We start from the raw sequence: 250617 nt of genomic DNA on the forward strand, positions 1-250617 counted from the left end.
TGTATAGGGCAAAATTATTCTAATGTTTCCTATATGTATTTGGGTTTCGTGTTGTTGATTGATTTATTTGTATTACTACGTTCTTCTTCCTTTCCGATGCGGGATCTGGAGAGTGCGGCCGTGGTCTCAATTTGGAACTAACACTGTATTCTTCCACTGTCATACTGGGAAATTAGAAAAGGTGATTGTGCTGACCATGTGTATTTGATTGATCACAAACTGACAATACTGCAGTGAGGGGTACAATGAAAGTTTTTAAAGTTTATTGGTTTTGTTATTTTCACGGTTTGATTGTAAAGAAATATTAAATTTTTGCTTAATTAGTTTTTAAAAAATTGATATGGATATGCGAAACTGAAGAAAGACTCAAGTCTTTATGAACAGTTTCGGGAAAGGGGTGGATGCTTTCATTGTCCGTGTGAGCAAATCTTTTGACAGTTTTGTCTTGGCGTCGGTGGCTGTTTCTTATAACAACAATTTGGTAGGGGTCTATTTCACTGTCTCTCAATATTTTCAGTTTTGCTCGCTTTTCAATTTCATTTCAAGTATCATTTGACATCCACCGCGGACGCACACTCTCCTTAGCTCCTAGAACATACTTTGCGGACAGCGTATTTGAGGTCTTGAGAGTTTGCCACTGGCTCTCAATGTAATCCGTCAGAGGTAAAGAGTTGTGACAAACATTTGTGTTTTCTAGATTTGCTCGAACACTACTGTTGAAACGTACGGTGGCGGGAATTTTCAGCTCTTCGATACTGATGGGCTTTGGCATATTTAGTTTAGCCATGCGGTCGAGCCTAAGTCGAATTTTCTTAACGAGCAGCTCGTGGTCGCTGTATAAATTGGCTCCACGGTAAACCCTAACGTCAAGCAATTCCCGCCTTTGTGTTGAGCTGTAGAGTAGGTAGTCAATTTGCAAATTTGTGCGTCCATCTGGCGAGGTTCATGTTTACTTGTGAATGTTCTTATGAGGAATAGAATAGAAAACAAAAGAATTTACTGGAAAGTTATTTATAAATTCTTATGGAAATATTTTAGAATATCGTAACGTTGTTTCCCATTACAAACAAAGGTTGATTTTATGGTGGATAATGAAAATACCTGCTTATTTAATGGGGAAAAAAGGTTTTAATGCACGAATATTTTAGACAGATATGTGTAGCTTGTATCAAGATACACTTTTTGAAGCAAGTTGTGTTTTGTATTGATCCAACATCGCCTCTAACGTAGAGGGGGTTGATTGATATATTTTAATGAAATATGTACATTGGCATTGGAGATTTTCGTAAAACGTACTTGATTTACCGCGAAACCGTCCAATTTTGCCCTCGATGGATATTTTGCCCAAAGAGTCAAATCTATGCTCAACCTTTAAAAATATATATTTCTGTTTGAATTCGGTAAATTTGATACATTAAGGAGGAAAGTAGATTTGGATCACTAACTCCACTCAGAAGCTTCTGTCACTAACTTTACTCAGTGGTTTGTCAGAATTTGTCAAAGTCCACGTGTAATTTGTTGCGGGTCAATTACGACTCTGTGTTTTTTTAAATACTGCTCGATGGCAAAGATAAAGGTGAGTTTTTCTTGTTGCATGATATAAAGAAAGGTTTTCAGATCATTTCCTGTTTATATTATGTGCTGTCAGTAGCTTAAATCAAGAATTATGACAATGGACGACAACATGGACGAATATGAAGGTAATTTTGCCCGACATCAAAATTTTCAATTGCTTGGAATCGCATTGAAAATAGACTGAATTTACAATAGTAACCCAATTCAATGATTACTAAGCTCATTCTTAGTTCTTAAAAAGTAAAGTTTAATTTACATTTTTTTGGAGAAAATTAACATAATTCCATAATTGTAAAAAAGCGGGCAAAATTGGACGTTTTTGCGGTACTGCATTGAAAATTAAAAAATAACTGGCAACCATCATAGGTTTTCATGGAGCATTTCGGAAATATCCACATCCACGCACCACATATATCCAGCGTCGCCAGTACTATCGATTTTTCGGTAGATCTACCGATTTTAGTAGCAATCTACCGATTTACCGAATTCTACCGATTTCCATACATTTCCTCGTTTTTTTTCATAAAACAAAATTTCAATACAAATAAAACGAATACATATTATAATTTTTTTTGTTTTGTTTGGTCTCTTAGGTTGCCATCTGTTGATTGTTAAAAAATCCTTATCTATCGTACATAAGTGTACAATGAATTATATATTAATGAAATGAATTGGTTAGTATTGGTGAATGGTGATTCCCGGTTATTTTCAAATATATAATATTGTGGTATAATAAATTATGACCATAAAATTTCATGACATTATTGAAAAATGCATAATATATATCTATGTTTATCTTATGAGTAGGAATGTAAGGGGATCACCTTTCATATAAAAATAATAGAAATGGTTTTTCTTCAGTTAATTATCTATTTAAATTTTGTTGAATCATTGTTTTAAGCATTTTTATCAGTTTTTTAGCAGTTAAGCTATGGTTTCCTAAGACAGCGGTACCGTCACAAAGCGGCCGTCACGGGACGGCGGATGACGTCATTAAAACGTTGACTATGTAAATCAATGGCGCCGGTTTCCTAGAGAGCGTTGACCGTGAACGTAACGTCGAAGCAACGGTGCCGCCATTTGCAGGACGGCCGTCACAGCGGTGCGAACTGTTTTCGAACGGTTTTTGTCGCGAAGCGGTTACCGTTTAGCTGTCAAAATGAGTGCAAACGTGGTGCGGAATGTTGAAAATGACGAAATATTGATTAATTTTGTAAAAATCATGACGATTTATGTAATGGAAGGGCAAAGACTATTAAAAAGTCGAGTTGAAACAAAGTTCGTGAAGAAATATCGGGACAACGCTTGAAATATCAGGTATGTACTAAAATGTAAATAACAATAGAATCATATAAAAATAACAGAGCAAATGTTTATAAGCTACAAGAAAAAAGCTAAGCATCTATCATAATGTTATTTTTCTAATTCAAAACATTTATTATAACATTGTTTATACGTAATAGATTCCAAGGAATCCTAACCTATTTATTGTGTCTGCAGATAATTGGTTGAATTCTATATTAAAATTTCGTAAGGTATCCAAAGTAAAATGCTTTTATTGGATTCAATTATCCTTTTATTTTTTTTATTTACAAGGGTGTAAAATGTGACGCATTTTGTCTTGTAAGGACATTATCAAACTTTTTATTAGGTTACCTTACCAAATCCTAACCTATTTTGAAGTTGACATTTTATGAAATAACACACAACATTTCAGATTAAAAGTCACATGGGTGTGATTTAAAATAAGGAGTTCTCCATGAATATTAAAGAGCCAAGAAAAATGCCTGGAACATAATCTTAACAGAGTAAGTTTGATGAATTTTAAATAAAATATGCCCTTTGAACATGAAATGAATACAACAAATTTGTCGATGGATACAAATAAGTATACCAATGTAATTCTTGTATAAACATTACTATAATATTTTTTCTGCATTAATTATTACATTTATTTATTCTAGAAAGCTACAAACACCAAAGAGTAGTCACCAATATAAACAATTTTTGTTACAACTGAGAGGGAAAACATTTTTGAGAAGGGAATACTGAATTTGCGTCGTAGGTGAATTGGTTCAGGCGAATAAATCTCACCCAAATGATAAAAGTTTCAGCTCTTTTACTTCACAAAAGAAAACAGATGGAAGAGTTGAGGAAATGTGATGTTAAAACATAGGCAGAATGGAGAATGTTACAATGTGTAAAATGCCTACTTAAACCAGCCTATGACAGAGCATAAGCCCTGTAAGTGCCTAGACTTCCATATTCCCTTCTCGAAAATGTTTTCCCTCTCTGTTGCAACAAATTTAGAACTAGATAACTCCCTAGGGAGGAAATCCAGCCTGTCTGCAAACATTTGGACATACTCAAAACATTGTTTTTAATGAGTAAACTTATGGCACAGAAAAACGATTAAATGTAGACATACTTGGGACTTATTAATACATTTGTTCCAGGATTCTTATCACCGAATTCAATTAAATAATATGGTATGTAAATGAGCTCCCATTTATATTTGAGACAAGTTCAAACTAGTTTTATAGCAACTCCATAAACACCAGTAATAAGTTCTTATTTAGATACATAAGGTAGGTTGCAATAACTTTCCTGTATATTCATTGTGAATTTTATTTTCAGAATAAGTACATACTACAAAATTATTTTCACCCAAGTGCAGATCAAGATACGAGTAGTGAGAGGGTAGATACTCTCCCGATAGTACTACTAGATTTGCTGTGCGAGTCGAACTCAAATGTTTGCCAGCAGAAATTACCAGGCTCCCGAGCGATTTCTTCACTGCCTCAACATGCAAGGACAAGGGGACATTCGTCAACGACCTACGACTCAGACTCGCAGACATCAGACAAACACCAGGCATCCACCACAGTCCAAAGAAAACCTTTATCCACAAAGAACTTCTCAACACGAGCCACGTATTTATATTTACTGACTGCCAAAGAAGACCATTCCAGAACGCCATACAATGTAGAACAGACGGGAGACAAGACTTTCTGAAATCTACCTTCACTATTGTGATGGAAAAATCCAATGACACCATACCCACAGCAGTACTTACTTCGGACTCACCAGATCCACCTCCAGGAAGGCAGACACTCCCCTGAAATGAACACTTCCCAGAATAATACTGATCATAAAAACAAAAATGTACTAATAAATATGAGCAAACTATTTTTACCTGGATGCAAATTATGTTTTAAATACCTCTTATGAATGTACACATTATTGTAATTCCATTTTGTATTATAATTTTATATGTATTCTTCTCCGTTTTTTAGATCATGAGAAATGTAGTTTATACTCACATAATATATTTTCTATTACATGATATTTATGTAAATTTAGGATTATAATGAAAAATCCTCAAGTATGCTATACTAAAATGATTTCGTGTTTAGCATTAGGTCTTATACTCATATATATACATATAACTCATAAAATATTAGTTCTTTATACAAATATGAACCAAACTTTTCTTCTTTAAATATCTCTTTGTAAAAAGAGATATTTAAAGAAAAAAAGACAATAAATTTAAGTTAATTTAAAAAAACATCTTAAAAAAATAATAACATATTGTGGTAAAAAAAGCAATATATTATTTTTAAATGCTATTCTAAAAGTAATTCAAATAAGTTTAAAAATATAAAACCAGCAGTGGAAAAAGAAAGAATAAAGGTCTTTCAAGTGAAATGTAAAAGAGCATCAGAAATTCAAATATATTAAAAAAATATTTTGTACTTTCTCCAGCCTGTCAATATAAGTAATGTATTTTGGATTCCAAATTATGGATGCAAATTCTAGGTGAGTACTTACATAGCTATAATAGAGTAATAATGAATTGATTACAATGTCTGCTTTGTAATGACAAATGTATTCTTTATGTTTGTTGTTACTATGTAAAATACTATATTATATTTTGACAGACTAATAAAATGAATTTAATTATGATTCAAAGAGGTTGGACATATACTTGTATGATAGGGAGCAGATGATATTCCTAAAGAGTTAAAAGTTATACAATACTGTGTTGTGGGGTACATAAATTATTAGTTAAACGCTGAAGACATTTTGGTTTCGAACTTACAGTTTGTAGTTATGTATATTATTACATATGAAAGTTATAAGTATATATTATGGTGTCTGTAAGAAGTAAGTGTATAATAATTGTAATTTTTCAGAAGAAATCTGTACAGTTTATATATAGTAAGCAATATTAAGTTCTGATGTTCCAGTATAAATTGTTACTACAATTATTACAAGTTTATATATGTATATTAAAGAAAACGTAAAGTAAAGTGAATTCTGGTTCTTTTGTTTTACAAAGAGATATTTAAAGAAGAAAAGTTTGGTTCATATTTGTATAAAAGTACAAATATTATATGAGTTACATATAATATATGCGTATAAGACCTAATGCTAAGTAATCTCACGAAATGTAAGAAAGCATCAGAAATTCAAATGTTTTAAAAAATATGTTGTACTTTCTCCAGCCTGTCAATATAAGTAATGTATTGTGGATTCCAAATTATGGATGCAAATTCTAGGTGAGTACTTACATAGCTATAATAGAGTAATAATGAATTGATAACAATGTCTGCTTTGTAATGACAAATGTATTCTTTATATTTGTTGTTACTATGTAAAATACTATATTATATTTTGACAGACTAATAAAATGAATTTAATTATGATTCAAAGAGGTTGGACATATACTTGTATGATATGGAGCAGATGATATTCCTAAAGAATCAAAAGTTATACAATACTGTGTTGTGAGGTACATAAATTATTAGTTAAACGCTGAAGACATTTTGGTTTCGAACTTACAGTTTGTAGTTTATTTATTTATTTTATTTTATTAAATATTTGGGTAAATCATAAGAACGCAAATATTTCTTTTTTTTAAAAAATAAAAAATAAGTATTAAAAACAACAATTTTTTAACATAAAAAGACCAATTAAGTTTTCATAAATTAAAAAGATATAAACATTAAATGTGACAAAAAAATAAAAAATAGATAAGAATTTTAAGTGAGAAAAGAATAATTAGTTTTGTATATTATTACATATGAAAGTTATAAGTATATATTATGGTGTCTGTAAGAAGTAAGTGTATAATGATTGTAATTTTTCAGAAGAAATCTGTAGAGTTTATATAAAGTAAGCAATATTAAGTTCTGATGTTCCAGTATAAATTGTTACTATAATATTTACAAGTTCATAAATGAATATTAAAGAAAACATAAAGTAAAGTGAATTCTGGTTCTTTTGTTTTACAAAGAGATATTTAAAAAAGAAAAGTTTGGTTCATATTTGTATCAAAGTACAAATATTATATGAGTTACATATATATGGGTATAAGACCTAATGCTAAACAAGAAATCGTTTTAGTATCGTTATCGTTTGAGAATTTTTCATTATGATCTTAAATTTACATAAATATTATGCAATAGAGAATATATTATGTGAGTATAAACTCCATTTCTCATGATTTACAAAAAGGAGAAGAATACATATAAAATTATAATACAAAATGGAATAACAATAATGTGTGTATTCATAAGAGGTATTAAAAACATAATTTACATAAAATTTTGCATACTATAAAACTATGTAATAGTACTTAATGTTTCCTAAATAAAAGAAAAAAATATTTCTTTCTCTTATTTCTGTTTACAGGATATCATGATTTGTTCACCAAAACACTAGAAATTGGCCCTGTGAAGGAATAGAACGCACCAAGATCAGTTACAAATAAAAATGTAGTTATTGCATATATTATTTTTATTTAATCAAAAACATACACCTTTTATTTTATAAATTATTATGTAATGTATTTTTTAAAATTATTTGAGTATGATCTTCTTCTTCTCTGGTCTCAATCCTGGGATTGGCTGGCAGCAATTCCTTTCATTCTTCTCCTCTATTCCTCCCTGTCTTGTGCGGCTCATTTAAAGTCAACATATGATGAGCAGCGCACGTCCTCTAATAGGTCCTCCAGGTACTCTCGGCGTGGGCATCCCCTAGAATTTGTTCCCCCGGTCATCCCCTCCATTGCACATGCAGGCCTTCTTGACGTATTACATGACCGATCCATCTCGCTCGCCTTTCGGACAAGGTCCTGAGCAGGTGCCTTCCACCTTCGATTCTTTGGAGAACCTCCTCATTTGTAATGTGGTCTCTCCAGGAAATTCCTAGTAGTCTTCTATAGGACCACATCTCAAAAGCCTCTAGTCTCCGTTTATCTCTTTCGGATAGGCACCATGTCTCGCAGCCATACATCAAGATACTCCATAAATAGGTCTTGATTAGGAGTATTCTTAGTTTTAGGTCTATATTATTTGATTCTTTTATTTTGGACCTTTTATTAAATGCAAGTCTAGTTTGATGTATACGGCTGTCGACCTCGCTCTTAGACCAACCGTCCCAAAGTTATTTTGCTCCCGAGGTAGAGAAACTCCTTGGTGTTCTTTAGTGGTATTCCCGACATCACTACTCTCATCTGGTGTTGCATTCGGCCTACAGTCAGTAGCTTTGTTTTGTCTTTATTTATCTTCATACTGTAGTTATTTTGAAGAATGCTTTCCATAGTTGTAAGGGCTCTTGCAGTTCTTCTTCACTTTCAGCAACCATAGCAATATCGTCAGCAAACCTTATCATATCCCATTTAGTATGATATTAATAACAATAATTACAGGATTAAATAAACTAAAATTAGTTATTATATAGATGTGATTATAAGTAATTATGATATTTTACAAATTGCAAATATTTATTTATAAATCCAACATACTCAAGGAATACTATTTAAAAGTTTAACATATAACATCAAATCAGAGAGACAAAACATATATTATAAAAACTATAAATCATATATTTGTTTTTACATTATAAATTTAAGATGTTTCTATCCACTTGTATCAAACACACACTCACCCTTTCCACAAACCCACCCTCACACTCATATACACTAACTCTCATATTCACATACCTACCAAAACCTCACTCCACTCCAGCAATATTACAGCACATTTAAATCAAAGCTTTCTCTCACTCTCTAAGACTTGCAAATAAATAATACAATAATAAGCTCCACTCGTTTGACGATAACAGCCGAACCTCGCTTCTAAGTTATCGTTTTGAAATTTACTCAAGAGTAAATATTCTACTTTATGCATGGAAAATATATATAGGATCAACATTGAAAACGCATCCAATGTAGTAATGGGGGATTTAAATTTTTGTACACCTAGAGACTAACTCTCAGGTATTGAGAGTCTCCAAGTTTTTAACCAAAGGGACATGTTTCTTAGAAATTTTTTATGATCTACACTATCTTCTCTAATGGGTTCCTTGTGAAGATTGTTGAATCTGTGAAATTCAAATACACTTTACCCATTTACAATCTTCCACCATCTACAAAATATACTTTTAAAATCTAGAGTACTCTCGGGTTCTACAAACAGTTCTGGATTTTTAGGCGCTACGCACTTTAAACCCACCAATTGTTTTCTCATTAAAAACTTTTAACTCTAGGGATACATTTTGTTTTAGAATGTTGCTTGGATATAGGACTTTGTATGATATCATGTGCCCAAATTTGATCAAGGTTTTTTTTTCAAGATCATTAATGAATTTCGAATGTTGAAATTGAGCATCTAATATTATACTGAAATCATTTAAATGAGGATTATTTTGAATTGATCCAATTATTGCAAACACACTTAATTAAATGTAAGTACAGGATCAAATTTGAAAAATAAAGTTCTACTATTATCTAAAGGGTGAGGTAAACTAGGGAGTAATATTTTATCTGTTTGAAACAATTCAAGAGCCTTTTTTGTTAATAGCATTATTATCGGATTTCAAAGATATTGTGAAGTAGGCCTTGTATACAAACTCCTGACGTCACTGCAACCTGTGAAGATCTATTGTGATGGATTAAATTAATTAAAAACAACTACTGCACAACATCATTATACTTACAGAGGAATATTTTTCTTTAATGAAATGAACAAAGATAATAAAAAGTACAGTCAGGAATACAATATATTTAAGAAAGAAGTAAAAAATTACATCTATAATTCTTCTTTATGTAACACTGATTGAAAACATCGTTAATATCTTTTTTGTAATTTATTTATGTTATTCTAAAAATAATATTGATTAAAATAAAATAATCTATTATAAGACGTCACTCCCCATTATGTACACAAGAATTGTTTATTTCTTTTACGTAATGGGAAACGTTAATGTAAATATATGTAATTGAAAAATGTAAAAAATTGTATTCAATATTGTATTTAAATTTGTTATTAATACATTTAACAAAAAAAAATCTATTGCACCTATAACTTTAAGAAATCCTCTCATACAAAATAAGCCGGATATAACTACATTTTTTGTTCTGGACACTGGCTTCATTATAATATAGTCCGGTGTTTTTCATGCCAATTGATGTTGATGTTGAAATAGTTTGGTGACTAAATTCGTGTATATCAGAAGAGTCGTCTTGAATCTGGAAGATTTATCAAAAGTTAATATCTATAGGCATTAAACATTTACGTATTTAAAATTGTCAAATGAATTGACAGAAACGATACTTACATATTGCCAAAATTACATATTATTCATTACATACCTCATTACTACCCCAGTACCGAATAGCAAATAGGCCCTGGAGTTCTACTGGTATTTTCTCATCTCGTTTGTGTCCTTCCAAATCGAGTTTTACTAGAGTAATTATGCGCCTCATATTTTCCTTCGAAAAACAGTATTTCTCCTTGAATTCACTGTCTTAAAAATCTTAAAAAGAGTTGACTCTTTTTTTAATACAATTTTCGTGCACGAGAAGGTCGCATGCCTTCGAAAATGTTTAAAATTAAATAAAACTGTGACAAACTATTCATAAATAACGACAAATATGACAGATCGCATTCTAGGGCATATTTTTGACAGATAAGCTGCCGTGGCCGCCAGATATGACAACGTTTTCCTAGGAAACCACTCTCTAGTCACCGTTTCGGCGGCCGTTCACCGCATCACCGTTCGTACGGCCGTTAAGATATCGGCACCGTTTTCCTAGGAAACCCAAGCTTTAGCAGATTTTACATTTAAAAGACTTTAAAATTTAAATTATTTCTTTGTTTGACTAATGATTGTACAAATGACCAGGAGGTAGAGAAACATAGAAGACCCATCAATGTCAGGACCTCTATGCTGCAAGACGCTTCTACCTGCAAAAAAAAAACTATTTTTACCCAGTCATTGACAGTCTTACAATACACAATAATTGTACTTCCACAGAACGGGTATTAATATACATTATTGAATATATTTTATGAAAAAACATTCAATCGATGTATCTTTGTGCATAAAAAAAATTCATGCATTGGTTACTTAGTGTGATTTCATTAATATTTATGCCTTAAATATTTGAAGAGTTTGTATGGTTATACAAAATACAGTATTGTTGAAATAGAAATCAAAATATCAACATAACCTCAAAGTAATAAAACAAGATTTTTCTGTATTCTGGGCCAGTTTTGCAAGCCGGCATCAATGTATTTTGGTGATTCACACATTGCAGTCCTTTTGGTTTTCAATTGTTCATTTTTCAAGCGTTTTCGATTATTTAAAGCAATGGCCTTAGGCGAAACGGCGCTATAATTTTGAACAAATGACAAATTTATTTTTGCCCCTTTCCCTCCATCCTCACCAGTCCCGAATCTACTGAAATCTACATATTTATTTTTCTGAATCTACCTATTTTCGCTTGATCGAGTCTGGCAACTCTGCAGATATCTTTTAACTTGTGCTTTTATCTATGGCTGCGCGCGTGTATTTTTGTCACTTCAAAAGTCAAAATATAGAAATGATAGAAATTATGGTGTTTACAAAACACAAAAGTCATAATAAAATGTATTTGTAAAATATTTTTGATTTTTATTCCTTATTTTGTAATAAAAAAATAAATGAGCGATAAAGAGACCCCTCCGGATACACCGGATGGATCTCATGATCAGAATCAGCTGTACAATGGACTCTGTTCCAGATGCTGCAGAATCCTTAACTAAAGCCAATATCCGAAAAACTCAAACTCATAAATTCGTAGACGAAATCGAGTTCTGAGTCAGACCGCCCTCTTCCACCACACAAAACACCTTACTTCACAGGTCACAAACACTTCATTGCCCACTGACCCAAAGTCCAATCCCGCATGTACAATGGAATAGATCATGCTCCATTTATCGAACGTGTAACCAAAGTACAAGTAGACAGCATCACCCAAACCAACTTATACATTCGGTCGATTTCTCCATAGAAATTATATTCAGACTGCCCGGAACGGAATCGGTATTTCTGTGGAGTTTAAGATGGCAAATGAAGTCAATGCGTTTGTGACATCTGAAATAGCCAAAAATGATAATAACAATGTATTAATTCCGACTTTCCAAGTTACTAACAGGGTGTTACCAAAGGCATCCTTTCGCAATGGTCTGAACCAGACATTGTGGAGAATGCCAAGGTACCTCATGGATTCGGAAAAGTAATCAAGGCTCGAAGACTGAACTACAGATCGAGTAATGGTGACGTATTCAAATGGAAACCCTCATCTTTCCATTTTCAATGTGTTCTTCCCCATAGAAGTCTACGTGTTCCTGACCATTCAGTGTTTTAAATGCTGTAAGTATGGGCATTCGAAGACTGTCTGTAGATCCCTTGTGCTCAGTTACAAATGTAACTCCTCACACGATGGGGGATCCTGCATGGTGGCGGCAGAAGACTTAAAATGCCTCAATTGTTCTAGTAAGGCAACAAGAAACAAAACACACTATGGCTGACAGAAGCATCTCATATATAGAAGCTTCCAGATATCCGGAGCCATCTCGATTATGTCTCGTTCTTTTTAGAACCATATTCCAAAAAATATCTCCAAAGACTTGACCGGATCCAATCCCAAAGTCGTATAGTCATCGTAGTCATGAAGCCCTCTCCAATTAATGCTTTACAAGTAGAGGCTGGTGATCCCCCACTCGAAACGAGAAGACAGATAGGTTTTTTCTAAAACGCTCTGTCCAAAAGAACAACCTGCTCCTCAAAAAGGGCAAATTCTTTCCGACTGTGACATCCTAATCCTTTTGGTCCCATAAACCGCCCCCTTTACTACTCAACAGTTTTCATTTTAACAAATCTTTTGAATCTAACATTTATAATACAGACCTTTTTCACTACGCAGTTTATTTTTATGCCCCAAGTATTGAACTCCCATTCGGAGCTGAAAGCTACCTACTGTCCCGGTGTAAATTCAACCGTATCCGGTCATCAAAATGGATAGGTTGTAAAATTACCTACACTGATGGATCTCGGTCAGATTCGCCAACCCATACGGGTGCGGCCATATATTGTGAAGATGACAGCTTCCAAAGATTGTACAAATTGCACAAGAATGCAACTGTAATTACAGCGGAATGTATCACGATCCGAGAATCTGTCAAGTACGCCTTATGGTTACTATATCGCAAGTTCTTTATCCTGTCGGATTACCTGAGTACCTTACAAAAACTCAAATCCCCTCTATCCTCTTATCCCGGGAACAAGCTCAGGATGGAAACTCGTTTTCTCCTATCTTTATCAGCAGCGTCCAATAAGAGCATTTAATTATTTATTTATTTATCAAAAGCATACAAAATTAACATAAAAAATATCAAGTCCTACTGAACTGCATAAAATGCAGTTCATCAGCAGGTGCATATAGTTAAGTTCTAATATATATACATAATCTTATCTCTTAAATTCTATAAACATATAAAAACTCTTATTACTGTGGAAAAAGGAAAATATCTACATCAAAAATATAAAATTTACCAAATAAAAAAAAAACCCAAAAAAATTTCAATATATAAAGTTAAATTAGTTCTAAAAGCCAGATTCTCAGTAGACGTCTTTCTCTTGAGCCTGATAAGTTTTTTTGATTTTTTATATTTAATGGGAGCATATTAAACATTTTTGGTATATTGTACTCTAGTGTTCTTTTCCCGTATTTATTATTGAATTTAGGGAGAGCTAGTCCATCTACACTAGTTATGTTATTTTTATTTTATTTTATTTTATTTTGGAAAGCCAACAGATTACAATGTTTATTAATTACAGTGTAGGTTAAATTATATATTAAGATCCAATTACAGGCCTTCTCGTAAGCTAAAAGATAAATATTACTAATAAGAAGTTAAGAATAGATATTAAATTTAGATATGTATGTACATTTTACAGTGCGGATAACATAATAATAAGTATACATACATATGCAGCGAGTATAACATTTGCGATAATTATGGAGCCTTATAAGAAGAACAACTTAATTGAAGAAAATAATAATTATAAAAATAAAAAATAAAAAAACTCAAAAACTAAAATAAAATAAAGTGTTTATAATAATTAACCAAATATCAAACTCACGTACACATGTACATGTACATATCCATACACAATGTAACTGCACAGGTAGGTATTTCGGTTAAATAAGATATTATATAAGAGAATATTAAAAAACATATTTTAAAAAAATAAAAATAAAAAAAATTAGTGAAACATAAATTGATTTTCAATTACTTTTCCAAAATTGTTGCATGTTATATTATTAATATCAATATGGTTAAATTTATTGTTATACAGATTGCAAGTTCTACATATATAAGAATTTTGGCAAGCATTAGTTTTATATTTAAAAATATGAAATTGTCTTGTATTCCTAGCCATTGTGGTATTCTCGGGAACGAAAAAGTGGACGCGTTACCAAATGAGGAGGTCCATTCCGGGGATCCTGCTTATATTAATTTACTACCACTGGGTGATCTCCTCGTTATGACGAAGGAGAAGCAACTTTGCACGTGGCAAGAATATTGGGTAGCTTCCTCCCAAGCCAAGGGTAGACATCTTTTCCGACTGAAGCCAAATGTAACAGAAAACCAAGGCTTTTCCAAAGTGATTTTGAACAAGTTTGAAATATCCTCCATGTGCAGAATGCGCATCAAGCACTGCTGCAATGATTCTCACTAGTTCAGAATCCATGTCCAGGACTCTGCCATGTGCGAATGTCAGCTTGCGGAGGAAGATATAAACCATGTTTTTTTTGGATGCTCCATAAATGAACGTAGTTATGCAGAAAGCAGCTAGCCATAGAAAAGTGAAACTGAAATAATAGCACCTTTGTGAAAAGAGTGAATAATTAAATCTACACAACAGTTGGAATGTTTTTGACTTTGACAAATGATAAACAATGAATTCATTAGTTTTTTTTATATTACGAACAAGAATTTAAAGAAGAAAAGAGTAATCTAATTATGTATTTGACATGCTTTAATGATTTTTAAAGTTCTGTTTAGTGCTGTGGGTGTTTTCTGCAAATTGAGAAATGCCATTTTTGTGATCGACACCATTTTCAGAAGGTAATTGATTAACACAGTTTTTTGTATGAAAGCAGTCTGGCTGTTTTTGGCAAAATATATAGTTGACCTTACTGCACCCGATAACATCTCATTTTATCAAAATTGTGGACTGGCTGCTTTCTGCATAACTACGTTCAAATGATTGTTATCCCGATTTCCTTTCCAACCTCTCTGACATTAACATCCCGTTTCCTGCCCGCGTTCTCATCGCTTGCGCTCTCCTGTCCCCGCCCGCCCAATAAACACATATTTAAGATTCGTTGCATGTTGCGTTGTTGTTAAATGGCGTTACGTTATAAATATTATGTTATACGTATAAATATAATAAGTAATGTTTTCAAAATACTCAAAACTCACTCACTAACTTGTAAATATTACTCATACTTTCACCATCATTCGCTTTCCACACCTAATGGTGCATTAGGCACTGCATTAGAACACCAATTGCGGCGTATCTTGATCATTTTTGTTACATGAAGGTAAGATGATCAGTTTTTCACTTTAGGTACCAGTCCAGGGGCCATGAAATATTAGTTTGAAAACACATTTTCATATCAACCGTGTCGGGAATCGAACCCGAGATCTCTTGCATGGTAGGCAAACATTCTTACCATTGGACCACGAGGCCGAGGAGGTATATCACTAACACATGTGATAATATCTAAATAAACAAAACTGGCCTCGACACTGGCTAGAACACATACATAATATATTGAATATCACATACATATGTCATATCACCCCTGATTAGAAGCGGGGAGACGAGAAGTTTTGATGACCGTAACCCATCACTAATAACTACGTAGTGACATATTATAGTTTACTAAACTACAACTGACCAACTAATATAATTTCCAGTTCAAGAAGACAATGCAACATTCTATACCTACAGTGATTATAAGAGAGCGGAAATATCCGGCAAATATTTATTTATTTATTCAAAATTACACTCGCATAAATATAAGTGAACTTATAAAGGCTTTTTAGGCTGTGCCCGTGTCAAGCCATAATAATTAACAGTAAAAAATACATAGTAAAATTAATTTGTTTTAAATATAATGACATGTAACGCAATATAATAACAATCCAGAAAAACAAGGTATAAGTAACAAATAATAAAATTCCTTAAAAAAAATAATACAATTTAAAAAAGATAATCAGACATAAATATGAAAATATAAATTATACAAATTTAGATTCATGCATAATTAAATAATAGTATCATTGAAATCAACAAAATAACAGTAAAATATAGAGGTATTGAAAAAAAAAAACAAAATAATAGGATCTTTATTGCTTACTAGTTCGACCCCATCTAGAATACGCTTCTCCTATTTGGTCTCCATTCTACAGGATTCATATTGACCATATCGAGTCGGTCCAACACTGTTTTCTAAAAAAAGTGGCATGTTTGCTCGGATTACAAAGGGGTAATTATTTCTATTTTGAAATAGAGCAATCTCTTAATCTGTCTTTTTATTTATTTATTAGACTTTTTATAAACATATACAATAAATATACATATAAGGGCGGGCATATTGCCTTAAGGCAAATTCTTCCTACCTACCCAAACCGTTCAGTTTAAGAAAGTTATAAATACATGGACATATTGAATCTTACAATTTTATACAAAAATTAAAAACAAAGATTAATAAAAATAAATATATATACATAAAAAAAAAAATAACACTATACTATGAAGAGTGGAGAGGGGATGGGAAGGAAAGAAGAATAATAAAGGAACAATTTAAATCTTAAGATAGTGACATTTTAATCTTGACTTAAAGATATGATGTACTTGTATAATATAATTCACAATAATGTTGATTCAGTGTTTTGTGTTCAAAGTGTGTCATTGTACGTTCCCCGTAGGCGCCTTAGATCACCTAATACATTTTACCTTCCAATTTTTACAAACAATATGGCACATTTTAACCCTCTTGCAAGTATGTTAAGACTCTATAACAAAATGGAAAAAAAGTTAACATTGACATTTATCATGATAGAGCAAATGGTTATAAAAAAAACATTACTATGTATCTTAGATCAAATGCCTAATCCTTAGTTTTGTGTATGTAAATTAATTTTAGTCTTTTTTACTATATCTTATATGTTTTTAATTTCTCTTTTCTTTTCTTTAAAAAAAAATAAAAAATCTTTCTTTATTTTTACCTTTCACTAAACTTAATCTTTACCATTACTTAAATTGAATTTACACTCTTATTTTATATAATTTATGAAAGATGTTGAAGTTCTATAATTGAGAATATATGTAAAGAACGTTAGTTATGCTCACTTAAAAAATGTATGTATTGTATGTATTCTTGTTGAACTTCCAAATAAATTAAAAAAAAAAAAAAAAAAATGTAAATAAAGAAGGGGCGTCTAACATTAGTGGGTAGATTATTCCACAATCGAGTGGCTACTACTGTAAAAGAGAAGGCAAGAAAATTAGAGCGATGACTGGGTATTAAAAGGGTTCTCTCGTTACTAGAACGAAGGGATAGTCCGTGTTGTGAAAAAGGTTGAATGAGCTCTCTCAGATAAACGGGTGAAGTGGGATTATGTAAAATATTGTGAAGAAGTGATAGAATGTGAATGTTTCTTCTATGCCTGATACTGAGCCAGTGTAGTTGCGTGCGATACCCAGTTATGTGGTCAAATTTGCGAAGATTAAAGATATAACGAATACAAATATTCTGCAATTGTTAAACTTATCAAGCAATTCAGAGTTAGCATCTGGATAACATACATCCGCGTAGTCAAGGAGTGGAAGAAGTAAGCTCTGGACTAATGTTTGCTTAACATTAATTGGCAAGAAATTCTGTAATCTTTTTAAGCGAGTGCAAACTGCTATAAAGTTTACGACTAACTTCGTTAACCTGATCGTGCCACCCTAAATGCTTATGAATGCTAATACCTAAGTTTTTGACTGAAGTCATGAATGGAATTTCTGTACCATCTATTTTGAAAAGAGGAAGTGTGGAAAAATTCACGTTTGAATACATTTGTTTACTACCAACAAGTACAATTCGGGTTTTTGTTGGATTTATGAGAAGTCCATGTTTTTTTGTCAATGAAGAGATATGCTCAAGTGCAAGTGACATTACTCTATGTGTTTCAACAATGTCGGCGGGTTCGAAATGAATATACAATTGCAAATCATCGGCATATAAATGGTACGAACAGGGGAGGTTTTTTGTTATTGGATTGATAAAAAGGGAAAATAAAAGTGGAGAAAGTACCCCCCCTTGTGGCACACCGGCGGTAAGATCAATCCAATCTGAAAAGACATCTGCCATTTTAACGCATTGACGACGGCCACGTTGATACGTTGAAAACCAATTTATTGCAGATGAAGATAGATTTAAGGACTTAAGTCTAACGAGAAGCAGGTCAAAATCAACAGAGTTAAAAGCACTACTAAAATCAAGTAGGACCAAAAGCGTTAGACGTTTATCATTCATTGCTTGTCTTATATCGTCAGTTATTTTAAATAAGACGGTAGCAGTGCTGTGTCTAGCCCGAAAACCAGATTGCAGAGGATCAAGTTGATTATGGAGTGTCAGATAAAAGTTAATTTGTTTGTAAGCTATTTGTTCAATAACTTTGGAAAAGATAGGCAAAATGGAGATGGGTCTATAATCTTTTTTGGATGCCGGGGAGCTATTTTCAGGAAGTGGAATAACAAAAGCCGATTTCCATTAGGTTGGAAAGTAACCAGATGTGAGGGAAAAATAATAATATGAGTAATAATAGATAAAGTAAAAGGCACACTCAATTCATCGCTGCCGAAGGATTTAGTTTTGATAGAAAGCAGAATGCGCGATACTTCTGATTCATTGACGACGGAGAAACAAAATTGAGGGACATTGGAATTTTGTGTATTGTTCATATCAAGTAACAAAGAGTGTTTTAAAGCTTCGTCAATCACCACCGGAGGGGTAGAAAAATGCAAGTTTAGTTCGTTAAGGTTTAGTGAACTACCTTAATCAACAGTGGAAATAGCTTTGCCGACCCCGAGTGAATGCAGAAAGTTCCAAGAACGTGCGGACGATAGATTATCAAGTGAATCTTTAATGTATCTTCTTTTAACATTCCGACATAGTTGGTTGCAACGATTTCTGAGTGTTCGGAACTTTTCCCAGCCAAGGACAGAATGGATTAATTTGAGTTTGGATTTAGCTTTGTCACGTTTTGCCGTCAATTTCGTCAACAACGTCTTTATTGGAGAGACGTAGAACTGAGATGGACCTTATATGCATTTTCAAAATACTTAATGCTATAAGTAATGTCCTATCTCTGTTGCGATCAATTTCTTTTCATGTTCGCAACCATGTCACCAGAAGTCAAAATCTGCTATTTATAAAATCTTCTGAGAGCAACTTTGGTTTTTATGCCCCAATGTCCATAATGTGTAGATTAGTCAATTCATCAGACGGCTTGGAATTCTTTGGGATAGATCTCCCAGCTTTTCGTAGATCTCTTCGCGACTAAACAGTGTGGAATGAAGTTGGATTAGCATGGTTTAGCTCGAAGTCTTATGTCTTTCGTTTTTATGAATATATTGTATACCATTATTGTTTTGCCCTTGTTTGTCTTTGCTAAATAGTTTTATGTTCTTTTTGTTCAGTTTCTTGCATTTATGTTTCTTCATGTAACTGTTGTAATTGGCTTAGGTCGTATATATAATAAATAAATAAATCATTGAAATCAATAGAAAAAGAATATATATATTTAAAAACATAATTGAGATATGGTTTCTAGAAACTCACTCTACTCTGTGGTAAGAAAAAGGGAGAAATAAATAATATGCCAAATAAGATTGAGTGGTAAATTAAATAATACAAAAATACATAAAAATACCAAGATTTATAAAAAGTAAAAGTATGGGAGGAAAGCAGATTTGTCAATTTTTGCTAATTGCTAATCCCGAACTTTACGAAAATTGACAACCTCGTCCCTATTGACTTTTCATCAAAAAATTTGAATATTCCATTGAAATATTGCGCATTGTATCTTTTTCAATTTATTTTTAAATGTACCTACACTTAAGATAATATTTAGTTTTATATAAATTATCCTTACACTGTATAATATTCACCAGTCTGAAGATGCCATTAGAGGGTGAAAGTGTTAATTGGTCAAATAAATAAGTGGAAGTGGACATCATTACAATGGAATTCCAATAAGAATTGTCAATAAATATTTTTTTTATTTTTAAACGTAAGTATTTAAGTCAATTCCTCATAGTTACTAAATCTATTATATTATTATTTAAATCAGAGGCCCCGATCTTGCCGCAATACTACACAAATAAAGCAAAAGGTCCATTTTTTGTATGATTTCTTCCAGTATCTTCAAGCATTATTTTTTATTTTGTGATGCGGGCCCTTTTGGATGCTTTCGTAGTTATTTTACCTCCGTAAGCTTAATCTGTAAGAACAGATAATAAAATAAACATTTAAATCGGAAGGCCTAATACTTGAGAATTGAATATTTCAAATGCTGTGCCTTTTTACTTATTTCCCTATGTTACATGTGCAATGTGACGAGATCTAAATAATAATTCATTTAAAGATATTTCTCTCTATTATTTGTATTATTATTACCATATTCAATTTATCTCTATATTTTTTTCAAGATATTTTAAAATTCATTTAAATGTTTGATTTTTGAATATAATTTAAAATATTACATGAAATTTATTATTCTAGGTGGATCAAAAAGTTTGGAATAAGTGAAACAAGAAAACATTTTTTTGGCCAATATTGGTTTTATTTTTCAACATACATTCCTTTTAAGTCGATACAGTGAGTCCAATGGCTTTCTTGCTTTTTATCCCATCCAAAAAGCAGTCCTTCGAAAACTCTCCAAAATAGGCCTCAGTTTCAGCTGTGAGTTCCTCATTTGAGTAAAATCGATTACCGGTGAGCCATCTCTTCAGGTTTGGAAACAGGTAGAAGTCGCTGGGGACCAGGTCTCGCAAATACGGTGGCTGAGGAACCTGTTCAAATTTTCGATTTTTTACAATTTTGCTTGCACCGAAGCAGGCGCATTGTCATGATGATATAATTTTTTTCATCTTCAATTGCGGCCGTTTTTCTGAGATTTCAATTTTTAAACCATCCAATAATAATGAATAATATGCGCTAGTTATGGATTTACCCCTTTCAAGATAGTCCATGAATATTACTCTATGTGCATCTTAAAATATGTAGGCCACAACCTTTCCCGTATATTGTAGCGGTTTTGGATGCTTCGGAGCACTTTCACCTGGAGAAACCCATTGTTTTGACTGTTGCACGGACTCTGGTATGTAGAAATGTATCCATGGTTATGAATCAGCGCAAAAACTCTTGAATTTCGCGTAAATATTGTCAAATTCTGCTGGGAAGTCGCAATACAAATTCGTTTTTGGTCCACTGTTAGCAAACGCGTCACCCATAGCGTGCAGAGCTTCTTCATACCCAAAATGTCATGTATGATATTGAACACACTGCCATATGACATCTTTATGGTCACGGCTAGCTCCTAATTTCACTTTGGGGTCGTTCAACATATCATGGATCTTTTCCAAAATCCAGATCGTTCAGCATCATGGTGCTTGTACGACCACAACGAAAGTCAGAAATCGAATCATCTTCATCGACGGTGCAGAGTTCAGTGCTGAAAATGGGCATTTATAGTAAAGCGTAGTATAGTAATACTAATATTCTACTTGCAAAACTGTGAAGGTAAAAAAATATACAAATGAGCAAAATGAAAATATAAGCAAATATATGCGTAAACAAAAATGGCTGAAATTTTGACAGAAAGATGAGAAGCTTTTTATGATTTATTTTTTGCACCACAACAGGCCAGGAGGCCCAATTACAGTGGTGAATTACATCGCATAATATACAGGCTTGAGAAAAATCACATTTTAAAAATGTTTGTGTTCTCACCGGGAATTAAACCCGGTTGGTTCACATTAGTGCATACTAGCGCCATCTCTAAGGATTATTCCAAACTTTTTGATACACCTAGTACAAAAATTAATCTGTTTATAAATTTGTAAAATATAATTTATTTATACCAATGTATACAACGTACACACAATGTGCCTGTGTGTACATCACATGTATCTTATATTTTATTACTTATTAACTTAGTTATACAAATTGGCTACGGCTATTAATAAATAATAATATATCATTCATATTTAAAGAATTAACTTTGTGGTCAAACATTTTACTAAATGTTATTAAATATTTGTATATAACCACTTACCGACTTTTCTATGTCTACCGGTTTCGTCAGGACACCAATAAAACCAACATGCAAACCAACATGCAAAACCCACCATACACCTTCACCATAGTTGTTGCACAAAAATATAAAACCAACACGACATGCATTTTAATAAGCACATGCACTGATTAGGACAAGTACGTACTGATTAAATTATGAAAATATTATCTTGTTTGAGAATTAATGAAAAAAGTAGAGGATGGAGGGAGGGGATAAGCTTAATAGGTTTTATAGGGTGACCATTACAGTGGAACATCGTATAAAGGATTATATTAGAAGTTTGTTTGATTATTGATCAAAGTAATAATAATAAACTCAACCATGCATACAAAGTTCATATATGCCATGGTAATAGACTGACAATGGACAAATTAAGTATCTGTGGATAATGGGGTTATCTTGAGCTGGTCCTCAATACCTTAACAACTGAGGATCAATTGTGTTACTTAGACACTTGACCATCATTCTGTCACATGAAAAAGTGGGAACGGGGATGCGTTTTCAAAAAGTGTAAAATGATTATTACTCAAATACACTTTAAAACATCGGGACATGGCACCACATATACATATATAGCTCTTTTCAAAACCCCTCAATGAATCAAATCTAATATTTGTCAATGAAAACTCTGATCAAAATATTAATCAATAGGTATGATTTATATTTTGCTCTGTGGTTTATATTGTTGTTTGTTATTTTATAATTGACTTTTTGTTTATAGGACTCAAGTCTATACGCTTCGTGAGGAAATTGTCAATAAAAATTATGCTCAAGATGCTCCCTTTTTATGAATCTATGCACCAAGAAGTGACTCCATATGAACCCCAATGTTTGTTACCACATTGATAATATCACTTATGTTTGGTGTTATTGTGAGTCTGTTTCTACCTTTAAAGGAGGTTAGTAGATGAAAAACCTAGCTATGTCGGTAGTTTGAAAAGAAGAATTTCACATTCAGTTATTTATTATGTAGGTATTTTTTATTTATTTACACCCAGTGACATTCTACCGCTGTAAAAAAATATTGATTTATTTTACTGCTAAAACTTTATGCTTGATGTCGAATTATATGTTTCATTAAAGGTGTAGCTATCAGTAATAAAAGTAAATGGTGTATCCATCAATAATATTAGATATGAGTTGATAAATATCAAACACAGGTATGTCCACAATCACGGCCGGTTTTAGCTCTACCAGCGCCCTGGGCGGGATTTCTACGGCGCTCCCTATATTCCACCCCTTTAAAACCATACGAAAAAGGCAAGGTTTATAATGAAATAACCATTTATTTAAAAAATACTAATAAAATTTTACTTTTCTAGCATTTCTATCGACGATCTCTTTTATTTAAATATTTAAGGTTAAGTTTTCCGCAATTTCGTTTTCGATTGACAAAGATGCCAAGTTTGTCAATCTAGATTAAGATATTATCGATCGTAGATAAGTTTTCATCAGTTTAAGCTTAGAAAAACTCCTTTCCGAACTAGCAACGCTATCCATACATTTGGATACAGTTCTTGTAAGTTACGATCTTTGATAAAATTCAAAACAATGACAGGGTTGACAGGATACGAGTTCATTACACAACATACAACCATCTATATCCGATTTAGAATCTACGGAAATTACTACAGAGTTCGAGAAGGTCTGGTTTTTCGGGAATCTTTTTTATATTGAACAGAAAAGACCAAGATTTTGAATACCGCGAAACCGTCCAATTTTGCCCTGGATGGATATTTTGCCCAAACAGTCTAATCTATGATCAACCTTTAAAAAAACATATTTCCATTTGATTTCGGTAAATTTGGTACATTAAGGACGAAAGTAGATTTATGTCACTAACTTCCCTCAGAAGCTTTAATCTTTAATCACTAACTTTACTCAGTGGCTTGCCAGAACCTGTCAAAGTCCGCGTGTAATTTATTGCGGGCCAATTACGACTCTGTGTTTTTTAATATACTGATCGATAGCAAAGATAAAGGTAAGTTTTTCTTATTGCATGATATAGACAAAGGTTTTCAGATCATTTCCTGTTTATATTATGTGCTGTCAGTAGCTTAAATCAAGAATTATGTCAATGGGCAAATTAAAAGGCAAAAGTTGAGACTCTGGGTTGTCAATTTTGCCCTAACGAAAAAACGTGTTAGGGTTGTCACTTTCTTATTTAAATAATTAGTTTAAATGAAATTAAAACTTTTATGAAGGTTTTGCACACATTAAGTATTTTAGATTTTCAAAAATATTATAATTATTTATTTTTTTATTTATTTTATTAACACAACAGGCAAATCTGCCTTTTACAAACATTTATAATGTTAACATATTTGGCTTGATATTTTTTTCCCTTTTTTTCAAAACATGAATTTTAAAAACAAAATGTATGAAAAAAAAAAATCAAATCAAAAATTATACAAGATTTATATTTAAAAAAATAACCTAAAAATTATACAGCATATTCAGAAGAAAGTTTAAATAATAAAATATTCTACAGTAAAACAACAAGAAAATCATAAGTACTGTTTCACACAGCTAGGCAAAGTGAACAAAAAACTGTACATGAAATGTGCAAAACATTAACAATTCTATATTTACTGTATGTTTCGATAACAAAAATATTTTACTATTAAGTTATGTTTGTATGTTATTTATTGTATTTCATTTAATTTCGAGATCAGCGGGTCCCTATCTATATTGCAATGAAAAAATATATTTGTGTAATTAATATTTTACACAATTGTAGGGTACACAGCTTTACATTTCCAGCATGTGTTTTATTGTTAGTATTGTCATTTAAACAACAGTGGCGCCCTCCCTTGTTTTCTACTCTTTATTGACAGACTGTGGCTCGTTGAACATCTGAGAAAAACTGAAATTTTGTGTCGAATGTTGGCATTTCTTTTCTCGATTTAATTCTTCCTCGGATGAATCCATCACTTGCTGCAGTTCAGTGATCAGTGACCAGTTTTACGCCTCTCTCTTACAGATATGGAAAACTCCACAATGCTTTTTTTAAATGGAATTAGTGGTTCCAGAAAAAGGCTTTACGTTGCAAATGTACAAAGAATCTGGCTCGGAAAGCAAAACAATATGTTCTTCTGTATTTTTTTTTCTGTGATTTCTTAATTTGTTTGTATTAGTCATGGTAATAGGTGTCTTTGCGTTTGTGAGTAGTGATATGACAGGAATAATGACTTTATTCCACAGTTTAATCACATCACTTGCAATTATTTCCCATTTGTCTTTCGCAGAAGGATCTTGTCCATTAGATAGCCACAGTAAGTCATTTCTAACTCGCAAATAAAACTTTATTCAATCTTTATACGTAGATAACATATTGTCTTTTAAGTTTTTAGGGCCACCAAACACGAGACGCGACGAATCCTTTCTAGTTTTAGGCATTTCAGTGACAGATCCAAATCGAAGTTCGTGCGGTTATTTCATCGAACATTCCCTTCGCCCTAGAGACTGAATTAGATTAATTGACGGGTGGAGTGGAGTGAAAGCGCACGGCAAGACAGTCTGAGAATGGTACTAGGAGGGGGGGGGGAGTTGCCTGATGTCTTTTGCAACGTCAAACTAGACAAGTAGAGGCGCTTGCCCACTGCCAATATCTGACAAAAAATAACTTTTTTCAAATCTTTGGTGTCAGTGAGCCAATTGTGCAATTTTATGATATTTTGTATTCTTTCATATGTACTTCCAAGACATCGATTAATAATACAGGAAACCTTAAATTCACAAAAGGATTTTTTCACTCCACCCTAGTACCTACCTCATATAAAAAATTGTCATTTAGGTAATCAAGACTAGGATTATTGGTATGTGTACTTAAATAAAACATTTCTTTAAATAAACAAGATTTATTAATTTTTCTTAAGTTATCAACCAGATTTTGACAACCCTAAGGCCTATAAATTGCTTGTATGAAAAGAAAAAAAGTTTGGCGGGTAAATTTGCCCAATCGTTTTTAGACGAATATTTTATTAGTTAGCCATTGAAAATATGCTCAAACGACAATTTTGCCCTTGAATTAATAATTCAATAGAGTTGTTCTTAGACAAGAACGTCATATGAGCTACAGTTCAACAAATAATGGTTGCGGGCAAACATGGAGAAACATGCAGGTAATTTTGCCTGCCATCAAAATTTTTCATTGCTTGAAATCGCATTTAAATATGACTGAATTAACAATTGTAACCCAATACAATGATTACCAAGGTCATTCTTCGTAATTAAAAAGCAAAGCGTAACTTACATTTTTTTGAAGAAAATCAACATAATTGTAAAAAAGCGGGCAAAATTGGACGGTTTCGCGGTACTCATTTAAATTTTCAAATCTTTCATTGAGTGAAAAAAAGGTAGTGTCCAAAAGGCTGTAGAAAAATTCAACTTCAAATTTCTTTTTTGGAGGAGTTATAGGCTCATCGTGGGCCACGTTTACGAGTTTGTCGCTAGATTTAGGAACTTTACGAGTAAGATGGACTCGCTCGATGAGCGAGAGGATAAAATGGGGCGCCTGCGGCGCCCTGGGCGGTTGCCCAACCGCGCCCTACCCTAACGCCGCTACTGTCCACAATGATCCACCACAGTGTCCATGGGAAACCAGATCAGATATTGTCTCTAGATAGTATTTTTTTATAGCTTTAATTTTATTTAGTTGTATTTTATTTAAATTCTATCTGTATATATTATAAAGAAATGTATTTACCTTAAATAATTAAATAAAACGAAAACTATTGTTCCGTGGAAAGTGAGATATTAAAAAATTGTGCTATCTGTAGCACTCTGAGCACTCTCTGAGGCAGTGGCGTTTTCGAAACCAAATTTCTAGTGAAGCTCCAATCCTACTATATACCCGTACTTCTATCCATACCAACCGAAAAATAATATTTCGATAATTTATTAAGCGCCTCTATCGTAAAAAATCACTTTAAGAGCACTGGTATTCAATAATAGTTATTGTCAATAGCAATTACTGGCTTTTTACAGGTATGTATATTTCTGTATGTTTATATATATATATACCTACCCATATAGGTATATATATATATTTAAAAGTTGTAAACGATACTTAAAAATCAAAAGTATAAGTACCTTTAATAAAATTAGATATCAATACAATACAATAATATAATGTTTCATGTATGTATGCATTCAACAGGTAGAAAAAAGTGCTTATAAGCATTTAGTAAAAGAAAAAATGCACTTAAAAATGGTAAATAAAAAATGCAGTAATTCAAACATGTCAAAAAATTAGTTCCTCAGATTACAGCCATCACCAAATAATTGATTTTATAAAATTAAAAGTAAAACAAATAAATATTATTTTAGTAAATATTATTTAAATTTGCTTGTAAATATTATTTAATTTTGCTTTCTATAGCAAATTAAATTTAGATCATAATTTCAGTCATTCCAAACATATTCTTTCTGAGAACCGACTGAACTTCATCCCACATTCAATAAACGAGTCTAATTTCACCATTTCCCACTCTTACCCCTTTCTGTTCATTGTTCAATATCCCGTTATCTTCCGGAAGCAATTAGCAGAAAGTTTGCTACAGAAATTACAGAATCTTGACTTCGAGTTATATGCCTATGTGGAGTTGTCGAGTGGAAAATTAAATAATGTATCTGCAGTTACGTGCTTATTATGATTACCAATCACTATAACATAACATCGTAAAATTAACAATATCTTTATATATGCAATTCCTCTGTACGTGTGATGTCACTGAACTCCTCCCAAACGGCGTAATCGCTTTACGTGCGGTTTTCAAAGAAATATAGATCTTTGTGCTGCGCGTGTTCGTAGATATTAAAATCTTCAATCTGATGTGTAAAAAAGAAGCTAGGAGCATAAATGTTTTATTCATCGATCTACCAGGGTTGCATTCGAGGAGAATGCACATATGAAAAATGGAAGGATGTTGTTTGTTTGTGTGTGAAAAAAGTTTGTTTTTTAATGTTAACAAACAGCATTCATTTTTTGTGGATCTCAATCAGGTTCTTTCTTTAAATTCCTTATTATTTCTACCCATTTCTTTGTTTTTACTGGATTTTTGGTAATACTAAAATAATATTTACTTACATTCAACACATTTTTAAAAATCGTATTCGTACATACCCCTCTGTTGGTGAGAAGAATGGAGTTTGACATTTGCAAAAATAATGCCATCTTTGAAAAATATTGATCTTATGTTTCGGAATTCGACCATAAACAAGTACCTACTCGTACTTACTTAAATTCAATATTTGAATATGAACAAATTTTAGTTTGGGAACTCAATCACAAAACAAGTACCTAGCAGGGGCGAATGCTCCTTATAATCGATTACATGCAGCTTACCATATTTTTTTGACATTGTAAGTAATGTTTTATAATACTGTAGTATTATTAGGAAAAAACACATCACGAAAAAAGTATATTACTTTTCTTGGGTAGGTAAATTCATATCATATTCCTTTATTCCATACAGCGACCAGTTGCGCCTCTATTGGCCAAAATTATTACTACTGGATTACACGAGATTACTCTGCTCACTTTAAAATCACTAATTCGAATACGTCTTTAACCTAAAACTTTAGAATCTCGTTCGAAAAATTACAACAATATTTTGAGTTTGTCCAAACTTTTGTAGACAAGGACTGGATTCAACTCCCTGGGGAGCTGCCTATATTAACATATTACAACAGAGATGAAGAACATTTAAGAGAAGGTAATATAGAAGTCCAGGCATCTACAGGGCTTATGACCTGTTAATGGCTGGTTTAAATGGCCATTTTACACAATGTGTAACATTCACCATTCTGCCTATATTTGAACATCTATATTCCTTCAATTCTTTCATATGTTGATGTTTGTGAAGTTAAAGAGCTGAAACCTTGTTGATAAATTACCTGGTCCATGAAGAAGTATAGAAATTGAAAAAAATAATATAATCAGGCGTTGCCTAGTATGTAGGTGAAATAATTCAATTAGTTGAATCTCACCTGCATAAATAAAGGTTTCAGTGTTTTTTTTTTCGTTCTTTTTATGTTTTTTCTAACTTCTGCTTGCAGAATTTTAAATTGTTGGGTAAATGATGGAAAGTATTGCATTTTTTTATACAGTTGGTCTCTTGTTTTAATTTAGTCATATATTTCTTTTGTCACCCAGCCTTCTTTAGTTGAAGTTGTATAGTTTTTAATGGTGATTTTTGTGCTTTGTCTCGTTTCTTTTTGAATTATTTCTTGTAGTTCCTTGAAACTTTCAATGTTGAGATGATTTGTTATTTTTTTTATGTTTTCTTTAAGTTTTGCATAGTCAATTTTTTTAGAGGCATACTTTTGTGGGCTTTTTTTGGGATTGTTTGGTGGTATTTTCAATTGTATGTCTATTTGTCTGTGGTCACTTAGTGGGGTGTCGGTAAGGTAAACTTCTATTTTCTCTTTTGGTTTTATATTTGTGTGATCTATTATTGAATTTTGTCCTCGTTGGTTTTTTCTGGTGTATTCTTTGTCAGTTTTTCGGTTGATAATTTTTAGGTTTTTGCTTTTGAGCATATTTATGTAGTCTTTAACGTCGTTATGTGTGTCTAGTAAATTAATGTTAAGGTCTCCGATAATGATGCTTTTTTCAGTTCCGTGACTATTTAGTGTTCGGTCGAGGTAGTCGATGTAGTCTTTTATTTGATTTTTTCCAGGTTGCCTGTAAATTGCATATATTGTGAGTTTTGGGTCTATTACCTGTAATTTAATGATATTGTTTTTTTTCCTCATATGCTTCGCTATTTTCTAATTTAAATTCGTGTTGATTATCTATATGTATGGATACTCCTCCTCCTTTTCCATTTTTGCATGAGTGCGCTGCTTCGTAGTTTTTTATTTTGTATGTGTTTGTTTCATGTTCTTGCAGCCAAGTTTCAGTGAGTATAATTATGTTTGGCTTAATTTTCATGTTTGCTATATGCATGTTAAGCTCATCTATTTTCGATTTGATTCCTCGGATATTAAAGTATAGAATTTTCATGTTACTATTTTTTTCATGTCTTATCTCCCCTGAATTTAATCTAAAAAATCTGTTTTCCGTTTTACTGCCTATATTTTTCTTTTATAGGTGGGGCAGTCTATGCTCCATGATGAATGATTATCATTGAGCTGGAGCTTTAGTCGGTCGTTTACTTTTCTGCAATTTATGCATTTATGGTTGTTTGCTTCAGTGGTGCATTCACTATAACTGTGATTGCCTACGCACCTAGAGCAGGACTTGTTGCTTTTGCAATGCTGGGCCTTGTGATTATATCCATTACATTTGTAACAACGTAGTATAGAGAAATGTGAGTATACTGAGCACCTATCCCATCCAATGTTGATTTTTTCGTTCTGAAGCATCTTTTCATACGTCTTTCCGTCTACTTCCAGAAAAACGACAAAATATGTTTCATCTTTACGACTTTTCATCTCTTTTATATACTTTACTGAAATTTTACTATTTGTTTCAAAGTTATTTTGGATTTGGATTTTTTCCTCAATCTCTTCTGGAGTGAGTTTTTCGGTTAGGCCAAAGATCTTTAAAATTGTTTTTTTCTTTTCTGGAATTTTTTCACATTTATCTCCGAATTTTCTTCTTACTTCTTCTCGCATAGTGATTGTTTCTTCTTATAAAAAGTGTGAGGAAAATTTGAGCGAAACACAATTTGGTTTTAGGAATGGATATGGCACAAGAGAAGCTCTCTGTTGTATTCAATTGCTTGTTAAAAGATACCGCGACTTGATCGTAGATGTATATGCATGTTTCATAGACTATGCCAAAGCTTTTGATAAAGTGCGTCACCAAGAACTTCTAGAAATTTTAAAAGTAAACAACCTAGATTCTAAGGATAATTGGTAACCTCTACTGGCATCAAAAAGCTACAGTGAAAGTGGACGATGAATTGACATCGGATTTAGACATACGTTGAGGAGTCCGGCAAGGATGCATTCTGTCTCCTCTCCTTTTTAATATGCACTCGGAGCCATTTTTAGAAATGCGCTAAATGAAGTAACAAACGGCATTAGCATAAATGTACAAATTATAAACAATATCCGTAAGCGGATGTTACTGTCCTTTTAGCAGATAGTATGGAAAGCCTGCAACTATTATTGGACAAAGTTCACACAGCAAGTTTGAATAAAGGGCTAGAGATGAATATTTCCAAGACTAAATGTACGGTAATTCGGAAAAAGCCACAAACTTTCCCAATGACTTTAAAACTTTGAACGCAGGTTATTGAGCAAGATCATCAATATAAATATTTGGGATGCTGGCTGAATGATAAATGGGATCACTTGCAAGAGATCAAAGTCAGAATAGAGATGGCGCGAGACTGCTTTTTCAGGATGCGTGACCTTCTTTGCAGTAGAGACTTTAATTTAGACCCCCGAATGCGCATTGTTCGATGTTACGTCTTCTTAGTACTTTTTTACGGCGCCGAAACGTGGACACTCAACCAAAACACTTCAAAAAAGATCGAAGCCTTTGAAATGTGGTGCTACAGGAGGATATTCTCCTTGGTGGATATAGTCCGAAACGATGATGTTCTCCAACGGATGGAAAAAGATAAAGGGGTACTGAATACCATAAGGAAAAGAAAACTTGAGTACTTTGGGCATGAGATGAGAGGCAAGTCATTCTACAGGGAAGGATTGAAGGAAGACGCAGTGCAGGTAGAAGGCGCATCTCTTGGCTTAAAAACTTACGCGACTGGTTCCATTGCAACACTCAGTGTTTGTTTAAGGCAGCTGCCAACAAAGTAAGAGTCGCAACGATGATTTCCAACCTCCATCGGGGAGAGGAACCATAAGAAGAAGAAAAAATATGGGTTGTGTACCAAAAATTAACATTATTTTATATACGTCCTCTTACCTTGTATGAAAAAATGGTTGCACGTAGTCTTATCTGGCATAGTAATAAGGGTACAAAAATATTTTTTTAAATATTGTTCACTTATTCGAAATATATTATTTTGTTTTCGAAAATGTTGTATTTGCATATGAATATAATTTTTGGTAGGTTTTTTCATCACAAAATTGATTAAAATTAAAAGTTTGTTAAGTGCGCGCTCTTTGCTCGCTTTATCCAACACAAACCCAGCAATAATGATTGTATTTGAAATAAAATAAAATAGGATAGTAACAGACGGTAAGAGATAAACATGAGCAATAAAAAAGAAAAGTAACACTCAAGTAGTGAAAAATTACAGATATGTTCATGATATTATGTACATTTGCTTCATTTAACTGGGCACTAGCGCTGGGCATCTAGGAACGCACGCGCACGCGCACGCGCACGCCTCCATCATCATGCGCACGCCGATGTAGCCGATTATTACGATAAATTCCTATGATTTATTCATCAAGGCATTTAGAAAATCAGAAGTACGCATAAATGCTGACTTTGTAGTCTAGGATTCTTCCAATAAATAATTATTACACGACTTAGTAAAACAATCCTATTTCAATGACAAGCGATTGAGTTGAGAAGCGATACAATGATTTGATACTTGTTACTTGTCACTCACTCGAGTAACCGGAGAATCTGCTCAGATAACACGTCTCGCTGTGACTTCCTGCGTTCCTACCGGCGCGGCGCGGCGCTCATTATTACGGTGTCATTAGGAAGAGAGTCGAGAGGAAATGCTAAGAAAATAATGTACGCTACTTTGTATATAAAGGTTGGCTGTCTCCGTCGGCGCCTTACTGCACGCTGCACGCTGTCCGCGTATTGAGGTAACACTGGTAACAGCGAGTCACGCAAAAGCCAGAACGCCATCTTCTAGTTCGAGGTTTGTCGAGATACGATACCACCCGCGGTACGACGATGCATTCTTTCAAAATGACAGTAAGTATCAATACTCAATACCGACCCTGGCGAAGCTATGAAGCGAGCTATTTCATATTTACATCCGTATGTAATGTAATATTTTTATATTCAACTAATGTAACTAATGTTTGCTTGATATAATAACTTATCGAGTTTTTAACGTCTACCGGTTTCGAGACGTAACCGTCTCGTCGTCAGGATTCTCATTAGATTAACGGGTAACTACTAAAATAAAATACACCGCCAGCTTCACTGTAGTAGACGAGCCATACCTAGTAGGTATTCACGAAATATTTTACTACGTTAAAAGTGATTACCCCTAAACCGTTTGTTCCAAAGTTGACTCAACTTTTGTAAAACATATTGGTACTTTTATAAATATGAGGATTCGGTTCTGGCTATAGCTTAAATAAATATAAGCGCTCCTCGCCTTTACCTCGATATGAAAATGAATTAAATTAAACAGTTAGTCCCGATTTTTTAAAATCAACTTGGAGACACTTCGGCTCATAATAGGAGCTAGAGATTTGCAAAAAAAAACATTTGTAGGTAATATTACTAATATAACTTTGCATTCACAAAATCCTCGAGCATTTAATCCCAAAACCGGCGCATAGGATTCTCGTTTTTGAAAATCTCAAATATCTCAGAAACTTCAACAGCAAGCTTAAAAATAGAATGTCCTTCACCACGATGCCCTATCAATTGACACGAAATATACATAAAACTGCATACACAATCCTAGTAATCAACTAATTAGCATCGTCAATTTTTACCCGCTTTTCGGAACTGGTAGGTAGCGATTTTCTAAGTGTAATAAATAAATAATAAATTACGAAATAATAATGTGCCGATCCTTGATCGGTAGTGGTCAGCGCGTTTGCCTACCATGCCAGAGGTCTCAGGTTCAATGCCCGACATGAAATATTTATTTAAAAAGGTCTTTTCACACTAGAATATTTCATAGTCCCTGGACTGGCACCTGAAACGTAAGACTGATCATCTTACCTTCATGTAACACAAAATAATCAAGACATGCTGCGATCGGTGTACCAATGAAGTGCCCTATGCACCATTACATGCGAAAATGGAATGAAGAAGAAGAAGGATCCTCGATCAGCACAGCACAAACTATGGTACTATTATATATATACGCGATCTGGCCTTTTTGTTTCAAGTCTTTCTAGATTTAAACAATCACTAAGGTGGACTAGATCTCGTTAAATTACTTAATTTTTTGTCTTGGCTTTAATTTTCTTTTGTTGTATTTTATTTCAACTACAATTTTGAGTGTATACTTTACATGTATAAAAAAGAATAAACCTTTTTACTGTTGTTAGATGGACCAAACAAGTACGTAAATAAATAATAAAACTATCAAGCAAAGTAAAAAATTAAAAGAAAATATTTTTACGTATCGTATTATCAGCGCTATGATTTTTTAAAGTGTTGTAATTTTAAAATTCGGAAAAACTAATGTCGTCGTTCGAAGTATTCGTTTTTATTGCAGTCATTTTTCTATTTTTTTTCGTATAATTTCAAGTAACTTCGCCGTACAATTTAATACTCTAATTTTTACCGCGCTTAAGAAAACATTTTTATATCTGATTCCCGTAGCACTGAGCTTCCCCATTTACGAAATATGTCTCAAATTATAATACACAAGATATACGCAAATTTGAAATGAAGAATTGTGTTCACATTTCATTACCCACCTATAACGATCACGCCTTTACGCTGTCCCGGAAATTCAGGTTGAATATATCCCTCGCATTGCCTTCATTAAGAAGTTTATGCATGATTTTTTTTCTACATTAGTGTTCACGACAGTACAATAAAAGCTCCTCTCCGTCCATCGGCTTCCGTTTCTGGTCTTCCCTTTCCGGTTCCCGTTTTCCCCTCACCAAGCCCTGTCCTGTCCACCTCTTCCTTGGTCTGTCTGATCTTGGCTTCTACCATTAGGGTATCCACGTGGTAAGGTTAGGTTAGGTTAGTCCAGGACGTCGAGAACCCGACGCCTTGTAAAATAGGCAAGCGTGGTTAAGGATCCGCAGTAAATGGCCTAGCCAACCGTATCACCTCCGCTTGACGACAGTTGTCACCGGAGTTTGCTGCGTCCGTTCTCTTATTGCTTCGTTCCTCACAAATTCAAACCATTGCTCGCCAAAGATTCTTATGTATTTTTTACATTCATCAAACAACTTTTAAAATATATTATAATTGATTGAAAAGTCTAACATACTCGTATAAATTAATTAAATTAATACATTTGTTTAATTTTGTAGGTACTTTGGATATTTCTAATGACATTAATGTCAGTTATTTACACAGTGACGGCTTTACCACAAAGCTTTGAACAGTGAGTACTTTTTTTTTAAATACGCTATTTTTTTGTGTTTTCCTTTAAATTCTCCTTATGTTTTAATCGTGTCAAAAATAAATGAGAATAAAACAAACCTTTGGTAATTGTTATACCATGGAAATAGATTAATGCTTAAATACTATTTTTAACTTGATATAAAAGAAACGAAGAACTTTGTATAGAATTGAATATAAAAGTCGAGGCATATTTACAAGGCATAAAACGGTAAGATGGTAAATGAAATGAAATTATTAACATATAAACAAAGAATATTTTACAATACAATGATATTTGTTCATAAAATTATAAACTCTAATAAAAAAACAGAATTTTGGAAAAAAAATGATCGGAACCAGCATGAACACGATCACAATACTAGAGAAAAGAACAAAATTAGACTTCCATTTAGGAAAAAGGCAAAGTCACAAAATTCAATTTTATTTAAAGCAATTAAAAAGTATTACGAAATGGAAAAAAATATTTATGAAGAAAAAAACTTATCAAATTTTAAAATAATGGTCAAGACATATGTGATAAACAATTTATAAATTAAATATATTTGCAATGTTATTATTAGAACACACATAACAATATGTATGATATGTGTGCCCTACTTTAAGATTTAAATAAAATAAATAAATAAAACTTGTTATTCTTCGCCGTTCTCTCGCTGTCCATTCGTTCTACATGTCCAAACCAGCGCAGAGCTCCTTTCTTGATTTTGTCGATAATGCTTGTCTTAGCCTTACATAATGTACGGATCTCAACATTTGTGCATTTATCGTACATAGTTTTACCACACATTCGCCCGAGAGATCGCATTTCGACAGCATTCAGCCTACTTTCATACCTGTTTTTCCAAGTCCATACTTCGCTCCCATACATCAGGGACGGGACCAGGACTCCGTTGTGACATGCCAATTTTGCCTCTTGTGACAAGCATTTTTGCCAAGGTCGATTTAAGTGCACCGTTCACTCTGTTCCCGGCGCTCACCCTCCTTTCAATATCTTTCTCAGTCATTCCATCCCTAGTGAACATACTTCCCAGATACACAAATTCCTCTACTTGTTTTAGTATAACTTCATTCACAGTGATTTCACATTTAGTCATACTTTCATTTCTTTCAAAAACCATCACATTCGATTTATCGACATTCATCAGCAAATCGCTTCTCTTGCATGCATCGTAGACCTTTGTTACCAAGAATTGCAGTTCCTCTTTGTTGTTAGCAAGGAGTACAGCATCGTCAGTATACAAAAGACAATTGACATTTAAATCACCCATTTTTGCTCCCATTCTTAAGCCTTTCAGTTCTTTCATGCAGTTATCGATATACACGTTGAACAGCCATGGTGACATAACACATCCCCGCTTCACTCCTTTATGAATGTCAAACCACGATGTGTATGATCCGTTTACCCTAACTTAACATATGCTGTGCTGTCTTTATACAGAGAAGAAATAGCACGTGTTAGATTTCCGCTTACTCCGTACTCCGATAACACCTTCCATAATTTTTCTCTGTCAACTCTATCAAACGCTTTTTGCAGATCGACAAATGCGCAGAAAAGCTTTTGGTTTTTAGCAAGAAATTTCTCTGTCATGTTTCGTAAAGCAAATATTTGATCCATACATCCTCTTCCATTCATAAAACCGCTCTGAATATCCCACACTCTATCCTTTGTAACTTTTCTTACTCTCTCAATCAGTATTCTTCCATACATTTTGCCAACAGCGCTCAAAAGGCTGATTGCTCTATAATTTCCGCATTCTACTCTTGAACCTTTTCCCTTGTATAGAGGCATAACAACGGCCCTTCTCCAGTCTGGAGGAGTGTATTCTTCCTCTAAACATCGGTTGAAAAGTTTGTGCAGCCATACAAAAATTATTTCACCACCCGCCTTTATAAATTCTTTAGCAACATTATCAAAACCTTGCGCTTTTCCATTCTTCATATATTTGGCAGCAATTCTTATTTCTTCCATTCTTATCTCTGTCGTACCATCATATGCATTGAAACATTACAAATAGGAGTTCAACATTACAAATTTAAAAAAAAATGCTACTAATAAGCAGCGAAAAAATATTTTTTTTACTGGACAGTATTTCACAGACCCTTTTTACTTTATAAATGTAAAAAAAAAAATATTTCCCTATTGGGCCTCTCGGCATGTTGTGGTGCAAAAATAATTAAATAAATATGATCTATTTTATTTTTCCGTCTATGTGTTATGATCGTTATGTTTATTCGTCCTGACTCGACTTGTGATATTTGGATTGAATCCACTACTATAATTGTTGTGTTATTTGAAAATTCCCAGTAGCCATGTTCGCATCCACGTGCCGGTGATAAAGCACACGCGCCACCACACCAGAACTCTTATCAAGAAGGTTCCCGTGCCTGTTCCTATTCCGGTCCCTCTGCACGCAGACCACCCCGTCAGCAAGTGGCATAAGGCACCTTCCAGCTACCAGGATCACAGGTAAACGGAAATATTTATTGCGGATCTCAAAATATTATTTGCACCCGTGCGAATCTGTGTAAAAAAATGGCGCATAATTAGGACGTTTTTAAAAATTTTGAATTCGCTTTTTTTTTACAACATCAACATTTTTGTTTCTGCACACAGTGGTGTATAAGGCACTGCATTGGTAAACCAAATACAGAATATTTCAACAATATACTACATGAAGGTAAGGTGATCAGTTTTACGCTTAAGGTTCTAGTCCAGCGACAATGAAATATTGCAATTTGAATCGGGTTGTGGTCCTGTGGCGAGTGTTGCTTGTTGAGATCCGAGGTTCGAACCCCACTCTGCCCCAACTTGATTTCCATTTTCTTATAGTGAGTTATTTTAAACTCGTTGAAAATGGCAAGCAATATTGAAATATTTGAGTATTGTAAGAACGCTAATATTTCTCGAATCTAACCCAGGACCTCAAGAAAAGCAGTCGAACGCGCCAACATTTTTGCAACGAAGTGGACATATCTCCACTCGGTTTCCTTATCCGAAATTTTTGAGAAAAGCCATTCATTCGAAAGCACTCGTCCAGGGTTTCGGTTCTATTCAGACACAGAACTGTATTCTTCATCCGCTTGGACACAGAATAATGTATTACTCGTTCAGAACACAATATTATTTTCTCTGTCAAAATCTGAACAGATTTCTCATACAGGTTTTAGTTCTGTAGTTCCTAGTTATACAACTATATTGCAAGAAATAACTCAATAGCTATAGTTTATTTCGAAACAAAAAGTTTACATACATTATTTTCATGATCTCAATTGACTAGGAAGCAGAAATAAGTGGTTCCGGTTCTATCTAAAGTTTTAAGTCTCTCCTGTATAATTTAATATAGATACCCATCCATATAATACAAACAGTTACGCGATCACTTGACAGTTCAATAATATTATAAAATAAATGCGTATAATTCGGAGTATATCACCTGATGCCTAAGAGTGCTCATCTTGCCTTGGTAACAAAAATAATTGATATACGCGGCAATCGAAGTATCGATGCAGTTCCCTACACACCACTGGGTGCGTTTTGGGCTAAGGAAAATAATGATGATCTTCCTATATCACCATATCAGGTACATAACATAAATGACCCTTTTAATGAATTGGCCTTACAAAGTTTGGGGGATTGCTGCGCAGAATTATGACTTCTGATTTGTATGAAATTTTCACCGTCACTATTCGAATCTTCGTCTACTTCTTCTTTTTCAGACTTATTCTCTTCACTGGCAATGGTGGATAAAAGCCTCTTCTAAACGTCTCCATTCCTTCATATCACCTGCTTTTATCATCCATGTTTTAGCGGCTATCGAGGCAATGTCATCGACCTATCTTTTTTGTGGCCTGCCAACACTTTTTCTGTTTGTCCATGGGATGACCCGCCATCATTTCGCTTCGCTGAGTGTTCTGCCCACTGCCATTTTAATTTTGCTGCACGATCCATGATATCCACGACAGCGGTTTGGCGCCTTATTTCTTTATTCCCCTTTCTGTCTCTTAGACATATATCGAGCATCTGTCTTTCCATGGATCGTTGCTTGTATTTTAATTTATAGATTCTTTTATGTGTCACAGACATAGTTTCTAGTCTGAATTGGAATACCTATGTATATTTATTTCATGATAATATGGTGTAATGTTTCGTGTGGTGACGCGTTTCTTATTTACATTAGCGTCTTCACATCCGTTCACACTTGCCCGTGCGGACGATTTCCGCTGTGTCTAGCCATAGTTACCATTTCAAAATGAAGGGTTGCCTGTACAGGGTGCCCAAAATGCCGGATTTTTTCAGAAAAAATCCTGTTCTTCGTGAAAAGCGGTGAATTCAAAAAAATAAATGAGTAGATTCAGATGAGTGTCATGGATACCAAAAGTCAAAAACTTTCCGTTATTTGAAAACCTTATATGACACAATTAAAAATGTTTGTCTCTTGACCTTAAAATTATTGTCAAATGCGGCATACACTTGTCATATGGTAATCCTGGCTGTGTCTGAACTTAGGCTAAGATGCTTTTCTCGCGCATAAGGGCTTCGGGACGATCTTTCTCGTGTCCGAGAGTATTGTGGTGCATTTCTTTGCTATGATTTCAAAATATACAAAAATTTTATTACTTTCTTTAGTCAATGTCTCTTGTCTTATCGTGATGCAAAAAATAAATTAAACATTGTGCCTGCGTAAATGCTAGACTTCCACATTTCCTAATAATTCCTTAATCTCGGTTGAGATATGAATCAAATTAATTTATTTCCTTCATCTCTTGGGTATAAGGAAATTTATGTTTAAAATTTTTTATTTTTTTTTAATTAAGCCAAATATGTAGTATTATAAATGTTTTTAAAAGGCAGAATTGCCGTTTATATTAATAAAATAAATAAAAATAAAATAAATAAAAATCTCCGTTAAGATAATTTGTCTATTTAGATAAAGGATTGAAATTCCTATATTAGTCTTCAAAGATGTGGACTTACTCAAAAATATTCTAAATACATAATAATGTTTAAATTTTCAGGTCCCAAAATCACCGTGATCAAAATTTTGATGATGATTTTTCAAGTTTTGAATAAACAAGAATGATGACTAAGAGCTGGTGAATATACCTAATAATGAATTATCAAAGAAAATACGTATGTGAAACAAGATTAGTTCTTAATAATCTACCTAAAATAAGTATTACCAAAATATGATTAAAACTGACCAAAAATCTAACTTTTGGTAACATGATATTACATATTAAATCATATGATTTTATTTATTTATTTGTTTATTGAGTTGGCGTTTATTTTGAAGAACTTCGCATTGAATTCTAAATATTCAATAAAACACGGATTTGAATATACTAATTTATTACATTTTTATTGAAAAAAAAATGTTTCGCCTTTCTCGGGCATTAGCAAATATTTCAGATTCAAATCAGTGTTTGATTTATTTAAGATTCATATTGTATAATTATATAAAAGGTAAATATCTCAAACTACGAATGCCGATAAAAACATGTGAAATAGTTTAGAAAAAATTAATTGTATTTTCAAAATCAATATGGAGAAATACTTTCATAAATAATTTTAAAAATTAAAATGTTAAAAAATACGTCTTTACAAAAACACGATATGTTTGGCCTAGGTAATTGATTAGATTCCTGACAATTTTCTATTTAAATTTAAACGGTCACAAACAACGTTCTAAATTTTACCGAATGGTGACTTATTAAGGGCGTGGCCAATGCAATGTACCGTTTTCGCCGTAATTTAAAATTTAAAATTATTTATTTATGATGAAAAATAATTTTTGTGCCACTAATAGGTACAAAAAAATCTTTTTTTACTTGACAGTATTTCATCTTTTATTTGTTATTCATTTAAAATTGCAACAAAGATTAAGCGATATTTCCCTATTAACATTGAAATGTCATTGTTTATGCGTACAATACAAGTGTTGGAGCTACTTTTATTTTTTCACATATTTTCAATGTTTTTTTCTTGCATGTTCTTTTTTATATTTGGTTTCCCATGTATTTTTTAAAATGTTTTTTTATATGTAGTAAATATGGTGATATTGACTGTAAAAGTTTAGCATATATTAGTCCTAACTCAACACAGGACTTTGGTTCCATGAAGTTGACACTTGTGTCTCCATAAATGTTAAATGAATATGTTGTGAATAAATAAAAATAAATAAATCAATTAAAAAAATAGCATTTATAACTTATTAAATTACAATCAAACAGCTTGAAGACTTTCTTCTTCTGGTATCCAGTCTGAGACCTGGTGTCGCTCGGCACTGCTCCTGGCGCCTTACTCGACCTTGGGCACTCCGCTTCAGCATTTACATAGTTAAACGCATTGTAGTATCTTTGGTTATCAAGATTAATTGGTTTACCTAAAAACACACAGCAAAAATGTTTTCAGTCGACACAAAAAAAAATCCTTAATAAAATTGATCATTTTGATCATTTTCAATATTTAAAATAACCAAAGTCAATAAATGTAGGAATACAATAAAATTACCATTATACAAAACATAGAAAAGCTTAGTATTGAACATGTTTTATAGGCGCAAAAATAACCGATTTACAATTGATTAAAATATTTAATAAGTCTAGGTTTGCGGGTTTCATTTCATTAGATTAATCCTTATGATTAATAAAATAAATACTGGCAACTAAAATATACAATATGTCACTGCTTAAGTTTTTAAATCATGTTTGGTTTAATTTATACGTTAGTTTTCAAAGGTTTCCTATGAAAAACTAAACCAAACGCCAAATAAAACTCATGTAAAAATATGTATTAAAATTACATTTGATTCACCATAAGTATAAAATTTAATTAGCAAATTATGCGAGAGTCAAACACACACTACCGCTTAAGTTTTGAAAATAATACACTTACTGTATAAACTAATTTATTCTGAAAAGTGTCATTAAAACACCTTGTAGGAAAAATTATGCAATTATCAAAAATACTGATAATATCATATCATGCACCCTAACTTTTAAAACGTATCTTGACATAAATCTCACGTTAATCTCCAAAGGGCGCGGAAATGAAAAGAAACTATACAAATGTTAGAGAATTAAAAAAAAAAAGTGTTATCGATTTAATTAAATGTTCAATATTTTGGAAGTAGAAATTAAGAAAATTTATTACAAAAATCACACAATTAAAAAAATAGTAGGTATGTATTAAGCCATATTTACGTTGAGTCAGTTACTGGCGTCAGTACTGAGGGAAGCGGACTGACTTCAAAATAAATACCGCGAATATTGAAGTCAGCACTGACGCGATAGCGCTGTACTGACGTGAAATCAATTTATACGATAGCGACACCGAGTCAGCATTGACTTGCATTGTGTTTGAAGTCAGTAACTAACTCATTGTAAATCTGCCTTTATGCATTTCAAATACATTTACATTTCCTTGTTACATAATACATTTAACATGTGCGATTTTTATTTCACTTATTGCGACAGCATAATATATTTGGGTAATTTACACCTAATTACTTCATACTTTATGAACACAAAACACGCGTTTAATGTATTTTATAATAATTTTGTAATTGAATTAATTTATTAAACTGTAATATGTATCTAATTAATTTATGCATGACAACACTACTTGTACCTGCCTTGCGATGTATTTACTAAGATAAATAAGAAATACAAATAAAATAGCTTTAATTTTATGTTTCTTTTTTATTCATATCCATTCCCCTTTCTCAGACTGTCAGACTATCCGCTGACTTATGGACCGGCCTTGATATGTTGTCACGTCAATGTCAAAATGTGCCATTGAGAGCAACATTATCTGGCGCAGTCCTTCTCAACAAAATTATTGAAAACAGCACGATTCAGAGTTGTTAATCAAGATAATATATAAATTGCAAAGGTCTTGGATTTCTAAAATCAATGAGTCAATTAAACAATACAGTGCCCTAAGAGTTGCATCGGGGCCAACTAGGGAAGAAGGATGATGTATAAAATACTAAAAAAAATGTCCCTACGGGAAGATGACATTCATTGCTATAGAACAACGTTTATTAATTATACTTAAAGCATGTTATGATTTTGGTTACCCACTTAATCTATGTTGAGACTATGCGGTGGAAACATTTTTTTTTAAATATGTTTATTTTACACGCGAATCATACTATAGTACATTTTTCCTATAAGGTACTCAATACCTAATTAGTAAGTATTTTTCATTTATAATGTTTCATTTTGATATCTGCCCTGTGAATAAAAATTTTCGAATAATCTTGGAATAACGCAATTTCTCTAAAGTATTTTTCGATGAGAAGTTCAGTGTTTTTTTTTTTGCTTTTTATTATTATTCGTTAATTGACTATCAAACTACGTAAAAAAATGAAAAATATTTTTTTATGTATCGTATTATCAGCGCTGTGATTTTGTAAAGTTTTTTTAATTTTGAAATTACTCCGCTCGTGACGTCGCAAGTTCTCGTAGAGTTCTGCTGATTTGTAAGTCGGCTTCCCGGAAACCGGAAATCTATGACAACATTCCATCATTGGTTGATTCGGAAGAATCTGTGACTCAGTTTAAAGTAATTGATTTTTACATTGACGTGCCCCCATCGTTTGGTTTTTTATTATGAAGATAGTTTCTTATGGGAGCTAAGATCATCCAAAAATCCATAAAATTGCCCGGTTTTATCCGCCGTATTTGGACGTGTGGTATTAAAATATGATAAATGATTTTAAAACATGGGAAAGGCACCGACACAGAAAATTTACTTTCTTTTTAAAAAAATAGCAAAATAGGTTCAGCTCTGAGGTGTGGAAAACGGGACAACGAAACATTGATTTTAGTTAGGCATAATTATCTTTTTCGTATAGTATCGGGAAGGCTTTTGCGAGAGCGTGACAGGTAAATAATGTTCAAATACCTATTTATCAAAACTGTCTAGCATCGCATATCTTAAGAGGTTTAAAAGTTAGTTTTTGTTCTTGCAAAATGGCTGATTTAGACATACCACAGTATCCTTCTGGGGTGCGACTTTACTATTGATCCAAGTTCCAATGCAAAATTGTAAACGTATGAAGTTATTTTATTGTAAAATTAGGGATTCCTCCGCATCTTCAGTTGAACGCACCTGGAATATTACGACGCAATGTGGTCAAGCGAGAGAAGGTAAACTGCATCTGAAAAGATCACGTGATCTTGGAAAAGGTCAATATTCGTAAAAAGCGCAGACTTGGCCCATGTCTGTGAACTTGCCCCGACTCGCTAGAAAATCCGTGTTGAGTCGGGGCAATTGTAATTTATTTATTTATACATCAACGGTTCAAAGAACTTTTTACAAAAAATAATAATTTAACGGTAATATTTAATAGAAATAATCACAGCAGTGCACAATAATCATGTAATACATAGTATGAAATAATAGAATAATTTAAACTTAAAAAAATAGTGATCATATAATACAAAAAACAAAAAAGTAAAAAAGAAACATAACATCTCTAAATAAAAGATAACAATAACCATGAGAAAATCTTATGTTCTAAATATAAATATAACACAGTAAAGTAGAAAATAAGTAGGTAATAATAATTAAAAAAAATAAATTACATTAGTACTTAAAAAAACATCAGTTTTTTGAGCAATAAAATTTAAAAAAAATAATCTTCTATTAACTAAATAATACCTTTATATTGTGAAATCATCATCAGTTGGTTAGAAGAAGTTGCCATTTGGCAATAAACCCACCAATGTACAATTTAAATTATGTCTAATATGTCAAAATAAATAAATAAAAAATCACGTAATCCGGGAAACAAAGTTAAATTTAATAATACATTTAAAAATAAATCCATTACTTTTCTAAAAAATAACGAGGGAGAATGCGTTTTAATTCATTAACAGAATTAATGTATTCATAAACATACATACACTCATATATACGCATAAACATATTCACATTATATTTTATACATACGTATTAAGTTCATACATATTTTTTTTATTTTAATAATTTTTCACCCCTTAAGGTTTTCACATACATGGAAGTTATATAAAACATGAGTATTTAAAAATTAAAAAAATACTATATAAAGAAATAAAGGATAGAACAGTTTTAAGAAGTATAATTGGGATAAAAAAAGATGTTATGGAAATGAAAAACATTTGTATAGGATATTAAAAATAAAAAAAATAGATAAACAAATAAAATACGAACATATGAAAGAAATACATTTTAAAGGTTTGACGCATCTGGTACATAATATTATAAGCAGAATATTAAGTTCTATTAAATGTGGAACACATACGTTGGTTTTTAACATTTACAAGACTCGGTTAAAGACAACGATGTTGTTAGCATATTGGTTCGCAAGCACATGCATCCGCACTGCTGGTGTAATTGGTCGAGGATGGACCGCAGTAGGACAGAGTATTACATATACATGTCACTATATACATGTCACTAATATACTATGTATTATATTAGCAATTACGTTTTGCATTTATGCACACATATTGGTCGTTCAGCAGTTATTCCACATTCTCGCAGCGATCCATTCCCGTTCGAGCGAACCAATTACTCAAACCAGATTTGAATTTTTAAAATGTCTATGACTCCTTTGTCACCTGATCCAGTAAATTAAAGATCCTTGGACCTACCACTGGAAATATGGAAGTCTAGGCATTAATATGGCTTGTGACCTGTCATCGGCTAGATTAAGTGGCCACTTCGAGCCAAAAATATTGTTGAATAAACAAACTGGTCCAAAAACAAAAAGGATTTTCAGGCGTTACGTAGTATGTAAATGAAATAATTCAGTCAGACCCATCTCATAAATGTATCAGTAAAGCTTTCAGCTTTTGAACCTTGCAATAATTATCAGATGACAGGATTTAAGAAATTTGGATGTTCAAATATAGGCAAAATGGTGAATGCATGGTGGACATTCATCATGATCAGACGTGATACTACGCAGAAATATTTAAATTGTACTGGAATTGTAACAAAACATATACGAGTCTACAGTTTCATTCGCAAATACAATCTAATTCGTGTGATAAAAAAATATTAAGTTATGTTTTTGCCGTGGCGCAGTTGGTTAGACGGTTGACTGTGAAACCGGCTTCGCGGGTTCGATTCCCGCCAGTTGTAAGAAAAAAAATTAAGAAAGATTTTTTCTCAATTGGTCTGGGTGTTTTGGTGTATTTTTCATAACCCCTTAGGTTTAGCTGGTTAATAATTAACAATCGTGAAGAACTTCATAATACATATTGCACATCCGATAAAACAGTCATCAAAGGATTTAAAGTTATGTAAATATAAACAATTATTTTAAAAACTCATATTTGATAAAAAAGTTGCCAAAATTATAGCTTTATGATTTACCCGCTAGATCGCTGTCTGATACACTTGAGCTCATAGTTGAGGGCAATGCAATATTTGCTGAATATGGGATGCGCTAGGAAGAGAATAACGTGTCTATTTATTGTACGTCAGTGGTACAAGATTTAAACTTCTGCTCGTAAAATTATGAAAATTCCTTGTTACTATAAAATTCTTCAGCACGTAATCAACATTAGCTAGGATTTCAGCGCTGCTTATTTGCATATTAAATACGCGCTATAAACGTGTTTTCTACGGCCGCGAGAGCGTTCGGAATAGCATCCCTGTAGCTCAATCACAAATAACAATCGACGTGCTAATAAGCGACGTGATAACAATTTGTCACCATGGTTGTTTATCGTATTCGCGATCACAATGGAACATCCGTGAACACTTAATATTAAATGTCAAAATATTTACGTTTCGCGGCGTATAATCCTGCTGCGCAATCACATATTAGGATTTCACCGGTGTAAACATGGAAAATATTCCAAAACTGCTATTTTCATTTATTATTTATTACGCTATTTTTTGCATTTAGCCGGCGGAATCTATAAAAAAACAGTGAATTAATCATTATAACGTAAGCGATTTAATTATACATAATAATATAACGTAATATAATATGTTTGTGGATAGATAGATACACACTACACACTTTATATTTATTGGCAAATGAATACGAGAAAGGTGACTTTTTGTAATTGGTAATTGGTTTGGATTGCAACAATCTGGCAACTGTCCGAGAAGACGATCCTGTGATGATGTAAGACGAGCAACTCGCCAGCATACAGAGCCTCACTGAACAACTATTTCTGTAAAGTGTTGAGAGTCCTTCATTTCCATGAGTGTTCACACCGTGACTTTGCGTTTCAAATATTTTTAAAAGACTTACATATTACAATTTACAACTTACAAGAAAGAAACACCCATGTACATAAATATTTCCAAATGTTTGTAGACAAGAATTAATTTCACGCACAAGGGAGTTATACAGATTGAAATTTACCGCAACAGAGGGGGAAACATTTTTAAGTAGGAACTGGGAAGTCTAGGCATTAACAGGGCTCATGACCTGTCGCTGACTGGTTTCAGTGGCCACTTTATAAATTGAGTAACATTCACCATTCTGCCTTTGTTTAACCATATACATAATATGTATATCCACGACTGTTTCATCTGTTGACTTTTGTGAAGTAAAAGATATGAAACTTTTATTGATGTGGTCGAGATTCACCTTTGCCACACCAAGCTAATCAACACCAACATAAATATATTTTTAAATTTTCTGAATATAAAGAACAAACAATATATCATAAGAAAAAAAACGTGCGAAATATCTGAGTATTTTTATATCATGAATAATGATAATCCCTGTCGGCAACTAGTGGTGCATAGGGCACTCCAATAGCATCTAAAACTAATACCGGAGGTTGGTTAAGTAAAAATAAGGCATAAACATCTTATGTAGTTGGGAAGATGTATGAAAGTTGAGAACGTTGAGCCGAATGTCAGTAACGATGTGTAACGATAACAGTGTGTAACGATATATCATCTCTGCCTACGCATGCTGGGAAAGGGTGTGTTCGTTAGTTTGTTATGATTTTATTTCACTCAGAACTGTATTCTTCATCTGCCTGAATACCGAGTTTAATAAATATAAAATTTAAAAAAATGTGTACAAGAATCGTTTTTTTTCTTCTACGCAGTATGAAACTGTAAACAAAAAGTACTATTTAATAAATTACAACAGAGATGAAGAGCATTTTATAGTAGGTAATATAGAAGTCTAGGCATCTACAGGGCTTATGTAACATTCACCATTCTGCCTATATTTGAACATCTATATCCCTTCAATTCTTTCATCTGTTGATGTTTGTGAAGTTAAAGAGCTGAAACCTTTATTTATGCGGGTGAGATTCATGTAATTGAATTATTTCACCTACATGAATAATTATTTCACATATAATAGGCAAAACCTAAAAATGTTATTTTTCCAATTTCTGTACTTCTTCATGGACCAGGTGGATTTATCAACAATAGTTTGAGTTTGTCCAAATTTTTGTAGACAAGGACTGGATTCAACTCAACAGGTGAAAGAATTGAAGGGATATTGATTTTCAAATATGTGCCGAATGGTGAATGTTACCCAGTGTGTAAAGTGGCCACTTAGACCAGCTAATGACAGGTCATAAGCCCTGTAAATGACTAGACTTCTATATTACCTTCTCTTCATCTCTATTGTAACATGTTAATATTAACAGCTCCCCGGGGAATTGAATCCAGTGAAAATTTGGACAAACTCAAAATATTGTTAGTATTTAAATGTAATTCTAATTTTTGGAGTCACTGTTTTCACCCTGGCTGTTATTTTTATTTCGATAGAGCGTTAAATTATATAAGAACTTTCAATATGCGGGCATAGTTACTAGTTATGTAGATCGTCATGTCTGAAAATTGCTCTAAACTAATCGAAACGTTGTGATAATTTTCACAAAACTTTACTTCCAAAACTAGAAACTTTTGTGTACACATTTCACTGAAAATGTGATCGGAATAATAAGCCGTTACTTTTTTGCAACTCAATTTAGATTACTCCAAACTTTGGTCAGCCATTTCTCAAAACAAGTCATTTCTAGTTATCGCCGTATGGAACTGAGCTATCGATGGCATCAAAAATGTAAATGTAAATTTTCGTACCTTGTTTAATTTTATTTCATAGTTGTTCTAGATTTCGATTGATGAAATCAACATTCTAATTTGAGTTCAACTTCTGAGCCTCCTTAAATATATACATCAAAATCAGCGCCGAGACCCCAGGCTTTACATATTCCTAATAAATAACTGTTTGTAATAAGCACAACCTACTTTTATGGAACCCTATTGGATAACAAGTCATGACAAAGAGGATTGATGTCTTTGATCAAATGACACTTCCTGAATTGCGGTGACAGTGTCATGCGTGTACATTAATTCATGTTCATTCCATATTGGATCCAAATACACTGGAACCTAACTGAAATTTAACTCGGATAGAGTCTTAGCTACATAAATAAGGTAATTTGCTTTAATACTTAACCTCAATATCAAAATACATAGATGGCGTTCCAAACGCGCTAGCGAAAGCTTTCCTTGTTTCATGATATATATACAAAAACCAAAAATGTCACCGATATGGATATTCGCTAATAAGCGGAATGGGGAATGTTGTAGAATTCTACATAAAAGTGGCCACTTAAACCCAACCTATGACAGGTCATAAGCCCTGTAAACGCTCGAATATCCATAATCTTGAAACAAAAATTCTACCCATCTCTGTAGTGATATAAATAATAACACTGGAACCTCTTTTTACACGAGGAATGCGTCCACGCCGTGCCGTGTAAAAAAAGTATACTGAAATGAAAACAAGTGCAGGGAATTTTAAAAATGAATAATATCATGAGGAAATTCAGCACTACGGGAAACAGGATGTCAAAAATGTTTTCTTACGCTCAATATTTTCAAATATGTATCTTTATTCCCATACAAATGGAGAGGTAAAAAAATCACAATTAGAACATTTAAATATACTTTTTTATAATATGGATAACATATCCTCTTAATTATTTGAAAACCATCGGTTAGTAGATACAGACATGTTGTTTAACATGACATGTGTTGTGACGGAATGTTATTGCTATTACCATACGCGACATGATATTCCAGTTATCCGCGCTTCCAATTACCCGTTATGAGATGAACAACAATGTTGAGTGAAAACTGAAAGTGGTTTATATTGAATTATGTGCGGACTAACACGGTGGACTCTCGATTTACCGGGAGTTTATTCAAACTATCAGACAACTTGATTTACAGACTGATTCAAAATAAATTAAAAGCGCGATGAATTTCCTAATTCTATTTGTTAAGCGATTATGCGCAACCTGCCATTATATTTAACTGTCGATAATAATGTTTCATCTTCTTCTTCTAGTGCCTTGCCGGGTCTCCCCGACGTTGGCGATCCCTATGGCGAAAGCATATGTATCTGGCCTGCGCTAATTGTACATTTCGCAGCCAGGACGACTGCTTGTTGATGTAGTCGACGTAGTGATTCCTGAGAAAAGATGACCAGGTGGATTTTCTTTCGGGGTTACCTTACCTTAGCTGGTTGGTTTTGGTTTTGAGGCGCCAAAAACTCGCCTTTCATCCTCTCGTTATCTGCGGTGATCACACTGTTATGCGTGTGATCCCATTGCCCAGGGTTCGCGACGTGGACGCTAACGACTAGTCAGTAGTGTTGCCGGTGGAATGCAACTGGGCGTTCGCAGCATTTTATAAAATCACATCATTTAGCAAGATGTGACTCACTGCGACCCTACTAAAAGTTCGAACCCCAATGTTTTATACAAGATATATTTACGGGAAAATAAATTAAATAATTGTTATTAATTATAAATCAAAGTCACTGTTTATGTGGCGTGTGCCAGGCACCCACCCAGCAGTCCCAGCACCGCTCTGTGCGGTTCTCTCCGTCCAAAGAGCCACTTCGCCCGGCCGAACACCTCGGCGCCCGCGCCCCGTGCGCTAGGCGTCTACCGTAGCCCCGGGAGACCCTTCACCACGCGTCACAGCCGACCCTGGACCTCACCGCTCCACCGAAGCCGTCTAGATGTCTACCATAACAGATAAGCAACATTAACCATTGCATATCGTGATCCGCTGCGAGCAGGGCCGGCGACAGAAATTTTGGGGCCCGTTACTATGATCGTTGGTGGGGCCCTCTGGTGAAGTCGTTAGCATCTCAAACGTAACACTGTTCGATTTTAACTCTTATGCTCGCTCACCTTCCGCGACTGTTATTGGCAGAGTACAAAAAATGCGCAATGCAAAAAATGCAAATTGCATTCAGTAATAGAAAGAAACCTCCTGAGGCAGAGACTGCACTTTCTGTAAAAGTCGCTGTATTAATAGTTTTAAGGTGAATAATTTCACTTTCTAAGTCCTTCGAGTACATTTTTATCAGATTTGTACAGCTTTCTCTTATCTCATCTTCTCTAATGTTTTGAAAGTTGAACAGCGATGAAACACACTACAGATACGATTCATGTGCTCAAATCGATGTTTGAGTTCCGTTATTATAAAACCCATGATTACCAGGAAAGCATTTGTCTTAAATTTGCTACCTGGGTCCTGGTCTTGTCGACTCTCAGGTGGGAACTCTGCTGTAGTATCTATATTGTTTGCAACAAGTTTGGCTTCAGAAAGTAAAGTTGGCCATTGTTCCCTTATTGACTGCATTTCTGATGTTAGTTCTTTTATATTAGCTGTGGCAATTTCCATAGAAATGGCTCTTGACTGTAAGATCAAATTCCTCTCATCAAAGCTTTCTAGTACTTTTACCCACGTGACTGCCATTAGTACAGGTGGATCTTTTAAAATATAACGCAAAATCAATACATTTTGCTCAATGTGAGCTTTATCTGGCGTTGCATTACATACGAGGGAAAAATAAATTGCGTTTGCTCTTTCATTCAAAATTACGCCCAAAACTTTTTCCCCGCACAAATAAATAAACTCATTTTGAGTTTCGTGTGAAAGGCAGTGAGCTTGAAGTCGTTTAACCCCACCACCTTGGCTATTCTTGACTTTTTTAGTAGTCTCCGCGCTGACCGCGTATTGCACTTGCGGGCGGCACATAGACGAGCGATGATAAGCGAAGAACGCGAGTGGGCAAAGCAAGAAGTTGGGGTTGGTTTACGTATTATATATAACTATTTTTCCTACGTACTTCGATTTTCGAAGGAACAAAACAAATGATTCCCTTAACTGATTACGTCATCGTTATTATGAATCGTTTCGTTAATCCCATTACTAGCTACACGGGCCCCCCTGAAGTCTGGGGCCCGGTACAGCTGTACCCTTTGTCCCCCCCCTGTTGCCGGGCCTGGCTGCGAGGCACCGTACCCCTGCAGGAACGGTCAGCTTAAATTAGGTTATATATTGGGTCATGAAGGCATCAGCCCATATTGTATGACGCCGCGACAAGGTGTCCTTGTCTCCATGTAACCGTTTGAATACTTGTACATGCCTCACCCTATGAACTATATTATGGCGATAAACTGTCTAGTATAGTTGTATTGGACATCGCCGCTCGTACGGCAAAAAAGCTGAATGCGATTATTTAAAAACATCATCAAACCTAGCGGCCCCTGTTGGAGCTCACGGAGGTGGTTTTTGCACGAGGAAAAATGTTCAACTGAGCGCTGAGAAATCATTATACCCCGATGGCAGCTGAAGCTTTACGAATCGTCGCTAGGGCTACACGCGGTGCTTCAATCAGAGCGGCTGGTACCAGTGTTTTTACGAACTTTTCCATATGTTAGTTTTTTCGTGCTTATTTCAGCTAGTAGTCTTGATTTTGTAATCCAATAAGCTGCCCCTTTAATAAAGACGGTTAATTATGTCACTTGCAGGGGCAGGCGTTAGAATATCGAGACTAGCCATAAATACGTATAGGATTATGAGGTACTGGGCCTCACTAAATCCCACTAAAACGTGTTTCACCCTTTTAATGAGTATGTAGGATCTTTTCCCGTGTTATTTATGTATCGATTGTGACACGGGGATGATGCCTACATACTTCATTTTTATGTTAAATGTTTACCGAGGGTGTTATTTGACTTTAAAGTACTGATGTAAAAATAAATTTTAAAAATGTCCAGCCAATGAGAGAGCGTTTGACGAGTTAATCCGGGCAACCCGACCCCCTCTCGCTCTCTCCTGCGGTTTATGTATGCTGTCCCGCACCCTGTCCGACAGCGACACGGTGCAAATAATTTAATTGAACCTGTGTATTTTTTGTGAATAAAGTTGTGTATAAATCAATACTAAGCGTGTTTTATTGGAATTACGCCCTCTCCATCGAATTACGATATCACCACCAACCCAGCCAGAGAAGTCTATCTCATCCGAGATAGCCGGACTACAGCAGCTACAGAGCCACCCCTATCTACAGTTCAACTATATATACGGCGAGGTGTCGTGTATAATTGTAAACATGATATAAAGTGTCATGTCATGGTCTCCATGTAACCATTTAAATACGTGTACATGCCTCACCCTATGTACTAATTTATTGCAGTAAACTGTCTGTGGTCTAGGGATTATGCCTCTTTAATAAGTAGATAGTCCCCTTACGCCACGAGGAATGCGGGCGAAGAAGTTGTCCATCACCAGGATAAAAGGATCCGCCCTCTTTGTTCTCATGCCTGCCGTAGCCCTAACTTTTTATTACTTATCAAAATATTATTTGAATATTGTGTTTTTGAAAAAAAATATATCGAACATGATTCCCTAAAGTCTATTTTTCTTTGATATGATACAGTAGACGTATAAGAGGACACGTGGCGCTAGAAGGGACCCTTTTTGGCATTACTGATTTCTAGAACGAATTGGCACAGGGTGTTGGACACATTTCAATCATAATGGAAATATATCTACAGAATGTCATTGTGGTATTTTTTAATAAACTTTTGAAACAGTTTTGTATTAAAATATAGTAGAATATATAATATATCGCGAAGATCATAATAATTCTTGTATGAGTTTATTAATTTGATAGATTATTAGTAATAATCTTCTGTTGTCAACATCCGAAGCAGAAAGATGATGTTCACAGAACCACAGAAAAAGTAACCTTTTAAGCATATATATTTGTACATATAATTGTACAAATGCATTAATTTTATATACCACATATATATATCTTCCTATATGGAACAAATTTAGGAAACTACAAACATTTTTGTAGCTTACCTATAAAATAAATCACCGTTCGCCACTGCTACGCTGGTACTTCAATCGCAGCGTATCATTTGTGTTACATTGTCGATTTCGCTTTTCAGGATTTTGACTTAAACCTAGCCACCGAATCCAAAACAGTCCTCTAGGGATCTGGTTCTATTTCATATACTGAACTGTATTATTAATTTTAAAACCCCGCAATTTATTAAATTATTATTGTATGACTGCCGTAGGAAAGTGTTTTCGTTGTACGTACCATTACCGTGCGTATTTAAGTTAAGCTGGAGAAAATATATTGAAAGTGCAAGCAAAGCGCCCTTGAGGTATTTTATTACGAAAATGGCGCTATATAAGTTATCCATAATAATAAAATAATAAAAAGCAATGTTATGGCTAGTAGATATACTATACATGATTGGTAAATTATTACTTTATGAGCCCAGATATCGTTATTTTTTGCAAACATACACGTATTATTGTGTTATATAACAAAGCAGATGAAATAGTGCATAAAATGCACTCAACGCATAACTTTCATTTAGTGTCGTCTTTCCACTTGTGACATGTTTATATATGACGGTAAATAACATTCTTACGGCATTAAAAAAATAATAAAATACAATTCAGGTAACTCACGCCATTTACACATTAAAAGTATCGCAAGTTAAAGATCTTGATATCCTCTTTAATAAAAGTTTTGCTTTTTTTCCTCACATTAATATTAATGAAATTACTAATGAATCGCCGAAATGTCTAGGTTTTATATTGGGAGCAACATGATTTACAAGTTCAAAGTAATCTAGAGCAGGGGTCTCCAAACTTTGAAGCCTTCGGGCCATAATAATTTTTTCAGTTTGTTCCAAGGGCCAAACCAGTTTTAATTTTTCTGCCCTTAACTATACTTCTAGACTAGAATAGTCGCAAAGTGCGCGACCTAAGCAAACTTACGCTTTTTTGCATTTCAATTATTATTGTGTATTGTGACACTTAACGACATCTAGTGGCGAGTAGTGGTACTATGTATTGTACTATGCACTATCTATTTCAGCTACCTGCTACTAGTTATTAAATATTTGGAATTGCCGCGTTGGTTCGAGAAAGTTCCGGTTCTGGCTAGTGTATTCCGATCACTTCGAGTTGGCAGTAATTGCATATAAAAAGGCTAGCGGCGCAACCGCGAGTCAGTCTGCGTACGAAAGGCGAAGGAAGCGAAACTGTCTATTGTGAAATAAAGTAACACCCGTGCATAAAAGTATTTTGATTTGACTTATTGTTTTTATGTGTGATTTGTTAGTATGGAAAAGAAGCGAAAAATCGACAGTGAATGCAGAACGTTCCAAGATAAATGGAACTTTCAGTATTTTGTGATTGAGTCCAGTAAATAAGGCGCTATGTTTAATTTGTAATGAAATCATAGCTGTTCTCAAAGAATATAACATTAAACGACACTAAGAATCGAAACATCTTCAAAATTACTCCAAGTATACAGGAAGTTTGCGGACGGAAAAATTTGAAGCTTTGAAACGCGGACTCAAATCGCAGCAATCTTTGTTTACCAAAGCTAATACTGAACAAGAGTCTGCAACTCGCGCCAGCTTTCGTGTGGCTCTTGAAATCGGAAAACGTGGCAAACCATTCACCGATGGAGAAATGATAAAAGAATGCTTGATTGCAGAAGCCGAAGAAATATGACCCGAAAAGGTAAATTTATTTAAAAGTGTCAGTTTGTCAGCAAACACCGTGGCTCGGAGGGTGCAAGACATCGCAGAAAATATATCATCTCAACTGTCTGACAAAAATGGACATCATGAGCGGTTTTCTCTAGCATTGGATGAGTCAACGGATGTATCAGATACTGCTCAGGTGTTGATTTTTATTCGCGGAGTAGATAAAAGCTATGAAGTGTATGAAGAATTTCTTGATATTGATAGTATTCACGGCACGACAACTGGGGCAGATATTTTTAAGGGAGTTGAAAATGCCATTAATAAAAAGAACCTTTGATGGAAAAATTTGGAATCTATTACAACTGATGGAGGCAAAAATATGTGTGGTAAAAATAAAGGAGTGGTTGCACTTGTGTCAAAGGCTGTAGAAAACGATGGTGGTTCAAAACCATTAGTCGTACATTGTGTCATTCATCAACAGTCCTTGTGCGGAAAATGTTTGGATATGTCTGAAGTTCTAAAACCAGTCATATCAGTTGTTAACTTCATCAGATCCACTGGGCTGAATCACCGACAATTCCGCGAGTTTATTCAAGGGATTGGAGACAATGACTTACCATATCATACTGCCGTACGCTGGCTTAGAGTTGCGGAAAAGTCCTTAAGCGCTTTTTTGAACTTCGAGCAGAGATCGTTTTTTTTTAAATGAGAAGCAGCGCTCTTTTGCCGATTTAGAAAATAGTGAATGGATGTGGAAGTTAGCATTCTATGTCGATTTGACAAATCATATGAACGAACTGAATTTGAGATTGGAAGGAGAAAATCGCCTTCTTCCTGATTTATACACCAATATCAAATCCTTCAGGCAGAAAATAATACTATTTCAATCGCAATTACGTAAAAAATGTTTCACACATTTTAAAACATGTGAAATATTTAGCCACACTACAGAGACTGAATTTCCCGTCGATTTTGCAATCGAAACTTTGAGTGATTTGAAAATGAATTTCGATACTCGTTTCTCAGATTTTGATGTCATTGCGAATGAAATTAATTTTTTTCAAAATCCTTTTGATTCTGACATTGAAACCCTGGCTCCGGAAGTCCAAATGGAAATTATCGATTTACAGTGCAGTGATATGATTAAGAACAAATATCAAAATTCATCTTTGCTGGAATTTTATAAGAGTCTTCCACGGGAACAATTTGATAATTTGCATAAATTTGCTCGTGGGTTGTTTTCTGTTTTTGGTACTACTTACTTGTGTGAGAAAACGTTTTCCAAGATGAAGTACACAAAGAATGTTTACAGATCTCAATTAACCGATGAGAATCTTAAATCTCTTTTTATAATTGGTACAAGTAAAATTGATCCACAACTACAAACTATTGTCGGTGGAAAATCACAATTACATAAATTTCATTAGTGTTTTTGTTTTACTGTGATTATTGTGATTCATTTAAATTATTTGTTAGTTACTAATATGCTTAAACTTAGATACTTAAGTTAAGTTTTCTGCGTCATCATTTCTGTCGTTAAGTTTTACCTTGCAAGTAAATAAAACCGAGTAATTATCATTCTGTGTTTTCTTCTTCAACTTATCACAGCAAAAGTAACAACAATAAATCATTGGCTGTCGCGGGCCAGATTGATGACACTGGCGGGCCGGATTTGGCCCGCGGGCCGTAGTTTGGAGACCCCTGGACTAGAGCAATGATTGTTTTACACATTACAGATATTTACCATTTTAGTATTCCTACAGTTTTGCAATCGGGTTGTGGTCCTGTGGCTAGTATCTCGGACCACGGACCAGTGGTCCGTGGTTCGAATCCCACTCTACTCCAACTTTATTTCCATTTTCTAATAGTGAGTTATTTACAACTCGTTGTAAATGGCTCTAAAAATTCAATATTTGGGTATATTATAAGAAAGCGAATATTTCTATTTGTTAAAAAAAATAAAAAAATAATAATTGATTAAATCATTTAGCCAGCTTAGTTTTGAGTACCATTATTATTTTTGTTTATTTATTAATAAATATTTATATGCGTTTATGCTTTTTAATATGGTTAATACATATAAAAGCCCGCAGAGGGCGTTTAAAATAAAACATTATAAACAAATATATTATTATCTTTTTGGTGTAATTGAACCCTTTTGTTGGTTTTTTTGTATCCTTTATGGTTAGTTTATCTCGTGGACTAATTACATGAATAAAACAAGTTTACCACATTTTTCATTTTTATTTTTTTCTTTTTTAAATTTATTAAATAATTGCATAATTTAATACCAGGGATTCTATAAAAAAACTAGTGAATTTAAAAATTAAAACGGAGCGGATCGTCCCTGGTAAGGATGATCGCCATCTAACTTGGTTCGGCGGCTCAGCCTATTCTGTGATGTTTATTTTCTAATTCTTGAATATTATTTTTTATTTCGACAATGTTTTAAGAATGTCCAAATGTTTGCTGACAGGTTGGATTTCCTCCCTAGGGAGTTTTTCAGATATACATTTGCTGTAACGGAGAGGGAAAACTTTTTTGAGAAGAGACTGCGGAAGTCTTGTCATTTACAGGGCTTATGACCTGTCATTGGCTTGTTTAAATAGCCATTTTACACACTGTGTAACATTCATCATTCTGTTAACGTTTAAACATCCAAATTTCCTCAACTCTTCCATCTGTTGACTTTTGTGAAGCAAAAGAGCTGAAACCTTTATCATGTGGGATGTGGGTGAGATTCATCCGCCTACAAACAGTTTTCCAATTTGTATACTTCTTCTTTCACCAGTTAGTTGCTTTAAGAATGTTTTGAGTATGTCCAAATGTTTGCAGACAGGCTGGATTTCATTCTTGGGGAGTTATTTTGAAAACATTTTTGAGAAGAGCAGATGGAAGTCCACGCCTAGACTTACAGGGCTTATACGTGTATGATTCATATCATTAATTGTAGTGCTTTCACACTTATAGATTACTCAGACAGGGTATACCTGTCATTTGCTGATTTAAGTGACCACTTTACACACTGTGTAACATTCACCATTCTGCCTACATTTAAACATAATTTTTATTTTTCATCAGTATGTAATGTTTTTTTATTCTGTTGTCCCCCATAAAACGCCTAAATCTCTCTTTGCCGCAAGGACGACGAAGACCAGGAAGGCCCTAAATGCGTGGATGGACTGCATCAGCGCAGATATGACAATGTTGGAAGTGAGGAACTGGAGAGGAAGGGCAGCAGACCGGCAAGAGTGGAGGAGACTCCTGGATTCAGCCGAGGCCCACCCGGGGCTGTCGAGCTTATGATGATGAAAAAATTAATGCCTCTTATTTTAATAACAAGAATTACTACCGTTTGCGAAATAATTGTTATTTATTTCGCATACCATTTAAACTGCACATTACATTATAAGGATTACGATAAATGCATTAGCTTAGTTTTTGGGGAACTAACCATTTCTAAGTCATTTTAAAACTCACTTTTCTTATCCGCAACTGTAATAAATTAAATGAAATAAGGTTATGTGCAACTTTGAGAACGCATTGGAAATGCCATATTAAATCATTTATGTTACAAACGTTGAAGATGATAATGTTGCTGATCTGAAAGTTAGTATTACGTAATATGGGTTGTATTATTTACTCACATTGATTTGTAACCTACATTCAATTATTAACTTGATTGTGTGAATCTTTCTGCTAAACCTACAACAGAAAAATTGCAAATTTTAATGATGAAAATCAAAAAAGCTTCATTTAAATTTTCACATTAATTGCAATATAATAGTTTGCCCAGGCGGGTTAATGATACAGTTATGTGTGTGCAATAGAACCAGTATCTCGGACATTCTAAATAAAATCGAGTGAAGATAAGTCCGCCTCGCGGTGTAGTGGTTAGCGCGTCCGCCTACCATGATTGAGATCCCAGGTTTGATCCGGGGAAGGGAAACATGAAATATTAAAGAAAAATGTGGTTTTTAATGCAATATTTCGTGTTCCTGGACTGGCACTTACAGCATTAGTCTGATTTCCTTACCTTTATGTGAATCGATGCAGTACCCTATGCACCATCTGATGCGGACAGGGCTACGATGATACATTTCAAAGTAATAACGCTATACGGACAAAAATCATTCAAGCAATCACGAAATAAGCTATAATTTACAGTAAAACAATGGGCGTAGGGACTCAGGTCGAGAATCACGAGCGCAGCGAACAAACCGCCCGTTACACGTCTGTTGATAAACCAACAACCAAACTGAAAATTTGCAACGCTTTTGTTCAATGCAATAGAGCAAAATGGCGTCTCTACAGCTGGAGCGCATCATAACTACGAGGGCAGCCCTTACTTGTTGCTTAACTGACAGTGTTAGTCTATAAAAGCTTCTATTTGTACACGAAATTATCACTGTTCTAAAGACGCTCTCTGCGGGCAACTTTGTAGGAATCTCACTAACAGAACGTGTTATTCCGAGCTCTCCACAGGAGCGAAGCAAGGCTGCGTCCTCGAGCCTCTCCCGTTTTTTTTAATAGCGGACTACGTTATTTTATGTAAGTCAATATCAACCGATCAAGATGTGAAAGTAAACTCCCTTGAATGTTTACAAGTTGATGAATATCGATGATGCTATGAGCAGTTGGTGGTTTAAACATATAACCGTTTATATCCATCATACTCGTATGTATAAATGCACCAAGTTAACTCCAAGTAAATAGTAAATAAACCTTTCAATAATTAAGAATGCTAGAACTCACCAAAATCACGCAAAGTATTCCTTGGAGTAACTAAAGCATTTTTAAAATTCTATTCTATCGATTGTATTAAGTTTTATATTGTATTATATAAGCACGCATGTGCCGATATTCCGGATTATAAGACGCAGCAATATTTTTGATTATTGTAGGAGCAATGACGGGTCTGTTTTGTATGCACAGAAATGGATGGATATTTAAAAATATGATTAAAACGACATTTAAAACTCGCATTTAGATAAGTTGTTCTGAAGAACATTTTAAATTTCTGTCAAATAAATACATATTTCGATTTGAACTTTACATGTAAAGATGTTTATTTTGTATAATGTAGTTCATACAATACAATTAATTGTTTTTTTTTATTAAATGAATAACCCGCTAAGCCTCTATTTTGAGTGTTGTCAGCAGGTGGGATAGAGAGGATACGGAAGGAGGTGATGAAGAATACACCACAACACCCAGAACAATTAAGAAAAAATCTTTCTTGGACATTTTTCTTGCGACTGGCGGGAATCGAACCCGCGACGCCAGTTTCACAGTTGGCCGTCTAACCAACTGCGCAACGGCGCCTGTCGGAATAGAGTCAACGAAACAAAATGCGTAAAGCGTGCAACATATTTATTGAAGATCGCCATCTTATGTAAAAACTTGATTCCGACCTTTAAATGATAAAAACTGTCCGACAAACGAGCGGCCAAGTGAGGCGGTCAGTGTTCTCGTATTGGGAGCTGCGGTTATATAAATGCATCCGGAAGGTATCTCTGATCAAACTACACTTTCACAACATTCTGATGGCTGGTATTTTACTAAATTAAGCTTTTGCGCACGTTTATATGGAATAAAACCATAGTTATTATGTGAAAACCAGTTCGCTAATGCACTTGATATAAACGTATGCAATTGAAAATAATTTACCAATAAACAGAATAAAATATTTAGAAATTATTAACTTCCTCGTTATTATTTCATATTTTAATTATTTGAAAGACATAAGTACAATGGCTCGAGACTCAACTACGATTGTATTGATTGATTGCTTGCTTCGCTTGCTTGATCTATCCTTAGTGTTTATTTGTTTGTAATTTGGCTTATGTGGTTTTTCTAATATATAAATAAATAAATATTATAGCAAGTAGTAAAAAAAGTATTTAGGAATGTAGGTATGTTTTAAAATCTTTTTTCATATTTTTTTTGAATTTTAAAACGACAATCGATGTGAAAGGGTGTACTATTATGATTTTATAAAATCAATAATACACTGATACTAACCAGTGGATTAACCACATCCATAATTAAAAGGAAATTATATTGAATACACATTTTCTTTTGTAAACTATGTATTTGTATTATATATTAGATTAAATAAATAAAATAAAAATATTTAGAAAAACGCTTGGGACTCTGGTTGAATGGTGAGTGGAACCCAGACTCTGCAATACTTGTACAATCCAGAATTGAGGTGACTATAAAATACAAAAACTCCTATGCAATTGAGACCCGCGGTCGAGCACGAGATGGAGAGCGGTACAATCACACGTGTAATCAGTATTGTCACATGGAGTGGAAGGGTGGGAATAAATACAATTGGGAATGATGCTTATCTCGAGGGTTGTTCGAATGTCCAACGAAAGACCATTGTCAAAAGAACGTCACATGATTTGGCCACGTATTCCGGGGGAAAAGAAGGGTTGATGAAGGGGAGACGGGGTATGGTGCGCAAATGAACATCATGGCTCAGAAATCTTCGGCCGTGGTTTCGAATACCAGATGCAGCAATGCTCATCAAAATGGCTCAGGATCGAGAGAAGTTTCAAATGATAGTCGCCAACCTCCGATATGAGCGGCACGAGAAAAGGAAGATAAAATAAAGAGGATTGAAAGCCTAGAAAGGTATATGTAATATTAATTTCTCCCTACTCTCCCCTGAAAATGGCACGATGTTAGCTTTCGTAATTATTTAACAGCCAACGAGCATTGACATTATTATTCAGATACAAGAATACCAAATTTACATATTAAAAAAATCGTATCGGAAAGTTTACAAATCAATCTTAGTAAATTTAAAATTAATTTAATTGCGTTTCTACAAAATCATTAAATATGTAGGTACAGTTAGTTATTGATTAGAAGATATAAATTTTATTATATCTATCAATCATGCTTTTTTCTTTGATAGTTGATAGCCTAAAAACATTTTATTTATAATAAATCTAAGTCTTTATTATCAGATTTGGACACATGTGCAAACGTACATAATATGTTAGTTTAATATATAATTAGATGGATATCAAAAACATTTTCGTGAAGATAGCATTGACACAATTAAGTCAGTTCACGAAGGCACCATGTTTTCACTGACTCGATTCGTTATCCATATGTTTAATTATTAATCGTGAGTCAGAAGTCTCAGATAAAATGTAATTATCTACGGACTTATGATTGAAATTAAATGTTAAAGTATGCTATTGAAAATGAGTAAACAACATTTGCAAATCCTCCCGACCTTCGGCGGAAAGAGAAACAATGTCATCAATTGCTTCATATCCGTCTGAATTCTAACACACCTCAGCAATAAGAACTTTACTAAAATAATAAACATCTTGCACTGCTTTTTATTCATTAAAATTCTTTAGATAGAGCTGATGTAAAAAATAATTAAATTTCACATACTCATCAATGTCATAATTTGAAATTAAACAAATAAATTACCACACAGATGAAGAACATTTATAGAAGAGGATATTTTTTAAATATTTTTTTAGGTAAACTAACAGTATGTACAAAATATATTGACAATTTCTTTGTAGGACGCCCATGCACACACAAAAAAACGGTTTGCATTCAAATTATAAATAAAATCAATGTAGATGAAAAAGGTGAATATATTCATAAAATGAATTAATTATGTGCTTCTCTCAACATTTCTGTGACTTTTGACTTAAATTGAGTTCTTTGATACAAAAATATCAACATCGGTAAATCTATAGTTATGTTGCTCGTATATTTTAGGTATTAACCATGTATACCTTTGTTTTATTTTGTAATTCTCACATTGTATATTATGGTTAGTGAAGATTTATTATTATTGTTGTAGATTGTTAAATAGTTCATTGACGCGTTGTCTTTGTAATACAGAAGATTTTTTCTTGTCGGTCTAGATGGCACACGGATTGGAAGTCTTTCAACTAGATTAGGGGAATACGTTTTATTGTTTACTAATTTGTAGAAAAATAACTGGTCGAACATTCTTCTTCGATTTTGAAGAGTTTATTCTATGGTACTGCATACTTTCAGCGTAGTTAGAAAAGGTAAGGTTTGACCGGTAGTCGACTTCCTAGTCTATTGATACTAACGTTATAGTACGGTGACCAAATAGGAATAGGGAAAGGGTGTATAAAATGACATAGTAATCATATCTCAGAAACCAAACTCTTGGTCATGTTTGAACCTGCACAAGAATGAGCACTGGTACGACACATAAATACTCACCAATATTTAGGACGCTTATAGCGACCGCCCGAGGAGGACGTGTTGCGGGTTACTTTGTGAAATAGATCAATATTTTTGTTGCGCGGACACCGAAAGTATTATCATTATTTTATTTGTATTATTTTACAACACAAAGTGAAAGAATATGTTGTGTCATTGTTAATCTTCATGAAAAACTATAATTTTGTTAAAATTTACAAAGTGCAATGTGATATTTTTTAATATTTTTAAAAACTCACGTAGTTGGGCAAAACGACATATGTACTGGTAGGGCAAAATGACATACTATGTAATTTTTCCTCACTTAATACTTTTTTCTTTAGAAAAATAATAATGCTTCGCAATTATGTGCGTAAAACATGACATTTGAATACAACTCCAAATATATCAGAGGCTAAAGCTAAAGGTTCCAAAAACATATCCTGGAAAAGTTTAAACAAGGTATACGTAAAAAATTTCTTATTGATTCAGACACTGAAGACTTTCTACTTACAGACGACGAAGATGACTGCTCATGCATTTATTGTAATGAGTTATATACGAGATCAAAGCCAGGTGAAACATGATTAAAATGCATGAAGTGTGGAAACTGGGCTCATGCAGAATGTGCTGGTTTAAATAAAAAAAACAAGATTTTTGTTTGTGAAGTGTGCATTTAATTTTTAATCATTTAATATTCGTAAAAAAACTTATCAATTCTGTTTTTGAAAAGTTTTGAATAATCATCCCATCCAATTATATATCGTATGTCATTTTGTACACCCGGTGGGGCAAAACGGATTTTTGCAGTATGTTTTTAATTTTGTTTTTTTATTTGATAGATTTGTATTTTTTCCTACAACAACAGTGCTCACATGTTAAAAAATAGTGTACATTTTGAACCAAAGAGATTTTTTACCAAATATGTTACCAATTATTATTTTTTTCATTTTACAAAAAAATCCTTGTCATTTTGTACGTCCTTCCCCTAAAGTATTCTAGCCATGGACGAATAAATGTAATGTAAAGTTTTTTGATAAGATCGAAAGTTTTATAGTTTTAGAATCGGGTTGCGGTCCCGTGGCTGGTGTTGTGGACTCACGGATCAGAGGTCCAAGGTTCGAACCCTACTACACCGCAACTTGATTTCCATTTTCTAGTAGTGAGTTATTTACAACTCGTTGAAAATGGCCACCAAAATTGAAATTTTTGGGTAAATTATGAGAACGCATTTTTTTTTCTATTAAAAAAAAAGTTTTTTTCACGACTGCATTAATATGAATATTAAACATAAGTTTAGTATCAATTACAAAACCGAAGTTGCCAATTTGACTATATGGAAATAGGGGTGTGTGTTTCTAAAGAGTAGAGAAATCTGACCTATGGAAATAAATGAATGCTTAAATACTATTTTTAGCATGCTATATACTTCAAAAGAGATGAAGAACTTTGTTTAGAATTGAATATAAAAGTCAAGGCACATTTACAATTTAAAGTTGTATAACTTGTTATTGGCTAGTTTATATTCTGCTAATGTTCGAACATTCGTACTTCTTTCATATCTATGGTAAATTGGAAGTCTAGGTATTTACAGGGCCTAAGAACTGTCATTAACTGGTTCAAGTGGCCACTTTACACACTGTGTACATTCACCGTGTTTGAACATCTATATTCCATCAATCCTACCTCCCACCTACCACCACTACTACTACCATCAACCTTTATTGGTGCGGGTGCGGGTGCGGGTGCGGGTGCGGGTGCGGGTGCGGGTGCGGGTGCGGGTGCTAGCTAAACAGGCGCCGTGCCTAACCTTTTGCGAAAACGCAAAATAAATTCACATCTGGCAAGACTGCCAGAGACAAAACTAAAACGGTCAACGAGCGGAGAGATGAGAGATAAAATGGCGATGTTGCGGAAGCACGTGCGGTTTCGCGGACTACGAGGCGGATAAAATCCATTAAGTCCTTCTTTTTGGCTTATAAATCCACCCAAATAATGCCATCACGTTCAATACTATTTATTGGACTTTAATAATGAATTATCCTGGATGATAATCATATATTATAATACTCTTCGCTATGGGGTAAATTTCTCTTACCATGTTTTAAATATGTTTATCGGAACTTTCGTATTTATTTATTTATTTATATACGGCATTTCTGCCATTTACATATATGTGGTATAAAGAGTGCTTAGAAATAAAAATATTAAAAAGAAAAAAAATCGAGTATGAAATATTAATATACTCGTACTGTACACATTATTAGTTACTTGAAATACATACATATTTTAAAGAAATTATACAATAACAAAATACATTAATCAATCAAATTATAACTATTCCAACCCAATCTTCTGAAGATGATGTGCTCTTTTTGATAAAAATATGTTGGTCACTTTATTTTTTAAGTTAGGCAGAGATAAACTAAATATATTTAAATGTGATGCATATTCATTCCCGGTATTCTGTAATCCAACAATAGGTGAGTTATATTAATTATTAATGGACGAACAGCCCGCTTGGAATCCGTAAATTCATGTAAAATCTGCCAATATGTAGATTAATGGGATTTCCTATGTCAACCGATGGATTGAATCACATATTTTAACAGGAAAATACAAGAAGATGACGATTATAATTAAAACTTGTGGCAGTTTTCTCCTCGGATTCTATCGGTTGATATTTTTTATCTTAAATATTATATTATTCTATCCTAATCATTTTTTTATTGTAACATATCATTAATTTGATAATTGGTACTTAATAATTTATTCAGACAATGAAACGGTTGATAAATACAGATATTGCGTTATTATAAGTTTAAAGAGGCAGACTAAATTGTATTATGGATATGGATATATTATGGACAATATTTTGAGTTTGTCCAAATTTTTGTAGACAAGAACTGGATTCAACTCCCTGGGGAGCTGTTTATATTAACATATTACAACAACAAAGAATTGAAGGAATAAAGATGTTCAAATACAGGCAGAATGGTGAATGTTACACAGTGTGTAAAGTGGCCACTTAAACCAGCCATTGACAGGTCATAAGCCCTGTAGATGCCTAGACTTCTATATTACCTTCTGTGTTAAATGTTCTTCATCTCTGTTGTAATATGTTAATATATTATGGATATATTAAGAAAAGAAACCGAAACCTTATGAAACTACATAGCAAGGTAAATTATATTAATATTATCCACTACACAATAAAATGACAAGAAGGATAAAATTTATAAATATAAATAAATATATATATATTTATATGTATGTGTATGTAAGGGTGTTTATGTATATGTGTGTGTATATATGTATGAATATTTATGTGGGTATGCGTATATGTATGTGTGTATATACATATAAAAACAACAAATGTGAAACATTTAACAAAAAATTTAATAGTCTTGATATATTTAACACTCCATACAATATGTACAGAAGAGAATTAATAGGCTTGATTCATGCTCTTCATTCATAATTCGTTTAATCATTAAATCAAATGCAATTTTCCACTCTCACTTTCCTTCAATCATCCTTTACCACTCCTTATCAATTTCCTTCTTTTCCTTTCCACTATCTCCTTGTTTTGTCCATATTTATCTTCTTTTAATATATAGTATATTTATTATTCATATAGTTTAAACTTCAAGCCGTCTTCGCTTTATTACAGTATTATTTAGTGAATACATATAATTGGATGGCAGGCCCTACTATGTATACATTTTATATAGTTTAAAAAAAAAAAATTCATTTAACCTGAACATCTGTTTGTATTCGAAATAAATAAAATAAAATAAAATATGTATCTGTATGTGCGTGTATGTATGTGTGTATGTGTATGAAGGTTTATAAGGGTGCACACGTGTGTGTGTATGTGTATGGAGATATATAAATAAACATATATGTTAGTCTGCCTCAGCACGGGTCTTCTCCTACTAGGCATTACTTTATAATAATCTCGGATGGAATGCTCCAATTAATGGCGAGCTACCTAATTAGCTAAGCTTAATGGTGAATATTATACGTTACGTAAAGTGGCCACTTAAACCAGCCGATGACAGGTCATAAGCCCTGTAAATGCCTAGGCTTCCGAATCCCTTAATTTGGACAAACTCTAAATATTGTTGAAATTAAACTGTTCTGTTTGTTCGTGTCAAATTATGTAAAAAGTACGGCCAATTTCATCTTAATTTCCTTTTCTACATCTAGTAGTGCATAGGGCACTGCATTAGTCCTCCAATTGTAGTGCATCTGGGCCTTTTTTGTTACATGGAAGGTTAGGTGCCAGTTCAGTAAGTATGCCCACCTTTATTTTATTTTTTATAACGCCAATATTTAACTTCCACCGTGCAAGGAATCTAACAGAGAGCCTCAAGCAAGATAAGCGAACGCACCAACCACTATACTATGAACCGGTCTTTATTCCACTCGATTCAGGATTTTTACCTGAGAGCAGTTTTACAGTCGAAAACACTTATCCGCGGTTCTGTTTCACACGCAGAACTGTTTTCTTCATCACGGCGAGCTCAGTACTCTAATAAATAATGACAAATGAAAATATTTTTTTATTTTTTTTATGAAAGAGTTTCAGAATTACACTTTCTGAGTTAGTAGGTGAGCGTTTTTCAAAAATAGTTAGCATATTTGTATACCGCACGGTACGTCCGACGACAAATAAAAGTGGGCGCTTTTATGGGTTTTTGGACCGTCCTAGCTCCCATAAGTAACAAGTTATGAAAACGGGAAAACTATAGAAACAATGGTCAATTTTAGTGTAAAAATATTACCGCTCTGGTGCCATAATCCAGGGAGAAAATATGGTAATACGTTTGTATGAAGAAAAGTCAGACCGCGTTTCCTCTTAAGCCTCTGGACTGTTGAGTGATAAAGAAAATGTGCTGCATACACAATGCATCACTAAATCGTGGTTACTAAACAATGCATGAATAAACAATTGCATCGCTAACAAACGTACGGTCTATTTCCTTGGTCTGGATCTGCATAGACGACGAGATAGCCAACATTTTCCGAAGTAGTTTATCACGAATGAATAAGATATGTATTCATAATACTGCCATGTCCGGTGTGACTAATGTAGTGCCTTGTGCATTATTAGGCAAAAACGTAATTTAAATACAATCATTATAAATAAAATAAGACGTTTTGGGAAAATGGTAAATGTCTGTCAACAGTAGGCCAATTTTTATTTGATAAAATTTATAAACATTGACTCGTATTTATGCTATGGAAGTTTGTTTTTTTTGTAAAATCAAGACATGAGTATTTTGGTAAACATGAAAAATGCCACATTCACAACACTTAAAATAAAAGTACAATGAAAGCATCCACCCCTTTCCCGAAACTGTTCATAAAGACTTGAGTCTTTCTTCAGTTTCACATATCAATATCAATTTTTTTTTTTTTTTTTTAAACTAATTAAGCGAAAATTTAATATTTCTTTACAATCAAACCGCGAAAATAACAAAACGAATAAACTTTAAAAACTTTCATTGTACCCCTCACTGCAGTTTTGAAAAATAAAAGTACAGTTAATATTCAACTGGCCAAAAAAATTATGAATTCAAAGGGAGCCCATATACATGGCCAGAGATATATGTATTCAGCGTGCATGGCCGAAAGCTTCCAAAAAAAATTCAAGAAAATTTTATTTCATTATGTACAAAAAGTTAAATAAATAAATAGATGACGTAACGTTCGTAGGAAAAACTATCCAAGTCGGTATCCACGCCACGATGTCCTACATACCCATTGTCCATCGAGACAAGAAGAATGCGGGCCACGTGCGTACGTGCGACGATAGTTACATTCGTCGTCGTCATTAGGATTCCCTTATTGGATATATCAAGTGATACACGCTGATCTAATCACCGATTGCGCTTGCGCTGGTGCCGACCCTCGTCAATGAAAGTGGGACTGCTGGAAAATGGAAAGCAGAGTAAATGCAGTCAAAATGCGACGGCTCTAAGCTGATGAATCGGTCCGCAAGTTCAGTGCCGATCGGCGTTCATTGGCAAAATGAAAATACAACAAAAAAACTTCCAAGAAAAAAATTAATATGCCGTATTTGTGAATATTAATATGAGCAGGATATGTAAAATGCCGAGTAGTCCCTAACTAAATAATTATTTTATTATAAAATTTCTATTTGTAGCACTGACTTTGTAGTTATTAATAACCATAAATTAATAACTACAAATTAATACTACGACTTGTATATTTTTTTTCGTATCTTTAATTTTCTTTATTTCAATTGTGCCTGTATGTGCTGTAAGGATTTGTGTTTGCCATTTTTTGAATGGACTAATTCCGTTAATAAATAAATAAAAATACTATTTTAAACCACTAATTTTTATTTTGTTACCGACTGGTTTCAAAAACTACACAAGCTTCCTTATCAAGGTTCCTATTTTATAATTTTAACTGGGTTTACTTAACATTAAATCTAATACATTTTTTGTATTAAATCTGTTTGGCATTAAAGTGTCTACTTTGTAGGTTTACCTAATATCTGATATAATTTAAACCGACACAGTTAAATTCTGTACTAAATTATACCTTGATAAGGAAACTTGAGTTGGTTAAAAACAAAGTTTTAAAAAATATATAAATTTTAATTAAATATATTTTTTTTAAATTCAAGTTTATTGATTGAATAACCATGTAAATTAGTGCACAAAAACCCGTTACTGATAGTTCTTTTGTTAATTAAAGAAAACTGCGGACTCGATAGAGTAACAATTTTTTTGTGCGTTAATGTTATTAAGCTTGAAGTCAAAATATATTATCATAGATTATAACACATGGGTTAAAATTTATGAGACATTTTTATGTCTTGCCTAAGCAGGAATTCAACGATGATGACAAGCGGTACTTATAACTTATAAGTGGCGTATTTTTCTAATACTATCTGCTTTGCATTCGTCAAGAATCTCACGATTATACATTTATATACCGTCACGTGAACTCAGTTTTTAACAAAAATGTAGATATGAAAAAAACAACATAACATAATCAACTTATTGCGTATGTTTACATAATATAAATGTGCGTGGGTACCCTGGGTTCGTTCCCGCGTTTAACTGCTTACAAAATAACTTAATTTGTGTAATATATTAATATTATTATGATATTCAACATGTGTACGAGTCCACACATACATTACTGTGTCCAGAATTCAACACGAAACACAATGTTATTACATTTGACATTTGGTAGTGTAGAGTGTGGAGAGTGGATAGCCCATTGTTAGTAATTCCCAAATTTTGTATTTCAGTGTGTGCATAAATTATAACAAAGGTATATTGTAAATTAACGATTTATGTAATTTTATTACAAGCATTAAAACATTTTTTTTTGTTGTAATAGTTTCGTAAAATTAAAAAAAATAATTTAAATGAATTATTTTTAAAACACAAGTACAAATTGCTTATACAAAAGTTCGGTTGCAGTTATTCTTATACATATTATGGAAGGTAAATTATATTTATGGAGATATGTTAAAAAAATACGAGCATTATTAGAATGCGATAGTTTAATTTGTGTAAATAAATCATTATTCTATTAATTATGAAAATAACGATTAGAGTCCAGATTCCGTCATTAATATTTCTCTCAATCTTAGATATCCAAATAAATGAGTTATTGATTGATGGGGCTATATTTATTAATAAAGCGACGTATAAAAATTAAAGTTTTAAAAAATTTCATTTTTAACTCATATAATATTGCTCTTGTTGTTTAGATAGTCGGTGGGCAGGAAAAAAGTTCCTAACTTCAGGTGAGCCAAAAAGGTTTTTTTTTTATTAATAAAAAATCTAAGGTAGGAATCACGCCAAAATAACAGGTAGGTATTTAAATCTTCAATTGGCTCTTCTGTAAAGCTGCTACGTGTCGCTTATAAGCTTTTTCCTTTCCACCGTCGCGTCGATATGAGGCGTGTTACAACAAAGACGGCATTCTTTACTTTTTTTCATTGAGTAATATGCAATAAAATATTTTTAGTACTTTTCCCAGGCTGAAAAGATAATTCACTATTTGAGTTAATTATTGACTAAATCAAGATAAATATTTTATGATTTTGGTTTGTTTTTTGGTGTTTGTTCTGTAACTTAAAGGAGGCTACCGGTGTTGTTGCTGAACTAAATGTATTAACATATTACAACAGAGATGAATAACATTTTAGATAAGGTAATATGGAAGTCTAGGCATCTACAATGCTTATGACCTGTCATTGGCCGGATTAAGTGGCCACTTTACACACTGTGTAACATTCACTATTCTGCCAATATTTGAACATCTATATTCCTTTTTCTTTCTTTTCTTTCTTCATCTTCTTTTCTGTTGATGTTTGTGAAGTTAAAGATCTGAAACCTTTATTTATGTGGGTGAGATTCATCTACATACTAGGCAACGCCTGAAATGATATTTTTTTTCAAATTCTCTACTTCTTCATGGACCAGGTCAACAATATTTTGAGTTTGTCCAATTTTTTTCAAATTTGTCCAAAAAGAGTTAAATCCAATCCCTGTTAACAAAAATTTGGACAAACTCAAAATATTGTTAGTAAATATATTGAGACAAAAATGCATGACATACTGTCACATTTACTCTCCGAAACTGTTTCCATATGCATCTAACTTATTTTGATGGATTACAAGAGTGAGGCTTCGGGTCTGAAATTAAATAAAAATAAGATGAAGCTAATAATTGAAGACTTTGGAACTAGAGACCACATCCAATCTATTTGACGACTCGTAGAAAAGTCAACTGAATACAACATAGCACTACATTTTTATCACTCAGCTTTTATCGACTATCGAAAAGCGTTAAACTCAGTTGAAAAATGGGCCGTTATTGAAGCACTCCAAAATGCCCGAGTTGATTCTAGATACATTAGATGATTAAAATTCATTTATGACAACTCTACTATGGCTGTGAGGATAAATGAGGAAAAAAAAGTGATACAATCAAAATAGAGGAAGGTGTCAGACAAGGGGACACAATATCGCTAAAGCTCTTTACGCTAGCCTTAGAGGATGTATTTAAAACCCCCAATTGGGTAAATAAGGGTGTAAAGATCGATGGCATGTACTTGAGTCACCTCAGATTCTTAGATGATATAGTGGTCATAAGTAAAGACATGGACAAACTAGGCGAAATGATTATGGAACTACTTGAGGCTTTAAAAAATATTGGTTTGGAAAGGAATATTCATAAAACAAAGATTACGAGTCCAACAGGACGAGACATTTTCATTAACAATAATAAAATCGAAGTGGTTAATGAACATCTAGGACACAAAGTCAAACTTGGTAAAGATAACTAGATAGCGGAGTTACCAAAAAAAATAGGGCTAAGTTGGCTGCTTTCGGCAAACTTAAATATATTTTTGAAAATAAACATGTCCCTTTATGCTTGAAAAGACAAGTATATGAATCGTGCATATTGCCGGTGACAACATACAGACTAGAAACCATGTCTACAAAACAAAAAAATAGCCAGAAATTAAATGCACGCAACGATCCATGGAAAGACTGATGCTCGGTGTATGTCTAAGAGACAGAGTAAGAAATGAAGAAATAAGGCGCCGAACCGGAGTCGTGGATATCATGGATCGTGCAACGAAATTGAAATGACAGAGGGCAGGACACTTAGCGAGACAAAATGATGGCAGGTGGACACCCAGAATAATAAAGTGGAGACCATGGGCAAACAAAAGAAGTGTTGGAAGGCCACAGAAAAGATGGGTCGACGACATTGCTTCTATTGCCGGTAAAACAAGGATGATGAAAGCGGGTGATAGAAAGGAAGGGAAACGTTTGGAAGAGGCCTTTATCCAGCAGTGGAGAAAATAAGGCTGAAGAAGAAAAAGAATGATTGAAGACAGGGCTGGTAGTCTCAAGGACAAGACAGATGCAAGACCTTGAACTGATAGATGACTTTGTGTACCTCGGCTCGCTTATTTCCAACAGCGGGAGTTGTAGACCTGGGCCTCGATTATGACGGGAAGATAAATACTTCATACCTTTACCTTGATGGTATAGCTGAAGATAAATTCGCTCTTGCGATTACAAATATATACTACCGGCCCCTTCCCTTCAAGTTTTGGGTAGGTACATTGATATGAAACAAGGAGAAGCGTGCGTCACGGTACAGATATCTACGCTCTAAAAGGAGCTTCAATATTAAGTCATAGTTGAAGACAAAATTCTTCCGACCGACACCGATACCCTACTAATCCCCCCACCATCAAGTTTTGATGCAAGTACATCGGTTTATACCGTCGGGTCTAGAACTCCTCGATAAGTTTATCTACGCATTAAAAGTGATAAAAATTTTGTTCCACCGAGCAATTTTTTCTTTAATTACGATTTATTTAAATTTTTAATCGTTTTGAGGTTGGCACTTTTTTTTAAAAAGCCTATAAAAAATATGAGAGAATTAAGTACATTTTGGAGTCGAGTATAACTGGCATAACTGTCATAACTGTCAGATTATGAGAAACGAGCGGCTAGATGCAAAAATAATCTCGTTAGACTTCTCTGGACAGTCTGGAAGGTCTTTCTTCGGACATATTTCTCGACGTGAGCCAGGCAATTTAGAAAAGGCTATAATGTCTGGCCGAGTTGAAGGTAGGAGAAGCCGGAGTAGAATCCCATATAGAGTCGACGGGCTGAGGCAGACTGGAGTGGAATAGACTAATCAGAAGTGTTCATGATGGTCACGATCCTCAGCATTTAGGGACCGACTTGGAAGAAGAGAAATGAAAGTGATATGGGGTTTTATCCTCTCTGTCTACCCTTATGGGGAAACGTCATGATGGTTTGTTTGTTTGTTTTGTTTGTATTATGTAAATGTTTATTTCATACATTTCTGTATATTTAACCTTGCGTATTTAGCCATTTTTCAAAACCAGCATGCTTATTCTGTCACAATTTCGTCCTTCTAACGCAATCAAAACCATATTTCGCTCTCTTTCCCTCTCATACAATACGAATGAATTAACGAAACGAATTAGTTACAGCATGTTTTCCTGAACCTAATGTTTTAAATGAAGTTTTACCAATTCAAAATAGAAAACCTTTAAATTCATTATCTACTTAAAAAAAAATATAGTGATTGGTTTAAACATCTTTGGAATAGAAAGAAAATAATTGATAAATAACATTTTCAAAATACAAAATCTTAGCGGTAATATTCACGAAACCACGGACCATGGCGTTGTTTTGCTGTAATGATATGGTTTTAATTTTTGGTCTAATTGACCCTTTGTGAGTTCTTGTACATGACCATACATATATGTAATAAGTTACATAAATAACATGAATAATACATGTACGGTTAGTTACATTTTTGATAATCTGTGCTTTCTCAATTATACAGGTTTTATTTCCGCTTCTATTCATCTGAACTAGATTATAATTATTATGTTAATCGCACACCAGTAAACAATGTATAATCGAATGATAAAAGCAATTGAATACAATCAATTTATCTATGTTATTAACAGTTTATACATGACATTGTTTTTAAATTATATTTTATTCATTTACATTAATATACATTGTACATTAATAAAATAATAATTAATAATATTTTCACAAGTAACTGAAATCTCACCAAGCCACTATCTGTGGCTTGTTGGTGAAGATTTATATTAATACTAACTTAAATAATATTAACTGAATTTATGAAAACAATGAATTTACAGATATAATGAACAGCCGGAAAGATCAGTAATATAGATACAAAAAACAGTTTTTTAAAAAATATCAAATACAAGAAAAAATATAAATTAATTATCTCGGCACCGGACACCCTAGTGAGGAAACATTATTCTGTATAAAAAAAACAATACAAACATTTCAAAAGTATTGATAAATAAATAAATTTAAATTTTGACAGATAAGCTAGTTTACTTACTATTCATATATGAACTTTTGATGGCCAGCTTATATTCATGTCCAGACTTGCGAGAAATAAAATTCACATTAAGTCGAATCAATTTACCAATTTTAATTGGTTTTGTTATTGTACTTGGATTTTTCTCCGCGTTAAATATTGTAAAACTATTTCTGTTCTATCATAGTAAAAAACGAAAAAAAAGTATTTCCCCGACACGAGACATTTCAGATGCTAGTATTTAGTTTTTAATTTATTTTTTTAATTTCCTTCCTTTAACATACAAATTGTGGAATTCTATGGACGAATATCCACAAATAGTATATATTTAAAGTAGACGTCTTTGTTGAGTTATCTGAAATATATCGAACTATATGCTGGAATTGAGTGACTTTGTCGAGGCGTTGCCACGCCCTGTAGTCTCTTTATACGTTCCTTTATAGTTCATTTCTTCACGGTAGGAACAATGTAAATGCACTGCAGAACGATGCCCCCGATTTCGTGTGTAATACTGTTAGAGTTACATTATAATGTTGTATTGGATTCTATAGAAAATGATGACATTGCTTTCTTCGCTCATCACACTATTTCAGGTGAAACGTTTAAGCATGTGCCTGTCATCGATTTTGGATTATGAACCCTACATTCATTGCCCTTTCTGTTTTTGTTGTTAATATGCCTATGAAAAAAAAGTTTAAACAATTCGATCGTGGGTTTATTTGCATTCGAATGAATTGATGCGATTCGATGCTACCTACTACCTACTACATACATTTCACAGCAAATAAATTGGCTCAATCGATTACTATGTGCTTTGCACATTACAACTACCTAATTGTTATTTCGAAAGAATGGAATAATCACTAGCAATCGATTATTTTCATTCGATTTATGTATCTCTAGTAATGACTAATGACCTCTAGCGCACTACCGCATGGAGTGAAATACATTAATTACCTAACTTCCTTTTATTTCATATTCCAAGTACAACTCCGCCATATTCAATGCCTTATCAGCCCATTAACGCGAATCAAACTAAACGTTAATCATTAGTAAACTATTACAGCATAACGTAATCTCGTAATCTCAGTCGATGATAAATAATGCGGACATATCCGGAAAGCGATAACTTTCCTTTACGCTCATTCCGTTAAGGTTTAGGTAACAATTATGAAGGGTTTTTATTTGCGTATGTCCGCCACGTGATATATAGTGGTTGGCGCGTTTGCCTAGTATGCAATAAGTTCCGAATTTGATTATTATATAAATATTCATTAGATAGGTGTTTTTAATCAGAGTTTGAAGGATATATTGTGTACCTCACCGATATATGTAATTATGTATAATAATTTCTGATCGGATTATTTTGTATTAAGTTGTGAGTAATCTTTTTGATGTTCCTGATTTGGTCAAATGTACTTATTTCTATGTGTCTAATCATATTTATTTTTGATACATTAATATCTCTAAGCCAAATTCGCACACGAATTCTCGGTTCCCGAGAATTAACTCTCTCGAGAACAAAAACACGGATGACTAAAAAATAGACGTTCTTAAAAAAAAATTACAACCAATTAGCCTTAAGTTTTTTTTAATTATTGAGTTTCTAGTATTCTAGTTTTATTTGTTTTTTTTTTCATTTTTAAACGTATTTTTACATCAACAATATTTTGAGTTTGTCCAAATTTTTGTAGACCATGATAAATCCACCTGGTCCATGAAGAAGTATAAAAATGGAAAAAATAACAATTTCAGGCGTTGCCTAGTATGCAGGTGAAATAATTCAATTATATGAATCTCACCAGCATAAATAAAGGCCGCTGCCGTTGCTGCATATTTATTTATTTATTTATTTATTTGTTCATTTAAAATTACAAAATTAAATATTTATGAACTTATTAAGGCTTTTTAGGCTATGCTCGTGTCAAGCCACAATAAATAACAATAAAAATACATAGTAAAATTAATTAGATCAAATTATAATGACATAGAATCACAATCTAGAAAAAAAGGTAAATGTATTAAAAAATCAAATTCCAAAGAATACAATGCAAAAAAGATAATCAGGAATAATTTTTAAAATATAAATTATACAAATTAAGAATCAGACATAATCAAATATACAAAATAGTGGTATCATTAAAATCAACAAAATAATAGTAAAATATAGTAGTATTAAAAAAAAAATAACACAAAATAAGCATAATTGAAAAATTGAAATATTTAAAAGCATAATTGAAATGATAATTGAGTTATGTTTCTAGAAATTCACTCAATTTTAGTAAGAAATATAAGGAATAGGAGCAATAAATCATTTGCCAAATAATAGTACGTACTAAATTAAGTTATACAAAAATACATAATAAGAAAAACATAAAAATTATTATTATTCTCCTTGTTCCGGGTGAATCCCCTTCCGGTGCACAAGACGCGACAAACGCGACTTTATTGGGCCCGGGAATGTTAAAAGTAAAGTTAAGTACAGAGATACCCGAAAATGCCTCATATCACCTGAAAGTTATGCGCAATCCGCCAGAAACACCCGGATTTGCGGAAGAACAAATTGGCTTTTGCAGCATGATAACGCCACTGCTCACACATCGTCGCTTGTGGGCGAATTATTGGCCAAAAATAAGACACTAATAATGCCGCAGCCACTGTATTCCCCGGATCGGGCCCCCTGTGACTTTTTCTTGTTCCCGAAACTGAAGAGGCCCATGAAAAGACGACGCTACGCACCGATTGAGGAGATAAAGACGGCATCGAAGGAGCTGAACAAGATCACAAAAAAGATTTTTTGAAGTGCTTCGAGGATTGGAAAAAACATTGGCACAATTGTATAATATCTATATTATGTATTTTTTTTGGGTGATACCGTGTATGTTGGATTTGATCCGACGTTTTGGCTACCATTGCAGGAGCCATCTTCAGGGAAAACTGTGTGTTTTATAGAGAAATGTATGTGTTTATGTACTAGTAATTTGTACCGTGTCACAGTCAGCAGTAGGCACATTTCTAGTTTTGTAGGAAAGAATAATTATGTTTATGTACTAGTAATTTGTACTGTGTCGCAGTCGGCAGTAGGCACATTTCTATTCGTTTTTGTCATATGTAGTGCTGGGAACCATGTTGAATTTAATTTAAGCCCGTCGTCTTTGTTTATATTATTTGGATGTCTGTGTATTTCAATTGCCTCTTTTATTATTCGTGCACTATAATTACTAGGTTTATGTAGAATTTTTGGTTCAAAGGCGAAAAAATGTCCTGTGTCTATAAAGTGTTCCGCTATTGCGTAATAATATCTGGTGTATAATAATGTATAATATCTGGTGGGGATTACTTTGAAGGGGAGAAAATAGATATTTATGAATAAATAAATAATTTTTGAAGAAACTCGAAATTCGCGATATTATTTGGGTTTTGTGTCGTTGTTTGATTTTTTTGTATTACTACGTTCTTCTTTTCCGAGGCGTGTGGCCGCGGTCTCAATTAAAACTAACACTTTATTCCTTCATTCTTACTGGGACATTAGAAAAAGGTGATTGTGCTGACCGTGGTATTTGCTTGATCACAAATTGACAATACTGCAGTGAGGGGTACAATGAAAGCTTTTACAGTTTCTTTGTTTTGTTATTTCCGCGGTTTGATTGCAAAGAAATATTAAACTTTCGCTGAATTAGTTTTTTGAAAATTGATAGTGATATGCGAAACTTAAGAAAGACACAAGTCTATATGAACAGTTTCGGGAAAGGGGTAAATGCTTTCATTGTATACTTCCTCTCGTCCCTAACGTGCAGACGATGGCCGGGTTTAGAGCGACAGTGAAAGGGATATTGAAAGTTGTAAAAATAAATAATTGTTCGCGCTTTTCCTTACTGAATTTGGTTGGTAGAGGAAGAAATATAATAACCAATTCGTATTGAAAAAAAAATTGCTTACTTGTATGAGTTAGTTCAAAGAAAGACATTTAGTCTATAAAACGGATTCGGGCATGTGGTGGATGGTTTTGAAGATTGAAAAACGGAGGAAATGTGGATGTTTAAATATAGGCAGAATGTGGAATGCTACACATTGTGTTAAGTGGCTACATGGACCAGCCGGTGACAGGTCGTAAGCTCTATAAACGTCTAGGCTTCCATATTTCCTTCTCATGAATGTTTTTCCTTCTTGGTTGCATTAAATTACAATTTTTGTTAAAGGGAGTGAAGTCCAGCATTACTCCAAATACTATTAACATTTAAATGTTGACGTGTTGTTTGAATGTGATTTTCACTTGGCTACCGTAGACTTGAGGATGAAAAGCATGACTATTTTTATTCGACTCTAGTGTGACTCAATTTTGAAATAATCATGTTATGTGCATGTAATGTACGTACGTATGTATGTATAATATATACTCATATGTGTATCATATTCTCTGTGGTGTAAAACGATTGATTTCAATGCGAATATAGGATGGCCGGTTTTCTGATGAAACTTTTCTCATAATCTCTGTAATAATATTACTTTAAATTATACCCATGTGTCTGCGCAGATTTCTTCACATTAAATATTGTATTACGCGGAGGTAAAAACTAGTCTCGTCAGGTTTTCTTTGCTGACCTGTGTATTATTACACGAGTAATAGATTAGATGATTAGAATATAAATATTATCAGATTGAATATTAAATCCATGTTACTATTTCACGAACCAATTTTTTATTCGGTTAAATTTTATTTTATCGTCTTGACAATCGCCAATCGAGACTATTTATTATCATTTGCATCGATTGTAATCTGTCGTTTATTTACACTCCTGGGCCGCGATTACAAACGCTATCTTCGTCGTTATACATCGAGACGGTATCCGGTAAAATCAATATTTATGTACTAAAACGTCTATATTTGTAAGAATTTTAAAAATATCTTGGTCTGTAACCTGCAATTGAACATGTTTAGAAAAAAAATGTATGCATATTGTATTTTTCATAGAGAAAATTTTATTTTACTTTGAAGATAAAATCGAAGATAAATCTTAACTTCCCATTGCTGATCAGTTCAATAAAATTGAATGCAATAATTGATTAATTAATGCTAATTATAAAATCTAAAAATTGACATACCTGGAAAGTATATTTGACTTTTCACTGTCGCTCTAAACCCAGTCATCGTCTGCGTGGTTAGTAAGGTAATAAAGAGGAAGTATAAAATCAATAAATAAATCCAACTCTTCCATCCACCCAAATAGTGTACATAGGCAGAATGGTGAATGTTACACGTTGCGTAAAGTGTAAATGCCATAAGCCATGTAAATGTCTAGCCTTGCATATTCCGTTCTTAAAAATGTTTTCCCTCTCCTGGATGAAATCCAGCCGGTCAGCAAACATTTGGACACAGCTTACCCACCACATACCGCACACCGCATCTGAGGACATAAGTCTCCTTGGCGGTGCCCACATACACGGAAAATTCGCTCGTTGTCAAACGAGAAAAGCTGCCCGAAGGAGCTCTCCGAAATCTGGTAGCCTTAGCATCTTTGTGCTGAAAGAAAGTAATCCAGAAGTACATAATATGTACTTCATTGGATTGAGAAGAGAGGGAAGTGAATTCTTCACTGACTGGGATTAAATTGATTGGACATGATCAATTCGCCGAAATGATTACAAAACTTTTTAAAAGCCTTGAAATTCTTTTTAGAAGCCACCAGATCTGTATATCCGATAGGAACTATAACAGGGCCACAGATAGTAGCGAGAAGCTCCATTCGGTAATCATGGAGAAGGGGAAAGGGACAAGACCACAGGATGTGTTCAGAAGATTGGTTGGGATATCCGCAGCAGCACGAAGGGGAGTCAACAATATTAAAACATTTCGACATACTCAAAACATTATTGATATATGCAAATGTTCATCAATGTTCCATTTCCGCACCTAATTGTGCATAGGGCACTGCATTGATACACCAATCTCAGCGTATCTCGATAAAAAAATTGTCACATTAAGGAAGATGATCAATCTTACCTTTCAGGTGTCAGTCCAAGGACTGTGAAATTATTCAAGTGTAAAAACACCATTTAAAATAAATATTCCGTGTCAATTATGTCACGAATCGATCCGGAGTCCTCTTTCGTGATAGGTAAACGTGCAGACCACTACGCTACGAAGCCGACATGTTAGTTTAATCAAAAATATATATTTAAATCACTGATGCATAATAGTCACACACGTCATTCCCATACTCCTACACCAACTATATCTAAAGGAGGCGCTGGCCAATACGTTGTTCAGTACGCCAGTACGCTGGCGCGCGTATTGGAAATGAATACGCTAAGCTGCTCAAACGTGTGCGAGTCGTTCAGTATCTGTCAGTGTGGGCTTATGGGCCAACGTGTGGATGCGTCGACCAGCGCTCGGCCAGTGCCCTTCGATGTGTGTTGAAACATCAAAGAGCGCTGGCCGACAACAGATATATCGAGCCAGCGTATGTGCCAGCGCGTGTGCCAGCTCTGCCTACTGCAAATATTCTCTCTATATGTTTGCCAATTCGCAGGCCAGTACGTATTGGCCGGCGTGCAAGGGCGCTGTCAGGTATGGCTAATACTGCGTCCCCATCTTGGTTAATGTTTATTTCTGTGGATATCGTCACCAAGATACGACAGTATCTAGCAGGTGCAATTTTTTTTAATGTACTAAAAAATATAAATAATTATCAACCTAACCCATAAATTAGATTTTATTTATTTATTTATTTATTTATTTATTAACGGACATTGTCCATGTATACAATTTATAAGGTTTAAATATTACAATAAAATAATAGTTTAAAACATTTAAAGAAAAAAGAAAGAAGCATTGACAAACATAAAGGACATCGAGACAAGATCTGGACTATTTATTTAGTGCTCGTTTAAATCGTTGTAAACTTAAACCAAAAAAGTCCAGATCCTGTCTTGAGTTAACAATACGACAAAGGCGGGTCATTGGAGAATTTAGGCCATAGTTTGTTCTATGCTGATCGATGAACAGTACTTCATTGTTTCTCAATCTATTTGTAAATGAAACGATGTATGTGTCTTGTATTTCACAGTTATACTGCAATAAATGTTTTTTGTTGGTAGACTGTCAAACTAAACCGATTAAAAAAATAATTATATGTTATCGTTGTGTAATTTCTAATTTAAACCACATAGTCGTATCCAAGGATAATCCCGGATCCTGGGATTATGCAATAAAAATCCCGGGATTAATAAAAATGCTCGGGATTGTATTGTCTAGTCACAACTGATCATAATGAAAGTCCATCAAAGAATGAAGGCACTGAGGGCACTGAACTACCCACGAATTGATTTTATTTTATTTATTTCGAATACAAACAGATGTACAGGTTAAATGAATATATTTTTTTTAAAAAATATATAAAATGTATACATAGTAGGGTCTGCCATCCAATTATATGTATTCACTAAATAATACTGTAATAAAGCGACGACGGCTTGAAGTTTAAACTATATAAATAATAAATATACTATATATTAAAATAAGATAAATATGGACAAAACAAGGAGATAGTGGAAAGGAAAAGAAGGAAATTGATAAGGAGTGGTAAAGGATGATTGAAGGAAAGTGAGAGTGAAAAAGAGGAGAGTGGAGTTGATGTTTTTAACGCTAGAAAGGAGTCTATCGAATTATAGGTCATCGGTGTAAATCCATTTGGCATATTGGTCTATGAAACGAAGTGCATCATGAATAATTTATAATATGCTTCCATAAAACACGTGGGTTGATCTCGATTGTCAACATCATTTGCATACATTTCAGATCATCATCAATACAATTTCTATAAATATTTAAGCGCGTGAATGAGCGATGATTTACAATGCAGATTTACAAATACAAATACAAGAATTTCAAAACACTAAACCGATTAATTTGAACTGGTTTAAAGACGGATAATTTCGGGCGTTATACAATACAAATTAATAACCTCAAAAATTTGCATGTTTTTCGTTCGAAATATTTTTAATTAACGTATATGTATGTATTATTACATGAAAGTTACGTAAAGAGCGTAGTCAATTAATTCAAAATAATTTATTTATGTGAATCGAGTAAGTGTTGGTCTCTGATTCATGTCATATTTAATTAATCCGGAATGTCAAACTGACAGTTGGTCGTCGATCAATTGTTTTAATCTTTTATTTTTATTTATTTACTTAAGTTAGTTAATATTACATTGTATATTAACTAATATATTTACAATTATAACAAATACTTATTAAATATTTCTTACATAACTACATTATTACAATAAACATAACATTTTTTTTTTAAATCCGTAAGTTTTCTTTCATTCTTCATACTTTAAGGCATCTCATCATACAGTTTTAACCCTTTATACATTAAGCTATTTTGTGATTTTGTTTTTTTCTTAAGTGGTAGTCTTATCCTATTTCTATTTCTTGTCCTATATTTATGTACATTTCTATTTAATATAATTTCACTTATAAAATACTTTGGCATGAGATTATTAAACACTTTATATATAAATACAAATACATTATACAATAGTCTTTTCTTTATTCCTATCCAGTTCAATTGTTTTCTCATTTTTTCAACACTATTATATTTGCTTTTTTTCAGTATAATTCTCATTGCTCTATTTTGTAGTATTTCAAACTTGTTTATGTCTCCCTCGTTAGCTAAATATGATAAAGTAGAGCAATAGTCCCAATGAGGGGCAATTATTGTTTTGTATATAAGTTCTGCACTCTTTTTATTTATTTTTTTTCGAATTCTTCCTAGGAAGAAAATCTTAATAATTAGAAGTACGCAATTTTTAGTTAATTGTTTTGTTGAAAATATATTTTGGGAGTTAATCTACCTACGTTGTGTTCGTTTTTTTTCCAAATGAAGAGAACAAACGAACACAACAAAATAAACGACAAATTAGTCAATAATGTATTCTTCTTATTTGTTTTCTCCTTTATTCCCTCGATTGAACGCGAACAGAAGCGATGTCGAAAATGCTTACAATCTTTTACTTGATATTCCATTTTGGTGGCTTGTAATACAAATCAAATAATATACATAATATATGTAACTACTTAAAAAGATAAATTAAAAACCCGTCAGGGTAATATAAGGAATATTTTTTTTATTTTAAAGTATCACTCGTGTTTTATTTATATAATGGACCTTGGACCTCTGCTTGGACCTTAATCCTTCTAAGTGTTCAGTTATTACATTTAGTCGCAAAGTAAAATTCTTACGTACTAACTATGTGCTTAAGGGTCAAAACCTCCAACGCTCATTATGTGTAAAGGATCTAGGTGTCTACCATGATAGTAAATTACTTTTTGACGCCCATGTTGACAGCATCATAAAAAAGTCATCGCGTGCGCTTGGCTTTGTTATGCGTAGCTCTACGTCGTTCACTATGGCAAAGACACTTAAAATCCTTTTCTGTACATTAGTGCGAAGCAACTTAGAATATGCATCACAAATATGGAATCCTATGTACAATGTGCAGATATCACGCATTGAAAATATTCAAAAAAAATTCGTAAAGTTCATGTGTTTCCGGTTGAAACTTGAGTTTAAATCTGACCAGTATATTCATATATGTAAAAAACATCACCTACTGCCTCTGCAAAAACGTCGTGAAATAGCGGATATAATTTATTTACTTAAAATTGCCTCTGGTTCAATTGACTGTCCTGAACTACTTTGCAAACTTTCTATCAATGTTCCTTCCAAAGTTTTAAGAAATAACCCTCTTCTTCACATACCTCTTGTTTCATCTAATTATAGGCAAAATTCATATTTATGGCGAACTTTTAATAATTTTAATGTACTAAATAAATCATTTAACATAGATTTATTTGAAAATAATCTTAATAACGTGCGGCGTTTGCTTTCGAAATAACTCGTAGTATTTTTTTTCTTTTCTTTTAAATTTACATTTAATTACTATTCATTTTATGTTCGAGAATCTTTTTTAACTTACTGTGATGCTACTTGTGAAAACCTGTAATTGGCTTATTTGTTATTTGTTTTGTTATATAAATATGATATAGTTATAGCTGTTGGTTATCCAAATAAATAAAATGAAATAAATAAAATAAAATAAATAATAAATTACAATGAACTTCCATCAAGAATTTTCACTTACAAACTTAAATGTTTTAAATAAGGAATATTATCAACTCTAGTCATGTTATGTCTCGTCTGGTTAGTGTGGTCATCAAGTGCTTTTTTGAAAAAACTTAAAAGCAAACACAATATCTTGTAGAGCAGACAATTTTCTTTTGAATGACGTATAACCTTTACTATTGTGTTTTACTTACTCTTACTCTAATTTACTCTTTTTTAATTTTAATACGGACACGACTTATGTAAACACTAAAATGTATTAATTAATATTTAAAGTATTAACTTTATGGTTAAATATTTTATTATAATATATTTTACTTAATAGTTGTACTTATATAACCACTTACCGACTTCTCAATGTCTACCGGATCGCCAGGACACCAATTAAACTGAAGAACCTTCAGCCAGGTTCTAGACGCGATCAAGTTCAGCTGCGGGGGCGGAGCGCTCGACGACCCCCGGAGCCTGGATAGGAGTGGAGTAATGTGGAGGCTTGTCTAACAATTGACTAATAAAATGCAGTGATAAGGACTGAATGTTTAATTCAACAACTTCTACGTGTATTATCAATAAATTTTCACCACCCCGCAGTCGGTTACGGCGCAAACCCCAAAAAGTTTACATTCGATAAGGTTTTGTGTTTTCTATAAACGACTCTATTCACATGATAAAGGTTTCAGCTCCTTTACTTTACAAAAGTTAACAGCTGGAAGAGAGCACCCATAAACATAATCTATATCTTTTAACAATGTTTTGAGTATGTCCAAACGTTAGTAGACAGGCTGGTTTTCCTCCCCAGGGAGGTATTCAGATCTAAATTTCTTTCAACAAAGAGGAAAACCATTTTCGAGAAGGGAATATGGAGGTGCAGGCATTCACAGGGATTACGACCTGTCGTTCGCTGGATTAAGTGGCCACTTGAGACATTGTGTAACATTCACCATTCTGCCTATGTTTAAACATACACGTTTCCTCAACTCTTCCATTTGTTGACTTTGGTGAATTTGTGTCTAAATAAGTGGTTCAGCCGGATGAATCTCAACCACACGATAAAGGTTTCAGCTCCTTTATTTTACAAAAGTCAACAGATGGAAGAGTAGAGGAAATGTGGATGTTTAAACATGGGTAGGATGTTGAACCGAAATGAGGTTATCAAAGTCCTGTCCCCAGCCTACGATCGAGATAGAAAATACTTTTCTTTATTCAAGGGTCAGCTTGGGGCATCGGATTAACACAGATTTCCACAGAATTATAATTGTAAAAATTGCGAATTAAATTAGAGTAAAATCGGGTATGTGAAATAAATAAAGTTTAACAATTTTCTCTTATAGATCTCATAAGACTCAATAGCGTAGTACAAAATCCATAGCACAAAAGGGGGGACTGCGATACGGCCGCTCAAAGTCGAGATATGTGAGTTAGAAGTATTTGATATGGCTTGATAGAAAATGTATGGAAAATTAAAAAGGTAAAAGGCCAAAGTGTAGAGGCAATGGAAACATGATGATAGGCTCCCCGAAGGCCCGATTTCACTGCAGAGACCACCGGTCTTCGTGGATTTGATTTCTTTACACGATTTTACACAAACAACATTATCAATAATTTTTTTTATTTTTTTTTTGTAAAAAATAAATATTTGCTCATGATTTACCCAAATATTTCATTTTGAGGGCCATTTTCAACGAGAAGTTCTCACTATTAAAAGATTGGAATTAAGTTGGGGTAGAGTGGGGTTCGAACCACGGACCTTTGAGCCGTGAGTCTGAGACACTAGCCACGGGACCACAACCCGATCCGACAAAAAAAATCGAAATACGTAAATAGATCGACTCCTGGCGCATTCAAATCGCCTGGGAATATTTAAAAAATGGCGTATTTGTCCAAAATGAAAATTACTGAAATAAATTACACCTGCAGAAGAGAATATTTCTGAATCAACATAATACATCAAATAGAACGGACGTTAATTTTTTTTTAACTGTGAAAGTTGTACTTCTAAGACTAAAAATACGTACACATTTACATAATAAATCATATTAAATTCCGATTTGGATTCCCGGCAGGATCACAATAAAAATATACTTTTTGCCAATCTCAGTGATTCTGTGTTTTTATCTCATTTGTAATTGGACCTCTCGATCAGCTGTAGCGAAGAAAATATACCACACTCTTGTATCATTGCAGCAAGCAGCAAGCAGCAAGCAGCCAGCAGTAATTAGAACTCTTCCTCGTAGGCAACTTACTGCCAAAGTGCCAGCTCGGCGCTCCGTGTAGCCGTAGTCGGTCATCTCCAAGGCTTTCTTGTTCAACTTTAACGAGTTCATGTTGACCCATCATTATCTCTGTTTCTCATTTCCAGTTCCTTTCTTTTTAAATCTAGGTTGCACCTTACAGCGTTCGCATCTGTAGGTTCGGTTGAGTTACTGAGAATATATAACGCAGATGCTTACATTATATTTCGAAGCATCGTCCTCGGGACCGATTATATATTTTGATAAAATGTAAAAAATATGATATCCTTTTACCTACATTATGTAATTAAAAGTACACAAGAGCGATAGCATTTTAGAAATATGTAAATTTAAATTAATTTGGAGAATATACTTGAGAAGGGGGTGTGGAAGTACAAGGCTTTTACGGGACTTATGAATTAAAAACTATTGTTATGACATGCTATTGGCACTGAAAAGATATCTTCTTTGTTATGTTAACATATGAATAAGTCTATATTTTATTAAACAGTAGTGTTAACAAGGTTTCGAGACGTAAAATGAATAATTAAGTTCAGTTGGTTATTCAGTAAAACGAGAAATTAATTATAAATATAATACAATTAAAAATAAAAACCTTTTAACTTAAACTTTTTATTACTGATTTAATTCCCTACTTGACATAAATTATTCAATACCTCCCATGACACCAAACACAATAACTAAACTAAGTTAAAGCAATAGAAAATTGACACAAATTTTGGTCAAAGAGGATTTATTTATTTTATTTTATTTTATTTATTTATTTAGTATTTCACAGTTTTAAAATGTACAGAGTTTATTTGTTTCAGGTCCCGACTAGCTAGGAAATTCCTGTGTTTAGGAAGGACCTTATTTTATTCATGTGTTTTTTTTTATTTTTAATTTCATTAAATGATGCTTAATAAATTCAAAGAATAATAATAACATTATAAAAAATCAATATAAATTTAAATCAGAAAACATGCAAGTAATAATAATAAAAATTGAATCATAAAAATAGATTAGAAAATATGCCATTAATAGTAAATAAATGAGACACAATTATTATAAATTATAAAACATACCGATAATAATAAAAATTGAACCACAAATACACATTATAATATATAAAATGAGTAATTAAGAAATTAAACAAAAATATAAATTGGAAAACATACCGATAATAATAAAAATTGAAGAACAAAAATAAATTACAGAATATACCATTTATAATTTTTTTTTAATATAAGATACGGTTAAAATACTAGTTTTAAAAAGAAAAAAAAAAACATATGTAAATGAATAAACATAAAAAGTAAAAATGAAATATACATAAAAACAATAAGAGATTTTTTTAAATTAAAAGCAACACAATTTTTAGTCATGAAAATAATTACAGGATATAAAAAGGTCTACCCCTAATCCACTTGCTCACCTTCTTCTTATAAACATTGTAACTGACAGACGTCTTTATGTCAGGGTCCAACATGTTAAAAAACCTAGGGCCCAATACTGCAAAATGCCTCTGAAAAAAGGCAGTTCTACTTAGAGGTACCCCAAAGTTTATGCTCATTGCATATCTTGTTTTAATATTTTGTTGTGTTCTATTTTTTATTGAAGACCAGAAATTTGTAAGGACTGCTCTAACATAAAGTTGTCTGATAGTTAGTAAATTTGTTGTTTCAAATAGAGTATGAGAGGGGTAAGTAGATGACAGTTTTAGCATTATTTTCAATATTGTTTTTTGGAGAATGACCAATGGATTTAGTATGACCTCCGAACAGCCACCCCATCCAATTATTCCATATGACGCAACCGACTGGAACAGTGCAAAATATACCGATTTAACTGCTCCGTAGTCTAAAACACCTCTCAATGAGTAGAACACATGTATCAGTTTTCGGAGTTTTTTGACAGTCATAGAAATGTGAGATTCCCATTTAAGATGGCTGTCAATCATAATTCCCAAATATTTAATTTCATTAACTCTTTTCAAGGGAGAGCAGGTACACGGCACTTTATCTTGTCCAGGAATTTTGTTTAAACCACAAGTATGAAGCATAACATTGAAAGATGTGACTGGTTGGGTAGCTCCACTGAGGCTAAATGTTATGTAGTTTGTTTTATCAATATTGAGGGAAAGTAAATTTATGTCTAACCACTTTCTCACCATTTCCATTCCTTCTGTGGCCTTACAAAAAACATCGTTCCATGAGCATCCATCGAAAACGATTACGGTATCATCTGCGAAAGAAATAATGGCTTTGCCAAGTTCCATGTTACAGAGATTATTAATGTATACAAGAAATAGTATTGGACCCAGTACACTACCTTGGGGCACACCGTTTATGACTGGTTGACTTTTGCTTCTAGTTTCTTTTCCCGTCTCATCCGTTATTTTTGTAGTTTGAGTTCTCCCTGTCAGATAATTTTCAAACCATTTTAATGCAGTTCCATTGACTCCTATTTCTGATAGTCTTTTACACAGTATCGAGTAGGACACAGTGTCAAAAGCCTTAGCGAGATCAAGGAACACAGCTATAGTTTTACTTTTTCTATCTAAACATTCGGACAGTATCTTTGATAAATTTGCTATCGCATCAGATGTGCTCTTTTTTTGTCTAAACAACCGATTGGTCCACTTCTCCATTAAAGTGTACAACCTACTTCAATTGTCCGTAAGGGCAATTAGTAAAATTTTCACTATAAAATCGCCACTAAGAAATGAATAATGGAGGTGGGATGCGCACGGATTGATGCGTAGATATTTTGTCTTCTAAGTATTTGAGATTGTGATTTAATTCTGTTTAATAAGGCATGTTTCAAAATTATGTAAAATGTCTCCCTCGGCACGGGACATCTCAGAGAAGGAACATTATCTTCAATGTTAAAAAAGTAAAACATAAATTTCAAAATAACAAATAAATTATAATAAAATAAAGACTTGATTTATTATTTCGATATGTATTTGACTCATATAGACACAAGACACTGTTCAAATGATAAAACAGGGTTAATATTTCATTCTGAATTATACCACGTATAGTTCCGAAACAGGTCGGTAATTAAAAAATAATAAGTGATTAAAAATAAAAAGAGATTTAATTGATTTTTTTTTTATTTTCCGGTTTTTTAATGCTTACAAGACATTTTTCGCGACAATCAAAAAATATCATTTATTCCGTATATTTATTTATTTATTAATACATTTTGTCATAAATACAATTTTATGTTATTTTATAAAAGCAATTTTTACCTGAATCTGGATTAGATTGAATGTCGTTTTGAAATAAATAATTAAATTACTTGTTTATTATTATTATGAAAAGATATTATAAAGATTTTTCGATTCGTTGATTAAAAATAGAAATAAACCCGTGTAAGATAAAATTAATTTTATTTCATAATGTTGTTTGCATTCAAAAGAGTTTTCTTTGGTTACGCTCCTATCGAAATGTCATTGTTTTCACCTTCAAACGAGCATTAATTTGAATTATTTTAGCGTCCTTATTACACGAGGGATTAGTGATTAGTCATCGACGACCATCGGGAGCGCGCTGTCGCGGGTTCCTCGTGTACGCTACTTTGTCTGTATGTATGGGAAACCAATAATTTACCAAAATTCGGAGGTTAAAGATTCCAATAAAACACAAAAATAACAAACAAGGACGTTAAGAAAACTTTCAGGAAACGTTTACTTTGAGATTGGAATCTCGTTTTCCTCAATTTAAAGATTGCAATACCCAGAAGTTTCGTCCGTGAAAATCATGAATTAATATAACATTTATCAATCATTTCGTAAACTTTAATATTAAAAAAAATATCCGCACACGATGGTGCATAAGGGACTGTACTGTTTTTAAAAAATCGATAAATGGTAAAGATCGTGAAATTCGACGCTTGCAAGTCCGGATGCTTCCAATTTCGATTTAGTCAAGTCTACCATATAAAATATAACCGATTTCGACCCAGCTGAATTTTTCCGTTTTGATGTAAAAAATATCTTGTAAACTCTATGTAAGTTCTTGGGAAAATTTCGATACTCAAAATAAATCTTTTATATGTAAGAAATTTTTATAACTTTAATTTTTAATGAGTGCTATCTCTAAAACTGTTAGTAAATCGAGAAAGTTCATTGAACACGTATGTCGTACAGTAATATGTATACGTATTTAAACAAATAAGCTATTCAAATATTTGTTAAGCTTGCAATATAATTTAAAAGGACTACCGAAATTCGAAAAACTAAACTTATGGTTTTTAGCCGAGAGAGTCATCTAAATGTAAATCTCCAACTCAAAGGTATCGATATTGAGAGAGTGAAACAGTTTAGGTACTTAAGCAGTATCATCACAGAAAATCTAGACACCGACATTGAGATAAAATGCAGAATAGAAGCAGCCCGAATAGGATTTAACAAAATTAAAAATCTTCTTTGTGACGATAATATAAACCTTAAGCTGAGACAACGAATGGTCAAATGTTATAAATGGTCTGTCTTACTGTACGGCGTAGAAGCGTGGACTCTAAAAGTTAATATTATAAACCGCCTTGAAGCATTTGAAATGTGGATCCACATGTAGAATGTTAAGAATATCTTGGACCGATATGATAACCAACAATGAAGTATTACGTAGAGCCAATACTAATAGAGAACTATTCACCACTGTTAAGCTCCGGAAGATTTCATATTTTGGCCATGTGTTGAGAGGTGATAAATATGCCATACTTCAGCTTGTCACGAAGGGGAAGATTGAGGGACGTACAGGGGTCGGAAGTAAGCAGCTTTCCTGGCTTCGAAACATCCGAGCATGGACCAGGATTAGAACTGTGGAGGAGCTGTTTCGCACTGCTCAGGATAGAGAAGCTTTCTCCCAAGTGATCGTCAACGTCGGGGGGACCCGACATGACACGTGAAGAAGAAGAAGACCGGAATTCGCTCTAAATCAAATCAATCAGCCAGAAACCAGCAGCAGTCAACTAAAAAAATACTTTTCTGTGTAATTACAACTGCATGCGCAGAAAAAAAAGAGACGTATTTTGGGATACCAGAAATAAAAAAGTAAATCGTTGATTTTTTAGTTTCGGTAGGTACGTGAGTAAACGAATCTTAAATTTCGAATAAAGGGAGAGTTAAAATTTTACATAAATATTTAAGCTCTATTAAACGAATGCTTGTTTTTATTTGTGCAAGTTTTGATAAACAAGCTGATTTAGTTCAGTAACTGGCGCCTAAAGTTTGCACAATAGCGTATGAGGCAAAATTCAAATGCCGCCGTCTTTTTTCGCTTCGTATTTTTTGCCTTGTATTGGTCAGTTGTTTGCATTGCTAAATTATTTCTGAACTTTTCCTCAAACGAGTAAATGTGCCATTATTTTTATCGATAGCTCTTATACAAATTAGTACCCGCATATTTATTGTTCTAGAAGATTAGTGTTCCGTAAAAATTACCTTAAGTTAGAATACATTATTATATTTATACGCATTCGCCTATTCTTGCATTTTCAACAAAGTAATTATACGAGATAGATACATCTAAAATAAATAATTATAAATATGAAAACAGAAAACAATGACGTTTCAAACAATTAGAATAAAAATATTTATAGAAAAATTAACTTAATAATAGGAAACAAAGTAAAACAGTGCATTGTGTTAAAACAATAAATATATATATCTAGAATAGAATCCGCCCTTAGTAAGTAACAGTAAGCCGCCGACGCATGTTTTTAATAACTTTGTCCCCAGCCGTTTCATTGAAGTATTGAATTGTATCTCTTTCGACTTATTTTTCAAATGTACTTAAGACAACAACAAACCATCACGCCGATTCCCCATAAGGGTAGGCAGAGAGGATAGAACGCCAAATCACTCTTTATTTGCATACAGATCCCACTTCCTCTACATTCATACACCTTCACGTGCACGCGCGCCGATTATTCCGACTTTTGACATGTTCATCTTCAAGTATTTGTCGGATTGGTCATGCCACGTCTTTCTCGGTCTTCCTCTATTTCTGCATCCATCAAGATTCGCATTGAAAATATTTTTAGCCTTTCTTTCGATATCCATTCGCTCTACATGTCCAAACCAGCGCGGAGCTCCTTTCTTGATTTTGTCGATAATGCTTATCTCAGCCTTACATAATGTACGGATCTCAACATTTGTGCATCTATCGTACATAGTTTTACCACACATTCGCCTAAGATAATATTTAGTTTTATATAAATGATCCTTACACTGTACAATATTTACCAGTCTGAAGATGCCCATTAGAAGGTGAAAGCGATAATTATTATGTACGCAAAGTATTTTTAATTTTTAACTTATATTTAAATATATGTTATTATATCATTAAATATCCGTTACGGGGTCGATTCCCGTCAGTTGTAAGATATGAAAATCAATTCAAGAAAGATTTTGTTCCCAATTGCATGGTGTTATTTAAAAACGTCAGGTGCATTTTTCAAAACCATAATTTATTTATATTTTTTTTTCCACTATAAAATAAAAATTAATAATAAAAATAATATGACCTCACTGGGGGGGTTACCCGTGCTGAGAGCACTTGTACAATGTACTTAAAAATTATTTTTTTCATGCTAGATTGAACAAAAAAGACATAATATATGGAGATTGAAATTGAGAAAAAAAAAAAAAAAAACATATTACAACAATGATGAAGAACATTTTAAAGAAGGTAATATAGAAGTCTAGGCATCAATAGGCACAAAATATTCAGACAGTTTTAAACACTACGTATCTATATTTATTTATTTATTTATTAACGGACATTGTCCATGTATACAATTTATAAGGTTTAAATATTACAATAAAAGAATAGTTTAAAACATTAAAAAAAAAAAAAAAAAGAAGCATTGACAAACATAAGGGACATCGAGACAAGATCTGGACTATTTATTTAGTGCTCGTTTAAATCGTTGTAAACTTAAACCAAAAAAGTCCAGATCCTGTCTTGAGTTAACAATACGACAAAGGCGGGTCATTGGAGAATTTAGGCCATAGTTTGTTCTATGCTGATCGATGAACAGTACTTCATTGTTTCTCAATCTACGAGTCGGAATATTGAATTTTACTTGTCCCAGTAATGATGGAACATCGATTATACCATTTAGTATGCCGAACATATATATGGAGTCAATATTAGTTTTATATATAAGTTAATATTTAATTATTTAGTTCGGCTGTTAAGGTTAATTTGTTAAAAAAAACATATTTTTTCAAAAAAGTGGGATAACACACTTTAACTGGACACCACAAAAAATGTATTTAAATGTAACTATATTTATATAGAAATATATAAATGTTAAATTATCAATAGTAAATATTTTATTCTGATTGAAATTTTGAATAAAAAAAATAATAAATTTGAAAAAAAAATCGCTTCATGTGCTATAAACCAGACGTTAAAAGTACTTAGGGATTTACTTTCAATACGAATCCCTGAATTACAAAAAGTTAGCTGCCGTTTGTAATAGATAAAACTTATCGGCAATTTTGGCAAAGAAACATAAGCTTCGCAAGTTAATAAATCAGGGAAAATAGGGCATTGTTTTATTTGCTTATTACAAAATCCTAGTTAAATTTCAGATGCTGGCAACGTTTACCGGAGTTGTTATATCATACCGACATCGACAGCGACAGTTGCTATGGGACGGGAAGACCGTTACATATTATATATTATGTATATTTAAATGAATACAGTAGGAGGACGTAAATAAAATTAGAGTCAGACCATAAATATCAGAAAAGATATTGAAAGTTGAACGTAAATTACGCAACGAGTGAATTACTTCTACATGTTATATACATATGCCATGTTGACATACTCTAATTCCTACCTTAATGAATATTATTAAATTTATCGTAATGCCGTTAACAAATTTGGCAAACAAAATGATTCAGTGTGTTGTTAAATAACAGTCATTTAATATTACATTGACAAATAACTCAAAAGTTTATTTATAAAATACTTGCACCCTTCAATATATTATGCTTTGACCCATTAATTAAATTCATCGTTTTTTAAAAATCAAATGCAAGAACCAATGGTCATTTTCATATCGTGGAGTATATTGCGAAAAAGTTGACTGCTTTAATTACTTGGGAGTTCACATAACTGAGAATGGAAGCATGCATAAAGAGCTCGCAACCCGCCTAGGAATTGCTGGAGCAACTTTTAACATGATGCGTGTTATAGTCTATACTCGGTCAACTCTTGTATAATGCCAGTACTCCTATATGGGAGCGAATCTTGGCACCTTACCAAAGCTCAAAACGACAAACTTCTGAGTTTTCAGAGTAAGTGCTTGAGGAGAATATTAGGCATAAGGTGGTTCCATTTTATAACTAACATTGAAGTCCGAGACGAGCGTCTTGAGGATGCGGCGGTGAACTTGGCCTGGACATGTGCTGCGCATGCCTCAGGAGAACCGTAACCCGAGTTGCCTTTTCTTTAAATCTGCGGGCTCACGCCGTCCTGGATGGCCTTGATGACGATCTTCGACTTTATTCGGTGAAATTAAGGGGCGCTGGATTGACGTAGAAAGAGGCGTAAATGATGGCTGGCGATAGGGTCTCCTGGAGGCAACTGGTGATGTCCGCATGCTCCACTTAAGAGCGGAGCGGAAAAAAGAAGAAGATATCAGGAAATATAGCTTTTCTTGAACAATTATGAATAAATAAAGATTTATGAAATACTTCAGAGTAAAAAAATATTTTACATTTATAATTTTGAATTCCAGCGTAAACGCTTCATTGCATTGACCACGCCCGTCACGTCACGATTCGCATTAAAGTTAACGTTTTGTCATTCCAGTAAGTACTTTGTATGAAGAGACAGTCATTTATTATTTCACCGCGTTTGTTTACATATATGAGTGATTTTACAATTATTTTTTGTGCATCATGTCTGGAAGAAAATGTTTTAAGTAGTGTATAGCACCCAGCTGCACAGCAAATATATAATTCATCACGTCAAAATCCTTCGTAAAAACCAAGCGGCAATAACGGCATATACAAAATTGTAAGCAAAATTGCCAAACGTTGTAGACGAAACTGAAAATTGATTTCATCATTCATATCGCGTTTTCGTGAAGGTGTACTTTTGAACAATTTTATTTTTAAAATTATAAACGAAAACAACAAATTAAAGAATTTGGTTTTAAAATATAGTTCATGTTTCTAAATCCATTTTACAAACTTTTATCGGTATTAGTAGTATACATATGATATTTCCTGTTACTAAGACTAGGTAACTTCAAAATCAGCATTTTTGGGTTACCCACTTAAAACACATATTTGTATCTTCCTCTATGAATCCCACAAATAAACAATCATATTTTGATGATTTTTGTACGATCAGCATAGAACAAACTGTGGCCTTATTTCTCCAATGACCCGTCTTTGTCGTATTGTTAACTAAAGACAAGATCTGGACTTTTTTGGTTTAAGTATACAACGATTTAAACTAGCACTAAATAAAGAGTCCAGATCTTGCCGTGATGTCCCTTATGTTTGTCAATGCTTCTTATATTTTTTAAAATGTTTTAAGCAATTCTTCAATTGTAATATTCATTCCTATAAATTGTATAAATGAACAATGTCACTAAATAAATAACATTTCGGAGAAGGATAAAAAATGCGTTTTAAGTTATCTTGTTACAGTAATTACCCCGCGGTTTTATTTAAAACAAAATAAAGACTACTGCTGTCTCGTCCATGCGCGTTCACACGAGGACAGTCCGGCCGTGCCGGTGCGGTGGTGGGGATAATCCATTGTCGCTGAAACAGTCAACATTATATTTTCCTCGTGTGAACGCTACTTTAATCTTGAAATGTATTACAAAAATTGTAACAGTTATTTAAAATAGCTCAGTTTTATTTTTACGCGTATAATAATTAGATGTAATAAATTGTAAAAATATTTATTATATGTAGACATTTCATGTGTTTAGCAGTTCCTTTTTTGTTACATTAGTTATTTTATTGAATGATGCCAAAACAATTATGTGTATATATATGTATATATGTATGTATGTGTATATGTATGTACGAAGTATGTATGCTTTATATTTATGTATTTAATTGTATTTTTACATTTAATGTAAACTGTATTTTTTTTCTTTTCTTCTCTTTTGGGCTATAACTGTTTTTTTTTATTTCTTCAATATTGTTTTTATTTATAGGAAACATATTCGAAAACCATATTTGCCGCAACAAATCGGTTTCTTGGAACAGGCATTTGCCCATATAGGAACCGATTGCAACATTAGGCGTATTAATATTTCTGGCTTGCCGACCATTCATATACTGAGCCTACTCCTAGTACTAGCCGAATTTGCCAGAGTGTTTTTTGTGCCATTTTTGTAACATTGTATGTATAAAATAATAAATCAAAAAAAATAAATGAAATTAAAATAATTAAAATTGAAACATAAATATACATTACAAAATATAAAAAAAACACGAGATGTACCAGGTGCATTTATTAACAATGTTAATCAAGAAGAAGCATAAAAATTTTATAATATTTTCAGGCGTTGCCTAGTATGTTTGTGAAATAATTCAATCAGATAAATCTCACCCGCAAAAATAAAAGTTTAAGCTCTTCAACTTCACAAACGTTACAAGCAAAAAAAGTTTTAAGAATCTAAGGAATATAGACGTTCAAATATAGGCAGAATGGTGAATGTTACAAAGTGTGCGTAAAGTGGCCACATAAACTTAAAATAGTAATTTAAATAGATCAAGTCTAAGAAGGAATCGTGTGTTAGAAATATCACATTGTAAGACGAAACTAGCACAGAGACATGTATATTTTATAGGCCAAATTAAAAAATAAACTTTCTTTAGTGATAATGTTTCGTTAATCCCAACCATTCAAAATTTTCCCTTCTTTTAAAAACTCGCACTATCCTGAATTCAAACTAAATATGTTAAGTCTTTTTTCCTATGATATATTTTGTTGTCTTTTAATAATAAGGTTTTTAATTATTAAAAAAAAAATCCTCTTTATCATTTTCAGAATACATTTCCTTTTTTTTCTTATATTATACTAGTGGACCCGACATACGTTGTCCTGCCCAAACGTTGGCTTGCCTGCTATTAGCTGGTTGAACAAACATTTTTTTGTAATTAATTACACACGTTATTTATTATTCCCTTTTTTAAAACTATTTATATATTCGTAATAAGGGTTAGTTTTTCGTTTTAACTCCTCATGTGATTGGCTAAGAGGCCTCGTCGAGCTTAAATCAAAATCGTGCAAAAATCACTACTGAAAAGAAAAATGCCTGATTGTGTAGTAAAAGCGTGCAAAAACTGTCCGGATAAAAGGAAAAAGACTTTTCATTGATAAGTAGGTACCTAGATACTTGTGTATTTTTTTTCCTTTATTAGGGCCTTCTATCAAAACTTGATAACATCGGCCAAAAACAAGATACTTGTGTATAATTGAATTCCAAAACTAAAAATTATTAATATTCAAATAATTAATTAAAGGTTAGGTTAAGTAATTAGGTACTAGGTACTTGTTTATGGTTGAATTTCAAAACACCAATCAATTATTTTTTTAAATAAAATTATTTTTGCAACTGTCAAGTTCTGGTCTACTTACAAACAGTGGTGCGTTTTGTGTAGGAATCCGTTTTTCAAAAATGTATCAAAAGTCAGATTAAATTATTAAGGCATAACTAAAAATCTATTAAAAATAACTTTATATTAAGAAATTGTAAGGCAATTATTAAATTTAGAAACACATGTTAAGGCCGAAACAGGAATGAATATTCTTAAAAACTGGCTCAAAGATAATTTGCTGACACTAAACTCAAAGAAAACAAAATACGTAAAGTTCAGCCCAAATATAAAAGGCCTACCAAGAATAGAATTAAGGATAATAATTCATAATACAAATTGTAACACGCTCATCAGCTGTAATTGCTACCATCTAGAATGTGTACAAGATATCAAATATTTAGGAATCTTTATTGACGCACACCTTAACTGGAGAAAACATATTAACTATTTAGTAGGTAGAGTTAGGAAACTAATCTATATCTTTATAACACTGCGTAACATATTGTCCATTGTAGATATTAAAAGTATATACTATGGTTTGTGAAACTCTGTTTTGGCCTACGGTTGTATTTGTTGGGGAGGAGCTGCCAAGACTATTCTTGATCCCTTGGTTAAGGTACATAAATCAATATTGAGGATAATATTGCGAAAACCGTACAATCATCCGAGTGAAGGCCTTTTCAAATCCTTTGACGTCCTTGGCTTAAGGCAAATCTACATAAGGAAAGTAATACTTGACATCCACAAAAATAGGAGCACTCAGGTGATTGTGAGTCATGCGCACTCAACCAGGAGTACAGTAAGAAACGATTTGGTGATTCCAATAGCACGTACAGCGGTATTCCAAAAATCATTTCTATATAACGGACCTAAACTATACAACCTGATACCGTCATTTTGGAAATCTGATAAACCATCAGTTTTGAGGAGAAATTTAAAAATTTGGTTGAGAGACATTGGAAGTAAGGAATCTGAGAATTTATTGAAGATAGTAATCTAAATATTATGCTATCCCATTGAATCATATATAAATTTATTGTATTTTCGCATGTGCATATATATTGTGTATGAATGTGTGTATATATATATGTATATGTATGTATATGTGTGTATATATGTATGTATGTGTAAATGTATGTACGAAGTATGTATGCTTTATATTTATGTATTTAATTGTATTTTTACATTTAATGTAAACTTAATTTTTTTTCCTTTCTTCTCTTTTGGGCTATAACTGTTTTTTTTTTAATTTTTTTTTTCTTCAATATTGTTTTTTATTTATGGGAAAAATATTCGTAAACCATATTTGCCGCAACAAATCGGTTTCTTAGAACAGGCATTTGCCCATATAGGAACCGATTGCAACATTAGGCGTATTAATATTTCTGGCTTGCCGACCCTTCATATACTGAGCCTACTCCTAGTACTAGCAGAATTTGCCATAGTGTTTTTTTTATGCCATTTTGTAACATTGTATGTATAAACTAATAAATGAAAATAAATAAAAAATAAATAAATATGTATGCAAAGATAGAGTGATGTGGCGTTCTATCTTCTCTGTCTATCCTTACGGGGAAACAGCGTGATGGTTTGTTGTTGTATTTTAAAAATAATGTAATTTTTTACTTGTCTGTAATAAAATAATTATTTTTATTTTTAATAAAAGTTATCTTTGTATGTTTTTTTAATCTTTAGTTTTGGTGTACCGTGAATTTTCTTATCAAAAGTTCTCCCTGACTTCGCTCTCGTTCCTTCCCATACGATATGAATAAATTTACGAATCGAATTGGTTATAAAATAAGGCCCAGTTGTTATTCGATTCAGCAAGGCCAATACTGAAACTATTACTGTAAATTTTAAGAAGACCTTACTCATAAACTTGGTCATAAAGTTACGCCTAGGTATAGTGGTATAATTATTATAAGGATGGTATTCACATCCATATTCTACAACTATGTAGGGGTAACTTTATACTAAATTTAATTTTACGTAATTTTATTTAAAAAAGAAATGGGATTCCGGCTAGGAATAGCAGGTGCTACATTCAACAGTATGAAGGCTGTCTGGAGATCGGATATTTACTCAGTGAAAACTATGTGCCGCCTATACAACACATATTTTCCTCTATGGATGCGAATCGTGGCACCTCATCAGGGCCCAAAACAGCAAAACACTAAGTTTTGAGAATAGGTGTCTCGGAAGAATCTTGGGTGTCCGTCGGTTTGCCTTTGTGCGAAATGCATTGGGTTCTCGACGTCCAAGGCATCGGGTTCTCGACGTCCTGGACTTTCACTGCTGACTGTTCGTTGACAGTTCATGTCAGAACTACGAGACGTAAACCGGCGTTGGGAGGATGCACAGGAGCTGGCAGCCGACAGAAATCCTTGGAGGATCTTCGTGGACACCATATACTCCAACTACGGAGCGGACATGGAATTGTAAACTTTATACCAGGTTATAAGTAAGCCAAATATGGATTAAAATTGGATTACTTCTTATGAAACAATTTTTTTTTTTTAAATCCTTTAAACCATAATCCTTGTTATTTTTTAATATTAGCTTTTTTCTCAATCTAAAACCACCATAATATTTATTTATTTATTAACGGACATTGTCCATATATACAATTTATAAGGTTTAAATATTACAATAAAATAATAGTTTAAAACATTAAAAAAAAAGAAAGAAGCATTGACAAACATAAAGTGCATCGAGACAAGATCTGGACTATTTATTTAGTGCTCGTTTAAATCGTTGTAAACTTAAACCAAAAAAGTCCAGATCTTGTCTTGAGTTAACAATACGACAAAGACGGGTCATTGGAGAATTTAGGCCATAGTTTGTTATATGCTGATCGATGAAAAATACTTCATTGTTTCTCAATCTACGAGTCAGAATATTGAATTTTACTTGTCCCAGTATTGATGGAACATCGATTATGCATTTAGTATGCCGAACATATATATGGAGTCAATATTAGTTCTACGTTTTTGTAGACTAGAAATATTTAACATCATATAAACTAGAAATCCGTAATTTGTCTTATTTTTTTAAACCTTGTACCTATTTACATTTGGCAATGTAAAAGACGGATTCTGCAATTAAATAAAATATTTAAATTATATTTCTGCAAACTAGTAAAGCCCAGACAATAATAACTTGGGTTATGAAATCAATTTGGGTATACAATTAATTAATTAATTAATTATGGATAACTTATATAGCGCCATTTTCGTAATAAAATACCTCAAGGGCGCTTTACATGGTGATTCTATTGTTAAGTTAATTTAATTGAAGCTTTTAAATTTGTAATTTAATTAAAATAATTTATTTTGTTGTCACGTGCTACGGATTTATTCAAATGATTTAGAGAACAAGTGGGTTTTAAGTTTTTTCCGAAACATCACTTCACTTTCACAGCCTCGCACCTCTGCTGGGAGAGCATTCCATGCCATAGGGCCTGCGACCGCAAATGCGCGTTCACCAAATTTAGTGCGCTGTTTGCGTAGAGGTATAATAACTTTTCCTCTCGCCGTAGACGTAGCTGATCTAAGCGTGAGACGCCTGTCAGCTAGTTTATCTGGAATGCATATATGAATACAATATTTATATAGATAAAATAAAAATATTTGAAACCCAAATTGTGATTGCTTAAATAAAATAAAATACGTATATATAAATACATAGTACATTCAAAATACGTTACCTACGATAAACACAATATTATGTGTGTGCGCGCGGTATGTACGCATGTTAAAATCAGGTGAATCTCGTAAAAATCGACTCGTAATGCGTTCAACCCGACCGTTCTATTCTGTCGAGTCGGTCAATAATACCACGCGGTAGCCTATGGAATTTAGCCGTACGGCATGAATGAAATCGGAGTGAAATGAATTTTTACGATTAAAGGCGAGCGGAGAATAGGGCGGTAGTAAGTCTCATAGTGGGGTTAGCGGGCGGCAGAAAAAAGTGGGGGTGTATTGTGCAACCGAAAATTGTCGTTTTGGACCCTTATATAAGGCTCAGAAATCACCTGGTTAGTATCAGACTTTAAACGTACTTCGAAGGCATTAGTAGAAGCGGCAAAAGTGCATTCTTAATTGAACGGAGATTCCAGGACGATCAATTAAAATGATTGGAAAATTTATAGTAAGTTTAAAAAAAAAACACTTCTTTAAATTTTTTATTTAAAGCACTTATTTTTTTATTATAAATCTTAGTCATTCTAATACTAGGTACAGCAAATTATATGTGGTCAATGAGGGTTTTATCTTTTTTCGATGATAGAATGTTTTTTTTATTTTATATTCTTTGAAATTGTATATTGAGAGAAAAAAAATTCTTCTCAAAATCAAGGTATTTTATTTATTTATACATAACTCGACATATTTAGTAATTGAAAATGTATACAATCCCCTATTTCTAATAATGTTATTTTATTTATATTTTTATGCACTGTGCATCACTAAATGTCTCTTTTTTACTTTTTTAGACTTTTTTAGACTTAATTACTTTTTTAGAATTGTGTCTGTGTAAGATTAATTTACTATGCATTATGACATACCAACTTGTTTTTTTTTCTAGTTTGCATTTGTTACTCTCTTCGCTCTGACCAGTGCCGCCCCTGGGGGCTGGGGATGGGGCGGAAAACAGTAAGTAAACAAAATATATTTATTATTATTTATTTACTTATAGGTTTTTCATATTATTATTTGAGACATAAGTTCGAACTTCATGGGACTAAAAGTCCTGTGTTGAGTTGGGACGAGCAATTAGTTGACACAGACATATTATGAGTATATTATCACAAATATATATATATATTTTTTTTTTAATACACAATTTTACATAGACACAATTATATGTTTTTTTATGTCCCGACTTGTTAGAAAATTCCGTGTTAAGTCAGGACTCTTCGATAAATAAATCAAAAATATTTATTAACATATTAAAACAATATACAGGTAATCAAAAAAATATGCAAAATAATCAAAACAGTATACAAAATAATAATAGAAAAATAAAAATAATAAAAATTTATATCATCAGAAACAATAGGATCAGAAACATATAGACATCAGTATGAGGACAAGGCTGATATATTTGGTTCTGGACTTGATAGTTTTATTTTAAGGTGATCAATTCATTAATTGACTGTCCAGATTTGCTGGAGTTGCTGTGTTTCCGTGTACCTTGTCGACATACCCGCCACAGATCTCCTTTTTGTTCTGCAAGTTCTAGAACCAACTATCACACGCACTCGCCTATCCCTAGGCTCCATAGATATGGCAATCAGTATGAGGACAAGGCTGATATATTTGGTTCTGGACTTGATAGTTATAAAACGAGTCTGATTTCTTTTTTTCTCTCGCAATATTATTCTTAAACTTTTCTTTATATTTAAAAATGTATTTCCTTTTTTTGTTTTTTTATATTTATGTATTTATTTCGTTAATATTTTTGGTTACTTATGTGTATTTACCTACTTGTTACTATTGTTATAGTTATGTAATTTTATAATTTTTTGGTATGTTTTTATATATGTATTTTTTTTTCATATTTATGTTCAATATATGTTAAAGGTAATTTATGCCGTTTATGTAAAATAAATAAATATTAATTTAAAAAAAACTAAATGTAAAGAGTAAACTCAAACATTCGAAAATCATCGAGGAGTTTCCCACTAAGGAAAATCCAGTCCTTAACTCCTCTCTTGAAAATGATTTTTGTCCTTTTTGTTACATAGCTGCGTTATTAATAAAATCACATATTTTAAATTTATTTTCTTTTTTGTTAATGTTTGCCTTTATGGATTGGAATTAAAGATTTATATAAGAACATTGATTGAACTTAATCTAAACACTCTTAGAAACTATTAAATATTCAGCAAGTTCGGTATAATAGATAGAAGCACAATTTCATTCGGAATACACATTTTTAATCGGTTTATGTACATTCCGATTTGTCGATGTTTTGTATTGTTCACGGGTTGTTAACAATATAATCAACAACGGCAGTTACAGTCACAAACAACAAATTGTTGTCTAATAGTTATGAGTGTGACATTTTCTAAATAAGTTAATACACAACAACGTTTTAGTCAATAATTGAAACAAAAAATCGTTTATCTAAAATCAATTGTTAAATTAAACAAATAAAATTCTCGAAATAATTTTACTTGCAATAAATGAACAAAAAAATACATTTCAAAATCTAATATAAAAAACGTAATATTTTTAAAGTATATTACAAGAAAACGCCGTATCAATTTCCTTCATACAAATGTATTCTGGTATTTTCTCCCTGGATTATGGCACAAGAGTAGTGATTTTTACACACTAGATATTTATCATTGGCGTATTCATATCGTTTTGTTATTTTGATTAATAGTTCGTTATGGGAACCAGAATAACCCAAAAAGCCTCAACAGCGCCCAGCTTTATCTGCTGTCTTCGGACGTTCGGTATTAAAATATAACTATTTTCAAAAAATCCAAAAGGTATCGACACTAAAGTTTCATTCTGATACCCTTCCTTTAAAAAAAACCACTCAAATCGGTTCAGTTCGATTTTAGTAAGGCATAATCAGTCCGACGCCACGTGGAGTTGTTTTTTTCGCACAGTATCGAGGAGGCATTTGCGAGAGAGTAACAGAAAAACAATGTTCAAATATCTATTCATTAAAATTGTCTGGCATGCATATCTTCGTAAGTGCGAAAGAAATTATCATCTCTCCTTGTCCCGCAACCAATTTATTACAACGTATCTCCTTCCCTCTAAGTAAGTCTTGGAGCTTATACCCAACTTTAATTGGTTTACATGAGCACTTTAAATGCTGTGTTATCGTTAATCTTGAACATTTACAAAATAAATGTTTTTTAAAAATATATATTTTTTTAAAATGGGAGTTGCTTTATTATTTACCTTGCTTATGATATACAAGGTTTAAATATAAAAAGGTGGATTTTTCTGCAATTAAATTTCTTGAAATTTATCTAAACTATTAGGATCAGAAGGGATATACTTATGTGGACCAATCGGGAACTTCTCAGCATTTGCTCATGTGGAGAGGAAACCACTTAAAACTCTTCAGGAGAAGCCGGCCTGTTGGCAGTAGTCAACAGGCCTTCCGTTCCAACTAAATAAATGTTAGACGATCAGTCTCACGCTTCAAATTCCAGTCAAGTAAATAAGATATTCAAGTGATACAAAATATTTAAACTTTTTGTTTTACTAACTTAAATAGTCACTGTTCTAATCATCAGAAATTGTCACTGACACTATGTTTGCATCGTCTGCGCAGCATGTGGTGTTAACGACCTTATCTTCCTTAGTCCTAGATTAAAAACTTCCTTAATTTTTTAAAGCGATTTAACATTTTTATTTTGTCAGTGTAAGAAAGTTTTTTGGCTTTTATATTGTTGTGATATATTTGGTTATAAAGATTTTATTAAACTTACCTTGATTCTTTATTGTTCTTATTCAGTGATTTAAAAAAAAAAAAGTTTATATTATTTACTTACCGAATTGCGTTGTACAACATAGGCAGTAAAATAATTATGTTTAAATATGAAAAGTTATTAATATAGCCATGTGTGAATATTTTCATTTTTATTTATAACTATTTATATATTTCTTGTATTTGATAAAATAAACCGTTTATTAGTATCTAAATAACTAACAATATTTTGAGTTTGTCCAAATTTTTGTAGACAAAGACCGGATTCAACTCGCTTGGGAGCTGTTTATATTAACAGATTACAACAGAGATGAACAACCTTTTAGAGAAGGCAATATAGAAGCCCAGGCATCTACAGGGCTTATGATCTGTCATTGGCTGGTTTAAGTGGCCACTTGACACACTGTGTAACATTCACCATTCTGCCCATATTTGAACATTTGTATTCCTTCGATTCTTTCATCTGTTAATGTTTGTGAAGTTAAAGGTGAGATTCATGTGATTGAATTCCACATTCATACATCAGCTCATGAGCCCTGTAGATGCCTGGACTTCTATATTGCCTTCTCTAAAAGGTATTTCATCTCTGTTGAAATCTGTTAATAATCTTTTAACAATCTAAATAACTGATCTTTCCGCTTGTTATTATATTTGTAAATTCATCGTTTTTTTAAATTTACGTAATATTATATTACAAGATAGTATTAATATAAATATTCACTAACAAGCTACGGAAAGAGGCTAGGTGGGATTTAAGTTACTTGTAAAAATAAATTAAAAAATAATGAAATTCTTAAAAATGTAAAAATGTATATTGATGTAAAAAAGGTTATTGTCATACAAGTGAATAAGGTTTTTGGTATCATTCGTATTTGCATCCGACAAAGGCCCTTCGCATACCTAATTTGCAAAACACACAGTGATAGCTGTAGATTTAAATCTAATTAAAACCTCAATGGATGAAATTAAAATTTTTAAAAGAGTGAATAAGGTTTTTGCTATCATTCGTATTTGCATCCGATAAAGGCCCTTCGCATACCTAATTTGCAAAACACACAGTGATAGCAGTAGAGTTAAATCCAATTAAAACCGCGATGGATGAAATTAAACAAAAAACTTCGCATTTTTGTATGAGTGGATTCGGAAGACCCAGGAATATTCTTTCACTTTTTTTACTGTCCCGGGACTGGCATCAGAAGCGTAAGACTGACCATCTCACCTTCCTGTGACCGATGATCGAGATATGCAGCTTTAAGTTTTATAATTTCATTTCATTTTTTTTTGCACCACAACAGGCCAGGAGGCCCAATTACAGTGGTGAATTACATTACAGAACAACCAGGCTTGAGAAAAATCACATTTTTAATTTTTGTGTCTCACCGGGAATCGAACCCGGAACCTTCCGTGCGTGAGTCAAGCGTCTTGACCACTACACCACGGAGGCCGCCTAATAATGCGGCGCCTTATGCGCCATCGGGTACGGATATGGTTTGATGGTGATGATAAATTAAGCCGGTCAAGTTACGATGGATCAACAATATTATTTTTGGCAAAGTTACGTCACACTGGCACATAATTATATCATTAATAAATCAAGGCTATAATTCATCAATATCATTGATAGCGATGAATTGACCTACTAATATTTCTAATCATAGCTTCATTTTATGGATTGAGTCGGCATACACTTCGTAACGGTTCATGATAAAATGAAAATTTTGTTTTTATTGTTACACATTTATTATATTTATATTTATTATGTACGTACACACACACACATTAACTGTTAGTCTGAATTTTTATATTAAATGAATGAATTTTTGCCTAATTTACAACTATAAACTTTTATTCAAATTTATATCAGTTTCTAATTTCTTTTATAAATAAACATTTGTTATTTTATGTATTAATTTAATTTCCCTTTGAATAATAAATAAAAATAGTAAAACTAACAAAATGGAAAAAAAACTTATTTTAAGTGGATAACATTTATGATAAAAATAACAGTTTTTTTTACTGTAAATGGAGAAGCTATCCCTAGTTACTTACGCAGTTTAGATAACTCGCTAGCAAAAATAAAAACAGAATATGTACGAGGTAAATAGGTGCGAAGGTTTTCACGGTCACTGTTATCAATTTGTTTCTTTTTTAGGTGATACCGTGTGTGTTGGATTTGTTCCGACGTTTCAGCTACCATTGCAGGAGCCATCTTCAGGGTAAACTATTTACCCTGTTTTTACTGCCACGCATATGGGCTTTCTTTGTATAAATAATTGTTTCTTCAATGGAATTTTTAATGTACTTTTATTTCGGGTTTTATGAAAGTGACTTTTCCTGTGAATTTAACATTCTTTATATAAATACCCGTCGATAAATTCAATCTAATAAAAATAATAATAACAAAAAAGGATCTTCATTGTACACTGTGCGAAAATTGCGAGCAGCTTTGGCAGCTATATTCCCTCGATTAAACGCGAACAGAAAGAAGTATTGAAAATACTCATTTTTGTCTAATTGACATTCCAATTTGAAGACTTGAAATAAAATAAAATATGTAACGTAAAACGAAACACATTGTCTTGTAGAGCCGACAATTTTTTTTCGAGTAACTTGCAATCTTTGCCATTGTGTTTACTTTTGGTACTCATTTTTTAATTTGGAAAAAAATTAACACAACTTATGTTAACATCGACTTATTCCCTATTCAGTGTTAACACCTCATAGAATTCACTCAATTATATTTTTGTGATAATGAATGTATTATATTAGTGAAATGGCACATGCGTACAAACTTTATGTGAATATTCCGTAATCATTATTTAAAAATTTGGGAAAATAATTTTAAAGTTGCCGGTGGTAAGTTTGGTACGTTGCACTTAAAAGTGATAAATGTGCCGCTACGTCAAGTTCTTCAGACCATTTGTCTTATTATTCAATATAAAACGCATTAGATAACTTGTATCTCGACGGAATAAAGTAAGTTTCCTTGCAAAAGTTGCGACACTCTATTGTTCAGCGATAAAGTCAGGAACACTCCTTCACAAGAGCCTTGTTCGACAACTTTGTTTAGCAACAATTAATCGCAGAAATACTCATCTAGTGATAAATTGCACGAGAATCGATTGCATCTTCGGACAAACGGAAAAAAAATATTTGCAAACAACCTGCATTAGTAGATTAATGACGTAGCATGACTGACAACAGTTTAATTCGATTTCGCTTCCTTTTTTATGATTTGATAATATCGCATTTTTCACAAATATTTTTTAATACCAACTCAGGCACACCCGTCCACAAAACATTTTTAAAGCAGTTTTTTTTTAAGTTTCATCGTAATTGTGTTTTCCTATCATCCTATTTCAAGATTCGAAATTAATAACTGAGTCTACAGAAAATGGCGAGGTACGGCAAATAATATTTATTCATTTGTAAATTTATTGCATATTCATACATGTTTAATACCAGGGAATCTATATAAGACTAGAGCATTTTTTAACGTTAATATAGCGTGTCCTCTGAGCCCCGATTATAATGGGAAATCTACATTTATCTTCAATTTTATACACAAAGTTAAATTTAGTTTTTTGTGTTAAAAGTAGAATATGCATACAATTTCTTCTTCTAAACATGTTTAATTATTGCTTACCGACGAGGATACTTTAAATCTTCATGCAAATATACTCATTTTCGTACACTAATATCATTGTAGTGATATGCTCGTGTGTCTGTGTCATATAATTGCACGTCCCATCTCAACACAGGACTTTTAGTCCCATGGAGTTGGGACTTATTGTCTCAAATAATGTACAGTAAATTTATGTACACAAATATCGGTTTTTCTTTATGGACAGTCGAAGATATCTCTGTTAACTTCCCGTTGTAATCGGGGCCCAGGGACCTTGAAACAACGCACTGTAGAACCGGCTTGTAAACAATTAGTATTTCGTGTCGACCCTCTCAGGAATCGAACCCGAGACCTCAAGCATGATAGTCAAAAGACTGCACGAGGCGGAATTTTCTCCACTCGATTTCCTTTTTCGGGAGTTTTACCCGAGAGTGGTCATCGAGTCGAAAGCAGAAATACATCGATAGAAATACAGTAAATAAAAATGAACGATCGGTGCATTCTATGTATTAGAATCTATTTGGACAGGAAAACTTGCGTCACAGCGGCTATCGATACTCGTTACGAATTACGCAATGATCTAGTGACACACTGCTTCAGTATAAATATGCTGAAGGCACTGACGATGGCGGGTATGGAGAGCGATATATTTACGTTCATATTGTATGAACGCGTTTCCGCTTACAACAATGCGTAAGTTTACACATTACGTTTAGAGCGCACATAATACTTGTAAGAAAGTTAAATTATTACAATTTTACATGTCAGTTGCGTCACTCGTGTATATGACACGCGTAATATTTAATTTGCCCTACTTTTTTACACTTGACTACTGTCTTATTAATCACACGACGCTAATTAGTGCCAAAAGTGAAAATTACACTACTAAATTAGTTTTGGGTTAGAATATTGTTTTATACGAATATATTTTTTATATATTTGTACCACAAACTTTGTGGATTATCGTTACTAGATTTGAGGGTATTGAAAGCAAACTTAGAAATTTTCACAACATTATTTTTGGTACGTGTATTTTGTACATACACAAATCTGGATTTCTCCCAACTACTTAACTTCAATATTAATACATAGATGGCGCTCCAACACGCTTGTGAATGGTTTCTTATTTAATAACATATATACAAAAATCAAAAATGTTACCTGTGTCGATATTCGCTAATAAGCGGAATGGGGAATGTTGTAGTACGTAAAGTGGCCACTTAACCCAGCTAATGACAGGTCATAAGCCCTGTAAACGCTCGAATATCCATAATCCTGAATTTGAAAAAATTCTATCTCTGTAGGGATATTAATAAAAATAAAAAAAATGATTAGAAATTTTCACCAAAAACGCAAAATAAGTTATTGATGTTAAAATAAACTACACGTAAAAATCTACCTGCCTAAATAATAGCGTAATTCAAAACCGTCTCCAAAACTTGCAAAAACTTTTCAAAAATACTACTTGACACCGAAAACTTAGCATTCTCCATTGAGTTCTTCTTCTTCTAGTGCCTTGCCGGGTCTTCTCGACGTTGCCGATCACTACAGCGAAAGCATATTATGTATCTGTCTTGCGCTACTTTTATATTTCGCAGCCAGGACGACTGCTTATAAATGTACTCACCGTAGTAATTCCTGGGAAAATATGACCAGAGTGGTTTCCCCTTGCCTTCTCTGGTGGATTTTTCTGTCGGGGTTATCTTACCTTAGCTGGTTGGTTTTGGTTTTGAGGCGCCAAAAACTCGCCTTTCATCCTCTCGTTATCTGCTGTGATAACACCGCTAAGAGTGCAATCCCATTGCCCAGGGTTCACGACGTTGACGCTAACGAGATGGACTAGTCAGTAGTGCTGCCTGTAGAATGCAACTGGGCGTTCGCAGCATTTTATAGAATCGCATCTTCTAGCAAGATGTGACTCACTGCAACCCTACTGACAGTTTGAACCCCTGTCAGAAGGGTTGCAATGAGTCACATCTTGTGAGTCCATTGAGTTAGTGAAGCATAATTACAAATCTCACAATTATTTAAGTTTTCCGCAAATACCTTAGTAACTCCCTCAATCGAGATTTCTAAGTTTTCTTCTACTTAACAACAACCACAAACCATCACGCCGTTTCCCCGTAAGGATAGGCACAGAGGATAGAACTCCACATCACTCTATCTTTGCATACAGATCTCGCTTCCTCTACATTCATACATCTTCTCATGCACGCGCGCCGATTGTTCCGACGTTTGACATGTCCATCTTCAAGTCAGTAGTCAGATGGCAGAAGGGACCACCTGTATTTTTTTCTGTTTTTTAGTTTTCAAAAGTTTTAATCAGTATTTCAGTAAATACAAATAGAATAAAAGCACTATAATTTAGAATGGTAATTTATCATTGAAAAGCAATACTAAAATATTTTAGTTTGGGTATTGAAGTCTTGAAATCGAGTCGTATTTCAGCTCTCCTGAACATTTTTGAAAATGACAGATGGTCCCTTCTGCCATCTGACTACCGAAGTATTTGTTGGATTTGTCATTTAATAGCGTGTTTCCTCTGAGGCTGTAGATGAAATATATGGTGTGTTTATATTTCTAGTGAACACCACGTCATCCACGTGCCCTACCACGTGCACACAGTCCATCACCACCACGTGGAGAAGGTTCCAATCTACAAGGAAGTACCGATAATCAAGCACGTGCCGGTCATCAAGCACGTGCCGGTTTACAAGGAGGTCCATGTTCCCGTTTACAAGGAGGTGCACGCCCCCGTCTATAGCAAGGGCTGGGAGGGAGGCTGGTGGTAAACACACCCGCTGCTTCAAGCAGGTGATTATTTATTTGACTTATCTTCATGACAATGGTACTCTAAAAATAAACGAATTTATTATCTTTGAAGTGGGAAGATTGATCGCTGATTTTAGTTAATTACTCTGATGCGTCTAATCACCATTGTTGCAAAGTATAGAAACATTTTTTTTAAACACTTTATAAACTAATATATTACAACAGAGATGAAGAACATTTTAGGGAAGGTAATATAGAAGTCTCGGCATGTAAAGGACTTGTGAGCTGTCATTGGCTGGTTTAAGTGGCCACTTTACAACTGTATAACATTCACCGTTCCGCCCATATTTGAACATCTATATTCCTTAAATTCTTTCATCTGTTGATGTTTGTGAGGTTAAAAAGCTAAAACCTTTATTTATGCGGGTGAGATTTATCTAATTTAATTATTTTACCTACATACTAGGCAACGCCTGAAAATTTTTTAGTTTCTATCTTTTTCATGCACCAGGTGGATTTATCAAAAATATTTTGAGTTTGTCCAAACTCTCTAGGGAGTTGCTAATATTAACATATTACATGATGTTTGTAAGTTAAAGAGCCGAAACCTTTATCCGAGTGAGATTCATATTATATGTTATATTCTATGTCGTATTATATGTTATACTATATATTCACAGTTCCCCAGGGAGTTGAATCCAGTCCTTGTCTACAAAAATTCGGACAAACTCAAAATATTGTTAACTTTATATACATATTGCCCGATGAAATTTTTTTCCTACCTACCCAATAAATAAATATTTACATATTAAGGGTATGTTAAAATCGTTAAATTTTAATTTCATTAAAAAATAAGACTTGTTTTTTTTTTTAATGAAAAGAAATTAAATAAAAATTTACACTATACGGCGGAGAGAGGAGGGGGTTAAAGTGGGAAGAAAATAAGAAGGAGAAAGGAACAACTCAAATATTCTGATATAAATCAAAGTGATATTTCAATCGTGTTCAAATGTGAATAAATAATAGGTGTCTCTGACATTAGTGGGTAGATTATTCCACAATCGAACAACGAGTCAAAAAAATCAAAGCGGTGAGTGGTTATTGAAAGGGTTTTCTCGTTACTAGAACGAAGAGATATTCCATGTTGTTAAAGAGGTTGGAAGAGCTAGATTTCTCAGATCATGGCCCATGATAACTACTTTAAATGACAATGTAAAGATCTGTCAAGAGTATTCCAACTTTTCTGGATTTTAATTATATATTTATTAAACTATAAACTATCACTATTAAATATCAACACATTTTTTTTTTGTATACGAGTGTACGAGTATTGGTTAAACATATGGTTCTAACACGTGGTTAGACGGATCACCTTTCCTTCATAAAACAGAGGATCTATATACGCTGTATTTAGCGTACCGATTCAGTGCCTATGCACCATCGGGTACGATGACGATGATATAAGAGTATGTTTTAGTGTTTGGGTGTAATTTATTTTTATTTATTTATTCTGGTATCAATAAGACCTAATTTATAATGTTTCATTTACTATGAAATGAACAAATATAAAGTTAGTATGTTTTATTTGAATAAGAAAATCAAGTTAGTATGTTTTATTTGAATAAGAAAATCAAGTTAAGAAAATTCCGCCTCTTTGTGTAGTGACTGGCGCATTGGCGAATCTTGAATTCCTGAGTTCGATTCCTGGAAGAGTGAATATATCATTAAATTTTGATTATAATAAGATGTTTTGTTAATCAGTTTGCGCCACCAAATGATTTGGTGTACCTATTTATTTAACTATTTGCAGTAAAAAGCGAAAAAAAAATTGAAAACCAATTTTAACATATTTTATTTCTTTTTTGATTTGCGATTGTAATGTTGCGGTATTTGCATATTATTGTATGTACGATTTATGTGTTTTTTTTGCGCTTGTTTTACTTTTTGCGTTTTAAAATTATGCACGGAATTCAATTGATATTTTGATTGGATAAATCAAAATATTTTCTAATGTAAAGTGTGAATTGCTTGGTGTATGCTTATATTTAAATATTTTTTAAAAACACATTTTAAAACTAATGTGACGGATATTTCAACACAGACTTTCTGAAGGTTTAAAAATATTTTAATTTAGACAATATATTTTAACACTTATATGTTTTCATGAGGGTAGAATTGAATCAGAGTCTGAAGTGGATAAAAACAATTCATTCCTTATTATTTTATGTTCACTTTTTCCTTTCCCTCTTATTTTCTTTTGTTATCTTTTAATTTTACCCATCTCCAACCAACACATATATTTTGCTAATATCGGGTTGTGGTCCCGTGGCTGGTGTCTCGGACTCACGGATCAAAGATCCGTGGTTCGAATCCCACTCTACCCCAACTTGGTTCCCATTTTCTAATAGTGAGTTATTTACAACTCGTTGAAAATGGCCCTCAAAATTAAATATTTGCGTAAATTATAAGAACGCAAATATTTATTAAAAAAAAAAAAAAATAAAAATAAAAAAAACATGAAAAAGTAACGTATCTTACTAATTATATTTCTATAAAACATTTAAAAAATGTGTGCATAGATCATTACTTGTGTTTTTTTACCTAATTTAAAAAAAAGTTATACAAGACCTTAATTGGTTATTAAAACATCATTCTTGTTTATATAAAATTATTGAATTCTCTTTAAATTTTTTAATTTATTCAAATAAAGACACATATTACAAAAAAATAATAACGTATCCCTAACTCCATGAAACCAAGAGCTTATATAATTTAGCCAATTCACAATCTATTATATTTATAAATGTTCATGGGTACATTTACATATATGAGTTGTTAGTTTAGCTTTTCCGGATATAATAATGCTCTAACCAATTTTTTCACTTTTGTTCCAGATGCAGTAGTTCTATCAGCATTGTAAATAGTTTAATTTTAATTTTAAACGACGATAAAACGAACTGAATTAGTATTGCCATAGAATCAAACACTTCCGATCAAAGATAATGTTAAGAGTTAGCGTATCTTAACAATCAGTTTATGTAAAGAGTTTACCCAAAGAATGCTTGTATTTACACCACCATCAATGTATTTTATTTTAAAGTATTCGAATGAATCAAATAGGCACACAAAAATAATATTATTAAAAGGCCTCAAATAACTTATAGTAACTATAATTTGTCCTATTTCAATATGATAAGGTTTTACCCTAATACAAAACAGATAATTAAATGATAAAATAATCAAAATACATCAATCATCGTCACATCAAGGATTCGAAGACTCAAGAGGTACCTTATAATATAATTGGTATTATTGTCAAGATTTCAATACCATTTTGTATTTTTGTAAATAAATATTTTTTTAAATAACCCGTTTTTTACATGTTTTAAGCGATTTCCGCGATTGTTTTAATTAGTATTATTAGCATTAATAAGAACATTTCTCCGCCTTTTCTGACTTGTAAATTGAATCTAAAATGGATGTCATTAGAATGAGGCAACTAACATTCCTTCGATGAATTCGCGTGTCATGTCCAGACAGGTACCGGTACAGGTACCAGTACCCCCGCAATTGACCACTCGGAAGAAAGCTTTTCGATCCTGAGCAGGGCGAGACAGCTCTTCCACAGTTATAATCCTGGTCCATGCTCGGATGCTTCGAAGCCAGGAAAGCTGTTGTTTTCCTACCCCTCTACGTCCTTCCATCTTCCCCTTCATGACGAGCTGAAGTATGACATATTTATCAGCTCTCAACACATGGCCAAACTATGATATCTTAGGCGATGAAATATTTTAGTTCTCTATTCTTATTGGCTCTACGAAATGCTTCAAGGCAGTTGATAATATTAACTTTAAGAGTCCATGACTCTATACCGTACTGTAAAACAGACCATATATAACATTTGACCGTTCATTGTCTCAGCTTAAGGTTTATATTATCGTCAGGAATAAGTTTTTTCATTTTTGGGTGAGTTAGCTAATACTATAAGGTGAGAGTTGAATTATCCGTAAGCTCTACCTACTGACTAGAAACATTAAGGATTACATTTTATTTATTTTTGACAATCTCTTCACTGTTTATGATTGTGTGAATGTAAAGAGATTATCAAAAATGAATAAAATAAAACCAAAATGAATAAAATAAAATTTGGTCGGAAGATATTGAGCTTTTTGCAAGAAGCTCCGCTCCGATGGCGATGTAGGAACGGCACTGCATGTAAGTTAAAAACAAATATACTATTCGACGTAAGTCGTATGGGTTCAATTATTTTATTTTAAATAACCATAGTAAAAATAAAATAATACGACTGAAATAGGAATATTAAATTGAAAATTTCAAATGAATATTTAAAAAAAATATTTCCGCGAGACAAGATTTCGAGGCAAGTATTTTTTAAACAATAAAATATATCTAGATTTTATATTTGAACATATTTTATAAGTAAGGTTTTGCGGTTATTAATTTAATAATTATATAATAAGTATTATCTCTACCCACACGATTTATAATATATACTATGGATGAATAACTGAATGCACCTTTGTGATTGATAAAGGATCCTAGTCAAGAAGTGCATAGGTCATCATGTTTGTTGATTTCTTTACAAAAAATAGATAATTTTGGTTGGTTGGAAAATATTTCTTAGTGACAAAAACAATAATTATGTAAAATACAACTAAAAGTTGTTAAGAATAACCTTCCCAAGGAAACCACCGTTGGAAGGGTAAGATAGTTAAAGAGCTAACTCAATGATTGAATTTACAAAAATAAAGCTTTTTGTTTTTGATTGCGGGTATTTAGTATTTTTGTAAACATTTTCATACATACCAACTACCAACCAGTCAATAAATGTTTACAAAAATATATTAATACTCCTGCTAAGAAATTTAGGAAATTAATTTTGACGTTTAATAAATGACAGAAAAAATATTTCCGCTAAGAAATTTCGATCATCAATTTTGACGTTTACTAAAATACAGAATACATATTTCCGCTAAGAAATTCCGGTAATCAATTTTGACGTTTAGTAAATGTCAGAAAATCTATTTTTTGTCGTTAATTTACTGCTCTCGCAATAAGCCTCATCCTCTCTTTTTTATATTTTTTAAAGTAATTTATCATGATTTGTATTCTGTTAGATATTATTCATGTTTCTTTTATCTAACTTATTATTGACAGTAATATTTTTCTCGAAGAAAGAGCTTAAAGAAAAGATTTTCAAAGAGCTCGCCCTCTACTAAGGGGAGATTTATCAAAATGTAAACTCTCGTCTTCCATACAGTAGCCAGGCTCTTTTGGACCTTAACTGGTATTCCAAACGCGTGGAAAAATCATTTATCTGCGAGATGTATTGGATTTACATAAATAAAGCTTTTTGTTTTTAATTGCAGGTATTTAGTATTTTTGTAAACATTTTCATACATACCAACTACCAACCAGTCAATAAATGTTTAAAAAAATAAATTAATACTCCTGCTAAGAAATTTAGGAAATATATTGTAACGTTTAATAAATGACAGAAAACATATTTCCGCTAAGAAATTTCGATCATCAATTTTGACGTTGACTAAATGACAGAAATCATTTTTCCGCCAAAAAAATTCGTGTGTTTACATACAAAGTACACGAGATAAAGTGTTTTCTACGGCCGCGAATAGCACCCCTGGGCTCAGAGGGCGAGAAATATTCACGGAGACCCATCACAATAGATCTTCACATGTCGCAGTGTCGTCCGGATCTTGCATAGCACTGATCCCCACCACTAAGAGAATAGGTTTCTTCTTTATAAATTAAACTAATATTGGTTAGTTGGATGAAACTGTTGGGTAGCAGTACACCCGCCAAGTACAATACACAAAAATACTAAATAGATTAAATGAAAATATTAGCGGGGAAACCGTTACATACATTGGAACACTATGCATAAAGATGTAAGTACTCAGGAAAAACTGCAACTAAACTAGAACCTCTTTTTAATCGGGGGATACATTCAACACAGTACCATGTAAAAAAAGAACACTTAAAGAAAAGAAGGATGATTCAGAAAAAAAAAATAGTTTACTAAATATTTATCGTAAAAAATGTAATTACATAAAATCAAAATACAATAAAAAATCGTAACAAAGATTATTTACTACCGCTTCTTCTCCCCCTGGCTATACGAGTATGTCCCGTTTACTTGCGGTCAGCCCTTCGAGTCTTCCTTCTTCAATCTACCCGTCGGATTATAAGATTTGTTGTTTGGTCAGTTTTTTACGGCCGGTTGCCACCTGACGCCGAGACAGTAACCCCTCGCTAACTGGGGCTCAGGATGCCACCGTTGACTATTGTTCCTCCGCTGCCATCCTCAACACGACGTCCTGCCCGACGCTGCTGTCTCCCAACATCCCATTGCCCCAAGCGTGTCGGAGTTCCGCCGTACTGATGCGCTTCATCTCCGCCATCACACCCGTCGAGGTCTTCACCGAGAAGGTGACTCAGTCCACCAGGAGCCGGATTAATCGTCTCGTTTAGATATGACAGGCAAATATACGCCAACAAACCATTGCTCGAGACAAAGATTATTCTTTATCAATTACGTATGAAATTATACGAGGGTTCACCAAATTCCAGTCGTCAACAAAAAATGCGCTGAAAAATCTGGTGATTATGATGAAAAATAGTTAAGACATTAAGCTTTCCAATGATCTATTTTTCAGTTCAAATAAAAAATGCCTTAAACCTAAAAAAAATGAGAACCTTATTTTTTACACAACCCTCGTATAAACTACTTTAATTATTTTTTTTATATATTTTAATTTGTTTATTTTTCCATACATATATATTAATTTACATAGAAATATAATTACAAAAAATAAGCTATAACATGAATTGGAAAAATGCCCACAAATACTGCATCGTCTGAGTGTGGGCCATTCCATTTTTAATTATTAAATAGTTTATAGCACAAATATATGTTATGACATGACCATGAAAAGAAAGAAAAGAAAAATAAAAGAAAAGAAAAATTAAAGAAAATTCAAATTAACATATGGTGATATTACGAAAATATTATTTATTTGCAGTAGGCATTTATTTTTAATTTTGATTTTTTTTTTTTTAGAATGTGTCTATCTGCTCCTTCCATGCTAATCCAAGACCTCAAACCTACTTTAAACTGTACCAGTGATTTAATGTTTTGTAGTTCCTTAGTTAGAAGATTGAAGGATTTTGGACCAAAATGTAAGGAGTGTCTCTGTGCGACTTTAGTTCTGCATCCTGGAACTGACAGTACACTATCGGATCTATTACTAATACGATTTAAATTATTACTAAACAATTCCCTATTCAAGTAAACATATTTCAGGCACTGAAATAAATCTAATTTTCTAAAACTAAAATGTCCACTCTCAACGTATAATTTATTACTAGGAAATAGTCTATGTTTTTTGTAAATTATTTTAATTATATTTTTCTGTGCAATTTCTATTGAGCGACTATGCGCGTCCAAGACTCCTCCCCACCCAATTATACCACATGTTATCGAAGACTGGATTAAAGCGTAATATAACATTTTTAATTTTTCTTTGGTTAAGATATCTTTCAGTCTTTGGAAAACATAAGATAAATATCTGAGTTTATCTATTAGTTTAGCTATAAGTTTTTCCCATTTTAGCCTATAATCTATGTATATACCAAAATATTTATAGCTGTCCCCTGAACTTATTTTGTGGCACTTATTAAAAATATCAACATTACATTTTAAATCATGGATTTTAATTGACATTTTTGGAAGGGCAACTTTTGTTTTGACTATAATTGACTCCAACCATTTTTTATAGAAAAGAACTAGATTCAATCCTCTTGGAAGTTATTAAAATATATACATTATAACGGAGATAATAAAACAGGTCATAAGCCTTGTAAATGCCTAGACTTCTTTATTCCGTTCTATAAAATATTATTTATCTCCTTTGTAATATATTGATATTATATTATACGCCGAATAAGACAATAAGTGATGCAGGGCATTCCAATAAAGAATATAATATTTACATTTTTACATAACATAAGGCGACCTCCGTGGTGTAATAGTAAAGAGGCTTGTCTCACGCATGGAAGGTTCCGGGTTAGATTACCGGTGAGAACACAAAAAAAGTTACTTATCTCAAGCCTGTGGGTTCTGTTCCGTAAATCACCATTGTAATTGAGCATCCTAGCTTGTTTTGATGAAAAATAAAATTAGACAGCAGTGGAAGAAAGGAAATATTTCAATAAAAATATATTTATAATTAAGAAATAAAAACAATTAAATTTTTGTACCTTTTTATTTTGAAACCGTGTAAAAAGACGTTCCGGTAAGGGTTTTTGGATGGTCCTAGTTACTTAAATAAACAATTAATTGAAAAAAAGATAGCGAAACGCCAATGGAAATTTAAATATCTATAGTATGTAAAAAAAATACTACTCTAGTTCCACAATCAAGAGAGAAAATACGGGATCACAGTGGATAAGAAAAGTCAGACCGGTATAAAAACATATTTTTCGTTTGTTATGAAATTCGATATATCCATTACGTTAAAAAGACAGTGATTTATTTAGTTTTAAATTACTTACCACGACATCTTTCTGTGCAACATTATTTTACTTAACAACACTCGTAATAAGTAGTTACATTACTACAATGGAAAAAGCTTTGGCATTTATTTCAAAGATGTCTCTTTAAGTGTGCTGTTTTTAGACAACTCGGAAAATTATTTTTACTTTCACATTCCGTAAAACGAAACATAGTTTCTTCTTCTTTTTGTCTTTTCAGTGCCATTTCAGTACAATAATATAAAGATAAAGGCATACCTACCAAGTGTGTTGTTGAATAAACCGATAGAGGGCGTCAGTGTACGGTGTACGGTATGGTAAAAGCTTAACTGTTGAATAAATTAGCAAAAATATTTTCTTTCACTAAAAACTATTATAACCGAAATATATAAGATTTGGTCGTCTTCGTCTTCGCCTTCGCCTTCGTCTTCTTATAACGCTTTCTTTCATTATTATCCAGCTTCTTTGGCGAAGTAGGGCGGCGAAGGAGTTTGTTGAGTGAATAATAAATTCGTCGCTGTTACCGCGAAACCTGTTTTTTGTGCGAAAATGTTTTACTGAAATAAATTCGTAATAGGGACTAAGAGCCGTTAGTTTTTAATGATTGCTACTTTTAACCCCGGCCAAAAAAAATATTTTACGTTTTATTTTATTTTATTTATTTATTAAAAGAAAACAATAGCTATTGTAATAAAAAATAAACAATATTAACAAATAAACCAAAATTATAGACTTATAATATTTTTATATATACAGGTGTTCTTTAAACCCTGTCACATCCAAAACCACGATGATCAGTATGGGCAAGAAGACATATTGGCATATTTAAAAAAATGTTTAGAACGAAGGAAATTTGTAAAAATAAAATATTAATAATAACAAATGGTTGCTAACTTCTGCAACGGTGTGTCAGACTCCCCCCTCCTCGGTTCTCTCCTGCAGAAGTTAGCAACCATTTGTATTTTTTAATATTTTGTTTTTTAAACTTTATTCGTTCTAAAAAAATAATTTAATGTGTCAATATGTCTTCTTGCTCATACTGATCATCGTGGTTTCGGATGTGACAGGGTTTAAAGAACACCCTGTATAACTGAATACAATGCAAAAAAAAGAAAACAAGCGTAGGTACCCGTGAAAAGCCATTTCGTATAGTTCCAAATTAAAAAATAAAAATAATAATAGTTACACGGTGTTGCAGTACAACCGACGATTCAGTTTAGTTCAGTGCCGAAATACGGCGTTTATTGGCAAAAAAAATTAAAGTAAATACTTAAGGTACTTGCAATACAAAATAAGTATTTGACGTTCAAAAATGGCAAGAAAATAATCGTAGCAGCTTCACTAGATAAAAAAATACCAGGTCAAAAGCTACATATATTATATATAATAGTACTATATTGTAATAAACATGAAGAAATTACAATACTCAAAACATTAATGAAAAAGTTCAAAAATAAATAATTTGGCGTCACAGAGTTTGGGATACGTTTTTATTATATTTTTTTGTAATATGTGTGTATTCGTATGAATAAAAATAAAATAAACGAATAAATGAAAATAATGAAATAAAACATAAAATTTCAAAGACCAAAACCAAGTACACAAGGTTTGGACAAGTAGACCGAATGGACGGTGAAAGAACTGGGCTAAATGGATTTACGATGCGAATGTTGATGGATGGAGAAATAGAGGAAGACTTATGAATAAATGTAGAGGAAGCGAGATATGTATGCAAAGACAGAGTGATATGGCGTTCTATCCTCTCTGTCTACCCCTACGGAGAAACGACGTGATAGCTTGTTGTTGTTGTTGTTATGTACTAAAATGTACTGGCGGTGATAAGAAAATGAAAGCAATAAATGTGAATTCTGAATAAATAATAATAATAATATGAACAAAATAGTAATCGTCCCATCTCAACACAGGACTTTTAGTCCCATGTAGTTGGGACTTATGTCTCAAATAATGTACAAAAAACTTATGTATGTAAATAAATAAATAAAAAAACAAAAATATTTCAAAAGAAAATAAAATGTAATTCTAGTTCGTAAAAGCACAAAATTTGTTTTTGCAATACGCAGATTTGAAAAACAGCCACAAGACCGCAAGATCCGATCCGGGCAAGGGTGGGGGGGACTTTCAATGTTTACCTAGTACAAGCCTAGACGCCTTATTTGAAGTGATTCTCTATTTCTATTGAAATACTATCATTATCTAACCCACGTGCGCACCTGATGGCGCATAGGGCACCACATTGTTCAATCAAATGCAGCGCATCTCAATCATCAGTTACTGGAAGGTAAGGTGATCAGTCTTACGCTTCGGGTACCAGTCCAGGGACAGTGAAAAACTGAAGAGTAAAACCACCTTCAAAAACAAATCCTTCCCAAGAATCGAACCCGGGACCTTGAGCATGGTGGGCGAATGCGTCAACCACTCCACTACGGGGCGAAAGTTTCCGCACTCGAATTTCTTTTTTAGTGTTTTTCCTTGAGAACAGCCATCGAGCCACACATACTCGTCTAGGATTCTGGTTCCGTTTCACACACGGAATTGTATTCTTCACCCGCCTGGACACATACAATTATATTGAAATATCTACGAATGTACTTTATATTTAAAGCGGTGGAAAGTGCTTTATAATTTGGAAAGGTCTGTTGCATTTATTGTTATGTTATAAAATACATTTAACGACATGTAAAGTAAGTCAAGTTTTTGCAATCTGAAAGTAATTTATTTGCAGTTTCAAACAATGTATTCGTCTGATAAATGTAATATCCAAAATTGACAAGAGGGATACAGACTACAGACAAATTACGTTATTGATAGTCAAAATTAATTATCCTCTCAAGAAATTACTTAGTTGTATTTAAATATTAAATTTCGAATGACGAGGTTGCCCACACTCGAACAATGGATTATATACTACTTACCAGTGGCGTCCCGACAGTAAAACATTTTATATGAACACTAGATTTCAAAAATTATCCCTAAGACCGCAGAGTTTTCTTTACCTACAGTTTTTATGAGCACTCCTGCCTGTCGATTACTAGTTGCGCGAGAGGTTAATGGGATTGGGTGGTTCATGGCTAGATGAATGAAGCTCCGCCTATCCTCAGCCGTTTTTTCCTTTCCTATGATTTTCTAACGTCCCATCGATTCTCCAAATCTCATATTTATTTTCCTTATCGTTATGGCCGTGGGTATCTCCGATTATTATAGCAACCATGGCAACGAATAATAACATCTTTGAATTAACAACCGCATGCTTTTTTGTGAGCATCTTTTTCACACATCAACGAATTCGAGATGCATTCTTCGATCGTCCCGCTTCTCACTTAACTATCCGCAAGCATCTATATATTGGTGACGGTTCGCCGTGTGTCCTTTCTCATCGGACATTTTCCGCATTTCTGTACCCAACCCTGAACGTACTGCTCGGCTTCCCAATAGTAGGATTTTAATTCATTACTGTAGTTTATTTGGTCACAGACTATTTGTCAATTTTATCCGCATCTTCCATCTCCGCGTACCGTATTTTTATTTTAACAATATTTCCGTTGAATAATCCCATTAAATAATTTTCGCGCTCCCTCAAATAGGATAATATGGGCCCTTTTTATACGGTAGTACAAATTCACACGGCTCGAAAGAATGATATAAGGTTGATTGATTTGTATTGTATTATTATTATTATAATTGAACAATTTTTATTTATTTAATAGCTGGCTAATGCACTAACAATTACACTACGCGGCTGACTTATCTCTACTTCTGATTGCAGGAGTACTAACTTATAGTAGTTACAAAATAAGTAAAGTTAATTAATAATAATGTTGCTGTTTCACGTGGATTTTTACGACCGCGACCGGTGTGAATTTTTCGTTTCAAATATTCACTATCAATTATTTCAAAATAATCAAGTGAAATTTTCAAATTTCTATACAATCAAACCGGTAAAAAAAACAAATGACAGAAACTTTCATTGTACCCCAAACTGCAGTACAGTCGCCAAATACACGTGGTCAGTACATTAACCTTGTTTTAGTTTCCATGTATGATAATGAAAGAATACAGAGTTAGTTCTAAATTGGGACCGCGGCCATACTCCCCGTTTAGAAAGGAAGAAGGACCTCTTGCCCTATCCTACATCTAGGCTTAGTAAACCGTCCCGCCTTCGCTCTTAGAAGGTACCTTTTTAAAACCACTAGACATTCGCGCCACTGTATTTAGTTTAGGCACGTGTATGCATACTATTATTGCATCAATTAAAACATGATTTATTTAACTGTGTTTTTATCTGGGACCACGGTGGTTTTTGTTGCAAAACAAATGTATTTATTATTATAATGAGCATCGGTTGCGTCGCGAAAGTGCCACCTAATACTTTCTTGTAAATACTATGCGTTTATGCTAATTAGTTTTATTGCTAGGATTATTTATTTATTTATTTATTTATTTATTAACGGACATTGTCCATGTATACAATTTATAAGGTTTAAATATTACAATAAAAGAATAGTTTAAAACATTTAAAGAAAAAAGAAAGAAGCATTGACAAACATAAGGGACATCGAGACAAGATCTGGACTATTTATGTAGTGCTCGTTTAAATCGTTGTAAACTTAAACCAAAAAAGTCCAGATCCTGTCTTGAGTTAACAATACGACAAAGGCGGGTCATTGGAGAATTTAGGCCATAGTTTGTTCTATGCTGATCGATGAACAGTACTTCATTGTTTCTCAATCTACGAGTCGGGATATTGAATTTTACTTGTCCCAGTAATGATGGAACATCGATTATACCATTTAGTATGCCGAACATATATATGGAGTCAATATTAGTTCTACGTTTTTGTAGACTAGAAATATTTAACATTGACTCTATTTCAGCATAAGAATAATTATCTCTCTCTAGTCCAAGCATCCACGCTATTTTTCGAAGCAAGCGATGTTGGACTGATTCAATGTGATTAATGCGATTGACATAGAATGGAGACCAGACCACTGAGGCATATTCAAGAAGAGGGCGAACAGTTGAGCAATACAGAGTTTTGATTGTACGGACATTAGTAAAATCAGAGGATATTCTGTTAATGAAGCCAAGTAATTTCAGTGATTTATTTACTGTATTATCTATATGCTCGTTGTATGTCAGTTTATAGTCCAAAACAACTCCTAAATCTCTGATGGACTTGACTACATCAATTTTGGAGTTTTCTAATAGGTACTCGAAGGAAATTGGTTGTTTTGTTCTATAAAATGACATTATTTTGCATTTTTTAATATTTAGTTCTAATTTATTGACTTTACACCATCGGTTAAAAGAGTTAATGACTGATTGAAGAAAAAAGCAGTCTTGTAAAGTTTGAATTATTTTGAGAATTTTGTTGTCGTCCGCGAAGAGCCAAAAACGAGAGTAAGATAATGATTTAGCAACATCATTAATAAACAAATTGAAAAGCAGGGGTGCCAAATGAGCACCCTGAGGTACACCCGATGTAACATCAATACTGGTTGATAAATAGTTATTTATCCGAACATTTTGTGTCCTACTAGTTAGATACGATTTAATAAATGATAGTAATGGATCTCTTATTCCCAAGGCATGTAATTTATTCATGAGAATTTTATGATCTACTTTGTCAAATGCCTTAGAAAAATCTGTATAAAGAACATCAATCTGCTGACCATTTTCGAGTGCTTTGACAATAACCTGGGTATAATCTACCAGGTTAGAGGTGGTTGATCTGGCAGATCGAAATCCATGCTGTTCATCGATCAGTATATTCTTAAACATGGGCGTGATTTTGCTAGCAATTATAGCTTCAAACATTTTAGGGATACAAGATAATGTTGAAATAGGCCTATAATTGCTAATATCAGATTTATTGCCTGATTTAAAAACAGGCCTTATATAACTTATCTTCCATAAGGATGGAAACTCACCAGATGATAGAGAGAGATTAAACATGAATGAAATTGGTTTAGAGAGACTGAAGCTACAATTTTTTAATAATAAATCTGGAATACCATCAGGCCCAGTGGTCTTTTTACTAGTTAATTTGTTCATAGAACGAAAAACATCATTATTAGAAATTGTTCAACTGTTTAAATCTATAGTATTTGAATATTGTAAAGGGATAGCGCAGCATGAGAAATTATTATTTGCAAAAACGGATGAAAAATGAGTTGCAAAAAGATTTGCAATGTCGGCACCATTAGTTGCTCGTCCGTCATTGAGGAACATAATTGACGGTATATGGTGATCGCTACGCTTATCCGAAACAAAATTATAGCGAAATGTCACTTAATTGTTTTTAATTTCGTATAATATTTTTGATACTTGCACTCGACACTCTTACACGCAAATGGACTCTTGAACAAATAATTAATTTTACTGAATGGTAAAAATAAGAATAAAAGCTTTATTTGTCGGACACTAAACTTTTAATTGAGGTACAATATTTTTACATACAAACGAAGAAATTTAATTTGACAGGATTTATGAAAAAGTTTACCACGAGGAATGTTTCTCTGAAGTTTAAATATGTAATTAAAAAGAACAAATATTATTCTAGGTAATATCTATGGAAATTTCAAGAAAGATTGATAAAGGGAAATACACAAGTCAAAACATTTATGACTTGTAACGTGCTAGTTTTAATTACGAAGGTACACACTGTAACGGTTTGCCTATGTTTGAATATCCATATTATTTCAATTCTTATATCGGTAATGGTGGCAAAATACTAAACGTTATAGTACATACAGTGGCCACTTTTATGTGATGATGTTATTTCATTTGAAATCCGGTGGCATTATTCAATTTTGTGCGCATGTACTGATTTTGTAGGGTTGTCAAATACATCAAAATTAAATTAATAATTTGTTCATAAACAATATAAATGTACTGGAATTGAACACAAATATTTTATTTGATATCTGTTTATTCTCTATTCATTTTCGTAAATTCAAGAATAAGGAAAAATAAAATAAAAATTCAATCACTAATTATTATTTATTTCAGTATTAAGGAAAATTAATAGAGAATAGACATCAAGTAAAATAGTTGCGTATCATTTAAATACATTTTCATATTTCATATTCTTCATGAATAAATTAATGATTAAATTTTGATATATGTGAAAACCCTATAAAACCAGGACATGCGCACAAAATTAATCAATAAATTTACCATAGAAAATCTTCAGTTAAAGACAAATAGTAAAAAAGATTCAGAATGTTATTTATCGTGTTCTAGACGTAACACCTATCCTTTGTATTTTTTTACAACAAACTTTGATTTTGCTTCCCAATTTCTTATTTGGATACGGAATTCAACGTTAAATTAGCACCTGGATTTCATGCGCTCCCGATACTTTTTCTCGTTTTTCACGAGACTTCGCCCAGACGAGATTTTAGACAAAATTCGAGTCAAGTTCGTGTTTGTTAAGGCTGAAATCACAGTTTTTTTTTTGTTTTTGAGCTTAGAAAAATCAATTAATAATAATTAAAAAGTAATGCTTGTAATTAATAAAAGTATTCGAGATTTTCTACAAATTAAACGGTGATTTGTTCTCCGATGGGCGTTTTCAGGGCTATCCACACCTTGGTTTCCTGAGCTCCTGATACTTTTTCTCGAATCTCACGAGAGGTCGCATCGATGAGATTTTTGCCTAAAATTAGTCAAGTTTATATCGTTTGAGCGTGGAATCGTTGTTTTATTTGTAGTGTTTTTATGTTTTTGGATATATAAAATTTTTGAATATTCATCTCTGCATAATAGTATATATAATAGTAATATATCAATTTTTGAAAAACTTAAGTGGTGTTTTGATCTACGAAGGGCGTTTTCAGTGTTACCTCGTTTCTGTTCTGATTTTACCGTTAAGCACATCCTCAATTTCATGTGATCCGCGTGCATTTTCTCTCTTTTCACGAGACTTCACCGAGACGAGACATTTTAGGCAATATCGAGTCAAGGAAATGTTTTTTCAGCATAAAATAGTTATTTAGTACAAGCACAAATCGAAAAATTAATTTAAATATCAAATTACCAAATGATGTTTCGAATTAGTAAAGGGTATTTTGGTTTTTCAAAATTAATATACTGTTTTGATATACGAAGGCGTTTTCGGTGATATCTCGTTGCAATTCATATACTCCTGATACTTTTTCATGCTTTTCTTTAGTGACCTTTGTTTTGAGCAAATATGTCAGTAAATCGACGTTTCATTCACTCCATGAAAATGTGGATGGAAGTGATATTTCTATTCAGAAACTGTTTTATGTTATTACAGTTTTGGATTTAAATAGAGAATTAACAGTATTTTCAGTAAATTTAATAAAACAATATGCAGTGTGACAGACGAAAGGTGTTTGCCAATTTTCCATGTGTTTCGTGTTCTCCTGATAACACATTCGGAGAAGTCATTGTTTTAAACGTCAGAATTTGTGAAATCACAAACGAATAAACAAGAAACGTTATTTAAAATTGATATTCTAGCATATGAAGCGCAGAACTGATCACATAACCTTCACGTAACAGATGATCGAAATACGCTGAATTTGGTTTACAGGTGGCAGTGCCTTATGAAACATTAGGTGCGGAAAAGTGAATGATGAAATGATGACATATATTATGTACCAAATATTTATCGCTAATTTTAGTTACGTTTCGTGGTATATTTTCTTTTAGACATGTTTAAGAAACGGGTTTACAGTTCTCATAACTATGAATAAAATATTTATATATACACATTGTGTAAATATATTTTGTTTTTAAATACTGTTTTGATTTGTAAAAGGTATCCAATATTTCAAATGTTGAAACTAAACCGATGTACGAGTATTTGTATTGGATTCTCGGTAAAAAGGAATTAGGACTAGAATACGTAGTTAACAAATAATAGTCGCTAATGTTGCGTACGCTATTTGATGTAGAAAAATAGATTTGTCCAGTTTTTATTTTTTTTAAATTTAAATGATTTGTACAGTTAAAAGTGATATAAAATTCATGTTGTTTATAATTGCATAATTTGTATAAGTAAATTACATCCGTTACCATTCCCCGCTGCGCCGATCACTAAAACTTATAGAATGAAAATGTTTTTTGTAAGTTTGAAGTCTATCAAACTACATGGAAACGCAAGAGTTCGTAGTAATTTAGTATTTTTTTTAAATTCATAATATTCTACAGTAATCTGAAGTGGGAAATTGCAAAAAAGACGTCATTTTGTTGTTATTTAACAGCGATGTAACTTCTATAGAAACGCGCCGGCCTCAATTACACGACGGTAATAATGTTTTACCTCCATTCAAGTCGTGACGTTATTGGGTCCACTTCACTGTACGGCCGGACGAAAACATTATAAAAAATGGACTCATTCTCAATTCGTTTTCTAATACTCCATTATATAATCCGTTATTTGTCGTACTTGTCTTCGCTGACCAATAAGGAATAAAGGCTTTTTAAAACTAGTTTATTTTGAAACGCATTGTCAAACTTCGATACAATGATATTTATGTTGCAACAATTTTAAAATCTTTTTATTTTCTCTATATGTCTGTATCTTTCAACGGATACTTTCTAGTCAGTTTTCTGTCAAAAGTAATCCATAGGAAATAAGTTTCTCGATTAAATTTAACAAGCTTATAACTTAATTCATTTTGTACATGCGCGACAAGTAGTAATATTAAGGATTTAAAAAAATGGTTAAATAAAAATAATGCAACAGAAAAACTTATTATGTACTAAAAATATTGTTGATAAGTACCTACTTGTATTAGTATGAGTTACACGGATTTCGCTGTCATTTTTGCCATCAGGAACAGGATGAAAAAACGTTTACCTATACTATTGAAATGTTAATTCTGATGGCATTAGAGTATAAACAATGTGAAGGCCGACTCACATAACACTTCTTATATTTCCCGTATTATTCGAGAGCATGCGATGCCAGAGGAAGGAAGTGAAGGTTATGGAGAAGTGTTACTCAGATTCACGACTTAAAGCTTGTATCTTGTCAAGAAAGTGATGCGTATTAGTCGCGATTTTACATAACACGGGAACGAATTCCCACATCCGTAAAATACCGCCTTTCTTACGCTCACAAACATTTTATAGCATAACTGTTAGTATTTTGACACCATTCTTTTCTCCAAACTACTCGGCGTTCGAAGACTGTAAAAAATGAACACAATGATCGATTGTTATGAATTCTTGTCAAGATATAATAAAATACTGAAAACGACAAATCATATTTTAAGCACGTCGCTCAGTAAACTCCACCCCGGAAGTTGTGCGACTTGGAGTACGCGGATGATGCGGTTCTACTAGAAAAATATATTAATGATCTTCGGGAAATTTTCGACAGATTACATGAAAACTCCGCTTGTCTAGGTCTTAATATTAATACTATAAATACGTGCAAAATATTATGTGCAACGAATCCTATCCTGACCCTGATCTCCCTCTTTATAAAAATGAAGAGACGATTGTGAAAGTCTACAGCCTTAAATATTTTGAGTTCACATAGCTGAGAATAGTGGCATACACAAAGAACTCGCAATCCTCCTAGGAATTGTCTGGAGCTCTAGTCCATGGTTTGTCAATGCCGATTATTCAACTCCTTTATAATGCCAGTACCTACTTTTCTATAGGTGCGAAACCTTGCACCTCCCAAAACCGAAAAGACCAAACTATTGCGTTTTGAGAATAAGCGCTTGTGGAGAACATTAGATAGTTTTACCATCATTGATGTCCAAGAACGGACGGAGCAGCCTCCGATGACGAGGTAGACTTGGCTTGGACACGTGCTGCTGATGCCTCAAGAAAACCTTAATCCGAGTTGCCTGTTTTTTACATCTGCAGGATCCTGGCATCCCGGAAGGCCGTCGATAGCAATTTTTCAGCTTTATTCGGCGGAACTTAGTTATGCATAATGACGTGAGAAGAGGCGAAAGTGCGATAGGTTCGATGCATCACTTAAGAGCTCATGCAGAAAGGAAAAAATAAAGAAGGTCAATCAACTTTAACTCAGTTGCCAGTTTCGATAATAAGACCAACTTGCCGATGGTTATGCCTGATCTCGAACAACGTACATTTGTAGATAGATGTATTTTTAGATTTTTCATAAATATGTTTTGCTATAGTAAATACGAGTATAAATAATTTATTTATAAATACATTACTTAGGTATAAGAGCCAGTTGCATCTCCAAAAAAAATGTTATATCAGTAAATGCCTAATGAGTCAACATGGAATACTTTTTCATGCATCTTAACACGCGCAGTAAGTAGTAAACGTTGCAATAATTTCACTTTAACTCATCATTGAACATTTTTTTTATGTTTGAAAATTTCTATTTATTCTATTTTTTCATGTATTGCGTAAAACTATCGATCAAAACCATTATGCAGTGTATAAAGCAGTCACATAAACCAGTCAATGAGAGGACATTATATAAGCCCTGTAAATGCCTGAAATTCGATATTCACTTTATCCTCATCATACCCCAGATTTGCACCAGATTTGCACCAGATGCTGCATAAGGCACTGCAATGGTATATCGAGTGCAGTGTATCTTGATCAATCTTATCCAGGAATAATGAAATATAGAAGTTTAAAGCCACCTTTAAAAGTAATACTTCACGTCGACCCTGCCAGGAATCGAACCTTACACTTCAAGCTTGTCCCCCACGAGGCAGAATTGTCTTCACTTGATTATCTTTTTCATGATTTCTACCCGAGAGTAGAATTGTTCAGGGTTCTGGTTCAATTTCGCATTGAGAAATAAACTCTTTATCCGCCCTAAAATAAAATTGAGGATTTGTCTGTATATCACAAGTTAAAAATGTTACTGACTGTTTTGGGGACAAGTTTAATTACGTAGAATTCGGAGCCGACGCTGTCAGGATTAAAAGCCACACTGCGGAATAATTGGCAATAAAAGAGCTGACGAAAGGGCTCGGGAAGCAACTCTCAAAAAAACAGTTCCTGATTTTGCTGACTTTCCAATAAGTTTTTCTAAGAAAAATAAGAAGCAGAACTTTACAGCTCTGGAATGATCGCTTTTTAGCAGAACCCACAGGAAAGGTAACAAAAATGTTTTTTTCATCTATTTACAATGCTTTTGAATTCAGGAAACTGCAGCGTGCAGGATACGAACTTACACAAATCCTTACAGGACATGGCGGATTTATGAGCTATTTACACAGATTCAAAATATCTGAGATCAACACTTGCCCATGCGATGATTTTACTCTCCAAGATGTCTCTCATCTATTGATGCATTTCCCCATTTTTAGTCTGCAGAGAATGCAACTGGAGGCGCGATGCAGAAGTCTAAATGAGGATTTACACGATGTTCATGTAGTAATTAGTCATAAGGACTTGTCAAGAGAGGTAACATTATACATGACAGATATAGTAAAGGCAATAAAAGGTATCAATGATAGCAGGACACCAAATGCCGAACACTCTTCAAGTGGATCGGAAGATCTGTTGACGAATTACAACAGTCCGCCTTCTCCTGACGAGTTTTCTGTGGTTTCATCGTAACTAGAGCAAATGCGGAGAAGCTCCTGAAACAAGTCACAGCCGAAATATCCCACCGATCCTTACATAAAATAACTAAATAACTAAACAAAGTTTTTCATTGAAGTAAATTTAAAAGATTTTTTTTTAAGTAAACCAATAAATAACTATTGCTTTGAAGTAAATATAAACCTTGTGCATTACAAGCAAGGTAAAAGAATAATGTAACTCACATATTAAAAAAAAAAAAAAAGAACCAAAAGCCTCTTTAAACCTTATCGTAAAATAATACGAAACACAGAGATCAGAAAGATATTCAAGGCCGAGGATAACGTAATATGGGGAAGGCAGAGAGGGAAGTTCTGGAATGAATGGCAAAAGCAAGTGAAAGTTTATCTCAAGAACGACTTCCAAAAAGATGGAAGGACAGCTGGCTGTCCAACTCCCAAGAGGGAACTTGCTGCAAAGAGTAACAGGCCAGCAGGCTTAAAACAAGTGCAAGAGGTTTAATCACATCGGATGTCCTTCATCTATTGTATTAACACAATAAAGCGCCTCTGGGAGGCGTTACAAATATGTCACATGAACAATCCACAATAGTGGTTTTGTATGATTTATTGGAAACATAGAAGCGACCGTGGATTGTCGGTGCAACTGCGGAACGCGCTACCGGTTGCTAAATCATTAAACATTGATATTGTATTGTTGTATTGTTCAACAATAATCTCCTCTGCATGCAATCTTCGTTCTGGCAAATGCTTAAAAACATATTGATCTTGAAAAGTGAACTCAAATTTTTACCTCGTGTCGGTAGCACATTATTATTCCGATTCAAAGATAATATTTAACAGACGCGTAAAATATCTTAGCCCAGATCTGTTATCACCGTGTCCAGGCGGATGAAGAAGACAGTTATGTATGTGAAAGAGAGTGTTTCGACTCGATGCCGATGACTGCTCTCAAGTAAAAATCCGGAATAAGGAAATCGAGTGCTATCATTCTCGAAGTCCTAAGTTCGATTCCTGGTAATAGTGGTGAAATAGTTATTTGCAAGGTTTTTTGATATGCAGTATTTTACTATCAATTTACGTAAATTTAACACGTAATCAAACTTTGATTTTTTGGTTTACGAATGCAGTGTCCCATGCACCACAGGGTGCGGGAAGGGGGATAGTGATGATGATGATGATGACCAGTTATTAGCCGGTTTAGGTGAAAAATTTACATACCGTGTAATATTTACCATTCTGGATGACCTCATCCACATCAATAAAGGTTTCACTTGTTGTACTTCACAAAAGTCATCAGACAAAAGAATTGCGAAAATTCGGATGTTCAGTTTTAAGACAAATTGTTTTAAAGTGATTACTCAATCCAACTAATTGTTACCTAAGGTTCAAGTTTGCTAGAGAAAATTCTTGGTAAAAGTTCATTGTTATTTATAAATGAAATTAAACACCATAATTAATGCTAAATAAATGCTTATTTTTGGCAATGAGAGTTTGTACGCATTATTAAGGCTGAATTTTGAATAACCAACCACATTTCCAAATCAAATAAATCTAAACAATGCGGAAGGCAATCAAAGATGAAGATTTGAAGAGTTTTATTTTTTATGGTTAATGGAATATCAATAATTAATAATAATGAGAATCATATGGCTTCAAGGTACTAATTTGTAGGAGCAGGAATAATTAATTATCCATTTAGCAGGAATAATTACCTATTATTTTGATTGATGGACATGACAGAGATTTAAAACATTTTTGAGAGAGTAATATGTAAGTACAAGCAATTACTGGTCTTACGTTAATGCCTAGACTTCCATGTCATTCTTCAAATACTTGTTGAATTTGGTCATGCCATCACTTTCTCGGTCTTCCTCGTTTTCTACATTTATCAACATTCACATCGTCAATCCTTTTAGCCGTTCTTTCACTGTTCATTTGCTCAACGTCTCCTAACCCACGCAGCCCTTTTCGTGATTATATCGAAAGTGCTCGTTTCGGGCTTACATAATGCATGGAATCCGCCATTTGTGCACCTATCGTGCATAGTTTTACCACACATTTGCCTGAGAGATAGCCTTTCGATAGCATTCCACCTGCATTCAAAAACGATTTTTATAAAACCGAATTATTTTGCATGACATCACTAATTCGTCCGAATCAATCAATGAGAAGCGAGCTGTGATAGATTTCTGGTTCACAGTAAGTCAACTGACAAATCAGCGGAACTCACCGAAAAGAAGGGGAAGAGAACTTGAAACGTCACACGCGAAGTGATTTCAAAAGTTGAAATAAATATAGCGCTGATAATACGATACATAAAAATTCTTTATTTTTTAGGTCAGTTTAATAGTATATTAACAAATAAATAGAAATTTAAAGACCACTGAACTTCCTCATCCCATACTGCCCCCAAACAGAAGGTTTGGCATCTAAAATCGGCTGTGAGCTGCTGGATATGAGACAACTGTACCTAAAAGAAGCACTTACACACTTCTGGTCGAACAATAGGGAGAGGTCTCAGCAAAATGTCCGTACGAGGTTTTCCCAGAGCATGAATTATGTCTTACCCAAAACCCGTACGACTTTTGCTCAGAGACATCTCTCATTTATTGCACCAAGAGTGTTCAATATTTTGGAAGAGTGTATTAAGCTCTCAAGGACAAAAAACTATTTTTAAGAAAGTAGTAAAGGACTGGATTTTCCTTAGTTGAAGCGATTTGAATAGGAACTCATTGATGATTTTCCGAATGTTTGAGTTTACTGTTTACCATATTGATGTGCCATTTATATATATGTATTTTTGATCAAATATATTCTTTATGTTTCTGATCCTATATTTGTAGTGATATACTCATGTATCTGTGTCAACTAATTGCTAGTTCCATCTCAACACAAAACCTTTAGTCCCATGGATTTGAGACTTATGTCTCAAATAATGTACAATAAACTTATGTATGTAAATAAATTAATAAATAATTGTGCCTTTTGTGACAAATATAATATTTGTTTGCCAATGTTGATATATTTTCTAAAGCTTCCGTATTTTTTCTGCGGTCCTACCTTATGATCACAAAAAGCCCAAAGAAAAACCAATTTCAGTTATTTTGACACACTTAAATAATATTTGATTCTAAAATTCTAAAATATTCTAAAATATTCTAAAAGTAGTAAATCCCTTGGGATTGCAATTGCCGTTTCAATCGTATTGTCGTTTCAAGTTCTGTTAACCTTCTTTTCGGTGAGTTATGCTGATTCGTCAGTTGACTTACTGTACCCCAGAAATCTATCACAGCTCTGGTCTCATTGGTCGATGTGATTAAACATCGCCTTGTAAGTAACAAGTGGTGTTATTCGCAGAATACTTTTCAAACCATTAAAAATTATATATATTTACCTCAGAGTAATAATGCGTAACCCAGAGAGGAGCCCAAACGTAGGAAAACCATTGTATGACTATTGGGTATTAAGTTAGCTACAGTTTGCAGCAAAACAATGGGCCGTACTCGGGTACAATTGCCAAATGGATATTAATTTGCATTGTAAATACTTTTAAATATGTACCTGTGTATTTATCATTGCAGGGTTATTCCAATTTATTTTTCTATAATTCGCCTATATTTATTTTATAAAACTGAAAATACATGTGTGTGATTATTTTTTTACTAATTTCATTCAAAATATACTTATGTTACATTTATTGAGACATAAATCCCAACTCCATGGAACCAAAGTCCTGTGTTGAGTTTTTTTGTTTGTCCGTCATATCTCCGAAACGGCGAGTCGTAGCGGATTGAAATTTGGACACGTCATTTTAGATGCGGTTTCAAGGTTAACTTTGCTATTTTCGAGTAAAATTTTAATCGACCTCTACTCGATAAAAACTCAAACTTTATATGGATGCCTAGTGCGGCCCTGACATATTGCCTATGATCAACTGTCATTATCAACAGTAAACATACTTTTATTCACAAATGTATCCCCTAAATTAAGAAAAAATAGTATCTAAAGTAAATATATTGATATAAGGAAAGTTTTTAAGCAACATAATATACGTGTCGGGACAATAAATGCAAAAAATCAATGTAAATTATGGGAAAATATTCGGAATCAATTACCTGTGAAAACTGACTACTTTAACTCTTTTGACGCTCCTACTGCTGCAACCAAACATACTGCAATTCACCATAGTGAATTTTTTGTTTTTTTTTTAAAATAACTCGTTAAGCCTCTATTTTGCGGCTTGTCAGCAGGTGGGATAGAGGATTTTGAAGGAGGTAATGAAAAATACACCACAGCACCCAGACCAATTGAGGAAAAAAAAATCTTCGATTTTTTTCTTGCAACTGGCGGGAATCGAACCCGCGACGCCAGTTTCACAGTCTGCCGTCTAACCAACTACGCCATGGTGCCTGTCGACATCCAAGTTATTTACAATCAAAGTCAAACACAGCTAAAAAAGCATCCGATCGAACCGTTGTGTTTATGTTGTCAAATAAAACAAAATGGCCACCAATTGGTTGCTAACCAAAAAACCAACATCGCTTGCGTTCTATGAAACATATTGATAGGGCGTCTCTCTGGGTTACGCATACTCTGAGATATTAACTTTATTTAGTTATTTACTTATAAACAGTTTATTAATAGTCAAACCACTGCACAGCCGGAATTCACACCAGTGCAATATTCTACATTTAATACATAGTATCATTTTTTGAAGAATAATGTTAGACCAAAATTGATTCCCCTAATCCACTTAAAAGACTTCCATTTAATGTGCTATCTAGACCGACAAGACAAAACATTCTGTTTTACACAGATAATGCGTCAACAAACTATTTGAAACAATCTACAATATCTAGAATATGTGACCAATATAACAATCGATTTACCGAGGCTGATATTTTTTACGACAATGTACCCATGTAAATTTATATAAAAAATCATAAAAATATAGAGAGAAGCATATATTCAATTAATTTTATTTTTATACACATATTTTTCATTTTTTATCTTTTACATTTGTTACATTTAACATAATTTAAATTATCTTATTAAGTTTAAACAATTTTTTCGGTGTGTGCTTAAGTGTCCTACACGAATATAAAAAGAAATCGTCAATATTTGTGTACATAATGTTTGTTTACCTAATAAAATAAATAAATAAATATTTTTTTAGCAGTAATTCATATCTGCAGAGGAGAATAGGTATTATTAATTAACACTCAAAATAATAAAAAAACAGTACATTTAAATGTCTCTCTCTAATTTCTTTTTTAAATGACAAGCGTCTCTAAAATCTAAACAAATGTTTTATTAGGGTTTCAGTTGAACAATTCGGCATGAATGAGGAATTAACATGGCACGCTGAAGTAGGTAATACATTTACATTCTTGTGAAGTATATTTAGTTGTTTTTTATTCTAAAGAACATTCTGATCTTCTAGCATTACTCACTGATAGGCCTTTGTATTCTGCCAGAGAAACTTATCTGCGTTCATTCATTTATGGAGAAGAAAAACAACTAATGGCTCGTTAGAAGGTTCCGCGTTCCTTAGGTTGATCAATGTCTCAGATGTCCCTACGTTAAACAAAAGAATGCGAATGGGAGAACGTTCTGAGGTTTGTTGATCCAAAAAACGTGAACAATGCTATTCGAAGAAATTGTCTATGCTACGTGAATTCAACTGAGTTATTTATATTGTTTTATTCCTATATCAGTTCTAGAAGTTGTTGAAGCGATTGCCATGGGAAAATCAAAGTTAACCGAATCGACAGAATCTTTGATTAGTGGCCTAAAAGTACGACCAGCGGATATTCTATTATATTTATTCATTAACATATCTAAATACACAATCCAAAATGACAAATAATTGCTATGGTTTACCACTCTTTTTAAAGAGTAAGAAAACGTATTTGCATATTTGTTAGACCAAGAAACATTCTCTATCCAAAAAGTGTATTAAGTGTTTACTACGCAATCATACAGTATATTCTGAGGTATGGAATAATAGGCTAGGGAGGAGCTTGCAAGACAAATTTACGTCCACTTTTGATTGCCCAAAAAACAATCGCTAAAATTATATGTAAAAAAGCTTAAAAATTACTCTTACAAATTTAGTTTTTAAAGAACTAAATGTATCCTCAATTTATAACATCTTACAAAATCATCTATTGTACAAACTTTAAAAAAAACCCACTAATTAACAAATTTCTCAAAACCCTAGATTTCCAAATAATTTAATTTTACATAGAATTAACACAACTGGAGCTATAAATCATTACTCATATGTTGCAAAAAAAACTTCAACAATATTTCTATATCAAATCAATATTCAATATCAAATTTTAAAACATTTAAATCTAAATAATTTTTTAAAAACATATAACACCCACCCTAAACTCCATACGGTAGAACATTGTGTATCTTTTAGAATATAATATACAATTTTAAGGAACCTGTTTTAAATAATAAAAGTGATGTGTAAATAAAATATATTATATAGTATACACAAACATTAAAATAAATGTAAAACGAACTCCCTATCTAAACACGAGTTTTTACTCTATTAGAGAGGGAGAAAAGTTATTATTGATTACGTATGTACAAAAAAATTGTAATTTTATACTTATTTTGTTAACATTTTTTTTTTCAATAAACATTGAAAAAAAACACACAAATATCAGTAAGATTTTACTGTACTAATTAGTCGCGAAAAATAACAGCGCAAAAGGATCAGTAAAAATATACTTTATCCGATTTTCTGAAAAAATGGGAACCAAGTTGGTTCGTAAGTCCGAGACACTAGCCACCGGACCACAACCCGATTCTAAATTAAGTTGTAAAATATAGAATATGTTTATATGAATGAATTTATGAATTGATTAATATAATATACGCACACATATGAAGATTACATTATAGGGAATATTAATGCTTAAGGTAATGTCATTGGCGGGTTTGAAATTCACATTCTTGGCGAATTACTCGGAGGATTCATGTCGGAAATTGACATTTTTCCTCACGCAGTATGCAATTACCCGATTGATGTGAAATATTTATTTGTAAAGGTGGTCTTCCACTAGAATATATTTTATAGTCCCTGGTCTGGCACCTGCGAAAGACCGGTATATTACCTTCATGTAATAAATATGATCAAGATACGCTGCGGTTTGTGAAACGATGATGATTACTTAATCGTAAAATATTTAATATAAATAAGGAAGCTTTGTGTCATTAATATTAATTTATCTCGAAGAAAAATGCTAGAATTAAATCAATTAAATTACAAGTGCGTACCAAGTTGTTTAGAAATTACATATTACCTATACAATATGTAAATACAATGTATTTAGTGTTATCAACGTAAGGTCAAGAGTAAGCAACTATTTATGTACATGCAATGTATTACATATTACGTAATACATACAATATTTTTTATAACTGACTAAAGCACGTATAAAACTATTGTAATAATAATAAATATTAAAATAATAAAATAAAATACTTTGAGAACAAAATACTGTTCAGATCGTCAGAGATGAAAGTACCAAGGGCGATAGAAAAACACCCTAAAGGAACAGAATCCGGAATCAAGAAGTTAGGTGGATTTGCGATACCTGAGACACGGTGCGATGGAGCAGAACAGGGAGGAGATTCTGAGGAGATCACGTCGGTAGAATGGTCAGCTCCGGAATCCCATGGACCACCAAATGGATGGAAGGACAGCTGGAACTCGGCGTCTCTGGAATCACCCGCTAGCCGATAACAGTCAACTGATCTAAACAGAGAAGAAGAAGAATAAAATAAAGGTACATATCTACGAAAGTTTGTAACTATTATTTAATTTACTATTTAATACTTCTTTTTATGCTGTTTTTGTTCATGATATTTGTTAATCGTAAAAGGGTTACATCATGAAAAAGGTGACGTGTTTTTAAATACAGGTACAGTATGACCCCGTTTATCCGCACTCCAGTCATCCTGATTGCTAAGAATCCGGATCAGTATCAGAAAATAAAAATAAATAAATGTATAAAGTTACGTTAACAATTAACAAATGGCGCTGTCAAAGCAATTAACTTTTCTGGAAGGAATACAAATGTGATCATAGAGAAAATTTCGCATTATTTTTCAAAACATTACCTTTATTTCTGCACATCCAAATAACGTCCGGATAGATCCGGCGGCTTCCGTGGTGCAGTGGTCAAGACACTCGACACACACACGGAAGGTTCCGGGTTCGATTCTGGGCGGAAACACAAAAATTTAAAATGTGATTTTTCTCAAGCCTGGGTGTTCTGTGATGAAATTCACCACTGCAATTTGGCCTCCTGGTCTGTTGTGGTGCAAAAATAAAATAAAAGAATGGGAGTTTTACTATATATACTTGTCCCTAAATGAGTTTTTCCCCATAAATCCTTGGGAATGGTAATTTCAGATTAAGTGTTACTCTCCTAAATATTTAATTAGGTTGTTGACAGTTCCGAACTCATGAATTATATTTTTTTATGTGAGACAGCGAAAAATGAGGCTAATACCCGTATACAGAGACAAAACTTAAAGTGAGGAAAGTACATTCTAATTTCAAATGCAGGGAATAACCCGAAGGTGAAGACAATATAATTTACTTTCCTCACCTTAAGGTTTGTCTCTGCATACGGGTATAACTATTGCCTTGTTTGTTTATTTGTACAATTCAAAGTACGTCAAATACTCAAATTTTTCACGCAAACGTGGAAATAATATAGATTTTTTTTTCCTTATTGCAATTCAAACCTATACTTTTTAAGCGTGCATTTTTCGTAATATATTTTTTTAATTGCAGTTATTTTACTGCGGCATACCGGTCGGTAGAAAAAAAATGTTTAAAAACAAAGTTGTTTTATATATTTTATTAAAATAAATAACCACAAAATTATTTTACGAACTGTAATTATCAACTATGTGTAGTACTGTTTCTGACCCGACCTCATTATTTATTTAACTTAACAGATTACAACAGAGATGGAGATCACTTCCGAGAAGAGAATATGGAAATCGAGGCATTAACAAGGCTTTTGTCCTGTCATTAGCTGGTTTAAGTAGCCACTTTACACACTGTTTAACATTCACAATTATGCCAATGTTTGAACATCTATATTTCCTTAATTTTTCTATTTGTTGATAGAGAAGTTAAGAGCTGAAAACTTTATTGTTATGAAGAGATTCATTTGATCTAATTATGATGGTGTACTGTGTCAGGTAATAACATAAACGAATACATTATGATACATTGTCTCTGTCTCTCCGAAACTTGTTTTATCTATTACCCTTACTAACTTTTCTATGCCTACCTGTATCGGGACATACCTCTCTTCGTCAGGACACTAATTACACTAAAATGCAAATCCCACTGTACAACTTTATCATAGTTGTTGCACAAAAATAAAAAACCAACGTGATGATAGGTGGTATTGAAAAAGGTTGATAAAGTGGTATCGGATGCCGAGATATTGAATATTTTTGGGCGGTTTAACGAGCTAACTTAAATGCTTTCAGGTCATGGTGCTTTCCGAAAATTTCTTCATAGATTAAAAAAAAAAAAAACGATTTCTGCCCTTGCGGTGGACTCTCAGGACGTCCTTCATATATTTCGCGATCGTCCTATGTTTGACGCCGAGAGGTTAAACGCAAACAAATGTGCGCACAATACAGCCAAACTTTCCAAAACCCAGAAGAAGTAATAAAAAATGAAGCCACTTGGGAAATATAATGTATATTTTTTAACCTAATATATTAACAATAATCCCAAAATAGTTAAAGGGTTTTCAAAAAAGGACAACCCATCAAGATCTACTACCAGAATGTAAGAGGATTAAAGACTAAATTACTTCAACTTAAGGTGTCACTACCAACGACAGATTTCCCTGTTTTCTCACTTACAGAAACATGGCTTACTAAAGAACTGAACAATTCGGAATTAGGGTTTTGTAACCACTCGATATATAGAAACGATCGGAACAAAAATACTAGCGACAGGTCTCGTGGAGGGGGTGTATTGATTGCAGTTAATACAAAGTTTTCGTCACGCATATTAAAATGCACTAAAACAAACATCGAACAATTATTTGTTATGATATCATCCAAAAAAGAGAAAATAATTATAGGAAGTGTATACATTCCCCCTATGTCAGATGCAAATATCTACAGGGATCATTACTTAGAAGTTGAAAACCTTCGTAGAAAATACCCCGATGCAACCATCGTCCTCACAGGTGATTATAATTTGCCAAATGTGCAGTGGGATCCTTTGAACAGCAAGACCAAATCCGGCGATGTCATCAACCATGGCTCCAACGAAATCATCGAAATGTCAAATTTTTTGAACCTTCGGCAAGTCAATTATGTTTACAATAGCCTCAATCGTCTCTTGGATCTCGTGTTTTCCAACTCGGAAAACATATCTGTGGAAGTTGCAAATGACCATATTCTACCTATTGATGTTTACCATCCACCTTTATTTATTAGATTCAATACCTCGATAACTCAAAAGTACAAAACTTCTAATATTAAGTCCAATTTTTTTAAAGCAGATTATCCAGCAATTAATTCATTTCTTTCGACTACTGACTGGAGTTTTATAAACCGGGAATCAAATATCGATACTATAACTGACCAATTTTATACCATCCTTAACACAGCCATTGAAACATATGTTCCTAAAACCAAGTTTATTTTTAATGAGTATCCTAAATGGTTTAATAGCCAACTTATCAAAGTCATACGTAACAAAAAAATTGCTCATGTTACTTATAAAAAATCTCGAGATATTAACGATTATAATGAGTTTACTAAACTGCGAGCTCAGGCTAAAAATCTCTCCAAAACATGTTATCGTAATTGTATTTCAAAATTTGAACAAGAGGCCCTAAGCAACCCTAAACATATTTTTAAATTTTCTAATACTCTCAATTGTAAAGAGTCTGGAATTCCATCCACAATGTATTATGGCAGTAGAATGGCCGACGCACCACAAGATGTTGTTAACTTGTTTGCCGACTACTTTAGCAGTGTATATAGTTCAGAGACTGATCCAGAACTACACGATTTTGTTTGTACTAATTTGATTGATTTTAATACCTGTTTGTTTACTAATGCCGATATAAAAATTGGGGTAAGCAAATTGGATCCAAGCAAAGGTTCTGGACCAGATAATATTCCTCCCCTCTTCCTCACCCAGTGTGGTTCTTCCTTGACTGATCCACTTACTAAAATTTTTAATTTATCCATAAAAACTGGTATATTTCCTGAAAGATGGAAAGCCAGCTACTTGACACCTATTTTTAAAAAGGGTGATAAATCAGATATTGCTAATTATAGACCCATCTGCATGCAGTCAACTATACCTAAACTATTAGAATCTATTTTTTTGATAAAGTTTACTCCAGAAATAAAAAAAGTTATCTCTCCATTACAACATGGATTTATTACAGGAAGATCTACAACGACAAATTTAATGTTGTATCAGCATCGGCTTATGGAAGCTATGGAGAAACGCCGGCAAACTGATACGATCTATACTGACTTTAGTAAAGCTTTTGATAAGGTGTCACATGCGATTTTAGTACACAAATTAAAACTATTAGGAATCTCGGGAAACATTTTAAAATGGTTCAAAAGCTACTTATCATCTAGGAAAATTTTAGTCAAAGTATTCGGTTATGGGTCGTATCAGTTTGAGGCATCTAGTGGAGTTCCTCAGGGATCTCACTTAGGTCCTGTTTTGTTTTTGCTTTTCGTTAATGATATTGTATCGATATTCGAGGGAGTGGACATTCTTTTATTTGCTGATGACCTGAAATTATCTAAGACTATTGCTTCTGTTAGTGACTGCGAATCTCTTCAATCAAACCTGGCGAGTCTATATACTTGGTGTCAGAGAAATGAGCTCTTTCTTAATATTGACAAGTGCAGTGTTATTACGTTTACCCGTAATAGAACTTCAATCAACTTCTCTTATAATATAAATAACACAGATCTCGTAAGAGTTACAGAAATAAAAGATTTAGGTATAGTGTTCGATGACAAGTTGTCATTTGCTCCACACATTGATGCAGTTACTAACAAGGCAATGAAGTGTCTCGGATATTTGCTGAGAACGGTGAAGGATTTTAATTCCATCGATTCGCTTAAATCTTTATATGTTGCCTTAGTTCGGAGTAACTTAGAGTATAATTCAATAATTTGGTCACCTTGCTATAAAATACATAACATAAAATTAGAAAAAGTCCAACATAAATTCCTTCGCTTCATAAATTTTAAACTTAATATTCCCGTTGACCAAATCGACTACAACTTCCTATCAAATAATTTAAAATTGTCTACTCTCTCGAATGGGAGAATCTTAACCGATTTAGTAAACCTATATAAAATTGTAAATGGCGCGCTGGACAGCCCTGATTTAACGCGACTGGTCAATATTAAAATACCTTCCCGTCGCACACGAAATAAGTCGGTGTTTGTCGAGGTGTCCAGCGGGCACAACTACTATGTAAATTCACCTATAGCTAGACTTCATCGCCTTGGTAATGAATATGGCAATGTTGATATATTTCGTTACTCATTGAGCATATTCAAGACCAAAGTACTACAGGCGACCGACGCGACTGAGTCTAGTCAATAAATCCTCGATCGTATTTATGTATGCTTAAAAGTTAGCCCGTATTATGTTTTATATTTTTAGTCTATAAAACCCTTTTCAGTTTTCAACATTTTAAATAACTTCACTTTAAAGTTTAGTTTACCGGTGTAAAAAAAAAATAATTATGTTTTATTTAAATCCTGTTATGCCTTATATTATAAACATAATATAATGTATGTATTATGTCTTAATAGTGTATTATGTTAACTATGTAACTTTATTTTTAAATTTTAATAATATATATATATATATTTTTTTTTAATTTTTATATTTGAAAAATGTTAATTATGTTTAATGTGTAACTTTTTCTTATGATATAGTATGTATAATGTAAAAGCCCCATGGGCGTCAACAGAAAGAAAATAAATAAATAACCTTATTTATAAAAATGAAAAAACAATATGAAGGAATGGACCTAGAGCTGTGAAAAATAACTATTGTACAGAATATACATAAGTTCTAGGAAAAAAAGTCTTGTGTACATAAGCAAAGCAATAAATAACCGGAACAAGAGGGGGAAAAAATGGTATTCCCCTTTTACGGATTTCTCACAAGAAAAAAAAAACATGTTCACAAAGAATAAAAGTAATTGAATAAATAAAAGGGATTGGAAAATAGAGTGAGGAAATTGGAAAAAGTGGATGAGGAAGTACAAAATATAAAATAATATTAAAAAATATTATTCATTTTTTTTTTGGTTTAAAACACTTGAAAATTGCGATAGCTTCAATTGCAATTTTTAAAGAATATTTAGTCAAGGCATCAAACTTCTAAAATGAACTCAAATTTATTCATTTCTCTTACGCTCACTACAAGTAATTGGGCTGACCTATGTATGTAGAAAGCTGTTTGATAATTTATTATCCATTGATTTTATTACAATCGACTCTCCCATAAATTAGACTGGTTCGTGTTAAGATCATGTCAAAAGTCTCAGGTTTAAATCCTCGCTTTTGACTATGGAAAATATAGAAAATACTTCTGCTGAAGTTTGATAAGCATTGACGGATTATAGTACATACAATAGAATTACATACTTAACTTTAAGGTTACAGATTTTACACGTTTCGGGTTTAAAGTATATATTATACTACACGTTTTGCTTACTCTCTTAGTTTAAAATACGGTGATCATGGTTTTTGTATCTTTAAAGTGTCTCTCTGGATAAATAATTAACAATCAAAAGGATGTAAAGTAAACTGACCGCTTTAGATATTTACTTCTGACCTTCCCATAAATAAAATGTAAACACGCAATCGGAATCACTAAACACACCAAATTGATATTGCATGGTAGCTGTCATTATTCGTTATTATGATATATTTAACTGCACGTATGAACAATACACATAATACACAAAAACAATGTTTCTCATAAGCTTATCACAAACATGAAAAATATGATATCTACGAAAATAAGAAAACACAGTTAAGGGCACCTTTCATCCTTTTTCTGACGTCGTGTAAATAATGGCAAATGATTTAAACATAAAATCTTTTTATATGGGTACATATTTAATTCTTCTGTACGCGTGTTGTCACTGAAATCCTCCTAAACGGCTTAACTGATTTACGTGCCGTTTTTTAGTGAAATGTAGATCTTTGCTCTGCGCGTGTTCGTAGATATTAAAAATTTCAATATAATCTGGAAAAAAAAAGTTAGCAGCATAAATGTTATATTTATCGACCTACCAGGCATTTACAAAAAATCGAAGGATGCTGTTTTTTTGGGCATAAAAAAATTTATTGTTTTTGAATGTTTACAAACAACATTCGCTTTTTGTGGATCCCAATCAAATTCTTCCCTTAAATTTCTTGTAATTTCTACGCATTCATCTTTTTTTACTGGATTTTTGCTAAAACTAAAATAATATTAACTGACATTCAATACATTTTTGAAAATCATATTCCTACATAAAGTGTACCCCTGTTGCTGAGAAGAGCAGAGTTTGACATTGTCAAAAAGAATTCTGTATTTGAAAATGAATTATTTAAAATTTTGGAATTCAATCATAAAAAAATATCTAGGTACCTACTCAAATTCAACATAAATAATTTTTAACAATCAAGCCAACGTTCAGGTAGGACAACGTCTGTCAGGTCCGCTAGTTTCATTTATATTATTTAAGGAATATTTATTGAGTTGGCGATTATTTTGCAAAACTCAATATTATTATTTAAGTAGGTATTAAAATTGAACACTTATTTGAGGCTGCTAATTTCGTTATTTTTATATTTTAATTTATATATTTTATTTTAATAAATAAACCAAATAAGTATACTCAAATAAGAGTTTGATTTTAGTATATATTTGTTTTTGTTTTTTTTATCCATTTTTTACCATCTTAGGTAAACCCTTTCTTTATTTTATCAATTACACCTGCTTCAGATTTACCTTCGCCTGATTTCATTATTCGTAACCCTGTCAGACATTGGTTTCCCACAGATTAGTCTAAGAGATCGTATTTCAACCGCTTTGACCTTTCCCTGTCAGTTTTCTGTTTTACTTCCATACATAAGTGTCGGGATTAAAACTCCGTTGTGCCAGTTTAGCTTCGGTGGACACATTTTTATCAGCAATGACTGTGCTTAGTGCGCCGTTCATTTTACTACCTGCATTCACTCTCCTCTCAACATCTATTTCTAGTCTTCCATCTCTTGAAAACATGCGTTCCAGATACAAAAATTCTCATACTTGTTCAAAACATTCGTTGTTAACATTTATTATGCAGTCAGTAACCTCACTTCCCATTTAAATACCATCACTTTTGACTTTATTGCATACCATTATTTTTTTGCCCTTGTGTGTCTTTGTTACATAGTTTTATGTTATTTTTATTCAGTTTCTGGTACATATGTTTATATGACTGTAGTTGTAATTGGCTTAGGGGCTGTATATATAACAAATAAATAAATATTCATTATTTCATGTCCGCTCCCTAGTTGGAGAGTACGGTGTCGGTGTCCACAAAGATCCTCCGAGCATCTCTGATGCATCCTCCCAAGTCAGGTTCGCGCCCCGCAGTTCTGACACGAACTGCCGACAAACAGTCAGCAGTGGACGCCCAGGAAGTCGAGAACATAATGCCTTGTAAAGTAGGCAAGCGTGGTTTAGGCTCTCAGGGGCGATATTCTAAACCACTCTCGCGGTGGGAGAAAACAGTTTTTCTCGTTTATTTTGCACGTAAATACACGAGATAATACGGCCGCGAGAGGGTTTGGAAAACCACCCCAGGAAGCATCCGCAGAAGATGGCCAAGCTAACCGTATCACCTTCGCTTATAAACTAATATAGAGTTCGATATAATTTACTTACAAGCCTACCCACTTTATGAAATGCGTACATTTTAATAATATATTTACTATAGGAATAGGAAAATAAAGTTCCAACATAGTATCATTATTTTGCATCGCATAAAATTTTTGTACGGTTTTTTAAACTGACCCGAATTTCTTTATTTTTTATAAATTATTGTTTAACAAAAAGGCAAATGAAATAAGCATAAATGCTATAGGCAAATCACAGAATTTGCATCAAAAAACTCCCATTTAGAAATAAATATAAAAAGGTGGGTATAACATTAATTTCATAATCCACAATAAATTACACCGATAAAGTTAAAGGAATTCTCACTTCTTTTTCAGAGGTTAAGTTAGTTACTTAAGTTGTTACTTAAATTGTGAAAAATACAATATTTTGTTAGCTGGCCTAATCCCGGGCCGGGCTTCAGGGGGATAGTAAAGAATGAACGTGGTTTCTATCTGTCCAGTCATGTGATAAGCTCATCTTCTGCCGACCACCTGACCTGACCCGTGGTTCACATTCGATACATTTCCCGCCTCAGCTTGACTAAAATATTGCGATTTGAGTTGAATAGTATTATCTTGTGTTCGGCGTTTCGCAGTCAACATTTGAAACATGATTTTAGAAATATTAGTGTTGCTTTGCAGCCTGGCATTAGCATTTTATGTTCATATCACGTGGAATAACAACTACTGGAAAAAAAGAGGCGTACCTTTTATTGAACCTAGTTTCTTTTTTGGAAATTTCAAAAACGTAGTTCTTGGAAGCAAACACTATGGCGAACAGTTTAAAGATTTGTACAGGTATAAAAATAACAATTCTTCGTTCTGTTTGAAATATTTATTTATTTGGGATTTTTACAGCTATTTACATAAAAAATAAGTAGAACAATACTAGAGCCAATTAAAAAAAATCCACTGTTGATCTAATAATACATAGTATATAAGAAATGAGTTTACAAAATTGTATGTGCGCAACGTTTGTATTCATGTATGTGTTAATGAATGTGTGTGAATGAATGTGTGAAGGTGTGTATGTGTCGGAGCGTAAATAAAAAAAAGTAATATAAAACATGTATAGGAAAGAACTAGGTTAGAGGTTTGACTATGAAGATAATAAAAATAAATAGTTTATATCTACTTTCGAAACCTTTATAAAAATATTTTTAAAATATTACGTTTTGATTGTATTTTTAAAAAGTATAGTAAGTGTCAAAACCTTATTCCGCATAAAGCCTAGTATTACATTTTAATAGCGTTGTATTTGTATAGGTTTTTGTACAGTATTTCTTAAAACTATCGATGTTATTGGTAAGTACAAATATAACGCTCTTGATTCTATGAAATTAGTTAAATTTATTTTGCTCAATTAAACAGATTTTCGTCTGTTTTTTAATAACTCTTTGTTTGCTTAAATAGAAAATTAAAGTACCTTAATTTTTAAAATAAAGACTTGTTATTGCCAAATGTCTTTTATTGTTTTTTCGTTTGTAAATCTAGGATGTATATGTGTTGAGTGAAAACTTAAAAAAACAATAATTAATTAATTAACTATAATTTATATTCTACATTTTAAGAAGAGATAACTTCGTTTGTATAAACTTATTAACTTTGAAAGTATATTAATTTGTGCTTATACTTAATTCTCTATACACGCGAGTTTTTGAATATTACTGAAAGAAAGTCTATATAAATATTATTATTATATTAATTTGAAGCGAGCAACTTAAAGCGGATATGCTTAAATCTATTTTAATGAAAGTTAGTTGTTGGCGCACTTTAACTTTTTCGAAACAAATCTAGTCCATTTTTGAACACATTGAGATCAGCTCTTGTGGGAGCTTATTCCAACCATCAACAACTTTATTGCTCAGAAAATGCTTCCTTGGTTATATTATTTTATAATTTTTTTCTTTTATTTACTGTCAAAAATTAATATCATGATACCTTGTTATTTCGGACTTTACAAATATTGTTATAAATTATCTGATGAATGGTTTTTAGTTTTACAATCCGCTTATTAAGTCTTAAAATACATTATCATTTTGTAAATATTTTATTTGTAATACGCATGTAAGCTGTGTAAATTAAAATTAAAATAATCAAACATTTTTTTTAATCAAAAGAAAAAATATAGATTCACAAAACAATATTTTACACAAAACGTTCAATATCTCTCTACGTAATATAAACTAGGCACATTACTTGCGCAAGATATGATAACTTTGAATGAATGTGTTTTGATAAGATCTTATAAAGTATGTTGAACAACCGACTTTATAATGTTTTCTTACCAGAAATGCGCTATATTTTAAAGTATGAAATTTGGTTTCAGGAAAGCAGATGGATTGCCGTTAGTGGGGATCTACGCTTGTAGGCAACCAAATATTATTTTAAGAGATCCAGAATTAATTAAAGAAGTTATGGTTTCCAACTTTGCGAGCTTTACCGATAATGATTTTACGGTAACTTATTATTTTTAATTTAAACATATCGCAGTTTATTGATGCTCTCAAAAATACATATAATCTAGATATGTAGATACTTAACCCTCAAGTGAGAGTGTAATTTATAAAGACATCCGAAATTAATTAGGATAATAGCCACGAAATAGTTGCAAAGTAATAAATCCTACTTAAAAACAAACTAATTTGTGTTTTTTTTTTGCACCGCTACAGGCCAGGAACCAAAAAATCCGCAGTGAATTACATTGCAGAACACCCGTGCTTGAGAAAAATCACATTAGATTTTTGTGTTCTCACCGGGAATCGAACCCGGAACTTTCCGTGCGTGAGTCAAGCGTCTTAACCACTAAACCACGGAGGCCGTTAATCGTGCATTAATCGCCATGCCATTAATCTAAAGATAATTGCGGTCAAAACAGTTAAACACGTGAGCGTCGAAAAATGATAAATTACCATTTTAAATGATGCTGTTTTTTTTCCATGTTTATTTATTGAAATATGTATCAAAACTTTTGAAAACTAAAACACAGAAAAAAATACAGATGGTCCCTTCTGCCATTTGACTACCGATTAAATATGATCGAAGAGTTAATTTAGCCAACAATTAAAACGATTAGGTATTTAGAATAGCATTTACGCTCGGGGAACGATTTTTCCCATTATTCACAACAGGCCGAAGAATTATCTCATAAGTTGCGTAGTGATTAAGACGCTAGCCTCACGCATGGGGATTCCGGGTTCGATTCCCGGTGATTCCATTCAATGTTCCGATGGATCACCGGTTGTGGAAAGGGATATGATGATGATACGCAACTTGTAATAATTCTTTTTTATAATTCCAGGTCGACATAGAAAAGGACCATATGTGGGGATGCAACCCCTTTACAAATAAGGGCGATGTGTGGAAAACCATCAGGGCGAGATGGGTTCCTCATTTCACTCCTGGCAAAGTCAAGCTGCTGTACCCGAGCATGGAAGTAGGGCCCGAGTGATGCTGGATTACTTAAACACCACGCTGAGACGGGATCCTAATTCACGCATAGAAACGAGAGAGGTATTTTTTATTTATTTATCAACCAATTTATAGATTTAATGCTTTAAAAAAATAAATTCTTTATTTATTTATACTCAATAAAAATCGAAGAAACTAAATGGCACAAAAAATAGTACGACACTTAATTTTTTTTGTTCTTTGAATAGGTCCAATTTTATGAAGGCAAGCCAGAAATAGTATTATGCCTAAAGTTATTTTATTTTATTTTGTTTCATTTATTTGGATAACCAACAGCTATAATTTTCTTATATATATATATACAAAACAAATAATAAGTAAGCCAATTACAGGTTTTACAAGTAGCATCACAGTAAGTTAAAAAAGATGATTAGATAAATAAATTGCTGTTGCATAAAAAAAAAACAATATTAAAGCGAGTGAGAGTAAAAAAAAATTAAACATCATTTCGTACCTTAGAGGATAAAAAACAAAAGTCTGCTTATTGTCGTTATGAAGTTAAAAATGCAAAAACTGGACTTTTTAATTTACTTTTAACTTTTTATAGATTTAAAAAATCACTAAGATAGACCGGATCTTGTCTTGAGGTAGAATTATTTTTTTGTCCTAGTTTGATTGCATAAGTCCGTCAATTAATTAAATTAAATGAAATAAATAAATAAATTAAATCGTTTAAAAAAACCACAAAACACCGAAGTCGACTTTCGTTATAAATATGTGTTTTTTAATATGAAAAAATCTGGAGTCCACTTTGTTTTAGTGCAAAAAACATCACTAGTCCCAGATATGGTATTTTAATATGTAGTTTCATTATCAAAATAATTATTATTTTGCATTGAAAGTTCTTTACATATTCCAATTATTTCATTTTGTTTAAAAGTTATCTTGGTTTGGAAATGGCAGTCACGAAATCTGGTTTCCTGAACATTTCGTTCAATGTGACTCCTGTGGTTTATCCTTAAACAGATATTTAGTTGAATAATTTTAGTAATTTTAATAACAAATACATATAAAATATGTAATTTAGCATTTAGCCGTCATCAGTAGGTACGGAGCTCTCCTTTGGCGCGGGTGCGGTACGACACATAAATGCAATAGATCATAAAAACAAACGTGTTCTCTTTTATCTCTGATGAAATTTATAAAAAATACCTCGTATTTCGCCGCGTTGCAATCAGTAATTTTTTAAAATAATGATCATAATAATCTAAATTTATATTATTCCTAATATTTAAAGCATTAATTTTGTGGTGAAACATTTTACGAAATGTTATAAAATCTTTGTAAATAACCACTTACCGAATTTTCTGTCTACCGGTTTCGACACGTACCCGTCTCTTTGCACTCTCCCACAACATAAAATATTTTCATAACATAATCAGTGCATGTAAAGGTCGCTTATTAAAATGCATATGTCGTGTTGGTTTTATATTTTTCTGCAACAACTATGGTGAAGGTGTATGGTGGGTTTTGCATGTTGGTTTAGTTGGTGTCCTGAGAAAGAGACAGGTACGTTTCGAAACCGGTAGACATATAAAAGTCAGGGAGTGGTTATCTGCAATGATGTAATTATTATTCCGTTTATACAAAAAAATACTTCAATGTAAATATTTTTTGTAACTGAATTTAATACAAGTAAACACAGTTTTGTTACCCTTCGTGTTTACAATAAATATGATCATAGAGAAGAATCACAATATAGTCCTCCACATTATTTGCCAAATAAACAGTGAAAGGGGCGATGAAAACTGTAGAGTTAAATTCAATTAAAATCGGTTTTTGAAATTGAAATTTAAAGACTTTTAAGTTTGTTGACAAGAAACGTTGCTTTTTAGTATGAGCGAAACCGATAGGAAGACCCGGGGCCTTTATAATGCTGTTCAGGTATGTGGAGGGAGTGATTTAAAAAATAACACATATGTACCAATAATTTATATCGACGTTTATTATCCTTGATAGTAACATAAAAATCAGAGCAAATGGGAGATAATATACTAAAGCCATAAAAAAACATATGTTGGCATCAGACAAAGCGATAGACCAAGCCTGTTTCTCTTTCTGTATTTTTGCAATTAATAACATTATTGCAGAGGTCGCACATCTCAAATTGGGGTACATTCTTGGTAAGAGGGAAGGAATTATCTGTTATACTGACGACGCTTTACAATCACAGCTGAAAGCAACAATTACTTACTGAGAATGCCCACAAAATTCGACGAATCCTGCTCAAGTATCTTCAAAGCAAAAACAAAGTGTATGGCATTTTCCAAAGACCCACTTGAGTGCAGAACCTCAGTACGTGACGAGGTAATTGAACAAGATATCCAGTTCAGATATCTCGGCAGTCAACTGCTAAACTCTTATACGCTCCCCGGAGAAGTATGGCATCAGGTAGAATGCTGCATCCTAACAGATGACATTGAAGCGAGGGCATACACTGTCAAGACCGAAAGTATGCTACGGACATCAGAAATAAAAACCTGCGTGCTATTGCAGGAAAAGCGTCAAGTGGTCGTGTAGGAAACACCGCAATCCGAAAGATCCGTGAAGTTCAAGATGTGGTCCGATGAGAACAACAGCGTTGACGATACCGGTACTAACACGTACAGAGAATTAATTCTATAAGAACTCTAAATATAGCTCTGCATGAATTACCAGATGGAAAGCGTCTACCAGGAAGACCCTTAAGACGTTGGAGAGATAGCTAGAGTTCAGCATCACGAGAAGATAATCCTGTAATAACTGACTCTTAAGTCTACAAAAAGTTGAAGAAGACGTTTATAGTGCAATGTGTCGTAGTACACAAAAAATACAAAAATGACTTAAGTAAGTAGAAATGTTTAAAAGATGAATTATCAGTGTACTGACGAAATCATGTGGCCACAAAAATTCTTCAACCTTAAAGCAATTTGTTCAAAGATCAGTGTTCCGAAAATTAGGACACAATGTGTACTTGTCCAATCTCTTAATTTTTAATTGCTAAAACTTAATTGAAAACACCAAGTTGACTGTGGCCTTATACTGTAACTAATTCGTTTCGTTAATTCATTCGTATTGAATGAGAGGAAACGAGAACGAAATATGGTTTTGAGTACCTTAGAAAAAAGAAAGAGCTAAGACGTCTAGAACGCAAATACAGAATTACACTGTCAACTTCGGACCGATCAATATGGTTAGATATGCAAGCCTCTTATAGGATATTTATAAAAGAAATACAATCTAGTTTCTGTTGTACAAAAATTGCCGAACAGAAAAAGTCTCCAAAACAACTATGGCGGAGCCTTCAATCTGTTCGTGGTGACTGTATAGCAGAAACATCTGACACAGACGCTACTGCCACTGATTTTGCCGACTTTTTTCACAGATAAAATCAGACTGTCGTGTGGTTCAGCGTAAACACCTGTAGTTTTAGCTAACGCCTCTCAAAAATTCAGTAAATTTGAACCAACATCTATAAATGAGGTTAAAAGGATTGTTGCAGCCTTACCCCACGAACAATGTATAGTAGATCCGATGCCAACATGGCTTTTGAAAAAATGCAATAACGTATTAGCTCCATTTTTAACAGATTTATTTAATACATCCATGGAGAGCAGCATTGTTCCAAGAGCCATAAAGAAAGCTAATGTAACTCCACTTATAAAAAATTCACAATGAGATATGGAAGATCTTTCCAGTTTTCGACTTTTTTCAAATCTTCCTATCATATCAAAAATACAAGAAAAAATAGTTTCTCATAGACTCGTTATCGAGCAGAACTCTCTATTTTCGGTAAGGCAATCTGCATACCGACGTTTTCATTCTACGGAGACGGGAGTGATAAGAGTACTGTCTGACATTATAACGGCGGTAGACTTGGGTAATCTGGTGTTGATGGCTCTTCTAGACATGAGCGCTGCATTTGATACTGTAGACCATATTATTTTTCTTGAACGTCGGGAGAAAATTTATGGTATCCGTGATCAGGCACATATGTGGTTCTGTTCATATCTTAATAAAAGAGAATATGCAGTTGTGTTCCAGGATAAAAGCTCACCCAACTTTCCGGTCTCTACAGGATTGCCTCAAGGATCAGTAATCGGACCAATCCTCTTCTCCTCTTCTATACACTAAAAATAAAGATAACATTATCAAAGAGTATGGATTGTGGTCTCACTGCTATGCAAATGATACAAAAATTTATTTTTATTGCAAACCAGGCGAGAGAAGTGTGCTTGTCAATTTAATTGATGGATGCATCGAGAAAATAGGAAACTGGATGGCTGAAAACAGATTAACATTAAACCCATCAAAAATGGAACAACTATGGGTGGCTTTAGCCAGGTCACAGAATTTGATCCAGGATACGACCCTACCTAATGTAGGGAGTACCGCTTTACCAACCGTTAAACTACTGGGAGTTATACTTAATTCTGACCTTTCTCTTGACGCTCAAATTAGTAGAATGATAAGTTTATGCTTCTACCAGCTGAGACAAATTAAATGCATAAGCAAAATTATGCCGGTTGATCCCGCCCGTCAATTAATAAACGCGTTTGTAGTGTCGATTATTGTTATGGTATCTATGCAGGTTTACCAATTAATAAAATGACTCGCCTACAGTCTGTATTGAATGCTGCAGTGAGACTTATTTTCGGAATCTCTAAGTTCAGTCATATCACTCCACCATTTCGGAAATTACACTGGCTACGTTTTCCACAGAGGGTCGAATACAAATTCTGTTGGCTTATGTATAAATCACTGCACAACTCTGCTCACGTCATGGAATGCTCTCCTAGCAGAGGTGTTAGGCTGTGAAAGTGAAGTGATATGATATTCTAGATATGAGTGAGAATTTCCTTGATAGTTTTTCAAATATTTGAGTTTGATTTTATTTCAATTTTATTTTTCATTCTTTCATGTATTTTCAAGGTTTTTTTATTGCATGAAAGAAATTTTTTATATATCATTTGATTTACCATGTATTTTTTGATGATGTTTTTGCTATACGAGTATGCAGTAAATATGGTAATATTGACTGTAAAAGTTTTATACATATATTCGTCCCAACTCAACACGGGACTTTGGTTTTATGGAGTTGAGACTTGTACCTCAATAAATGTTTAAATGAATATATTGTAAAAAATAAATAAAATAAAACAATTGTTTATTTTTTTAAAGAGTTCTTTAGTTGGTGTTAATAAGGAATGTCATATATCAGCCAAATAATTATCTATTGTCAAATAATCTTCTTGATCCCAATCAATCAGGTCTTCGTGCGGGCCATAGTACAACTACCGATTTAATCAAGGTAACAGATGACATTAGATACGCAATAAATAACAAAATGCTAACCTTGATAACATTACTCGACTTCAGCAGCGCTTTCAACTCTGTGGATTTTAATTTTTTGTTAGCTAGGCTCAAAACACTAAATATGACACAATCGGATATAAAATTGTTCGGATCGTATTTACGAGCTAGACAACAGTGCATCAAGACACCAGATCATCATTCGGAAAGCGTTGATATTGTCGCTGGAGTACTTCAAGGTGGAGTTTTATTACCATTACTATTTTCCCTGTTTATCAATCCGATAGCAGAATGTCTAAATTGTTTATATCATCTCTATGCAGATGATTTACAACTATGTATATCATCATTGCAGACCTGAAAGCACCAGTGAAGCAATATAATCGATGTATAACACACTAAATTGCGCGTCAACTAATGAATTAAGCGGCAAAATATTTTTTAGTCTACACTCACTTAGAAGGTTGCAAAAATTCTTACCCATTCATACTAAATGCATTCTTGTACAAGCATTACTACTACCCATTCTAGATTACGCTGATGTTTCCATGACTGATTTGCAGTGATAAACTAGAACGACTTCAGAATGCATGCATAAGGTACATTTTTGACGTAAGGAAATATGACCACATTTCGGACTATCGTAGGTGCTACAGACCTATTGCAAACTTAACCATTCTAAGTAAAATATCTGAAAAGTGCTACACAATCGATTATACCAACAGCTCGAAAACCTTTATTTTATTGCAAAAGACCAACATGGATTTCAAAAAAGAAAGGGTACCTCCACAGCAATGATATCAGTTTGCAACTTTATACAAACCAAAATTGATAAAGGAAATACAGTGACTGCACTCATACTTGACTTCAAGAAGGCATTTGACACAGTCCACATAGATACCCTTCTAGATAAACTACAACATACACGAGTTAAGGGACAAGCTCTCAAAATATTTAAAAACTATCTACAAGAAAGAAAACAGTTTACGAAAATTGAAGAACACAAAAGTGAAATAACAACAATGCAATTCGGAGTACCTCAGGGATCAATATTAGGACCATTGTTTTATATAATATACATTAACGACATAATACACAGTGACATAATGGGAAAAAAAACAATCTATGCGGATGACTTAGGAATTTTATATGAAAACAAAAATGACATTGAAACGACTAAAACCGTCAACAATGACGTGCAAAAACTATTAGAATGGACAAACAAAAACTTCTTAACACTAAATGCCAAGAAATGCAATATAATACATTTTGAAACACAAAAGAAGAAATATAACATGAAAATAAAAATAAACAACGAAACCCTTAAAGAACTAGAACATGTGACTTACCTAGGACTTACAATGAACAGACAATTGAAATGGACAAAACACATAGGATGATGCGCGCGCCGATTATTCCGAATTTTAATAGGTCCATCTTCAAGTATTTGTTGGATTTGGTAATGCCATGTCTTTCTCGGTCATCCTCTATTACTGCATTTATCAACATTCGCATTGTAAATATTTTTAGCAGTTCTTTCGCTGTCCATTCGCTCTACATGTCCAAACCAACGCGGAGCTTTCTAAATTTTGTCGATAATGCTCATCTCAGCCTTACATAATGTACGGATCTCAACATTTGTGCATCCACCGTACATAGTTTTACCACACATTCGCCCGAGAGATCGCATTTCGACAGCATTCAGCCTACTTTCATCCCTGTTTTTCCAATCCATACTTCGTTCCTAAACATCAGGACTCCATTGTGAACTGCTAATTTTGAATCTTGTGACAAACAATTATTTTCCAAGGTTGATTTAAGTGCACCGTTTACTCTGTTCCCGGCACACACCCTCCTTTCAATATCTTTTTCAGTCATTCCATCCATAGTAAACATACTTTCCAGATACACAAATTCCTCTACTTGTTTTAGTATAGCCCCATCTAAAGTGATTTCACATTAAGTCATGCTTTCATTTCTTTCAAAAACCATCACATTCGATTTGTGACATTCATTAGCAAATCGCTTCCCTCGCGTACATCTCAGACCTTGGGTACCAAGAATTGCAGTTCCTCTTTATTTGTCGCTAACTTTATTATGCAACTCTGTATTGTAAAAGCCCTCTGGTTGTTTAATGTATAAAAAATTAAAATAAAATGAGTCATGTTTGTTTAATAAGTCTTTAAAAACATTTATTTATCACATATTTATTTATACATACATATTCAACATTTCAGACGCATACACATTAGAGAATTATGTTTTTAGTCTTGACTTTTTAACATTGACAGCACGCACTCTTAACCGTTTTAGAATGGTACAATCGGTTTTTAGTCGTACTTCAAAATAAATGCTGGAAGTAATCGAGTTACTTTTTGAAATTTCAATTTCATAAACCGTGATTTTAATCGAATGTTACTTTAATCTCTACTGCTTGTATTGTCCCTTTCAATGCTAGTTTGGGTTTTGTATGAAAGGTTGATATTAATTCAAATTTAACATATTCCGATTTTGCATCACTACCATTTTTTTAAAACTTTACTATGTCCTGACTATGAAATCCATATTTTCATCAAAATATCAATAGACGAGAAATTGTTGAATGTGAGAACAAAGCTGAGCTGTCGGAATAGATTTGTGCATCCTCGAAATGTTGTCAATATTTATATCTTGACGGCATCTGATAATGCACAATGTACAAAATTATAAATCAAACCGCTTATACACGCGTTTGTGTAATATTCATGTAAAGAAGTGAATTTGAACAGGAATGTTGCGTCTCATAAAACGAAATAATACGGACCAAAATGGACACCAAGTCATCGGAACAAAAGGTTTCCAGAAACTATCTACTAGCCAGCGAGCCACATGGCGACGATATCCACCTACTGTCTACAAAAGCTTCTCTTCGGACATCTATCTCCCTTTGTTAACCATGGAGTTGAAACAGTGTTTGATTTATTGAGTTTTTTATTGCTTACTTCTTGGTATGAACACTTGACCAATTTACTACTATACTCTATTTTTTATAAATTTATTGATATTGTTTTAACTTTGCTGAAATTCCTCTCATCCATGCGCTTTGTAGCTGCACGATGATTGGTTATCTAGCTTTAATATATCAACTTTAAAATACCTTAATTTTGTAAACGGGGTCTAGAATTCCAATCGTCTATGCGCTTAGTAGCAGCAAGGCGTGTTGTAATCTTACTCCTTTTCACTATTCATATTATTATTATTTTGTAATACACTAAATTTATTTGTCAATTTTTAAAATGTGTAAATGGGGGCTAAATTTCTAACTGTCTATGCGCTCTGTAGCTGCAAGACGTCCTGTAATCTAGCTCCTATCTATTATAATTTTTGATTGATCTTAATTGAAAACGAGGAACTAGAATCCCAACCGTCCATGCGCTCTGTAGCTGCAAGACGTACTGGGATATTTATTAATTGTACAGCGCCCTTGAGGTGATTTTCACAAAAATGGCGCTTTATAAATTATCCAACTATATATATATTACAATAAGTTTGAATTAATAGTTGAATAATTATAATCAAAAATATAAAGTTTATTTTTCTTTGTTCCGTACCTATTGGATGTGATCATCTATTGGATAGAACTCCATGTTATGTTCCATGAGTTCTAAGAAAGTTTTTGAGAGAGGTATTCTGGGACTAGTGTAAATTACTGAAAATGTTAGTAAAATATTTGGATAAAAAATTAAACATGTGTATTGTTTGTTTTTTAGTTGGCAACTACATATTTCACAGACTCATTGATTTGGGGTGTATTTGGCATCGATATTAACTCCTTTATCAATCCTGATAATCCGTTCAGAACATTGGCAAAGAACATATTTGTATCAAACTTTTGGAGCGCCCTTTATAAAACTCTAATTTTGATTGCTCCCTGGCTTTCTAAGCTAACAAGGTAACGAACATATACTATCCTAATGAATTGTAATATTAATTAGTAAAAACGATTGTTATTGAACAAACAAAAACAAATATGGATAGCAGAAGAAAAAGAATAAAATAAGGAACTCTCGCGCAAATATGCAATAAAACTATGTATGATATTTGAATATAATTATCTCGATTCGTGCAGAATAAAACCTATTGTCAATGCAGATCTGTGCAAAATAAGGCCTAGCCACTAGTCATAGACAAGAACTATCTACACAATTAAGAAATAGGCCAGTTCTGATAAAACCCGCTGTCAAGCTTTTAGGCGTTCACAATGACGCTGAACTTTCGTTTGAAAAGCAAATCAGCAAGACAGTCAGTGCTTGTTTCTACCAGCTAAGGCAAATTAAACGTATCCGAAAATCTTTACTTAATGAGGCGGCCTGACTTTTAATGAACGCATTTGTGAAATCAAGGGTCGATTATTGCAATGGAAGCAATGAAGTCATGCCTAGATATAAAATGGAGCGAATTCAGTCCATTCTGAATGCAGCTGCCAGGTTAATCTTTGATGTATCAAATTACGATCACATTATACCGTTGCTTTAAAGTCTTCACTGGTTACATTTTCCAGAGAGGGTCGAGTACAAGCTGTGTTGGTTAATGTACAAGGCGATGCTAACACGGCTCCTCAATACCTTAAGAAACTCTGCGTTCCTGACGAGCTGGCAGATAGGCGCCTCACTTTCCGCTCAGCCTCCTGTTCTGCCGTAGGGAAGGTGATACAACCTCATTCACGCAACCAGAGTTCCAAATTTGGCGATAGGGATTTTGCAATAGCGCGGAATACTCCAGATTTCGAAATGGTGCAACAGAACTCCTTTTCAGAAAAAAATTTAAACTTTTTAATTTGTAAAATCGTTTTCTGACTTGAAAAGTGCTACTTTTTCGACGTAACTTTTAAAAGTACAAACATATAATGTGTATTAGATGATTTGTTAAATTTGTTTGTAAGTAAATAGTTATAAGAGTTAGCCGTAGATAGACCTTTTTTAATTAATTATAATACACAGCGCCCTTGAAGTGATCACTCACAAAAACGGCGCTATAAAAAATGTCGAAATTTTTTATTATTATTAGTACTGCGATGGTTTAGACAATTTCAAAATGAAGGCAGAGTCTAGGCAACAAAAGAACAGCTAAAAGAGTTATCACTGAAGATGTAAATCAGACATGCATTAGCCGAGGAAGACAGAAAGGCATGGCTCGATCAAGTTCAAGTCAAAATTCTACTGAGTAGACATTCCAAAAGTCAGAATAAGCGGCGATCGTACAAAGCACGCATAAATTTGAAGGAAAAAGTTTTATGTATGGTGTGGAACGACATTCTATTATCTTTGTCATATTCTACAGGGAGATGGTCTTACAACCAGATATTTAAAATATGACAATTATTTTGAATTGACAAATTTTACTTTAGTGAATGAAAATTTACAAAAAAAACAAATTTATTTAAATGTGCGAGTGTTTTTGGAAATTTGAAAACAAAGCTTCATTTCTTCTATGGTTTCAATTCTCTAAGATGGATTGGTTCGCGGCAAAGCTCTCCATCTCCTCTGCCACTTCAGTCTGTCCTGTGCGGCCCTCATCAGATCTTCATATGACCTGTAGCTCATATCCTCGCATAAATATCGAGGTATTCTCGGCGAGGCGAGGCGAGGGCGCCCCTCCATGACCTAGCTATATTTAATGTTCATTAAAAGGAAATTAAGTAGATCTTTAAGGCATAGTTCATGATCAAGTAGCACGAAACATGATGTTATTAATTTATTGTGATATTTTTAAAATAAATAATACGTATTTTTAACCACCAGATATGCGCCAAAGGATTTAGAAGACTTGGCTGTTAAAGCCTCAGAAGATATAATTCGGTGCCAAAGGGAAACAGGACGTCCAAATAACGACATATACGCCTCCCTCAATAATTGCAGCAAAAGCGATGGGAAGAATGGTGAGCAATAGTACATATTTATATAACTATTTAATTTAGCCAGGTATAAGTTATTGCGATTTAATTATTTGATCGATTAAACCAAAAATATATGCATATTCGACGGATGTACTCCCAGTTCGATCCGCGAATTTCCACTTTAAAAATAAAAATCTTATTCTGTTATTGGTGGCGTCCGTCTACTCCCAACTAATGGAATGTCTCAACCGGATATATATATTTTTATTCGAAATGCTCTTCTTGGTGCTTGGCAATCGCGATGGGAATCTTCTTCTTCTTATGCCATCGGATAAGGTGTGCTTTACCAAAAATATTCCCAGGTATTTAAAATTAATAGTTATAGGGGCTATAAATATTACAATAAAAAAAATGCGGCCGCTGTGCTGCCGTCTGCCGTGTAACGACCAAGTCACAAGAAAAATGATACTATTTTATCATATTACAACAGAGATAAATAACATCTTAGAGAAGGTAATATAGAAAAACAAGGCTGTTTTATATTTATGTTATTATTACTACTACTACCACCATCACGTAGCGGTAGGCAGAGAGAATAGACCGCCATACACGTCTATCCTGGCTTATATTCCCAGCTTCTTCCACATTCATACATCTTGTCATACATGCCCATCGGTTCTGTCTGCTTTTGATATGACAAGACTTAGGATTTTAGTTTATCTGATCATGCCACGTCTTCCTTGATCGTCCTCGTCTCACGTTACCGTTCGTTTTTGCCATAATGAATAATTTCATAGTTAGTGCTTCAAATATAAATTTTATAATTAGTAATTTATTTGGTTTTATTCTCAATTTCTATGCAAAGAAACCTTTTCACCATTGCTTTTTTTTTTAGTATACTTTTTTACACGGTACGGTACTGCGTGCAACGTATCCCCGTGTAAAAATAGGTTTTGGTGTACTCTTTTATTATATTTTGAACATTTTTATGATAATGTGTGTTTATGAGGACATGTATTTGTGTATTGAGAAGTATGCGTGTGTGAAGGGTCTCATTACATTATATTTGTAATACTGTTTTTGAATCTGAGTTTTCAGAATAAGTGCCTGAGGAGAATATTAGGCATAAGGTGATTCGATGTTATTATAACTAGCATTAAGGTCCGAGAGCGGACGCAACAAGCTCCTATAACGAGCGTCTTGGTGGGGATACGGTGGACTTGGCTTGAACACGAGCTACGAATGCCTCGGGAGATCCTAAACTCAAGTTAACTATTGTTGTTGATGACGATCTTTCGGCTATATTCGGCGGAACTAAGGGGCGCTGCGATGGGGTCTCCTGGAGGCTGGCGATGTCCACATGCTCCACTTAGGAGCTGATGTGGAAAAGAAGAAGAAGTTTTGAATCATTTGAAATAAATGCCGTTGTATTGGTGCGATTAGAGAGTTGCGAAAAAGCGGAGCACGACGAGTTCGGCTATCAGAAACTTTTAAAGTATCTCATTAATATAATAGGTTGTTGATTTTAATTCTCCTTTTAAGGTTTTAGTGCATTGGAATTGGCTGGTAGAATTTTCGGAACACTGATTGATGGATCTGAAACTGCAAGTGGTCCAGTATCTTTTGCTCTATTTCAGGTAATAAATGAGTTTAAAGAAAAATATTTTTAAAGAAAAAACATCAGAAATTATATAACTAAATAACTATGAAAAGTATGATGTACATCAAGTTTAAGTTTTTACCAATTATATAAAAGTAGAACATGTTATTTATTATGAAAAAAAACATGTACAAACAACGAAAAGAGCTCTGCAAGAAGACTGAGGATGAGTGATAATGATAATGAATGATGGATTTTAACATTAGTATTAACCAATTCGCAATTCACTTTTTATAAAGCACAATTAAAAATAAACGCAGTAAACTGTACATATGTAAGTAAACATAAACAAACTACATTAAAAAAAATAAAAAATTGAAATGTTTGGTGGAATGAACAGTTTCGTATTGAAAATATTTTAATGGAAACACGAGAATGTTAAACTTTAAGCAATTTCGATGAATTAAATTAGTTTTTTTGACAGTGAAATATAAAAGTATCGAATAGTAAAAAATGTAACATCAATTAATTAGGAAGCTGTAAAAATATATCTGTGTCTTAAAGGATAAACCACGGGAGCCACATTGGACGAAATGTTCAGGAAACAAGATTAGGGGATTACGCCGATTCCAAAACATCATAACTTTTGAACCGAATAAGATAATTTCAACCTATAAAGAACTTTCGATGTAAAATAATGATTTTTTCGATAGTAATAGTACATATTAAAACAGCGCATTTGTGACAACTGATGTTTTTTGCACTAAAACGAAGTGGACTTCAGATTTTTATTTCAAGTTAAAATAACATTTTTACGACGAAAGTGGACTTCGGTGTTTTATTCAGTTATGAAAAAGCTTATTGCGAAAACTTTTGCTTTTTCAAGATCGAAACGGCAAAAAGTGAACTCCCGTATTTTATCCTTTCGAGGTACAGATAGAATTCATTGATGAATTTTCACAGCCTTACGAAGACTATAACAACATATTTATTTATCATAGCCATTTAATTTATTTGTAATCTGTTGAAAAGTGCCAAAATATATTTATTTTGGAGAGTATATTTTAAAAATATTATACCACCAAAATACAGACCGGTCAAACAAATTGGTCATGATTTGTATTTAGAATAATTAGTATGTTAATGATTAAAATAATACGGATTATTAATATTTAAAGTGTGAACTTTGTAACCAAACATTTTACCAAATGTGATAAAACATTTGCGTGTAATTTTACAACTATAAAGTATATTTTTATCGTTTTTTTAACACCAATTTATTTTATCTAAATAATTTAATTTGTTTAATTTTTTATATACTATACAATAAATCTTTTTCAATTAGTGCTAAGAAAATCGGTATTATTACTGTTCAACGGATTAAAGGTGTTTTTAAAAACAAATTAACAAATGTTGTGGTCCAGTGGTAGTATTGTGGGCTCAAGGACCAAGGTTTAAATCCCACTCTAACGCAACTCGATTTCAATTTTTCAAGCACAAGTTATTTACGACTTTAAGGAAATAGTCTGAAAATTTAAATATTTGAGTAAATAATAAAAACTCAAGCATTTCTCTTCACATAAAATATATAAGGGTAAGAAGTACGACAGTGTACTGTACATACTAAGATGAACACAAAAACGAAAAGGATGGACTTAAGGTGAAAAGATCTTTATTTTCTCGTATTTCTTGAGATTTTTCGATCTATAGTCACAGGTATTCCGATAAGCTGTTTTCAATAAACTTAATAATTATTAATGCGTGTTTGGAGCTAATTGTAATTACGGTCATTTTCCTTACAAGCATATCTATTAATTAAAATACACAGCCGGTAATATTTACAATACATATGTTTCGCATAGTTATTACGGATCTTCTGTGTGAAGTTAATTGCCTGTAACATTCTTTACCCTATCTGATGTTACACAAAAAGGAGGATGAACAAACAAACTGTCGCCATATACACTAATTAAACATGTTAACTGGTAACCTCGGATCTAAGCAATTGGCTAACTAACAATATCACATTTTAAAGTAACCATTGCCGTTGTTGACAAATTGTTTTGTTTTGGTTTCTAAACTGTCAAAGAATTTTTAACAATTGTATGATTGATTGGTTGGATTCTTGAAGGAATAAGTTATTTTTTTATGATTAATATTTAAAAATCCATATATTCAAGTCTGTATACAGACAAAGTGGTGTGGCATTTAATCCTCTCTTTACGTTTGTTTCTTTAAAATCAATATTTGATAATCATTCTCATAATTCCATATCCACAACCTAGTTGAAGCGTATGGTGTCCACGGGCATCGCCAGGCATCTCTGACAGCTGCCAGCTCCTGTGGATCCACCTAAATCAGGTTCGCGTTCCACAGTTCGAACACGAACTGCCGACGAATAGTCAGCAACGGACGTTCAGGACGTCGAGAACTTAATACGTTGTAAAGTAGGCAAGCGTGGTTGAGGCTCTCAGGAGGCATCCGCAGTATATGGCCCAGTCAACCGTACCGCTTTCGCTCGGTGACAGCTGTCACCGGAGTTTGCTGCGTCCTTTTATAACTTCATGCCTCGCAAAGTTAAACCACAGCACCCTTAAAATTATTCTGAAGCACCTATTCTCGAAACTCAGTATTTTGCTATTATGGGCCCTAATGAGGTGCGATTCACATTCGTCGAGGAGAATAGGTGTTATGGAGACGCTATATGAGCGATATTTGGTTTTAACTGAGATCAGCAGACAGCCTTCACATTGTTGAACGTCTCCTGGTATTCCCAGCCGCATTCCCAGCTCTTTTTAAAAGCTGCCACCGCTGAAACTCTTGACCGGGTACTCGATAATCTTAATTGTTTGTAACGGATAATCATTCACATTTTACGTTTATATTATTAAGCAAATGCTGTCGAGTTTCAGAAGCACAACTAGTCCTTTGTCAGGCAAAGTAACCTATCTACTTTGTTACAGATTGCAAAAAACCCCGATATTCAACTACGACTAAGAAATGAAATAGATGAAGCAGTGAATGCCAATGCAGGAGTAATTACATTCGATACCATTTCCCAAATGTCATACCTTGATATGGTGCTTTCAGGTAAGTTTTAAATATTCTTTTGCATTTATTTTCCTAATTGCATCCTCAATGTATGGACTATTTTATGACAACTGACAAAACGCATCAACCAACAAAAACCTTACTATAATGACCAAATAGGCAAACACAAACTTACTTACACTTAATATTTAAAAAGCAATATTATCCATTTTGAAGCTAGAAAAAAATGTCAAAAAGTAGATGCTTACATAAACAATGAACGACTTACTGAAATTGAACATGTTAAATACTTAAGACTAACAATAGACAGACAATTGACATGGAAAATTCATATCAACAATTTGATTAGCAAAGTCTGACATTATCGAGTATTTTCTTTAAATCAAAAACTTTGTTCCAAAAACGGGAAAAATCTTTAAATACAAAGCCTATGTAAAAACTAAAATATGTTATATGCAACTAACTACTATGAGGAAAAGGAAAGTAAAATGATGTAAACAGACTACGAAGACAAAAAAATAAATATTGAAGAATTGGTATCTGGCCTTTCATATCTAACAGCAACTAAAGAACTCTTTAAACAAATTAAACAATTAAAATTAACTGATCTTTTTCAACTAGAATCCTTTTTTATTTAAATTGGATTTTTTTTTATAAATAGCACGTGTAAGCCAATTACTGATTGTAAATCGTGTGTTACCATAATCCCTTTTATGAAATGTCCTGAATATTAATTTGTTAAGGTATACGTACATATAGTATGTGAGTTTACAAATACTTGTATTATGATGTATCTCTCGGGTTACTGTAACTCCTAATCCTTATTCAGAGAGGTTGCCAAAAAATTGACTGTTCAACTGTTCGATTTTTCAAAGAAATTTTAATAATCTTGAGGCTTGGTGCACCGGAAATGCTCTCTTTCTTAACGTGGATAAGTGTCATGTAATGTGGTTTTCTCGAATCAAAAATCCATTGATTTTTTAATATGGCATCAGTTATACTACATTAACTCTTGTAAAGAGAATAAATAATCTGGGAATCATCTTTGATGATAAATTAACTTTTGTAACCTATATGAATGAGATGGTTAATAGAGCCGCAAAAACCCTAGGCTTTGTTATCAGAACAACAAGGGAGTTAAAGTCTGTTGATGCATTAAAAATATTATACATAACCCTAGTAAGAAGTCGGTAGAATATGGGTCCTCAGCTTGGTCTCCTCATTATATTACTAATATAAACCGTGTGGAGAAGGGCCAACACATGTTTTTAAGATTCATGAATTTCAAATTAAACATTCCAATGGAAGAGCTAAACTATAAATGTTTAATGAAGCAGTTAAAATTTATATGTATTAATGATGGAAGAAAAATTTCAGATTTAGTGCTGCTTTTCAAGTTTTTAAATAATGTTCTTGAAAGTCCCGAACTTTTAAATTGTATGAATATTTATTCTGATTTTGTTTTATGTTTTATATTTTCTATACTTGAGTACAGGTGTTTTGTTTTATTATAATTGTTTTTCAATATTATTTTATACTTTGTCAAAGGCGTAAGCCGTCGAAATCAATAAATAAATAAAATAAAATTTGCCTTCATGGTAAAAATAATATTAATTTTATCTTTTGTTTTCAGAATCTCTTAGGCAATTTCCACCTTTATCTTTCCTTACTCGGGTCTGCACCAGGGCTGCAGTACTGAAGTCTGGAGACGTGGAGGTGAAGGTTCCAGTTGGAATGACCTTGGTTATTCCAGTAGTAGCTCTCCATATGGATCCTTTGCATTTCCCAGAGCCGGATACCTTTGACCCTGAAAGGTTCGGCCCCGATGCTGCTGACAAGATCACCAAGTTTACATATTTACCCTTTGGAGATGGACCGCGAATTTGCATCGGTAAATTATTTTATAAACATTTTTTATTACAGAATTTCTGGAATAATCGAAAGGTCCGATGCTTTGGAGGGCACCCACTTGCACAGTGACGCGACACGAAGATTAAATCTTTGTAAGCTGTTTATGCTTAGACTATATCCTGCAGCTCGATCACTAGATAAAAATTGGTTGGTTAAGGACTGTTTAAGCACCTGTGCCTCGATTATGAACGCTATCTTTATCTTACCTCGCTAAGTTCTACCTACATACTTGTCATATCGAAACAAGCCAATGAATGATCGCAAACAACTATTTCGTCTTTCTTACGTCATTAAAATTTAAAATGGTTCTCATTTATATTTTAAATGGGCTTCTGTGATAGAAAGTGCCCTCTTCAAAGCTCACTTGAACTTGATTTTTAAAAGACTTTTGACACTTGTTAAGACCATATGCTTAACGATCGTCTGTATTTACCTACCGAGCTACTACAAAGCCGGCTCCTTTAACGTCTCAATACGCACACTCCGGAAGATACTAAAACAGACGGAAAAAATATTATAACTCAATTAATTTTTTATATTGGTGGCATTTTACGGCTAGATGCTCATGTATGTCAATAGGGCAGCATCTAGCTAGTCTAGAAACTGCATCTAGCCACTCGTTTCTGAAACTGGCAGTTATGTCAGAATTTAATTCTACTTCAAAATTTACTTATTTCTCTCTCATATTTTTAATAGGCTTTTAAGAAAAAAAACTTCCGACATCAAAACGATTAAAATTGTTTTTTCGGAATCCATTTAAAACAAATTAATCAATAGTGCATTTGACCATAATATTTTATGACATATTACTTAATCACAGCATCTTCACCGTACACTGCGCGAATACAGCGGGTAGCTTTGGCAGCTTTATTCCCTTGATAGAACGCGAACGGAAATATGTGTCGAAAACGCTCACGTTCGTCTACTTCGCATTCCACTTTGAAGGCTTGTAATCAAATAAAATAATATATTTAACTTAAAAGCAAACACAACATCTTGTAGAACGCAATATTTTCTTTCGAATGACGTATAACCTTTATTATTTTTTTAAACTTTTAGTTTTCATTTTTAAAATTGTACAAAAAAGAGAGAGCTTATTTTAACAGCCAATAGTATTTCAATACTTGTATAAATATACTAATGTATTAGTTCAATACGTTCAGATATTCTCAAATTTAGTGGTTCTTTACTTTCAAATACCAACTGCTGTAGTAGTTCTATAATTGTTAAAAATTATGGTTTCTGATATCCAACATTTAGTTTGTTGATTATTGTTGATGTGGAATAATTTTGTCTTCAGGTAAGAAGCTGGGAATCCTCGAATCGAAGGTGATGATCGTGAACTTAGTGCGGAACTACGAGATACGAGTAGCTCCTGGCCAAGGAAATAATCCCCTGAAACTGGACCCCATTATATTCGTCGTCAGGACGGAGAAAGACTTGCTGGTCACGCTTCATCCGAGAAAGAAGTCAATCTAAAAACTTTAGATTAATACTAAAACAAAAATATGTACTTTATTCATCGCTTATAGTAAAATGAGTTTTATAAAACAGGTGTAGAGCAAAGAAATTATTTAATGAAATATATATTGACCTGAAGATACTGTAAGATCTACTGTACTCTTAACAATATTTTAAGCACGTCCAAAGACAAATACGACATCTGATTCTCCAGGTAGTTTATTAAGATTGGTGGATTCTACTTCACAGTGAAACATAAATGTTGGATCGCTTAAAACAGTCAGTGACATGCCATAAGTCCTGTAAATGCTTAGACTTTTATATTTCATTTTTAAAAAGTGTTTTGCCTCTGTGATGAGCTGCATAGTTTAATGCTCAGAGACGGTTGATGTATAAACTGAAAAAAAGTTATTTCATTTGGTTATTTTTTGTATAGTAAACGAATGGATATACTTTTTATTATATAAATAAAAGACGAGTGATACTTTAATCCACAAATTTGGAATATCCAGTGACCGGTTTCATCGCTTTCGCGACATCTTCGAGACTGGTATCTTTATTAAGGAGTTCAATGTATTTATACAAAACAGAGGTAAGAATAGATAATCCAAAGTTATATGAAAGTAAATAAAATAAAATAAAGTTATTTTTATCTTAAGGATCATTATCAAAAAAAAATCGGGTTACCTAATGAGTTGAAAGCGATGAAACCGATCACTGGATATTCCAAATTTGTGGATTAAAGTATCACTCGTATTTTATTTATATAATAAATTATAATGAACTTCCATCAAGAATTTTCACTTACAAACTTAAATGTTTTTGAATGGATATACTTATATCATTGTTATCAAAAACATTTTTCACTTTGAGGTTTGACATTTTACTCTTATATGTTTATAAATTTGTATTAACCACTTTAATTTTGATTTTCACTTCGACCGGTTTCGAGGTTACTACCTCATCGTCAGGAATTAAACTAACTTATAATTACACGCGTTGCTATTCATATTATAAAATTTTGTATGGAAGAGACAGAATAATGAAAGAAAGAGAGAGAAAGAAGATAAAATGAATCATAACGGGAATATTTAAAAAAATAATCTTATATCCGAAAACATGATTTTAATCAAGAATTGGGTGTAGAAATTTTGCATGTCAATAAAAATGGTTTTCGTTTAGACAATTTAGAACGATTAGAAATTAGTCCAAATAATAAAAAATCAATCAAATTTTAACCTTAAGTCCTCTATTAAAAATATTCCCGTTATGATTCCTTTTATCTTTTTTCTCTCTCTTTCTTTCATTTTTCTGTCTCTTTCATACAATATTTCATAATATAAATAGCAACGCGTGTAATTTTAAGTTAATTTAATTCCTGACAATGAGGTAGTAACCTTGAAATCGGTCGAGGTGTAACTCAAAATTAAAGTGGTTTATACAAATTTATAAGCATATAAGTGCATATACTTATGTTCAGTACCAGAGTAATTAAATATTAAATTTTATTAAACTTTATATTCGTAGGTATATTGTATACGCTTTACTAACTAATTTAAACAAGCTTTTAAATAATTATAATTCAATGAAGTTACTGTATTTTAGTAAATTATTGTGAATTAGAACATAAAATCAAATTAATTTATCTAAATGTAATTTTACTTCTATTTTATAAAGTTTTTTTTTATCTTCTTTCAAGGCGAAAACATTTGGACTTCTCAAAATCATATGGGCGGTGGAAAGGAAAAATTCCCTTAGCGACATACGGCAGCTTTACAGAAGAACCAATTACATTTTTTTCTTTTATTTTTAATTAACAAAAAAACCATTAATGTATCTATTCTTTTGGAGTGATTTCTACGTAATGTAAATAAAATACAAGATATGATATTTATAAAAAAATATTGAAAAACTTTCATTAGCTTTTCTGTAAAGTTGGCTACATGTCGTCATGTAGGTACAACCTTCCTTTGGTGTCTTGGTGGTCCAATGCAGTACCCCATTCACCACCGGGTGTGCATGGTGGATACGGTATGTTGATAATTTCATGTTAACATTAACATAATATCAACAACAAAAAAAAATGTGACTCGTACAAACCATTTTTTTCCCTTCCTTGCATAATATGATATGTTATAGTTTCTCCCTTTGTTCGATTATTAAATATATACCCTTTACACAGCGAATAAATCATAAACAGAGGATGTAACCATTGCAACTTTTGATGATGATACGGCTATTTTAGCGAGCCGTGATAACGCAACTCAAGCCTCCGCCCTTATCCAAAATGAGCTTAGGAAAATCCAAAAATGGCGTACCAAGGCAAGCGCTGGAAAATCAAAGCGTATTACTTTCACTCTAAGAAGAGGTTTTTGCCCAGAGGTACGCTTAAATAATGAGGGTGTACCACACAAGGACACCATTAAATACCTAGGAATATATTTTGACAGAAGACTCACGTAGAAGAACCACATCAAAGCCAAGAATTTTCGATTCAGTCAAATGCAGTAGCTCGTGGAAAAACGCTCCAATCTTTCACTAGAAAATAAATTACTGGTCTACAAAATAATACTCAAACTAGTGTGGATATACGGAATACACTTATGGAGCACAGCGAGACACTCCAATATATATATATATATATATATTACAACGATTTTAAAATAAGATATTGCGAGCCATAGTGAATAGTTTCCTGGTTGACCAGGAACGGAATGCACGAGTATTTAAAAATGCCTCTAGTAAAAGACGAGATAAGAAAATCCAGTGTGGTGTACCAACAAAGGCTCGGTAACCACATCAATAGTCTGGGCAGCAGCTCACTAGATGAAAGTCGAGATATTAGGCGTTTCAATCACTTTAGCGTTCTGGATTTGTCAAATAAATAGTTAGCCTCCCAGTTCAATAGAGATATCGGAGGTCACCTGATGTCTCTTCCCTTTTACTCAATAAATCATAAAATTTACTTATGGTCTATGACCGATTGTAGATTGGAAAGAAGCAAAAAAAAAATTTTTGCAAAAATTTTTCAGGAGGCATGTAAACTCTTTTTCAGACTTATTTTTTATATAATTTCTGCTGTTTTTTGCCATATTTTTTTTAATTTTAAACTCAAACATGCAATACCTTGATACTTTTGAAAACTTTTAAAAAGTTACAATATGATAGCTCAATTAACAAGCACATTAAAATCACTCTGTAACTAACATGTCAAAAACGTGTTTTCTAAGAAAGTTTTATATTATACATAATACTTAAGTAGGTATCATGTGTGAAATTGATTAGCTCTTTGTGGAAGGTACCGAAGCATCAGAGTGGATATTATTAAAACATCATTAATATTATGTATTGCTGTATCCACTCAATCATCTATCCGTGGAAATGGGCGCTCGCGTTAAAAAGTCTATCATTTATCAATATGATGGAACATTCTGTTGGGCAACGTATTACTTCACAACTTGCGTACGCGTGTAGGAGCATTACTGGAATAAGAATGACCGAGAGACCAGTGTGTGGATAGATGGTCATCGCGTTATAGGTGTGCCTGACTATCCCGGTGTCCGTGCCAGAGCGGGACCGAGGCAAGGCAGGCCGAAAAATGTTCAGTCGACCCTTCTGTCTTGAGGTGAGCAGTGATCCGGCTCGGGGGTGGCACCTAGGTCAAAATGCTGCCCAGTTACCCAGTCAAAAGATTTTGTCGTCAGTCAAAGCATATTGAAGAAACACAATTTCTGTGTAGTTTCTTAGTTAGGGCATATTTATTTTATTCTTATAGCACACATTTGTATACTATTGGGTCTTTAGAAAAATACCTAAAATATGTCATTTTTTCATTTGAGTTAAGTGTCATTTTGAGTTATAATTTTTTTTAAAAGAATAATAAAATATTGTCATTTCCCAAAAAGAGCTCCTAGAAAAAAAACATAGTTGTTTTAGATTATAACAAAAAAAACATTTTTGATTTAAAAAATTAAATAATTTCAAACACAATAAGTTTTTTGAACTACCACGGTGTCATAACTGTCGATATTTTTGGACCAAATAGAATTTAAAAAAAACTAACAAATTATGAGATAGATACTAAATATTGCAAAATTCAATTGAATAATAAAATTAAAATATCCCTTATCTGTTTTCTTTGAATTACCATTATCAATAAATTGAATGTAATATTATAATTATTGTCGGTTGTAAAAAAAAAGTTTTGAAGTAATTTTATTTTTCTATTTTTACAAAATATAAAATAAAAATGTACATAGGTATGTCCAGCAAAGTAAACTGCTTTGACGAAGAATCTCATTTACGAGCTTATAGCTAATAATTATAACTTTTAATTTATTTTTTATTTCCTGATAACGATCTGGATTTTTGGTAATATTCATGTCATCCTTTACGTAAAAAAAATAATAAAATAGAAACATTTTGTTGTGACCACTTTAACACTTTGCGCCGGTTCTGATAAGTAATGGACGTGATAGGTGTGAATGTTTTCTCCACTTACGATTCTGATCACCATCGCCTCGCCAGCAAGACAATTCTTTACTATTATCAAATATACAGCGTGCCCGAAGAAGTGACGTCCAAAGGGAAAATGTAGGTGCCTCATATTAAGGAGTATCCGAATCACCCCCATGTATGTTTTGCGATTTCGCGTAGTTTTCGAGTTATGATTTTTTTATGAGTTTTTGAAAGTTTTCGACGGGATCGGTTTTGATTTTTTATTTTTTATTTTCTTGAAGGTTTTTTCAGAATTTTTTTTTGTACTTTCACGCATAAAATAATCAGCTTCTTAACATTAACTACAAAAGTTTTGACCTAAAATACAAAATTTAAGGAGTCAGACTTGAACTTTCAACTTTTAATTATAAATCCAAAAAGGCAATTCTTTAGTTTCCGAGTAACTTTAAAAACTGCGCCAGACTTTAATCTTTCGTAATAATACAAAAAAAGTACTTTATAAGCTACTATTTGCTGAAATCAGCCTTCAAATCTACTGAGTTGGAAAATTCTTAAGGATAATTATAAAAGAAAGTGTATAAACTAACAAAAATCTGTAAAAGATAAAATAATGGCGACACAAGTAACAGTAAACACAAGGTGAGGATGACAAAGTCCAATAAAAAAAAAACTTTTAAAAAATCCTGAAAAAACCTTCCAAAAATAAAAAAAATAAATGTTAACTTCCCATTGCATTCGGGGCCTAAGACCTCAAACATGATAGGCGAAATCTACGTGGCGGACTTATATTGAGTACGAGAGTAGCCATTTAGTCGAAATCGCTCGTCCAGTGTTTTGGTTCTATTTCATGCCCGTTACTGTTATCTTCATGCGCTCGGACGCGGTATTATGCAAGAAAATTTTAATAAATTATTTAAATTTGCTGTCATATTTTAATGAGGAATACAGATTTACCGATTTAGAACATTAATCTGCAGCATAATCCGATTCAAAGGCGTGACACAAGGTTTATAAAAAACGTACAAAATCGTGCAGCCATATACATAACGTTGTGTACCCAATGCGCATAAATTGAAATTAATAACTGTCAATAATGTTGAATAATCATTACTTTCATTTTGTTTGTTTTGAGCTCCATAAATATCAGGGGCCTGTCCGACTTCTAATAATAATAGATGGGTACATCGACACTTATCAATAATTAGGTAGCATATTATTTAATTTAGCAATTTAACCCTCCGCTAAGCACCTATTTTATTCTTGAAAACAACATAGGATATGCATATATCTACTTAATCAATTTATTTAATCTCCATTATTTATACGCCCAGAAAGCATTTACAAAGACTATAATAATATCTATATATAATACATTACATTATATAAACCAAATGACCTAATATATGTAGTAATAACTCGTAGACTATGTGGGAATGGAAGAGAAAGAGAGATGGATGAATGATGAAGGATTACGGATGAATTTGATTCAGTGATCGCATGAATGAAGCCAACTTGTTATCATAAATATCAAGACTGGGATATTTGTTGGCAGACCTAAGAATTCTAGACAAGGCGGAGTGAAAACCATAATTCGAATTTTTTTTTCAGTTTGTAAAGCAAATTTAGCCTTAGAATTGTAAAGTTTTCTTCTTCTTCTCTACCTTTCTCCTTCCAACTCCTTTCACTCGTCTCTCTGATCTCGTCGCTATCTGGACAATGTCTAAGGTCCATCTCTTCGTTGGCCTTCCGACACTCCTTTAATTCGTCCAGGATCCTCTTCGGTGTTCGTGGCGCCCATCTGGTGTTCCCATCTATCCGCCCATTGCCAGATTAGTTTTGCCACACGATCATGACGCAGCAACATTAATTCTCTGTCTATCTCTTCGTTTATTATAATGTATATATAATTAAATAAAATTTTATATTTATTATGTCTTATTTGAGTTATGGCTAAAATAAAATAACAAACTACCTGTGAGATGAACAATTCAAAACTAAATTGATATTTAAAATTTGGATTCAATCATTCTATGTTTAAAAAAATACGTCGTATTTAAAAGACGTGTCTATCAGAGGATGCAAATATTATGAATTGTCTTACATATTGTGTGTTCCCGGGGATTTAATTTAAGACCAGTGTTGTTCCTGATACTGATATACCACATTCAAGACCGTACATATTAAAAACAGATCATTTGTCCTTTACTCAAATGATTAACTCAAATATTTCAATTTCAGGGGACCTTTTCTTACAAGTTGTAAATAACTCAATTAGAAAATTTAAACAAAGTTAAAACCTCAAACCTCTGATCCGTGAGTCACTAGCGACGGGGCGATAGCCCGGTTCTACAAATCATCGTAAATTATACACTCGAATTTGTTCAAATCAGGACTGTTAAATTTACAGGCTGACTTAAAAAGTAGACCGGTGGCTCGAAAATAAATTAGGGTTTGGTACTTATAAATATGTAACAATGAGATACTCCCGTGCCAAATTTCTCTTCGCTTTCGATTTCATTACATAGACGGAGAAGGTATTAAAAGAGTTACAGTGTGTAAGTAAGAGCTGTGTTTGATACGATATTTACGTTTGTAGAGCATATAAATCAGTTGATTCGAACACGTTACTACTTTAAAATTAACTGTTCGAACAAGCAAGGAATTTCAGGATAAATAAGCGATAAAAGATATGTAATGGATTAGTGAGCTCAAAGTTATAATAAAATGCTAGTGAAATATGAAGCCCCTATTTGATCGAATATAGCAAATTTAGAATAAATTTTACCAATATATTCAAAAGATAATATATAGAGCTTAAAAAAGTGGTAAATACAACAGTGTAAAAAGTGGCCAATAAACCAGCCGATGGCAGATCATAAGCACTGTAAATGCCAAAATTTCCCTTTGCAAATTGTTTAGCGAAATATTTATATTCGGCAGCTCCTTGTACCAGGGCGAGCGGTGAGTTTTAAAATTGGTAAGCTATGAAAATTCTGATAAAATGTCCATAGCGGTAGTATGGCATATAAAAAACAAGTCTATTTTATATTTAATAAATAATTCCTAACAAATGGCTCCAGCGGCTAATAGTTTCAGTAAAAATATGTTCTAATGTAGCACAAACATTTGTTTTAAAAAATACAATTTAAAAAAAACATAATTGCAAAAAAAAATTGGAAACCCCTATGGACTCGAACCCCCGCTTGCGTCATTAGAAAGCAACGACCGATCCATGTGGAAAATGTAATATGTGTCGAAAAAATAATCAATTAACTAGATAATTCATTAGCTTACCGGTACATCTTTGGTTAAGTCAGACTATTATAACTTGCCTTGAAATAAAACACTATTTCTTAATAAATGATAATAATTAAATAATGCAAAAATATTCCTTACCGAGAACGATAGTTCACCAAACAAAACATAAATTACGTTTTAAGAATCATTGTTTTATCGACTTTTATACCACATTATTATTCACAAAACGACATAAGTTATACATATTATAATTCTTCATATATATTTATTCTTAACACTTTACACTAGTAACGTTTTTATCATAACTCTAACTTAATTTTAAAAGTTTAAATGGATACTGAAGAATAACCTACAATATTCAACTGTCATCGTATGCACAAAAAAGAATTACAATTAAAAAACAATTAGCGAATCTTTGTTTTTTAAAACCCACTAAAGGATTTATACTATATTATGGATTAAAATATCAATTCGTTTCGATTAAAATATCAAAATATTTATTTATTTTAAAGCAAATTTACTTTCAAACCACCGAAACATAAGTATGATCAATTGCTTACTTATTATTGTACTTTCCGTGTTAAGAAATAAAAAATATATTCGTTATCTCTTTCTCACACATAACGAGTGCGTATATTGTCACCTCCCTTAGACTGTCGTAAGTCGAATTGATGTATTTTAAGAATACTAGCCCTTATGACAAAGCATTGAAAGACTAAATTGCATTAATGAAAGCTGCAAGATTTTACTGTAATCGCAAGTGCAATTTTTCGAACGAGATTCTAAAGTTTTAGGTTAAAGACGTATTTGAATTAGTGATTTTAAAGTGAGCAGAGTAATCTCGTGTAATCCAGTAGTAATAATTTTGGCCAATAGAGGCGCAACTGGTCGCTGTATGGAATAAAGGAATATGATATAAATTTACCCACCCAAGAAAAGTAATATATTTTTTTGGTGATGTGTTTTTTCCATCGTAAGTAATGTATAAAACATTACTTACGATGTCAAAAAAATATGGTAAGCTGCATGTAATCGATTATAAGGAGCATTCGCCCCTGCCTTGTACCCGGTTGCTGTTGCCCGCTGAGTCTCGCACTAAAAAAATGTACATTAAGCGAAACAATGTTGACTTAATGAATGCCTCAGTGATTTGCATGTCAATTAGGTGTAGTTGAACTAAAACTGCGAGCGTAATATCATGTTCCATTGCATATCAACAAAGTGTGGGATATTTGTAGATTGCCTGAGAATCTCTCCACATTCCGGTTTGGCAGTTCCTTCCGACTCACGGTAACCCGGCGCTGGCGCGCCGTGGCGGAATGAAAATAATGGCAGCAGTTGGGTCGTTGCGTAAGTTCACGTACATTCGGTAGAAGACGCGGAAACGATCTCCGTACATGCCACACTGCCACACATGCGCGGGTCGTTACGTCCGCGTCCTAGGCCTGGGCCGGACGGCAAGCATTGTAAGCAATCGTGCTTTGCGTGGTATACCTTACTGTCTAGCGGCGGCTCTCAAACTTTACGCCACTTTAAAATATCCATTCTCACGCCTTACCCCTCTTAATGTTAATAAAATGAAATGCTTGAATGGAAAAACACAATAAAACATAATTTACGTGGCAAGTTATGCACACAATATTTGTTTTATTTATTTAATTATTAAGCATTCTGTTGATTAAATATATGCATGAATTGTTTGCAGAATATTCCTCATTGAGAAATCCCGTGCCGAGGAATACATTTAACAAGTTTTTTTGAGAAATTACCGCCTTTTTTAATTTGATAAATAAGTATATTAAAAAAATCAGTTAATAAAATACACCATACATGTTTTTCAACAAATAAAAGGTTATTTCCATTCGACATAGGTAAAATCGTTGCCAGATAAAAATATCTACGATCCAGGGGCGAATCGTCCAAATAAGCGATTATGCAAAGCTTACCATTATATTTGATTTTCGATAATAATAAATTATAGTAACTATGTTTATGGGAAAATAAATAAATAAATTGTTATTTATTATAAATCACCGCCATTGTGTATATCTTACGACAAACAAAATATAAATAAAGTGTGCCCGGCGCCCGGCCTTTCTCAGTGAACAGTAAAACTAGCTGATTACCTCAGCTTATTCCTCCTTACAATAAAGAACACTTTATTTTACACCTTTAATCCAGTTGTGTTTTTTTCGTACGAAAACAAGCTTTTAGATCACAAATATTATTTTAAGATTCTCATTTTGAAAATTTCGTACATTATTTCAGGACTATTTTTATTTGGTATGATACTCGTACTGTTGACATATTACGTATCACATAGGATATGTGGCGTTCGAAGAGGCCGTTTTTGAAATTATTAATTTAAAAAGAAATCAGCCAGTACTCAGTGTTGACATCATCATGGAAATATTTACTAAATGTCTCTATTAGTGTAGAATAAAGCTACGTATATAGCGAACTTAAAAACTGTTGTTGTTTTAATTGATTTTTATAGAACCACAAAAAAAAGGGCATTCATATTTATTTTACTCATAAATTATTTACTTATATGGTACAAATTATAATGATTATACAAAAAAAATCCTCGCTCGCTACTGCTACGGTCACAGAAATATAACAAAACACTTCACTGAATTGGAAACATCTTTAAATAATATTTTTTAAACTTTATTCAATCAATTAAATGACTAAAGTAAACAATGAAACGTCGAATAAAAAAAATTGAACGATTTAGGAATTCCACAAGGATTTGTTCTGAGACCATCATTATTCATTTTGTATTTTGGTATGACTTTGACATTGTCTAAATGCCAAATTCAACGAATTGCAGATAAAACGTTAATTTGTGTGGCTGATAACGATTATGATTCAGCAATAAAGAAAATAAATGCAGAATTAAAAACAGTCTCCAAATGACTTAAATCAAATAAGTTAAAACTGAATGTAGGATAAACAAAATGAATGCAAAATAATGAGTAAGAAACGCTGTTTTCACATTGATCACAGTGTTGAATTAGACGGAGAAGTTCTTGAGAAAGTTGAAAGTATAAAATATATAGGAGTTTGGATTGACTTTAAATTATTTTTTACAAAAAATGCAGACTATACGAGTAAGAAAATCACAAAGAAAGTATTAGGGAGGATAAGGAATAAACTAAACTTTAAAACCTCTCTGTTGATATTTAAAAGTATTATTGTTCCCCATATTGATTATTGCTCCAGTATTTTAATGAGGGAGATCTAAAGAGACTCTAAATAATACCACCGTTAAAATCATAAATGTTTTAATTTACATTACGTAATTTAATGGTTTTGCATAAATAAACTTTAATAAACACATTGTTTTTCATTCAATATTCTACAATACTTTATATACTTAAGTCCGAGGAGCAATTAGGGCGCGGGCCGGGCGGTTGGAACAAAAAACATCGAAGTCCCATAGTCATTTGATGGTCCAGACTTTAAATGTTTTATTCTTAAATATTCTTACCAAAAGCCTATAAATCCAAAAAAAAAGCAATAAATTGTGTTTAACTTCGAGAGATACATTTAAAACAGTTTTACAACTTCAAATCGCTCTCCTGAACAATTGACCGGGTGTGATTTCCAGCATTTCAGCTTAAAGGTACAGATATTTTAATTTCCAAAAATATATATGAAGACTGCGTCATGAGCGCGTCAACTTAAACATTTTCCCGCCTCACAGTTTAATAATCGCTGTCTTGTATTATGCAGCGCCGCACCCCGCACCTCGCCGCCCGCCGCCCGCCGCCCGCGCCGCATATTTGCCCCCAATTTCGTGGGAAAATACGAAGTCCGAAGATTTTTATCTCGCTTTTGCAGAGGTGACAAATTGGCACGGGTTTGACAATTATTCGCCCTAAACAATGCTTTGATCAATTATGTTCATTCTATAATATTTAGACTGCAGACAGGCGCAGTTGGTCCGACTGCCAACTGTGAAACTGGCGTCGGCGTCGCGGGTTCAACTCCCGCCAGTTGCAAGAAACAAATCCAGGATAGATTTTTTCTCAATTGGTCTGGGTCTGGGTGCTGTGGTGTATTTTTCATAGCCTCCTTCGATATCTTCTCTTTTCTACCTGCTGACAAGACTCTTAGATAGAGTCTTTAAGGGTTACGACATTTAAAAAGTTGATTTACTCCCGTACGTACCGAATTCAAAAAGCCGTGAGTTTATTTTTTAATACTGGTATCCCCAAATACGTTTCTATTTTTCCGCGTATGTTGGTAGTCAGCATTACACGGAAAATATAGTTTATTTTTTAGTAGTGAAAGAGTTCAGAGCTACGGAAACTTGGATACAAAAAATAATTTCTTACATGCGGTAAAATTTGAGCATTTAATTGGACGGTGAAATTAGGCGAAAATGTAATAAAAAATAAATAAAAATGAACTACTTTGAAACAACAAGTGTCAACAATAACAGTTTTTTACGCTTGTTAATAGACTATTAAACTAAGCCAAAAATACATATTTATGAAATTTTTATGTATCGTATTATCAGCGCTATGATATTTTGTATTTTTTAGATTACTCGACGTCTTAAATTCTCTTGCTCTGCTTCTGGATGAGTTCTTCTGATTAGTGAGTTGACTTCCCATAAACTGGAAATCTATCACAACTCTCTTATCATTGGTAAATTCGGAAGAACTGATGACGTCGTTCAAAGTAGTTCGTTATTATTAAAATCATTTTTATTATTTTTTTCATGCACTTTTACTTCGTTTAATTTAATGCTCTAATTTTTTCCAGCGTGTAAGAAAACATTTTCTATTTCAAATTTCCCGCAGGGCTGAACTTCCTCATCATAGTGTTGTATGTTGTGATGGATTTCCTGTTACCGGGTAGCCATGTTTTTCAACGTTTGTGTGTTTTGACAGGTACGGAGTTCTCCTTTTATATGTAGGAAAATTCACTTACTTGAACTCGTGTCGTCACGGTCGGTGTAATTTCAAAATTACAAAACTTAAAAAATTCGTAGCGATGATACATAAAAAAAAATGGCCTCGTTTGGCGTTCGCGATAAATTACTATTTTGAAATATTATTTAAAAATAATAAAATTAACACTAAAAACCATGTTTTTCATTTCACAATATAATAGTTTAATAATAGAACTTTACACAAAAAGTATACACTATATAAGACTTAGAATGTTTTAAGATTGGCAACCAAAAGGTTATCTCAATCAAAATGTATATAAATAATTCGTTGTGATCCTATGCACCATATGTATTATAATAGTATTACTGACTACCAAAACTAGTAATGAGTATTACTAGTTTTGGTTTTGGCCGAAACTTCGGCTCAGCCGAAACCTGCGGCTGGGATGTGTCAGATTGCTTTCGACTGTACTCGGGTGGAAGATCAGCACAATAGTTAGAGATATTGGTATGGCTTTAACATGAAAAATAAAAACTAAACCGATTTTGTGATTTGTTGACTATAGTTAGTAGTTTGAAGATCTTTTAAATTTATATTTTTGTAATTCTTTTATAGTTAATGAGTTAAAGTTTCTATAGCGTACATATGTAAGCGCGATAAGAAATAAGTCCACCTGCCAGTCTGTACCATTAACTATGCACAACACTCTTTCGTCTATCGTTCTTACTCAAACTTTAATGTATTTTTTTCATCTATTGAATTTATTAAAAATAAATTAAGACTCATTCTTTCCGGCTGCGATACACTCCCATTTGATATTTAATGATGCTCACGCTTATACACACCTGAACACTAACTCCCACACAAATACACATCCTCACACCTCTACACTTACTCTCATACATATTTACACAAACACACCCTTTTGTTGTACGACAATTTAATATGTATGATTTTTATGTTATTATTGTATCATTGTTGACCGTTTGTTTCTGTAAAATAAATAAATATGTTTAACATAACAACGAGCCAAAAAGTGCTAAAAATAAATAAACTAGTTATTAAATTTATACCTTTTATTAACATATTACAATAGAGATGAAGAACATTTTAGAGGAGGTAATGTAGAAAGGCTTATGACCTGTTATTGGCTGGTTTAATGAGCTACTTTACACACTGTGTAACATTCACCATTCTGCCCATATTTGAACGTACACATTCCTTCGATTCTTTCATCTGTTGATGTTTGTGAAGTTAAAGAGCTGAAGCCTTTATTTATGCGGGTGAGATTCATCCAATTGAAATCAGCCACTGACAGGTCATGAGCTCTGTAGACGCCTACACTTCTATATTACCTTCTCTAAGATGTTCTTCATCTCTGTTGTAATATTCAAATATTTAAATAATTGAAAACAGATTTTAAAATAAAAATAACTGCACATATAAATAGTGAAGCGAGCGATTTTTTTGAAAAATATATGGAAAACAAAAAACGTAGTACTTTATATAATTGGTACACATATTATTTATAAGTTTATGTATTTCATTGCTTTATATTTGTTTTATTATGTATTATACTATATTATTTAAGTTTAAAATGTATTCTTGGTACATACATATATGTACTTTATATTTGTGTAATAATGATTTTTAATTTCTTACATTTGATAAGCTAAGCATTTATAATTAAGTAGTTTTAGTTTTTCTTTTTTAAATCTCCATCTTAGAACAGGCTGTGCCATGTTAAATGGAGACTATCATAAACAGAGAACACTCCGTTTTCATTTTACATTAATTGGTCTTATATAGATTCCATGTTATTAAGTATGTATATATTTTTTTTGGCAATAAATTTATAAATAAACAAAAATGTTAATATTAATAGCTCCCTAGGGAATCAAATCCTGTCCTTGTCTACAAGCATTTGGACAAACTCAAAATATTATTTATACCTTTTATTTCACTGTGCATTTTATTTATCACTTATTTCAATGAGCTCGTAAGGTTATACGTCAAAAGTCTAATTTTAAGCGCTTTGAAGTGACATTTAACATACTCCTAGTTCGGTAAGTTTCTGTCAGGTTTCGCTGCTATTCTTACTTCAGTCGGCCGCTAAATATTACGCTTGTGTGAGAAAGCTCACACGAATACAGAGTAACTTATAAAGCTTCTTGCGCAACTCGAGTATGATTGCGCTACACTCAAAATCAGAAGGTCGAAGAAAACGGTTTCTCGATTTTGATGACTCTCGCCATGAGAATCTCTTTTGTTATTTTGGCAGACTCATCTTGTTGATTACAGCACTTTGGCGAGGCAAGGAGTTGCGCAATATTCGGATCGCGAACATACTTAATGTTTTCACTTGTTAACTCGTACCGTGTTTTTGTTCAATTTAGTGCACCGGCCCAGAATTAAATATTCTACCGTAAATGGAAACCCTTGAGCGATACCAATTAATAAAAGATGAACGATGCATCAATTTAACTGTCAGTTTAAAATACCACTTGCATGGCTTCATTTAAGTACCCGAAAACATGATATATCATTTTATATTAGGGAATTTAATATGTTATTTGGAAAGCGTTGTTACATATTTATTTTATTTTTGAAAGAAAAGTTTTTTGGTTTATATGTACGTATGCATGTTTTATATATTGTTCTGATATATTATTTAGTTATAAAGATGTTACGCTTGCTTTGATGTTCTAAATATTATGTGATTTTTAAAAACAATGTTAATATTATGTAAGTCCCGATTTGAGTTAAACTTCCGGGGCCTTGATTGTTATTTATTTATTTATTTATTAATTTACACGCCTTGTGGGCTTTTACATATTTTAGAAATTACATTTAAGTGCAGCAGTGAAACATGAGTATTTAAATTTAGTTAAAATTAAAGATAATATAAGAAAAGCTAAAAGATACAATAATAAGTAAAAATCAGGAAATGTACCAACATAGGTATATGGTACATAGAAAAATATTTTAAAAATTTACATATTAAAACATACACGCATACATATACATACATGAGAAAAAAAATAGTAAATAAAGAAAAATATTAAGAAATTTTAAACAAATTAATTTATAACCTTTTGAATACTTAACCTATATTTATATAAAGATTATGGGAATATAAAGACCTCATACCTTTACCTTGACGGTATAGTTGAAGATAAATTCCCTCTAGCGATTACGAAGATACACTACTGACCCCCCCCCCCCCCCCTTAAGATTTTCAATAGGTCCATCGATATGAAACAAGGGGAATCGTACGTCACGGTACACATATCTACGCACTAAAATATCCTTGTCTCAGTATGACGTCATAGTTGAAGAATTCTCCAGACCGATTACGAAAATACCCTACCGACCCCCCCACCATCATGTTTTGATGTAAGTAGTTCTCGAGAAAATTTGTCTTCAACTCCGACGTCACGGTGAAGGCATGATGTGTCCGAAACAATATCCACGTTGAAGATGAACATCCATAACTGGATTTTATCAAAGAGATGAGACCACTGTAAAAGATTGCTGCAGGAATCAATTTATAGTATCAACGATGTCTTCATAATTACCAATTGAGCATTGTTGTTAATTACGCCAACAAGTCTTAGAATAAAAATTTGAACAAAGTTTTGCCTAATAAAATTTTAGCTTTTTAATTTAAAAAATCAACAGATGAAATTCGCCCTGAACTCGAGTCCTAAAGCATAGGCGAACGCGCCAAGTACTACACTACGAGGCCGACTCATTCCCACTCGATTTCCTTTAACGGGATTTTAACCTGAGAATAGCTATCGAGTCAAAAACACTCGTCCAAGATTCTGGTTCTATCTATTTCACATACAGAGCCGTATTCTTCATCCGCCTGGACACAGATCATAGGGTATGTGGTGCGTATTAAAAATGTTTCATATAATTAATGTTAATTGATGATTTTAATTTACGCCGCTGATGATCAAGTCCTGGGTTTTGAAAAAGAATTAACAATTAAAAATTCAAATAATGATTAGTTATTCAATTTTGTTTGAACTATTTACTCTTGTGTGTATTTATTATTGTTCAATATGAATATTTATATAAACCATGAAGTAAACTTTATAACTTTCCTTTTAAAGCACTTTCTTTTTTTTCTTTTCTTCCTCTTTTTTTAAAAACTGCTATTTCCTTTTACTAACCTTTCTTTTATAAAAGTATATATTTATATTTGTTACAGATGTAATACTTTTATTTTTTTAAATAAATAGGTTAACCATTGTATACTTTTCTCGATGTTTGTGTTCTTTTGTTAATATGATGCTATTTTTGTTGTATTTTTTTTTCACTGGTTTTATTGTAATTATGTAAAAGGTTCATGGAACCGAAAATAAATCAATTTAGTTTGTTTTCGAATAAATTTTCTTTCAGTTCCGAAACGAAATAACCTGTACAAAGGTGTGCGTTTGCCCATTAAACTGTAAGTAGTTACTTACCTGCAGAATCAGTGAAGACTGCTAATAAATAACGCATAAACTAGCCTAATTAAAACCAAATTGCCCGCTTACATAATTATAATGACGCTTATATAACGCAAACATTGAAGATCGTAAATTTATACACAAAAAAGCCTTATAAAATTATAACGAAATCATCAAAGTTGAACCCAATTTATTATGGTATTCCTTGCTGTTATTTATTAATGAATTCATTATTTATCATATTAGAAACGTACTCCCGTATTTTATTGCCTTAATAAATTTAAAACAGAATTTAGACGGAGTCAACGAAGAATGCGTTCATATTTATTATGTAACAATGTCTACATTAATGTGTTAAATAACATTTTATTATGCTAATCGTGTTAAACTAAAATGTGTAACATTAAGTAACACAAGAATCATGTTATAGGTATAATAGATTATGTAGGTATTTATTTAGATTATACATTAAGACGCGAGGACTCATTTTTATAATTTTTACGAAGTATAGTAATATTTTACTTGTTCTAAGATTGTATCTTTTTATATATTTATATGAATGTTGACATAGCGAAAATATTTTCCTTAAAAGCAAATAGGGACGTTTTTGATTTGGATGAACGTAGTTTATACCTATATGTTTATTTCACCCAATTGACTGGACGCGTATAATTACTCAATACTCAATCAGATTTCGATATATCGTCAGAACGGGTCAAGGAACCGCGGAGTCAGTCGGGGGTGACGGCTTTTTGGGGCACATGGCGAGGGCGGCACGACAGGGCTGCGGGGAAGCGGGATTAGACAGGCCGGATTCGTGAATCGGGGACAAGGCAGGCGAGCGAGGGCGGGCCAGAGCCTTCCTGCGCCCCCTGCGCAGGCTGCAGCGCTCATTTCGTATAATCATTTCTTTTTACACTAAGGAAACCTAGTGCATCGGGAAATTGGATATTAAAAATATTTTTTTGCGCGCGGTAAAAATCAAGGCATTTAATTGTACAGCAAAGTTTCTCGAAAATGTATGAAAGAAAAATGAACTTCGTTCAACGACGTCACTAGTTCTCCGATTTCAACCAATGGCAGAGTGTTGGGATACATTTCCGCTTATCGGGGAGTCAACCCGCCAATCAGGACAAGTAACCGTAGAGAACTTGAGACGTCACAGACGCAGGCGGAGTTATTTCAATATCACAAAACTTTAAAAATCATAGCGCTGATATTAATATAAATATTTTAAATATTTTTCTTAGTTTGATGAACTTTTTATTAAACATCTGCGATCAATATTTTAGTTCATCAATCCCGTATGTTTATAATACTATCAAAATTAAGCGTTCTCGTTCATCCAAATATTTATTGACACACTTTATTTTATATGGTCGGTAACACTTGATAATCTATTTTTAACCACATAAATCAGGGCCCTGGCAACCTTTTTCTAATACGGGCCAGATTAAAAATGTTTGTAGACAGGCTGGATTTTCAATCTGGGAGTTATTTAGATTTAAATTTGTATCAACAGAGTGGGACATTTTGAGGCGAAACTTGGACATACTCAAAACATTGTGGATCGAACTAACTAGTGTAAGAAGTACAAAAAGAAATGGTTGAGCCGGAAGAATCTCACCACGTAATAAAGATTTTAGCTCTTTTACTTCACAATAGCCAACAGATGGAAACGTTTCCCTAATGAGGATATTTAAACATTGGCAGAATTATGAATGTTAAACAGTGTGTAAAGTGGCCACTCAAACCAGCAGATGACTGGCCATAAGCACAGTAAAATTTGTCAGCCTTTTGTACACCCGACGGACGCTCCTAGAGACATCCATCCACCAATCCAAAGTAGTTTAACCTTTTTGTCAAAGAATATCGAATGCGAGCGGTTCATTATACCTCAATTTCCCAAGCTCTAACATTGAACTAATAACTTACAACTATCGCAACATATCTTCTGTTTTTTTCTCGCACTCTCCCAAAACATTTTGACAATGAATGATTACCGAAAAAATACATTATGTAAATAAATTTAATTTAATCAATACATTTTCGGTTGTCACCCGTGAAATTGTGATTTTCTTACCTTGAATGTGTGTGGTATTTTTTAGTAAACGTAACTTATGCGTATACATATAAAATTTGCGCCCCGGAAATAATAGTGCCACATAAAAAAAAGTTTTTACAGGAAAGCAGTTGAACACTCACCAGCTACAGTAAACTAATACTCATTTGCAAAAATAGAGGCGCAACTTAAAGTTTGCTTAGTTTTACCGTCTAGTTATATGTAGGGTGGTCGGAGAAGTGACGTCCAAAGGAAAAATATAGGTGCCTCGTACTGGGGGGTATCCAAATCCCCCCACGTATGTATGTTCCGCGATTTTGCGTAGTTTTCGAATTATGATTTTACTAATGGGTTTTTGAAAATTTTCGACCGGATTGGTTTTTAATTTGCGGAAGATTTTTTTAACACATTCCTTTTAGATTGTACTTTCACACATAAATTAATCAGCTTTGTAACATTAATGAAAGCTACAAAAGTTTTGGCCTAAAATGAAGAATTTAAGTTAGAGCGAGAACTTTCAACTTAAAATTAAAAATCTAAAAAGGCGATTCCTTAGTTTCTGAGTAACTTTAATAACTGCGCTTATTTTTAAGCTTTCATAATATGAAATACAAAAAAACTAGTACTAGTTTGTTTCTTATTTTTTGGGTGATATCGTATGTGTTGGACTTGTTCCGACGTTTCGGCTACCATTGCAGGAGCCATCTTCAGGGTAAACTGAGTGTTTTATAGAAACACGGTACAAGTAACTAACACTCACTTTTTTTTTACAAAACACTCAGTTTACCCTAAAGATGGCCCCTGCAATGGTAGCCGAAACGTCGGAACAAACCCAACACACACGGTATCACCCAAAAAAGAAGACACAAATTGATAGCAGTGACCGTGAAAACCTTCGTACCTATTAAACTAGTACTAATTCGCTGAAATCTGCTCTCAAAGATACTGGGGTGGAAAATTCCTCAGTCGTTGTCACCCTGTGTTCACTGCCGACTGCTACACGTGTCGCCATTTTATCTCTAATCACAATTTCTTAGAATCGTTCTGAAGTTGGCACTTTTTTTTTTTAAAAGCCCATTAAAAAATTAGAGAGAAATAAGTAAATTTTGAAGTTGGATTGAATTCTGACATAACTGTTAATTTTGAAAACGAACGCCTAGATGCACAGATAATGTGGCTAGATTGTGTCCTATTATGTACGTATAGAGACGTTAAAGGAGCAGGCTTTGTAACCGCTCGGTAGATAAATACAGACGATCGCTAAGCATACCGTCTTGATGTTTGTCAAAGGTCAAATAAAAATCACGTTCAAGTGAGAATTTTTTGCTTGAATTGGGATTTATAAGAGTTTATAAACGCTTTGAAGTAGCCACCTTTTATCACAAAAGCCTATTAAAAATATCAATGAGAACTATTTTAAATTTTAATGAAGTATGGAAGGCGGACTTAATTTTCGGGGTCATTCACTGGTTGGATTCGGTCATATGACGTTGAGATGACAAGTCGGTAGGATCATACCGAGGTCGACAGAGATAGTACTGAAGTTAAGTGTACCGTCTCGATATGTACATATGAAGATAGCGTCCATAATCGAGGCACAGATTTTAATTACGTCTAGAACCTAGTCGAAGGTTCCTCCTGCTTGCAGACTGCCGCGCCGTGTGAGCCAGACTCTAGATTATAATATTATATGTCCAAAATTATATGTCGACGAAGTAAATCACTGAGAAACTTTAAATGAGTCCCCTGCACAATCAGCTTATAGTGACTTGTACCTCTTTACCTAAATGTCACGGATATAACATTGACATTTTGGCTTTTAGGGCCTGGTAGTTTTTTTAAAGAATCATTCCACGAATTATGCAAATAGCAAATATGTATGGTTAAGAATATATATGCATACATAACTTAAAAACCATAATTTTGGACTCATTATTATCACTCAAGTGCGATTTGTACCAACAATATAAATGTTATGAAATATGAAAAAAGGAATTTAAAATGACTTATATTTGATTTTGCCACATTATAAGTGTACAACCAGTTAAAACATGCTCAAATATAACTATCGATAAAGGTGATACCAGATAATTATTTTTTATAGACTAAAGTATGCAAATGCTGTCATTCGCCAGGTGTACTGTTTATTTGTATGTAAATTTATATCAATTCAAAAGTAGACACAATCGAAAGGTGTGTATGATAAGATGTACGCAAGAAGAAGGAATACATGTCGAGATATAGCAAGCGCATGTGGCGTTACATCCTTTCTTACAACTCCTACTCGGAAATAATACTCGTATGATTATAGTAACTATTAATAGTAGCAGTAGAAAAATTGTATTTCATGCATAAAGAGTTTAAAAAAATGTCGAATCGAAGATTCTTTAAAACTAAATTACCATTTTATTTTTCATTTCCATCAATTCCATTTCCACACCCAGTGATGCATGGGGCACTACATTGCTACTGCGATTGCAGCGTATATCGATCATTTTTGTTACATATAAGTAAGGTAACAACCGGAAGAAAAAAAATTGATAATAATCCTTAAGATAAAAATAACTTTATTTATTTACTTACATATAACTTTGAATTATCTATCCTTACCTCTGTTTTGTATAAATACATCGAACTCTTTAATAAAGAAACCAGTCTCGAAGATGTCGCGAAAGCGATGAAACCGGTCACTGCATATTCCAAATTTGTGGATTAAAGTATCACTCGTCTTTTATTTATATAATAAATTACAATGAACTTCCATCAAGAATTTTCACTTACAAACTTAAATGTTTTATTTATTTATTTATTTATTATCATTATATTACATACACAAAATTATAATTTATGTAAAGTTGCTTTGACTGTCTAATTAGGGCTATTTACCCCGTTCTAAAACAGTCAAAAAAATATAAAAAACAGTAATCAATTTATAGAAACAGTTATAAAGATACAGGACAAAGTGAAAAACAAAGTAAAAAATGGAGTAAAAACATTGTAAAAATTGTAGTAAAAACATCGTAAAATTGTAGTAAAAACATAGTAAAAAATGTAGTAAAAAAAAAACGTAGCAAAAAGAATAAATTATTAAAACAAAGTAATAAATGCAGTGAAAACATAAAAACAGAATACATAGTAAGAAACATATTTAAAGTCATAATAAAAAAATGAATGTATGTTGTATAGCAAAAAGCATATTTAAAGAAAGAAAAAAAAAAAACAGCATATTAAAAAATAAAGTAAAAGATGTAATAAAAATTTAAAAAAATAAATACAAAGTTAAAACAAGTTAAAAAGTCATGAGGATCTTAAAAATTAAATCAGCAAAAAACTAAAAATATATATTACCAATTTAAATTAAAACATGTGTTGGCCATCTAACAGCCGCCGTTAACCCCTCAGACTCCCTGCGACCAATTTCTCCAAGGAAAGTAGTCAGCAACCTCTTTAGCTTGTTTTATATAAGTAAGGATTCGAACTGTCAGTAGGATCGCAGTGAGTTACATCTTGCTGGAGGGTGTGATTCTATAAAATGCTGCGAACACCCAGTTACATTCCATCGGCAACACTACTGACTAGCCCAACTCGTTTTTGAGATCGTTCGTTCGATAAGATCACACTCATAACGGTGTGATCACAGCAGATAACCAGAGGATGAAAGGCGAGTTTATGGCGCCTCAAAAACCAAAACCTATCAGCTAAGGGAAGGTAACCCCGACATAAAAATTCACCAGAAAAAGCAACGAAAAACCACTCTGGTCATCTTTTTCCAGGAATCACTATGGCGAGTAAATCCAATAAACATTATCCTGACGGCGGAATTTAAGAGTGGCACAGGACCTAAAGGTTTTCGCTGCTGACATCGCCAACGTCAGGAGGACCTGACAAGGCACTACAAGAAGAAAATAAAGTGAGGATTAATATTACGATTCAGATGCTAGTTCAGGAATAACTAAATACCGAAGAGTAGAACCACCTATCCACTCTACCCTAGATGAATGCTCCAACATTACGAGGCGGTTTATCTCCACTTGATTCCATTTGACAAGATTTTTACTTGACAGTAGCAATCGAGTCGAAATCACTCCTCCAAGGTTCAGGTTCTATTTTACAGTCATAAAAGTAGGTATTCATTCGCCAGAATAAGGTATTGCAAGCAAATTTAGCACAATCTTAAACATGAAATAAAACTAACCTACTAACTTAACGCAAAAATCTGTCATTTTGTTATAATTAAGTTTTTCTAGGTTATTGTGCAGAGTTTAGGTCATACACTCTGTCAAAGTTTCAAAGCGCATTAAAGCGTCCACATCCAGGGTTGATGTTATTGTTGAAAAGTTCTCAAAATCACTTTTCTCAATAAAATTGCTATCTGACGAAGTCGAAGATGGGATGTACTAAAAGTTTTTCTAGGACAATGAACTTCTTAGGAGCAAACTCACTAAATGTCAAAATCGTTAGAAGTCAACTAAAGAAAGTCCTAGTTCAAACTAACAAGAAGATACTGAAGGCAGATTATAAATTATATCTATGTAATGAATGGTAATGGCATTTTCGCTTTGTTCATGCAAATTAGCCGAGATGTTCTCTGACAAGAGTCACTTCTGGTTTAATATTGCGTAAGTTTAATTAATATTAAGCCCGCATCTTACCGAGAATAGAAATTGCACCTTGATTGCAAACGCCGTAATATGAAAATTAAAAATATGCTCATACATTTTTAATACTAACTTGTACGATAAAAACATCACCTTATATTTTTATGTTATATTTATTTTGTTTACTCCACTAAATCGAATAATAATTTATGCATACTAGATTTGAAAAAATCCTGAAAAAGGAAATCGAGTGAGGATAAGTCCGCCTAGTAGCGTAGTGATTGGCGTCTTCGCCTACCATTCTTGAGGTTCTGGGTTCGATTCCTGGCAGGGTGGACGTGTAAAATTGATTTTTTAGATATTTAAAAATTACATATTTTCTTCGAGTGCAATTAAAGAGTGATTTTTCAAAGAGTTCTACGTCAAAATTTATGAAATAAAGAATGCGACTTTAATCACAACTAAAAGCTACATAACCAACGAAAAAATTCGTTCACTCTCTATCGCTTCATTTGTAATTACATTTTAAAAATTTCACATATTTACTCGAAATGCCCTAAAAAAAATTATTTGAGTAATAATTTTGATGATGGCAAATAACCAAAGTATATTATTTTAGTGATTGCATGACTTAAGTATATTGATTGATTTAGGTGATCAGCAACATGGTTTTCGGTCTGGTAAATCAATCACGACCAATCTCTTGTCTTTTACCGGTACCATTTTAAGGGGTCCAGAGAAAAATAAACAATTTGATGTGATTCATACCAATTTTTCCAAAGCTTTTGACAAGCTCGATCACCAAATACTGTTGACCAAACTGTCTACGTTTGGAATTCGTAATCCACTGTTATCGTTCTTTAAGTCAAAAATCTCAGTGAAAGAAAACATTTTATAAGGGTAAATAACTCCATTTCAAACAGCATTCATATATTTTCCGATGCACCTCAGGGTTCTTACCTTGCTCCTTTGCTATTCTATCTATTCATCAATGATCTAAAAAATGTTTTTCTTACTTCATCAATTTGGCTGTTGCTGACGACACTAAGATTCTCAAACAAATTGACAGCCCTTCCGATTGTTCACTATAACAATCTGATTTACTGTGTTTGAGCACCTGGTGCTCATCCAATAATCTACTTCTTAACTTAAGTAACTGCAAGGTTATGAGATATTTTCGTCTGGAAAATCCAATCATATACGACTACTCACTGAACGATGAAATATTATCATGGTGTCTTGTATATACAATTTAGGTAATTATACTTGACACTAAAATTTCTTTTACAATTTATATTGAACAGGTTATTAATAAATTCTCAAAACTTATTGGATTTATTAACAAAAGCACAACTTACTTAAAAAATATCAAAACCCTTAAAACTCTCTTCTGTTCCCTGATTCGCCTGCACCTAGAGTATTCCTCTGTTATCTGGTCTCCATATTATGATGTTCACATCAAAAATATTGAATCAGTTCAACATTGATTTTTACGAAAGATAGGCTGGATGTTGGGCTTATCCAGAGACCAATATACGTATAATGAGCTAGAAACTAGCTTTAATATATCTTCTCTTCAAGACCGTCGAAATAAATACGACCTTCAGTCTTATTAAAAATTTCAACTCACTCTTTGATGCGCCTGAACTACTGAGCTTCATAAAATTAAATATCCCAACTAGAAACCTCAGACAAAACTTACTCTTTCATACCGATAGCCATAGGACTAACTATGGTTTTCATTCCCCTAGGGCCAGAATTCTTAGGTCTTCAAACAAACATACCAGTCTTGATTTCTTTGAAAACAAGTTGTCTTCTTTCAAACGATCACTGAATCAAATTCAATTATAATCACCTCTTTCCCGCTTCCACCCCACCAAATCTACTATATACTATTGTGTCTTTTTTCCTTTATAATAATTTGCCATATTTAAATATGTCCTTAAAAATGCCTATTGGGCGTATATATAAATAAATGACTCGTCATGTATAAAAACCCAATTAATCTGATGAAAATGGTCAAAACACAAATCAATGTTTTTCTCCAAAAGATTTTTTTGACATGAGCCACTTTGAAAAATCACTCTTCAATTCATAAAGACTGGTTACGCGTGATTGTTTACTGCTATTTGTATATTTTGCTTTTCGGCTTTATTTTGAAAATTAGGAACCTGAGCAGTCCGGCAGTACCTACTGCATTACAATAATTTACAAATTCCACATTCAAAAATAAAGCTGAGTGCTTTTTTATTTTACTGAAAAAAAAAGAATATGTCTTCTGTGATCACCGCAGTATAAAGCAGAAAACATAATAGTGATTACCGCTGTCTTAAAATAAATATCGCTAAAAAGATGTCAATGACATTATTACCACTGCATCCAATATCCAATCCGGATACACAAAGTCGAATTGAGAAATAAGTACACAACCGATCATTCCCGCAAATGATATCTGGTGGATCGAGGGGGAACATTTTAAACAGGTGAGTCGATTTCCATTGTATATTAAGTGGCAGTAAACGTCCTTCGTAACCTGTGTGTTGGCTGACCTTGTAGGACCACCTCGAATAAGTTCATGCGCTCTGTAGCTATCAAGAAGATAACATTTGCGCCTCTCTCTCGCGTCACCAAAGACAAAGGCATAGAATTATAATGTACCAGAGGGCGCGCAGAATCATGTTTGCATGCATCGCACTGTGTCCATAAATCTGAGATCCCCCGCCTGCACGCATGCGTAAAGCGGCCGCACAATTTTACCAGACCGCGAACAATTTATTATCAAAACACAAATATTAGATAATTTTGTGAATTGTTATGTTATGTTTTACTACAAAAAAAAATTACTGACTGAACTATAAAAAAACAGGTACTTTTATTAGACAAACGTAAACAAAATAGTAAAATAATAATTTAGTTATTAAGTTAATTAATATTATACTAAGGTTTATAATTAGAAAGCCGCGTTAAAAAATCAACCAAATGTCTATCTCTGACAGAAGGTAAAATAATCGAATTCTTAAATAATATTATTTGTGAATTTGCTACTTACACATGAAATGTGATCCCACCCTATTCTTATTTAATCCCAGCAGTATTTTGATACTTAAAAACACAACACAACACGGCATAATTGAATATAAATCGGCAGTTGCGGACTAAGCAAGGTCTACAGAGTAACAAATGGTCAAAACGTAAAACTGTTCATTAATGAGTAGTTTAGTCGGCTTCAGTTTGATGCGCGTACGCGGCTTCTGAACTAATATGATTAATTGGTTTTGATCTTTTAATCAAATTTGGCAAGCATTTGGACATAATCAAACATTGTTGAATTACTACCTGGTAAAAGAAGAAGTATAAAAATTGGAAAATTGTTTCCAGGCGTTGCCTAGTAGGTGATTTGGTTCAGCCGGATGAATCTCACCCGCGTGATAAAGGTTTCAGCTCTTTTACTTCACAAAAGTCAACAGATGGAAGAGTTGAGGAAATGTGGATGTTCAAACATGGGCAGAATGGTGAATGTTACACAGTGTGTAAAGTGGCCACTTAAACCAGCCAATGACAGGTCATAAGCCCTGTAAATGCCTAGACTTCCATATCCCTTCTCAAAAAAAAAAACATTTTCCCTCTCTGTTGAAATAAATTTAAATTGGAAATGGATATTTTTTTATTTCGCTTTCATTTTTAATAAAAACTGAAAAACTTTTATTTATTAAGTATTATTGTAGCATTATTTTTTTTTTCATTACAACAATTTTTTTCATTATATTTCTTACTATAATTGAGTGAATTTCTAGAAAACATAACTCAATTATCATTTCAATTATGCTTTTATATATATATATTCTTTTTCTGATGATTTAAATCATGCTCTTATTTTGTGTTATTTTTTTTTTAATACTACTATATTTTACTATTATTTTGTTGATTTTAATGATACCACTAATTTATATATTTGATTATGTGTGATTCTTAATTTGTATAATTTATATTTTAAAAATTATTTCTGATTATCTTTTTTGCATTGTATTCTTTGGAATTTGATTATTGTGATTCTATGTCATTATAATTTGATCTAATTAATTTTACTATGTATTTTTATTGTGGCTTGACACGGGCATAGCCTAAAAAGCCTAAATAAGTTCATAAATATTTAATTTTGTAATTTTGAATGAATAAAAAAAAAATTTAAAAAAACCTAGTTAAATAACAGCCACTTCATTTTAATGTTAAATTATTCTCAATCTTACTTTGTTATAATTATATTTAGAACAAAAGATTTTCTCATGTTAATTGTTATCTTTTATTTGTCACCTTAGATATGTTGTGATTCTTTTTTACTTTTTTGCGTTTTTTTTAAATATTTTATTTTCACTAAATTGTTTAGTTTTAATTATTCTATTAAATGTCATAAATTTTTCACTGCTGTGATTATTTCTGTAAAACTTTTTACAGTAAAAGGTTCTTTAAACCGATGATGTATAAATAAATAAGTATTTATTCATACAAAAATATAAAAAAATGCATGACTTGAGACATAACTACGTATTAAAACCTTTCGTGTACTAGTCGGAATGTAGCGTCCAGTAATGCATAGGTTAAATTACGACTTTCCTTTAATATATGTATGGCCTCTCCTCATGACTGGATCCGTTTTTTATATTTAACAAATTAGTCATGTTCACCGCATCTATGCACTGCTGTATACGAGTGTGAGTATTCTTCGATGGAATATTATTACCTGGGTTGTTTCATAACATATTATTCCCATTTGTGTACCTTATAATGTACTGCATGAGTTGATCGCGGTGATATAACGGATCTCTTCGGATGAACTGTGACCGGACGCTGGCTGACTGACTTGCGTCTCGTGACGTAATGTCCGGATATAAAAGTTCACAGTAATAATCTGTACAAAAAACAGATATCAGTGTGCATGTCACTCTCTCTGTTGACGGCTATAAAGTTTGTGCAATAGCAAATTATTTCAATTACGACGCTTTTTCATCGCGGGGTCATTTATATCAAATCTGGTAGAGAAACTATAATTTCCAATTTTGGTTTTTACCGTCGAAATTATACGTAAAATAATGACCAAACAAACTAATCACCACGCTGTTTATCCGTTAGAGTAGGCGGAGAGGATAGAACGCCATATCACTCTGTCTTTGCTCATAGATCTCACTTTCTCTATGATCATACACCTTCTCATGCACGCATGCCGATCATTCCGACTTTTGTCCATCTTCAAGTGCCATGTATTTATCGGTCTTCCTCGTTTTCTGCATCCATCAACATTCTCATGGTTAATCCTTTTTGCCGTTCTTTTAAAATTAAAAAAAATGATCTTAAAAATAATTTGTTCATTTATTTTGTCCTTAACGTTAACGAATGCAATTTGATTTCAGACAAATGAGATTTAAATTTTTAAAAATGATTGCACAACTCCAGGTGTCTCAAAGAAGATGCCACAGGTTAATAATTGTGAAATACGAGATTCTGATTGGTGTTTTCCACGTTGCAGTTACGCAGATGTGTGAACAGCATTTGCAAGGTTAATACAAATAGCTGTATTTATTTAAGTGTGTGTACATTGAAAGCATCCACTACATACCCAAATCCGTTTTATAAACTAAATGTTTTTCTTCGGATTCACTCATACAAGCAAGCAATTTTTTTTCTCATAACGAATTGATTATATTTCTTCTTCTACTAAGAAAATTCAGTAAGGAAAAGCGTGAACAAATATTTACATTTACAACTTTCAATGTCCTTTTCACTGTCACTATAAAACCCCCCCTCATCGTCTACAAGGTACTGACAAGGGTATAAATAAAATGATAAAAAAGGCCTTCTCCCAGTTCAAACCCCTTTATGTCGACAGTGATAGGAAACGTTAGTTACTACTCTCTGGAGCACCAGAACGCCCCCGGGTGACACTCGAGGCCGATCACCGGAGGCGCACCCAAAAGCAGCAGACTTACCCAATGACTACTGGTTGCAAAGCAACTTTTGCCACCACTCATACTTACTCAAATTGTAATTATTGAAGAATTTTACCTAGTGGAGCGAAAGCAATAAAGGAGACGTATATTCCGTGCTCAGGGAAGTCCTTAGAATGAGATGTCCACTGACTCAGGCCCCAGACACGTCCGGTGACTCCTGTTTAATAAATGATTATTTACCCCCTCCTATAAAGGCGGCACAGACATGAGTTCCGCACCTAGACCAGCATGGATCCATTTCTCCCGTATGTGTGCTATCTACAGGCGCAGTAGGCCCGGGGGTTATTTCGGTCGAGATCGAGGGGTCCCCGACAAATCCCATCCTTGTGTGTGTACAGGCGGGTGAAGAATGCGGTTCTGGGTGTGAAATAAAACCTGAACCCTGGACGAGCGTTTTTGACTCGATGGCTTCTGGGTGGACCGCCGTACTGCAATGCGGACTCTGGTTAGAGAAGCATTCACGTGACCTTTAAATAAGGTCAAAGAAAGAGCTGTTTACATACCGTGGGCCAATTGCTCGGCGTTAACAGAAAATGAAAGCACCGCGCGCTGTATGTAAATGCTACAAGTGACTTAATACTACGGATTTATACCATCAACTTGATATTTCAGGATTATTACATTTAAAAAAATTGAATCGGGTTGTGGTCCCGCGGCTAGTGTCTCGGACTCACGGATCTATGATCCATGGTTTGAATCCAACTTTACCCCATCTTGATTCCTATTTTCTAATAGTGAGTTATTGACGAATTGAAAATGACCCTAAATATAAATATTCGGGTATAAATCATAAGAACGCAAATATTTATTTGAAAAAAAATAAAAAATATTTGGTTATCTGCCTACAGAGTACGGTGTTAAATTAATATAAGTAAAACATCATCGTTCTCTTTTCGTATCTAATGGTGCATCAGAGCACTACATTGGTAGACCAACCGGACTCTATCTTGATCATTTTTGTTAGCTGAACGTACTGTAATCATTCTTACGCTTCAAATGGCTAGCCCAGAGACTTCATTTCAATGTATAGTGCAAATATTTAGTCAATTTTCAACCATAAATATGTACCTATCTTTAAAACTATTTTATGTATTAGGGATATCAACATTAATACATGTAAAAAATGTAACAAATGAAATATACAGAGAATAAGACCAATGAAAGTCATCCACAGAAATACATGAAATACTCGTACAATACATGTCAGTGTGTTTGTGTGAGTATAAGTGTGTGAGAGGGTGGGTGAGTGGGTGTTATTTATTTATTTTGTTCATTAACGCCCAAAAGTCATTCACAAAAAATAAAAATGAAATACATGGTAACATCCTAAATAATAAACACAGAATATACAGAAACAATATGTGAAATAAGTTAAAAAGGATATAATAAAAAGTTTAACAGAGTAAAAAAAAACAATAATAACAAAAGTATGCAAGAAAAAACAGTAAGCATATAAACAAAAAATGCAAAGATATATGATATGATATATGATATGATATATGATATACTTATGAAATAAATTCTGTAAAGCAAACAATAAATAAAGTGTTACGGTTAGCAAGAAAGACATGTTTAAGTTAAATTAATAAACAAGCAAGCATATATTATCAAATAAAAATATGTATCTATGAAATGCGTATTTGCCAATACTACAATGCAATTTGATATGATAGTAAAATGGAATGAGGGTGGACATGTGTGTAAATATTATTGCACAAGTGTCAAAAATAAATAAAATATAAAGAATTAGATATAAAAAAGATTTTACTGTAGAAATTACTAAGTATAAGAGACAAATTTGTGTTTTTAAACGAGCATTTCAAATGTCAATTTGTTACGATCAAACGGATCAATAAGGGGAAAGTAGAGAGAGTATAAGTAGAGAGTTCTGGGCATAGTTCGTACGAACTGCTGGTGCATGAAATCGAGAGTTCGACGTGTGAAGGGTGCGGTAGCCAGGGACATTTAATGATAACTCCGACAAAAGAGCCGGGCTATTAAGCTATGTCCACTAAGAATGTCATGTAGGACCCCCATGTCTAATAGTAGACATTGAAATATATGTATATATTTGTTTTATAATGAAAATATTATAATATCATCATCATTACATTTCCACTCACGAGTTGGAGCATATGATGTCCACAAAAATCATCCAGGCATTTCTGTCGGCTGCCAGCTCCTGTGCATTCTCCAAAATCAGGTTCACGTCCCGCAGTTCTGATATGAACTGCCAACGAACAGTCAGCGGTGGACGTCCAGGACGTCGAGAACCTGATGCCTTGTAAAGTAGACAAGCGTGGTTAATCTCTCAGGAGGCATTCGCAGTACGTGGCCAATCCAACCGTATCGCTTTCATTTGATGACAGTTGTCACCGAAGTTTGTTGCATCCGTTCTCTTATTACTTCATTCCGCACACGCCTAAGATCCTTCTGAGACACATATTCTCAAAACTCAGTATTTGGCTAATTTGGGCCCGAAATATTCTAATATACCTAGCTACAATATGTTCATACACAACTTATTTTCTCAAATTAAACTGTTGGGGTAAATGGGAAGAAATTGTCTTAAGGCAATATGCCCGCCCTTATGCATATGTATGTAAAGTGTTTTAATAAATAAAATCTTACACAATAGTTTTTTTGTTGCTAGAGTTCGTTTATTTCGTAAGCGTTTTATGATTGCAACTGATTCCATTAAAAAATAATAATAACATTTATATTTATTTTTAAAGCTTGCAAAATATTTTCTAAGGAGATTAAACTACGCTAAGAAAAGTCATAATCCCAACGTTGATAAATTGGAATCAATAAATATGATTTTAGTCACGAGAATGTCTCGTGGGTTTTTAGTCTTGATTAATTCTCCACAATTTGTCGAATTTAACACATTGCAAATATTATGAATTATTAACTTTGATCATGAAAAGAAAACCAAAGCATAAAAACCCTTTTAAAAAATACACGCGGTACAACAATGTTTTAATGTTTGTAGACAGGCTGAATTTCCTCCCCGGGGATTTATTTTGATCTAGATTTGTTAAGACAGATTCAGAAAACGTTTTTGAGATGGGAATATAAAGGTCTAGGCATTTACAGGGCTCATGACCTGTCATTGTAAGGTTTAAGTGGCCACTTTACACATTGTGTAACATTCACATTTCCTCAACTCTTCCATCTCTTGACTTTTGTGAAGTAAAAGAGCTGAAACTGATAAGCACTGTAAATGCCTAGACTCCCATATTCCCTTCTCAAAAATGTTTTCTCTCTCTGTTGCAACAAATTTCAAGATGAACAACTCCTTGGGGAGAAAATCCAGCCAGTCTGCAAGCATTTTGATATACTTAAAACATTGTTGAATTTTTGGGATTATTAATTTTAAAAGGACTCGGCCAGTGCTCATTGTTGACAGTTACTGCTGAATGTCACTGTGGTATTTGTTAATAATTGTTTGTACAAGTATTGAGCTAAAATAAAGTAGAGCATAATACGCATAGCGGGTTGTCAATAATAATTGTTGCTTGAGTTGATTTTCACAGAACTACAGAAAAATAGTCATTTATAATTATGTTACTAACATATTATGTACCTACTTATGTGTAGGTACAAATTAATGAACATTTTTTGTAGATTATCTATAAAATAAATCCCGGCTCGCCACTGGTGGGGCTACCTTTGGCGCAGTGGGCTGGGGAGGTTGCACGGCGTCTATCATGAACCGCCCAATAAATGTTCAGTTCAAAAATTAAAACTTACTTAAAGGATCCGGTTGGAGCATATCCTGCCATTTCAGTATGCGGCGACGGATATCGCCTTGTCATTTGACACAATTAGGCCCCTAGGAGTGCAGCCTTCTCCCATGAGCGGGCGTGTCAGTAGGTGGCTGTCGTCCTGGGTCACACAAAATATAATCAACATATATATTAATTAATTCTCAGTGTGATGCTTCAATGTCCCTCGACGTTCCCACCTGAGACATTGTTTCAACCTATGAAGGTACTGGACATTAGACATTTTTTTTAAATAGTCATTGACACATTTCTAGTCATGCGGTTACAAAACGAGATTCCAGCATAGTTCTCGTACGAGATTTTAACAAAATACGTACGAATTTTGCTTGGAAAAAAATATCTTTTGTTGCCCCTAGAATGTTCTGGAAGAACATATTAAGTTCTTCAAAACGAAAGCCATTTTCAGAAGTGTTTAAGTTTGGATTTCGTCTAAGGGAAGATACTATTGTAGGAGACTGCTGCAAGACATTGTATAGATTTATTTACTATTAAGCATGTCCAGATGTTTTTTAAAATTTATGTAATAATTGTTATTTTTACTATTCTATAATAATATGCATGCTTCTACTTTCCATTATGTTGTATCCCAACTCAACACAGGGCTCTTGGCCTCATAGAGTTAGGGATACGTTATAATTTTATTTTTAATATGTATATTTGTATGAATATTTACAACAAAAAAGTTTTACATTCCAATATACAGGACCAACCTGCCAATGGTTATGCCTGTTGGAAGGGTTATCTCTATGTTAAATAATATCACTTTGGACATTGACATTTTTCACGTCTCTGAGGGAGTTTTTCGTTACAAGATTCTCTTACTTTTTTAACATATTATTCTTTGGATATTATGTATACTAATGTGTTTTTTTTAATATATACCTAATTTCACTTGATTATTTTAATTATTTACATATGTATGAATTAAGATATTCCATTTTATAATGTACATATATATGAATGAATAAATAAAATTGAAAATTGAAAATATAAAAAGAATGAATTTTGATAACATTAACAACTAAACACGCTCGTGATTATGCCGACCATAGCAGTCAAAATCGTGTATCTCATTTCGAAAATGACGTCTACAGCCGTCAGTTCAAAAGACATTACTGGAGATAAGACGTCTATAGTCTGTCAAACTGAAGTATCTATATGGAAGTAACTAAGTCATTATATTATTACGTTACGTCCCTATAAAAAACAGTTGGCTAAAATAAGTCCCAGTAGTCGAATAAGATTTATTTCAAACCATCAGCTACAGTTCAATCGGAAGTGAAATATTACAAAAAATAAGAAAGTTATGATGTATGTTTGTCCATACGAATGGATCCTATGAAAAAAAGCGTCCGCTGAGTGGGTCATATGATAGTAAAATGTCCGCGAACGTGTTAAATATTTTTTTTACATCAGGTTTTTACCAACTAAGATTTGACACACATTTCTTACATAATTTATACTGTACATCTATCATATATCCCATCACATAAATTCTAGATTACAGATCAGACCAAAAACACATTAAATTATTACCGGTGTTGCCTTTTGTTGACGAAATTTCTGAGAGCGTCGCAGCGTCCATATTATTTTTGACTCGCGGTGAGATAAGACCGCCAACGACCGATGATGAACGCCGTAGTACTGTCTCAAACGTTGTCATTCACGTTGATGAATGTTCCAAGAATTTGATAACCTTTAATTCATTTATCTATTTGGTCTGCAAACAATGAAAAATAATCATTAAAATACAGAAATATTCTAATAAAAAAGTCTGTACGTATTTTTCATCAATTGAACACTAATTAATCCAAATTCAAATAAAATTAACAATAAAAATAATTAAAATTAAGTTATTGTAAAAAATAATTGATTAATATAAAACACATCTTATATACACATGTAAACACTAATGAAATACACATTTAATTAAAATTGAAAAAAAAAATTTTCTAAAATTAAATTATTGTTAAACAGTATGTACTTAAGAAATTACATAAATACTTTCCGATCTTTTAGATTGCTGATTAATGAACATACAGAGCCATTGATTTTTTTCCATAGTATGAAATACCTGTATAATTACAGCAATTTTATAGTAAGAATTTAGGTGTGCAAGTTTTCGACATACATTTCCAAATGTTTTTTTATCATACCCGATAATTATCTACATACAACTAAGTTAACTACATATTATGATATCATCTTCAATTTTATTCTGCAAAATGGGTCCAGAGTTCAATACATTCTGTTTGCAGTGCGTTATATTGCGAAATATTTTTATTACCAAGGATAAATACAAAAGCCTTTCAAATAATCTATTACGCGGTTTAATTTTAAGAAAAAAATAAGCTTAAGTTATAATGTCTATATTTTATTGACGGCAGCATTAGGTTCTTGGCGCCCTAGACGTTGACTGCTGAAAGATCGTCACCGAGACGAAGCGAGCTGATGCAGGAAGAGGCGCAGGAGTTGGCAGCCGAGAAGTCTAAGGGCTATTATTTTTGGGCACTACTTTTCGTTCGGAGAAAGGACATAGTAGGTACACAAAGTTTTAAAAAAAACTGTCAGTTTTATTATTCTGTATCGAAGTTTCATCGTAAGGTAAATAATATGTGCTGTTATTGTAAAAGTAAATCTAGTGTGACAAATGTTCTTACCATTAAAAATTATCTCCCAAATAATAAGTATGTTATGTTCTAAATTTAAAAGAATAAGCGCTCGTAATATTATTTGACAAAGTTAGATTTTGTAATAATAATTTATGGTAAAGTTTTACGAAGTAAATGCCTATTTAATCAATTAAATAAAATAGGACGAAAGAACTCAAAGGCTTAAGAATGGAAGCAAAAATGGGTGATTTAATTTTCAATCGTCTTTTGTATGCTGATGATGCCGCGCTTCTTGCTAACGACAAAGAGGAACTGCAACTCTTGGTAACTAAAGTCTACGATGTTTCAAAGGAAGCGATTTGCTGATGAATGTCGATAAATCGAATGTGATGAGGTTCTTGAAAGTATTTATACTAGAGTAATTTGTATATCTGGGAAGTATGTTTATTAGGGATGGAAAAGATTTTGGAAGGAGGGTGAGTGCTGGGAACAGAGTAAACGGTGCACTTAAATCAACCTTGGCAAATAAATATTTGTCGCAAGACGCAAAATTAGCAGTTTGCAATGGAGTCCTGGTCCCGACCCTAATGTATGGGCGCGAATAATGGACTTGGAAAACAGGAATGAAAGTAGGCTTAATGCAGTCGAAAAACGATATCTCAGGCGAAGGTGTGGTAAAACTACGTACGATAGATGCACAAATGTTGAGATCCGTATATTATGAAAGGCTGAGAAAGCATTATCGACAAAATCAAAAAAGAAGCTCTTGCTCTGAAAGTTTGGACATGTTTTGCTATGAAAGTTTGGACATTTACAATGCGAATTTTGATGGATACAGAAACAGAAGAAGACCGAGAAAGGCATGGCATGACCTAATCCAGCAAATACTTGAAGATGGACATGTTAAAAGCCGGAATAATCGATGGACGTGCATGAGAAGATGTATGAATGTAGAGGAAGCGAGATATGTATGCGTGATGGCGAGAGTGATGTGGCGTTCTATCCTCTGCATACCCTTACGGGAAAACGCCGTGATGGTTTGTTTGTTTGTTGTTTGAAATAAAATAGCCTCAATTGTATGGCTTTCAATCAATAATAAGCTTTTCAACATTTGGAAAACTCGTTTAGAAAGTAATGACCCGTCATTGGCTAATTTAATTGATAACCTAACAAACGGTATCACATTCATAATTCTGTCTATGTTTAAAATCGACGTTATTTTAATTCTTACATCCACATTATTTTGTGAAGTAAAACAGCGTCCACAAAGAATCGAGACCTACTTTAAATATTATTGATTTTAAGTTTGATTCAAACTTTTATATCTTATATGTAAACTACATACATATGTACGTAAAATTGTAAATTTCAAAGCTATTCTGCGTGGCCTGTTCCATAATTTTCTAAGAAACGGTAATCGCAAAGCTGAACGTATTTTCTCCACGAGTCTAGAAAAGTGAGTTGACTCTTCAAGATTATGATCTAATCGTCCTTTACGCAATCAGGCTTATCGAAACATTGAATGTACATATATGTATCTTCATATGATTAATATTATTTTCATTATTTGAACTTGGTGCAATGTATTTGAATTTCATTATTAGTTTAACATACCTAACACAGTTGATTCCTTGTTACCCAATGCATTTGATAGCCCAATTTATTGCTACAGGTAATTCTCAGCAAACATGCCATAATCTCATCACTAACCCACGTGTTTCTGCAATCCTTTCTCTTCATAACTAACGCTACACGCAAAATTTCAAAACCGTCCCATATTTTAATAATTTCTTACAAAATGGGGGTTTATTTTGACACAAAATTAAATTTTGAACATCATGTAGATTACATAACTCGTAAGTCACTTAAGCTACTGGGGTTCCTAAGGGAGAGTAACCAAACCCTTTAAAAAACCGGAAACTGTCATATGTCTATATATGAGTTTGATTCCCAGTAATCTTGAGTATGCCTCATGCGTATGGAGTCCGCAATATCAAAACCATATAAATTCAATAGAATCTGTTCAAAAAAGTTCTTAAAGTACCTTTTGTATAAGTTCCGAATTTCTAACCCACTTTCAAATTCAAATTACGAGCAACTTCTAACTCTTTTTTGTGTTAATTCTCTGATAAAACGCCGCGTTGTTTTCGGTATAAAATTTATGTATAAAATATTAAACTACAAAGTAGATACTAAACTTCTAAATAAAATACAAATAAATGCAGGATTGAGAACACTCAGACATCGGGAAATATTTAAACTGCCTTTGTTTTCAAATAATGCTACATACCACACACCTATGGCCCGCACGTGTCGGGAATATAATATATACTGCCGAAACAATAAAATTGACATTTTTCATGATACTCTTTCAGCTTTTGCGAATAATCTCTTAGGAATAAATCTTATTCAATAAGTACACACGTACAACTTATTTTTTATTGCATTGTATCCTGTATAAACAAAAATATTAAAAAATATGTATTACAACTTAACGTGTAATCTATTTTGTGTAATTCTATAATTGAAGATATCTATGCATGTTAAATTATTTCGACGAATTTAAATTGTATGTTTTCTAGTATGTATCTTTATTGAATTACCTAATAAAATAAAATAAAATAAAATAAAATAAAATAAAATAAAATAAAATAAAATAAAATAAAATAAAATAAAATAAAATAAAATAAAATAAAATAAAATAAAATAAAATAAAATAAAATAAAATAAAATAAAATAAAATAAAATAAAATAAAATAAAATAAAATAAAATAAAATAAAATAAAATAAAATAAAATAAAATAAAATAAAATAAAATAAAATAAAATAAAATAAAATAAAATAAAATAAAATAAAATAAAATAAAATAAAATAAAATAAAATAAAATAAAATAAAATAAAATAAAATAAAATGAGAATTAATTACAAAAGCAATTAGGTATATAATATAGCGTGTATATTATTTGAAAAAATTGTAATTTAAAATTTCGGAGTAGGAAAATTCAATGATATTAATCCACTGCAAAACTTTCATTCGGTACGCACCATGGCATGCGCATGTTAATTATGTTCGTCTGGCTAATTAATTACTGTTTTTATAATAATTAATTGAGAACATAATTCATTTTAATATCTGCGTCAAAGAATCCTTATGTGGGTACTTCGATATATCATGAATATACGCATAAAGTACGTTATTTAGCACATAACGTGAAAAAATATTATTTCAAATGAGGAAATCGATAGAATATGTACTATAGATTTATAATATTATTATGAAGAGGAAGGTATCTAAATTCTTTACATACAACGGTTTAGAATTTGACCAACCTATTTTTAGAAAAAAATATCATTGATCTAAACATAATGATTCAAGATTTATTTAAGTTTTTAATTATATTAAAGTACTCCACAAAAAGTGTTCATTAATTTGTCCCTACATATAAGTAAATAATATATAATTTATTTTATTTATTTATTTATTAATTAATATTTTTTGCTTACAAACTATAATTAATAATAAAAATAATGTGACCTCACTGGGGTTTCCCGTGCCGAGGACACTTAACAATATACTTTTTTAAATTACATTTGAGAATACACAAAGAAGACGAAAAAAAACGAAGATAATTAACAAATATTCAGACAGTTTTAAAAACAAGGTATTTATGTAAAATAAATAAATAATAAATATAAAACACACAATGAAAATAACAAAAACCTAGTTAAAATAATTATAAAAGGATTTTTTTTTGGTCCTGTGAAAATCAACTCAAACATAAATTATTATAAGCATCGCGATATACTTAGCTTAATTCTACACTATTTTAATACAACACTCGTACAAAATTTTATTGAAAAATACCACAATGACATTCGGCAGATGTTTTCTTTATGATTGAAATGTCAGCACTGAGCACTGGCCGATTCCTTTTAAAGAGATTAATGTCAAAAATGGCCACTTGGAACGCCATATCAGATGTGATACATAATATATGTCAATGGTAACCTATCAAAGAAAAATAGTCCTTCAGAAATAAGGTTCAAAATACTAGTTTCCAAATAGAGAATCTTTAAATAATATTTGTAAATTGCAAGCTTGTTTTAGAACGAAAAAACCGCATCTGGATTAAAGATGTAAAATATAGTGATTTTGACGTTCTGCTAATTGTTTGTCTGCAGTTTATGTGAGAACTACGGGACGCGAACCTGACTTGGGAGCACTGGATCTGGCAGCCGACAGAGAAGCGTGGAAGCTCTTTGTGGACACCATATGCTCCAACTAGGGAGCGTACATGGAATGATGATAATGATGATTATTGTCTTTGAGTAATTTCTTATCACCTACCCAAAGAGTTCAATAAGATAAAATAAAAACACAAAATATAGTCGGCCTCAGCGCGTTTACCTTCCATGCGTTCATTTTATTTGATAAAGTTAAAAAAAAACATTATTATTCATTTTACTAAGGTAATTCAACTTAATTTATTTATTTAAAAATAACGTACATGTACATTTTGAACATACATCAATATATACATATTAAAAAAAGAAAAAAAATACATGAAAGAGACTCATGCCAAAGATGTAGAAGAATCCTGCTCCGGAAAACCCCTTTGTATACATGGAACAGATCAATATACAGAGCGATGTTGATTAGCATAGCAAAATCCCTTCCAACAGGCATAGGAATCAGCAAGTTTATTTTATTTTATTAAATCATACAATTTTTTTTTGTACTCCAAGTGTTGGTATTCTAAACGCTCTTGTGGCCGTATAATCTCGTGTATTTACATACAAAATACACGAGAAAAACTGTTTTCTCGTGCCACGGTGACAGGGTGCTGACAAATCTAACGCCTGGATCCTTAACATGTGATGTTCGTAATAGAGTTTTTTGGGTCCTAGGGAAAGATATGAGCGAACACTTGGAAACATTAAACCTAAATTTATTACACCTTCCCCATTCACATATATTAGATATATCCGCTTAGAGAAGACGAAAATCGTCCAAAGTTGTCACCTTTAAGAAAATCTTTAAGTCATCTGCAAATAACAGAAAACGCGAGTTAAAAATTACATTTGAAATATTATTAATGAAAATAGAGAAAAACAATGGACCCAGGTTAGACCCCTGCGTTCAACAAAGAAACATAGTAGAAAACATACAAATTATAGCAGCGTTTTTCAACCTTTTTCATGACACGACCCCCCTAGTATCAAAAAATATTTCGCGACCCCCCAACCATTTTTTCCATGTATTTTAAAAATATATAATACTTACAAACATTTTAGGCGTTTGCGTTATTTGCAATCTGATATAAACATATAATTAAGTATTAAGTACGTTATACATATAATTTTTAATTGAATACTTAGCCAATTGATAACTAACAAACAAATACAAACATATTAGATGTATATAAATAAATAAAATATATCGTTAGGGTTAGACTCCCAGCGCCAGCTGTTGGTAACACTAGGAACAAGTGCAGGTTCCGGATGTTAGCAACAGATGGCGCTGGTAGTCCGAAAGATCCACAAGTTTCGAGACGCTCTTTACGCTTCGAGATAATTCTCGCTAGAATGCGCTGGCCTATAAATACGGCGGTCGACCGCGGCCATGGCAGTTTGATGCAAAACAGCGAAGCAAGTGGAATCAGAAGCAATACCGATAAGTGGAAACGATTCAGAAGTGTAAATTCGGTGTTATGTCTACTGTAAAGTGCCTTGGAGTTAGAGTAATTATAGACTGATTTGTGAGCGTAAGTCACGCGTGGTCATGTCTGCTGTTTAATTGTTTGAAGAGCGCGAACCACTTGCTTTACGGTACGCATTTATTTGAGTTGTTATAATTGAAAATAGATAAATTCCTGAAAAGATCATCAGAACCATCAACGTCCAGCAGGAGTAGTGGAATAAAGAAAAAACGTCTTTATGGTGACATTTATTTAAAATTAGGGTTTACTGTGATTGACAGTAAACCGCAGTGCGTAATTTGCTTTGAAATTTTGTCAAGAGAAAGCATGAAGCCATCGAAGTTGGTACGCCACCTAAACACAAAACATCCTAGTGAAAAAAATAAACCCGTGAAATTTTTTGAGCGAAAATTAAAAGCTCTTGAACGTCAAAAAACTGCTATGGAACAAATGTCCAACCTGAATGAGAAAGCGTTGCTCGCTAGTTATCGAGTAGCTTTTCGTGTGGCTAAAGCAGTGAAATCTCACACTATTGCCGAAAATTCGATTTTACCAGCGGCCAAAAAGAGGTCGAAAAGATCAAAAGTATACCTCTCTCTGACAATACCATTCAACGCAGGATAAGCAATATGGCAACTGATGTTCGTGATCAAGTCATAGAAAAAATAATGAAAAGTTCTTTTGTATCCTTGCAATATGATAAATCAACGGATATTGCGAGTTGTGTGCAATTTGTAGCTTTTGTGCATTTTGAATCCAATGAAATAATAATGGAAGATATACTATTTTGCAAGGCACTTCCCAAAAATACTACAGGTCAATGCTTGCATGACATGTTCTTTGAAGCTACGCAAGATATGAATATCGATTGGGCACAAAAATGCATTGCTATTTGTAGTGACGGAGCAAAAGCCATGACTGGTGCGAAGAGTAGATTTATTGCTAGATTGAAAAAACAGATGCCAAACGCTTGTTGGATGCATTGCTTTCTCCATCGCCAAGCACTTGCGGCCAAATCCTTACCGCAAGAATACAGTCAAGTTCTTAATATTATTAATAACATTGTAAATTCTATTAAAGGAAAAGCGTTGCAGACTCGATTGTTTCGAATTATTTGTGAAGATATGGGGACACTACACCGTATTTTTTTTACCATACAGAAGTTAGGTGGTTATCAAAAGGCAAAGTACTGACCAGAGTTATGGAACTTTGCGCTGAACTATTAGTATATTTACAGCAAGCCAAGTCACATTACTCTGAATTCATTTCTGACCCGAAATTCCTTTTAAAATTGGCTTTTCTTTCTGACTTATTTGAACATTTAAATAACTTGAGTACAAGTCTTCAAGGGCGCGATGAAAATGTCATTACAGCAAAAGACAAACTTTATAAAAAAAAAATTGTGGTCATCATCTATAAATGAAAACAACTTTGATTCATTTTCGTCCACACAGTCTTTCATTGAAGAAGTCGGAAGCGAGATCAACATCAACTCATATAGATCTGGTATGAAAATGGTGTTTCATAATTTGAAGAAAGAATTGTGCCATTACTTCTTACTGCAAGAGATGTCGGATAACACTGGGCAAAGATGGACCTTAAATCCGTTTTTAAATGCAGCTATAAACGAGGCAAATTTAGCAACTAAGCTCAAAGAGAATCTGCTGGAACTATCTGCCGATGAGATGTTACACTTGGAATTCAAGTCTGAAAATTTGGATACGTTTTGATTAAAAAGAAAAACAGAATACCCGGAATCAACAACCGGGGCTTTGAAGTGTTCCATTTTCCACCTCGTACTTGTTCGAGTTGGCATTTTCAGCAATGGCGCGAATAAAATGTAAACTAAGAAATCGCTTAAATTTGGAGAACGATTTAATACTTAATGTGGCAAAAACGGATCCACGATGGGAGAAATAATTGAACAAACTCAAGCGCAACCTTCACATTAAAATGAACGAAGATAAGCAAGCACAGATGTAATTATTTTCTATTTAAAAATTTTTAATATTTCTTTTCTTTGTAATATTATGTTTTGAACTAGCATTTTTCTGACTTGTATGATTGATTGTAGGAAAATTTTGTTAAATATAATAATTTAAACTCTTATCGACTTTTTATTTAAGTCTCACAAATTATATGTTGTATAAAAAAATGAAGTTTTCTCGACCTCTCGCGACCCCTTTACAGAGGCTCCGCGACCCCCCAGGGGGTCGCGACCCACAGGTTGAAAAACAACGATTTAAAGTATTCGTCGATACAGTTTCACATGCATACATATCTTCAATTTTAGAATTACATAGAATAGTCCCATTTGTTGTTGTTTTTTATAAATATTTAATTTAATCATATAAATTTGAGATACAGAGAGGAATGAAAAGCATTCTCTTCTTTCTTTCCCATTATCAATTTTTCCCAAACAATTTATTATTCACGATCGCCGACACTTTGCGTATATAAGTTATTGTGAATGTGAAATAATACACAATGCCATGTTTACTTCGTACCTAATAATGACTAATCAAATACATACATAAATATAAACGCTTTGGAGCTTCCATGAATCATGATTTATTGACAATTCATTGAATTATAAGGCCTCAAGGTTATTGTAAATCTTAAGACGATTTAACCCGTTACATGATTTTTCAACTCTTGTGTGGCTGTGGTGACCCATGAGTCTATATAAGATGGAAGACTTAATATATCTCTCTTATTTATTTAAATGATTAAATTGTTTTTTTTTTAAATCTTCAAATGGACGTTTTCACATCGGATTGGAAAGTAAAATTTGTATAATAAGCTGAATTTTTTTAATTCACAAAATTTTTTTAAACTTTTTTTTTATTTTTAAATAGTACGAACATAATACATGAATGTCTGCATGTTAACTTTTGTCTAATTATCATTAATATATTTACTTTTTATTAACATCGCTAAATATATATGTTTACTTAAAAGCTATAACGAAAAATATTGCGGAGAACAAAACATTTTCAATTTCATTTTTTGGGAAGAACCAGAAGATTTGTTGAAATGGGTTTATGTAAAAACACCTACAACACTATGATAAAAACAATTAAATGAATGAAAGTGACGCCGATACCACAATAAATCTCTTTTACTGTATATGAAAGAAAGACCACGAGAATATAACTGATAACAAAGAAGACAGAGACGCTGTTTTCTATGGTCGATGTTTCTGTGAAAGAGACAAGCAAAAAATAAGAAATTCGTTCAATCAGTCGGTTTTCGGTAGTAAACGGGAGTGCACGCTGGTTATACGACCGGAGTAGTTATGATTTTTAATTAATTTTGCTATAACAGGCCGAAATTATATTATAATATTAATTATTTATGGAAAAATAATTATTCCAGAGTACGTATTTTTTTATTTTATTATCTGAACTTCAGAATATTCTGTCTTTTGCTTGAGGTGACATGATGTCACATCACCACGTGTAAAGGAATTTTGTGGCACAGTATTTTAAGAGTAAATCATCAGCAGATGATTGTGAACTTTGAAAAAAAGGCTTTTTTTTCATTTTACAAAGCATTCTTAAAACTTCACAGACCCAAAACATCCCTTTAAAATGTTAAAGTCCGATATTCAACGAACCACGCAGCACCCACACGATTTAGGTTTTGGTTTATTTCATCTATCATTAGTTGATTTTTTTTCTTAAATTTTGATTTACTTTTTGTACTGAATGTTAGGAAAATATATATAGAGTCCTTTTACAATCTATGTTTCTATTGTTTTTATATTCCGTTTTATTTTTTGAAAAATTATTTATTCTTTTTTCAAAATAAAATACAATAGTTACATAGTTAAAGAAGAAACCCCTGCATGAACAGGAAATATTGCCGAGGTTATCCGCTGTGACACGACGTTTTATCTATTCGGTATGCGAAAATCGCTCTTAAAAAACAAAATAGTTCCATATAATGCGGTCGTATTAAACATAACTTTACCCGAAGATGAAAATTGATTTAATCAACGTGAGAGGGTTAATATTTCATAACAAATGGCCGGTACCAAATTACATAAGAAACGAAAATAAATTGAGAGAATTCAGCGTAACGATGGAAACTATTTTTATTTTTTTTACATATTACAAACAATAAAACTTTAGATTAATGTTATTCGTATCTTACGGTAAGAGTATAAACGGTTAAAAGAAAATATGAATTGTTTTATTACTTTAACATTCATTAAGATCGTATTAAAATTGGAATTAATGTTTGAAGCAATATTTTTTTTATTTAAATCTTAAAGTAGGGCACACATATCATACATATTGTTATGTGTGTTCTAATAATAACATTGCAAATATATTTAAATTATAAATTGTTTATCACATATGTCTTGACCATTATTTTAAATTTTGATATGTTTTTTTCTTCATAAATATTTTTTTCCATTTCGTAATACTTTTTAATTGCTTTAAATAAAATTGAATTTTGTGACTGCCTTTTTCCTAAATGGAAGTCTAATTTTGTTCTTTTCTCTAGTATTGTGATCGTGTTCATGCTGGTTCCCATCAATTTTTTCCCAAAATTCTGTTTTTGTATTAGAGTTTATAATTTTATGAACAAATATCATTGTATTGTAAAATATTCTTTGTTTATATGTTAATAATTTCATTTCATTTACCATCGACTTTACCCTCGTATATCTGTTTTTTTTCAAAATGATTCTAAAGGCTTTATTTTGTAATACAGTTAGTTTATCTATGTTTTCTTTGTTTGATAAAAATAAAATGCTACTACAGTAGTTAACGTGTGGTTCAATAATTGCTTTGTAAATAGTTTTGCAGGAGTCCTTATCAATAAATCTTCTGATCCTTCCCAAAATTGATATTTTTTTTGCAATCTTATTTATTACCATCTTAGCGTTTTGGTGAAATGTAAATTTTGAATCCAACATTACACCTAAATATTTAATTTCAGTGACTTCATTAAGTTTTTCATTTTCTATTACAATTGATGGTGTAATTTCTATTCTTTTGTTTCCTATATTCATATATTTAGTTTTGGTAACATTTAATATTAATTTATAAATTTTTAGCCACAGTGATACACTATTAAGATCATGATTTAGTCTGTCCATAATTGTTTTATAATTTTCTCCCGATATATATATTAAGACATCGTCTGCAAAGAGTCTTATTTTTGAATATTTTAATGTTTCGACAATATCATTTATGTATATAATAAACAAAACCGGTCCGAGAACCGATCCTTGTGGTACTCCCAATATATATATTTGTGTCCAACATCTCTGGAGACCACAATGATGGTGAGCATTGAGCCATTGAGCGAGGCGAGAAAGAAAAAAGAGGAGTGTATAGCGATTATCTAAGAGGATATGCGATGCGAGATAATTGAATGTAGTTATGCAGAAAGCAGTCAGGCCACAATTTCTAAAAAAAATATATGTTAGTGTTATCGGGTGCCGTATGGTCAATTTTATGTTCCGCTAAAAACAGCCAGGCCGCTTTCACAAAAAATTTAATAATCGCCTTATGAAAATAGTGTTTATCACATAAACATTATTTTTCAATTTGCAGAAAACACCCACAGCGCTAAGAAAATCTTACGATATCATGCTGATGGGAAAATTAATGCCTTTTGAAATCTAGTTGTCTTTAGTAAATTATATTGGATAATTGCACGAGTATTTTAGTTTTATAAATTCGTTAATTTAATGTCTACGTAATAAAACAATATGGTTTAATTTAGAATATCACTCTTTACATTCAAAGTTTGAATGAAGTATCATTCGATATTAGATCTGGCTGTTTTCTGCAAAATGCATACTTCAGGTTGTGTGGTCAGCTAGACTTTAAAGAATCACTAAAATTCCTTTAACGCATAGTTAATTTTTTTAAATGTTATTATAATTAGTTAATTACACGATTCTTTACAATTAAGTACCCTAATTATAAATATAAAATAATGTTTAATACATAATGACACAACATACATCAGAATTTTACTAGGGCTGCTGGAAAATGCACGTCCTAGGTTGTGTGGTCAGCCAGACTTTAAAAATCATTAAAACTGGTCAAATACATAATTAAATTCGTATTTGTATTGTAAAAAACGAATGTATGCATTATGTATCCTTTGTCAGAGGAAAAAAACATTCCAACTGTTGTGTAGATTTGATTATTCACTCTTTTGTCAAAAGTGCTATTACCGCAGTTTCACTTTTCTATGTCTGACTGCTTTCTGCATAACTACATTGAATTGTGATGAATATTGTTTTTCTGTCACTCTTTCGCAAATGCCTCGCCGATACTGTGCAAAAAAGACAACTGCACGTCGCGTCGGCCAAATTTTGTCTAGTTAAAATCGTCAAAATCGACGTTCGCTGTCCCGTTTTCCGCACCATCAAACTGAACCAATTTGGTTAATGTTTTTAGGAAGGGTATTGTCGATATTTTTTCAATATTTATAAATTATTTGAAATATTTTTTTACCATACTTTGAATGGTCCTAGAATTTATTACATTAGAAACAATTTGTCAAAGAAACAAAACGATACAGGCACGCCAATGGTATATATTTGTAGTGTGTAAAATCACTAATCCAGAGAGAAAATACATGAATACGTTTGTATAAATAAAAGACAGATCACGCTTCCTCTTAAGCAAGAATCTTGCCTTTATTATTTATTTATTTATGTACGGAATTATTGAGTTCATTTAACAGGGGTTAATACATTTCTTGTTTATATCCAGCTGTTAATTAATAATGATAGTAATAATAATAATCATTGTTTATTATCCAAAAATTACTGTTTCTTCACCTACTACATACATACTTGTAATAGATTTCTCTGGATTATGTCTAGTCTAGAGATTTTTATGCAAAAATAAACAATAACATGACTACCTTCTCGTTAATTTATTATACAGTTATACAATATTTAAATATACCATTTATTATTTTAAAAGGTTTTCGAGTAAATTTTCCGAATTTTCTCTACCTATCCAGGAACCATTTTTTAACAAATTTATTTAATTTAATTCTTAATTAATTATATTTGTTAATTCATTGTTTTTATAAATGTAGATAATATTACATAAGTTTGTAGAAATACAATCTCCGACAAAAAGCTACAGAAAGCAACTTGGTGGGATTTTAGTTTTAGTAAAAAAATAAAAATTGAAATCTTAAAACTGTAAAACTGTGTGATTATTTTACTAAATAAAATAAATATAAAAATGTATAAAGGTACAATTGAAATAAAATAAAACTAAATAAAATTAAAGCTGGGACAAATAAAAAATTTAAATATTTAGGATCAAAAGGATCCTGACTCCTCTGTCGTCTGAAAAGTCATGTAAATTACCTGCCAAAACATGTGGGTATACAAATAAAATAAATCACATTAAAATTTGCAAAAATTAAATTCGATTTTGTTGGCGGTATAATTGATTGGTTGATTCAGAAGAACTTGTGACAAATATTTCATTTTGAGGGCCATTTTCAACGAGTTGTAAACAACTCACTATTTAAAAATGGGAGCCAAATCGGGGTAGAGTGGGATTCGAACCACGGACCTTTAATGGGCGAATCCGAGACACTAGCCACGGGACCGCAACCCGATTGTTATTAATTTTTTTTCATACATTTTTGAGCAACTTTAGCATACAATTAGATACTCTAATTTTTACCGGTTGTAAGCAATATTTTTTTTATATCCAATTTCCCGTAGCATTAAACTTTCTCGTTAGAGTTTCAAAAGAGATACGGATAATTTTGCGCGAGTTTCTGTGTTAAGGTTTTTCCAGTAATGTCTTGATAATTTGATGGACTTATGTGCCTTGGAATGCAAATTGTTTATCATTCTTTTTTGAGTGCCTGTTGTATTGGGCCAAATCTGTGAATGTTTCCTAGATGTATAGGAAATTTTTGTAATTTTTAATTTTGTTTGTACGACTTATTCTTCCTTTCAAAGCGGGATTTTACTGTCGAAAAATTAATCCAAATCGTTACGCGCACCGGAAGAGCGTTCATAAGTTACCACAAACTTACGCAGGCATTTTCTATTTACGAGTGCAAATGACAATCGCAACATTTGGGTCAATGGCCCATCGTCGTCTTTATAATAGATACAATTGATTTGATGTTGCAAAAACATTTTTATGACAAAAGCGTTTTATAATAGTCTTAATAATATTTTATGCTAAGTAATAAAAAATATCCAGTAAGTGTCTCCATAACGTGCCTACGTATAAAGCAATCACAATAATACTATTCGATAAAAACAACATTTTACATAACCCGCCATAATATTATATCATATTATAATAGGTGCAAAGAAATATAAATTACACAAATTTATATAAAAATAAATAGAAACAGTGTTTATGTTAATAATAACGAAGACATGTGAACACATTATAAGCGAAAAATTTTAATGCTGTTGAGAGTCGAGAGAGAGATAAAAATTGTAATATTTATTTATTAATAAACAAAAGAAAGGAAACAATATTCTCTGTTTTATAAATTAATTTCTTATTGTACCTACATAATACATTGTAATGAATGGGCTAGTAAAGTATATCGCTGAATCTTCCCACTTCCTTCTTCTTCGCGAGCGCTAAAACCGTGAATTAAAATGTACTCATTTATTATTATTGTTTAACCGAGAGACCAGAAACCAAAGCTACTACCGCGCAAATTACTCAACAAATGTTCGCTTAGTATGCTTGTCTCGCGTGATTTTATCTTCTTAGAAAAAAAAACTGGAATAGACAGTTTGGGAGTTCATTTGTGGGAAAAGTTGGTCCAATTTGGCCACATTGAAAGTAATTTTTTTGGCAAAACCGTGTAAAATTGTCATTCGTATAGTCATATTTTATATAGAATACACACATACCTGTTATTATGTGAAATATGATTAAAATATTATTAGACGTATCTACTATACGAAAGCAGATTATATTGAATAAACGTTTTAAGTTTTGGAAATATTTTAGGGAAAAGGATAGAAGTACCGGGATCTCTATGAAATCTTTCTAACGATAGTACACTAACTTATTGAGGTGAATAACTGTAACACGAATAGTTGCTATCATCCAATTTCGTGAATTTTTCTACCACTTGAACTATGGAAGTAAGGCTTGCACTGACGAACGATCGCGAACGATGAATCCAGATTTTTTGTGTCAAATTTGAATGAAAGTTCCAAATAATAGTTTTTCTTTCTTGGTTTAAGATAGGTAATCCGCAATATATCGATATGTCATTACATAGGTCAATATTATTACGAACTTGTTTTTTCTTTCTTCTTCTGGCGGTGCCTTGTCAGGTCCCGTTGTTGGCGATCACTACAGCGGAAGCATCTCGGTCCTGCGCTACTCATATATTCCGCAGCCAGGACAACTGCTTATTAGATGTACTCACCATTGTGATTCCCGAAAAAAGATGACCAGAGTCCAGTTGTTGTCCTGTTGTTGTCCTGTTGTTGTTGTCCTGTTGTTGTTTTCTCGTGTCTTTTCTGTCGGGGTTACCTTCCCTTAGTTTAGTTTTGGTTTTGAGGCGCTAGAAACTGGCCTATCATCCTCTCGTTGTCTCCTGTGATCACACCGTTATACGTGTGATCACATCGCCCAGGGTTCGCAACGTGGACGCTAACGAGTTGGACTAGTCAGTAGTGTTGCTGGTGGAATACAACTGGGCATTCGTAGCATTGAATCACACCCTCCAGCAAGATGTGACTCACTGTGACTCTACTGACAGTTTTTTTTAATAAAAAAATAATATTGGCTTTCTTATGATTTACTCAGATATTTATATTATTAGGGGCATTTTTAATACGTTGTAAATACCTCACTAATAGAAAATGGGAATCAAGTTGCGATAAAGCGAGGTTCGAACCATGGGCCTCCGGTTCATGAGTCCGAGACATTAGCCATTGAGCCACAACTCGGTGCTTATACTTTTAATACATTGTCGATGCGAGTTATTATGCCTCCAAGATGGTGCAAAATTACATTTTTCTGAGTTGAATACTATCAAACTTTTATTTAATATTTTAATCCGTAGCATTCCGGAAAGTGGTGCCGTGGTGTGGCGGCTTAAAGAAACCACTCACTCACTCATGGTGGAGAGAATACAAAAAAAGTTTCTTCGTTACCTGGACACGAGGGAGTATGGCTAATACTCATTGCAGTATTCATCATTGTTCCTGTATAGTACGCTCGGTATCACGAGCCTTTAAATTATACTCCCAAAACTTAAGATCGCATAAAATTAAATACGCCGAAGAACTAGGCACACATACCATCGGTTTATCCTGAATGCTGGACTAATGTACCGTCGATGATGCCTGTGGGGAGGATGATTGATGATCTGCTGGAAAGCCTACCGAGAGAGGTGGATCTTGTCCATGCTAGGTCTACCAGTTTCAGACTCTCTCTTATTATTATTATTATGATGGCTAACTTATATAGCGCCATTTTAAATACCTCAAGGGCGCTTTACACAGTGATTCTTTTAAATTTGTAATTTAATTAAAATAATTTATTTTGTTGTCACATGCTACGGATATACCAAATTGAACGTATTTTTATCATTTGTTACATGGTAAGGTGATCAGTTATTTGCTTCGGGCGCCAGATCAGAAACAATAAAATATTGAGGTTTGAACTCTGCCAGGAATCGAACCTGGGACCTGCAGGCGATCGCGCCAACCGCTACACAACGAGGCGAACGTATTTCCATTCTCCACTCTCCACTCGATTTCCTCATTCAGGATTTTTGCCCGAGAGCAGCTATCGAATAAGGTAATATTATAAATATCTTTTAGCAACCATTTCTACTCAATTTGTAATGTGAAACATGTGAGGTATAATTCAAAGGGTTTGCGAAAGTGGAATTCAATAAGCATCTCGTCTCGAGTAGTTCTTTGTAGCCAAATATGCACAAGTCTAGTGACCATAGAATATACATAATTGCCGGTTGCGTCCGTGCACTCTATCATTGTTGCGAAAACATTACCACTTGGATAAATTTAAAGGCGGTGACAGTTTCTCAACAACCACAAAAGGGAGAGAAGGGGGCACTTTGCATATGGATGATGCCCATTACACGGAACTGGAATACTCATTCTTTACATTTACGTCATCAAAACGGATTATATTATAGGGAGTTAAACATCAGATAGGTACTTCTCAATTAATAAAATTGTATAAAATACGAGTAGGTATTATATTACATTAGTTGAACCAAGTTGAAAGTAGGTGTGAAATATCGAGGCATGAGAATTACATCTGCGCTTTATAAAAATGAAGCGGAAAATACAAAAAATAAGCCAAAATAAGACAGGGAGTCAAGCAAGGGTGCTCGCTATCTCCAGTGTTATTCAATGGATATATACAGTGCGCGATCGATGAAATCAGGAAACAAATAAATCATAGAGAGGATGAATCATGTCTTTCTTTTTTTCGCGTATTTTAATGTTGTTGATAAGGTTCGCCGATGAAATCACTCTGATTGCTAAATATGAAAAAGAACTCACTGAAGCTCTTACATACATGGAGAATGTATTGAATAATAAATATAGTATGAAAATAAACAAGAGCAAAACTAAAATGATGACTTTGGCCCGTAATGAGCAGCAAATAAATGTAGTCATCTTAGGAGCAACTCTGAAAAACGCGAAATTTTGTGTAGAGTTGACGCCATGAAAGAAGTAAGAAAATAAGATAATAGTAATCTTAATTTTAAGATGTATTTTTGAAATTAAAATTCTTTGTATTATAAATGGACAAATAACCAAATTTTTTTTTTTTGAAGAAAGTCCCGCGGTGGCAAATCGAAGAATTAAAAGTTTCAGATTTCGTCTGTTAGCCATTTTTGTTTACAAACGTTGTTTTACGAGTAATAATTATTAAGAAAGTGTTGAAAAGTAACGCCCGTGAAATAATTCTAAATGTGAAAGAGTTTTGTGAGTCAAAAATTTAAAATAAAGACATTTTAATTCCATTACAAAAAGCTCGCTGCTGTGTTCCCGCCATAACAGGAAATATTTAGTGATGACAGTTTAAAAAACATCAACCCACTTAAAACAAATATTCGTCGGCCTCGTGGTGAAATGGTCAGCGCGTTAGCCTGCCATGCAAGAGGTCTCGGGTTTGATTACCGACATGGTTGATATGAAATATTTATTTAAAAGGATGTTTTTACACTATAATATTTCATAATACCTGGACTGCTGGACTGGTACCTGAAGCATAAGACTGATCATCTCACCTTCATGTAACAAAAATGATCAGGATACGCTGCGATTGGTGTACCATTGCAGTGCTTTATGCACCATTAGGTGCGGAAAGGAAACGATGATGATTAAAAACACATTTCTATGAAAAAATATTGTCATCGAAATGACATATTTTAGTCGTTCGCAGTGCAGTTGGTAGTGCCGCGAACTTCTATACGGGAAGTCTTAGATTCGAGCCCCATTACTGGTCAATTTTAAGCATTTTCAGCTAATTGTAAGTAAATATAAAGGATTTATGTCCAATGTTCCCGGATTTTTGTTACTTATCCTACGTAAACATTATTTTTTATTACTGGCGTTTCTGAAAACACCGTTTCAAGAAAATCAAGGAGGGAGGAGAAGCTGCGAACACCTCTTGAAATATTGTTACTCCTGGAAAGAAACGAACTCACCAAAAAAAAATCTGGTCGATTTTGATTCAAGTGTTATTCGCCAGAAATTACATCACTTTCGTATTTTGAAAAAAGAATTGCCAACTGTCAACAAGTCACAAATGTAATTAAATGCTAATATAAATTTCCAAGGCAGTAATACGACGTTGCGAAGAATATTACGAAGAATTGGTTTTCGTTTTAGAAATTGTAGATCTAAACGAAAAGTGTTAATGAAACGCTATGATATAGCACAGCATTGCGCTCAACATATTTTGTTTGATTTTATTTGGGAAACCAACAGTTCTACATACATATTTAGTAAACAAACAGATATAGTAATAAACTCAGAACTAATAACAAATTTCCACATAGTATACAATGTTAGTAAAGAAAATATATTACATATCAAATAAATACATATAATTTATACATAAAAAAATGTTATTTTCATGTACTCAATAATCAAATAATTTTTTAAATATTTATTTTAAGAACATTAAGTTACTGTAAATTGGGCGGGATTATGACAAGAATGCTTGAAGAGAGGATAAGGAGGTTAAGGGAGATGTACATATTTATTATTATAATGTCTACTAGGTTACATAATGCATTTTTAGTGTAAATTTAAAATCTGACAGACTGATGTTTGTGTAGTCTATGTCTTTAAATTTTGTATTGTACACTGAAAAAGTCCTACGAAAAAAAGCATTTTTAACCCACGATGTTTTACTTATTGGTACATGAAACAGGTGTTACCGTCTACAAATCCTGGCTGGCACATGTATTGTTATTAAGCAGCTCTGTACAGTCAACCATTTCTGTCATAATTGTGTAAAGCAGTAGTTGGTCCGCACACACTCTGCGGTATTCTAGAGAAATGATTCCATGTATAGAAACTCTGAGGAAAAATAGATTTTAGGATAAGTGGCCTGTTGTTTTTATGGATAAAACATATATTTACTCCACACATAATGCAAAAAAATGTTGGCAGAGCGATCAAGAACAAGGTCTTTTGGTTTCTGAATCCGCAGGTAACCGTTGAATAATCACCCACGCAGGTTCGAAAGATGGATTCGTTGAAAATTATTTATTAATTTGTAAGTCAAGTCTTCAGATTATCATGACGATATGAACTAAATCATTTTTTTCAAATTGATGCGGGAGAAAGTATTTCCTAACTTACCTTGTGGGTCTATCGTGGATAATGCTCCATATCATTGCACTCAGTTAAATAGAGCCCCAACGATGGCTAATTGTAAATCTGAGATGCAAGAATGGCTAAATAGAAAGGGAGTGACTTTTTTGAAACAATGGACTTAACCTTGTCAATATGACCTAATAAAAAAACAAAGGGCCACTAATTTTTGCGATAAATCAATTACTAGAAGAACATGGTCAATAAGTTGTAAAACTGCCGCCATACAACTGCGAACTCAACCCCATAGAAACAATTAAAAGCTTAGTAAAAAGACGCGTTGCGGAAAAAAACGTTGAGCAAGATAAAAAAAAAATCATCAATTTAACCGAAGCTGCTCTCGCAAGTACCTATAACACCCGAAGATTGGCGTATTCGATGGAAGCATGTGGAAAATGTAGAAGATGAATATTTCAAATACGATGCACTACAAGTTATAGAAATTGACAATTTTATCATGTCGACCGCGAGTTATAGCGATACAGATTCCTATACGTCAGGTTCAGAAAGTGATAGTGACTGTAGTATGTCCTGTATAACTTCGATCATCCACTGTGATCATATTATCAAAAATAACTTAGAGTTATAATAATTTTTTCATAATTACTTTGTTATGCCAAAATAAATAAAAAATCATAAATACGCCGGTCATCTTACATTCGTGGACCCCCGCTCACTGCCAATGACCGACTGAATACACAAACACCGTTAACAGAACAGCGTCCCCGTCTCTTACTAAATGACAAAACGTGTTCGTCATATTGTTTTTAAATTTGCGCCTCTACCCCATCATTAATAATACCAGTGGATCAAGGTTGAATTCTGACATTTAAAATGTCATTAGCCTCAAGCTTTTATACACGCCGCAACTGTGAAAATGAATCGTAATATTAATGTTATAATAGTCGCCGCACGGCTTCAATTGGGGCATTCTTCTTTTGGGGCACTGTAAAATTATGTTATTGTATAATATAGCTATTGCAGTGAAATCCAGATTTCGCCTATACAATGCTTGCATAGCGCGTATTCTCGTCTACGAATGCGAATCGTGATAAGACACTAAGACCCATGACGCCAATATTTTAGTTTTGAGGGTGTTTTAGAAGAATACTGGGAATGCGGAGGTTTGACTTCGTAAGGAATTTTGAAATAAGCCAACGTCGGTGACAACGTCATCAAGCGTGGGCGATACGGCTGGCTGGACCACGTAGTACGTTCGGCTCCCTTGCCCACTTCACAAGGCATCAGGCTCTCGCGGTCCTTAACGTCTTATCTGCGGGATGCGGACATGGAGTAAACATATTTTTTTTTGGGATTTAAGCAATCACTAAGATATCCAAATATTGTATTGAGGTAGTTATTATTTAATTTTTTGTCCTGGCTTTAATTTTCTTTGGTTGTATTTTATTTATTATTACTTTACTTAATGTATTATAAAAAAATGTGTTTGCCATAGTTGAATGGACTAAATAAGTCCGTAAGTAAATAAATATTATTTCCGTGTCCAGTCGGAATAAAAAATACAGTTCTTTTTGTGAAATAGAACCAGAACCCCGGACGAGTGTTTTCCACTTGATGCAAAAATTCTGAAAAGGAAATTAAATGGAAATAAATCCGTCTTGTGGACTTATTGTTGGAGCGTTTGCCTACCATGCCGAAGGTCTTGGGTTCGATTTCTAGCATTCGTAGTCCCTGCACTGAATCTGAAGCGTGGAACTAATTATCTTATCTTCACGTATCAAATGATTAAGATTCGCTGCAATTAGAGTACCAATATACTGCCCCATGTGCCACAGGATGCGGGTGGAGAAATGATAGTGATAATGTTGACATTTTCATAAATTGTCGATGATAGCGATACAGTAAAGGCTGTTAGTTTCTCGGGTTCCATATTATACTTGTCTAATGAACAAAATGACTCTCCTACAATCTATATTAAACGCTGCAGCGAGACTTATTTTCGGAATCTCTAAGCTCAGTCATATCACTCCACTACTTCGGGAATTACACTGGCTACGTTTTCCACAGAGGGTAGAATACAAACTCTGTTGGTTTAGAAATAAATCACTGCACAACTCTGCTCCGGAATATTAAAGATTTACTCCATTATGAGATCATATTTTTAAAAAAATTAATTCAAAATGACTTTTTGTAAAAGTTTCATAAAGATTTTTTTAAAGCTTACCACGAGGAATATTCTTCTGAAGTTTCGCGGTCTGGCCCTGAAAAACCGTGTATAAGAACCTGCTGACGAGTTGTATGCTTACAATTGAGCATGACTTTGATTTAAGGATTATTGTGTAAATACTTCCTTTCAAGGTAATGACACTGCATGACATCACCAACACTATTTTGAATAATATCATAAACTTTTCTGCTCACACAAATTAACGATACACATTTAATCATGATATTTACAATTACAATACATGACACTAAAAAAATCTTCATGTATCCAAATTTTGCTCAACGAAATGCGGCAAAAAGTCTATAGGAAATATTGGCCATTCCCAATTTAATAAACTCAACCCGATGAACTAAAAAACGAAAAGTCTAATAGCAAATCTAAAAGTGTTCCAATCGAGTCAAATTGCTTTGATAGTGATAGTTATTAATACAAATGAGCGGAATATTTGTATTTAAACCGGGTTGTAGTCCCGTGGTGGTGGTCCTACTCGCGGACTTAAGGTCCGAGGTTCAAGTCCCACTCTACCACAACTTGATTTCCATTTTTCCAGCACAAGTTATTTACAATTCTTAAAAAAACTTAATTAGGATAATATTGACTCAAATGAAGAAAAAAGCATAAAGATATATGCTTTCTTACAGTAAATAATTTATAATGTAGCTATTTAAAAAATAACTAAGGGTTTAAAACATATAATAAACTGAAGGAGATAGGTGTAACTGGGAATTGCATTTAAAAAATGTTATCTCTCGGTAGCTCGGTAAAAATTAAAACATTTCATTGTACAGCGAAGTTACTCGAAATGTATTAAAAAAATATTGTACAAGTATCATCATCATCATTCCCCTTTCGTACCTAATGGCACATAGGGCACTGCATTGGTAACCAATCGCAGCGTATCTTGATCATTTTTATTGCTTGAAGGTAAGATGATCAGTCTTACGCTTCAGATACCAGTCTAGGTACTATAAAATATTATAGTGTGAAAACACTCTTTTTTTTTTTAATATTTCATTTCAATCATGTCGGGAATCGAACCCGAGACCGCTCGCATGGTAGGCAAACGCGCTGACCATTACACCACGAGGCCGACTAGGCCGATATGCATATAAAGTTTAAAATAAATAAACACGGATTCTTTCCCCACAATTCGCGAACGTTGTTCGAGTGTAAAGCATTCCATTATTAATTTTAGTATTGTTAAAATGCACAAATGTAAATATAAAAATATTTAATCTTTAGTTTGACAAAATACATTTACTAATCAAAAGTTCTCATCACGAAAAAAAAATGTCAGTTATATATTATATCATTTATTACTTATACATAGTAAAAACCTTTAATATAATACTTGTATATATTCACTTACCAACTTTTACCGGATTCGAGACGTACCCGTCTCTTCGTCAGGACACTAATTAAACAGGTTATTATTAATATTATATTGAACAAGTTTATGAATCGGGTTGTGATCCCGTGGCAAGTGTCCGAAATCACGGTTCAAAGGTCCGTGGTTCAAATCCCACACTGCCCCAACTTTATTCGCATTTTTAAATAGTGAGTTTTATATCCTTAGTTTGAATTCAGAATAGTGCGTGTTATTTAAAATAATGAAAATTTTGAAAGTTTGGGATTGACAAAATATTATAAGTAAAATATGAATTAAAAAATTTTGGGCCTATAAAATATGCATGTCTCTGTGCTAGCCTCGTTTTACAATGTGATATTTCTAACACACGATTCCTTCTTAGACTTGATCTATGTATTTGAATTAGTAGTAAATAAATTTTGATTAATAAATATGTATTTTAAACACTGAAAACAATACATTTGTCTTATTTCCAAAATATTAGCTTCTTGGAACAATTGGAAACAAGGAAAAGTTCGATTTTCGTGAAGAATTATTTTTAAGATAATTATTTGAATAGTTTCTAATGGTTTAATATGAGTGTTAAAAGCACCTCCTCATACAATTATTCCATAGGAAACGATAACTGTATAAGTGCATAATATACAAATTTTATAGTATTTAGCTGAGTGTAAAAAACTTAACCATTTGAACACATAGGTTAAATGTACAAATGTTGGTAACATATTAGTCAAATATTTGACCACAAAGTTAATGCTTTTAATATAAATAAGCCTTTGTTTATAGAATTAAGAATAGTCCAGAAGGAGCGTAGAATCATATTTGAATACATCGGACTGTATCCAATAATCCCCCCACTATGCCCCACTTTGCCGCGCGCATTCGAAATGTTGCACGATGAGAAAAAAAATAATCATAACACAAATGTAAGGTAAAAAAGGGATTTTGTCAATTTTACTAAAATTTTGTTTTTTAATGTCGATCAAATGTTCGCCACAAAGTTGTTTAATCCGAGGTCCAATTTTCATTATTTCTCTTATTAGATGAACAAAGTAGGGTAAAAAATTTACTATCCTGGCAACGACAATCTGACAGATGTAAAAATAATTCAATTTTTAAGTAATGATTTGCTACTTAAACGTTCGTTTGCTAATTACACGTGGAATGTGATACCATCCTGTTTCTTTAAGATCCTGGCAGTATTTCTACACTTTAAAAGGACCACAACACGGCATAGTTGAATTCAAATCAGGAGTTGCGTACTGGGCGACGTCTATAAAGAAAGTAATGGGTCAAAACATAAACCTACTCATTTATGAGTAGTTTAGTCGCCTTCTGTTTGATGTGCGTATACAGTTTCTGGACTATTCTTAATTATATGCCTTCATTCTTGTTTTAATACACTCGGTTAGAAGTTGATCCATTGCGGCTGGCACGCAAGTATGCGAAGTCTAGGTGTGTCCGCGCAGGTACTTTCTGACCTCGAGGTAATGGAATAAATGGACCGATCCGAGGCGCATCTGCAAGGAGAAGTTTTTATTCTCACTAATGGATACAAGATGCATTTCGTAACATTTACTTACACTTAACAGTACGTCTTATGTGTCCAAACATTATCGTATAATGTTATAATTATTATTACGATACCACAGTGAAATTTTTTATTTTATTTTCTTTATTTAGGAAACATCCAGTGCGGTTACATAGTTTTACATTTTACACAGTTAGACTTAACTCTAATAGACCAGTGATGTTTCCATTTTGTACTATAACTGTATGTAAGGTTACCAATGAAAGTACAAAATAAATAAATGGAAGTTGTTTAAAATGTTTAATTATATCTAAAAAGTTATTTTAAAGTTTGTAGTTAGTATTTACAAATATAAATAGTATTTAAAATTAAGATGTTTTTTTTGTAAAAGTAATGAAAAGGTAAGAATTAAAATGAAGAGTAAAAAACATTCTCAGATAGAAAAAAATAAAAAACATTTTCAAAAAGGAAAAATATAAAAATACGATGAGAGGAATCTTTAAATGAAATAATATAAGACAATAAATTTAAGTCAATTTTAAAAACATCTTCAAAATTAATGACATATATTTCATAGTAAGAGCAGCAATATATATTGATATTATGTACATATATAAGTAATTAAAAGTAGTTTAAAAGTATAAAAAACATAACAATGCAGCAAAAAAAATGAAAGAATAATAGGTATGGTAGCAATAGCTACTACCATATATATTATACTAGTAATATCAGCCATTGTAAATGAATCGGGTTGTGGTCCCGTGTCTAGTGTCTAAGACTCACGGGCCAAAGGTTTGTGGTTCGAGTCCCACTCTATCCCAACTTAATTCCCATTTTCTAATAGTGACTTATTTAAATGGCCCTCAACATTAAATATAAGGGTAAATAATAACAAAGCAAATGTTTATTTAAAAAAAACTGCTTTAACTTTTATCTTAGCTCCCTTTATGCAGAATACTTTACTCGACCAAAAAATGTCTCTGTAGCTCAATAACAATTTCTAACCATGGTTGTCTATCGTATTCGCGATCACAATGGAACATCCGTGAACACCTAATAAATGTCAAAATATATACGTTTCGCGACATATGATCCTGCTGCGTAATCATATATTTGAATTTCTCCGGTGTAAATATGAACAATATACCCAAACTGCTATTTTAATTTATTTATTTATTATTTATCATGCTATTTATTACATTTAGCCAGCGGCGGCGGTTGGCAAGCAGAATGTCAAGAAATACAGTCGCCATAGTAATTGTAATTTAGTTTTCATTTTTTTGTATCAGATACTCTTACTATTTTGCAAATGCAATATATTCTATTATTTTTTTTAGTAAACCCCAATTTTTCGCCAATGAACTGTATTTATTTACGAGAAAAACAAAAAACAAACCGACACGAGCGTCGACTTAGAGATTACACACGCGTTGACTTATGACTGGGATAACAAGCATGTTTATTATTGTTTATTGTGATCGTTCAAATGCTTAGCATGTTTTTAAGCACGTCGATAGCTATTTGTGATTGAGCTACTGAATAGGTTATTCCGTCAATTAAAAAAAAACCCTCATCTCAGAGAGGCCACACAAAAATGAAATAAAATGTAACTACCTGATTAACATTGATTTGATGTCAATCTCGTGGTGTAGAGGTCAGCGCGTTTTCCTGGGCCCCGATTACAACGGGAAGATAACAGAGTTATCTTCGACTGTCTATAAAGAAAAACCGATATTTTGTGTACGAAAGAGAGTATATTTGCATGAACATTTAAATTATCTTCGTCGGTAACCTATAGTTGAACACGTTTAATAGAAAAAATGTATGCATATTCTGCTTTTTATACAGAAAACCTGATTTTACTTTGTAGATAAAATTGAAGGTAAATGTTTACTTTCCATTATAATCGGGGCCCTGAAAGGTAAGACTGATCATCTTAACTTCACGTTACAAAATTTTTCAAGATTCGCTGCGATTGATGTACTAATGCAGTGCCCTATGCACCATCAGGTGCGTTAAGGGAATGACGCTGATTTAGATAAATATACAAATAATATAATTTTCCAAAAAAAATTGGTACAAACATGCACGGCTGCCTGGTACTGGTGTCAATGACATACTTTAAAAAAACCCGGATTCTATATGAAGCTCGCCGGGCCGAATGTTTTAATGGTTTGCACTCATATAAAAATGTCTACCTCAAAACAGATTGACTAGTGAGGCAGACTACACTTAATCCAAAGAAATCTATTAGCACAAAAGTATAGTGTAGGAATTGTTGTTATGTTATTAATTACTTGTTGTTATTATTTTTAAATAGTTGATTTCATTGTCCCTGGAGTACCGATACGGTGCTTTATGCACCACAGGGTGCGCATAGGTTGTGACGAAGAAACGTGTCGGTACTGAAAAGGTTTTGGAAGCGATATCTTGTTTCTGTCCAAACAAAGATTGAACCAACGCGACGCATTAAATAGTTCAGGAGATTCTGCAACCGAAGCACGTCGTGAGATAATACAATACATAATAAACACAATGGCCTTGAGCGAGATTTCTCTTATTTTTAGTTTTTCTCCCACAGTAAGAAAGTTATGGCAGCAAAATATTGTTACGTTACCACAGAATAATGTAGCTAACCCACGCGGTGATTTTGATCATTTTCTTAGTAGATGTAATCGATCTCTAAATAATTCTGGGTGTCAGTGGTTAAGACTATATAACAATATACGGGACATGATTAACTTTTTAAATTTTTTTCAACATAATTTTATTTATAACGTAAAAAATAAGTTGCTAGAATTAGTTTTGTCAAATTATGCTAACCTTAATGTTGAAAAGAGCGTTGATCCGTTCTTGCCAATTGATAATTACCACCCTCCTCTTGAATTGACATTATATTTACACGAAACCTGTTCAAAACACACTGATATTTCTTTAAATTACAAAAAGGCTGATTTTGATTAAATTATTAATCAACTTTTTTTTTTTAATAGAAAAGAAATATTTGCGTTCTTATAATTTACGCAAATATTTCATTTTGAGGGCCATTTTCAACGAGTTGTAAATAACTCACTATTAGAAAATGGGAGCAAAGTTGGGGTAGAGTGGGATTCGAACCACGGACCTTTGATCCGTGAGTCCGAGACACTAGCCACGGGACCACAACCCGGTACAAACTTTCTAAAACTGACTGGACTTTTTTAAATAATGATAATACAGAATTATCTATTTGCCATATGTTTGACATAATTTTCAATTCTATAGATAAATTTGTCCCCAAGTTTCAACTTAAAATAAACTATCCAAAGTGGTTTACCGCTGAACTTAAAATTTTACTAAATTCAAAAAAAGTACTACACAAAAAATTTAAGCAAAGTCGGAGTATTCATAATCATGAAGAGTTCCTGATAATCATCAGGAATTTTTCAAAACAAGAAACTAATGTAAAACACTTTCCAAAATATGTCTTAAATCGTATGTAAAAAGTATGGAAAATTCGGCGTTAAACTCAAACAATCTTTGGAACTACATAAATAAATTAAACAATTCTCATTTCGAATATCCAAGTGCTATGCATCTAGATGGAAAATTAGTGAATGGCACTGAAAATATTGTAAACCTTTTTGCAAATTTCTTTAAGGAAGTGTATGATGAACCTATTCCAGATGATAAGATTCCAACCTTTACTTTTGATAAAACAATTACGCTTTCAAACTGTCAAATTAATATGTTGTCTTGTAAGAAGAGGCTACTCTCTTTAGATGAAAATAAATCAGCAGGTCCTGATAATGTTACGCCTATTTTTCTCCAAAAATGTGCCTCAGTTATAGCTGAACCTCTCACCACGTTTTTCAATAAACTATTATCAATGGGATGTTTTCCCTCCAAATGGAAATCTAGCTTTATAACTCCAATTTTGAAAAAGGGGGACGACTCAGATATTAAAAACTACCGTCCTATATGCATCCAATCAGTTATACCCAAACTTTTTGAGTCACTCATACTTGACCAAATTCAACATTATGTCTCAAATATAATAGACACTAAACAACACGGTTTTATAAAGGCGCGGTCAACTGCCACAAACCTAATGCTTTGCCATAATAAGAAGCAGAACCCTTCAAGTCTGGGACGATCGTTATTTAAGTGAACCTACCGGAAGTATAACTAAAACGTTTTTCCCTACCATTTTCCATGCCTATGATTTCAGGAGAAATACTTGGCGAGGAGCTGGTGGACGGGCGACACAAAATTCCAATATGAAATGTGAATGTTCTTCCGATGCACGACGTTCAATAACTTGTCCGAGCTGACGTTGCATCGGATTACGCGCTGCGGGCCAAAGCGGTGTTCGGCTCTGCCAACCTCACGGCTGTTGGTGATGCCTTCCACGACGTCATCCCTGGGTACACATATGTGGACTTCTGATTTTCTTTTTTTTAAAACAATGTAATTTTTTGCACTGACTATACTTTTTAACAACTCAAATGGTGAAAGTGTATACTGGGTTTTGCATGCTTTATCAATGTTTGTTTTTCTTTTAAATGAAGATATAATTGACACTTTATAATAAATAATAATTACTTTATCTATTTTCTTATAAATATAACTACTATCAAACAAACATTACTATCGATAATCAAATATAATTGTAAGCTGCGCGTAATCGCTTATACGGATGATTTGCCCCTGCTATTTACATCAAGTGGGTGAGTAAAACTCCGATCCAACTCACAATAGCGGCTCTAGGTCAATACGACCACTCGCACTAAGTACAGGAGAAATTTCATATAGAGACCTTGACTCTTAAAGATATAAAAATAAACATTTATATTTTAATATTCTCCATTGATTCGTAACATTTGACCATTTCTAAGTGGATCCTGAGATGAATTTAATATCTCAAAATAAAAAGCGGGATTGAAATTTATTGCAACAGAAAGAAAACATTTTTAAAAAGGGAATATGGAAGATTAGGCATTTACAGGGCTTACGAACTAACATTAGCATCGTGCGATTCAAGAAAACGAATCCGTACTAATATTATGAACGCAAAAGTGTTGTTTGTGTTTCCTTCACGTCTCAACGTAGCGACCGATTGACACATTAACCGGAGAGGTAAGAAGTAAAATGGGATACTTATTTTTCATGTCGAATTTTAAAAAAATCAATGAAAAAAGTATGTAATTATATATTATGTATGTCAATTATGAACAACATTCTTTGCGAAAATGAGTTTTGCGAGAATGAGTAGGCGGTAATGCCAGAAAGAATGAATTTGAAATTGATTCTTTAAATTTCTATAATTTCCATGCTTTATTTAATGGTTAGTTCAGTTTCCTTTTCGTATCGGCTTTGTATTGCAGTAGAATTTTAGATTTGTGAACCGAATAACGATGCTACGTCACCATGGGTACGAGGCTGTAAAAGTGAAGTGATGTTTCGGAGAAAACTTAAAACCCACTTGTTCTCTAAATCATTTGAATAAATCCGTAGCATGTGTCAACAAAATAAATTGTTTTTATTAAATAACAAATTTAAAAGCTTCAATAAGAAAAACTTTTAACTATAGAATCACTATGTAAAGCGCCCTTGAGGTATTATATTCCGAAAATGGCGCTATATAAGTTATCCATAATAATAATAGACAAACGGATCATCGTATTCATGGTGATAGTTGAAAGACCGAGCCATTTTCAATCCGATAAAATATATCGTATCACCGGGAAAATTGTTATTGATAAACAAAACGACAAAACTAATTAATTACCTAAATAATTTCTCCCTAATACCACGCGAGCTAAAGCTTGTAATATATAAAGTGTAATTATAATTTTTAACCGTTCCATTTTTGTAGGCAGGAAGATATTACTTTTGGCAAAAAGTCCGCCAAAATGCATATATTTTTGTAGGTACTTGAAGTTTTAATAAAAATAATGTTTAAAATTAAAAAAAAATAGTATCATTTTTTTAGACAGTTTCTTGAACTGAAAATTAAATGACGGCATATTTTGTCCGCGTCGTGGTCTACTGATTAGTACAATTGCATACCATGGAAGAGGTTTAGGCATCGATTCTCGAAATGGTTGAAATTAACTATTGACATATTTAAAAGGGTTGATTTTTTTTAATATTTGCAAGAGTGTGACATAAAAACAACGTTCAAATACCTTTTCATTAAAATTGTCTGTCATCTCACTAATGAGGAAGTTCAGTGGTTTAAAAAAAAATAAAAAAATAATTGACTATTAAACTAAGACAAGCTTAATTGTATCGGAGAGGTGTGAGGGTACCTGGACACTCAAACATCAACGGTAACGAGGCAGCTGATGAATTGGCAAGGCTGGGAGCTGAGACAGCTCCTCTTAACGAGCCTTGGTCATGGGCAAGGAAGCATAGCGTAATGCTCTGGCAAAATGTACCTAATCAGCACCATGCGGAGGAACTGATAAAAGCCTTCGACCTAATAAAAGCTCAGCCGAAATCAAGTGAGGGTTATCACCAGAGCCCTTATAGCGTACTGCAGATTGAACAAACACCTTGTTAGAATAAACATGTCTGGAACTTCTAGATATAGGTTTTGCAATGCAGATGAGGAAACGCCTATACACATTCCATGTGAATGAGATGTTTTACGTTTAAGTCCCTTATCCTCGGGGGACCACTTTTAAAGCCTAAGGATGTTAAAGAGCTCGCCCCATACCTAATAGCCCAATACTTTACGAATCTGGGCTTGGACGGGGAGATTTAGCAAAATGATAACCCTCGCCTTCCACACAGTAGCCAGGCTCTTTATAGACTTGGGCTTGGAGGGTGAGAACTATTCACGGGAACCCGTCACAATAGATCTTCACACGAGGCAGTGACGTCAGGAGCTTACATAACACAGACCCCTACTTAATTTTTATGGAAGTCTTTGGATTATAACCTGAAACGTGTGTCTGATCATCTTTCATTCACGTTAAAAAAATATCAAAACACGCTGCAGTTGCTGTTAACGAAAAGGCTGACTGTGAAGGAAAAACGAATTTCATTCAGTTTTGTGATGGGTTGAACATAGAATGGACACATATTTTTAATATGATGTGAATGTTCTTCAATTTTGGGCACTGGATGATGAAATGCTCTATGAAATGTAACGATGTTTAAAACGACGCGCGACAATTCAAGAACTTTTATGCAATGTAATGTACTGTCAAAAATTTTGTTTTGTTTTGTTTTGTTCTAAATCCAAATTTTCTAATTTTAAATTTCTTTTATCTTGATGTTAGGTAGGTAACATAAGGATGGGTCGAGGGAATTATCGGAAAGAAAGTTAATTGGCCTGGAAAAAACATTGATAAATGCTGTTATTTCCTTAACAGCTGTACTTATGGTTTTTAAATGTGACTGTTTTGATGTTAGTCGTATTATATAAAAAAACGATTAAGGATGTTTTATTTTTTTTAATAATCTGTACAGATCTTCACGAATTCGTCAAACGTCCTTGTAGTTGAAGGTTCCTGGTAGAGTATCATGATGTGCCTAGATATTAAGGTTATTTATTACTCCCAACAAAAGTGCGACAAAGAAGTTTGTCGCAGTTAGATCAAGATAACGTTAAAACAATAAAAAGTCAAATTAATCCTCTCCTAGAATAGGCATAAAGACGTCTTTATTATATTAAATATTACATTATAAACATGTATTCGACAACTTTTAAATACTTAATGGTTAATAAAATTTTATATTTGAAGCATTAATTTTGTGGTTATTATATTAAATAATTAATTTTGTGGTTAAACATTGTGTTTAACCACTATTTTTTTTAAAATCCAAATTCCCTACTATCAAACATTAAACCTGCATTCTACACAACTAATAATACGGAAACATTGTTAAAAAATCACAGTAACTAAGTCCATATATATAATAAATCTGGCATATACCAATTCAATTGTAATGATTGCGATTTAATCTACATTGGAAAAACTAAAAGAAACTCAACTAAACTTAAGGTGCCTAAACAATAATATTTTTTCTGAATTCGCAAACCATCTGAATAATCATAATTTCAAAACAAAGATAAGGATAGATAATTCACAATTACAAAAAAGTCAATGAAATATTTCATATAATTTTAAATTATCTATCCTTACCTCTGTTTTGTATAAATACATTGAACTCCTTAATAAAGATACCAGTCTCGAAGATGTCGCAAAAGCGATGAAACTGGTCACTGGATATTCCAAATTCGTGGATTAAAGTATCAATCGTCTTTTATTTATATAATAAATTGCAATGAATTTCAATCAAAAATTTTCACTTACAAACTTAAATGATTCATCGAAATGTCAAAAAAACATTGAAATGTCAAAATGTGTTGAAAAAATCACAAAATTTTAGTTTTATTCATATTATTTTGCTCTTATTTGTAACTAAACTCCATTTAAATATCACATTGCAATATTTCTACCTTTCAATTCATTAACAATAAATCATGTTAATAACAATACACGAAAAGTAACGTGCGCTAATTTAATGCTTATTTATTCTGACATCTATTCAGCTGTCAATTATGCGCTCTCGAATATTTAGCCATATAAATATTTTAAGGGGTAAGTTAGTCCATTTTTTTTAATGTAATATTTACATTCTAGATGAGTTTTTTTATTTTATTAAAAAACCTATTTGAAATAATAACATTGTTATATTTTTTATTTTCATTTCGAAAAAAATGAAATATCCTCAATAACGTAAACAATAGTACGCATTTTTTTATTTTAATTTCAATTGGTTATTTATTTCTAAGCTTATTTCATTTTATTTTTAACAATGAATCATTTTTGCGTATTTTTATGAACAAGTTACGTGCGTGTGTGCAGTTACAAATACTAACACGTTATTCGTGTTATAGATATTGCAACATTAACACATTATTAAAATTAGCATCGACATTGGTCAAAAAACGATAAATTACTTACCAAAATATGCCATCGATAAAAATGTTTAGACGATTGGATGAATATAAATTTGAATATGTATTCAATAAATCTTTTCGTATTAATACGGCAAAATTTATTGTTAAAATACCTGCTAAATTAAATTTATCCTAATGAAATAAAAATTCGATGATAATTTTTACACTCATAAATGATATTTTATTTTAAAATCTCGGGAAAAATAGCATGTTTATAATTTGTTTGAATTAAAGATGAATACAATCCATTTTACAAAAGAAAAATTACACATATGAAGAATCGCGGGATTAATACAGCGCCGTACTTTGTTGGACCCAGGTATAAGCGTGGAATAAATAACTACGGTCGCTATCACAGCTCAATATTGAGTATAACTTTATGCAGGTTTAAGAATTTATTCTACTACTATGTCTAGGCATAATTTAATACTTAGTCTATACATTATATTTAGTATTTGATAATATGAATTAATTATGTTCAATAAGGCATGTTTCAAAAGGGAACATAATCTTTAATTTCAAAAAAGTAATACAATAAATAAAAATAATAAAGTATGTAAAAGAACAAATAAATAAGTAAGGCCAAACATATCTTTTATCAATATTATTAATATGGATAGCGTATAAAGCGTCATTTTCGTAATGTAATCCTTCGAGGGCGCTTTACAAAATGATTCATAAATACGTTTTTTTTTTGTATAATGAATAACTTATACAGCGCATCCGAGATACTAATAAGCTAAAGCCTTTGGAACAAATTCATAAAGACCCTTCGGGCTTATTATATGAGCCCGAAGGGCCGAATTAACTAGCATGTATTAGTCAGCGATAGCTGACTGTTGTTATTTTAAATTACCGATTCTTCGCTGTTCAATGTTTATAGCTTACTAACCAAACTTTTTGTGTATATATTGAATATGTTATATCTGTAAATTTTGTGCATGTTCAGTAGCATTATTCTAAGTGACTAATTCTCAATTATTACATTTAGATTACACTGAACAAAAATAAAATTGTAAGGCCCAAAGGGGCAATATTCTTTATCTTGAGATCCTAACCAACTAAGGACTCAGGGTGCGATCAACTAAGGACTTAGGGGACAATCAACTGAGGTCCGTAGGGCGGAAAAATTAGGCCCGGAGGGCCGATTACATGAGGGTCGAAGGTCCAAATTCCCTAGAATGAAACAGTTAGCGATTGTTTCCTGCTAGTATTATTATTTGGTCAATACATAAGAAAGTTTAAAATCAATTTGTTGCAACAGAGAGGGAAAACATTTTTGGGAAATCACATCAAAATTGTTTTCCCTCTCTGTTGCAACAAATATAGATCAAAATAACTTCCTAGGGCGGAAATCCAGCCTGTCTGCAAACATTTGGACATGATAAAAAAAATTTGAAGTTTAAACTACTCAAAATAGATCAATCAGAATTGTCCTAAAGAAAAGCAAATACGTAAAACTAAATTGAAGAAATGTGAATAGATTTCAATTTAATGAAAATAAAAAAAGCAGTGTATTCATGTTTAACCATTAGAAAGGAAAAGAGGACTAGGATGGGCCGCATTCGGCAAATTATCCAATATTCTGAAATTTGAATCCAATACACCTGAAGAAAAAAGTGTTCGACGCATGCGCACTCCCTGTGTCACATGCACGAACCTATGCGTTCGAAATACCACCTATAATTAAAAGAATCCTGCACAAGTTGAAAGTGACGAAGTGACGGAAAGAAGAATGTCTATTTTTCCAGTACCAATTAAATTCCATTCAAAAGTACAGCTGTTGTTCTACCAAAAAAACATCTCGCTCAGGGATCGCAAGATGAATCAGTGGATCAGGGAAAGTAGCAAAACTACGGGTGCAGGATAAAGAATTGCGGAACTGAAGTGGAATTGGACGGGTCGTGTTTCTCGGACGTCGGACGGTGGATGGACGAAAAAGTAATGCACTGGAGGCCGAGAACAGGACGCAGAAGGCAGAAGGCAGAAGGCAGAAGGCAGAAGGCAGAAGGCAGAAGGCAGAAGGCAGAAGGCAGAAGGCAGAAGGCAGAAAGCAGAAGGCAGAAGGCAGAAGGCAGAAGGCAGAAGGCAGAAGGCAGAAGGCAGAAGGCAGAAGGCAGAAGGCAGAAGGCAGAAGGCAGAAGGCAGAAGGCAGAAGGCAGAAGGCAGAAGGCAGAAGGCAGAAGGCAGAAGGCAGAAGGCAGAAGGCAGAAGGCAGAAGGCAGAAGGCAGAAGGCAGAAGGCAGAAGGCAGAAGGCAGAAGGCAGAAGGCAGAAGCGTAGGGAGGCTCCGCGCTAGATGGTCCGACGACATCGGAAGAGTTGCACAGATGACTGTTGACCGGGAATTGTGGAGATCCAAACGGGAAAGCTTTGTTCAACACTGGACTCGAGAAGAAGGCTGAGTAGTTTAACCATTTTATACACATAATAACACACATACATACACGCCACATTCCACACACCTTATTCAACGTACCACACTCCACACACAATACCACAAATTTTCAAAACAAAGTGTTTTAATAATCTTATGTCAAAATATTTTGTAAGTTCAAATTGTTTTAAATAAAAATGTACAAAACTTACTATAGGACTAGAAATACGGATAGGTAAAGACTACCACATAAAACAAAAAAATAAATCAAAAATATGCTGGTGTTAAAATAAAATGAAAATACAACAAATTAGTCAATAATGTATTAGCTTTCATTCTTTTACAACAAATCAGCCTTCAATTTATAATATATCTACAGTACACTGCGCAAATATCGCGAGTACCTTGGAAGCTTTATTCTCTCGATCGAACGCGAACAGAATAAGGTGTGGAAAATGCTCAAAGTAATCAAATAAAATAATATATATTTAACGTAAAATTAAACATAAAATCTAGTAGAGCAGAAAAAAATGACGTATAACCTTTACCATTTTGTCATACTTTTAGTGCTCATTTTTAAATATGGAAAAAAACGGATACAGCTTATAATATGTTAACACTCAATGTTTTTCCAATTGATTTGAAATATTTCAAAGCTACCTATTTCACAACATTATTTTTGGTACGTGTACTTGTACACACACAAATCTGGATTTTCTCCCAAGGGGGAGTAGGTATACATTTTTATTTATATCCCTACAGAGATGAGGTAGAATTTTTTCAAATTCAGGATTATGGATATTCGAGCGTTTACAGGGCTTATGACCTGTCATTGGCTGGGTTAAGTGGCCACTTTAAGTACTACAACATTCCCCATTCCTCTTATTAGCGAATATCCACACCAGGTAACATTTTTGATTTTTGTATTTATGTTACGAATTGAGAAACCATCCACAAGCGAGTTGGAGCGCCATCTATGTATTGATATTGAATATATATTTCTTTTATTTCTTCATGTTCAGTTTTAAACCCTTGTTTAGTAAGTTTTTTTATTGTTTTTCTCTTCATTGGCAATCTAGTATGTTTTATCTCCTGTTTCGTATGTATTGCATTGTTGGTAAATTTTGAAAATATTTATTTTGTCCACTTTTAAGGATGATTTATTACATATTTTATTTTATCCCAAAACGATTCCACCTCCAGCACTACTACAAGTCACAGTTATATTTTGCCTCATAAATTATATATCTACCTATATTGCTCATGTTTTCATGACTGTTTTAAGCTGGCTCAAAATTCGACAGCGGGGAGACTATCACTCCCTCTCATTTCTGTTAACTATAGATATTTCATTGTCCTTACGCTCTTATATACCTCCGTCAACGCTTATCATTTCATGGTTCACCTCTTTGTTCTAATTCTTAAAGTACCACTTAATACTTATCCACAATTCCTCTTTCTTTTCTAACTCATATAGTGTCCACGCGGCTAGACTGTGGAATCATCTCCCATTCACTATCAGAAATGTTACGATAATTTCTCTGTTTAAATTACGTCTGAAGAAACATCTCCTTTCTTTTCCTTGATCTCTCCTCCGTTCCTCTTCCCTCTTTATTATCTTTTACCCTTGAGTAAAAATATTGATTTATGGTTATTAATGTACAAATATTGTTATTTCTATTTTTATGTATCATTAATTTTTTTAAAGTTTTATTTTCCATTGAAAACGCTTTGAAACTGAAATTATATAAATTACAATTGTATTTAATTCGTCAGTTGAAAGAAATTGCCAAATAGGAATGTACAACTTTAATTGTGTACAAAAAATTCAATAAAATATATGTTTTATTTTGTATTTGGTGCAAGCATGATAAAACTCCTGAAAAAGATTACTTTGAAAGGTACCATGTATGTACCGAACACCACAGATATAATTAAATACGTTAAACGTAACGCCTCGTCTTCATCTAGGTGAAATAAAAGTAATATTAATAAATTATAAAATGTGTGCTAGTATGTTTTGTGAAACACGTAATTCATGTTCCTACATATTCACAATAATTATAATCGGCTCTACAGGCAGGTACGAGTAGAGACTTGTGAAATAGAAAACGATCATATTATTACCCAAATTATCTGCGTACTTACTAGAAATGTATCGCCGACTTAGGGCCGAGAGCCACTAACTCCGAGTTGGGAAGATTCCTTTTTTTTTTTATATTTCGACTGAGTGACCAAGGGTAGATTTTTATTTTTAAATGATGTGATTTCTTTTACATATTATTAACATTATACAAGTAGTATACGATTAGTTTTTTTTGTAGCCCTGTGTACTCGGTTACCTGCCCACTAATATTTTAAATTTATATATTTTATATTTTATAAACATAAACGGCAAATCCACATTTTACAAACATTTATAATATTAACATATTTGGTTTAATATTTTATTAAACCAAATATATATATATATATAAGTTTTTGTTATGTTGACTTTAAACGTATCAAAGATGTTTGTGGTTTACAAAGAACTGTCCAACTGACTATACACTCTCGGTGCTTTATTGGCTTTGAGCGAGGCTTGTTTTTGCAGCAGTAGTTACATTATTTTCAGCTAGAGCACTTTTCGTGCATCTGTTTTGCCGGGTTCTTCGTTTACTAGTTTTAGTTATGTGAAACAGGCAGAGCGCTGACTTTACAAACAACTGTTTGATGCAAAATACGTTATGTTCTGCAAAAAAAAGAGAAGTAAGGTACAGAAGAGGGTGTCGTGTCATTATTTTCTCAATAAATCATTTTGCACTACCGTTAAAGCTTCTATTCTGATTTTGGTAGCTCCTCCCCAGCTCAATATTCCACATGTTAATGTGGAATGTACAAAAAACAGAATAAACTAATTTTAGTGTCCTGTAGCCAATGGTGTTTCGTCATTCCTTGAAGATATAACCCAGTCTTCTTATTTTCTCAGAGACGTAGTCAATGTGATTAGCCCAGTCAAGTCTACTTTGACCTTCTTCAAAGGTGGACAGTCACAATAATTACTTTTGTCACACGTATGGATTTTATATATATTTTTTTACATAATTTATTTTAAATTATATATTATACTTATGTGACAGTAAATTATTGATGTTACCAATAGCAAAAGGAAGCCTCAAATCAAATAAAAATAAAATAAGAATTTATGAAATGTATTTATTTTACATCGCATATTTTTATAAATGTCTGCTGGCTTTGTAATAAAATTAAACAAAATTTTTACTTTTTTTTAATACAGCACGTTAAAAAAAATCACATCACATAATTTGAAAAAAACTGTTTGGGTTTTTAAATTCAAACTCAATTTTTTAATTATGATGTCACCTTTTCCTCCAATGCATTCTGTTTAATCTACAATGAAGAGTTTTAATCTTTTTTGTATATTTTTTATATCGTCGGCCTCGTGGTGTAATGGTCAGCGCGTTTGCCTATCATGCAACTGGTCTAGGGTTCGATTCCCGACATGGTTGATGTGAAATATTTATTCAAAAGGGTGTTTTCTCACTAGAATATTTCATAGTCCCTGGACTGGTACCTGAAGCGTGAGACTGATCATCTCACCTTCAAGTAACAATGTATATTTAAAAAATGATTAATATTAACATATTACAACAAAGATGAAGAACATTTAAGAGAAGGTAATATAGAAGTCCCAGTCCTTGTCTACAAAAATTTGGACAAACTCAAAATATTGTTGAGAAATGATTAAGATACGCTGCGATTGGTGTACCAATGCAGTGCCCTATGTACATTAGGTGCGGAAAGGGAATGATGATGTTGGTACATGTGTACGTATTCGGTTGGATGAAGAATACAGTTTTGTGTGTAAAATTGAACCAGCACTCTGGAAGAGTACTCTCAACGATGGCTGCTCTCCGGTAAAAATCCTGACGTAGGGATTCGAATGGAGATAAGTTCGTTTTACGTCCGGTTGGAGTATTTGCCTACCATTCTTGAAGACCTAGGTTCGATTCCTGGAGAGACGGGCTTGAAATATAGACTTTAAAGGTATCCGCAATATTTTATTGTACCTAAACTCGCACCTGAAGCGTAAAACCGATCACCTTGCCTTCGTGTAACGATGATGACTATTATTATTTTAAGCGTGTTTGTATATGTATATATCTTATATATATTATAAATGTTTTTTATTGTAACAGTGATTGCATAAAGTGAATCAATAAAATAAATGGGCGTAACAACGTAAAAAAATGGCTTTATTGTTAGGAAGGATTTTGACTCTAAGCCGACGCGACGTAAAAACGCAAATCACAGCGCGGCGGCGGCGTTGCGTTAAAACGATCATCTTCCAACTCCCATA

At 32.9% G+C, this 250617-nt stretch overlaps 4 protein-coding genes, 1 long non-coding RNA gene and 1 pseudogene across 11 annotated transcripts; 5 read left to right on the forward strand and 1 right to left on the reverse strand.

Annotated features, from left to right (window-relative positions):
* Positions 1–2602: 2602 nt before the first annotated feature.
* Positions 2603–4858, forward strand: LOC148282629 (uncharacterized). 3 transcript variants are annotated; one of them, XR_015822056.1, is made up of 4 exons: positions 2603–2892; positions 3293–3383; positions 3540–4064; positions 4213–4858. It is a non-coding gene; the product is annotated as an uncharacterized LOC148282629 (long non-coding RNA). The 3 variants fall into 3 exon arrangements; XR_015822055.1 differs by lacking the exon at positions 4213–4858 and having other exon boundaries at positions 2607–2892; positions 3540–4206; XR_015822054.1 differs by lacking the exon at positions 3540–4064 and having other exon boundaries at positions 2636–2892.
* Positions 4859–33049: 28191 nt separating this feature from the next.
* LOC148282630 (uncharacterized) lies at positions 33050–43233 on the forward strand. Of its 2 annotated transcripts, XM_088224767.1 has the most exons (5): positions 33050–33195; positions 35463–35536; positions 37862–38023; positions 40573–40650; positions 41788–43233. In XM_088224767.1, exons 1-4 carry the CDS (start codon positions 33175–33177, stop codon positions 40625–40627), a joined length of 312 nt encoding a protein of 103 aa, XP_088080893.1. In that variant the 5' UTR covers positions 33050–33174; the 3' UTR covers positions 40628–40650; positions 41788–43233. The 2 variants fall into 2 exon arrangements, with proteins under 2 accessions (XP_088080893.1, XP_088080892.1); XM_088224766.1 differs by having other exon boundaries at positions 33065–33195; positions 40573–43233.
* On the reverse strand, positions 41441–209308 carry LOC148282631 (uncharacterized). Of its 4 annotated transcripts, none has more exons than XM_088224764.1 (4): positions 209199–209308; positions 207619–207753; positions 143086–143246; positions 41441–41939 (listed from the first exon to the last, which is right to left on the reverse strand). In XM_088224764.1, exons 2-4 carry the CDS (start codon positions 207681–207683, stop codon positions 41740–41742), a joined length of 426 nt encoding a protein of 141 aa, XP_088080890.1. In that variant the 5' UTR covers positions 207684–207753; positions 209199–209308; the 3' UTR covers positions 41441–41739. The 4 variants fall into 4 exon arrangements, 3 of the variants coding, with proteins under 3 accessions (XP_088080890.1, XP_088080889.1, XP_088080891.1); XM_088224763.1 differs by having other exon boundaries at positions 209190–209292; XM_088224765.1 differs by lacking the exon at positions 41441–41939 and adding an exon at positions 115956–116048 and having other exon boundaries at positions 209190–209292.
* On the forward strand, positions 104532–117712 carry LOC148282632 (uncharacterized). The gene is made up of 4 exons (XM_088224768.1): positions 104532–104638; positions 105074–105141; positions 114157–114386; positions 117239–117712. Exons 1-3 carry the CDS (start codon positions 104621–104623, stop codon positions 114362–114364), a joined length of 294 nt encoding a protein of 97 aa, XP_088080894.1. The 5' UTR covers positions 104532–104620; the 3' UTR covers positions 114365–114386; positions 117239–117712.
* LOC148282633 (cytochrome P450 6j1-like) lies at positions 151954–174259 on the forward strand. The gene is made up of 10 exons (XM_088224769.1): positions 151954–152254; positions 153786–153915; positions 154758–154903; positions 155116–155131; positions 163969–164150; positions 166000–166136; positions 167637–167731; positions 170658–170784; positions 172379–172636; positions 173957–174259. The coding sequence occupies exons 1-10, from the start codon at positions 152067–152069 to the stop codon at positions 174133–174135; spliced, it is 1458 nt and encodes a 485-aa protein (XP_088080895.1). The 5' UTR covers positions 151954–152066; the 3' UTR covers positions 174136–174259.
* Positions 209309–229516: 20208 nt separating the features above from the next.
* Positions 229517–231131, forward strand: LOC148282634 (uncharacterized; annotated as a pseudogene).
* The last annotated feature ends 19486 nt before the right edge of the window (positions 231132–250617 follow it).

This window comes from Micrasema longulum, unplaced genomic scaffold (assembly GCF_059751315.1).
Source record: "Micrasema longulum isolate JH-2025_06_02 unplaced genomic scaffold, ASM5975131v1 h1tg000308l, whole genome shotgun sequence".
In the NCBI taxonomy this organism is placed as follows: Eukaryota; Metazoa; Arthropoda; class Insecta; order Trichoptera; family Brachycentridae; genus Micrasema; species Micrasema longulum.

Bases quoted from the DNA above. Each gene is read 5' to 3' on its own strand.
- LOC148282630 (XM_088224767.1), top strand. From the start codon at position 33,175: ATGCATTCTTTCAAAATGACA. The intron at 35,537-37,861 runs GTGAGTACTTTT...GAAAATTCCCAG, and splicing joins TTACCACAAAGCTTTGAACA to TAGCCATGTTCGCATCCACG. The intron at 38,024-40,572 runs GTAAACGGAAAT...TTAAATTTTCAG, and splicing joins TCCAGCTACCAGGATCACAG to GTCCCAAAATCACCGTGATC.
- LOC148282632 (XM_088224768.1), top strand. The intron at 105,142-114,156 runs GTAAGTAAACAA...TTATATTTCTAG, and splicing joins TGGGGATGGGGCGGAAAACA to TGAACACCACGTCATCCACG.
- LOC148282633 (XM_088224769.1), top strand. From the start codon at position 152,067: ATGATTTTAGAAATATTAGTGTTGCTTTGCAGCCTGGCATTAGCATTT. The intron at 166,137-167,636 runs GTGAGCAATAGT...TCTCCTTTTAAG, and splicing joins CAAAAGCGATGGGAAGAATG to GTTTTAGTGCATTGGAATTG. The intron at 167,732-170,657 runs GTAATAAATGAG...ACTTTGTTACAG, and splicing joins TATCTTTTGCTCTATTTCAG to ATTGCAAAAAACCCCGATAT.
- LOC148282631 (XM_088224764.1), bottom strand. From the start codon at position 207,683: ATGACAAGGCGATATCCGTCGCCGCATACTGAAATGGCAGGATATGCT. The intron at 143,247-207,618 runs GTAAGTTTTAAT...TTCTCTGTTTAG, and splicing joins GCTCCAACCGGATCCTTTAA to ATCAGTTGACTGTTATCGGC. The intron at 41,940-143,085 runs GTATCGCAAATC...GTGTGTTTTTAG, and splicing joins TCCATCGCACCGTGTCTCAG to GTAAACCAATTAATCTTGAT.